Genomic DNA, 288358 nt, shown 5'->3' with positions numbered 1-288358 from the left:
CAACGGGTTCATAGCTATGTTAGCCACATATGGTTTTAATTTTCCTCTCTGTCCTTCTGGACCTATACATTCCAGCCATCTTACACTCTGTTTCACTTGAGATAATGTCCCAATTCCTAACAGTTGGAAGTTTACCTCCTGAAGAGGCCAAGTTGGATGCCAAATTTCTGGTGCAATTATGGTAATGTCCGCACCTGTGTCTACTAGACCAGACAACAAAACAGTATTTATTTTTATTGTTAATTTTGGTCTGTGTTCATTAATAGAAGTTTGCCAAAAAATTTTCTTTATGTTTTCTCCTGAATTTTCTATTCTCTCTGTTTCATCATCCCGACCAGCATGATTTATTCCAATAGGCATTTGGTTATTTAATTGCTTTGAGTAGGGGTTTCCTCTATGACTGCAGGAAAGGCCTGAACTGGATTTGGCATGGGGGCCTTCGTGAGGCCCCTCTGGGAGTTTCCCAAAGACTAAGGCAAAGGATTACCTTGCCTGTCCCTTGTTGATCTACATTTGTTGGTCCAGTGTTTTCCCTTACCACACCTTCTGCATACTCCAGAAGGAAGGGGCATTCTGTTGCCATTGCTCCTTGAAGAAACATTGTTTCTAGGAATGACCTGTTTACAGTCCCTTTTCAAATGTCCTTGCTTTCCACATCCAAAACATCTAACACTCCTCAAACCTTTTGAAATTGCTTCTTCTACCCAAATATCATCATAGTCATGAGCCTCAACATTAACCATGTCTCTAATCCAATCTTCCAAAGGTGCAGATCTTGCCTTTAACAGCCTGATTATTCTTTTGCATGCTGTATTCGCATTCTCAAAAGCCAAAGATTCAATTATTATCTGAATTATTAACTAGCTTCTGAATCCAGGACCATTCCCTTTACTGCTGAAGCCCATCTTTGTAAAAAATCTGTGAAAGATTCTTTGGAGCCTTGTATAACCTTTGTAAATGACTCAGTTTTTTTTTCCTGGTTCCTCAACTCTGTCCCATGCATTCAAGGCTGCTGTTCGACATAGAATTAGGGCTTGGACATCATATAAACATTGTGTTTGTACTGAAGCATATTGGCCTTCTCCAATCAGCTGATCCTGGAAGACTTGTGTTCCTTTCTCCCTTGTGGGGCGTTTTACCCACCAACATCACAGCTTCCCAGAGTTTTCTTGAGTGCGAGCAGCAGGAAATATTAAATAGAAAGATTTATAGCGGAGAATCTTGCGGAGATAAACAGATAGAAAATAAAGGAGAGCCTCGAGAGGGCCTGGAACCTATTCCAACGGGCCCCAACTGTCTCTGGCCCAGGGTTTTTATAGAGACGCCAAGGGGTGGAGCAAAAGACCTCCTCCCCCAGCACAGCCAAGTGCAGACCATTTCAGACACCTGCACTCAGGCCCGTGGTCCTGATCATCCTCTATGCAGACCTGCTGGGCAAAGCCACAAGGAACCCGAGAATGGGCTCCCACAATCTCTCCATTGTTTTTCTATGTTTTTAGCCTCATCCTTGAACCACATTTGCCACTGGGTTCCAGAACAGCCTATGCCAGCTCCTGCCAGTCCTGTGGTATAATCCTATTATATGTTGACCAAGAGTTTAACATTTGCTTTACATATGGGGAATGCATGCCATAAGATACTATTGCCTCCTTAAACCTTCGTAAATCTAACATTTCAATTGGAGCCCAAATATTTTGTGTAGTCATTTGATTAGGCAACTGCTGTATGATTATCAGATAAATTAAGGGTGACTGTGTGAAAACAGGCTTTCTTTCTGTAACCTTATGATCCAATCTTGAAGCAACTTCACTGTTAATTTCTTCAGTCTGAATTTGAATTTCTCTATAATTCATTTTTACAGGTTTAACAGGTTTTCTAAAACTGTTATCCTGGCACTTAAATTGACTATCTTTTTAAATAGTAAAATGAGGATAAGAAAAGTAATAAACTGCATAATTCGATCAACATTAATCTTCTCATATAGTTGTTCCATTGTCAGACTGCCTAAAATTTCAAACAAAGCCCAATTTTCTTCCAATGTACACAGAAATCCCATTTTTTTTTAATGTGGAAAAAAATTTCTCTTTTAAATAGTTTCCTTTAAAATATCTGATATGTTAATTGACTTACCCAGTCTGCGTAGAACAGTAGAAATCCGAGGGAATTTCAAAACAGTCACCGAGTGTCCGAGGTGTGAATCCAGAGAGAGAGAGAGAGAGAGAGAGAGAGAGAGAGAGAGAGAGAGAGAGAGAGAGAGAAGAGAGAGAGAGCAAGAAAGTGTAGCCACAAGTTCTGGTTAAAAGCTTAAATCAGCCATGTGTTCTTGCTTGAGCTGAGTCAAGCCTGGGCTCTGGCTTCCTTAAGCTCCGACCACGTGCGTTGGCTTTACAGGCAGGGGCCCTGTTCGGCAGGGCAGGCTGAGTTGCTTGTAGCACAGGCTTTAAGCAAGTAGCTCCAACTGTAGCTAACCCCTTCGGGCTATGATCAGTCCGGCCTGAGACCAAGCCGACCTGGGCCCAAGCTAGGGAGCTGGCTACCTAGGCGGGAAACTGGACCTGCTGCCAAGCCAAGTCAAGCAGTTTTTAATGGATTCTTGTCACGTTGGGTGCCAAATGTAGAAGTAACCGTCTTATTAAATAAGAAACACAGAACCGATGCAAAGATGAAAGCCCAAGAGGTCAGAGCTAAGAGCCTTACCCTTCCTGCTTCAGCGATCCTCTTCAGCCAAGAGAGACCTACTTCCTGTGTGTTTGTCTTTATATAGACTTTCTGTTCTTCCTTCTCATTGGTTATAAACCCAACCACATGACTGCCTCGTCACTGCCTGTCTGTACAGACCTCCAGGTCTTCTATGGTATTGAGATTAAAGGAGTGTGTTTCCAATGTTGGCTGTATCCTTGACCACACAGAGATCTACCTAGCTCTGCCTACCAAGTGCTGGGATTAAAGGCATGCACCACCACCGCCCAGCTTTTGCTATGGCTCTAATAGCTCTGACCCCTGGGCAACTTTATTTATTAACATACAAATCACATTTTAGTACAAATAAAATATCACTATACATGAAGTGAAGCCAAGCCCCCCACCCATTCCTCTATCCACTTAGGAAAGCTGGCAACATACAATGTGCTTTGCTTTAGGCCATAGATGAGTCTCTGAATGGGATATGAATGACATCACATTTAACTGGAATAGAGTATCTTCATCTAAAACAACCCTGGAAGAGATGGCCCAGCAGGGAGGAGCACTTGTTTCTCTTTCAGAGGAGCCTGGTTCATTACCCAGTTCATAACCACTTGTGACTACAGTTCCAGGGAATCCTGTGCCTTCTTATGACCTCCTTGGGAAGCAGGCAAGAATGTGGAGCATACACATGCTTGCATACATACATATAAAACACTCACACACATAAAATAAATATTTTTTTTAATTTTAAATAACCTCTTGAAGTAAACATATACATATGCATGTACAAAACTCCTCACTCTCTTACTATAAAAGGCCACTCTAATTAAAACTATATTTCATTTCCATCATAGTTTTTTCTGAGACTGAGAACTATCTACATGCACTTGAATACACACACACACACACACACACACACACACACACACACACACACCTCTTAACCACCACCTGGAATAAAACATCAAGCAATTCTAACTGTTTTCAATGAAAAGGAAAACAGCACAGACCTGCTCACACCCCACATCTCTGCTTCTGTTTAAGCAAAGAGTTGCCCAAATTTTCCCCAAAAAATGGGTTCAAATTTAATTACAGCTTTTGTTTTAACTCACACTGCATGGTGACTGAGACAGCAGAAAAACCAAAGACCCTAGAAGCTGCAACTGAAGTCTGCTCCAACCAACTGGAGAAGTGTCTTCCTTCCCACAGTCTTTGTCCCTGTGAAGTAACCCGCAGTGACATTAAAGACTACGAGAAATGTGCCCATTACAACCATTTGAAGATAAGCTGAGATTATTTTCCTTGGGGAACTTAGAAAGGTTCTCAGAGGCTTCTCTGTGTTTAAGTCAGTGGCAGGCTCTTCCTGATTCCTTACAAATTACCTCAGAACTATCCAAAATCCCACAGCAAACACTCAATGGATAGGCCTGTGTGCAGGCAGCTGGTTAGTGTTTGAGGATTAGCCATGAAACATCCCCCTTCAAATTGGTCTGAAGGAAACAACGGGACAAAGGGCTTAGCAGCCAGCCTGACTAAGAGGAAATCTGATCACATGCGGTTAGAGTCGTCATCAGGACCAAGCCCGCCATTAGATCTGGTGTCCGATGAGTTCCGACTAACCCTTAACAGCAAACAGAGCAGCTGTCATTTCCCATCCGGCCATAGCCAGGGCCCAAGCCACTCTGCCCAGAGATCACGCCCCCACAGACCCACAGGTCCTGGGCAGTACAGACCTTTCCTGATATGCCTTGGGAAAACAGTACACAGCATTGAGTTCAAGCACACGGTCCTTAATGAGTAGGCCAAAGTCTGGGAACAAAGAATGAAATAGCCTTTCAAAAGACCCTAGAAAGGTGTGCGCCTGCCTCCAGAGAGATGGGCTAGCTAGACTTCAGAGGACATGATGTAGCCCCTGTGTGATCCACCTTAGTTCAGTTCCTTCTCTTTGGAGGAGGCTAAAATGCCCAGAATGGGTGAAGGGTCTTTATCACAGGGAAACACCAGCGCTGTCTATACTTCAGGCTGCATAAAAGGAGTATAGATGTCTGAGTGGTGCTTGGAAATCAACTCTCAAACCAGTTCCCATGTGTGCGAAATTGCCAAATGCTGACACTGGTGTGAACAGTCGGTGTTCTCTTTGCTAGAAACTAGAGGTGAACGAACATCCTTGGAAGGAAAGACGGACTGCGGTTACAAACCAGGGGAGCTAAGAATAGGAGAGGTGCAGTGAGGCTCCTGCTCGGACAGTCTGTCTGTCCTGGTACATTAGTTACTTTTCTCCTGCCATGATTAAAGACCACGACCCAGATAACTTATAGAAGGAAAGGCTTATGGGGTTTATGGTTCCAGGAGGTTAATAGTCCATCATGGCAGGGAGTCATAGCCACAGACAGCATGGTAGCAGGAACAGCTGGGAACTCACATCTCAACCAGAAGCAGGAAACAGAGCAAACTGGGAATGTATGAGTCTTTACCCTCTCAAAACCTGCCTCCTGTGACATGCTTCCTCCAGCAAGACCACACCTAAAACTACCCAAACAAAACCTATACCACCAACTGGGATACCAAATATTCAAGCATCTGAGCCAATGGGGCCCATTCTCATTCACACCACCACACTCTGCTATCGGAATGACTACCAGCATAAAAACCTCACTGCCAGCCCCTTCCACACTGACTTCGCTACGGAGGCATCTTCTCCAAGGTCAGGCCCTTCCTGGGGCAGCCACAGGCAGTCACTACTCCATCTCAGCCAAATGTGGTCAAAGTGTACAACACCGCTTTTATCGCCAAAGCCTCTGAAATACAAGTATGTTCCTCCCTGTGGCTTCTCCTTGCTCTGGGCACTCCATAATAAACATCCTATGCACCACACTCTACCGAGGGCTCTGCCTACCAGGAAACCCAACCTGTCATGGCCTCTGATCTCAGATTTCCCTAACAACCTTGTGGTGCAAACTCCCTAAATCTCCATCAGAGCTACTGGTCACTTGGGCAACTGAATGCTCAAGCCTGAAAGTAATCCACAGGAAACGCAACTCACCAGTTTGTGGGGCCATTTGACTGAAGGACACGTGCGGGTTATTGGTATTAGCACAAGCAACAGACAAGAGCAACAGAAACAGCCCGGGAGAGCCGACGAGGGAGGACCATGAGCTATTTTGGTTTAGTGCTTTTTCATCTGTGAATCATTTTGCTGTGGAGATCTGACCTCATTCTGGTAATTCAGCATAGATCCCTTTAATTAAAAGTCAGGCTGAGGAAAAACAATAAACTACTTAAGTTCTGTTTGCCATGCACCACTGTTCAGCTTCCTTGGGGAGGGCAGGGAAGGGACACTTGAGAACAAACACCAAGGCAGACCCTTCTGCCTTTCATCCCTGCAATCTCTTGTCATAAAGATCATTAACTTCAAGGGCTTCCCTGGGTTTTGAGAAGCTCAGCCCTTAATCTTGGGTCTCTTTAGCAGCCTCTGGGCAGAGTATCTTTGGCCACTGACAGATACGCATGGATGTAGACGGGGCAGACTCCATGCCCAAGCTTGAATCTGCTTTCAGCTCTTGTCCACTTCTCAGGCCTATTTCAAAGCAATGTCGACCCCTGAAGACCATAAAGCAGAGAACCCTGCAAATCCGAACAGACCTAGACTCTGGGTGCTGCCTGTGTTCACATTCCAAGCTTGTGGGAAAACTGAGACTTCAGGAGGGACAAGAGTCTGGCACGTGTTCATGGGCTCTCTGGGCCTCCCCAGGCTCAGCCCATCACCACCTGTCACTTCCACAAGACAGCCTTTGAGACAGGCTGTACTTGAGGATTTTGTGTTAAGGATCATGTTTCTTCGATGACTTTTCAACAAAGGTAGCCTTCTTGGCCAACATTCCCACAAGGACTAGTGTCAGCCTGAGATGACACAGTTGTGCATATGCCACAGCCCTCCCTGTCAAGGGAGGGGACAAAGAGGGGACCATGAAAGGCAATTAAGGAGCTAAAGCCCCAGCAGGAAATTCGAGAGATATCTTCTCTGCCCCAGCTGGAACGACTGTGTCCTCTGACCTCCAAAGCCAGGGGAGGCAAAGGAACCAGGAAGGAGATGGCAAATGACGGGGAGCAGAGCACAGGCCTTCAGACATCGCAGGCTGGCTCTGGGCTCTCACGGAGGAGGTTCCTCAGAATGTCCAAAGCCCCATCCCTGCTTCTCAGTGCTGGACTTTATGCATTCCCTTGGTTTGGATTGGGTTTTTGTTACTGTTTTGTTCTATTACCATCTGCTTTGTTGTTATGGAACAAATCCAGGGCCTGTGCATGCTAAGCCGATACCACCGAGTAAGTTTCCAACTACTTTATATGAGGATTGCTGTTGCGGGCCGCAGGAATATATCATAAGAACTCAGCTGGTTATGGCAAAGTCACTACCTGGAGGGATCATGGAATTCCTCCAGAGGAAGCCAAATCCCAAGGAGTTTTTGGTGTTACTTGGCTTGTTATATATCAGCTGTATTCTGTTATGAAATTCATGTGTGCCTTCATAGCTTTCCCAATTGACTTTTCCCTAAGAAGGACTAACAGTGTAGACTGAGCACTCTCTGGACATACACATTCCAGGTAATTTGGAGAACAGCCTCAGAGAAAGGCTTTCTCTGGAATCAGATATCTCCCTTGGCCACTTTCAAGGACTACAGGATACACCACCCAGGTGGACGCCCAACTTCCAAGGACTAACAAGTGATAGCAGCCCACGTACAAGTCTCCTGACTTACAGTAAATTCACAAGAGGACACCGCCTAGGCCAGGTGGACACTAAGTAATAGTTTTACACAATTTAGCTTAGGCCCTTCTTTCTTACAGCCTTACTAACTTTATAGACCTCTAACTACTTACCTAACCACTTCTAGGAATATTTACATAAACTTCTGTGCTAACAGCTATGCTCAGCCAGAACTCCCAGTTCAAACCTCCCTGTATCACCAGAGGCATCTAGCTGTACACAGGTTGCCTAGAGACTGAGCACACTTTCCCCCACCCTGCAGAAAAACGGCAGACAGCTTGGACAGATAGGAGCCACAGGAAAAAAGAAGACAGTTTTATTTTCTCCCATTGACCTAGCAACTTATAGATTTTTAACATCCTTTACCAAACACATTTAAGGTTATAGTTGTGCACGTAAGACCCCTCTTCTTAGATATTACCCATATTTAGCCTTTAGTTGATTCATTAGTCACTTCCCCTTTGGGTCACAAATGGTAATTAACAACTAGTGCCCTTCTTTGTAATTCTTATCAACCCTCCATTTGATCCTGATAGTGGACAATCACTGCCTGAGGAAGTTCAGGCTGAGTGTCCTGGGTGGAGGGGAGGATTGTGATTTTGGGGAGATATATAACTGTAAAGCAGAGGACAGGCGGGAGAAGAGAGAAGAGAATGGAAGAACGAGATGGGTAAGAACTTGATAGGAACAAGCTGAGATGGGGAAGAACTAGATTGAAGAGCTAAAAGAGAGGACTAGAGGAACGAGATGGAAGATGAGGAAGAGCCAGATGGGGAAGAACAAGATGAGGAAGAGCCAGATGAGAGAGAAGGAGACAGGAGAGGAGCTGATAGGGGAAAGAACTAGATAGATGAGAACCTAGAAGGGACAGAACTAGATGAAGGAATTAAGATAGAACATAGAGGGGACAGTAGATAAATATAGAGAGAAATCAGGCAAGAAAGGAGCTAGACATGAGAACAGAACTGAAGCTGTGTATAAAGGATGTTATGCCAGAGGAATTAAAGCGAATGGATCAAAGAACTCTGAGTGCGTAGACTGATTTACCGACCCTAAAGATTCTCTGCTGGTTGATAGAGCCTTCTGCGGACCCTGGGAGGGGACTATCGAGGGGCTGGACCCCCATAGTCCTCGTTAGATTGCCAGCATATGTGTTTAAAAAGAGGGTCATGGGGCTGGGAGGGGGCGTGGCTCCATGTGTGAAGTACTCACTGTTCACACATGAGGACCTGAATTCAGATGCCCAGCACCAACAGAGGAAGCAGGCCTGGGGGCACATGTCTGCAACCATAGCACTGGGAGATGGGACATGGGCAGAACCCAGACACTGTCCAGCCAGTCAGTCTATGCAAAGTCAAATGGTGAGCTTCAAGCCTCAAAAATAAAGCAAAGATCAGAATCCAAGAAAAGGAAAGCTGGCCTTGATCTTCAGCATCCATGGGCACATATATGGAGACACACACCACACACACTTACGTATGTGTCTATATACAAATACACCATGTACATACAGATACACACACACACACACACACACACACACACACACACACACACACACACACACTACTCCTAGAGTGCTAAAGGATGATCCTGGAGTGAGGGCTCCATCTTCACTTCAGTGATTCATTCATGTGTACCGTGAACTACAGGTGACCCAAACGCCTGCTCACAGCCTGGGAAATGAGAAAGAGTTCGCATCTGTGGCTGTCCCCTCCCTCTGCGTCTGTCTGTCTCACTCACTTGAAAGCTCATTCTGGCCCATTTCAGGCAGGCCAGGCTAGACTGTCGGGCTCTGTGGGTTAGACACAACACAGTCGCTCTCGCTCTCGCTCTCTCCTTTCTGACATGGTCTAGCTGTGTAGCTCAGGCTGACCTCAAACTCATGCTCCTCCTGCCTTAGCAGCCCAGCTGCTGACACTGCAGGTATTCAGCACCAGGCCCAGCTTGAATGCAGTCTCAGTTCAAACACTTTCAGCCAACAGTGGGTTAATTGGGATGTACCCCACCTCACACTTGCAGTCAAACAGAGTCATCTCACACTGAGCCAATGTTACAAGTGTTGAGTGTCTCTAGCAAAATATTCAGCACCGGACAGAAGGTCAACATGCTCACTACTCACAGAGCTTGAGACACCTCTGTATAGTTACACACGTGCACACACATACCTGTTTCTCTCATATAACTGAAATAAAGATGTCACAAAACTGATCATTTTTGCATGTGCCACCAGATGTTCAGTATCCAGCCCCTCTCTGTCACAGTTATTTAGACCTGTTCGGGATCCAGCAACCCTGTCTCATAGTCCACTCTGGACTGGTCTTGGCCGAGGCTATGAAGGACATGAGCTGGCTGGGGCTGTTCTCTGTTTTCATTTCTTCTCCAAACACTGGGACCACTTTCCTCAGAAAAAGTTATCTGTGGAACTGACCCACTCCATCCCATGTCACTCCAGCTTGGCCCACCACTGCCTCAGGAGGCCACCACTCCAACCCATGTCATTCAGAGCTCAAAATCACAAGATTTTGCTTGCAACAGCTAGGCAAAGAACAAATGTTTACTGCCCATGGGAAGTGATAGGATGAGATGTCCCACAGAAAGGGACTCCAAAGAGAGAAAAGTCCATCTAAATCAGCCGTTCTCAACCTTCCTAATACTGTGACCCTTTAATACATTCCTCAAGTTGTGGTGACCCCCAAGCAGAAAATTGTTTTCATTGCTACTTTATAACTTTGATTTTTCTACCATTATGAATCACAATGTAAATATTTTGGGAGATAGAGGTTTCCCAAAGGGGTTGTGACCCACAGGTTGAGAAGCACTGATCAAAATGCAGAGAAAACCTGGTTTTGAAAGTTTCTTTTGACCCCTAGATCAAGCCATCCCTGAAACTCCACCCCAATCTACCATGGATCTTTTCAATTAGGAATCATTAGATTCTCCTTTTTCCTCCAGCCTGAATGAATTGGGTGTTTTGTCACTAGAAACCAAAAGAAGCTGATTGATAAAACCTCTTTGTGTGTCACTGCAGAGGCTCGGTGTCTTTTTATGGTCTGCCCTGGCAAGACTCCAGGCTTAATTTCTTTCCCAGCCAGCGCCTGCCCTCACAATGGTCCCTCCCTCTGTCCTCGAATTCACAATCCCTTTTCTCTGCATTCTCTTCCCCACAGTACAAATGTCTAACAGCTGTCTTCACTGAGCCTCTCCTGGGGATATTTGCACTTTTTATACCCAGTCGTCTGAGGAGTTCTCTGGGCACAGGGGGCAGTTCTGCAGTCCATGAGGCCAGAGGAGAAACAGGAGACAAAGATTCACCCGGCACCTGCTCTGTAAGACTGTGGGTGCGCAGCTACCCACAGGGCTTCTTTTCCTAATTAATTGGAAGGTCACATTTGTATTGTTTTGTTGTTGTTGCTAGGGAGGGACTCTGAAACTCTAAGCTCCCCTCTGGGTAAATGACTCTCCAAAAATCTCTTACTTAATTTAAACAAGGTACCAAAGAGCCTTCCTCCAAATGCTTGGGTACTTAAAGCTTCAAAAGTAAAGTCCCTGCCAAAATTTCAGGATTGCAAACGGTTGTGCCTAAAACCATCAACGGTCAGAATTAATCACTGAGATATGGAGAGGGCACCATCAAAATTAATCCTTCCTGCCTCCATCTGTCTGGACAGAGAACAGGAGGAAACCTGCTGAGCCTGCAGGCCTTGCCCTCACACGGGAACATTCTCTTTAGCTCACAGCAGTTATTTTACATAACACTAGTCAGCTGTGAGTGAGTGTGTGTGTGTGTGTGTGTGTGTGTGTGTGCATTTGCTTTATATAAACATACTTTTTATCAATACACACAGGTCATTTCACATCAACTAGAAGATATTGACCAGGTCATCATTATGACATAAATTACAATACAGAAGAAAATAATAATATAAAACCAGTGTGAACCTTGAATTGCTATCCCCACTGCTTGGGCCTAGAAATGGTGTCTTGTTCTCCTTGTTTCTTCCATCTCAGATGATAACAAACTCTTTGGGGTTATTCTGTGGATCCTTCAACAACTCACCCCTGTTGGACCTTCCATGGCTATCCCTTCCTGGTACATCTTTATAGTTTTATTGCCTACTATGGACCTGATACCCTATAGCTTCATCTAGCTCGGCTTTCTACTAGGAACATCTCTATTTCTGCTCACAGTTCCCTCCCCGTCCATACTCCCTTTGCTTTCAAGTTGTCCTAGCCTCCTTTCTGTGGCTGTGATAAAGACCATGACCACAGCAACTTGGGAGAGTAAGAGTCAGCTTATCACTTCCAGGTCACACTCCAGCATTGAAGGAAGTCAGGGCATGAACTGAAGTGGAGTCCTGAAAGCAGAGACACAGTTTACTGGCTTGCTCTCAAGCTGTGTAGGACTGTTTTTCTTATGCACTTTAGGACAGCCTGCCCAGGGATGGAACTGCCCATAGTGGACTGGACACACCTACACCAATTAGCAACCAAGAGAATGCCCCTACAAACATGCCCACGGGCCAATCCTATGGAGGCAATTTGTCAATTATGGCTCCTTTTTCTCAAGTGTATCAATTTGACAACCAAGATTACCCATCATACAGGATATCTGTTTAGTAATCCAGCATGCTGTTTAGGAGTTTGGGATCAGTCAGCTGACCTTATGCCTTCCACCTCTCATTTTTTTCCTCCCACCCTTATCATGTTCCAAGCTTCCTGCCTTGGAACTTGGACACTAAGTAGTTAATGTTGACGAACTTCCATGCATCCTCTGACATTTTTTCTACACTGCTCAATTACACACAATTCCAGACAGACAGACTCACTCACATATTCACGACAGCCATGCCTTTATGCCGGCTGTCATTGCAAGCCTTTGCATGTCCTCATGGCAACTCTGTGAGGTGGGTATTTCTGTTGTCCCCATTTAATATGTAGAGATCACTATGTACAGGGGTCTCAGTGAGTTCTCAGAGTCACACACCAGTAAGAGCTGGAGCCAAGACAACCTCAAGCACTCAGTTCTGGAAGTGAGTAAGCACAAATGTCAAATCACACCTACTCCTTGGTCCAGAAAAGGATTCTATTATGCAATCTTTGTGTGGATATTTTGGGAATCCTTACAAGTCAGCCCGTGAACGTCTGACTGAAAATCGACCAGGGCCTGTATTTTTATCCACTTTGTCACTCTGAACACAGAAGACCGATCTGAAGCACAGAACTTCATGTGGAACTATACATGTGCTTTTCCCAGCTGCTGTCCACTGACTTCTGAATCCAGCAGTGACACTCAGGCACAGCCAGAAGACAGCTGTCACCATCTCCTGCTAATGGAGCCTCTCTGATGAGAGCTGAGAGATGCACTAATCTATGGGTGTAGAGATAATAATTTAGGGAGCAGCTTATTACTATGTCCATTTAGTAGAATAAAGTACTGGGTTATGGCCTAGGACCTAGTAACCCATAGATTTTTGGCCCGTTAACAGTACCAGGTATGATGAGTTCTGTCTCACAGAGCAAGGCTTTAAACCCAATCAAAAAGTGGTTGGTTACTGTAGCATAATATTATTTTAAGGTGTGTTACTTTTGTTTATGTTGCATTTATTTAACTCTGTAAAGCTGTATTACTGTGCCTGTGTAAAACACCTGCTGGTCTAATAAAGAACTAAATAACCAATAGCAAGGCAGGAGAAAGGATAGATGGGGCTGGCAGGCAGAAAGAATATCTAGAAGAAGAAATCTGGGAGGAGAAAGAAGAGAGGAGCCAGAGAAGAAAGGGGACTGCAGGGGCCAGCCACCCCACCACACAGCAAGCCACGGAGTAAGAAACAAAGAAAGGTACACAGGAATAGAAAAGGAAAAGCTCGGAGGTAAAAGATAGTTGGGTAATCTAAAGTATAGAAAAGCTGGCTAGAAACTAAGCCAACCCATGACCCGGCATTCATAATGAAGAAAAAGCCTCCATGTGTGGATTTATTTGGGAGCTGGGTGGCTGGAAAAAGAGCCAAAAAAACTAAAAACAACAGGTTACTCCCAAATTTGTGCCACTATTGCCAAGTCAGTTCTTATGATGGCTCACAGGGTTCACAGCTGAGTAAGACCGCTGCTAACTTTTCTTTGCAATAGCATGTGTAGCCCCTTCCATCACCACGAAAGTTAGTCAGTAGGAATGAAGCTTCAGTGTTGGTACCAGCTTTATTCCTTCATGTCTGGTGTATGTGGTGTTTTCAGCAATAGGGTCTTACCATCCAGTTCTAGAGGGTAACCAAGAGCACTGACAATTGCCTATTTGTTTGGAGAGGGGGGTGTCTATGGAAGACCACTGACCACCAACTTGAGAAAAGGTAACCTATACCTTGCTCTGGGCTTTTCATCTGATAGTCTATGGTGTCTGTGAGAAGAATTGCCCCTCTATTATAGGGTAATTTCATTTAAACTCTTTACATACGTCTTTGTCTATGTTTAACTTTAGGAAGCCTCTACTACAGAAGCGGGCTTCCATATAGAACTGTCAAGGTCTTGAGTGTTAGTCACCCCCCACACCCCCTCTTCCACCCTACCCTCCCATCTCTGCCTTCCCTGGAACCCCATTTAACCACACATGTGTAAACATTCAAAGGTGTCATCCACACGTGAGAAAGAACACCTAGTATTTGTTTTTCTGGGCCTGGGTTACCTTATTTAGAATGATGGCACTCACTCATTTTCCTGATTACTTCATAATATCATTTTTCATTACAACTGAATAATAATCCATAGTGTATATGCACCACATTTTCATTATCCATTCTCCATTTGATGCACATCTCGGCTGTTTCTTGGCTATTGTAAGTAGAGTGATAATGAACATGGATGAGCAGGTGTCTCTGTAGCAGATATAGAGTCCTCTGGGCATGTGGGCAAGAGTGTTATGCTGGATGTGATAGAGTTAGTTCCAGCTTTTTGAGGAAACCAGTAAGCACACTGATTTCCACAGTGGCTGATCCCCCCAAGCCATGAATAAGGGTTCTCCCTTTATCCATACCAGCATTTGTTGTCATTTGTTTTGGGTCTTTTGCTGTTGTTTGAGGCAAGGTCTCTCTATGTAGCCCTGGCTGGCCTGGAACTCACAGAGTTCAAACTGTTTCTCAGGTACTGTGATTAAAGGCATGGCCACCACACTGGGTGTCATTTGTCTGTTTCTTTGTTTTATATTAGCCATTCTGAATGGGATAAGAGGAAATCTCAAAGTAGTTTTAATTTGAGTTTTCCTGAAGGCTGAGGATGTTAAACATTTTAAAAGTATTTCTTAGCCATTTGCATTTTTTGAGACCTTTCTCTTCAGTTCCATGCCCCAATTTTCAATTGGTTTGTTTTCGTGTGTGTGTGTGTGTGTGTGTGTGTGTGTGTGTGTGTGTGTGTGTGTGTTTAGTTCTTTGTATATTCTAGACACTAACCCTCCGTGAGATGAGTATCTGGTAAAGAATTTTCCCCGTTCTGCAGCTTGCCTTTTCAGTCAAATGATATGCAGAAGCATTCTGCCTCCATGAAGTGCCCTTTGTCAACTGTTGCTCTAGATGTCTGCACTGTGGGGTCCTGTTCAGAGAGTTCTTTTGGGGCGCCAATGAGTTGCAGCATACTCCTTACTTTCTCCTTGAATAGATTTGGGGTGTCAGGCCTGGTGCTATCCTTGGCCCATTTGCCACTGAGTCTTTTGAAAAGAGAACATCTGGATTTTATTCCTCTCCATGCCTGTCCAGCCTGACCAGCACCAGCTGCTGCTGATGCTTTCTTGTCTCCAATGTGCATTTTTGTCATCTCACACAGTTGTCACGGTGGTAGAAAGCCAGCCAACACAGGCTTCAGCCAGGTACAGTCCAGCTCAGCTGCCTCCTGCTGCAACAGAAGCATACAGAACTGACCCAGGTCTCAGAAGGGAAAGGACCTCCCACAGCCCCAGGGCAAGTGACCCCACCTGACCCTCCTTTTAAGGCAAACACCTCCCTCTTCACGAAAGGCTTCGATGAACCCAGTGTGTGAAGCACTCCATCCCAGGCATCTCTACTTCCACGGAAACCAGAAAGCAGTACCAGAAGCAGCAGACAGGCATGGAAACTGGATACAATGGCTCCTGCACAATCCTTTGGCCCGGCCTCAGCCTCCCAAACCTCCAGTCAGTCTCCTCCAGACCACCCCCTATTCAAGGTGCTGGGACCAGGGACACAATCCTGCAACATAAGCAGCCAGCCTATCTGGTGACTCAGGTCACCTTAAGATCCAGTAGAATCTGCAATGTTCCCTCCACACACACAAAAAAATAAAATAAAATAAAATAAAATAAAAAATAAAAATAAAAGTGAAGGGGCAGGAGAGAGTGGTTTGCTTCCCACGGCAGGACATACCTGGATTTCACCGGCTGGAGACAATTCAGGTATGTGCCACTGATCGCCTAGTGTGGGTGTCATTTCCCGCTTGCCTCTGAGGCTAAAATATCAAACCTGGCACCTTCCACACATTCCCTCCAAAATGACCACAAATAATTTTATCATAAACAAGTCAGCACAAGGGTCCTGAGCTCCCAGTCGAGTTTAGGAGATGCAATGCTAATCCTTTAATTGGGCAGCATGTTCACCTGTCAGACTGACTTCGCCTCTACTGAAAAGTACTTTGCAGCCACGGAGGCTGTTGATACGTTATCCTGCTCAGATAATTTATACTGTTATGGGGGGGGATCCCTTCTCAAGAAAGGAAAGGAAAGAAAAACACCAGCAGAGAGGGAAAGACATAATCCTGTCAAGGAAGCAAGTGCTACCCAGGCCTCTACCCCCGACAGCATCCACTCTGAGTGGCCCGGTAGCCAGCATCTGGCTATTCCAGAAGGGTGCTAGAGGATTTAACTGGATAGAAGTCATAGAAAAGCCCAGAATCTAGCTCAGCTTCACTTACTCCAAGGCCTGAAGACGAGGTCCTGGTTAAGTCTGCAGGAGGATTCAGAAAGGGGGCAGCTTGAGGTAACGGCTCAGTACTAAAGCATCTGAATGCACAAAGGCAGCTAAGGGTTCAGGGAGGATCGGGGCCTGTGTGATGCTGGCCAAACTCCTCACCAAAGGTAAACAGGACACAGAAGCCGACCATGAGCAGCTTACTGGGGCTCTTGCACTGTAGAAAGGAGCTGAATTACCACACAGAGAGCTCCTTCTCAGTGCCACAGAAACTCCAAACAGAGACCAGCACATCACCCAAGCAAGACTGCATAGTTAAATGTGTTCAAAGCCTGTAACAGTTAGACTTCCCTAATGCCCTAGAAGGTGGGTCGCTGGGATAGACCCGTCCAAAATGAGGCAGAAAAGCATTTCAAAGAAGGAAGTAAAAGATAGCACAAGGTGAGCTGGAGAATTGGCTCAGTGGTTTAGAGCACTGTCTGCTCTTCTAGAGGATCTGGGTTCGATTCCCAGCACCCACACGGCAGCTCACAAACATTTGTAACTCCAGTTCCAGTGGATCCAGCACCCTCTTCTGGCCCTCATGGGCACTGCATACACACAGTACACAGATATATGTGCAGTCAAAGCATCCATATACACAATAATATAAAACATAAATTTAACTACAAGAAAGGAAACGGATGCCATCGCCTTTGGAAGCCGCAAAGGGCTAACTGCAGGGTCACTCCAAGTGTGCCTGACTGAAGTATGAGATTCTTTGCTGTGGCATGAAAAGATGTACTCGGCAGCGGTGGTGGCAGGGAAATTTTTGTCTCCTATGGTAGCACAACACACAGAGAATTGCCTTAAACTCCCACCTCTGGAATTCGTCTCCAGACAATGAAAAGACCTTATCCATCTAATTCCCCAAGTCTTCCTCAATACCTGGCAAATTGTAGGTATTTTTAAATGTCCATCAAGACTAAATTAGACTCACAGGTGATTTCTAACCTTCTGCATTTGTCTGGATCTCCTGAATGTTGTACATCACAGATTCAGTAAGGCACATAGAATGCACACCATTTCCAAAAGGTGTTTGGCTATAAAACAAACTTTTCCCTACAAAGTTCCCTGCAGGAATTGTAAAAATGAGGTAGTTAAAAGTGGGGTGTTGGGCCAGTGAGGTGGTTCTACAGGGAAAGCACTTGCCATAAAAGTCCAACAGCCTGAGTTTGATCCCTGGAGCCCACGCAAAGGCAGAAGGAAATTGCTGAGTCCACATAGTCATCCTTGACCTCTACACCTGTGCTGTGACACATACAGTTGTGGGAATCCCTGAACAGTGCACATCAGTTTGTTGTGAGGAGCAATAGTAGTTTCTGTTGAACTAAGCCACTAAGATTTCAGAATTCTTTGTCACAACAACATAACCTAGTTGTCATGACTAAATAAATTAATGATCATCATGACATTTCCTCATATAGCAAGTGCTTACAATGCAGAGAGTATCTGAAGTATCTCATAAAAAAATATTTTAAACTGTGAGCTGACCTCAATGTCTTTGTCAGAGCAGTTTCTCTTTGCAGCAAACAGAATGGCAGAGATTCATGGCTGTTCAAGGTGCTGAGAATGAGTGATGGATGAGTTCTTCTCTGTGAATAGCAGCTATGCCACCCCCTTGAAGGCTCGGGGATCAGCACAGAAGAGAAAATGGAAAGAATGCAAGAACCAGTAGAGAGTAAGACTGCAACAGTCACCTGGGCGAGACAGCCATTGCCACAAGCTCAGAGCAGCTGCAGACGCATGGGCTGGGTCTGCACAAGAATGGGCCTGTCAACAGTCAGGCCCTGTGGTGACGCCGCATGAAAGAAGAAAGACTCACTCTTGGTGTCATTTACCCAAGAGTGGGCCGATGTATTCGCAGTCTTGGTCTGCTGTTGTGCTCCAGAAGAAGTTTAGTCTAAAGTAGTGCTGAGCCAAGGCGGTCTGGGCTCTATGTGGAACAGCACAGCAAACAAAGGAACCAAGGGCCTCTGCTCACGGGGCTCTGGAAGGAGGAAGTCGTTCGTGTGGCCTTCCTGACTCAGAACAGGACACAAAACTGTCAGATGTCGTCACTCTGCACCCACGTGTTGCTTTCAACATATCTGGGGAGAGGGGTTGCCTTTAGCATCTCTGCTTCCAGTGAACGGTCTAAGACCTGAACACCGCGTCTCACACACACCACACTGTTCGGAGTCAGGGCCGTGAATGGTTACAGCGTAGGAAAAGTAGGGAACGTGGTACATGGAAGGCTGTGCATTCAGCTGAGCTTGTAGGGGTGGATTACATTGGAAGTCCAAAAAAGAGTAACACTTATTACAACATTTTCATTAGAGGTCAGACAATTCTGAACAGGCCGTGTGTAAGCAGAATGAGCACGTAGCTATTATGACTTCAAAGCACACTATCAATTTGGTTACAGCAGGGTCAATGAAAGTTTGATTTGTAAAGACAAACTTTAAAAAGCCTCTCTCAAAAAAACATTTCCATAAAGTGAGGGTGGGGGGAGGACTCAGTGGGTCCTATACTAGACTGCTGATGGATTCAGGAAGAGCAGGAATCATTGCATTGGATTACAGCCTCTCAGATACCCCAGCAGATACACAGATGGCCCTGGTTAGACTCAGTAGGTCACAAAACTAAACCAAAAGTCATGAGTCTTAGCAAAGAACCACAGTGATGGGGGCCCTGATACAGATGAGAGGGGGTAAGAGAGGCTGGTGAGTAACAGAACGCTTTGTCTACGTGTGTGAAATTGTCAACAAAATTAACCAGTTTTAAATAGTATATTATACTTCAGGAGGCTGAAGCAGTCACAAGTTGGTGGCCAGAGACCATGTAGCTAGACCCTGTCACGGATAAAATGACACCCTACAAAAGTGTGAAAAGGGAAAGTGGGACCCACACAGAGGAAGTCACTGGATGCGCAGCCTCAGGCCTGAAGGAAAACTGTTCAATGGGGAGGCTTTTGGTCTCTGCGAACCTCGTAGTTATTCCAGAAGCTTGCTCTGTTTCCAGCTTGACTGTAGAGAATGGGTTTGTCCCAGATCCATTATCTGCATTTCCCCAGAACACCATATGCTTTCTATGTGAAATTGGGACCTGTAATCCAATCGTATGTCTACTCTCCAGTTATAACTACAGAGAATTCTCAGATTAAAAAACAAAACCTTACAGATAAAAAAATAATATGGCAAGTGGCCTGGTATATGTCAGAAATTCTCACCAGGCCTTTTCAATCAATGCCCTGTGCTTAGATACTTGGCAGACAGGGCTGTTTATAGACTCATAACCTCCAGGGAACAAAATGCTCACCTGATAAAACATAAAATAAAACAACATTGTATTTCTACAAGTGCTTCATGAGGTGACACACTGGAGAGGAAGATCCAAAGTGTTGAGACAGATGAATACAAGGCCTGTTGATAGCTTGTCCATTTTGAGAGGTGAGAAGTCAGAGTAAATGGGAGGAGCTGTTTGATGTCTCACCTCTCGGAATCCCAAGGATCTCTTTTAAAGATGAACATGATTTAATTTAAACAATTGTCATGATCCAAAAGAGACTGTCATTTCATTCCAGGTCATCAGAGAACCCCCAAGCCATGGGGGAACAAAATATTTTATTAATTTTCTGCTTAGTGTTCTTATCAGCTTCTGCACATCACTTGATTAAACATCCACAGCCCTCTGTCCTGTGTCTCCCTTCTTCCTTCACTTCCCTGTGTGGCAAAATCTTCAAAGGGTTACTTCAAGAGGCCGTTCACAGGCCTCTGTGTCCTGGAAAGGGTTAAGCTCCTGGCCTCTTCTTGGAAGCACAAGAAGAGTCCAAGGAATCTGGTGCTAGAGGAGCAAACCTCACACCTTGACCAGCCAGGCTGCACCTGCCTTGAAAGCTAAGCCCTGGAGGCAGAGTCAGGGTCAGAGCGACCTGAAAAGCTGCATCCCACGGGCACTAGGGAAAGCAGGTCTGGAGCCAGAGCTAAATGCATCTCCTCTCATCCTCCTCAATTTCACTCCCTCACAGCTAATTTTACATTATTAACCCTCCTCCGACCCCACCCCTGGGCAGGTAGCACGGTTCTCCTCTGATGGGTTTATAAATGACCTTCCAGCCTTGTGAGCTACCAGCCTTCTTCTTTTCTCTCTTTTCAAAAGCTTCACACACACACACACAACACACAACACACAACACACACACACAACACGCACACATACACACACACACAACACACACATACACACACACAACACACACAACACACAACACACACACATACACACACATACATACACACATACACACAACACACAACACACACAACACACACACAACACACACAACACACACACAACACACACAACACACACACACAACACACACACACACAACACACACACACAACACACACACAAAACAACACACACACACATACACACACAACACACACACAACACACATACACACACACAACACACATACACACACACAACACACACACATACACACACACCACACACACACAACACACACATACACACACACAACACACACACAACACACACATACACACACACAACACACACAACACATACACACACACACATACACACACACAACACACAACACACACACACAACACACACAACACACACACACACACAACACATTGATTTTCATAAATGAAATTGTAACATGTTTGACAGAGAAATTTTCCAGCTTATTCTTATTTTCTGTTGTCATGAATCCTCAATAGCCTATGATTATATCCTGAGACCATTGCCTTGTTTGTCTCCACTCACATCATCGTAGACATAAGCGCACACACAAAATTTTATTGTGCTGCATCTATTTTTTAAGTTGGTCCTTTTATACAGATTTCTCTGCTCTACTTTCTTCTCATTTGATTATTTCTGGATGGCGATGGCTCTAACCCATTGTGGTAACCCTCTAACTACGTTTCCCAGCCAAGTGATACCAATGAGCCCACTGCCAGTTTCTCTGTGGCTCTTTTTTCTAGCTAACATTTATTTCCTCTCTCTTTACATTACCAACAATACTCAGCAAGCATCCTTGTAATCTAAATTTTCTTGTGTACACTTCAATTTCTGAAGAATACCATGGGCATATCATGCTGATTTGAAAAGCACAGGCATCTTTCAATCTCAAGAGGTCACTTTGGTGGTTAAATGCACCAGAGCTTGCCGCATCATTTTCCATAAACCTGGTGACAGTTCTTATCACTATTAGCCACAGAGGAGGAGGCCCTTTCCCAGCATCTTCACCAGCAGTGAGAAGACTGGCACATCACTGTTCCATAGAGCTGCCTTTTTCTAGTTACTAGTGGATGCAGACATCTTTTCATACTGGATCACACCAGAGCATTCATCTAGTAACTGCCAACCTTCTAACTGAGTTGTCCTTTCCTAAAGTGCCTCCTGAATGAGCAGAAAGTGGGTAGAAAGCCCCGCTGGAGTCTGCATAAGGAGATGTGTACTAAGACTGGAGTTAGAAAATTGGATCACATCCAACTTCCCCTAAAGGCCAGTAGGACCAAGAAGGAGGTTGGGCGTCGAGACTCCATCCCTGAACAGGAGCAGATTCCCAGAGTTCAGGAGCAGAACTGGCCTGAGCTGCAGAAGTGCAGTCTTCTAGGAGGGAAAGAGACAGGAGGGAGAAGGACAGGAAGGGGAAGGAACAAGTGGACGCCTAACTGCCCAGATATGGAGTAGATGCTGAGTACACAAATCGCATCTGTTCCCTGCACTGAACCCGCAGGACAGAGTAGATCCGATCTCCGCAGAGAGGCAGTTTTAGTAATGACAGGGAACATCTCCTGCATCATTCAGTTAGTAAGACATGGAAGTCGGAGCACAGGAAGTCGCATGTGGCATCTAGCCAGCACAGTGAAGGCACCAGAAGGACCTGGCCAATGCACTTTGCCCACATAGAAGACCCTGGAGACTTGAGGCTCCACAGCATCCTTAGGAGCCCTGCCTGGGGCCTGAATCCCTCTGACCCCTCACTCGCATCATCAGACACCACTTGTACCAAACTGATGGGATTTAGTAATTCGGGCAAAGGTTTTGGACTTCTGAAATTATTAAGACTCTCTCTTGATTCAGTCCTCCTTGGGGTAGGAATCTCTAAAATTTCTCAGATTGTCAAGTAAAAACAAATATTCGTAGTACCTCTGACTCTGCGCCAGCCAACCAGACTTGTTATTTGCCAGTTATCATTATACAAAGTGTTCTCTAAAGGGAAGGTGGTTGTGTAAGGAGGGTGAATATCAGATAGCTCATCTGAAAGGAACGCCTGTGGAATGACAGCGTAAGGCACCAATGTGGACATCACATGTCTGCAGGGGATCTCAAAGGTCTCTCAGGAGGTTTTCGGAACCATGTCGTGTCTTCTTTTACAAAGTGTCAGTCGCCACTGACCATTGTTATTAGTCTTGCCTCCTCGCTAATCCAGACTTTTTCAGTACTATGCATGAAAGACTCATTCTGGAGTGACATGCAATTGCTCAATATTAGTCCACAATTTAGAGCGCTTTAGATTTCTGTGTGAAGCAATTAATTATGGAAAATAGAAATGACTCCTCTGACAGAAGTCAGCAGCCTATGCTGACGAAGGGACAAGGGAGCCCACCCCAAAGGTTCCAGGGGTGAGCATCTGCTTGGGCTCGCATTTTCCTGTCAAGCCTCATTACATAAAGGTGGTTTGTGTTTCACACTAATTAGCTAAAAGGTTCTGACATTAATCCAATACCAAATAAGTCACCCTGTGCAATGAAGTATTTGAAAAGACCAGTCCCAGCTCTATTGGATTTATCAGAGAAAACAGACATGACACAATCTTAAACACCAGCCGAAAGGCGTTGCTACATCACACTTTTAAACAAGGGATGTTTCCTCCTGGTTCGCTTGTGCCCTATGGGCACATCACTCAAGTGCACAGTAAGAGGGAAAAAAACACATGAGAATCTCGGAAAAGAGGAAGTGTGCATGATGGATTCACATGATGGATATATAATAAGCCCGTACAACTCAATAATTAAAGACAATGCAATTAAAATATGAGCAATAGCTGTTTCTCCAAGGAATGGCTGTGCATGGCCAGTAAGCACACAAAAAGATGGTGGGCATCATAGTCATTAAAGAGGCACAAATAAAAAACAGACAAATACACTTCACACTCCTTGAAAAGGCTAAAGTCAAAATGTCAGGTAATGACAGAGGCCAAGAAGATGAGATGGCCCTGGACCTCTTGTCCTGCCCCCAACCCCGTCCCCATAATGAGAGTTCAGAATGGTGCTTTAGAAACAGTCTGGAATTTCTTCTAGAAGTTAAACCTGTGACACAGAAATTCCATCCCCAGATATATAACTAAAGAAATGAAAATGCATGGCCATATAAAACTGTGTTCATGGACTTCTATACCAACATTGTTTATTCCTTGTCACCCTAAATCAGAAACAATGGAAATACCCAGCAGCTGATGGATGGTAAACAAAAACAAGATGCACCTGTAGACAGAATGTGTTCGGAGAAGGAAGGAAAACTGATATATGCAACAGCATGGATGAATCTTGAAACTCCTGTAACTTGAAAGAAGACAATAGGCCTGAAAGATCGCATGGTACTGAGTTTCATTTGTGTGAAGTGTTCATAGTAAGGAAATCTACAGACACAAAAAGGAGACTAGAAGTTTCTTTAGGATGGGAGGAGAAGGTGGGAAGGACACAGATAGAGGGGTTGGGGTTCCTTCTTGAGACAATAAATACAGCTGAGAAACCACTCAATTTTGTGTTTTAGAGAGCCAAATTGTATGTGGATTACATCACAGTGAAGTGTAAATGGCAGTTTCTGTCCCGGCAACTCCCAAATACCCAGCAGCCGCTTCCCAATTATCACACAGAGGCTTATATTGATTATAAATATTGGCCAATGGCTCAGCCTTATTATTAACTAGCTCTTACATTTAAATTCACCCATTCCTAGTAATCTTTATTATCACGTGGTCTGTGGCTTACCTGTCCTATAGCATCCTGCTTCTTGGACAGCTTTGGGCATCTGTCGCGAGCCCACCCCTCTTCCTCTGAGTCATAGTCTAACTCTTCTACCTAAACTTATTCTGTCTTGCCATAGACCAAAACAACTTTATTATCAACCAATGAGAGAAATATATATTTACAGCATACAGAAAGACCATCCCATAGCAGTGAAGTTGTTTAAAACAAAAATCAGCTTGAGAAATGTAAGCATCAGAAACTGTTCTGGCTGTCCCAAACAGAAGTGAACAGCAGGAGGAGGGAGGAAGAGATGGCTAATTCTTCTTTTACAGTCAGTTCCTGAGAAATCCATTACAGATTGAGAGACTCATCTGTACCATAGCCCTCACCCCAGCTCAGGAACAGCATAGAAAAGAGAACAGAAAGAACGTAAGAGCTGGGGGTGTGGAGGAGGGCTGTGATGCACTAACTTCTGGACATGGCATGGCTCTGCTCACAAAACCTTGCTGTAGCTGTGTTCACCTTGCTTAAGATCTGCATTTGACAGAAGCTGATCTTCTGAGTCCCCACCCTCTGTGGAGGAGCTATCGGCAGTTGATGGCTGCAAAGGGAGAGAGAGTCAGTCATTTGGGGACATGGACAAAGATAGGTTTCCCAACCCCACTGATAACTGATGGCCACATACCCACACAATAAGAGCAGCACTAATTGGACTCAGGGGGCTCTATAAAAGAGACATGACTATGGGAAGGAAGCAGTGGAGAGCATTAGAAGGAGTTGGAGGGAGGTAGTGACTAATATAAGTATATTATATAAGTACATGAGATTATCTATGCCTGAACAAATGCATTAGATAAGTATATGAGATTATCTATGACTGAACAAAAATGTTAAATGTCAATAAAATACCTACAGCATATGTCATACTTAAGAACAAGTAACTCTGAGCCTTCCTACTAGAGTCAAGAACACAGACAGTTCATCTCCTCTCATTACTCTTTTTTGTATTTTTTATGTATATGGGTGTTTTGCTTGCATGTACATCTGTGCACCATGTATATGCCTGGTGCTTGGTACCTATAGGGACTAGAAGAGAGCATTGAATAGCCTAGAGTTATAGATGGTTAGGACCCACCATGTGGGTGTTAGGACCATGTCCTCTGCAAGAACAGCCAGTGCTCTTAACTGCCAAGCCATCTCTCCAGCCCCTCTGACTGCTTTCAGCATTATGCTAGAAGTAATTCTAATGCAATAAGACAGTAAAGGTACTAAAATCTACCTACAATTAGATAGAAGAAATCAAATAAAACTATCATTTCATGTTGATATATTACCATCATGTAGAAAATCCGAGTCAACAATAATAACCAAAAAACTGGGACTAGCAAACAAGTCACAGGATATAAAGTTACACATAAAGTCAGTCACTTTCCTTCCTGCAGTTAAACTGTGCATGCTTAAAGCATGCAAAAAAAAAGAGACACTTAAGTCTAAATCATGTATAATGTGTATAAGACCTGTACAAAGAAAACTACAAAGTTCCAACGAAACGTACCAAAGAAATAAATGGAAAGCTATTCATGTCCATGGAGAGGAATGCATAACATTGTTGAGACCTAAGATTCTCCCGACTCAGCCTTATATATTCAGAGCAATCCCAGTTCATCACAATAGGTCACGTTGGAATATTTAAAGACTACTTCCAAAGTTTACGTGGAAAAACAAAGGGCTCAGAACAGCTTGTAAAATACGGGAGAACAAGCTGGGAGAATGACATGCTTCTAAAGATTCAGTGATGAAAACAGTGGTGTCGGATAGAGAACCAAGAAACAGTCCCACATGAAGATGCAACCGATCACCAGTCTTCACCAGTCTCCCAGCAAACAACCCTGGAGCCGCTGCGCACCCAGGGCCAAGAGAAGTCAGGCTAGGTGAAGGCTCTACCTATTTATGAAAAATAAAGTCAGAGGAGATCACAGACCTAACTACAAGGGGCAAAACTATAAAATTCTAGACTGTACTACATCAGAAAACCTAGATAACTGTACATGGTGATTCTTCTGAGATGCCACACAGAAGGTGGAGCCTGGGGAAAGAAGCATTGATAAGCTAGACAATGTTAAACAAAAAAAGTCTGCCCTTCAAAAGTCAATGAAGAAAATAAAAGGATAAACCATAAGCTAGGAAAAAATATTTGCAAAAGACATACCTGACTTTAAAAAAAAGTCTTAAATTTTATTTATTTATTTTTTCTGTGTACATTATATGTGCCCCAGCTTGTCTGCATCAGTACCACATGCATGCATGTGCCAGAAGGTGGCAGCAGATCTGGAACTGGGGTTACAGATGGTTGTGAGGCTCTTGATATGGGTGCTGATAATTAAAGCCAGGTCCTCTGCAAGATCAGAAAGTGCTCTTAACTGCTAAGTCACCTCTCCAACTCCCTCGTAAGGTTATTATCTTAAAACTCAACAAAAAGACAACCAACCATTAACAGAAATCTCCCCAAGAAAGACACTAGATAACACTTCTGTCACTCGAGAGTTTCAAACTAAAGCAATGGTGAGACACCCACTAGAATGGCTAAAATCTAAAAGTGCAACATGAAACATTAGTGAGGATGTGGAAAATGCCCAAATACTTCAGAAAACAGCAAAGCATTTCCTACAAGACGAACATGTTTCATCATACAGTCTAACAACAATACTACTTGCTATCTATCAAAGAAATTAAAAACAAGTCCACAGAAAAGCTGCCTCTCAAGCTGGGGAGAGTGGCATGGACCTATCATCCTGTCACTCAGGAAGCAAAAGCAGGAGAATCAGGAGCCTGAGGCTATTGTTGATTATGGAGTGAGTTCGAGGCCAGCCTGGGTTATGTGGAAATTCTGTCTCAAAAAAAAAAAAAAAAAAAATTCCATGTAGATGTGACTTTCAAATGCAGGTGAATGAGTGAATGACAAAGGAAATGGAAGGGCTATCAAGCCCTGGAAAACCTGCAAAGTGCTTATGATTACAACCGTGCTTAAGGCAGCTCTCAGCCTTAGTAAGTGAAGGCTGAGAGCTGAGGGCGATAGTGCATGACTGCATTCCCAACACCAGGAAGGCAGGACAGTCAAGGCCAGCTTGGCTACATGATGAGACCCTGTCTCAGAACAATGACAGCAAAACTGGAGGAGAGCCTGTCTGAAAACATGCGTGCTCTGTGATCCCACCTGTGTAACACTGTTCAAGGGAAAACTACGAAGCCAGTAAAAGGAGCAGAGTTCTCAGGGAACAGAGGGGGTGCAGGGACAAAGCACGGAGAAATCAAAGTAACGTCTGGTGCTGTGATTGTATTTCTTAAAGGTCACAGATGCAGAAAGTCCAGTGGGCTCTAAGTGGATTAGGAATTTCCGACAATTACGATGTGTAAATGTAAGTTCATTAACTGTGGCAAAGGCATCACTTTGTGGGGGATGTTGACAATGGAGGAGGCTTTGCAGAAGTGGACGCAGGAAGAGCACAGCAGCTCTGTTTACTTTTTCTAGGAATCATATATGCAACCATATATGTATACTATATATATATATACATATATATTTATATATTCACACCTCCGTGTGTAATAATAAAAGCACATGTTTTCACTAAGGAATGAGTGCAGGAAGACAGGGTAGGGATGTATTTGCTTGATTGTGTGCTGTGCCTACCTGCCACACACACACTTTATGAGACTTGACCATTCACTTCTTACACACCTTGATATTGCAAAATTACGAACAAGAAAAGGAACATTGGGGAAGTAACTAAGAAACTGAAGCCATGTTCAAATTCACAACCCTTTACCTTCAAGTTTGTTTTCACCAACAGTATTGTTGTGGGCTCACTACCTAGAAATGAGCACCCACCCAGCTCTCAGGAAGTTGCATTAAAATGGGAATCAGCTGTGGGACACAGAAAACGCCATAAAAATCTCTCTGTAACACTGTGAGAAGGCTACTGTGCAAAGATTGATTGCCACTGTCATTGAATCCAGGACCATTTGTGAGTTTGGGGACAGAGCAGGCAGGAGAGTCTGGTATACGATAGGAAATAGGAAACTAGCAGAGCTGAGACTCCCAAACCATTGGCATGTTCCATGGGCCGAGACTCCAGTCCATTGAAATGTTCCATAGGCTGAGACTCCAGTCTATTGGCATGTTCCATAGGCTGCATTTGCTCTTCCAAACTCCAGAACTAAATTCCAGACATTTCCTTCAAATCTGTAAAGAACTGGAAACTGAAAGCCTAATTAAAAGATACATTTATTTATCTTTATTTTGTGTGTGAGTGTTTGCTTGCATGTATGTTTGTGCACCATGTGTGTATAGGGCCTGCAGAAGCCAGGATCCCCTAGAACTAGAGTTACAAAAGGTTGTGAGCTGCCTTGTGGGTGCTGGGAACCCAATCAGGGTCCTTGGCAAGGGCAGCCAGTGCTCTTAACCATCGAGCTACCTCTCTGGTTTCATAAAAGCCTACTTTTTAAGCAAATTACTCTTCATATGTGACCCTCCTTTGACTATACAGTGAGATGTGTATTGACAGTACCATACTTCAAAGGCATTCTGGGGATGTGGTTAAAGGCACAGTCCCTGAGCACAGAGTAACTGTGTTCAGTTCTTCCCCTCCCTGATTTAGACAGTTCCATGCAGTTTAGCTTCCCCACCTAAAAGGCAAGGACTAGAATAAAATTACTATAGCAGTTATTACAAAGATTAAACATGTAAATAAAGATAAAATATTTTAATTGTACCTGGTATTACATCACATAATTTTTTGCATTAAAAAATTATTCAGCTGGTGAGATGTCTCAGCTGATAAAGGTGTCTGTTGCCAAGCTTGATGACCTGAATCCAATTCCTGGACTGACAAATGGAACCTGTTATTTATACAACTATACATGCCAGCCAGGAATAGTGTGGCACAAGCTGGATCCCCAAAGAGAATGCCACCAAGAGGAGCCACAGGGCTTGACCCCTATCCAGCATTTGTGGCATGACTATAAATTACAGTCTTGAGCCAAATTCCAGACCAGAAAGTTCACCCCATTATCTGTTGAATGTAAGAGGCTATCTACATCAATGTCTGATCAAGTTCATATTCAACCAAAACTATTCACACAGCACAGGTCTGAGAGAAACACACACTGACAGAAAGATCCAGTAGGTGCAGAGCTGGGCTCTAGCTCACACCTGTAATTCCAGGACTTGAGAGGCTGAGGCAGGAGAATCATGAGATCTGGACCAACCTGGATTACATAGCGATTATAGGATAACTATCTCAAAAAACGACAACAATAAATTCTGAACAGGACACTTCTCTTTCTACATCTTCTAGAGTTTCATGGAATAAAAGAGAAGACTTCCTCGGAGTACATGACTCTTGAATTGTTTTGTTTTGTTTCAAGCCTTTGGGTAGGCAAACAGAGGTGTCAATGACTATGGCTAACTGGCCATAACGCTAACTGGTCACTGGAAACTCATGATGTCAGCAGTCCCTTTGTGGCTCAGTGATTAACTTCCAAAGCTCTCTCTGTGGTTTCCATGGGGAAATGCAGCACGCTCCCATAATGCAATGTTCGGTATACCTTAAGAGCACACACCTTCCATTCCTTCATGTTATCATTCTTCAGTCACAACACTCTTCCAGTTGTAACAGCACACTGAAACCTAAGATTACAAAGTTTTTGCTCTTTGTTTTATTTTGTTTTGTTTTTCTTGTTTGTTTGTTTTTAGTTCAGAGCAAAAATAAGTACACACCTCAAAAGTTCATAGGGGTCAGTCAGAAAAGAATCATTGGCGAGTTCCATGGGCTGAGACTCCAGTCCATTGGTGTGTTCCATGGGCAGAGACTCCAGTCCATTGGTGTGTTCCATGGGCCAAGACTCCAATCAATTGGCGTCTTCCGTGGGCTAAGACCATTTGGGCTTGCTTTTCTATGGAGGCTCTCAGCCTCCCATGTCATGTGTCAACTGACCAGAGTTGAAGGGCTGATTTCTCAGGCAAGGATAGAGAGTAGGAGAATTAGAAGGTAATAGGCAAGCCCCTGACCTTTCCTATCACCATCCCCAAAGGACCACTAGTCAAATTATCCTTAGAGTTGCTGCAGCAACTGAGAATAAACCAATACTCTCAGCCTGGGAACGCTGCCGGACATCAGGCACCTTGCTGTCCCCTGCAGTATGATGAAGTAAGCCCCTGTGTAACCAAACCCCTCACCTGGTTTTGATCTGCCCTTCTGGGAGCTGCCTCTCCATCCCGCATGAGTAAAACTCCTCCTCTTACGGCCCTGTATGCCTAGACTGCTCTAGGGGCCTCGAAGTCATATTGTCATAGACAGCCATAAAATTTTTATAGCTGCCAGGACCCATTGATCAGCGAGTCAACCGTCCATGCAGTAAAAGTGCTGTGTGTGAGAATTCAGAAGCCAGGGCACAGCAGGTCATACTTCCTGCTTGGCAGCTGGGGTCGAGTTTCCCTGTGTCACAGAGCCCCACCTGTTCATTCACCTCCCTCTAAACAGACAATACACATCCAAAATAATTAAAGAAAGGCAGACTTTTTTAATTAAGTCAGAATAGAGAAACATAGGTGACAGATCATGTTTGTTTGGGGGCTTAAAGTATCTGGACATAATCCTTAAGCCACCCGAGATGGCGAAAACTGATGGGGAATGGACAGGGAAAGAGGAGAAGGCTTTGCTGTAGGAGCAAAGGGTCTCCTCCTCCAGGCAGGGTCACTCTGTTTTCACAGTTGCATTATAAAAACAGCAGATAATGTCCCCAATGGCCTAGGAGCAGCTCTAGGTGGCTTATCTAAGGAGCCACGCCCAGGCTCTCACCCTGGCTAGACCAAGCTGGGCTATCAGCTACCTCTATGGATTAATCAGGAACCTATTCTGACAAGCCTGGCCTAACAAACCTGGTGCTCTGGAAGCTTCAGGAAAAAGCAAAGATTGCTTTCCACCACTGACAACTCTCAGGCCTGGCACTTTCCATTCTACCCATGAGAAACATTATCTTTCACTCCCTACTAACACTGTCCCTGAGTCTAATTGAAAGAAAGAAGCCATCTCTAGCCCAGCTCTCAGAAAATGCCCCAATCAGAAGGCCAAGGTCTACATGAAGATCCCAGTGGGACCTAATAGAGTGACCCTGCCTTGAGGAGGAGACCCTTTGCTCCTGTGGCCACCACCACCATGTGAATGAAGGACTGCTGTTATTGGCTTCCCTTCCTGGGCCCAAACAAGCACACCCATCTAATAGGTATGCAGTTGGTACCACAAGACTGCAAAATGATTGAGAACTGTCCCAGCCAATAGGACATAACACTCAGGGAAAGAACACACTCCAGTGAGAGCTGTGACTGTCTGGAAACCTCTCGCTCTGCTCTGAATATACTGTTGTGGGAACCTGTGTCAACCATAGGCAACAGTGCAGGGAGACTGGGCACGAAGGCATGTCTGCCCCAGCTCACTCACTGCACACTCATCAGGTATCTTCCACGCCTTCCATTACCACTGCACAGTGTTCCTATCAGTTCATTTAAGCATTATATGCCCACGTACAAAAGGAGATCAGTGAAAGACAGGGCACAGCTACACAAGTTGCAGGTTTGGTGCCACACATGCATTCCCAGGGAAGTAAGTGAAGACTAGAGTTGAGGACACACCCTCTTAGCAGTCCAAGCCCCCAAAGGAAGCTGTGTTCTAATGTCAGTGGCCCTGAGAGGAGAAACGGCCCACGGGCAGATGCTATGATTTCCCATTACCTGCTCTGTCCCTGGAAGATGGCACAAGAATGGATGAGCCTCTTAATTTGTCATTGCCTCAGTCTCCCTATCTGGAAGACGGAAACATTGTCCTCTGTGGGTCATGCCTTGAGATAGTCATTGTAAGGAGCAAACCGAACAGATTAGGAAATCTTCAAGAATACCATATTGACATCAACACCAAGTGTAAGAATCTACTTTCTCTTTCTGGGTGAAGAGGGTGCTTGTTCTTTATCAGCTACAGATTTTTCTACAGTGGGAAAATAAATGCTTTTCATAGTTCCTGGCAAGGAAAATGAACTGAAGTTTTTTATTTCATGAAGGCCACACTAGCCAGGATATGATACTGTGCATTTGTGATCTCAGCACTTAGAAGGGTGAGCCAGGAGGATTGTGATCTTGGGGCTAGCCTGATCTACACAGCAAGGCCTTGTCTCACAAACATCTTTTTAAATTAAAGAAAGACCTGGGTAGACACTAGCTACATTGCTACACTTCTATCCAGAGGCTCAGATAAACTCTCAGAAATCAACTGTTCTCTCCTGCCTCACTTGAGGTCACACAGGAGACTGGCAATAGGTTGGTGAGAAGGGGCACAGCGTGGCTCCTCTCCTCCAAGGCACTTGGGGACCTGAAGGGAAATGCTGGCACTCCAGTCAGTGTTTGCTGACACTGTGCTGCCAAGCACCCTTCGAGGGAGAGATGTGGACTCAGATACTGAAGCTAAGAGAGTCCTGAATAATTCATACAAAATAATCCAATTTGGCTAGGCCTGGACAGAGGGAACCTGGGTCCTTATTTAGAAATTTCTTGCTCCCCTCAGAATTCAGAAGGTATTAACACAGTCAGAAAAGATGGCCATGAAGTCACCAGCATGCCTCTGTTTGTCCCAAGTGTGCAGAGATGAAACACCTACATTTAAGAGGTACTGATGTAACCATTCGGGTGCACTGTCCAACACAGGTGAATTTGTTCTCCTGGGCACAAATCTAAATGGACTAATGTTATTGTGCGGGCCATCTCTAACCCCTTGCTCTCAGCATGGTGCTTTGGAATTGTTTGACCAGTTCATCTATCTTCTAGTTACACATTGTGTTTTCAACCTGAAAAGCCAAAGGATGCTCATTATCTTTCTCTGATACAACCTCAGGACTGTGGCAAAGGAGAAAATCCTGTTCTGTGGTCTCAGCCAGAGATCCCATGCTGGGGAACTGTAGAACTCATGGCAGGAAATCATCAGCATGGCTATTGGTCATTTTCATTTCCCACCTGAACGTTAAGGAAGTTGTTTTTGAGAGACATTCCCACAGAAACCCTCACTCAGTCTCAGTGTGCTCATACTGGGTCCAATAGCCTCAATTCCAACCACAGATTAAATCATGCTTTGCCACTTCATGGCGTCACTTTACTTGAAGCAGACAGATATTTGAATGTGTTCACTGCCACCTGGTGGCACAGAAAAAAAACAAGAAGAAAAAAAATGAAATAAAAACAACAAAAACCACCTTCTTCATAAAGAGCTGATTGTGCTCAGTTTGGGGTCATTCTTCGAAATGTCAACCACTTTTTCTTCTCTGTAGATGGAGGAGCCTTTGTGTTGATCTTGTTACAGGATCAACTCCCTGACTGGGGGGTGGGGATAAGGGGGTGGAAGGACAGAGATACTGATGGTTCCTGGACTGCCATGGTCAGTGAAACGGAGCTGTAACACACACAGCAAAAACTTCACTCCCAGCATCCCTAAACCTCTCCGGTGGTGCCAGGATTGAGCTGTAATCCCAGATAAGGAGAGTCACTGCCCATAATCTGCCCCCAAAACAATGTCATCCACATATGCTTCGTAAAGAAGTCTGCATACACTGGTTTAGCCATGTTCACATTTTGATCTTAGCCTAGAAAACTAGCCCACCAGTGATGCAGTGGTGTCTAAAATCACCTGCTCTCCTGGGCTGCATGGCTTGCTTTAAATGCTGTGTATAACCTGGCTCCCAGATCCAGTGTATTTTCTCTAGACCTGTGCTTCTCCAGATGAGCCTAAGAAAGGGATTTTAAGATAAATATTTTTTTCTTGTGATGAGCTATCTCACTGTGGGAAATTTAACTCTGTTAAACATATACCTTCAAACATAAAGATTTAGTTATAGTCAATCTCTCTCTCTCTCTCTCTCTCTCTCTCTCTCTCTCTCTCTCTCTCTCTCTCTGTGTGTGTGTGTGTGTGTGTGTGTGTGTGTGTGTGTGTGTATACACTCATATTATGTGGCTCTACAGTGTCTTGTCTCTGTGGTTACTAAAACCATATGATATGGATAGCAATCATGAGCCACAAAAACATACCCAGGAGCTGGAATCTTCTGAACTCTAACATTAACTCTAGTGAGGGGTGTGACACTTATGTGGCCTCAGAGGCTCTGGAGTTAAAAGTTCAAAGCAGGAGGAGAGGGGGACATGAGACTTTGACAGGAATGCTGGAGAATCTGGAATACAAACAGGAACATTTGAGAAAGACTCAAGATTGAAACTGGGAAGGACTCGACAGTGACGGGACCTTTTCCCTGGTGCGAATGGCAAGCACTGGCAGGTCCAGTCCCCACTCTTCAGAGCGTCCTCACAGCTAGATGGGGACACACAGGGTCAGTCACCAGGAACAGAAGCAACACCAGGCAGATGAAGTCAAGGAGAGTGGCAGACTGGAAAATAGCTGTGCTGTTGGTGCTAGAAGTCCTTTATCACCTCAAAGTTTTCGAGAAGGGACTAAAAGAGAACACAGTGCAGTGGGAGAGGGAGAGGCACTGTCCAGGCAGCAAATGTTTGCTCAGTAGGCTGTGGTTGTCACTGTCAACGACTGTCAATTCCCCCAGGCTTCAGGGGAAGGTGGCTTGTACTTCCTGGCTGCTGAGTGGTTGGATGAGACTGTGACCAGTTCTGGTGAACAGTGAAGGTCAAAGTGACTTGTGCCACTTCCAGGGCACATTTGATTAGTGATGTGAGGGTTAGAGTTCTCCACTCCCTGCACCACTGTGGCCTTCAACTCAAGACAGCAGCCACTCAGAGGGTATCAGAGAAAATGCTGTGACCACAGCATTTATGAGTACACATCTTGGCTTATCTACACTGGGAATGGACTGTCAGTGAGGAACAAACCATTGTAATTTAGGCCAGAAACATCTGGGTGGTATTTGTTAGGGCAGCATGACACAGTCAATCCTGACTAAACCATATCTGGTTTAAGAAGAAATTATGGTTGTCTTTTTGAAGTTTGCAGACAGATGTAGTCCTTAGGTTGAAGCAACAAAGGCCTGAGGCTTCGGGAAGGTGGACAGGGTGTTGGCTAGCATGGAAAGTGTTTTATGTTTCCAAGCAGCTCTCTATCATCTCATGGAAGATGGATGCTGCCTCCCGGGAAACTGTTACTTTATTTTAGGAAAAACACCAAAATGCACCCTGCATTGCATGAAAATAAATCAAGAATAATCTGGGCAGTTCTTAGGGGGAGGAGGAAGCCTGTAATTGAATCCATCTCTCAGAAGGAAGTGAAGCCTTGGTCTGGAAATGAGAATTGCTTCACAGAGCTGAATCAGAGCAGTGATGTACTGGCCTCCTGCTTTTCTGAGTGAGGGAAACACATTCTTTCTTCTTCCAGTCACTTACTCCCTGTGAGTGGAGGCAAGCTGACTACTGCTTCCTAAAGGCAGCCAAAAGAGCCCTTCAGGAGAGTCTGCCTCTCTGGGCTTGAACCGAGCCGTAGGTTCACTTTCTCCGCTTCCCTTCTCTTCCGATCCCTTGACCTTAATAAGAGGTAGCAAAAGCTGCAGACTGGCTGCACACTGGGACAGGGAGCAAAGAGAAGAGAAACTCCCAGCTGAGGTGCAGAGGTAAAGGGTCCCGCAGAACCTGCCTGTAGTGATCTGATGCCACCAGCCAGAGAAACACCCACTCCTTCAGCCTAAGACACTGTTGGGAAGACAACAAAAAGATGACAAAGATCTCAAAGAACTCCATCCACCCAGGTCCATCTGCATGGTGAGGATTCTGAGTTAGTGGGTAGTGACCACACCTAACTAATGTGCTGGCAATACCTGGACACATCCAATTGTTCTGTTAGGAGTGTCCATCATGAAACAATTGTCTAACACTCATGAGGACTTAATGGGCGCCAGGAGCAATCATCCAGTCTTCAAATGCACGTACATCCTCACTCTGTGCCAGCAGCTGTGAGGAGCACTAGGGATGGAACCAGGAATGAAGCCCACGGAGTCCCCTCCCGAGGGCATTGCTCAGTTTACAGCTTTTAAGAAACAAACAAGCGGTCTGGTTGTAGTTGTGCTTTGGGTCTAGTTTGCCCCCAAAGCCTCGAACGATGGGAGCTTTATCCTCAAGGCTGTGGGGTAAGGTGGTTGGGTCTTTAAAAGGTGTGGCTCAATGAGAGTCCTTAGGGCTCAGGTTCTCGTCCCATCCTTGGCACAGGATTGCTACTGTCTCCTAAGATGAGTCAGGTCTTGTGAGACTGGATTAACCCTGCTGAGAACAAGCTGTTATAATAAAGGCTGCCACCTCCCTTGAGTCTCCACATCACAAGCTGTTCACCACTATCACACACACACCCCTGCCATTGCTACCATGTTTGCCCTGAGGCCCTCAGGAGAGCCAAGCAAACACACACACCATGCCCTTGAGCCTCTAGAACTTTGAACTAAGTAAATGAAGTTCTTTTCCCTATGAAGTGCCAGGAGGCATTGGGTATTCTGTTTTGGTAACATAAAACAAACTAAGTTTTATTTCATTATATAGTTATTACACATTAGATAGTTATTTTATATATATACACATATATATTCTATCGTCTATAAAGAAAGCTTGTAACATAGGTGGGAGAGGAGAATGGGGTACTAAGTGAGGTACTAAGACCCCTCTGAGGTACCTACTCACTTTAATGTTTCCTTTCTTTCTTTAGACAGGATGTAACTACATAGCCCTGGCTAGCCTCAAACACAAGATCCTCCTGCCTCAGCCTCTAGGAGCTGACGGTTGAGCTGAGATGTGAGAGATGTGGAGACTGAAGATGTGTGGGGCTCCAGGACACAGAAGCATTTCCTTCAGATAAGCAGGTGTGATGATGGACAGGCTATGTGCTGTAAGGCTGCAGTTCAAGATCAGAAGGTGGCTCTGAACTTCAGACGTAAGTGGGAAGGCAACATCATCTCATTGGCACTTTGTAAAGATGATTATACTCACAAAAGAGCATTTCACAGTTCGAGCTCTTGCTTTGTTCCAGGAATTCTAGGTACCCTAGATAATCTCTTTGAATTCTCACTACTGTCCCTGGAGGTAACATTAGCCCATTTCACTCATAATGGCATCTGTCTAAAATGACGCAGCTGGTGAGATGGTTAGATGTCACTCGGTGCACACACGGCTCTGACACCTGACCGTCACAGTTGCTTCCTGTGAGTTTAGGGTGGGCTCCCATGAAAGCAGACCTCAAGGTGCCTCAGAAACCATGCTCCATAAAACCCACCAGTTTTGTCTGTGCACCAACAGATCATACATGGCTCAGGTTTTGAATGTGTACTCATAAAAGAGTAGATCCACTCTATCTTGGGGTCATTTTGTATTTTCTCAAGCAATGAATACTCAAAGTGTATGCCACGAGCATCCAGGGTCCATTAAACTGTCTAACTTTAAGAGGAGTTTGAGTTTCATGACCACTGAGGCATCACCACTGTTAAAGAAGTCTTGAAAAGAGAAGGTTCACCACAAACACTACTGACTGCTTCTACCCTACTTCAGCCTCTATAAACATCCTGACCTCACACCACTTAGTGCTGCACCCAGAAGGGCACAGTCCAGAATGCAAGTTCATCCCAGAGCAGACCTTGAGAAGACCAAAACTGAGACAAGGCCAAAGGGCCACAGACAAGGCCCTGCCCATACAGGTGCCAGGGGGTTGTCAACATTGGGTACCTCAATCTCCCCCCACCTTACTTTTTGAGACAGGTCTCACACTGAATCTGGACCTCTGGAGATCTGTCTGTCTCTACTTAGCCAGAGATGAGATTATAAATACATGTTAAGGGGCAAGAGTGACAGCTGAGCAGTTAAGAGCACTGGCCGCTATTCCAGAGAACCTGGGTTCAGTTCCCAGAAACCACATGGTGAATCATATCTGTAATTCCAGTTCCAGTGTATCTAATGCCATCTCTGACCTTCATAAGCACTCCAGGCACATGGTGGACTGGCATGTAGGCAAATACATACACATGCATATACATACATAGATACAAATGCATGCACATACACTAACACACGCTGCCACCAGCTTTTCTAATGAGTTCTGGAGATTCAGATTGAGGTCTTCATGTTGACATGGCAGTCACTTTACCAAAGGAGCCATCTCTCCAGCTCCTAATAAGCCCTTGGGACAACTGGGGTGCCACTTAGCCTGGTCCTTACATTTCATGGGATTCAATAGGAGGTACGACTCCTATCTCAGCTTTCCTTGGACACACACAATTAAATGAAAGCAAGACAAGGTTTTCCACACTCTGCGACTTTTAGGGCATGGCACCAGCAGACTTGTGCTGTCTTCCAAACCTATTCTCCAAGGCTTGCCCTCCACTTCACCCAGAACGTTATGCTATCTATAGCTAACACTGCCAGGCTCCAGGATTTCAGACCCAAGCACACTGCTCTTCTCTTGTCTGTATTACATGTCTTCCTCGTGACTAGCATTATTATTAAATTATTTGTGTCACTGTCTTTATTAAGTACAATAACCCCCCTAAAGCATAAGATGTTCTTGTCCCCATTTTATGAGTGAGGGAAATGCAGCTTTAGGAAAGGGTTAGTAAGCACCTTGAGATAAGACAGCAAGCCAGCTCCTTAGCTGCTGTTCAAGAACAGATCTGCTTCGGAAGCCTAGGTCTGTATTTAAGCCCTTCTTCTTTCTGCCCAGAAACTGCAGTCTTCTGTTTGGGGCATCACAAGTCACTTTTTTAAAAGTTATAAGAATTCTCCTTTGAAAATGGTGACTCTGTGTCACCTTCAAAGACAAGAGTATCAGAGAAGTTTGAATTATGAAATCATGGACCTGGAAAGTGGCCTTGCAAGTGAGCAGTGATGTGTTGAACTCCGTCATGTCCTGAGAAGTGGACAAGACAGTACTGAGAACTAGCACAACATCTCAACAGCCAGAACAGCAGACGGGTGTTGTCTCGTACTGTACCATGCGACCCTGCCCACCAGTTCTGACTATGCTTCCAATGCCCAGCAACACATTCATGAAGCCCCAAGTGCTTACAAAGGCTCTTTAAAAGTTCTCACTAATCACTCCCTCTGTCCAAGCAGATTATCTCACTTAATTACATTTTTACTTACCAAACTTGGTTCTAAATGGGTCTTAGTTGTTTTCAAAAAAGCTAAATCAGGCTTCTAAAAATGAAGATGACCTATCAGCTAAGAATACTCAGTAGAAATTACTTGAAATGAATATTGAAATCGTTTTTTAATCAAGGTTGTAATGCTGTGGTGTTGTGTATAAGAATGGTCCCCATAGGCTCACATATTTAAATACTTAGTCATCAGGGAGTGGCACCATTTGAGAAGAATTTGGAGGTGTGGCCTTGTACAAGGAAATGTGTCACTGGGAGTGGGCTTGGGGTTTCAAAAGCCCACACCTGGCCCAATTCTCTCTCTCCCTGCTGCCTGTGGATCAGGATGCAGAACTCTCCACTATTTCTCCAGCACCATGTCTGCTTGTGTGCTGCCATGCTTCCCACCATGGCAGTAGTGGACTAAACCTCTGAAACTGTAAGCAAGCCCCAGTTAAACACTGTCTTTCATAAGAGTTGCCATGGTCATGGTGTCCCTTCACTGCAATAGAACACTGACTAAAAAAGGAGCTGTGGAGAAGGCTTGGAGCATGTGGGAGAACGCTCCTCTAAGCCTGAGTCTGACTCTGGAACCCACATAGTAGAAGGAGAAAACAAACTCCCGGGAGCTGTCCTTTGGTGGCCACCCATATGTGCACAAGCGAATAATTGTAAAGAAGAAGAAGAAGAAGAAGAAGAAGAAGAAGAAGAAGAAGAAGAAGAAGAAGAAGAAGAAGAAGAAGAAGAAGAAGAAGGAGGAAGCCAATATGTGGTTGATTTGTTGAGATGGGGGTCACTATGTTGCCCCTACTGATCTTAAACTTGGGTTCCTCCTACCTCAGCCTCCCAGTTTCATTTTAAGTCTACAACAATACAGATCTAATCCAGGAAAACGTTTGATTGTTTGTTTATTGGTTTGTTGGTTTGGGTGTTTTCAATGCTAAGGATCAGACACAGAGTTTGGTTCATGGCAGGCAAGTTGTCTACCATTGAGACACACCCCAGACCCCTGCTACATCTTGGAAAATACGTGCAGTCTTCCAGAGTAAACCTAGCTTTTCCCAGCTTGATTGAGGAATAATTGGCAATAATAATTGTATCAAAGCACATATTTACCATTTGTGCACACGAGCTTGCATCCAAGTGTTCTCACAGTTCACTCTGCTGGAGTCAGTTACCACGCTGCACATGGTCCCCAGTCTCACTCATTTTATAGACCAGCTATTTATGCACTGGATATTTGCAATCAAACCTAATGGTTACTGCTTCATTCCATCCCCACTGAACAGTGAAAACTTATTCAGTATATAAATAAATACAAACATAAACAAACAATTAAAGCCAGGTTGTTATTCATTCATTATATACTCAATATTTGAGAGAAACACACTAATATAATAAACGTAGATATTGTGTTAGACATCTTAATTTCATATAATAAATATATACAAAGAGTAAGATAGAGTTCATGCTAAATAATTGTCAAGTTTTTTATTTCCTCAAGTTTTGCTGCCATTTGAATGTGAAATGGAAGACGCAGGTCACTAGAGTTGGTCAAGGTCACCTTGAGACTCAGTAGCCCTGACCCACTTCCTGTTCATTCTCTGCTTCCTGAGCATGGATTCAATGTGACCAGCCAGCCTCAAGTTCCTGCCACCATGCTTCCCTGCCTCTGCTGTGTTATCCCTTAGCTTAGGGTTATAGGCTATCCTCCAACAAGCCAAGCTCAGCCACCTAGAAGTCAATTAAAAGAGCCAAATTAATAGTGAAAAATAGAAAAGGAAGATTAATTCAATGTGACCACACTGGCAAAAGGAACAAAGGGCCCCAGAGATCCTACAAATCTATCTTCAGGGTCCTAACTGAAAGGATTAAGATGGAGGATGTACTGGATAGTTTTATGTCAACTTGACAAAAGTTAGAGTCGTCTGAGAAGAAGGAACCATAATTAAGAAAATGCCTCTGTAAGATCAGGTTGTAAGCAAGCCTGTAGGGCATTTTCTTTTCTTTTCTTTTTTTTAATCTATTTAACTTTTTTTATTTTATGTGCATTGGTATGACAGTATCAGATCTCCTGGAACTGGAGTTATAGACAGTTGTAAGCTGCCATGTGGGTGCTGGGAACTGAACCCGGGTCCTCTGGAAGAACAACCAATGCTCTGAACTGCCGAATTAGTTATTGATGGGGAGGGCCTGGTCCATTGTGGGTGATGCCAGCCCTGGGCTTGTGGTCCTGGGTTCTATAAAAAGTCAGGCCCATGAGTAGCAAGTCAGTGAGCAGCTCCCCTCCATGGCCTCTGCATCAGCTCCTGCCTCCAGGTTCCTGCCCTGTTTAAGTTCCTGTCCTGACTTCCTCCAATGTTGAAGACTGATTATTGAACCTGAAAATCACAAGAGGAAGACAGTTCCACAATTTTTGAGCCAAATATGAAGCAAGCTTTAAATAAATACTGGCCAGGACGATGGACTCTGGCCAGGTCCATTCCAGGGTTCCCAGAAAATGGCGACAAGACATATTTTGTAGAGGTTGATAAAGGCACACCTGTACGGCCACCACATTTCCCACCAGGTCCAATCAGGGCAAGCATACATCCTGATGTATTTCCTGCCCATGTACCTACTGCCTACACGATCAAGCACATCCAGCACAGATAGGTCAAAGAAATTTGTTTAGGAGAGTGAAAAACATACACCACAGCCAGAAAACATACACCACAGCCTCCAGCTAAAAAACATACACCACAGCCTCCAGCTAAAAAACATACACCACAGCCTCCAGCATTTCAGGAGTGCCTGTCCTTGGGCAAGGGCCTCACAGATTAGAGACATTTTTGTTTTATGGATCTCTTAGGCACAGTCATTGAAACTTAAAATGTAGCTTTGGCTCTCACATGATTTGGAAGCATAAGCCAAATAAACACTTTGCTCCCAAAGTTGCTTTGGTCACAGTGCTTCTTCTTCACAGCACAGAACCCTGACTAGGACAGGGGTCTTCACCACAGCACAGAACCCTGACTAGGACAGGGGTCTTCATCACAGCACAGAACCCTGACTAGGATAGGGGGTCTCCACCACAGCACAGAACCCTGACTAGGACGGGGGTCCAGGAAGGACACTGAGACAGGTTCCTGGGCAGGAAGGGGTTTACCAGAAAAGTTATTAACACCATGTTGCTTCTCTGTCTAGAGGCAAAAACATGGCTGAAGAGAGGAAATGGGGGCCTTTGGGCAGAAGTGGGAATCTCTAGCTCAGTGGTTCTCAACCTTCCTTTAATACAGTTCCCCATCGTGGTGACCCCCAACCATAAAATTACCTTCGTTGCTACTTCAGACTATAATTTTGCTACTGTTAGGCATCATACTGTAAATATCTGATATTTGACCCCTGTGAAAGGGCCCCACAAAGGGGTTGTGACCCACAGGTTGAGAACCACAGCTCATTAAGGATGAAGCTGGGTACACAGCAGGAGCCTCCAGCCAGCTCTGCTTTCCAGGCAGGAGGCAAGGATGGTGTATCACCTTCGATGAAAACTCACTTCCCTGAGTGAGAGATGTGGGCCCAAGAAGTGGGTTAACTGGGTATTCACAGACAGCATCTCAGTGGGCACCTCTCACATCTGTGAAGGGGGAAAGGCTGCTGCAAAGTATTGTGCCACCCCAGCAGCAGCCGGACCCTAACACCACTTTCTTACACTGACCTGTGGGTGCGGTTTAAGTAGAAGGCAGGAAACTCACCAACTGAGCAGTCTAGCAGGGCGCAGTCCCATTTCAGCTCCTGCACTGATAAGTTAAGCTTCTTTCTCCCAGAGACAAGTTCCTCCTCCGGCTGACATCGGGCTTCAACCTCTTCTTGTAGGGATCACTCTCAGGAAATTCCACTGCTTCAATAGTCTGATAGCCAAAGGCAGGGACACAAGCCAGGAACAATGTCTTCCTCACCATGGTGGGTGGACTGCACCCCGGAACTATCAGCCAAAGTCAACCCCTTCACCCCAACATTGCTTTTGTCAGGATTTTATCACGGTAACAGCAGGGTAATGAAGACAAGTTTCTCCCTTAAAATCTTTTGGGTCTGTGAATAGCGCTAAGGCAGCCTCTTTTATCCCCCACCCTCTCTTATTTCAGTGTGTTCAGGAATATTAGAGAAACTTCGCTGAATTCTCACAGAATGAAGACCCCTGTGTAACTAGCACCGGGGTCATGGGACACAGCATCACAATCTCTCCGTCCCCTCCCGCTTTCTCCTAGTCACAACCCTCCCTGGGAATCCATCTGGGCTGAGGAAACCGAAGTTTTATTTGGTCTCCTTTCAAGCTTCACGTAAATGAGACACGCCGCCCATTCTTCATTAACCTGCCTTCCTTCGCCGTATGCTTCTAGAGTTCATCTCTGTCTTGGACAGAGTTGCATTTGTTTCATTGTTGTGTTATATTCCCTTGTATGAAATAGAATACAATTTCTTTCTCCAGTGTGTTCTTTCATAACATACTAAAATATTACCTGTTGTTTTTCTGAAATTCAGATTAATCAAGCCTTCCATATTCTGTCTGAGTGCCCTGACTCTGGCAACACTTTGGTCTGTCTGCAGAAGGGCCTACTCTGAAGTGTTTTTGGTTTTGTTTTAGGAGCAAAAACAGTGTACTGTGATACATTTGTAAATGTTGTATCTACAAAATAAAAAATAGAGATTTACAGACATTTGATTCATCTGAACACTGCGGACAGGGAAACTGGTTTATTCCAGAGTGCCTCTTCCTCTGGGAGGGGACAGGTCAACTTCACAAAATGAATTACGTCTTTCTGCATTTATCAAATGAACCAGAACACGGAGAAGCCTCCCTTGATTTTTGATGTGTAAACGACCTCAATTGTGTTAATAGTTTGCTTACAAACACAGAAGTTGTAACAGTGTTTAGTGTTTCTAGAAAGTCCTTTTATTCTTCAAAGTATATTACAAATTACAAATTAATTAAGTCTACCTCTACCCCAGGGAAGAAAGGAATTACTTATTTTTAAAGCTCAGACTCCCCGAAGCCCAGTGTGAGCCAACTGGCTGGCAGCCACGGAGTAACTTAGAGTCTGCAGGTCTGGGCTCCAGCTCCACTACATCAAAGAGATGTTCAGATTCTTCCTAACAAGACTGTTGCTATTCTCTTTTCCATCCAAAACTATGGAGAGCTAGGGGTCAGGAAGCTCTGAACTGTCAGCAATTGTTTCAAAATGAAATCGCCGTTTCATCAGGAAGATCTCAGCCTCAGTTGGGTTCTGGGTTTTCCTGATTATAAAAATGGCCTTTACTTTTAAAAGGCTCAAGGATCAGACAACTGATAGCAATGTGGAAACGCTAGATCATGAAACTCCCAAGAAGTCTGGATGAAATTCTGAGATTACACTTCTTGTGATGGTTTGCTGAGGATGTGGCGATCCAGAATCATCCTGCTGCTGCCTTCTAAACTAAAACAGGCCTGTTTCATTCTCCTAGCCACAAAAATGCTGGCATTGCAGAGGAGCTGAACACAGCCACAGAGCCTCAGGTGCACAGTGAAACCCATTGTCTTATACAATCAATATACGCTACTAAAAATAAGTGCTAAAATATTAAAGGTTAGCACGGGAGAATGCTTGTCCTAAATGGCTACTGCTCAGCCTAGGCCAGCAAGTGAGGCTCTGGGTCCTGCTGGAGAACAGCTGGAACGGCTCTGGGGAAATCTTTCTCTGATTCCACATTTTCTCCAAATATTGAGCAATGCTTTATGAAGCCTTCCTTGACAATCAGCGTTTAAAGGAACAAAAATTACGTTTTTTCTCAGAGCAACCTTCCTCTAATTTCCTTAGTAACTCCAGAAATGTCTCTATCAGATTGCTCACAGTTTCCATGCTCCCTCTTCCACTTGTTTTGTTTGTTTGTTTGTTTACACTGGACTATGTTCTTTTAGACACAAACAAACAAGCAAGCAAGTAAAACCCGTCAGAACAGAGCTGGTAACAGATGGAAAAAGCTAAGTGACTGCTGGGAGATTCCCTGGATCTCCATGGTCCACTCCCCAGCAAGGGGCAGAGTCCTGAGGGGAGCCATGTTTCCAGACAGATTCCAGCCCTGACTACAAGGCACAACCTAAAGGAACAGTAAGTACGTGGGGCTGCACACGCTGCAGCGGAACTGAGCGGCCAGCCCTCCTGCACGGCCTGGGGAAGCTCCTGCCCAGTGATGATGCCCACTTCTGAGGCTGCAGCCTGGGATGTATGCCCAGAAGGGTGTCCTGAAGCTATGCCTAGGCATTGTGGACCTCCCCTCATCTGCCAGAAGCCTTCCAAAGACTCTTGGTATCTGCTGTGAGTACCAAGACAAAGAAAACAAAGATGCAAAGATTTGGATAAATCAGATACATAATGTTTTTTTTTTTTTAATTTATGGGGCATCCTGTAGGGAAGGCAGACCCCAGAGGTTCTGCCAAATGATTACTTCCTCTATATGTACCTACTCGCCAGTCACTGAGAAAACCACTCTCATGGGTCTCACCAACCAGATCCCCAGGGCAGGACTACTACCCATCAGTTAATATGATACATGGAGTCTCTTTGGTCTGTGAGAATGGTGGCCACTGTGGCAGGACCAGGTACTGCAGCAGACCAGGTACTGTGCAGGACCAGGTACTGGGCCAGTTTGGATGGCATGAGGCATCAGCAGCTCCCCAAGCAGCTGAGCTGCAGCCATGTAGCTCTCAAGATGACAGAAGTGCAGGGTAGGGCCACATCCCTGTAATCCCATCACTCAGCAGACTTAGGTAGGTCTAGAAGTTTGAAGCCAACCTGAGCAACATGCAAAGCCACATGGGGAGGCAGGAAAGAACAACTGGACCCAGAAAAATCACAAAACATGAGCCCATCACAGGAAAGAGTTGATGGATTTTTGTGTAAAAGGATTTCCTGAGGTGGTCCTTCACTGATTCACGGTGAGGCGGGGTTGGACGGCAGCCCCAACGCTCCGTCCATCCATCATCTGCCATCTGTTGTTAATACACATTTAGCATCCCTTATCCAAAGGGCTCGGAACCAGAAGTGTTTCAGATTTCAGATTTGCTTGGATTTTGGAATATTTGCATACATAATGAGCTGTCTTGGGAATGGAACACAAGCTGAGCCAGGGAAATCACTTACGTTTCATTTGCAATTTATGCACATAGCCTAAAGGTAATTTGGTGCAATATTTTCTGTGCACCTGCGTTTTAGCCAAGGCTGGTCACATGGGGCCTGCTGTGGAATTTTCCATGGCAGTATCATGCTGTTTCTCAAAATGTTTGGAGTTTTAAAGAAACTCAGTTTTAGACTTTCAGATTAGGAATACCCCTATAACTCATTTCCCAGTTCTCATTGTGTGCTCAATTCTTCTCAATTATTCCTTTGTTTGCTGTTAGAAGACTTATGTTCAGGAATTCCTCAAGAGTATTTATTCATATATGAACTGAAGAAATACCAATTTCAACTACATTTCAGTAAGCATGAAGTTAATAAACTTCACTTGCACTGTCTAGACAAAGAATGCTGGGCATTTGCTTTTTTGACAGGAGGTTTTAAAGGACAGTTTAGGAACAGAAGCAGCACTTAACTGCGAGGAAAAATAACTGTATTTGTGAAGGATAGGTCTGTGGGACAATTATTGCTTGTCTACTGATAACTATGTGCCCAAGTCATCTGAGACAATCACCAATGAATGACGATGGGAAAGTCATGAAAACAAAGAGAAGTCATGCGGAAAAGACAGATTCCAATATCAAGCACCCACTTGAAAATATGGTTCAAACTTTTGGAATGCTTCCTAGGGACTGTATGACAACAAAAACAAAAGCCAACACATGTACAGGAGACTCTAGTAAACCATCATAGGGATCGGCAGATCCCTGGGGGAGAAATAGGATGAGCCGAGTGTGTTTGTTTCAAATCAAGAATTGCACTACTGTAAATGTGAACTAGAAGGGCAGGAATCACTGAGAGCATCAGAAAGCAGACTTCTTTTGACTTCCCACTGCCCGTTTAAATGTGTTCTGTAGGGCCGTCTCTTCCTGTGACTTCAGGTGAAAATGTGGCCTACACTTTAATTTTCTGATCCCTTTTATGAAATGCAAACAGTGGGCATTTCAAGACATCATAGCAGTCTTGGGTTCAGATAAAAATGTCTAGGGTCATATAATGGTTAAAGCTTTATCTTTCTTTTCCACCTTTGTTCCACCTCTGGATTCACAGTGGGATTAAACACAAGTTCACTGGACTCACTAAACTGCTCAGGGCACACAGTAGGATCTTCAGTGTGTCCCCTTCTGGTGTACTTCCCTGGACTTTAGGTAAAAGGCAGGCACTCACAGCACTCTCCTGCAGCTGAGAAAAGACTTAGCACACAGATGGCTCTCCAAACCTTTCCTTCAATCTCAAAGACTGATTCTGTGATAATCTTGATGTGGGTAAGAAAGACAAATGAGTCACAAAATCAAGGCTTGCCCGTATTCTTAAAAAATTCTGCATCTGCCAGGTGATGTTGGCACATGCCTTTAATCCTAGCACTCAGGAGGCAAAAGCAGGCAGATGTGACTTTGAGGCCAGCCTGGTCTATAGAATGGGTTCCAGGACAGCCAGAGCTACACAGAGAAACCCTGTCTCAAAAAACAAAAACAAAATTCTGCATCCAGTCTCCATCTTCATTGTGGATGGATGGACAAATTGATGACTAATAATAGATAGATAGATAGATAGATAGATAGATAGATAGATAGATAGATGATAGACAGATAGATAAATTATTGATAGATAATAGGTAGATTGATAGAGTATAGGTAGATAGGTGCTAGACAGACAGACAGATAGATGGGTAGATAGTCTTGGCCACTGCCCATCCTGTATAACATAGATAATACTGTGTAGTGTTTAACTAGCATTTCCAATTTAGTACACTTTGTGAACTAATTTCTTCAGAACATGCCGCTGCGGCTGATCTTGGCTTCAGTTGCATCAGTGGCTGGCTGTGGGCAGAAGGAAAGAAGGTGTGACAAACACTCAAACAAGGTCCCACAGGCCATCAGGACACCAACATATGTCTACATGGGGCGAAAGGAGAAATTAGATTCACTTCTCACATCATTGCCAAGTATAAAATGCCAAAAATGGGACCCAGTGAGTGCTTCAAACACCACTGGGAGAGCCCCTCAGCCAAGTCTTTTACCCCATACTGGAAAGCCCCCAAATACCTGTCCCACCCTTCTCTTTGCAAACACTGAACACAGGTTCACAGGCTCAGATGCCTTCACCACAGGTAAACACGGATCTCAGATCAGTCACCTTGGGTAAACAGAAGGATTACCATCACCAACAACCACAGACACTAGTGAAAGCAAAGGTCCTTCCAGCTCGGAAAACCCTCCAGGAAGGCAGACAGACATGCTGGTGTCTGCGCACCCAGCCTGTGCTCCTGATGGCAAGGCTCCCTAAACCAGTGGTGGCTGGGCACTTTATCACGCCTCCTGAGGCAATGTAGGACATTAAATGTGGAACAGGTAATAATTATCCTATGATGGCCAGGATAGAGAGCTTTCTGAGTAAGGTCACCTCCTGACTCCAAAACAGCAGCAGGTCACACTTATCCACGGTGGGACTAAACCCCTGAGCATGCATCCGCTCTTGTTGAGGCTAGCTGGTTCAGTATCTCGGCTTCCACTGGGGTTTGTCACTTACAGCATATCTGTAAGGATCAGGTCAGATCTAAGAATAGTCTCAGTTAAGCCTCGGACTCTTCCCATGGTTTAGAACCAAGATAGCATGGAACAGTAAGTCTCTCAGTGTTCCTAAACTGCCTCTGGAAGTCCCAGAAATACACACTATGTCTCAAGTCCTCCACACACATGAAAATTCTCTTCCCAAAGAAAAGCAAAGTCAAGTCCAGAAAGGATCACATTTATGGGAGAAAGCACAAGCAGAGACGCTTGAGCAACCTCAGCCCACAGCCTTCTTGAAACAAAACTCACACATAAAAATTTCGGTGTGAGGCCGGGCGGTGGTGGCGCACGCCTTTAATCCCAGCACTCGGGAGGCAGAGCCAGGCGGATCTCTGTGAGTTCGAGGCCAGCCTGGGCTACCAAGTGAGCTCCAGGAAAGGCGCAAAGCTACACAGAGAAACCCTGTCTCGAAAAACCAAAAAAAAAAAAAAAAAAAAAAAAATTTCGGTGTGAATATCCACATGTGATCACACATAGCTTCATGATTAAGAGTTCCTACGTCTATAGAAGACATTAGCTCTTCCTGTTATAATTCGTAGTACAGGACAAAAGCACAAATAACCACCTGACTGTAGCACTGGTCTGTAGTGAGGAGCAGAAGCCAGCTTCACACACGGATGAAGTGCCAGCCCCGCTGAAAGAGAGTGAAAGTGTAGCAGACTTCCTTTGGGACCAACAACCAGCTATCAAATCATGACATGAAGACTTATTATTAGTCATGAATGCTCAGCCTTAGCTTGGGCTAGCTTCGTGCTAACTCTTATAACTTAATTTAACCTGTTTCTCTTCATCTACATTTTGCCTCGGAGCTTTTTACCTTTCTTTCATTCTGTGTGTCCTACTCTGTCTGGTTGGCTGGCGGCTGCCTGACCCCAGGCAGCTCCCCTCTTCCTCCCTCATTGTCTCCTCTCATTCTCTAGAACAAGCCTAGATTCTTCCTCCTATTTATTCTCTCTGCCTGCCAGCCCCACCTATCCCTCCTCTGTCTGGCTATTGGCCATTCATCTTTTTATTAGACCAGTCAGGTGCCTTAGGCAAGCAAGGTGAAACAGTAACACATCTCTACATAATTAAACAAATGCAGTATAAACAAATGTAACACATCTTTACATAGTTAACGTAATCTTCCACAACAGGAAAGCAGCAAGCTTTAACATTAATTAAATGACTAACAAGCTGAGTCGGGAAATACAAGGTTACACAGGATCTGAGACAGCAGTACAGGCACTGAGCTGCGGACTTCTCTTCTGAACCTGCCTTCCCCCTCCTCTTCCTGAAGAGGGTGCCATCTGCTCTTCTTGCTTGAGAAGTGAGCACCACCAATACCCTCATAGACAGCAAGTTCTATTTGCTAAGACACAACTGTCTTAACTAAAAACACAAACCTCGGCTCCTGTAGAACCTGACTAGCCCCAGAAGAATCTTCCTGGGGACATACAAAGACCACCCCAAGATGGTTATAACAATGCCTAACCCTACACAAACCATAAAACATTTCTGATGGAGTCTAGTTCTCTTTGAGTAATAGTAGAGGCTACGGCTGTGTGCTAATTAATTTTTCCTTTACCTCTGAACGCTGAGAATTTCCAGTTGAGGAAGGCTAAGGCCTAGCCTTAACTCCACCACACTGAGCCAGTGCCTCTCCAGAGACTCACTGCATCTGGACCTTCACTCACCTAAAAATAAGAGAGAGATGAGTGGTGGGAGAGAAAGAAAAGAAACGCTGTTAGACTATTTCTATTTTTATAAATTTGTCATCGTTTCCTTTGTGGTGAAAATTAAGCAAATTTCCAGATTTTATTGAGCATATTAACTTAAGGATTTTGATTGAGAGCTCCAAATAGAAACCGTGTTATCTGTTGAAAAGGAAAATAAAGGCCTATGGATTGCTGCCAAGCTTAACTAGCTGAGTTGGATTCCTGGGATCCAAGTGGTAAAAGGAGAAAATAGACTTCAAAAGCTGACCTCTGACCTCTGACCTCTGACCTCCACACATGTACTGTGGCACGTACACAGTTAAAAAAAAAAGTTAAGTAGAGGTGAAACAGTAGACAGGCATGTTAAAACACACCTGTAATCCCAGCACTCAGGACTGAGGCAGAAGGATTGCCATGGCCAGCCTGGGCTCCTTGGTAAGTGCTAGACCACCTTGTCTCAAGAATATAAACAAAGGACAACAGATTGTTAATATCAAGCCAATGATATTAATCGAGTTATGAACTATTTCTATGGAGTGATGTGTAGCTCACTGGTCTACCTATTCATTCTGTGTTATCAACTTTCAGCAAATGATTATCGAAGAATAAAAATTCATTTTCTTGCTTAGTATTGTTCTCTCTCTCTCTCTCTCTCTCTCTCTCTCTCTCTCTCTCTCTCTCTCAATCTCTCTCTCTCTCTCTCTTTCTCTCTCTCCCCCCACCTCTGTTCTCAAATTCTGCAGTTACCTATACATTTCTTCCTTTACAATTCACACTGCACTGATTATGAGGGGCTCCATTTGTAACAGATGTGTTTTTTACCTCCTCCCCTTTGAGAGTTCCTCTGAGCAAGAACATCACAGTGGAACACAGTGGGTCCCTGATTCACATCCACAAGATGCCAGGCAGCTTGGTGGACGAGTATGTCTTTTGTTAGGGCAGACAAGAATCTACCTCTTTCCAGTGCAAAAAAACTAATAAAGGAGATGCTGAGGGTTTGGGGGTGTCGTGGGAGCGATGCCAGGCTGACTTAGGTCCTCTGAGGGTTTGGGGGTGCTGTGGAAGCCATGCCAGGCTGACTTAGGTCCTCTGGGGGCTTGGGGGTGCCGTGGGAGAGATGCCAGGCTGACTTAGGTCCTCTGAGGGTTTGGGGGTGCTGTGAGAGCCATGCCAGGCTGACTTAGGTCCTGTGGGGGTTTGGGGGTGCCGTGGGAGCACTGCCAGGCTGACTTAGGTCCTGTGGGGGTTTGGGGGTGCCGTGATTTTAGAGAAGACAATGACAGATCCATTCTGGCTGCCTAACATGTTCCTGTGAAACACTGTCCCGTTTGCTCCCCACAGTGAGGACAGAATGGAGTAAGTGACAGAATGGAGATTCCCAAGGGTTAAGAAACTGGCAGAGCACCATTCAGCAGGTGCATGGCCAATGCTTAGAAACCAAAGTTTTCTCCTTTTGTTGTTGTTTTATTGCTTCTCAAGTACAATAAGTTTGAATTTATAACTCAGGGTTGTGAAGCACCTTCCACAGAAAGCCAGCAGTGCCTGTGTCTCTTGAGGTGTTCTATAGAAAAGATCTGAGCCCAAGAACCACAGACACCACCCTTATCGAAGCTCAGGAAGGCAAACTCTGAGAACAAGAAAAAAAGGCAGTCAAAGGCATACAAAGAGTCCTACTGTGCTCACCATTGGCCAGAGTTGTCAATTTCCCCTTTATTAGACAATTATGCATGAAATTACATGGCTTCCCAGACCAACTGCTTCCCTTTAAAGTATTTCCTTTAAAAAGAAGAAGAAAGAAAGAAGGAAAAAGAAAGAAACCCTTCTCTTCTTTTTTAACAAGGGTCAGTCCTTGCAGTGGGCAGGGAGCCACCATTACCTTACTCCTACTGTTGAATCAGGCCACAGAAGTTCCCAAGATCTGAGCCCACACGGCACCGTTTCTCCCACATACGGCAGCCACTGCACAGTGACAGTGCTGAGACCAGGAGGGCAGCCCTCCAGGCTCCTGCGACTGCACCCCAATAATGAGCATTTAAAAGTCACAAAGAGCCTGAACGTGAGCATCCAGGAACAGGTAATGATGGACTAAGTCAGCCTGGCACTGCTCCCACAGTACCCCCAAACCCTCAGAGGACCTAAGTCAACCTGGCATCGCTCCCACAGCACCCCCAAACCCCCACAGGACCTAAGTCAGCCTGGCAGCTCTCCCACAGCACCCCCAAACCCCCAGAGGACCTAAGTCAGCCTGGCAGCGCTCCCACGGCACCCCCAAACCCCCAGAGGACCTAAGTCAGCCTGGCATCTCTCCCACAGCACCCCCAAACCCCCAGAGGACCTAAGTCAGCCTGGCATCGCTCCCACAGCACCCCCAAAACCTCAGAGGACCTAAGTCAGCCTGGCAGCGCTCCCACAGTACCCCCAAACTCTCAGAGGACCTAAGTCAGCCTGGCATCGCTCCCCAGCACCCCCAAACCCTCAGAGGACCTAAGTCAGCCTGGCATCGCTCCCACGGCACCCCCAAACTCTCAGAGGACCTAAGTCAGCCTGGCATTGCTCCCCAGCACCCCCAAGCCCCTACAGGACCTAAGTCAGCCTGGCATCGCTCCCACAGCACCCCCAAACCCTCAGCATCTCCTTTATTAGTTTTTTGCACTGGAAAGAGGTAGATTCTTGTCTGCCCTAACAAAAGACATACTCGTCCACCAAGCTGCCTGGCATCTTGTGGATGTGAATCAGGGACCCACTGTGTTCCACTGTGATGTTCTTGCTCAGAGGAACTCTCAAAGGGGAGGAGGTAAAAAACACATCTGGACAGCACATATTCAAAATGCAGAACAAGAGAATGTTCCCCAGGAGACATAAACATATTTATGATCCCTAAGTTAGAGTTGAGTAAAGCAAGCTAGGGAAAACTTGAATTCCTTTGTAAACTAAATTGGTTAAACATGTTGTATCTGGGGAGAGGAAACAGCGCAGAAACACACATTCACTAAACCTTCTGGAACATTCTAGGATTGTTTTCTAGAGAAAAAGAGTGCATATGGGCCTGAAAACAGGGGGTTCTAGTTTCGCTTTTTAAAGCCGGCCAGGCCTGATGTGTTTTTTCAGCTCTGTCAAACTTCCTCTTTGAGCCTGGAGCTGAAGGATAAGTACCAAATGTTCGAGGCAGAGTAGAGCACCTCTCTCCATGGAGGCCATCTCTTCCTGTTTCTTATTTAAGGCACTAGTAATTAATCTGAGCTGTCTTCCTCAGGCATGGAGAAGGCAAGTTCTAAAATTCCTTCCTCTCCCTCCTGCCTCCCTCCCACCGTTTAAGGAGAAATGGGAAGCATTTTTTCTCTTCTGAGTTGCATTGCTGATGAATGTTGTTCAGCTTTAGGCTGTCTGGGCTCTGAGGTACCAAGTGGCAGGAAGTGATTTGCTAAAGATTTATCCTCAGAGAACAGAGATTGGAACACAATAGTGATTTTGTTAATAATATGAAAAGAAATTTTCTAAATATAAATCACATTGGCATGTGTTTCTAGGTTAAGTGTCCATAAGGTTCCAATTTAGAATAGAAAGAGAAAAAAAATCACACAGCAATCTCATGTTGATATGAAACTAGTGAACTTTATTCAATAAAATCATCAACCATCAGTTGGCTAAACCAAAAATGTTGTTAAAGCAAATGCTAAGCTATTTTGAAGAGAAAAATACAAGGGGGGAAAAACCCTGAGATCTCTCCTGGAGCACACAAGCCATGCTAATTTATAGAGAGTTTGACATTTAATAGTACATTTCTAATGATCTTTATTAAAAGTCTCCCTCTAGCCAAAGGGCTGTGGGGGACACATTCTTTCTTTTTCAGCCAAAGAAGGGGGAGTGGGGGGAGTCTGGTATCTATACTCTTTCAAACTATTTCCTTTAAAAAAATGATTTTAAAAATATCTGAAGTAAAAGGATCTGGGCTCCTTCCTTTATTAGCTGAACATCGTACATCGGGAACATTTAGACGTCAGACATGAATAAGGCCTGAGCTGTCCTGAATGAGTTCTCAGAGGGGTGGGGAACGTGGCGTGGATGCACATAGAACACAATATCTGAGTGCTATCACCAGGACCAAAGGGTCCACAAACAGCTCTAGCTGTGACTGGGTTTGTGGCTCTCAGAATAGAGAGGCTATTGGCAGCATCCCCATGTGCAGGAGACTGAAGGTTACAGTCTCCCTCACTTCCACACCTCACTCAGCCCTGCCATTCCATTTTACACATGAGAAACATCGAGGCCCGGTGTTTTTAACTCACATAGCTGTTAGGCAGCCAAGCAATTCCTGAGACTTAAGATGAAGATGTGAGTAAACCCAATGCCTGTGAAGGTCTCACCTCCGCATGTCTAATCCAATCGCTATTGCTAATAACAGAATCCCACTGACTAGGAAGTTATAAACAAAGAAGGCTTATTGGAGCTCATAGCTCTGCCCAGGTCAAAGGTCATGTGAGGAGACAGCCACCAAGTCCTGACGGGAGTGAGGCCAAGTGTAACGTGGTAGGAGACAGGAAGCATGCGTGTGTGCCTCTTCTGGTCTCTCCATCTTTGCAGAAACCCATCAGGGCTCAGTCTTACCCAGTCCTGATCACTTTCCAAAGTTCCCTGCATGGAGACCACAGTCACATGAAGTTTCTACCCTTTTAATTGTTCATAAGAAGGACTGAGCATCAGCAAGACGGGGCAAATTTATTCAAAACAGAGCAGAAGATTACACTAAACTTCACTAACCCTTTTAATCTCTTGAGTGAATTCTCAGTGTAATTTGCTTTTAGAAAGTTATCTCTTTACTCAACCATAACATGAATTATAATAATTACATGGTTTTAGGGCTTACGACCCAACTTTAATATGAGAGCTACAACAAGAATGTCTACACATTTTGAAGCATCTGAGACGGTCTTTACCTTATTCTACCCAAGTAGCTCAATGACCCTCTTTGGTGTATCTGAAAGATCACAGGAGTTACATGGACTCTGGTAAAAGCATCTTTGTAGACATCATCAGGTCTACAGCAGAAGTCTAGAAGCTGATGAGCTGGTGTTTGGTCACTTGAATAGGAAATGGATTAAATAGTTAATTCTCATGTTTTAGTGAGGAAAGGATTTCTAGATCAATTCCTCACCATCACACAATAACCCAAACTTACAGACAAAATGGTTATCTATCACCTTGTCACTAGTGTCTAGTCTCAGAAATGTAGTGCCATCCACTTGATCCTTCCCTTCAGTACCTACATCCCCAGCATATTCTATAGGTTTAAAGGAGAGCTAGTCTGTGTCTCTGTGATAAACACCATGACCAAAAGCAACCTGGGGAAGGAGACAATTTGCTTAGCTTACAGTTTACAGCTCAATCACTGACAGAAGCCAAAACAGGAGCCCAAGCAGGAACCTGGAGGCAGGACCTGAAGCAGAGCCCACAGGGAATGCTGTGCACTGGCCTTCTCCAGGTTCAGGGTCACCTACTTTTCTTTCTTATACAACCTGGAACCACCTGCCTGGAAAGGGGGGATAACCCCTACAGTGGGTGGGAAACCCCCAACGCTGCCAACCAGAATTAATCTTTAACCTTGGATATATGATGACTAAACACGATATGTAATCCAAAGAACTACTGTTGATGACTTTAAACAATTTTTTGTTTGTTTAGTTGATTTGTTCATTTTTTGAGATAGGATATCTCAGTGTAGCCCTGACTATTCTGAAACTCACTATGTAGACCAGGCTGCCCTTGAACTGAGAGATACACCTGCCTCTGCCTCCCAAGTACTGGGATTAAAGGCATGCACCACCACCGCTTGATTTTTTTTTAAGATTTTTTTTTATTTAGGTGTATGTCTGTGTGAGTTTACATACACCATGTGCATGCCTTGTGCCCACAGAAACCTGAGAGTTTTACAGATGATTTTAAGTTGTTTCATGTAGGTGCTGGGAACTAAACTTGGGTCCTCTGCAGGAGCAGTATTTGTTCTTAGCTGCTGAGCCATCTCTCCAGCTAAACAATTTTTTTTGAGACAGTGTTTCTCTGTGTAACATCCCTAGCTGTCCCAGAACTCACTTTGTAGACCAGACTGGTCTCGAACTCACAGAGATCTACCTGCCTCTGTCTCTCAAGTGCTGGGATTAAAGGTGTGCGCCACCACACCAGGCACAGACAGCTAAACAGTTTTAGAAAGAGTGACACAAGTGGTTTTCTTACTCTACACAAAAAGGGGAAACACACTGTGGTGGTTTGAATAAAAATGGCCTCCACAGACTCACATATTTAAATGCTTAGTCATCAGAGAGTGGCACTATTTGAGAAGGATTAGGAGGTGTGGTCTTGTTGGAGGAAGTGTGTCCTTTGGGCATGGGATTTGAGGTTTCAAGAGCCCAAGCCAGGCCCAGCTCTCTCTCTCCCTGCTGCCTGTGGATCAGGATGTGGAATTCTCAACTACATCTCCAGCAACATGGCGGGAAGCATGCCTGTGTGCCGCCATGCTTCCTGCCATGGTGGTAATGGACTAAGCCTCTTTGACAAGAGTTGCCATGGTAATGGTGCCTCTTCACAACAATAGAACACTGACTAAGACACACACGTTTGTTCTCAGTGCAGGGAAGATGACTCCGGGATTAGGAGCACTCGCTGCTTTCGCTGGGGACCTGAATCCAGTTTCCAGCATCCTTATAAAGACTGACAAGCACCTGTAACTCTAGTTGCAGGAAATCCAGTATCTTCTTCTGGCCTCCATGGGCATTGCATGCATGTGGTGCACATACATACACTCAGACACACACATAAAAGAAATAAATCAACCTTATAAGAACAAACAAAAAAGTATTTGCTCCCAGTTGTATTGTTTTTAGGAAACTACGCTCAAATTAATTAATTTTGCTCTCATGGACATCAGAAAAAGACTGTAGTTGTGCTTAGCCATAAGACAAGGCACCTAAACTACAGCTCAAACTGCCAACAGGTAATATGAGAGAGGGCAGACACCTCAGAGCACCTTAAGGGACTGTGTAATTACCCCACACTCCCAAAGGCACATAGAAAAAAATCCAAGAATTTGTGAAGGCAAAGACACAGAGATATGTGTTTGGTTTTTATTTTCATTTTAACTGTAATCTTACTCCAGTATGTCTTCAGAAATAGAAATCACACTTTTTAAAGGAGTGTTATAAAAATGAAGAAAAATATGATCTCCAATATTTCCTTGTATATAGTATGGATAGCTCAGTACCCTTCACAATGCAGGAGTCCATGATATTTTCATCTACAAAAGTATCTAAAGGTCAGGAATGGTGGTACCTGGTGGCATGTGACTGGTCCTAGCACTCGGGAGGCTGCAGCAGGAGGATGACAGGTTTGAGGCTTCTCTGGGCTATACAGTGAGTGCAAGCCCAGTCCATACTGAAGATATACATCAGTGCTGGTTATCATGATACCCCTATCTCAAAAACAAACAAATTCATAGGGGTGAAAAGCTATTTTTTTTGTTTATTTGTTTCATTTTGTTACTGTCTATTTTTGAGACAGGGACTCACATTAGAGCCCTGGCTGCCATGGAACTCACTATGTAGACCAGGTTGGCCTTGAACTCATAGAGATCCACCTACTTCTGCCTCTAGAGTTCTGGGATTAAAGGTGTGTGCCACCATGACTAGATTATGAAAAGAAAATCTTACAAAGCACCGTGATAGTAGAATTTGACGTCAGCATTCTATATATAAGAACAGTGTGCTACACAAGATGGCACATACACACGTGGGAAACCCTTTCATCAAAAAGAACATGTACATAAGCGGCTGGAGCAATGGCTCAGCTGTTTTGAGCTCTTGCTGTTCTTTAAGAGAATCTGATTTCGGTTCCCAGGACCCAAGTCATTTGGTTCACAACCACCTGTCACTCCAGCTTTAGGGGGACTCTGGCGCCTCCTCTGGCCTCCACATGCACCTGCACATATGTGGCAAACATTCACACAAACTGACGCATAAATAAAATAAAAACTTTTAATGTACATGAAATCATCACTGTACTATAAATTTTATTTATTTGAAAGCAAAATAGAATTGTGTCCCATTTTCTTTTCACTCCTGGCAATGAAATGGCAACACTGCCCTTGCCGCCTCTGCAGCCGTGGGGACAGAAGGAGGAATGCCAAAGCTCTGTCTTCCAAGATTCGCTCTTCAGACAGGGAAGCTACCCCAGGAAAATCAAAGTAAACCTGGGATGCAACAGCAGGCCCTGTTCCCACAGCTAACTGCAGAACTGGACAGTGACTGAGTTTGAATCAAGTGACATTAAGTCCCTTCCTTCACAGATAACTTTGAGGCACATTCCCAGAGATTCAGGAAGGCTTCCTCTGCAGCCTGAGGAGCAAGCCCAGGAATGCAGCCCAGCACCCAGGCCACAGGAAGACCTGGTCTTCCAAATGTAGTTGGAAAAGAAATTGACGTTTAGTTCCGGATCTGTCTTGGGGGCACGGAGTGGCAGGATTTTGGTAGGTTGCTAAAAAAGCACAGTTAAGTATCTGTTAAAAAATCATACCGTTCTTCTATCTCTTTAAAAACAGAAAGAAAGGGCGGGGGGAATCCATGCTGATTTTGCAGCAGGAAGCCAGCCCACATGACAAATTAGTCAAGATGAAATGTGGTGGTTTGGCATTTCTGGAAATTCAATTCTCGGGTTTTGAAAAAGTCTGGGGAAAACAAGACATCTTATTGTTAAAGTGGAATAAGTTAGCATAAGGCAGCAGCCCACTTTTAAGAAAAGCTGGTTTGCAAACAGGAAAGAATATTTCAAAACAGAAAGGTTGTCTATAAAACAGCCATCTGAAATAACTACACAGCGATCACTCAGACAGGGAGAGGCAGCACCAGGAGCCAACAGCGAGAGCCAGGAGGCTGCACCAGCAAGCAGGCCCTACGCACACTGTAGCTTCTGCTTCCTTTTACCAAAAGTCAGGAGAAAGGCACACGTTCTTCAGAGCGGAGTTGCTGGCAGTGTCAGAACATGAGCAGGGCTAAAGTCCCAAGGAAAACTCACGAAGTAGAAGAGATCCCAGAATGGAAATACTAAGGTCGGGACCAGAAGAGGTGCGCAATCACCCCACAGAGCCAAGGTCAAAGACACTCTGGGTCAGAGAGGACAAGTACATAGAGTGACCAGAGTTCCAGCACATTGAGTGAAAGAGGCCGAGGCCAGAGCAGCAAAGGAACATGTAACACAAAGCAGCTGTGGAACACATTATATGGAGCTTTGGAGATTGTACTAGCAGGTATCAAATAACAGAAGAAATGGATTCCGAACCCTTGAAGACTAGAACCCTTGGTCCCAATCAGAGGAACACAAGCTTCAGGATAGCATGTGTAAGTATCATACATATTCTGTGGGAAGGTTGTGGAGGCATATGCTCCTGGTGGGTACATGTGGGTGTTCAGGTGCATATGCACACGCATGTAGGAGCTGGAGGCCAACTTCAGAGCTCATCTTGCTTTTTGTTCATTCGTTTCTTTATATGTGCAAGGGAATACATGTGTATTCCACATACATGTCATGCATGTGGAAGCCAAAAGACAACTTGTAGGAGTTCATTCTCTCTCTTTCCATCGTGTGGGATTGGGGATCAAACCGAGGTTACCAGGCTTAGTGACAAGTGCCTTCATCTGCTGCATTAATTGCTGTGGCAATACAACACAACAAAGGCAATTTATAAAAGGAAGAATTGTTTGGGCTTGTGGCTCCAGGGGGTAAGAGTCCACGATGGCGGAGTGGAGGCATGGCGGCTAGAGCAGGAAGCCGAGGACTCACATCTTCCAATTGCAAGCAAAGAGCCAGGAGAGTGAGCTGGGAATGTCTCCATGCTTTGACACCTCAAAACTCACCCCTGTGATGCACTTCCTCCAGCAAGGCCCCATCTCCTAGATCTCCCCCAAACAGTGCCACCAGCTGAGAACTCAAACTGCCACGCCCAGGAGCCATCTCGCCAGCCTCCATCTTGCTTTTGGAGACAGGGTCTCTCACTCAATCTAAAGGTTTCCAATTCAGGAACCCGTCTGGCCACTGAGTCCCAGGGATCCTCCTGTCTCTGCTCGCCCAGTGCTGCGGTCACAAGCACACACCACCAGCTCAGATTTTCACCTGGGGGCTGGGGATCAAACTCAGGTCCACATGCTTGGGCAGCAACCACTTTGCTGACTAGACCACTCCTCAGGTACTAGATCTTAAGACTTAATGGGCAAATTGCATTCTCTCCATATACTAGTTCCATTCTTTGGTATATAAAGATAATGTAAGACCTGTTTCTCAACATTGAGTACATGACATTAGAGCACAGATAATACCAGATACAAAGGCACAGGAAAAGTCCCGCCTTCATGCAAGGTAGAGAACACAGCTGTTTGAAAAGCAGATGGTTCAACCGTTTCTGCACCGCCAAGGCTGTTGACCCATCGCTAGGACCCAGGACCAGACCGGCTTTACACCATCAAGGTGGCCAGAGATTGCAAATTCAAATGGCAGATTATACAGTTGTTGATCTGCTTACCAGAATGACTGATAATTACCACCCTTCTCAGGATAACACAGGAGCCAAATGAGCAAATCTAATAAAGCAAGATGCAATGGATACACAAGGTTAATGAACTGCTATCAAGCCTCCAGGGCTGAGCAGGTGAGGAGACTCTAACTTCAGATATTCTAGAATGTTGGCACAGTATCCCATGAGTGAAGCAGAGAGGAAAGGGGGTGGCTGGAATGGAGATGCATCTATGAAGTTTCCAAAATGAGGTGCCATGTACAAAATTTTCTGGAAAGTAAAATCTATGGAATAAACTTTAGCAGAGATAGAATAAGAAAGATGGCGCATACAATAGCCAAGTAAGAAGTATGATTAGTCCTCAATGAATCCATGTTCCTAAGACATGTTACATCCTGACACAGTCACGATGGGTCCTTAAGAGTAACCCTTCTGAGGATTAGATAGAGACATACACACTCACTCACACACACACACACACACACACACACACACACACACACACACACACACACATATATACTCAGACATAACATCATGTGCTGGAGAGATGGATCTGTGGTTACAAACACTGGGTGCTCTTCCAGAGGATCCAGGTTCAATTCCTAACACCCACATGGCATTCCACAACTGTCTGTAACTTCCTAATGCCCTCTTCTGGTCTTCTTGGATACCAGGCATGCACATGGAGCACATACATATATGCAAGCAAAACATCCATACACACAGAAGAATAAAATTTTCTCAAAAGATCACAACTGCATATTTTTAACATGGCTCTGGATAAGCTCTTTCCAAAATAATATTTTTTTTTTTTTTTTGGTTTTTCGAGACAGGGTTTCTCTGTGTAACTTTGCGCCTTTCCTGGAGCTCACTTGGTAGCCCAGGCTGGCCTCGAACTCACAGAGATCCACCTGGCTCTGCCTCCCGAGTGCTGGGATTAAAGGCGTGCGCCACCACCGCCCGGCCCAAAATAATATTTACCTACTTATTCTGCACATGAACATAGATAGGAACACACAGATATATCAGAAGTGTACATTTAACCATGTGACCGTGGAGAATCTAGAATCCCAGTACCCGGGTAACAGACTGTGTTATGCTAACAATGCTTAGAGCATGGTGCAAGGTGAGTTCAGCTGGTAGCTGCTGTTTTCCACAGTGGGTCCAACATTTTTCATTGATGTGTTTGGGAGGCTGGGGAGTAGCTATTTGTTGTCTCTGTTTAGGGCTTATGTGTAAAGTTAACTAGCACCCCTTTAGATAACCATATTTACATATTTACTGTTACCTGTACTCAGACATTTACACACACGGGTGTGAAGGCTTTCAGGGCACAACTGAGATGGGTTCTCAGCTATGCAGGACTCCTGGGGGTAATAGATCTGCTGTGGTCTGTAAGTCACACACTAGAGGACTCTGACAATAAAGACAAGGAGTCAGAAAGAGGCTGTTCACTGTAAATATGCACAGACTTATAAGGTGGGAATTTCTCAGGACTGGAGAGATGCTCAGTGGTTAAGAGCACTTGCTGTTCTTCCAGAGAACCCAGGTTCAGTTCCCAGCACCCAAATATGGTAGCTTTCAGCCATCAGTAACTTCAGTTCCAGGGTATCCAACACCCTCTTCTGACTTCCATGGACACCAATCATGCATGTGGTACACATGAACATATTTTTACCATACACACAAAATAAATCAAATTTTAAAAATAAATAAAGGTAGATGTAACACAAATCTTAAAAGATCTTATTAATTAAAAAAAACCCGAAGCCAGATATTGGGGTGAATGCTGAAAAATCAGAGAAACAGAACAGCCAGCCACGTTCTTACCTCTACGAAATCCTCAGCCTCAAGAGAGAGACTTCCTGCTTACTCACACCTTATATACCTTTCTGTGCCCTGCCATCTTCCTTCCTTCCTAGTGCTGGGATTAAAGGCATGTGCCGTCACACCTGGCTCTGTTTCCAGTGTGGCCTTGAACTCACAGAGATCCGGATGGCTCTCTGCCTCCCAAATGCTAGGATTAAAGGCATGTGCTACCACTGCCTGACCTCTATGTTTAATATAGTGGCTGGCTTTGTCCTCTGATCCCCAGGCAAGCTTTATTGGGGTACACAATATATCACCACAGTTAGGGATGTCTTACTCCACACTTTTCTTTATCATAAAACTTAGAAATTTTTTCATTTTGTGTTTAAACACTACCTTCATTCAGACATGTGATGCTAAAAAATAAGTTCTCCATTCCTAGAGTAGCCCAATGAGCCACACTAAGTAAATGGGTACATAGAATGAATTACCAAGTCTTACAATTGATCTTCTCTGCCCCAGGCTTGTCCTAGAGATTGAGGGTATATATTTGAATACCTTGTAATTTACCTTTTAAATTGTAAAATAAACCCTTATGAGGATTTGAAAGAGAGAGAGAACACATTGCTGACCTGAGTCTGAAACAAGATCCTATCTTGGTCTTCTCAGATTCCCATACAAAATAGCCCACACCTGCATGCTTCAACAGCAGAGGTCTGTTTCCCCGACAGCCCTGGGGACTAGTAAGGGGACCAAGGCACTGGTGTGGTCAGTTCTGAGTTTGCAAACAGCCGGACACCTTCTCACATGAGTTCACAAGACTGTTTCCCCATGTATACAGGCAGAGTAACAGACAGACAGGGACTCTTCTTCAAAGGGCACCAATCTCGTCCAATTCTCATGATTTCATCACAACCTGATTACCTCATAAAGGCTCCAACCCCAAACATCGCCAGCATGAGAGCTATAGTGTTAACACATATTTTGGCAGACAGGGGAGCTCAGTCCTACCAAGCAATGATTTTTTAAATGAATAACAGTGTTCCACCTAAGTTCTATCAGTTTGGAAATTCTTCAGCCCATCCTCTCAGGAACCACAGCATAGGAAGGATTGAATGTCCGTCCATCCCCTCTTAAAAGCATCCTTTTGTTCCACACAGAAGCAAAGACCATCACAAACTGCATCAGACAAAGCCGATCAGTGTTCATTTAGTTCCCACAGTGGATTGGGAGATTACCACTTGGAATTCAACCCAATCCTTTTTACTTTGGTGGTGTTTCATCTTTTTTTTTCACACTGACTCAGTTACTTTTCTTACCGTTGTTACAAAATCCCCGATGAGAAGCAGCTCTAGGAAGGAAGGGTTTCTTTTGACTCGGTTCCAGGTGACACAGTCTGTCACAAAGGCACACTGCATGCTGCAGGGGAAGCCAGCCTGTGGAAGCTGGGCAAGGGGACAAATGTGCTTTCTCTTTCCCTTTCTACGCACTCTGGCACCCTCATATCAGGTGGTGCTACCCACATTCAGCATAGGTCTTCCTTTCTCTGTGAAGCCACTCTGGAAACATCTTCAAAACATGCACAGACCTGTACCTCTTAGGTAATTCCAAATCCTAATTTTGTATTAGGATTAATTAGGAATTAAGATTAATTAATTCAATTAGGTATTGAATTAACCATCAAACCTCTCTAACTCCAGCTAACTCATATTTTTAAAAAGTGAGTTTTATCTATCAGTGAATAAAACCCAAAATGCTTTATTCAGGTATACCTAAATGGAGACAAACACACTCCTGAGCAAACTCCTGGGCCACACTGCCAATCTCAAGTCTCTGGGGATCTGTATAATTGGCCTAGTTCATGTTCAGACAAAGGTACAGGAATCTGGTTGGTCTGAGTATGCACTGTGCCTTGAGTGGATGCTCACGCCATTCCAACCAAAAGGGCCTAGGACATGTTCGCTTCTTGTGCACAAATGATTCTGGGTAAACGTGGCATTGTACAACTGCCTCAGGAATGTTAGGACATTTATCAACACTACAGACAGATGATGTTCATCCTTGTTGATGAGAAAAACTCATTGGCTCAACAGTTTAGTCCATAAATACCCACTGTAGTGTCATATCAGTTACTGTGACAAAATACTTGTCCAAAAGCAACATCAGGAGGGGCCGGAGAGATGGCTGAGTGGTTAAGAACACTGGCTGGTCTTCCAGAGGACCTGGGTTCAATTCCCAGCACCCATATGGCAGCTTACAATTATCTGTAACTCTAGTTCCATGGGACAGGATACTCATGGCACAACACCAATGCACATAAAATAAAAATAAATTAAAAAAAACAGCAGCGTAAGGAAGGAGCTGTTGACTTGGCAAATGCATGAGGCCGACAAAGTGGCTTTAGATGCAGCTCAGGAAACAAAGCGATGGATGCTGGTCCTCTGCTTGCCTGCGTCTTCCTGTTCCATCTGGGGCCCAGGCCTTGAGGTGTTTGTTGCGCAATATCCAGGGGTGGCCTTCTGGTTGCAGTAAACCTTCTCTGGAAACACCCTCACAAACGTGCCCTGAAGTTCCTCTCCCTGGGAATTCTAAAGTAGGTCAAGTAAAAATGAAGATTAACCACCATAAGTGGCATGCTTTGAACTTTCTTTTTCTCTTTTGTATGTCTAACTAAGGGTTTTAGCTCTGTGGTTACCACAAGGTTTACATAAAGCATCGTATGCTGATAGCAGGCTAGCTTGGACCTGAGTTGAACTTGTGTAAATAAATATTCTCCTCCTATATCCCCACTCCTCCCTTAGTTTGCTTTGAGGTTTGTTGTTGTTTGGGTTGGGTTGGGTTAGGTTGGGGTTTTTGAGACAGGGTCTCATATAGCCCAGGTTGGCCTCAAATTATTTGGCTGACTTTGAACTCCTGGTCCCCCAGCCTCCACATCTCAGAGACCTGATGCCCCAGCTTCCACATCTCAGAGACTGCTTGGATTGTGTTTGCACCAAGCCCAACTTGGAGTTTTGTTTTGCTTTGCGTGCGTGCATGCGTGCGTGCGTGCGTGCGTGCGTGCATGCATGCATGTGTGCATGCATGAGTTAGTCTCTCTATGTAGCCTAATCCTGCCTCAAACTTGTAAGCCTTCAGGCTAATGCTAGACCGCAGGTGTGTGCCATCGTGACTGGCTACCTAACGACACATGATGCATCTTTTAGGACACTTAGTCACTGTAGATATGATTGTTTTAAGTTGTTTTGTCTTTGTCTTTTATTTTCTTTCTTTTGCAGTACCAGTACTGGGAAATGAACTTAAAACTCTCGCACATGCTGGACAAGCACTTCACCATTAAGCTCCATCTCTCACCCTCTTTTCTTACTAAAAAAAAAAAAAAAAAAAAAAAAAAAAAAAAAAAAAAAAAAAAAACTTTTGAAACAATTCTAATCAGGTTTCCCATGTATACAGACCCCCACTCCCACACCCCCACCCACCCCCTACCACCCCCCCACCCCTCACCCCCCACTCCACTATATACCATAGTGTGACTATATACCATAGTGTAACTATATACTATAGTGTGACTATATACCATAGTGTGACTATATACTATAGTGTGACTATATACTATTTTTCTACTGACTTTTATGTTCATGTTTTCACATTGCCACCCAACAACCTTTCAAGGCGCTATGCTCACAGAACGGGTAATGCACAGCCTGCTTCTGATGCCCTTCCTGTTGGATCATTTATGCCATAGTACAGTGTGGAAGGAAGTCTTTGAACTGGAGTCAGCAGCCTAAATTTGCCATATTGGTGAGCCATACCTTTTTTTTGTTTTGTTTTGTTTTGTTTTGTTTTGTTTTGTTTTGGGGGTTTTTGTTTGTTTGTTTGTTTGTTTTGTTTTCGAGACAGGGTTTCTCTGTGTAGCTTTGGACCTGTCCTAGAACTCACTCTATAGCCCAGGCTGGCCTTGAACTCACAGAGATCGGCCTGCCTCTGCCTCCTGAGTGTGAGATTAAAGGCATGCACCACCACCGCCCAGCTAGTGAGCCATATTTTTAATTTGCTATTATAAGTTCAAATCTATAATCATCTCACTAGATGAAGTAAAAAAAGAAATTCACAATAGAATCTGTATATTATATTGTTCTCTCTCTCTCTCTCTCTCTGTGTGTGTGTGTGTGTGTGTGTGTGTGTGTGTGTGTGTGTGTGTGTGTGTGATCTTAGTTTTAGATAAATACAAATAACCCCATGTTGGTGCATGGGTTCGTATGGTAACCTGTGTGTTTGTACCTCTGTATGTGTGAGCATGTGTGAACACAGAAATTAAAAAGTGAAAGAAAGCATTTGTTCTGGGACACTAACATTTAATTACTGCAGATGGAATTAGGGGCATCACTTTTCTATTGCTTCATTATAATTATCACATATTACTTTTGTTAAAAAAAAATGAGAGCCATGGAGAGCACAGTAATCCTGTTTCATTACTATGAAGAAATAACTGAAGCGCGCTAACGTTATAAAGAAAAGAGGGTTTGTTAGCTCACATCTCCGGATACTTGAGGTACACACACCAGTCCCGATGTGGAGGGTGGAAAAGGAAGTACTTCATCTAAAGTAGGCTGCCAAAGACACCGGAGTCCCACTGTCCCTCGGGGCATACCCCCAATTAACTAAGTCCTCCCATTAAGCCCCACCTCTTCCAGGTCCTGCTGCCTCTCTGCTGCCAGAAATCCTCAGGGGACAGACTCTAAGAGTTATAAACCACAGCAGATATCAGATCAACATAGTGCTTAGGCGTTCTTCCAGAGTTTGGGCATGCTTTGGTGCTGGTAATGTAAATTGTTCTTTTGGAATTTTTTCATCTGTGTATTTGGCTAATTCTTGCCCTCTTTAGTTCTTTTGCAAGAATATTTAGACATAGTTCTAAATAGACCACAGTTACCAAATTAGACTTATCTAATTTAAATAGCAGTTACCAATTTTTTGTTTTTTGTAATTTTGAGACAAGGTCTCATCATGTAGTCCTGGCTGGCCTGGAACTCACAGAGATCCTCTGCCTCTGCCTCTGCCTCTGCCTCTGCCTCTGCCTCTGCCTCTGCCTCTGCCTCTGCCTCTGCCTCCTGAGTTGCTGGGCAGTTTTTATTTTTTCAATTTTTTTTTATTTCATTCATAGAGCATACTTAGCAAGCTCCAGACCAGCCATGTGTACATAGTGAGACTTTGCCTCAAAAACAAAACAAAAAAGAAGAGATTTGGGTCCTAAGGAGATGGCTCAGAGGTTCAGAGCACTTGCTGATCTTCTAGAGGACCTGTGTTCAGTTCCCAGGATACACATTGGCTCACAACCCCTTAACTCCAGCTTCAGGGGATCCAATGCCCTCTTCTGGCCTCCTCAGAAAGTTGTGACTGTCCTGCGCCCATCTCCTCATTAAAAGTGAGCTCTTCCACAAAGGAGGCCCTTTCCCAGCTCCACCATCACAGGATGGAAATTCTTGTTCATCTCACTCCTTCTGCCGCTGACGGGAGCCTTGATCCATCTCTCCATGGACAGCAGAAACCCTGAGCATTTGCAGGATTAGGAAAGGGCACCGCTGACTTCAATTCCCTGTCATACTTTGTACTCTTTCCCAAGAAAATGTGCGAATTTTCACAAGCAAGCAGATCTGGACCTTCATAAAAGTCCTTGCCATGTGAGGTTCATATTTTCCTTTCCTCTAAAAATGGGAACTGTCAAAAACAAATTAAGTAATTATAAGGTGTTGCCACAGCTGTGTGTATTCCTCATTGCATGACATGACCGTGGCTGGGGGATGACTTTCTCCTGCCTAGGTTGCAAAGTGTTTATATTGGAAGGTGTGTTGTCAGGCACACTCAGCTGTTGCCAGAAAAACAAAGTAAATAAAAGTAATATTAATGACATGGCACAGCTTTGTGGGTTGTGTGTACGTGTGCGTGCATGCATGTATATGTATGTGCATGCAGAAATGTGTATATGTGTGTGATTATGTGTTTGAGTCTGTGTGCACACATGCTTTTATATTCATATATGTGTATGTATGTATATACATGTATGTATATGTTTATATGCAAGAGTACAGTAGATGCTGGGTTTTCCTATGACAATAATGCTGGTTAATATTTTTTCTAACTACTAGAAAAATCTCATAAACATAGAAGCAGAATGTTTGCCAACTGTCAAATAACTCAATAAATAGACTAACCTTAGTACCAACAGGGTTTACCAGCCACAATATTTTTAAAAATTAGTAATCTCCATTGAAAAACTTCATCTAAATAAATGAAATCTGTTCATTCAAGGAAATAGTATCATTGAGCTGATAGTCCTACAAGGTACATTTGGTTTTCGATGATTATCTTGTCTGATATATGTAGAAAAATATTAAAAAGTTAGAGAGATTGATTTCTCTGTCCTTCACCCAAACTGTGTAGTGACTTCAGCAGTAGGGTCTCAGCGTGCAGACAGTAGGCGACCAAGAGAACGACAGCAGCGTATGCTGTTCTGGGTCCTCTGTACCCTCCCCCAACACCTCATAGGGAGGAATATCAAATCTCAAGCTAACCTGGAAACTTTCGCATGGTGCCTATGGTTCCAGAAGGTCAGAGTCCATGACCGTTTTGGAAGGAACATGGCAGCATACAGGCAGGCATAGTGCTGGAGCAGTGGCTGAGAGCCATACCTCATCTACAACACAAAACAGAGAGAGCTAACTGGGAGTAGCACAAGTCTTTTGAAAATCAAAAGCCCATCCACAGCAACACACCTCCTTCAACAAGGCCACCCCTCCTAATCCTTCCCAAACTGTTCCAGCAGCTGGGAACCAAGTATTCAAATACACGAGCCTATATGGGACATTCTCATTCAAACCACCACAGTGCAGGGGTGTAGCTATGTAGGCTGCTAGGGACAAAAAGATAGCAATGGTCTTACCCTGCACTACTGGATCCTAAGTGTTGCAATATGGGCCTGCTAAGTAATGTGTGCCCATTGATACAATAGTGGCACTGATGTTAAGGGGTAACTAACGAGTTTCTGATCAGATTTGAAACCTGTCCACAGTAGGGAATTTCATGCCTAGTACTGTAATACTGAACATAAACTCATGGCTGGGAAAGTCATGGGCCCTAGGGTAAGTCCTGCTATTGTTATTTTGCTAAATGCTCATGCTGTCAAATGTCCTTCTAAATATTTTTGTTTATGCCCATAGACCTGAACTGCTCTAATCTTGGTCACAGAAGTTTCTTTTGCAGTGGGCAGCAATAAATACAATGACATATAGTTGATCCAAGTATTGAGAATAAGAGATGGAGTGCCCATCCCTAAATGGTACATCTGTATCAAAACCCTCCCCTGCCAAGGCTCAGGGATCATCACATAGGTAGAGTCAGAACGAATGTAAGAGCCAGAGGATGGGAAGAGTGCTGTGAAATATTATCCTCTGGACATGACATGGCTTTCCAAACCATGAACTCACAGTAACTGTGGCTACCTGTATAATACCTATACAAGATCAAGTCAGAAAAAAACCCTAGCCTAGATGGGACAATGATCACTGGGCCCCACAACTTACTGAGGCCCAACCCTTACTGAAGAGCTATTGGGAACTGATAGTTTCTTGAGGATGGAAAAGCATTCTTTTTTGAGAATGTGGCCACTGACAGGTTTCCCATGGTCCAATGGATGGCCATACATCCATGAATGTATAGGCAGCACTAACCAGACTTAGTTATTAGTGGGTTATTAAAAAAGAAAAGGCTGGGTGTGGTGGTACAGGCCTTTAACCCCAGCACTTACACAGCTATGTGTAAGTGCAGCCCCGTGGGACTCACACCCTCCTGGCCTCTGCGGGCATTCCATGGACATGGCGCACACACATACACACAGGCAAACATTCATACACATACAATCAAAACAAGTAAATATTTCTACAAGAACGAGAAAATAGAAGAGGTACCACAAGCCCAGCAGAAATGCTAACAAAGAGAGGCTGGGGCATGCTAAGGCATGAATTTCCAAGAGATAAGAGAAACAGCCACACATAAGCCTGTGACAAACTGAATGGAGAGAGAATAAGAGAAAAGTCCCTTGTGGCACAAGGGCTACCGTTCAGCCGTAGCCCTGTTGCCAAAGGAGAAGAATGTGGGATGAGTGGGATGAGATGGGATAGGATGGGTGCTGGCTCTGCAAAGTCAGCAAGACAGGCAGTGTGGGGAGGACACCGGAGACACTCGAGCTGTGGGAGCTGATGAGTCAGGCAAGAAGAACTCACCCCAGTTCCCGCTCCATCACCACATCAAAGGCTCAAGGATCAGCCAAAAAATGTTCAACTCAACCCTTGCACAAGAGATCTTGGACCTTGAGAATCTAACCAAGTTATTGGGATAAACACCCTAGCCAGATTTTTGTGGACTTGGGATGAAATGATCAGATGACTTTTTCTAAGGGAGGCGGAACGGAAGGACAATGTTTAGGCTACACCCTCAACACTCTCCAACTGTAATAAGGTAATTCTAGAACTCTGTGAATAACTTAACGGAAAATCATGACTTGCAAAAACCCAAATCATAGTCTCAGACTATTTTGTCTCTAGAAGTCTGTGTTCTCTGGGATTTTTGAGGCGTGTGAGTCCTGTGTCCACTTAGCATCAGGTCTAGAAATCCAAGGGTTGGTGTGCTGCTCCCTCTGCTGGCCAAGCAACTCAGTCTCCTCAGGACACAGCTTCCCTAAGGACCAAAAGGCAGAAGACAGTACATGCTCTTGTCCGTGACTTTTGGATTTGGGGGAAGTTTCAGGGAGAGCTTATTGTTTTGTTTTGTTTTTGAGACAGGGTCTCACTCTGTAGCCCTGGCTGACCTGAACTTGCTATGTGGACCAGCTGGTCTTGAAACCACAAATAGTCTCTCAAATGTTCCAGGATGTACGTTCTCTCTTCCAATTCTCCCATTCCACTGATCTATTCAAACAAAGACATTCTGCAGAGCAACAGGTAAGTATTTCCTAAGCATACTCAGTGTCTCAGGCCACATTATAGATGCTATGGAAACAGAAGGTCCAACCCACTTTCACTGGGGAAGAAAGAAGCTAATGGGGTGAGTGCCCATCTGTATTCTTTATAACTCCATGAGTATGTAGACTCCCACATATACGAGTGTTGAGTTCTTCCCCAAGGACTAATTCACATGGCATCAGCTAGCTGCCAAGGGGAAAGACAACCAATAGTGTGACTCGGCTGTAAAGCCCATGAACCACAACAATGCCAGGATGGCAAATGTCCCCAAGGGTGCAGTCACCAGCTGTCTCATTAGACGTCAGACCCACTCAACAAGAGGGAACCATGCCCAGGACTATAAGCCTAGCTAAGTACCTGTAGGTAGAGAGGTCACAGACACTCGAGGAGAAACTACTGCCGACATTTTCTAATCAATGCAGCTTCTAACTGTATTCTAAGTACTTCTTATACTCACAGTTAACCCTACCTCTCACCCCTCATCAAAGAAATTTCTTTTTGCATCAAACAGAGACTGTTATGGAGATCTACAAGTGGTCAAAACGCTGAGAACAAGTGAGATTTTTGTGCCCAGCCCCAGCTGGTACATGTACAGCACAAACTCTAAGCCTGAAGCTTGGAGAACGAGAGAGAAGAAAGACTGTAAGAGCCAGAGGACCAGGAAGCCTGCTGTGAGACAGCTTCTTCTAGACATGGCAGGAAAGCTGTGTCTGTGAAATCACACAACGATACAGTCATCGAAACAAGACCTGAACAGTGGCCATGAACATGAGTGGGAGAAATTTCACAGGGCCCCACCCCAAGTGAAGAGCTAAAGACAATCAATGGCTGCTGAACAAGGAACAGACCCTGATGGCTTATCCAATCCTGAGTGGTAGCTCCAAACACATGTACATATAAGCAACACTAAATGGACTCAATATATATAATCCTAGAAGAGGTCACAAGTTCAAGAGAGGGGGGAGGGGTGGAAATGATGTAAATACAGTACTCAAGTATGACACTCTCAAAAAACACAATTAATTTAAATTTTAAAAATTCAAATTCCATGACTTCTTCCTTAACTAACTGGGCCATGGGTCTCATAGCAGCTTTGATCTTCCTAAGCATCCTGTCACTAAACTGCTTTGTTTTCCCAACCTAGAAATGTTACACCTGTTGCTGCCTTGAGTGTTTAAATAGTTAAATATTTCATCCCCTTTGACTTTTCGCAAGTATCTGTTTTCCCTACAGATAAGAGGCAAAAATTTGTTTTAAGCAAGAAATGCATGACTTGACATCATTACATAATAAATCCAAAAAAAGGTATAAAAATAAATCATGTTTATCAATTTGCCTCTTTTTTATTTTTTGAGACAGGGCCTCATGTAGTTGGGGCTGGCCTTAAAGTTGCTGTGTAGCCAAGGATGACCCTGACCTTATGGTCCTCCTGCCTCTACCTCTTGGGGCCAAGGTTTTAGGCATGTACCACTACTTCTAGTCTGTGTGATTCTAGGGACCAAACCCAAGCAAGTACTCTCTCGAGAGCTACATCCCTGACCCCCATTTTCCTTTTTTAAGCTAGGCATGATGGTGTATGTGTATGAATCCCTGCACTTGGAAGAATGAGGCTAAGCTTGAGGTCAGCCTAGGCTACATAGTCATTTTCCAAACACACACAATGTTCTTTAAAATAATATGTTAAGTAACTGTCAGCAAAGCCTCATGTACGATGCAAGTAAGGTTGGTTATTAATCTAAAGTAGATTGTCTTATACTGATGAATTATGCTTTGTATAATCCCCACAGCAGGTGCTAAGAAAATAACTCCATACAGTAAATGGAGCAAGGGCTGGTAGGTACAGCTCAGTTGCTAAAGTTCTTGCCATGTAAGCATGGGGAGCTGAGTTCTGACTCTGAGCATCTACATAAAAGCCAGGTACAGTACCGACTGGAGGTGGAGACAACCAGATCCCTTGGCCCCAGTGGTCAGCTAGTCTGGTTGAATCAGTAAGCTAGGATTCAGTGAGGAACTCTGTCTCAGAAATAAATGTGGAGAACAATGGAGAAGACACCTGCCACCAACCCCAGCCTCCACACACATACATGCCACACATGCATAAATCCACATGCACATACATTACACACACCTAAAGAAACAACAGCGAGAGATTTTTAAATGGTCTGCCAAAAAAATCTACATAACACAAAAGAAGGCAATAAAGGAGAAACAGAGGAACAAAAAAGATATAAAACAATTTTTTAAAAGGGCAAGAATAAACCCTACCTCACCAATTTTTCATATATGAAGAAATAGATAAACACATATTCCTATAAAGAAATAGATACACACTTACGTGTCTGAAGGTGTTGAAATAGGTTTTTTGTAGACTAGGCTGGCCTCAAACTAGTTATACAGCTGAGGATGATCCTGAACTCCCGATTCTCCTGCCTCTGCACCCCACATGGTGGGATTACAGGCAGGACCCACTGAAAGTGGCTCCTGAGCATGGAATTTATTCATTTGTTTGTTTTGCTTTGTTTTGTTTTGTTTAGTTTTGAGACAGGATCTCATATAGCCCAGGCTAGCTTCCCTGGAGCTGAGACTAACCATAAACTAGTTTGTAGCAGGAATCTTAAATGGTCTTATTCATAAAATCAAACCTGAGGCCAGTTATTGGGGTGAACGCTGGAAGATCAGAGAAGCAGAACAAGCCACAGCTACCTCACCTCGACAATTCCTCAGCTGATCCTGTTTCCTCAGACTGGAAGCCTCTGAGTCCTCATCCAAATGAATCTCAGCTGAACTGTTGCTCAGACACCTGAATGCTTAACCAGTCAAAAGCTTCTAGTTTCTGGTCCTCACGCCTTGTATACCTTTCTGCTTTCTGCCATCACTCCCTGGGATTAAAGGCTCACTTCCTGGGATTAAAGGCGTGAGTCATCATGCCTGGCTGTTTCCAATGTGGCCCTGAACTCACAGAGATCCAGATGGATCTCTGCCTCTGGAGTGCTAGGATTAAAGGCGTGAGGGCCACCATTTTCTAGCCTTTGTATCTAGTGGCTGTTCCATTCTCTGACCCCAGAAAAGTTTATTGGGGTGCACAATATTTTGGGGAACATAAAACCAGCACACTAGTTGATACTCCTGAGTGCTGGGGTTACCACAGCACCTGGGCTGAGTACAGATTTTAATTCTCTGAACTCAAGAGAGGAAAGTAGAGGAAGACAGATATGTAAATCAACCATGGTTTGGGGGCAGTAGATGGACAGGAGCACAAGGTCTCAGCTACATATACTTAGAGACCATTACAGAAAAGCCTAACAGGACAGGCAAGAATCACAGGTCATAGAAGGCTTTCTTTCCCAACATCATCAAGACGTGCGAAATCAGTTGATGGTGGGGGGGAGGGTAATCCCCCCCACCACAGCAAGAGGCCTTCCTTTGCCGTAAAGCAAACTTTGCCGTGATCCAGCCATCTTGAATAGTTGTGGCATGCTCTAGTGGCAGTTCACTGGCACATCACAGTTGTGCACCCAGAGGCTGTAGGAGCAATGAGTTTCCTTAATAGGCATATCACTGCAAAACCCAGTTCCCTTGCCTGCTCCCAGCATGCATCATTCCCACATCAGGGCTAAGCCAAGATGGCAACTCCCAGAGGAGTCTCCTCAGCTACCCACAAGAAGCAGAAGTCCTCATCAGAGGTGATTATGGTCACAGGTCAATCTCGTGGTTCCTCCTGATTAATAGCCTGGCTTATCAGAGAAGCCAGAAGTGACCACAACACTTCGAGTTTTTGGAAACCCCCAGCTGGCTAAGTGTCAGTGTGCATCAAGCCAGCCCTCGGTGTCGTCTAGCCACATTGCCCTCTCCTGGAATCCAGCCCTTTGGCTGACACTCTCCTGTGGAGACAGAGTGTCCCTCTCGAGGCTCACAAATACCACTTATGTGTCTTTGTTCCGCTCAGCACTCAAAGCCCTGGGTCCTCCAGCCATCTAATCCACCCATCTTCTCCTCTTGTTTGTCCAGGTTGTTCCCACCAAAAATCATCTCAATGTTTTTGATTTCTCTCTATTCCCTTCTCTACCTCAATTCCAATTTTATTTTATGTATTTACTTTTTGCCTCCAGATAAAAACAAGCAGATGAACTACACTGTGTGTCTCATGCCTTCTCCCCAGGTTCCATGTGCAACCCTCTTTCATTTGGCTCATGGCTTTTTATTTCTACTTTATTTTATTTATCATTTGTTTTTAATACAATGACTCCTACAACAACTGAAATAAAATCAAGGACCCCAACAAGATCCGACAACAGCCCATGTGGTAACCCTGGTCAACCCACACTGCCAAAGTGACCCCCAAAAGGAAGCCTGTGCATCATGCCTGCCTGCCTTCCTTCCTTTTTCCTTCCTTCCTTCCTTCCTTCCTCCCTCCCTTCCTTCCTTCCTTCCTTCTCCTTCACTCTCCTCCATCACCCAGCTCCAGCCTACCACAGCACTCTTTGCACCTCAGTCATCCTAGATTTTTACATTTATGAGAGAGAGGTGCAACCTGTACATTTATTTCTTCTTCCATTTGTAGAAACGGTTTTGCATTTTATTTTAAAATATGCTAAAACTTAAAGGAAAACGGTTTTTCTCTTCTTGTGAATGTGATGGGTGTCACAGTGGCGGTAGAGGGAACTTAGCTCACGTGTGCACACACTCACTATTTGAGTTGTGCTGGCTGGCCAATGAGCTCTTGGAATCTGTCTGTCTCTACCCTCAATGCTGGGTCACAGGTACCTACAACCATACTGGGATTTCTATGTCTGTGCTGGGGATTCAAACTCAAGTCCTCAAGCTTGCAAACAAAGCTGGCCATTTCACAAGCTCCAGAAAAGGCTTTAATAGGACTGGAGAGATATATCAGTTAGTAGACTGCTCATCTGGCATGCTCAGAGTCCTAGATTCAATCTCTAGCAGAATATAAAGATAAAAATAACGATAAGATAAAAATGAAACATCTGCATGGTGGCACTTGCCTAGAGGCACAGCACTTGGGCAATGGAATCACCAGCAGGGGAACTAGGTGGGGCTTGGCTGCAATCTGTGGAGACATAACAACTGAATAACTGTTGTGTTCTTAATACCGTGCTTGACTAGATGGAGGCCATAAAGGGCCTGCAAGGTGAAGGCACCTCACAGCAATGCACCTGTGGACTCCATGCTTCAAGATTCACACTTCTCCTCTCCTAGCCATACACATTACTGCACTCCTCCCAGCCACCAGCCACCCCACCTCCTGCAGAAGCTCAGTACCCACTAGGTCTCAAGCCCAGTATTGGCTGGTTTTGCTGCCACAGGCCTGGAAGATGGGTGCCACCATCCTCATTTTTCCAAGGAGTTTAACAGAGATTCAGAATCTTCAAACACTTGAATTTAGTCACACAACTGCCACAAGATGAAAAGCATTGGTACCATACCCACACAGAAATCCCAGCATGGCTGTGTGTGCCTGTGTGACCCAGCACTAAGGGTGGAGACAGGCAGACTCCAAAAGCTAGTGTCAATGTGCCAAAATATCCGAGAAAGGCAGTTTAGAGCAGAGAGACCTGTTTAAGCTCACAGTTTCAGAGACCTCATTCCACCACAGTGGGGAGGCAGAAGGCAGAACAGAACACAACTCCCATCATGGTAGGCAGAGGGGAGAGAGAGCAAGAAGGAGAAGGAAGGAGGGAGGGAGGAGATGAATGCCCACAGTAGTTCATTTTCTCCTTTTAGCGGCTGGGTACCGAGTCTCTGCCACGATGCTGTCTTCACCATCCCCATTGTGCCCACTGCAATGCTTTTTTTCCATGCCAGGGAATTGAACCCGGAGCCTTGAGCACTCGGGGTGAGGGCATCACCACTGAGCTATAGCCCAAAATTCAGTACTACATTTTTAAACCTAGTAGTTTTCATTGTAATTCTTTCCAAATTTTTGTTTGTTTGAGACAAGGTCTCACATATCCCAGACAAGCTTCAAATTCATTATGTAGCTCTATATGACCCTGAATTCCTGATCCTCCTGAGTTTTTGAATTACAGGTGTGTGCCACCACACCGGGTTTATGCAGTGTTGGGGACTCATGCACACCAGGCAAGCACTCTGCCAATAAAGCTACAGCCCAGCATCCCCCAATGTTTTTATTACTAAAATTTTCCATAGCAGCCACAGGATGATTGTCTCCACATTTTCTAAAGTATACTAGAATCTTATCTCCGAGCTCTTGCTAAAGCAAGATGGAATGTGTTATTTCAACTGCCTGCACAAAGCAGATTCTCAACACCATTGCATGCTGGGAGAGAGTCTGACCTGCCCGTTCCTTATCCATGTGATTGTGGTGGAAGCAGACATGACATTATAGTGCAAACAAAACAAAGATGAGCTTGCAAAATACATGGTTTAAATAATCCTAGAGCTGTAGGCCAAAGATCTCCCTTTTCAAGACCCCAAATCTCATATAACCATAATCATGTGTGGTGGGGGGGAATGTTAAAAACACAGCTCCCCACTAAGCCTTCCAGACTTAGTTACACCACAGTTAAATCAGGTGACTCCAACACATGATTCACACTCACACACACACACACACACACACACACACACACACACACACACACTGTTTACCAAAATAAGACTTCCAGAGGAGAGAGTATCCTGTTCGCAAAATCCATTCAGAATTTCAAGCCAGGCTTTCTGTTTAGTTTGACTTAACTGCTGTGTCTCTTTCTTCAAAAATAAAAGTCCCTATGACACATACAGTCTTCCATTCTAAGTCTCACGGTTCAGACATACTATAAACACAATTTGTCTTAGTGGATGTAGGTCATGAGTCAAGTCAATGTTACTACAGTGATGTATACATTTTTACTATGGAAATTTTTAGTCATGCACAGAAATTGTCCAAGGAATAGTATAACCAACTATTAAGTACAAATCACCCAGATTCAAAAACTGCTAGAGGGCTGAGGTGTAGCTCAGTGGCAGCATGCATGTGTGGCATACATGAAGCCCAGAGTGGGACCCCCCACCACAAACAGAAAATATTAGACATACTATAAGTCATTTTAAATACAGCATCCTGCCTTGTCTTTCCATAGTTACAGTAAACAATACCAACACCATGAACATATCAGTTGTCCAATCTGAAAACACACAGAATTTCATCCTGAAATCTTCGAGGAGCCTTTTTGCTTAAAGCAGCTTTCCTATGTCCCCTGAATGACAAAGTTGCTGTGGAAAATTCACATCATGGTTATTAAATTAAAATCTCAGACTTGGAATGTGTCCTGTCTTCCTTAGGTTTTCTATTGCTGTAATAAAACATCGTAACCAGAAGCAACTTGAGGAGGACTGGGTTTATTTTCTCACACCTTGTAGCCCTCATTCAGGGAAGCCAGGGCAGGAACTCAAAGTGAACAGGAACCTGGAGGCAGAAACTGTTGCAGAGGCCATGGAAGGTGCTGCTTACTGGCTAGCTCCCCATGGCTTGCTCAGCCTGTTTTCTTAAATCACCCAGGGCCACCAGCCCAGGAGCAGCACTGACCATGGTGAGGTGGGTCCTCTAAAATCAATCATCAATTAAGAAAACTCCCTTTCCCACAAGCCAATCTGGAGGGTGGGACATTTTCTCAGTTGAGGTTCCCTCTTCCAAAAATGACTCAAGCTTGGATTAATTTGACATAAAATTATCCAGCACACAAGTCTATCAGTTATTGGTCAGGGAAGCCCCAGAGGCACCCAAAGTAGCACAGGCTGTTGCCATCAATCTTGGTTGCTCCATAACTTGATGGCAAGACCCTTTTGCTGAAGACACTATATACTTTGGTTGCAGGATATAGAGAAATCAAGCTAGAGATGACCTGAAACCCTTCCAATCTGGGAGGTGCTAGGCTTCTGAGAGAGAAAAGCCATCAATGGTCTTTCCCAGTGGTGAACACTGAATGCTACAATATCAACCTTCCTGGTAAAATGTGCCCATGGTACAACTGTGGTGTGAAGGTTATGGAATTAACCAACCACTTTCTGCTTGGATCTGAGGCCTACTCCACAGAAGGGAATCCATATATAGTACTGTAAACTTGGCCAAGAGCCCACAGCTCAGGAAGCCACAGGCCCTGGTGGGAGAAGGTTGATTACAGTTGTTTTGATAAACACACAAACTGCTTTCTAAATATGTTTTTATATCCATAGATCAGTGCTGCTCTCACCGTTGGCGAGAGAAGCGGCTCTCTGCCGCAGGCAGCAGTTAATGCAGAGACTCCTAACTAGGCAGGGTGCTGAGAATGAGTCACTGCTGGGTGCTCAGTCCTAAATGGGACATCCATATTACCCTCCTCCCTCCAAGGTTCAAATAACATCATGGAAAAGAGTACTGACAGAATATGAGGCCGGAGGATAGGGCTTCTGCGAAATGCCACCTTCTGCACATGGCATGGCCACTACCTTCAGAGCTCACTGTGAAATGCCACCTTCTGCACATTGTCTTCAGAACTCACCACAGCTATTGTTAGCTGGACAAGATCAATTCCAATTTCCACATGCCACTGCCATATTAATGAACAAGAACACTCCAGTGGACAAGAGCTTTTCAAACACTGTATTTTCCAGTTACAAGCACTTGATGCTCTTGCAGAGAACCTGGGTTCAAATCTCAGCACCCACAGCTCCAGCTGCACACACACACACACACACACACACACACACACACACACGCATATAAATAAAATAATTTTTTAATCATCCATGTAATTTTGATCTATTGATGCATTTCATTCTTTAAGAATGATGCCATGCTAATAAGTACAAATAAATTTTGTGACTCTTTATTTGCTCTCTAGGGAGGAGAAGAAAAGATTATAATGGTTAATATGGAATGCCTGGCATGGTGGTTCAGTCTGTGACTCCAGCATTCTCTCTAGAGGACAATTGTCATAGGATAGACTGGTCTACACAGCAAGACCTTGTCCCCTTGAGACCTAAAATTTATTTCTGGAAAGGATCCCATATCATTGTTTTAAAGCTTTATTTGTTTGTTTTTTGTTTGTTTGTTTTGTGTGTGTGTGAGTGTATATGTCTGAGTGTATGTGCACCATGTGCCTGCAGTACCCTCAGCAGCCAGAAGAGAGCACCAGATCCCCTGGAGCAGAAATTCTAACAATGTGAGCTTCCTGGTGTGGGTGCTGGGAACAAAACTGGGTCCTCTAAAAAAGCAGCCAGTGCTTATAACCACTCCAGTCCAGTATGCCTTCTCTTAAAGGTCTTGTAAATTCATTACCTTGAAAGGATAAAGTTAATAATAAGGATAACAGAATGGAGGAAAGATGTTTAATTGTGGTAATAATGTGCCTTATCTAAACAAACCATTTGAAACGACTACTCAGTAAGTACACTGACAATGTTCTGCAACCATGACGGCTAGCCATTTCCAGAATGTTTTCATACTCTCTAAAACAACTCCCAGGGCTGGAGAGATGCTCAGTGGTAAAGAGCACTGGCTGCTCTTGCAGAGGACCTGGGTTCAGTTCCCAACACCCACATGGTGGCTCACAACTGTCTGTAACTCAAGTTCCAGGAGATTCAGTGTCCTCTTCTTTTCTTTTCCAGGCACACATGTGGCACACAGGCATACATGCAGACAAAACACTCATACATATTAAGAAATTAATTCAAAAACAAAAATAACTGCATTTTCCCTTTCTTCAGCCATGGATAACCTTTGTTCCAGCCTCTCTCTGTGCCTGGGAACTTGCCTGGTTTAGTCCTCTCATGTAGCAGGATTACAGTCTTTGCTTTTTTGTCTACTTTCTTCGGTTCACACCAGTGAAACTATCAAGGCTCCAGTCCTCTTCCTGCTTAAGCCTCAGGGACACCACACTGGGTACACTCCTAACACCGTTTGTCAATTGGCGTGGTTTGCTGCCACCTCCTGGCGGCTGTAAGTAATGCTACTGTGACCACATGCAAATGCTTCTTTGGGGTTGTCTTCTGCCTTTTGGGGGTATAGATCTAGAAATGGAATAACTAGGCCATGTGATCATTCCATATTTAACTTTTTGAGGAATTACTAATTTGTTCTCTGAACAAAGATATTTGAATCAGATTCTCTGAACAGAAATTGAGCATGAAAAATTTGTTTTCTCAGTCTGTACATGCTCCCATGTAGTAACAAACTGATCTGGCCATGGTATCTGTCCACCCCATCCCCCACCTGGCTCCTGTTCCTTACTTCATCAAGTCACATTGGCTGCTAGCTCATGTGACACATCAGGTGCATGTCCTCTGCCTCAGCTCTTTCTCAGATACACACTGGGCCCACAGCAGATTTCCTCAAGTGAACCCAATTTTACTGTAATCAGCTCGGCAAAAATGAAGATGTTCTAAAGAGACACTTGTCTCTCAATCTGACTATCAGACTATTGAAACAACACATTCCAAAGAAGTGGGAATTTCTCCTGGAGTCTCACGCAGGGAAGAGGAAAAGGCACCAGCCAGACGGGGAACTTGTGTCCCTAAAAAATTTCACACAGTTCTAGCAACTTGTAAAACCACTTTACAGACCAAAGTCCAGACACTGATGGGTCAGTGGTGGGCAGGACAGCATCTTGACACTGCTTGGCCCTCTATTTAAATGTTGATCTCACTTCAGGACCCCAAAGATGGACCTGGGGGAGGGCAGTTCACTGGATTTTTTCATCTATCTTCCCAGTTTGGCTACATTTAACCAAGCTCCTTATCCTGCTTTTACTATAAATTGTCTTACTGGGGCTGGGTGGCTAAATGTGGTTTGGGGCACAGGATGTACTCCCCAAGTTCAATAACATCCTGACCACCCAACCTAAGGTAACTTTGAGAAAGCATGGGCTTTCCAGGTAACCAAGCCCTGGTAGATAAGGCTACAAACAGAATGAGGGACAAACCTAACCCCCTCCCTGCTGGGGTCACACATTAACCAGCCCCACTTCCCTACCCATGTGACCCGTCACATAGTCTGAATTACTGTGCCTCACAGCACAGATCATGTGTTAACTAAGCCTCCGCTTCCTCAGGATACTAGACCTCCCCACGCCCCACCTCCCCATAGGGCCTAAGAAAGAAGACATCTTGCTTTATCTCGTGGGCCTGAGACTCTTCCTCACACCGCTGTGTGGCCGGTTATTAGAGATCTTTTACCTGAAGAGAACAGCCTGTCTCTCTCCCTCAAAACTCAACAGAAACCATGATATCCCTGCACTCACAGTCCTGGCTTTCTATTTTTTTTTTTTCTTTTCTGTACAGAGACAATCTACAATGCCCACCGCCTTCACACCTGTTAGGAGTTGCTCATTGATTAGTAGCTCAATAAATATGTGCTGCCTCCACCAGGCTCATCAATGATCAACAGCTCAGCAGTTTCTTTTGTCGTTTTTGCTTTGTTAGTTGATGGATCTTAACAACATTCCTCTTGAATTTCTTGCTAAACATCCAAAATCCTCTAAAGAACTGACTTCCTGGGAGTTACCAGTTTCACATTCAATGGCCTCTGAGATATCAGTGATCTTAAATGAATCAGTTAAATGTCACCAGAAAAGGGGGCAGGACTGCAATGCCATTCAACAATAGAACTTAGACCTGGCAGGTGCAATAACCTGTACTCAATCCCCAACACCACAAAAAGAAAATAAAAAGAAAACAACTGAACCCAGGAGTTACTTTAAGGATACTGAAGAGTTGATGTTGCCAACACAAGTTAGCATCCTTAATTAGGCTAATTAGTGGTCCTGTGTTAAATGCAGTCACCTTATTAAACACATTACATAGAGGGTTCGCTAGTTAAGAGCACTGGCTGCTCTTACAGAGGATACAAGTTCAGTTCCCAGCACCCACATTAGGTGGCTCACAACTGTCTGTCATGCTAGCGCCAGGGGATCTGGCACCCTCTTCTGGCCTCCACACACAACTACACTCATTTGCACATACCCTCACAGACACATACACATAATTTAAAATAATAAATCTACACATAGACAAAGAGAAGAAATTTTCTTCAAGAATGTGTTGTGCCAACATAAGCCTGGGACATGTTAGAGTGTCATGTCATGGTAGAGTGTCATGTTGTGTATCCAGAGTAATTTTGTTTTGTTTTTGTTTTTCAAAAACAGGATTTGTCTGTGTAGCCCTGGCAGTCCTAGAACCTGCTCTGTAGACCAAGCTGGCCTCGGACTCAGAGATCCACCTGTATGGTGGTATTTTATTTGTACTGAAATGTGATTTTGATTGTATGTTAATAAATAAAGTTGCCCAGGGGTCAGAGCTATTAGAGCCATAGCAAGAATGTGGCGGTGGTGGTGGCGTATGCCTTTAATCCCAACACTTGGTAGAAGAGCTAGGTAGATCTCTGTGTGTTCAGGGATACAGCCAGCATTGGAGACATACGCCTTTAAGACCTGGAGGGCGGTACTTACAGGCAGTGACGAGGCAGTCATGTGTTTGGGTTTACATCCAATGAGAAGGCAGAACAGAAAGACTATTTAAAGACAGACACACAGGAAGTAGCTCTCTTTCGGGAAGCTAGGAGCACTGCAGGAGGTAAGATTTTTAGATCTGAGCTCTGACCTCTTGGCTTTCTCTTTTACATTGGTTCTGTGTTTTTTATTTTAATAAGACGGTTGGTTACATCTACACACCTGCCTCTAAGTGCTGAGATTAGAGGCATGCACCACCATACCTGGCTTCTTTTCTTTTTTTGAAACAGGATCTCGCATAGCACAGGCTGGCCTCCTATTTATTCCATGTCCATTAGGACCTTGAACTCCTAATCCTTCTGCCTCCACCCCCAAGGCAGTAATTTTTCTTTATACAGATTCTGCTGGGACTCCATCCTCATTGCAGCATCGTGGAAAAGATCACCAAATCCCTGTAGGGGTGATTTTGAATGCTTGTTCAGCTTTAAGTATTTTTAGTAATTCTATGATTAATGTATTTTAATCATATTCACCACTCACTCCTCTCCCTAACTTCTCCCAAATCTCCCACTATATCCCTCCCCCTAACCTTTTATTTTTAATAATTCATAGTGTCAAATTTGTGCTGCTCAGATATTCCCATGTGGGAGCCCTCCACTGGAACACAGTTGACCCACCAGGGATCACACCCCAACGAAAATGGGACTCTCTCTGAAAAGCATCCTCAGCTAAGGGTGAGAGCTTGTGACTACCTTCTCCTTCCACACTAGAATGCCGATTGCCTCAATCTTTAACAGGTCTCATGCAGGCAACCACAGTTGCCTTAAGTTCATGAGTGCAGAGGTCCTGTAACTTCCAGAAGGCACTATTTCACTCTGTTCTTCCCCAACCTCTTTCCACTCCCTCTTCCATAATGATCCCTGAGGCTGGGGTGCGGGGTGGTAATAGATGTCACATTTGTGTTTGAGCAGTCCACAAATGCCTATTCTCTGCATTTAACAAGTTATGAGTTTGTGTTAATCAATATCCACAGAACAAAGAAACTTCTCTAAGTCTGAGAGCAGAACTAATCTATGAGTAGGAAGATATTAATTTAGAGGGCATCTTGAAACTTTCACTTAACAGAATAGTAGTTCTCCCTGGGGCCTTTGAGCTTCCCAACCACGGGTTATTGGCCAGATTTACAAAACTAGACATGTGTTTCCTTCTGTGCACCAGGCCTTAAATCCAATCAGAAAGCAGTTGGTTACCTGCATAACATTTGTGCCAATACTACAGCCACAGACATGTCTTACCATGGTAATCATTACTGCAGTTCACAGGGTTCACCTGGGTGAGACTGCTGCTGGCTTTTATCTCCCAGCAGTCTGCACAGCGCCCTCTTTTGCTAAGAAAGCTGGCCAGCAGGGAGAAGCTTCCTGGTCAGTGCCAACATGATTCCTCCATGTCCTGCGACCATTTGTATGTGTCTTTAACAAGGGGATCTTGCCATCAAGTTGTGCAGCCAAGGGCAATGGCAACAGACTGTATTGTCTTCAGGCTACTTCTGACCAATAACTCCAGGGAAGACATATCACACCTAGTGCTGGGGCTTGTTATTTGGTTCCCTGTGGCTTCTGGAACGACTGTTGATGAGCATGGTTTAAGGGGTTTTGGACAGTTTTATTTTGGGTTTTGTTGTTGTTGTTGTTGTTGTTGTTGTTGTTGTTGTTTCTTTTATTCTACTGCCACCTAGTGGATAAAAAACAATTCTGAGAGCTGGGGGTTTTGTTGTTGTTTTAAAACTTGTTTATCTGAAATGCAAAACTTGTGCTTGACTTCAAAATAACCTCTGTAGCTACCATGTCTTCTTGCTTTGCTTTGGATTAAGTAAAATTTATAATAAAGTGATACTTCAAAATGTATGCTGTATTTCACATTATCCTGAAAACAATATAGATAATAAGGTTTGAGTTTCCAGTGACCCACTGATCCATTTGACCTCTCAAAGAGGCCCCTTCTGTATTCCCAGAATTTGGTCTGGCTTCTGTTCCTGCTTCTCTGTGTGATCAGTTGGGAGGAGGAAGGAGAAGCCAGAGAGAGAGCAGGAAGGAGAGGAAAGGCAGAGAAGGGAAAAGGAAGGGGAGGAAGGGGAAACAGGAAAGCCTGATTGTACCCGAAGCCGATCCGGATGGCCGCGTGTGTTCCCCAAGATTCATGTGCTGGAAGACTGGTCCCCAGTGTGGCGGTGGTGGGACCTCTAAGATGAAGGGCCTAGTGGGAGACTGTAAGTTTTGGGGGTCACCACCCTTGAAAGAGGTTAACATAATTCTCAGATGATATCAAGTCATTAGTGAAAGAGAAAATCTGAGTCCTGAATCAATCTAACTTCCTTTGTACCATGTGGTCGCCCCTGCAGCTGGCTAATGTCCTTTCTGATTCTCCACTTGTCGCACAGCCAAGGGCTCCTGGTGAGGATGTTGACTCCACCTAGTTACAGAGTGAAGCCACCAGAACAGTGACCTGAAAGCATTGTTTTGTGTAACTCAGCCAAGGGTGTTCCATGAGCAACTTGATCAAGAGTGTTTTCTTATAAATAGCAATATATATGAATCAAGAACCTGGAATCCCAGTTCTCAGAAGGCAGAAGCAGGGGGATGAATGAAAAGATCAAAGCAGGCTGGGCTACAGAATAAGTTCCAGACCAGCCTAGACTATAGAATGAGACCCTGTCTCAACAATTAGGGGCTGGAGAGATGGCCCAACAGTTAAGAACACTGGCTGCTCGTCCAGGAGGCTGTGGCTTGGGTCCCAGCACCCACATGGTAGCTCACAACCATCTGTAACTCCAGTCCCTGGGAATCTGGTGCCCTCTTCTGGTCTCCTCGAACGCTGCATGCACAACATGTGTAGACATAGTTGCAGGCAAAACACCGCTATATATAAAAATTTTTAATTTTTAATAAAAAAATTAAGAGTCCTAGGAAGCTATAAGACAGAGAAATATAAGAAGTTGGGGGTGGGGCCTCAACAGTAGAATGTTCACTAATACACATAAGGTCTCAAGTTCCCTTCACACTGAAAAAAAAAGTTTCAGCTCTCTCCATCTCCTATTCCACCCCAAGCCCACATCCTACCCCACTCCAAACCCCACTTCCCATTCCACCTTAAATCCCCCATTCCACTCACCCACCCACCCCCCCTTAGAGCTGCACTGTGCAGACAGAACTGAGACCCTCCCTGCTCTTCATGCTGGGCCACTTCCTTCCCCTGCCATTCATTCCCAGCCACCCCCTTTCCTAGGATAACTGGTTTATCTTCATGCCGCTCTTCCTGCTAGACCATGAGCACTCGAAGGCAGAGGTTTTGACCGTTCTTATTTTTTCCTTCCTGTTCTGTCCACTAACAGTAAATCCTGGCACAGGCATGGTAAGCTCTTGGTAGGTATTTATGAGATAAAGGATGAGTGAAGGGATCGCAGGGTCCATTCTAGAACTGAGCCGGTATATTTGTGTGGTTTGTTCTGCTTTGCGACTGACACATGGGCAGTGTGCCATGGGCAGAGCACATTTTCATTTGCTCATATTCCCTGAACTTTGATCCCTGCTGTTCTTCTAAAGATACAGCACGGATGCCTAGCAATCATTGCTCTCTTTCCGTGCTAATAAACATTTCTTCTGTTTGCCCAGGACAGAGATACCACATGCAATGCTAGGCAAATAAACAGTACTGAACAACACCTGTGTCCAAAGCAAAGATACTCCTGGGTGTGACAGCACATGCCTGTAATTCCAGCATGCCTGTAATTACAATACTAGGGAGGCTGAGGCAGGAGGATTACAAGTTTTGAATCTAGTCTGCTATAATGAGATACTTACTTGCAAATGATAAAAATACAAGGCGTGGCATATCCCTGGGGCGCTCTTCACCAAAAATGTTTTGCAAGCGGTCACACCCAGTTTCTTTTTATTCATGAGGCTGCCAACAAATTCAGGTTACTCTGGTTCATCTCCTTTTGTGTTGGTATATATTTATTAAAGTTATTAAAATTGAAATTATCATATCTTCCTGAAGCTCACAGGCTCATTTTATATCCTCCAAGGTTAGCATTAAGCCTCCATTCATGCGAAGTATCTGCATCCATCAGGTCCCTGTTTCTCATTAGCTCATTCCCTGCCTGTATCCCCTCCCACCCCCGTATTCCCCCTGCCTGTATCCCCCCCACCTGTAATCCTCCCCCCTGCCTGTATGCCCCCCACTTGTGTTCCTCCCCCTGCCCGTACTCCCCCCGTATTCCCCCTGCCTGTATCCCCCCCTGTATCTTCCCGTGCCTGTATTCCTCCCCCCCCCCCCCGTGCCTGTATTCCTCTCCCTGCCTGTATTCCCCTCCCCACCTGTATTCTCTCCTGCCTGTGTCTCCCCCAACCCACACCGCCTGTATTCCTCTCCCTGCCTGTATTCCCTGCCCCCTCGCCTGTATTCCTCCCCCTACCTGTATTCCCCTCCCCACCTGTATTCTCTCCTGCCTGTGTCTCCCCCAACCCACACCGCCTGTATTCCTCTCCCTGCCTGTATTCCCTGCCCCCTCGCCTGTATTCCTCCCTGTATGCCTATGCAGAGGGAGAAAAAGAACACTCTGTCTCCAGCAGCTGGTATATTTTTCAGCTGACATGTCCTAGATTTTCCTAAAAAGAGAAGCAGCTGGAGAAACTATAAGAAGAGACGATTCCAATACTCCCTGGGCACTGCCCCGGGCAGCTCAAAAGCATCTGTATTCTGAGTCACTCCAGTTTTCGAGAAGGGAGAACATCATTAGCCCTCCCCTTGCCTAGACCCCTGTGGTCTGCATGGGCTTCAGAAGTGGTCCACAGAGGGCCCCATCAGGTCTTAACTCCACTCATACAGCTCAACGTCATCTCTCAGTTTCTAATTATTGACTGCTGCCTACAGAAATTTTACAAATTTTGTGGTTTTTTTCCCTTGATGATTGAACCTAAAATCTTGTGCCTTCTCGGCAGGCAGGCATTCCTCCACTGACTGTGTCACCAACCTGGCTTCAAACTCATCATAGACCCAAAGATAATCTTGAACTCCTGAATCAAATTCAAAACTAGTCTAGTAAAATCCTGTCTCCAAATAAGACAGCGGGCCAAGCTTGGTGTACAATGCCAGCACTTGGAAGAGAGAGGAAGAAGGACCAGGGGTTCAAGGTCATCCTCAACTAAAGGGTGAATTCAAGGATGGCATAGGCTACATGAGACTCACCATAAGCAAGGAGCTGGAGATGGCTCAGTAGTTAAGAGCACTGGCTGTTCCTCCAGAGGACCTGGGTTTGGTTCCCAGCACCCATAGTGGCTCACAACCATCTGTAATTCCAGTCCAAAAAGATCTGATGCTCTCTTCTGGACTCCAAGGCACTGCACATAGGTGATACACACATTTTCTGCAGGCAAAATACTTGAACCAGTGATTCTCAGCCTTCCTAATGCTGCGACCTTGTTGTGTTGACTCCCAACCATAAAATTATTTTCATTGCTACTTCATAACTAATTTTGCTACTGTTAAGAATCATAATGTAAATATCTATATTTAGGGGGGCTATCCCACCCCCACATTTCCCCCAGAGTACTATTGAGTAGAAGCAGCAGGAAATAGTAGATAGAAGGATAGAGGGGAGAGAAACAGATAGAAAATACAGGATAGCCTCAGGAGGGCCTGGATCCTAATTCATTGGCCCCCACTGTCTCTGCCAAAGGGTTTTTAAAGGAAATGCCAAGGGGTGGAGCAAAAGACCTCCCCTCAGCACAGCCAAGTGCAGACCATCTCAGACACCTGGTACTCAGCCGTGGTCCAATCTTTATGCAGACCTGCTGGGTAAAGACTAAATGGACTCCAATATGTTTTCTGATAGTCTTAGGCAACCCTGTGAAGGGGTCATTTGACCCCCCCACAAAGGAGTCATGACCCACAGTTTAAGAACCACTGACTTAAACACACAAAATAAATAAATCTAAAAGTAATTGTTAAATAATAAACAAGCCCCCCTACCAGCACCATGTGGAACCTAATAGAGCGAGGCATCTGAGAACTTCACCTTTGAACTGAATATAGTTGTGCCTGTACTTCACTCCTTAAGTATTGGTTTGTTTTGATATTTTTATATGCTATGATTATTTATTAATAATAATTATTTGTGGTGGTAATCTAATTGTATTGAAATATTATTTTGATTTGTACTGAAATATTAATTTGATTGTATGTTAATAAATAAAGTTGTCTGGGGGTCAGAGCTATTAGAGCCATAGCAAGAGTGTGGTGGTGGTGGCACACGCCTTTAATCCCATAAGATCTCTGTGTGTTCAGGGATACAGCCAGCATTGGAGACATATGCCTTTAAGACCTAGGGGGCTGTACATTCAGACAGTGACGAGGCAGTCATATGTTTGGGTTTACAACCAATGAGAAGGCAGAACAACATACTTTAAAAATACGAACCGACAGGAAGTAGGTCTCTTTTCGCGAAGCTGGGACAGCAGGAGGAAGGGTGAGATTTTAGCTCTGAGCTCTGACTTCTCGGCTTTCTCTTTTACATTGTTTCTGTGTTTCTTATTTAATAAGACGGTTGGTTACATCTACATCTGGCGCCCAACGTGACAAGAATCCATTAAAAACTGCTTGGCTTGGCGGCAGGACCGCTTTCCCCGCAAGGGCGGCAGGCGGCCCGCGGCGGCGGCGGCGGCGGCGGCAGCGGCGGCACACGGCGGCCGGCGGCGATCGGCTTCTTAGTCCGAGCTGCTGGCGTCCTAGTCCAGGTAGCAACTTCTAGCCCGGGCCTAGGTCTGTGAGCAGCTTGCCTAAAGCCGGTGCTACAAACAACTCAGACCTGCCCTGCCGAACAGGGCCCTGCCTGTAAAGCCAACGCACGTGGTCGGAGCTTAAGGAAGCCAGACCCAAGCCTTGACTCGGCACAAGAGGGAACACGTGGCTGCATTTAAGCTTTAGCCGGCTACGCTTTCTTGTGCGTTCTCTCTTTCCTCTCTCTCTCTCTCTCTCTCTCTCTCTCTCTCTCTCTCTCTCTCTCTCTGGATTTACACCTGGGACACTAGGTGGCTGCTTTGAAAATCCCCTCGGATTTCTACTGTTCTACGCAGATTTGGTAAGTCATAATATATCAGATATTTTAAAGGAAACTATCTAAAAGAGAATTTTTTTCCACATTAAAAAACAAATGGGTTTTATGTGTACATTGGAAGAAAATTGGTTTTTGTTCGAAATTTTAGGCAGTCTGGCAATGGAACAACTATATAATATTAGTATTGGTGGAATTATGCACCTCATCACTATAATAATCCACATTTTAATATTTAAAAAGATAGTCAATTTAAGTGCCAGGATAACAGCGTTAGAAGAACTTGTTAAACCTGTAAAAATTCAGACAGAAGAAATTAACAGTGAAGTTGTTTCAAGTCGGGATCATAAGGTTGCAGAAAGAAAGCCTGTTTTCACACAGTCACCCTTAATTTATCCTGTAACAGTACAGCAGATGCCTGATCAAATGGCTACACAAAATACTTGGGCTCCAATTGAAATGTTGGATTTAAAAAGGTTTAAGGAGGCAATAGTATCTTATGGCATGCATTCCCCATATGTAAAGCAAATGTTAAACACTTGGTCAACATATAATAGGATAGTACCACAGGACTGGCGGGACCTCGCACAAGGTGTTCTGGAACCCAGCCAGAGACTTCAATTTCTGACTTGGTTTAAGGAGGAGGCTAAAAACATAGAAAAACAATGGAGGGATAAAGGAGTACAAGTTTGCCAGGATCAGCTTATGGGCGAAGGCCAATATGCTTCAGCACAAGCACAATGTTTATATGATGTCCAAACCCTAATTTTATGTCGAACGGCAGCCTTGAATGCATGGGACAAAGTTGAGGAACCAGGAAAAAAATCTGAGTCATTTACAAAGGTGAAGCAAGGCCCAAAAGAGTCTTTTACAGATTTTTTACAAAGACTGGCTTCAGCAGTAAAGAGAACGGTCTCGGATTCAGAAGCTGGTAAGGCAATAATTGAATCTTTGGCCTTTGAGAATGCGAATGCAGCATGCAAAAGAATAATCAGGCCATTAAGGGCAAGATCTGCACCTATGGAAGATTGGATTAGAGAAACAATTAATGTTGAAGTTGATGAGCATGATGATACATGGGTAGGAGAAGTAATTTCAAAAGGTTTGAGGAGTGTTAGATGTTTTGGATGTGGAAAGCAAGGACATTTGAAAAGGGACTGTAGACAGGTCATTTCCAGAAACAATGTTTCTTCAAGGAACAATGGCAACAGAATGCCCCTTCCTTCTGGAGTATGCAGAAGGTGTGGTAAGGGAAAACACTGGACCAATGAATGTAGATCAACAAAGGACAGACAGGGTAATCCTTTGCCTCAGTCTTCGGGAAACTCCCAGAGGGGCCTCAGGCAGGCCCCCAGTGCAAATCCAGTTCAAACCTTTCCGGCAGCCATAGAGGAAATGCCTGCTCTGGAGAGCGATTAAATAACCAAATGCCTATTGGAATAAATCATGCTGGTCAGAATGATGAAACAGAGAGAATAGAAAATTCAGGAGAAAACATAAAGAAAATTTTTTGGCAAACTTCTATTAATGAACAAAGACCAAAATTAACGATAAAAATAAATGGTGTTTTGTTGTCTGGTCTGGTAGACACAGGTGCGGACATTACCATAATTGCACCAGAATTTTGGCATCCAACTTGGCCTCTTCAGGAGGTAAACGTTCAACTGTTAGGAATTGGGACATTATCTCAGGTGAAACAGAGTGCAAGATGGCTCGAATGTATAGGTCCAGAAGGACAGAGAGGAAAATTAAAACCATATGTGGCTAACATAACTATGAACCTGTGGGGTCGAGACTTGTTGCAACAATGGAATACTCAGATTAACATCCCTCCAATCTCAGAAACAAATCATAAACTAGCACATGTTACTGAGAGAAATATTAGAAGATATTGTTCTAATGAGTGGTCACCAGCCATCCATATTATACAAGAACAGGGCACAATAACTGATGATCTTCCAAAGACACCAACAGCTCTACCTTTAAAATGGTTAACAGACAAGCCTGTATGGGTCCAGCAATGGCCTTTAACAACAGAGAAACTCCAGGCTTTAGAAGAGCTGGTAGAAGAACAGTTAAATGCTCAGCATATTGAAGAATCAACCAGCCCTTGGAATTCTCCTGTATTTGTTATTAAAAAGAAATCTGGTAAATGGAGAATGGTAACAGACCTTAGGGCAATTAACAAAGTAATTCAGCCAATGGGTTCTCTACAATCTGGGATGCCTTTGCCTACTCTGTTACCAAAAGGATGGCCTCTCATAGTTATTGATTTAAAAGACTGTTTCTTTTCAATACCCTTACAAGAAAAAGACAGAGAAAGATTTGCTTTTACAGTGCCTACTTATAATAATTCTCAACCGGTTAAAAGATTTCAATGGAGGGTCCTCCCACAGGGAATGTTGAATAGCCCAACTCTGTGCCAATAATTTGTACAACAGCCATTGGAAGTGATACGTAAAAAATTTCCTAAATCTATAATTTATCATTATATGGACGATATTTTACTAGCTGACTCAAATGCAGATACTTTAGAAATAATGTTTGAAGAAGTAAAGAAAATTTTGCCTCGCTGGGGATTACAAATTGCTCCTGAAAAGATACAAAGAGGAGATTCTATTAATTATTTAGGATATAAAATAGAGCTACAAAAAATTAGACCCCAAAAGGTGCAAATTCGGAGAGATAGACTACAGACTCTTAATGACTTTCAAAGATTATTTGGAGATATTTCTCATCTACGAACTATTGTTGGGGTAAAAAATGATGAACTGACTAATTTGTTCAAAACCTTAGAAGGTGACAAGGACTTAAATAGTCCAAGAGAATTATCACCTGAAGCTGAGAAAGAATTAGCCTTGGTAGAAAAGAAAGTGCATGAAGGACACGTGAATCGTATTGATCCAAAGCTGGATTGCATTTTGGTTATCTTACCTTCTAGGCGTTCTCCTACTGGAATATTAATGCAGAGGGAAGATATTATATTGGAATGGATATTTTTACCAAATAAACCAAATAAAAAATTAAAAACTTATGTGGAAAAAATCTCTGACTTGATTTACAAAGGAAAATTGAGACTTCGTCAATTAGCAGGCATAGACCCAGCAGAAATTGTCGTACCATTAACTAAGGAGGACATTGAAAAATTATGGACACAAAGTGAACCTTGGCAAAGAGCTTGCAGTAATTTTTTGGGAGAAATTAACAGCAAATATCCCAAAAGCAATAGAATTGATCTTATAAAGAGAGCTGAATGGATCTTGCCTCGAATTGTACGGCAAAAACCCATATCTGGAGTTCGTACATTTTATACAGATGCCAACAAAGAAGGAAAGGCAGGTTACAAATCAGAAAATTTAAGTAAAGTGGTTCAAAGTCCGTATAATTCAGTGCAAAATTCAGAATTGTATGCTATTCTGTTGGTATTAATGGATTTTTCAGAACCTCTCAACATAGTAACTGACTCTCAGTATGCTGAAAGAGTGGTGTTACATATTGAGACTGCAGAATTTATCCCTGATGCTTCAGAATTAACTTCACTATTTATTCAATTACAAGATACAATCAGGAAAAGGAATCATCCTTTATATATAACTCACATTCGATCCCATACTGGTCTGCCAGGCCCTCTAGCACAAGGCAATGAAGAGATTGATAAATTACTGATAGGAAATGTGCTGGAGGCCTCAGAATTTCATAAAAAACATCACGTTAATAGTAAAGGTTTAAAAAAGGATTTTTCCATAACCTGGCAACAAGCCAAAGAAATAATAAAGAAATGTCCTACTTGTTCCTTCTACAATCAGACGCCATTACCAGCAGGATGTAACCCAAAGGGTACTCAGAGAAATGAAATCTGGCAGATGGACGTGTTTCACTTTGCAGAATTTGGAAAATTGAAATATGTACACCACACTATCGATACTTATTCAGGATTTCAATGGGCAACTGCTTTGAGTTCTGAAAAAGCTGATTCTGTAATCACTCATTTGCTAGAAGTTATGGCCATCATGGGTATACCTGCACAAATCAAAACTGACAATGCTCCATCATATGTCTCTGTTAAAATGAAACAGTTTTTTGCTTATTACAATATAAAGCATATTACAGGCATACCACATAATCCTACAGGTCAAGCAGTTATAGAAAGATCAAACAGAACTCTAAAGGATATGCTAAATAAACAGAAATGGGTAACAAAAACCCCCAGAAATAGACTGCATAATGCTCTTCTAACTTTGAATTTTCTGAATGCCAATGAGAAAGGAACAACAGCTGCAGAGAGACATTGGATAATAGAAAAAACTACAGAATTAAATCAGCCTATATACTTTAAGGATGTGCTGACCTCAGAATGGAAACCAGGGTATGTATTACATTGGGGACGTGGTTTTGCTTTTGTTTCTACAGGAGAAGATAAGCTGTGGGTACCATCAAAATTGATAAAGGTTCGATTTGAACAAGAGAGACCTCTTAATTAGAGGAGGTGATAGTTCATCAACCAGCATGAACATCCAATTTAAACTAACTTGTATCAATAACACATGCCTTTTCATTTAATCAGATAATAACTTGTCAAAAGGAAACATCCCCAAAATTAGTCTTGGGGAAAGGTTTTTGTTTTTGTCTTTTAGGAGAATGAAGGTTAAGGAATCTGAAGAACACTGGACAAATGAGACAACTGAAGAAAAGGGACAAATCATCTATCCCAAGAAACAGAGTGAAACGGTGTATGGGTATATATTATCTAAAAAAATTTTATGTCTTCCTAAATGTTTGTTTCTGCTTTTCTCTAAAGATTTAACACTATTGGTCTTCTAACAGTCCCAGTTCAATTAAAATTTAAAGCTGACTTTGGAGTTGGAGAATGGCTCTCTCCTTTAAAATCAAGCATGTTGTTAAAAGGAAAATGCAAACTCCCTGTATCATGCCAGAATAAGAGCCATTTCTGCTGTGGTACAGGACAAAAGCAAAATTAATTAAGGGACTATTCTATTACTAATCTCAACTCTTTGATTCTATTCTGATTCTTTAAACTGTTCTCAAAGTATAAATTTTATATCAAAATTTACAAGATTAATATATATATATATACATTTTAAACTTCGTTAAGATATGAATGGTCACATAGAGTACTAACTAATTCTAGAAAAAAGGCTAGCTGCATATATATGTTTTTGTGTTCGAGTCTCTTATCAGTTTTCTGCAGGAAATCACGGCCTGGCCTAACATCAACTGAAGTCTCCAGAAAGAAGATGGGGCCCCACAACAACAACAATTCCACGTGGACAATAATAATATCATTAAGCTGACAAACATCATCCACAGATCAGCTTTGAACTACAAGGTGCTCAGAGCAAATTTGAGATGACTAGCTGAGATGATCCAGTCTCAAAGACTACTTGAATAAGGACTTGAGATAAACCCTCAACTTTGGCATTATACACAGACTGGATAATGAAGGATATAGTTACCTCTCCTAGAATTTGACAATTAACCTAAAATTTTTCTTTCAGGATAAAGAAAACTTCGCCCATACCCAGCAGGAAGCAATTTTAAGAATACGACGCCCACATTCCCAAAGAGGTGGTGTGGGGCGGGTGGTTTTTTGGTCTTTTTAATGGGTTTTGGGTCTGGGATAATTTTCAGTATTTAGGGGGGTTGGTTATAAGTTATTGTCAAGGGTTAGGAAAAAGGCTAAGCAAAGGAGATTAGATTTAAAGTTCTTGTTTAAAAAAAAAAGAGAAAGAAAGAAAAGAAAAAGACAATTACTAGTTTTAAATACTTTACATTGGATTGAATTGTTTTATATTGTACACAAATTTGAAACTGATATTGTTAGAAAATGCTATATGTATATTTCTAATTGTATTTATTCCATCCATTTAACAATGTAATGCAAATTTCTGATCCTTGAATGTTATTATTATCAACTATTAGGATATAAAGAAATGAAAGCTAGTAGTTAGACATTATCATAGAACTTGTAGTCATATTAGATATGTTTTAAAAATTGAGCAGAGATGTTTTAGACAGGTCATCTTCAAACCCTTCAGAGATCTACAGAATATGGCATTTAAAATGTTTTAATAACTTAGAAAATTTTTCTTTTTTAAGACATGTCGGCTCCTGGCAGTACCAATCTACTTTAGAGAAAATATGGGCATTGAAGAAACTGCATATGGAGTCAACTTTCATTCTGGCAAAAGTTAGCCACTGGACAACAAAGTATCCTCGAATCAACAGGACAAAATGGACAGACAGATCACGAAACAAGGGACTACTGATTCTTGCCAAAACAAGTGTGGTTATGGCTTTATCAAAAGGCATCTTCTGAGGCCAGGACAATATGGCCCCATCCCTGAAGTGGCCTTCGCATCCGGAAAAGGTACGGTGCCCTTTTCTTCGAAGGCAGCTTAACAGGCAGAGGGCCGATGGATTCTGTTGTACAATGGAACAGCAGCTGAAAGCTCATGCCTCTCAAAAGTAGACTGGCATTTAATAGAGGGATGTGGAGAAGAAGGGGATGCTGAGATGAAGCCATATATACACAGCCAAGAAGAATGGACAGCTGAATTAAAAAACTGTCAACAATTTCCAGAATTTAAAATCCTGAATCATGACAGGACACTAGTGGAATTCAGGTGTTTCTGGTACGTGGACTGCTCTCACCCAATGTGAGGTTGAACTGTTGACCTTGTGTACATCCTACTTCACAAATGAGTCTGTCAGATACACTAAGCCTATAGGCTGAAGATGATGCCCCAACACTGCGGAGAAACCTCAGGTGACTGCCCAGGCAGCTGGCTGTTTCTGTCAACTCACAAAATTTTTTTGGAAGTTGCTTGCATGCACTTCCTGTTTTTATTTTTGTTAGCTAATATTATTCCCTTCTTGGGTCTCTGAGGGAGTTGAAGATTAGTTAGTTATGGTTGAAGATTAGTTAGTTATAGTTGAAAATTAATTAGGATAGAAAGTACATTAGATACATCTTGGAATTATCAAAATAGGATAGATAATGGAATTATTTTCTCTGATTCGTCAAATACCTGTTTAGGTATTTATTACTTGTATATATTGTATATAGTTATTGTACTTTTGTATATAGTTTTTCTTTTGTTAGTCATAACCTTTTGCTTTTTTTCTTTTTATTAAAATAGAAAAGGGGAAATGTGGTGGTAATCTAATTGTATTGAAATATTATTTTGATTTGTACTGAAATATTAATTTGATTGTATGTTAATAAATAAAGTTGTCTGGGGGTCAGAGCTATTAGAGCCATAGCAAGAGTGTGGCGGTGGTGGCACACGCCTTTAATCCCATAGATATCTGTGTGTTCAGGGTCAGAGCTATTAGAGCCATAGCAAGAGTGTGGCGGTGGTGGCACACGCCTTTAATCCCATAAGATCTCTGTGTGTTCAGGGATACAGCCAGCATTGGAGACATATGCCTTTAAGACCTAGGGGGCTGTACATTCAGACAGTGACGAGGCAGTCATGTGTTTGGGTTTACAACCAATGAGAAGGCAGAACAACATACTTTAAAAATACGAACCGACAGGAAGTAGGTCTCTTTTCGCGAAGCTGGGACAGCAGGAGGAAGGGTGAGATTTTAGCTCTGAGCTCTGACTTCTCGGCTTTCTCTTTTACATTGTTTCTGTGTTTCTTATTTAATAAGACGGTTGGTTACATCTACAATTATTATTTTATATCCCTACTACCTCTCCTCCTAGTCCATCCTCCCCACATTCTCTCTGCCCCCCCCCCTCATTTATTCCTCCTCTGTTTCTATTCAGAAAAGGGCAGGCCTCCCATGGATATCAACCAAATATGGTATATCAAGTTACAGTAAGACTAGGCACCTATCCTCGTATTAAAGCTGGACATGGCAACCCAGTATGAGGAATAGGGTCCAAAATCCAGCAAAAGAATTGGAGACAGCCCCTGCTCCCACTGTTAGGAGTCCTACAAGAAGACCAAGCTACACAACTGTAGCATATCTGCAGAGGGCCTAGGTTAGTCCCACACAGGCTCCCTGGTTGTTGGTTCAGTCTCTGTGATCCTCTGTGAGCCCAGGTTAGTTGCTTCTGTGAGTTTTCTTGTGGTGTCCTTGGCTCCTGCAGTCTTTTCTCCCCCTCTTACACTGGATTCCTCAAGCTCCACCTAATGTTTGGCTGTGGATCTCTGGATCTGTTTCCACCAGTTGCTGGATGAACCCCTCTGATGACAACTGGGCTAGGCAACAATCTATGAGTACGGCAGAATATTATTAGGCATCATTACAGCGACTTTTTTGTCAGTCATCTTTGGTTCTATCCTAGGTCTCTGGGCTATCCAGCCTCTGGGTCCTGGTGCTCCAGGCAGTGTCCGGGGTGGGCTCCCTCTCATGGCATGGATCTCAGGCTGGACTAGATGACTCCATTTGAGATTCCTCTACCTAGAATTCTCTGTTTAGATCTGTACCCCATTTTTCAATTGGACTATTGGGTTTGTTAAGGTCTAGTTTCTTGAGTTCTTTATATTCTTTGGAAATTAGCCCTCTGTTAGATGTGGGGTTGGTGAAGATCTTTTCCTATTCTGTAGGCTGTTGTTTTTTCCTATTGATGGTGTCCTTTGCTTTACACAAGCTTTTCAGTTCCATGAGGTCCCATTTTTAATTGTTGGTCAAGGTGCTTTTGGTGTTCTGTTCAGGAAGTGGTCTCTTGGGCCAATGCATTCCAGGTCATTCCTGACTTTCTCTTCTATCAGGTTCAGTATATCTAAATTTATGTTGAGGTGTTTGATGTACTTGGACTTGAGTTTTGTGCAGGGTGATAGATGTGGATCTATTTGCATTCTTCTACAAGCAGACATCCAGTTAGACCAGCACCATTTGTTGAAGATGCTTTCTTTTTTTCCATTGTATTATTTTGGCTTCTTTGTCAAAAATCAGGTGTCCATAGGTGTGTGGATTTACATCTGGGTCTTCTATTTGATTCCACTGATTCACCTGTCTGTTTTTATGATAATACCATGCTGGTTTTATTACTATAGCTCTGTTGTAGAGCTTGAAATCAGGGATGGTGATACCTCTGGAAGTTATTTTATTGTACAGGATTGTTTTAGCTATCCTGGGTTTTTTGCTTTTCCATATGAAGTTAAGTATCATTCTTTCAAAGTCTGTAAAGCATTGTGTTGGGATTTTGATGGGGATTGCATTGCATATGCAGATTACTTTTGGTAAAGTGACCAGTGACCATTTTTTATATATTAATCCTACTGACCAATGAGCATGAGAGATCTTTCCATCTTCTGATAGCTTCTTCAATTTCTTTCTTCAAAGACTTGAAGTTCTTGTCATACAGGGCTTTCACTTGCTTGGTTAGAGTTACACTAAGATATTTTATATTACTTGTGGCTATTGTGAAGAGTGTTGTTTCCCTGATTTCTTTCCCTGCTGGTTTATTGTTTGTGTGTAGGAGGGCTATTGGTTTTATTTTAGTTAATCTCATACCCAGTCAATTTGATGAAGGTGTTTATATGCTGTAGGAGTTCCCTGGTAGACTTTTGGGGGTCACTTATGTATACTATCATATCATCTGCAAATATCGATACTTTGACTTCTTTCTTTCCAATTCATATTCCCTTGATCTCCTTCAGTCGTCTTACTGCTCTAACTAGAACTTCGAGTACTACATTGAATAGGTATGGAGAGAGTGGACAGCCTTGTCTTGTTCCATTGAGTTTCTCTCCATTTGATGTTGGCCACAGGCTTGCTGGATGTTGCCTTTGTTATGTTAAGGTACATCCCTTGCATCCCTGATCTCTCTGAGACTTTTATAATGAAAGGGTGTTGGATTTTGTCAAATGCTTTTTCAGCATCTAGTGAGATGATCATGTGGGTTTTTTTCTTTCAGGTTGTTTATATGGTGGATTACATTGACAGGCTTTTGTATTTTGAACCATCCCTACATCTCTGGAATGAAGCCTACTTGACTACAATGGATGATCTTTTCGATTTGTTCTTGGATTTGGTTTGTTGGCATTTTATTGAATATTTTTTCATTAATATTCATAAGAAATACTGGTCTATAATTCTTTTTCTTGGTTGAGTCTTTGTGCGGTTTAGGTATCAGGGTGACTGTGACCTCATGAAAATAATTTGGCAATGTTCCTTCTGTTTCTTTTGTTTGGAATAATTTGAGGAACATTGGTATTACGTCTTCTTTGAAAATCTGGTAGAATCCTGTGCTAAAACTGTGTGCCCCTGAGTTTGCTTGGTTTTTGTTTTTGTTTTTTGTTTTTGTTTGTTTGTTTTTGGTTGGTTGGTTTTTGGTTTTTGTTTGGGAGATTCTTAATGACTGCTTCTATTTCCTTAGAGGTTATAAGTCTGCTTAAATTGTTTGTCTGATCTTGATTTAACTTTTGTAAATGGTATCTATCAAGAAATTTGTCCATTTCTTTTAGATTTTACAATCTTGTGGAGTACAGGTTTTTGAAGTATGACCTAATGATTCTTTGGATTTCCTCAGTGTCTGTTATGTCCCCCTTTTCATTTTTGACTTTGATAATTTGGATATTATATCTCTATCTTTTAGTTAATTTGGATAAGGGTTTGTCTATCTTGTTGGTTTTCCCAAAGAACCAACTCTCTGTTTCATTGATTATTTGTTTCTATTTTATTTATTTCAGTCCTCAGTTTGGTTATTTCCTGCCATCTACTCCTCTTGGATGTGTTTGCTTCTTTTTGTTCTAGAGCTTTCAGGTATGCTGTTTAGTTGCTTGTATGAGATCTCTCCAAATTTTTTATGAAGGCACTTAGTGCTATGAACTTCTTAGTACAGCTTTCATCGTGTCCCATAACTTTGGGTATGTTGTGACTTCATTTCAATAGAATTCTAGAAAGTCTTTATTTCTTTATTTCTGCCTTGATCCAGTAGTATCTCAACAGAGAGTTGTTCAGTTCCCATGAGTTTGTAAGCTTTCTGATGTATCTGTCATTGTTGAAATCCAGCTTTAATCCGTAGTGGTCTGATAGGACGCAAGGGGTTATTTCCATTTCCTTTTGTATCTGTTGAGACTTGCCGTGTGACTGAGTGTGTGGTCACTTCTGGAGAATATGTTCCCCAGGGTGCTGAGAAGAAGGTGTATTCTTTTGCATTTGGGTAAAATGTTCTGCAGATAGCTATTAGGTTCATTTGGTTCATACAGTCTGTTAGCTCCAGTATTTCTGTTTAGTTTATGTCTGGGTGACCTATCTGTTGGTGAAGGTTGGGTATTGAAGTCTTCCACTATCAATGTGTGAGGGTCGATGTATGATTTAAGCTTTAGTAATGTTTCTTTTACAAGTGTGAGCACATTTGGGGCATACATGTTGAGAACTGAAATATCATCTTGGTGGATTTCTCCTTTGATGAGTATGAAGTGTCCGTCCCCATCTCTTTTGATTAATTTTAGTTTGAAGTTTATTTTGTTTGATATTAGTATAACCACACCATCTTGCTTCTTGGGGACATTTGCTTAGAAAATCTTTTTCCAACCCTTTACGCTGAGGTAATGTCTATCTTTGATGTTGAGGTATATTTCTTGTATGCAGAAGAATGACGGATCTTATTTTCAAATCCCTTCTGTTAGTCTGTGTTTTTTTAATTGGGGAATTGAGTCCATTGATATTGAAAAATATCAATGACCAATGATTGTTAATTCCTGTTATTTTGTTGTAATTGTTGTTGCTGGTAGTGTGTGTGTGTGTGTGTGTGTGTGTGTGTGTGTGTGTGTGTGTGTTTTCATTCTTTGGATTTTGCTGGTGTAAGATTATTATCTTTGTTTTCGTGGTTGTCATTAACTTCCTTGGGTTGGAGTTTTCCTTCTAGTACCTTCTGAAAGGCTAGGTTTGTGGGTAGATATTGTTTAAATTTGGCTTTATCATGAATATCTTGTTTTCTTCATCTATGGTGATTGAATTTTTTGCTGGGTATAATAGTCTGGGCTGGCATCTGTTGTCTCTTAGAGGCTACAGCACATGTGTCCAGGACCTTCGGGCTTTTAGAGTCTCCATTGAGAAGTCGGGTATAATTCTAATAGGTCTACCTTTCTATGTTACTTGGCTTTTTTCTCCTGTAGCTTTTAATATCCTTTCTTTGTTCTCTGTGTTTAGTGTTTTAATTATTATGTGGTGGGGGGGACTTTGATGTTCTGTAAGCTTGCTGTGTCTTCATAGACATGTCCTGCTTTAGGTTAGGAAATTTTTCTTCTATGATTTTGTTAAAAATATTTTCTGGGCCTTTGAACAGAGATTCTTCTCTTTTTCTGTTCCTATTATTCTGAAGTTTGGTCTTTTCATATTATTCCAGATTTCCTGGGTGTTTTGCATCAGGAATTTTTTAGATTTAACATTTTCTTTGACCAATGTATCTATTTCTTCTATTGCGTCTTCAACGCCTGAGATTCTGTCTTCTATCTCTTGTATTCTGTTGGTGATGCTTGCATCTGTAGTTCCTGTTCACTTACCTCGATTTTCCATTTCAGAATTCCCTCAGTTTGGGTTTTATTTATCTCTTCTATTTCCATTTCAGGTTTTGGGCAGTTGTATTCATTTCCTTTAACTGTCTGTCTGCTTTTTCTTGGCTTTCTTGATATTCTTTGAGGGATTAATTGATTTCCTCCAATTTTTTGATTGTCTTTTATTGGGGAAAATTATAAAGGCCACTCCACGTAGTTAAAAGGAAGATTTATTTAGTGGATGACTTACAAATGAAGGAATGGATAGGTTGCGGGGGTCTGGGGAAGGTGTATCGCAATCCAGCGGTGTTCTCTGGAGCTCTGCACAGTCAATCTTCACCATCCAGGGTCCAGGCGCAGAGAGCGTGCCCAGAGAGAGCGCTCGCCCATCCAGCTCCCGGGTTTCCAGCACCTCCCCTAGCCCCGCCTCGTAGGCGTGACAGTTGCCAGAGTCTCAATGGGGGTTGGAACTTCCAGATCCAAGCTGGAATGGCTACCTACTACATCTCCCCCTTTTTGTCTAAATAAGAAGGTTCTAAACTAATACAAGACTATATACAAAGGAATGGTTATCAAATATTGTCCAGAAATAATGAGGGATAATGACCTAGATAAGATGTAACTACAACCAATGCAAACAATATCAAGCAAGAAACACATTCTAAAATCCAGAGAAGTATAGAGCATAGGTAAACGGCATGTTATAAAGATCATTCCAAAAGGTGTCCTATCCTCAGTTTCTTTAAGGGATTTATTCATTTCCTCTTTAAGGACCTAAATCATCTTCACAAAGTTGGTTTTAAGGTCATTTTTTGCACTTCAGCTAGAATACTCAGGGCTTGCTGTAGTGGGATGGCTGAGCTCTGATGGTGACATATTGCCCTGGCTGTTGTTCATTGTGTTCTTACACTAATGTTTAGGCATCTGGATTTGGAGTGATTATAGGTCTCAGTGCCAATTTCTGGTTTTGTCTTTGTTGAATGGATGTTTTCCTCCTTGGTTTCTGTTTCCTCTCTGGTCTTCTTGCTGAAGTGACCTGTGCTTGAGTAGGGGGTCTCCACCCAAGTTGGGGGCTGAACTTCTAATGGCCAAGATGACCTCTGGTCCAGCAGGGGGTTACTGCCCAAGTTGGGGGCTGGAGTTCTGGCAATGTGTGTGGCCCCTGATCTGGCCAGGAGTCTTCTGGGACTCAGGAAGCTGGCCTGGCTTCTGGTGGGGTAAGAGGCTTCTGCCAGGTTTTTAGAGAGCTGGCTTGGTCTCTGAGGCTCAGGATGTTGGCCTGGTCTCTGGTTTTCAGGGTTTTGACCTAGAGTCTGATAGGATACAAGACTTCTACCATATGAATGAGTCTGGTTTTCAGGGTACTGGCCTGGCTTCTGATGGGGTAGAAGGTGCCTACCATAGATGTGGGCCTGACTTTCAGGGAGCTGGCTTGGCCTGGGGCTCAGGGCTCTGGCCTGGCCTCCAGTGGTGAAGGAGCCATAACTGTTGTTTGTATGACTTGTTTTTTATTCTTTTTGTGTAATTATAATAAATATTATTAAAGTATTTTGGAATTGTAATATTAAAAAAATTGTAACTTCCACTCTGGTGTGTGTGTCTCATGATTATTTTTTATTTGTTTGTTTATTTCCTGGCTAGTTAGGCCTGGAGTTTGTTTCTCTGCCCAGTTTACTGGGAGGTGTTCTTCACTATTCTCTTCAACCAGATGTCATGGACTTCCCTCTTATTCCTCGCTTTTCTTCTTTCTCTCATCCTTATTCCCTCCTTTGCTCTTCTCAGTTGTTTCTTTTCATAGATTTAATAATCTCTAAAATCTATAGACCCTAGTGGGATGCCAACTTTCACTTCCCAGCTACTTTACCCATTTCAATTCTTTTCTTTTCAAAGTGGATCCAACCCTTAATCCTGTCTGAACAATACACGTAACAACCTCAGATCTCTCAGTCCCCCACCTGCATTAGGCCCAGGCCCTCCCCTCTGTGAATAACGATAGGGCTAATGAAGAGCTCATCTGCCTGAACTGGTTTTAGGTGCCTGTGCAGTAAAGCAAAGCTGTGTCTTCTAAGTAACTTTTTAGGAAGAATCCCTCTTTACCATCGTGTGCCTATGTTTGGATGGGCATGCATATGATTAAAACCATTTGTATTATGGGAAGGGACATTCACAGTAGAGATATGGTTATTTAACAAATCTATCAATCGGAATAGAGAAGCATCTAAACTACCCCTTATGGCAGGTCCCTCCTTCACTTAGAGACTATGAAATGAGAGGCCAGGTTCTAGCTGGGACCCTGTCAGCCTTGACAGTGTACACTCTAAAATCTGCACTATCGTTCCACTACAAATGATGCTACTGTACTTCTGTAAACCTCTATGAGCCCTTATTTCCAGTTCTTTAGATAAGAGGCCAAGAACCTAGAAGTATTCAATCCAGAGTCTCAAAAACCACTAACAACAACACACCCAACAATCTTTATATCTCTAGGTACCTGCATTAGGAAATCAGAGATATCAAATAAATAACTTAAGGAAGCACCTTTAAAAATTCTGTAATAAGGGCTGGAGAGATGGCTCAGAGGTTAAGAGCACTGGCTGTTCTTCCAGAGGTCCTGAGTTCAATTCCCAGCACCCACGTGGTGGCTCACAACCATCTAGAATGAGATTTGGTGCCCTCTTCTGGTCTGAAAGGATATGTGCAAGCAGAAGCAGAACACTGTATACATAATAAATAAATCTTTTTAAAAAAATTCTGTAATAAAAAAAAGAACAAGTCAAAACTAAAGCATTCAGATCAAGGTAGAAATCAATGAAATGGAAACAGTGACAAGGAGTCGGGAGGCAGAGTTGGTTCTCTGCAAAGATAAACACAATTGGCAAACACTTAGCCAAACTAACCAAGAAGAGAAAGACAGAAGATCCAAATTAAATGTGGTTAGAGATGAAAAGGAGCCATTATAACAAATAATAATGAAATTTGAAAAATCATTAGCTCTTACCTTAAAAATATGTATTCCACTGAATTGCAAAATCTAAAAAAAAAAAAAAAAGATGAATTTTGGACATGTATGACCTACAAAAATTAAACCAGTTTAATTGCCAAGATGGCTCAGCAGGTAAAGGTAGTTGGTGCCAAGATGAATGACCTGAATTTGATCCCTAAGACCCACGTGGGGAGGCAAGAGCTGGCTCCCACAAGTTGTCCTCTGACCTTCACAGTTCATCTGTGGTCACACACACATGCCTCATAAACAATAACTATTTTTAACAATTAAACTACAATGAGATAAAATATTTTAGTAGATCTCTAACAAGCAGTGAGACTGAAATAGTGGCTAAAATTTTCCCAACTTGGCCTGAAGAGGTGGCTCAATGATTAAGAGAAGTTATTGCTCTTCCAGAGGACCTGAGTTTGATTCTCAGCACCCACACCAGATGGTTCACAATCACCTGTAACTCCAGTGCCAGAAGAGCTGATACTCTTTTCCAGACTCCATGGGCAGAGTTGCACTCACACATGCACATATGTACACACACATGTGGACATATTTAAAATAAAAATAAATATTTTTAAGATCCCCAAAATGGTCCAGGCCCAGATGGATTAATTAGTGAGTCAAGGACATATCATTTCAGTAGATGCAGGAAAGGCTTTTGATAAAATCGAACACCTTCATGATAAAAATCCTGAAGGAACATATCACAACATAATAAAGGCTGTAAATGACAAACCTACACCCAGCATTGTATTAACACATAGGAACAAGACCAAGGGTCTGCTCTCTCCACACTTACTCAGAGCCCATTTGAGTCCATTTATGTAATTTATAACATTTACTGTATATTAAATTATCCTTTGTGTCCAGAATAAAGCCAGTTTGATCATGATGATTATGTTTCTAATGCGCTCTTGAATTTGTTTGACAAGTATTTTGTTCAGAATTTTTGCCTCTATGTTCATCAGGGAAAGTGGTGTGTAGTTTTCTCTTTCATTACATCTTTGTCTGGTTTTGGCATCAGGCAATCCAAGCTTTGCTTAGCTAGAGCAGTTAAGACAGGAGAAGCCAATAAAAAGGATACAAATAGAACACAAAAAAGTCAAAATATCTCAAGCCAGGCGGTGGTGGTGCACACCTTTAATCCCAGCACCCAGGATGCAGAGCAAGGTGGATCTCTGTGAGTTTGAGGCCAGCCTGGTCTATAGAGTGAAATCCAGGACAGGCACCAAAACTACACAGAGAAACCCTGTCTTGAAAACAACAACAAAAAAGTCAAAGTATCTCTATCTATAAATGATATTATTCTGTACATTAGAGACCCTAAAGACACCACTAGAAAAATGTTAGAACTCATAAACACTTTCAACCAAGAAGCAGGTTACAAATTCAATACACAAAATTCAAAAGCCCCCTATGTACAAACGACAACTGAAAGAGAAGTTATACACGCCCATTCATGATAGTTGGGTTTTTTTTTTTGTTTGTTTGTTTTAAATACCTTAAAATAAAACTAACCAAGGATGTGAAAGACCTCTAAAATGAAAACTTCAAAACACTGAAGGAATATATTGAGGAAAACACTAGAAGTTTAAAAGACCCATCATGACCATGAATTGAAAGAGTCAACATTGAGGAAATGGCTATTACCTACAGATCCAAAGCAATGCTCAGCAATATCTTTCACTTAATTTTTTTTTAATCTTAAAATTCATGGGGAAGGGCTGGACGGTGGTGGCACATGCCTTTAACCACGGCACTCAGGAGGCAGAGGCAGGTGGATCTCTATGAGTTTGAGGCCAGCCTAGTTTACAAAGCAAGTTCCAGGACAGCCTGGGTGGTTACACATAGAAACCCTGTCTTGAAAAAAAAAAAATAACAAAGAAAACAAATAAGCAAACAAACAAACAAACAAAATTTCATGAGGACAGACCAGCACAGTAGCACACATCTTTAATCCCAGCAGTCAGGAGGCAGAGGCAGGCAGGCCACACAGTGAATTCTAGGCCAGCCAGGAAGCAAGAGACATTGGGGGGGGGGGGGCGCTGTGGTATTGGCAGGCTGCCTACACTGCTGTGGATGTCTCCCACCCATGTGCATACGGGCAGCCCAAACTGGACTCAGTGGATTATTAAAAAGACATGAAGTTGGCTTGAGGATATGTTCAGAAATCCAGAGGAGCTGGAGATGAGTCGAGATGGATGTGATAAAATACATAGTATACATGCATGGGATTTTCAAAGAATAAATTAAAAATATGGGTTTTTTATTAAGTTTTTTAAAAGAGGAACTTCAAACTCTAGGCTGTGGATGTAGCTCAACGGTATTGCACTTGCTTAGCATGGACAAGGTCCTGGGCTCAATCCCCAGGACAGTAAAAATAAATAAAGAAAATAAACCAAACCAAGTCCTCAAAGCCCACAGTGATAACATGCCTGACATGCTTGCACACAGAAGCACTGAGGAAGGACGAGGAGCTGACACTAAGGAAAAGTTGCAGGTGACAGAAAGGGAAAGGCATTCAGATGCCCTGGGGGAAGGGAAGGTGCCTTAACCACGAAGACGCCTGGAACTAGCAGCAGGTCTTCCCAGGTAACCCTGAAAACGTATTTAAGTGACCTGCCCTCCACTTGATTTTGTACAAGGGTCCTCACAGGGCCGCTTGAACATGTCATCTCTTCTACTATTTTCCCTGGAGTAAAAGTGGCCTGAGAAGGGGGAGGCTGGAAAGTAACAAGGGAGGGGCCTGTTCTCCCCTCCCCCACCTCCCAAGTGGGAGGAGTATGTCTCAGGAGGCAAGAGGAAGTTGTTCTCAAGCATATCAGCCATGACAGTTCACGGTAGGGCTGTCTGTATTTCGCTATTTTTAGTTAACAAAGCCTGTGCTCCCTAGAGAAGACTTCAGGTCACGTGTCCTCTGCACGGCAGGCGTGCAGCACTCATTTACGCTTTCCTTTTTACCACGGTCATATTTAATTCCCAAACACGCTCCTTTACCGCCCCCTTCACAACCGTTTCCTCTGCTCAACTTCCACCACTTTGGCCCAGGAGGTGACAACCCAAAGCCTGCAGGTGACAATGAGCCTAGGTTGCTTGTGAACTAAGAGTCACTGTGTTAACTCTGCTCATTGTCATTAGCGAAGACACACCGGCCTGGCCTGGTCCGCACCTGCTTCCTCTCAAGGGTGTCTTGACATAGCATTTTGAGTATATTAGGCCACCAACAGTTCAGAGCAGCTAAGAGCAAAGGCCTCACTGTCTCCTCCTCCTCCATTTTAGGTTTACTTTATGTGCACGTATGTAAATGCATCATGTGTGTTCTTACAGATGATTGTGAGCCATTGTGTGGGGACTGCAAACTGAACCAGCTACACAGAAAAAAAACAAAAACAGAACAGAAAGTACTCTGAACTGCTGAGCCATCTCTCTGGCCCTCTCTCTCGCCATTCAGCCCTCCTCTGTTGCTAGAGTTTTCCGCCTTGCCCACAGGGACAAATCTTTGTCACCCACCAGTCCCACAGCCGCTCAGACCCAACCAAGTAAACACAGAGACTTATATTGCTTACAAACTGTATGGCCGTGGCAGGCTTCTTGCTAACTGTGCTTATAGCTTAAATTAGTCCATTTCCATAAATCTATACCTTGCCACGTGGCTGGTGGCTTACCAGCATCTTCACATGCTGCTGGTCATGGCGGCGGCTGCAGTCAGTCCTTCTGCCTTCCTGTCCTTTTATTTCTCCTCTCTGTTAGTCCCGCCTATCCTTCCTGCCTAGCCACAGCCGATCAGGTTTTAGTTATTGATCAATCAGAACAACTTGACATACAGACCATCCCCCAGCACAGCCAAGTGCAGACCATCTCAGACACCTGCACTCAGGCCCATGGTCCTAATCATCCTCTATGCGGACCTGCTGGGTAACGCCACAAAGAACCCAAGAACGGGCTCCCACAGGACATACAGAACATCCCACAGCACTCCTCCTTTCTTCTCCAACCACCATCTCTTATCTTTCTTAATGTCTAAAGGATGGAAGGCCTTGCTATTTACTCCTGAGCATTTTTCTCTCCTCTCCCTGACACCTAATGTGTCAGGCCAAGCATATCATCTTCAGAATAATTATTTAATGACTTATTATTTCTGTTTCATGTGCACTGGTGTTTTGTCTGCAGTTTCTCTGTGCACCATGTGCATGCTTGTGGCCCATGGCCTACCATGCCTGTTTTGAAATCCATGTATTTCGAAAGAGAGCTATAGCACAACTGTGCATGGTGACAGCTCCCTCAGAAAGGCCTGCGCCTACAGCCCGGAGGACTAAGGAACGTGAGTATGGGGGTCACTTGAGCTCAGATGCAACATAACTCTTGTGACAGAGTGAGACCCATCTCAAAAAACAAAGCAATAAAAATAGAAGCCACCGGGTAAAATTTTATTTTCAGCTTACATTTGAAAAACTAAATTAAAAAAACCATAAAAATAATTTTAAATATAAAATATCAAATGAATCAGGTTGTAGCTCAGTGGAAATGTTTACATTGCATGTGAGCAGCCCTGAGTTTGAACACCAGCACCACAGGAAGAAAAAATGAGACAGAAGTCATAATCGTTAATCTTGATTATCGATTTACCAGGATCTGGAATTAACTGAAAGTCCTGTGTCTAGGCAATTCCAGAAAGGACTCTGAGGAGGGAAGACTCTTCCAATGTGGGCAGCGCATTCCAGCTGGCGGTCTGGAAATAAACCCATGGCAGATGCAGTGTGGCCACCTGCTGCCTCCACCTCTTGTCCAGTGCATCCTGATGCTACTGCTGCGCCGCCACCAACTCCTGGTGGCATCAGACTCCAGCCTTTTCAGGCTTCCAAGGGAGGCTGGAGACACACAACTCTCTTGGCGCCTTCCATGCTCTAGATGCCAGATGGAGACTGCCAAGGCCTCCAGTTTCCTAGAATGACCAGCTATCAGGCTGTCATCCTCTACAGTGCTCCAGCCCTGAGCACTTCCTCCCAGGATGGTGTCTAGAAGTCAGCTACTCCCCAGCCCTACAGAGTAAGCCATTCTGGTAAATCCCCTGTTAGGTATAAATTATGTTCCTCTAGAGATCCTTGTCCAATACAAGGCTCTGTAACCAAGCAGGACTTTCCCCTTGTGGTTGACTTCTATCGTGACATGTGCATCCATATTTCATCTTTTTATTTTCATGATGTTGTAAGCTTCATCATGGTGAGGACAAGCAATTACCTACAAATTAAAATATAAAAATTAAAAATTACATAAAACACGCTAGCTGGGCCTGGTAACACAGGCCTATAATCCTAACTACTCTAACTGCTTTCCACAGAGGTGGGTTTCAAAACATTGTTCACAATCATGGAGTAATTCTTGCCATTGAGATTTTTTACCAAAAGATCAAATGACTCTCTGTGAAGTATACCTGCACATTCTCAGTGGGAATCTGATGAACTCCAGTGAAGGTAATGTAGATTTTCACAAACTTATCTGACTGATGCCATCCATAGTAACCACAGCAGCTGGCTTTTCATTGTCAAGTTCTGGTTTCTTCTGTGATTTTGCCAGCTGCATCTTGTTCTTTATTTCTGTCTCAATCTTGAATTTTTCACTTGTAAGAGTATCACACACTCTTTTCCTAGTGGACTTTTCCAGCAACATTTTGACTTCTTCTAGGTCTTCCTGCAAGTCCTCCAAAGTGGAAGCCATGGTGCAGTGGTCAGCCCGAGGCTGGAGCTGCACTGATGCACCCGAGCCAACAGGAAACGCAGAATGAGCCACCTGAGAGCAACACAGAACCCGCAGCGAAGTACACTGACCCCGGGCGACTTCTGCAATCACTTTGCATTTACTGCAGGTGAAGCAAAGTGAATACTCCCTCTGGCAGCAGCATCCTTCATAGCATCTCCACGCAGCAGCTTACAGCACAAAACAGACTGATGACAATGAGCTGCTGACAGTGGAGTCCACACAATCCACAAAGTCGAAAGTTTCAAGGTATATTTCAATCTTTTTTTTTATAGCATCAATACATCTGAAAACTTTAAAAACCCATAAAGAGAAACCAGAGGAAGAAGTCAAGCAATCAAACCTAGAGTTGCAATGTAATCTTAGCATAAACATTTTCTTTCCATTTGAAAATGATACTAATTAGGGATGGAGAGATAGCACAGCAGTCAGGAGCACTGGCTGCTCTTGCAGAAGACTGGAGCTCAGGTCTCAGCACCCATGTAGGGCAACTCAGCTGCCTATAACGTAGTGGGTAGCTGTTCTGTCTATGACCTTGAAGCACCACCCCTAGAGATGCAGCAGATAACTGCTCCACCTGCCTATGACCTTGAAGTACATGCCCCTGGGTCGTGGCCTCTTGGTGACCCTTAAGACCTGAGATGCTTGTAGGCATCGCTCTCTTCATTGAACCTTATGGGACTCGAATGCAGGACTGATTCAAGCAGCTGGAACAGTGTTCCAGAACTGTGTCAATTCTGTTCTGTATAGTGAGTTTTTCCCCTTAATTAATTCTTTTGCCCTTTAAACTGACTCCATGGATTTCTCATTATACTGTAACTTCATCTCCAAGGGATCAGACACCCTCTTTGACCTTTGGGAATAACTGCTTGCAGGTACATACACACAGAGAAGCACACAAAAACATAAATATACATAAAAAAAATCTTAAAAGACAAAAGACTCCAGCCCTGAGCTCCCCCTATCCCATGAGGGTGTATAAAGCTGCTCAGAGGCAATGGGGCCTTCCAGCTTCTGAGGGTTGTGGTTATAAAGTTGTGAATGGCCTCAAGGTGAATCAAAAACCCTCTGATGGCTACAAGCATGACTCCCAAAATGGCTTTAGTCAGAAATGTGAAGAAAAGGTGCAGACCCTACAGGGGACAGCCTTGTGGCCCATGGCGAATTCAAGTCCCTGACCAAGTGAAGCCAATTAGGAAACCTCTGGAGATGGCTGGCCCAGGAAAGCTTTGGAATAAAGCTGGCCAATGAGACGGCAACGCCTGCTCTCAATGGGTATAGAGAGGAGAGGGTCATTGTCCCTGGGGACAGTTTGAGAAGCACAGCAGTGTCATCTGAGAAAAGGCTGGAGCTGGGTGTTCAGTTTACACAGACCATGAGACTTAGAAGTAAAGAGAGAAGTGAGATGCAGGGTGGTGGTCTATGAGGCAACAGGAGAAGAACATGCCATCACTGGAAGGGTGATGGCAATAAGGGAAAAGTCTAAGCATGTGACCCCAGCTTGGAGCCAGGGAGAAGGAAATCACCTACAACGATTTCAGCATTCTAAAAATAATAATGAGACAGAGTCAAACTGTATAGCATCAGAACTGGAAGCCTCAAACATATTTGAGAGTCCACATGTCCTCAGAAGAAGTCCACATTTCTAGATCCTTCTTGGTGCCAAGAAAGACCAAGGGAAAAGTAGCCAGGAGTTGTCACAATTGAGACAAAATGATGGCAACCATGACAAAAATCACCTCTGAGCTGCAGTCAGGCTCCAAGAGGGATGTGCAGTGATATTCTTGGAGGGTGAGTCCAAGCCAGTGGGTACAAACCACTGGGGCTGGACCACCTGGACCAGGCAGCAGACAGCATAACTCAGAGGGAGGCTGGCCTTGAAAGACAGAGCTAGGGCTGGAGAGATGGCTCATCAGGAAAGAGAGTCCACGGCTCTTGCAGAGGACCTGAGTTCTCTCTCTCTCTCTCTCTCTCTCTCTCTCTCTCTCTCTCTCTCTCTCCTCTCTCTCTCTCTCTCTCTCTCTCTCTCTCTCTCTCACACACACACACACACACACACACACACACACACAATGGGGAAAAAGACAAACCCAAATTTAGTAATCCATGCCTATAATTCCAGCACTCAGGAGGCTGAGCTAGGAGGGTTGCAATGATTTTGAAGTCAGCCTTAGTAAGTTCCAGGCCAGCCTATACGATAAAATGAGACTCCCCTCCATGCTGAGATCATGATGGGAGGATGTGCAGAGATAAGCAGCCATACTAGTGGAAGCCCGTGAACTGTAGACTAGTGGCTGTGGAGCCCCCATGGGTCTGGACTAGGCCCTCTGGATATGGAAGATGGTTGTTTGGCTTGAGCTGTTTGTGGGGCACCCAGGCAGGGGGATCGGGATCTGTCCCTGGTGCATGGGCAGGCTGTCGGGAGCCTGGTGCCTGTGGTGTGACACCTTGCGCAGCCTTGGAGCAGTGGGGAAGGGCTTGGACCTGCCTAGGCTCAGAGTGCCGGGCTCTGCTGACTCCCCATGGGAGACGTTGATTTGGGGGATGTGGGGTGGCTTGGGAGGGAGGGCTAGGAGATGGGAGGAGGGAGGAGGTGGGATCTGTGGGTGGTATGTAGAGTGAGTAGAAAATTTAATAAAGAAAAATGAAAAAATGAGACCCCCCATTTCCAAAACAAACAAAATCACCCCATTAAATAAAATAATAAAATATAAAACCATAAGTATGTGGCTTAGCCATTTTAGCTGGCTTGATTTTAATTATTAAATTCCACAAAATTTTAAAAAATGGTTCAGGGCTGGCAAGATGACTCAGTCAGTAAAGGGACTTGCTGCTAGGCCTGACAACCTGAGTTCCACCCCCAGGACCCACGTGGAGACGAGTAATTCCTCCAAGCTGTCCTCCGATCTCCACACACGTGTGCAAACAGACATGCACACGAAACAAGAATGAACAAATGAACTAAGAATTTAAAAAGAAAAAAAATATTCCAGCAGGAATGAACAAGAGAAGTTCCTCACAGAGGTGTAGCAAGGCTGGAGAAAGTGAAGCGCCTGACCACCTCAGGGGCCCTTTACAAAGTGCAGGCAGAACAGAGAAAGCTGCAGATGTCCAGCACTGGGTCACCTGAGCATATCTTTTTGTGTAAGGATTAGACCAGAGGGGACATCCGTGACCACAACAGTTAGAACTAACCTGTTTTGGAAAATAGCTGTTATCTCTCTCATCCTGATTTATCAAAAGGCCAGGAAAGTGCCTGAGTTTCAGTTTTGTGCAATGGGACATCAGCTGACTGCTGCTGACATTTTGCCTGTTGTCTGGCTGCTCCAATGACCTCCTTAACACTGACTTTAATTGCAAAGACCAGAGAGGCAAGAGTGTCACTCAAACAACTGTGTCTGTATGTCTGTGTGTGTATCTCTGTGTACGTCAGTGTATATATGTGTTTCTCTCTCTCTCTCTCTCTCTCTCTCTCTCTCTCTCTCTCTCTCTCATGAGAAGGAAGGGCTTGAAAGGCTGAAATAATGGTTCAGTGGTTAAGAACGCTCACTGCTCTTGTAGAGAAGCCTGGTTCAGTTCCCAGCACCCACATGAATGCTCATAATTGTCTGTAACTCTAGTCACAGGGGAATCAGATAGCCTCTTCCAACATCCATGCACACATAAGCATGCGTATGGTACACATACACATATGCAAGCAAAACACTGATACATGTAAAATAAAATAAATAAACCTAAATGTTTAATTAGGTTTTTTTTCTTGAGACAGTACTTCACTCTGTAGCCCAGACTAGACTCAAACTCATGATCCTACTGCTTCAGTCCCTTCTGAAAATGTACCCAGCCTGAAAATGTTTTTTTATACCACCACCCCGCTCCAGCACACACACACACACACACACACACACACACACACACACACACACACACACACACGAGACAGGGTCTCACCACGTTGTCCTGGCCTGGGACTGGCTATGTAACCATCCTGGCCTCAAACTCACAAAGATCCTCCTGCCTCTGTCTCTGAAGCACTGGGATTAAAGGTGAGTGTTACCACACCCTGTGAAAAATATGGTGGCCAGGTGTGGTGGTGCAGATTAGTAAAAACTGTGTTTGGAAAGATGGGCCATAAGAATTATGAGTTCAAGTTTAGTCTGGGCTACAAGGGAGCCTTGGGGCAAACATCTCCATATCTGAGTGTGGTGGCGTGGGTCTGTTACAGGGGAGGTAAGGCAGGAGTTCTGATGGTTAAAGTCCGAAGCTTAGAAAGACCTTCCGGCTTGTCGTTTGTTTGCTGTAAGTACAGAGGGCTGGGCGGACAACCTGGGTGGAGTGCTTACTTGTCTTCCGTGCTGGAAAACAAAGCAAATGACAAAAGCTGGATCTTCTATGCCTGGTGAAAACTCCAGGCTAGCTGGGGGGCGGAGGGGGGGGAGTGTTTGTAACTGTTTTCAGATTAAAATGCCTAAATTCATTTCTTCTTCTGTTGTTGTTTTGAAGCAGGGTCTCAGTAACTACACCTTGCTGGCCTGGAACCCACAGTTACCCATCTGTAGTGCTAGGATTGGTGTGTGCCACCATAATCTGCCCCTAAAATCATGTAAATTCTGTCGTATATTAGGTCTTTGTGCTCTTACACCTTAACAAAAGAGAGGAAGGAACCAGGGGTGCACAGGCACATGTCTGTAATCCCAGAATTTGCAAGGTAGCAGCAAGGGGGTCAGTAGTTTCAGGTCATCCTTAGCTACACAGCCAGTTTAAAGCCAGTCTGGGCTACAGGAGACCATCTCAAGAAAAATCACCTTCCACAAACAACAAAAACAAAAGGGAGGACACAGTGATGTTTGAGAAAGTGAAGTGGAGAGGCATCTAAGTTGTTCTTTGTGATATGGACATCTTATCACAAAGAAAAACATTTAAAAGGGAACCAAATTCTCAGAGTTTCTATTGCTGTGAAGAGAGATCATGACCACAAAACTCTTATAAAGGAAAAACATTTAATTGGGATGGTTTACATTTTCAAACGTTTAGTCCATTAACATCATGATTCGACATGGTAGTGTGCAGGCAGACATGATGCTGGAGAGGTAGCTGAGAGTCCTACATCTTGACTTGCAGGCAACAGGAAGTGGTCTGAAACACTGGGTGTGGCTTGAGCATATATGAAACCTCAAAGCCTTCCTCCACAGTGACACACTTCCTCCAATGCTGCGGGCCGCAGGAATATCATAAGAACTCAGCTGGTTAGGCAAAGTCACTACCTGGAATCAGGCAATTCCTCCAGAGGAAGCCAAATCCCAAGGAGTTTTTGGTGTTACTTGGCTTGTTATATATCAGCTGTATTCTGTTAGGAAAATCATGTGTGCCTTCATAGATTTCCCAATTGACTTTTCCCGAAGAAAGGCTAACATTGTGGACTGATCACTCTCTGGACATACACATTCCAGGTATTTGGAGAACAGCCTCAGGAAAGGCTTTCTCTGGAATCAGATATCTCCCTTGGCTAATTTCAAGGACTAGCAGTAATAACAGTCCACATGCAAGTCTCCTGATTTAAGGTAAATTCCACAAGGAGACACCACCTAGGTCAGGTGGACATTAAGTAATAGCTTTACACAATTCAGATCAGACCCTCCCTTCTTATAGTCTTACCAACTTTATAGACCACTAACTCCTTACCTAACCACTTCTAGGAATATTTAGATAACCTTCTGTGCTGACAGCTATGCTCAGCCAGAACTCCAGTTCAAGCCTCCCTGTAATTATCATCATTGGCAGCATCCGGCCAGGTCCATCCCCAGATGGAGGAAAGTACTTTATCAGAGATACCTCTGTACTCTCTAAGAACAGACTTAAGCATCCGGGCTACCTGTTTAAGAAGGCCTGGCGGATGTGCCAATTAAGCCTTACTTCCTCTTTTCCCAAACCTTACCACCAGTTCCAGATCTCCCTTTAACTATCACCAGAGGCATCTAGCTGTACACAGGTTGCCTAGCGACTGAGCACACTTTCCCCCACCCTGCAGAAAAAACACCAGATAGCTTGGACAGATAGGAGCTATAGGAAAAAAGAAGACAGTTTTATTTTCTCCATTGACCTAGCAACTTATAGATTCTTAACACTTTCTACCAACCACGTTTAAGATTATAGTTGAGCACATAAGAGCCCTCTTCTTAGATATTACCTGAATTTAGCCTTTAGTTAATTCATTTCCCCATTGGTCACTTCCCTTTGGGGTTGCAAGTGATAATTAACAGTTATCGCCTCCCTGTGTGATTCTTATCACCCCTCCATTTGACCCTGGAAGCCTGGTTTTACACTGCTAAGGGAATACTGTTTGTAAGTGTATATATACCAGGACTCCCAGGGCACGAGAGGACAGAGAAGAGAAAAGAGAATGGAAGAACTAGATGGGTAAGAACTTGAGAGGAACAAACTGAGATGGGGAAGAAGTAGATTGAAGGGCTACAAGAGAGTACTAGAGGAACAGATGGAAGAGGAGGAAGAGCCAGATGGGGAAGACCAAGATGAGGTAGAATGAGAAGAGGAGAGAGGAGATGGGAGAGGAGATGATATGGGAAGGAACAAGATGGATGAGAACCTAGAAGGTGCAGAACTAGATGAAGGAATTAAGATAGAACCTAGAGGGGATCACAGACAAGTGTAGAGAGAAACCAGGCTAAAGACCTAAATATGAGAGTAGAGTATAAGCTTGTAACTGACACAGAATAATAAAGTATATGGACTAAGGAGTTTCGTGTACATAGATTCACTTCTTCTCATCAAAGATTAATTATCAGCTGGTTGTAGATTCTTCCCGGACCCTGGGAGGGGACTATTGAGGGGCTGGACCCCCATCAGTCCTTGATACTCCAACAAGACCATACCGACTGCAACAATGCCACACCTCCTAATAGTGCCGCTCCCTATGAGCTTACAGGGCCAATTACATTCAAACTACCATACAAATGTTCATGAGAACCACTGACCAGAAACTGACTTGTTCCATAATTCCATTTGTCCCTCAAATCTTCCCAGTGAGTGCCATGACCCAGCTAATATCCTAGGTCCTAGAGGGTGTATTTATAAACAAAATAGGCAAGTCACTGACATTTAAAATGTATATTCTATTTGAAAAAAGATGACAGCAAATAATTTTAATGACTAAGTGAAGAATCAGATAAGCATACAAAGTGCTACAAGAGAGAAACATAGTAAGGAGGGAAACAAGGAAAGCGGCAGAGAAGGGCAGAGTGCAGCTAACTTCCTTCCCTACAGAAGACACATTGTAATATGAAGAGCAGTGCCACTGTTCTCAGAACAATTCTGGAATCATCTACTGTACTCTTACACCTAACACACTATGAGTTTAATCCCAAACCCCAAGCTCAGCACTCAGGCAGCTTGAGGCAGGTGGATTGCTGGGAGCTTGAGGCCTGACTAGGCCACATAGTGAGTCCCAGGCCAGCCAGAGCTATAGTGAGACTCTTGGGAGTGTAGCTAGGAGATGAGAGAGAGAGAGAGAGAGAGAGAGAGAGAGAGAGAGAGAGAGAGAGAGAGAGAGAGAGAGATTCAGAGGGGGCTGCAATGAAACATGACCTTTGAGCAGAAATAAAAAGGCCAAGAGGATGTGAACTAGATACCCAAAGGAAGACTGAGATAGGACAGAAAGATGGGACATGAGAAGGAAACATCTTACTTGTTGGTTTAAAGTCAATAACTTTAATACAACTAACAAAAATGTTTTTGTGAATACCAGTGAACTACTTAAGGTAAAAATGAGTGTGACTAACTACTTAAGGTAAAAATGTGTGTGACTTTTGAGTTTAACATTTTCCCTTCCTTATACAAACCTATATTCTTCTTCAAAGTTCACAAACAAAGTTATAAACCACATTTACAATCAAACCATTTTCTTTTTAACTTCTTTTTCTTTTTGAGATGGGATCTTGCTATATAGCCTAGATAGCCTGATACTTGCTATGTAGACCAGACAGTCCTTGAACTTGTGGTCCTCCTCCTGTCTCAAATGCTGGAATTACAGCTGTGAGCGTGTGTGTGTGTGTGTGTGTGTGTGTGTGTGTGTGTGTGTGTGTCCCAGAATGTCCTCAAACTCACAGAATTCTCCTGCCTCAGCTTCCTGAGTGCTGACAATATATGTATGCACCATAAAACCTGGCTTGAAATGTCTCAATCTCAATATGAACTACTTGTATTAAAAATCATTTTGACCTTTTTTACTTGTTTTCATCTTATCAACCTGTAAAGAAAAGACCAGAAAACAAAGGCCAAATACACGTCATGTTTTATCTTCGTGAGAGTAGTAAATGTGTATCTGAAGGTAAATGGAGCTGTGTGGACGTTTTAAGAACCTGTGTTTATTCTTAGAAGCAACAAGAACTTAACACAAGCCTCTCTGAAAGCTACTGACTGGGGCAAGTCAGCCAAGCCAGCCTAGTGACTGACAGTCTCACACCAGATTCCAGGCTGGAGATGTGGTAAGAAGTCACTGGACTCTGGACACGTTTACCTTTCTTTTGTTTTCTTTTCCTAGGTGTACTTAAAGAAGAGTGAACACAATTAGCTAACAAAGTGGACAAAAAGCCTTGAGAGAAAGAGAAAAAAAACCCTAGCTGATAAAACTATAAAGATAACCACTGTTCTTCTGATGCCATGGACCCACAGAACAAAGGACATGGAGTTTGTTACAGATGTATCACAGTAAACAACTTCCTCTCTCTAGAGAAGATACAATGTAATATGAAGAGCAGTGTCACTATTCTTAGAACAATTCTGGAATAATCTACTGTCTCCTGCCCCCACATTTCTGCTCAGGGTTACTGAACAATGCCACAAACATTCCAAGAAATTCAGTCTTCCTCCCAAGGACTTCCAAAGAAAATCCAAACAAAACATTTCAACTACATTAGAATTACCATGACCAATATAAATCTCCAATATATTCTGACGGTTTTATTTTGCTGTCAGTAATTTTTGATTAGTACTAGATCATCAATATGGGTTTTTTTTTTTTTTGAGTACTGTAAAGGAATCAAAAGCATTCTTCTAACTGAGCAGTATCCTCAAATGAATGATGTTTTTAAGAATTTGTTTCTTTTTATTATGTATATGCATGTGAGTGCAGTTGCCCTAGGTGGCTAGAGGCACTGAAGATGGAGTTACAGGCGACTGTGAGCCACCCAACATGGGTGATTGGAGTTGAACTTGAGTCCTCTGCAAGAGTAGCCATACTCTTAACCACTGAGTCACTTCTCCGGTCCCTGAAGATGAGTCTTTCCTTTTTTTTTTTTTTTTTAAGATTTTTTTTTGTGTGTGTGTGTACATGCATGTCTTGCTCATATGTATGTCTATACACACGTGTGTCTGGTGCCCATGGAAGTCAGAAGAGGGTCTTGGAGCCCCTGGAACTGGAGTTATGGACAGTAGTGAACTGCCATGTGGGTGTTGGGAATTGAACCTGGATCTCTGCAAGAGTAACACATTCTCTTAACCATTGAGCCATCTCTCCAGCACTCAGGATCTTTTTGTTGTTGTTGTTGTTGTTTGTTTGTTTGTTTTTTTGCAGCTGAGGACTGAACCCAGGGCCTTGTGCTTGCTAGGCAATCGCTCTACCACTGAGCTAAATCCCCAACCCAGCAGCACTCAGGATCTTAAAAGCAACTATTTAGAATAGGAAATGACCTTGGAAAACACATTGAAGATATGCAAATAAAAGTATTTTAAATCTTTAAAACAGTGTAGCTGTGTCCTTCCTCTAGGATTCTAGGAATGGAGGCTGGCTTACATAAACCAGGACTTTGGTACAGAGATTACTCACCTGGGTGTGGTGACGCTGCTGTGGCCCATAATAAATATAATGATGTATCACCAACTCTCTTTGGACTCTATGAAATGTCACTGTCTGCCTGCCAAACAGATTATTAGTTTGGCTCCCATAAATTTTCAGAACCAAAACATCTACATAAGAGACTATCACAAATTTTTAAGAGTGCGTTTCAAGTCACACACAGCTACATAAAAACTACCAGCTGGTAAAGGTTTGGATTTCAGTCAGGTTCTCCTAAAGGGCTAAGCTTCGCCATCTCAAAAACTGGGAATGATCATGTTTCCCCTAGAGCTGTTTCTAATGTACTTTCCTCATTGTTAAAAGATGTGTGTGTGTGTGTGTGTGTGTGTGTGTGTGTGTGTGTGTGTGGGCGTGCAAGTGTTGATGGAGCCCAATAGAGTGTCAGATCCCCTAGGAATGGAGTTATAAATGGTTATGAGCAATCCACTGCTGGTGATGGTAAGTGAACTTTGATCCTCCGTAAAAGTAGCAAATGCTCTTACTCAATCCCTCAGCCCCTTCATTCCTTAAATGTATCTACAGAGGGATACATTACATTGCTTGGTGGTCACATTCACTCTGAGTGCTAGGAATGCTCAATTTATGTTAGTAGAACAACTACTGACATTGTAGGACCCTGGAGATGGCTCACTAAGAGCCACAGATAATTTCCAAGACCCATAAGGTGGAAGGAGAAGACCAGCTCTGACAAGTTGTTTGTAGAACGCCTACCACTGTGTGGTAGCTGTGTCCTTTCTGCCTTTTAACAGTCTATTGTATTCCTTTCTCCCTAAATTATTAGGATTGAGTTTTAATATTTATTTACAAAGTTTCCAAAATAGTGTCTTGGAATAGCCAAGGCTGTATATGTTCCTCATTTTAAGGCGGGCCACATAACTAATGGATTTAAATTTGTATGTGGTTGGCATAGAAATAAAAACTGCCTTGCTTTCCCAGCACTTCCTATTTATTAGTTGCTTGATGTTTTTGAGGCATTTAGAACACTTCAGATAATAACGAATGCCCAGTTAGAGAACAAATTTACCAATACATGTATTCCTCAAAATACGACCTTTTTTTGAGACAGGGTTTCACTGTGTAGTCCTGGCTGTCCTGGAGCTCACTCTGTAGACCAGGCTGGCCTCGAACTCAGAGATTCTCCTGCCTCTGCCTCCTAGGTGCTGGCATTAAAGGGATGCGCCACCACGCCCTGCCAAAATTTGACTTTTCATAAAGTCAAACTGTATCACATGCAGCCTAAAGGGGAGAAAGCGTTCCCCTTGGGCATGAGAGTTGGGTTAGGGAGAGGCTTCGGTCGCTAGACTTCCTTCAAGGTCGGCAATGAAGCCCTCACTGAAACCTGGAGTCACTTGGAATTATAAAAAGGCAGCAACAGTTTGGCTCAGTTTCCCCGGAAACCACAGGAGGGCCTCCGGTAGTCCGAAAGTGCTCGGCATCAGAACCCACAAGAAGCCAGCAACCGAGAGCCTCGGACCTCACGCGCCGCGCGCGCCCGCCGCTGGGCGGAACCTGGGCGGCGCGCGCTTCCGGTGCGCGCTTCCGGCCAGCGGCGGAGCGCGGGGCGGGGGCACCGCCGGCTTCCAATCGCGCACAATGAGACGGCGCTGAGCGCCGGAAGTGGGGCCGAAGGAAAACACGGAGAGGAGCCGGGCCCGGACAGGAAGCGGCGGGGGACCGCAGCGGCGCTGGTGAGTGCTCCGGGGCGCCGTCTCGTCGCGTCCCTCCCGGACTCGCCTCCGGGCTGGGCCCTTGGGTTCCCCCGGCCCCGAGGAGCTTACTGCCCGGCCCCGAGGTACGTTGGCGCCGTCCTTCTCGGGCCGCCTCGGCCCGGCTGCGCGCCCGGAGCCCTCGGGTTCGAGTCCGTGTCTTCACTTTGTGTCGGGGCTCCGGCCCTGGCCGGGGAGACCCCGGAACCCTGTCAATGGCCGAGTGCTTCCTGCTTCCTAGTCCCCGCGGCGGCTTCAGAGCCAGTAGCGCGGTGCCGCTGCCTCCATCGCCTGGGGACTCCGCTTGTGGAAACTGAGGCACACAGGGGTGGGGCAGCCGAATGGGGAAGGAAAAGGAGTGGCATTCTGCGGAGGATTGTGGTTGGTGTCGAAACCGGACTTGTCTGGGGCTGGGGACTAAGAAATCGGGTAAGTCAGCTGGCGTTATCCCTTGGTCGCAAGCTCGGCCCCTTAGAGTGAGTGTGGTACCTTGCTGGCAAGTGTTGCCCCTTCGTCCAGCGGTCGCGCCGGGTCTGAAGTGAAAAGTAAAGCAAAGAGAGGGGTTGATTTAAATGAAATCTGTTCACATAGTTTCAGCTGCTTTGACACTTGAAAGTAATTGCCAACTTTTTTTTTTAATAGACTTGGGAGAGTTTTGTAACAGTGTTGACTTAGGATGTTTACTTTGAAGAGAGGTGTTTTTGTTACATAGAAGCTAAGTTGCTACATTAGTTTTTGAGGTTATAGAAGCACCTTCCTATTTAGTCAGAATATTAAATGACTAGGTTTTGTTTTTGTTTGTTTGTTTTTAATGAAAGATGTAGGGCTAAGCCTACTAACTTCTGGAATTCACTAATTATTAGCAATGTAATTGCAGTTTTATTTTTATTTTATTTTATTTCCTTGGTTTTTCGAGACAGCGTTTCTCTGTGTAGCTTTGCGCCTTTTCTGGAACTCACTCTGTAGCCCAGGCTGGCCTCGAACTCACGGAGATCTGTTTGGCTCTGCCTCCCGAGTGCTGGGATTAAAGGCATGCGCCGGCACCACCGCCACCACCACCCGGCTAGCAGTTTTATTTTTTTAAGTGGGGAAAATAAGTCTTCAGGGCATCAGTGTGTTACTTTGAGTATTTGGTATGATGGCATTTTATAGTTTGTTTCTCCTGAAATGCTTTCTTCCAGGTACAAAGTAAGAAAATTAAAGTTCAAGACCATGGGAGATACAGCAAAACCTTACTTTATGAAGCGCACTAAAGACCGTGGAATTACTGATGATGATGATTTCAGAAGGGGTCATCCCCAACAAGATTATTTAATAATGGATGATTATGCTAAAGGCCATAGCAATAAAATGGAAAAAGGCCTTCCAAAAAAAAAGATAGCACCCGGGAACTATGGGAATGCCCCCAGGAAAGGACCATATGCTGTTTCCAGCAATCCCTATGCATTTAAAAACCCAATTTACAGTCAGCCTGCTTGGATGAATGACAACCACAAAGATCAAAATAAGAGATGGCTACCTGATGAACTTACTAGTAATGCAGATAGCTGGAGAGAGTTCAAGCCTGGACCTAGGATTCCTACCATCAGCCGGTCAAGGAAAGAATCCTTTCAAGAAAGTGAAGATTGCTACCGGTGGCCAGAGGGGAGAGGCTGCAGAGCAGTTAGACGGCTGTTTCAGAAGGACCTCACCAGCCTGGAAGCCATGTCAGAAATGGAAGCAGGAAGTCCAGGTATGTTTCAAGTCTCTAGATTACATGTCTGTATTTTTTTTTCCATCCAAATAAGTTTTGGTATTTTCAGTAATGAGCTATTTAATGTGATTATGTTAGGGTTTATAATGCTATAATTGGGTGACTTCAACATATTTCAGACATTGGGCTACAGAATAGGGTACTGTCCCACAAAAAAAGTAAGGCTCGTTTTTACATTAGTAAACACTTTACAGAAGAGGGTCATATACCCTTGGAGGTCATACTGTAATTTACGAGTAATGTGTATGTATTTTCACGTTCATAATTTTAATTTTAAAGTGTGTTCAGAATGTACATGACAATTTAAAACTAAAAATATTTAATGCAAACACAGGGTGTAGGCTGCATATATTCCAAAGAGAGGGAGGGAGAGAGGAACTTTGGGGGAAAAGGAGACGCTGAGTTGCTGTTTAACCAAGTTCACACAGTACTAAACTTCATTTCTCAGTGACTTCACATGCTTTATAGTAACTATACAAAGTGGTTGTGTGTTTTTCTAAAAGGTGCAAGTAGCTGTTCTATAGCAATTATTCCTCAAAACAAGAAAGTTAATTGATGTATTTACTGAAGTGAAATAAAAGTCGTGCATTGGATGCAAAAGTGTAAAAACTGTTTATAGTATGAAATTGGATTTAAAAATTGCCTCTTTTTTTTTTTTTTTTTTTTTTTTTTAAGAAAGTGTCTTAATGTGTAGTGCTGACTGGCCTGGAACTTGCTGTTTAGACCAGACTGACCTCACAGCCATCCTCCTGCTTCTTCTTCCTGGACTAGGGTTTAAAGAACCATAAAAAGAACCATTGCAGTACTAATCTGTGAGCTGAACAGACTAGAAAGGCTGTTGTGTAGGATGCCAGAGTGGCGTGGAGCCACAGTCCTGCAGATTGGCTAGCTGCAGTTTGGAGAGGTTAAAATTGTCCAGACTTGTTCATGCAGTGCTGGATGGAAAAGTGGGACTCAAATGAAACAGAAATCGGGGTTCATTCTGTCACTGTGACCATTACCTCAGGCTTGTAGGACCTGGGATCCTGATGAGGAAATTGAGTATGTATTGGTGGTTTCTGGGCTTTTGACTTTTTTGTTTTGTTTTTTTGTCTTTTGTTTTTTTTTTTTAATAAGTTTTGTGCATACCTTACGTATGTCTATATTATAGCATCCATGTAGGTGTGGATACTAAATTACATTTGTCGTATGGAAATTAAAAAATTCAGGTATGTGTGTGTTACCTGCTTGCAATCTCAGAACTAGGGAGAATAAGGTGGGAGGATGGAGAATTTGAGGCCAGCCTGGACTACATGGCAAGACCTTGGGGAGGGGATGATCTTTGAAAATCATTTTTAGGTCAGGTGTGGTGGCCCACCCATATAATCATAACATTTGGGAGGTGGAGGCTGGAAGATCAGGAGTTGAAGATGAACCTTGGCTCCCTGAGTGAGTTCCAGGCCAGTCTAGGTTTCAAGAACAAAATAAAATAAACACATGAAAAAAAGAAGGAGGAAAAGGGACTGTTAAGAGTCTCATACTCTACTGACTGAGCTGAGTGGGCCATCTTAAAAAGAACTTTTAAGATGGAGAGTTAAGCCAGGCTGAGTGCCACACACTGATACTCCCAGTACAAGAGGAAGAGGCTAGCAGATCTGTGAATTCGAGGTCAGCCTAGTCTACTTAGTGATTTCCAGGCCAGCCAGGGCTACTTTAGACCCTGTCCAAAATTACTACTGCTACTAGTGATGATTTATTTATAGATCAATGTTTTGTAGCTAGAAATATTAAAGGGACTGATTGCAGACTCAAACCCTCTTACAAGTGCTTTTGCTCAGGAATAACTAGGGAGGTGCCTCAGCAGGTGTGAACGGGAGTACCTTGTCCCTGTATTTGCAGAAGCTCATTTAAGTATGTATGTATGAAGTACAGACATGAGTTTCAAGTTGCCAAGTGAAGAAATTGATAATTTCCCTTGAAGATCTTCATAAAGGAAACATAAAGGTTTTGTGTAAGATTACATATACTAGTGAGGAGTTTAATTTGATGTGTAAATTTGCAGTCGGTGGAAATGAACCGAAGAAAAATCATTAAAGGGACTAAAATGTCTTAAAAAATTTTTTTTTTTCTTTTTGAAACAGGGTCTCCTGTGTAGCTCTGGTGAGCCTGAAACTCTATGTAGTAGATAAGGCCACCCTCAGACTCAGAGAGATCCACCTTCCTCTGCCCTCCTTGTTCTGGTATTAAAGGGATGCACCACCACAGCCTGCAATAAGGATCAATCAAACTATGAGAAGATATGATAAAACTTATATTAAAGCTGATTTTTAAAACTTTAAGTACTGATTTTTTTTTTCTCAATTCTACATTGTTGTCCCTCCCTTAGCCCTCAAATGTCTTAACTGGCAATGTAAAGCATTTGGGACAATGTCATTAATAGGCTGACTGGAAACATCCATTCAAATATCCATTCAAATTCCTCTGTGACTGGAGTGATGTACCATATGCAAATAAGATGTGAGGGACTAGGAAAGCTCACAGACACCTGGGGTTGTGACAGGCCAGGGAGCCTGAAGTCTTCCTGTCAGTGGCTATAGAGCCGCCTTGGGGCTGTTTTGCTGTCCAAGAGCTGCTCCGGGGAGCTTTTCTCACAGTTGGTACCTGCAGGCCTAGATAGCCTGTCAGTTTGTAGGGATTTCTCTTCACTTTGCTTTCTGCCTTATTTTAAATTGCAGTTTAGATCTTTATTTTACCTTGGCCCTGTGTCTTTAGGCAAGTCAGTTAGTTCTCTGAGACTGCTTTTGTTACTATCGGCACAATGGGGCTAATCTCAGCATTGATGTAGGGATTACTATAGGGATCGGAGGAGGCAGGGCACATAAAAGCACTTGCTTTCCTTAGGTTGTGGGATGAGATAGTGATGCATGCTGTTGACATCACCCAGCACTTGGTTCAGCTCTCCCTTGCCAAAAGGAGTAAGTCATGGTCTTGGCCCTCTAGCCTCAGTGTCCCAGTGTTGTAGCAAGAATGCACTACTGATCACAGCTGCAGCTGATAATTAATATTTGATGGATTGTTTTCCCCAGGCTGAGGATCAGTCTTAGTGCCAGTGTGCATGTTGAGCAAGTGTTCTGCTACCTAGCTAAGTTTCCAATCTGGCAATGGCATTCTTTATTTTTTTGTAAGAATTTATTTATTTATTTATTATTTTTATGTGTATGTGTGTGCACACCTGGATGAGTGTCTGTGCAACATCCATATATAGGAGCCCGTGGTACCAGGCCAGAGAGGGCATCGGGTCCCCTGGAACTAGAGTTACAGATGATTGTGAGTCTTCTTAATTGCTGAGCCATGTCCAAATCCAACAGTGGTATTCTTTAAAATCAGAAGTCCTGTATTTCCTTTTCTACCCAGAATTCTTTTCTGCAATTAGCCAATGCATTGCAATTGCTATACTGGTAATGAGTGCCTCTAGAAGCTGGAGAGAGACGGCTTTATGCAAGATCTTTTCTAAGCACTAATTTATGGAAAGCCAGTGAAAACAATTCCATCAGAATTTTTAAAAAGATTTATTTTATTATTTTAATTTATGTAGGTGTGTGCATGTGTGGATGCCTGCAGAGGCTACCTGGGTGCCAGGAACAGAACCCAGGTCCTTGGTAAGAGCTCATTCCACTGAGCCGTCTCTCCAGCCCCACATTCGGAAGTTTAGCTTGAGAATAAATATCATTTTAGCCCCATGTTATGATTAGCATTCATTGTCTTTCAGAACCTGATAGGAGTCCCAAGGCTGCTGACCATAGTTTTTCAAGTTCAGTCCCACAATTCTTATATGCTTCACAGGTTGACGAGTAGTTAGCTTGAATTTATTTATTCACTAAGGATTACAGAACTAACAAAGAATTCATAACACATTTATTTAGGCTAAACTTTGATTTTTAACTGCCAATTGTTTTTTCTGGTATGGCATGTGCTCATTCTGTCGGTGGTATGTTTAAAAAACAAAAGCAAAAGTGAAGTGGGAACTGTGTGTTCTCACTAAGTAAAACTTTGGCTTGAATTTTTTCTTAATAATGAAGGAACTCCACAATTATGATTAAAGGCTAAATTTGTAGCTAAATGACTTTATTTGAATCACATAAGAAAATGATCAATTTCTGAGTTCTCCAGGTGCATGCAATATTGTCCATTCTTCCCTACTGGGATTCTTCACTTTAAAAAAATCAAAACAAATATGAATACTTTTTACTAAAACACCAGGTACATTTACAATTTGGTTGGAAATACTATGTATGTATATATCAAGTGTATTAGAATTACAGTTATATCTGCCTTCAGCGGGAGGCTTTTACTGTTGCATAAGTGTGCTCAGCAGCCTAGTGTGGGAGGAGATAAAATCAAATTGTACAGAAAACAATCCTTTTTCATTGCCGTGGTGTATGTGGATGGGGGAGCATGGAGAGCCGCCTCCCCTGTGGTTTAGTGTTCAGACATCACTTGTCCTATCACTGAAATAGTTCATAGGCGCTCGGGATAGGCACGGGGTCCAGCGCTTGCCCATGTGTGTGAGGACCTGGGTTCAATCCCTGGTGCTGTGTGTAAGTAAGTGAATTCGAAGGAAGGAAGTTCTTACACTCGAAGTGATGGTATTTAACACTGTCAATATTGTCCCCTAACTTAAGAAACCAAGAAACAGCGGTCCAGACCTCGGAAGCCACGAAGGACTAGAAATGAGGAAAGTGAGCAGGATGGAGAGTTGGAAGGTCCTGTGATCGATGAGTCTGCACTTTCAACAAAGGAACTTCTGGGCTTGCATCAGGCTGAGGAACGACTCAAGAGAGACTGCATTGACAGGCTAAAAAGGGTACCATCTTTATGCATATGTTTGCTAGAGCATGTCTGTGTTTTCCTTTACACTGTGTTAGTGATGCAGCATTTGCCTCAGTGGATTAGGCTTTCCACTTCTTTATCCTTGTGTAAGTCTGTGTGTTGAGGGATATTCAGTGTGATTTAAGAAAATCAAGACAAAACTGTCCATTTTGAAAGTGATGGGGGAAACCATCATTCTGGCTAATTTTGTTTCTCTAAATGTTTGGAGATATATCTTTCTGTCAATCTTTTCAAACTGTAGCGACCACGAAGTTGCCCTACAGCCAAGTACACCTGCAAGCTGTGTGATGCTCTGATTGACTCCATCCCATTTGCTCATAAGCACATCAAGGAGAAGAGGCACAAGAAGAACCTCAAGGTGAGTCTCTGCAGCTGCTGTCTCTGTGGCCTTCCTAAACCCTGTAGATACTGGAATCAAACCACTTGCTGAATTTAGTTTCGCCAGAGTACTTCTCCACTAGTTAGATGTGTTTGCTGGGTAGCCCTGTGAATATCCTCAAATACAGGGTCAGGATATAGGAAGCCACTGGGGAACCTAGGTGTTCTTCTGTAAGTAAGGTGCATAATGTCTGTTGTATTCTTGCCTGCTCTTTTTTTTTTTTTTCAAGATTTATTTATTTTATTATATATACAGTGTTCTGCCTGCATGTATCCCTTCAGGTCAGAAGAGGGAGCCGGATCTCATTACAAATGGTTGTGAGCCACCACGTGGTTGCTGGGAATTGAACTCAGGACCTCTGGAAGATTAGTCAGTGCTCTTAACCTCTGAGCCATCTCTCCAGCCCCTTGCCTGCTCTTTATTATCCATATTAAGTACACAGAGTGTGTGTTTGATAGGAAGAAGACATGTCTGAGATAAGGAAGGCTGTGAAGAGTCCAGAACATTCTGTAGGGTACTGTCATGGTGAAAAGTGAAAGGTAACTGCTGCCTATGAGTCCTTTGTAATCTTGCTGTTGATCTTACAAGGAAAAGCAGGAGGAAGAGCTGCTCACCACGCTGCCCCCGCCAGCGCCCTCCCAGATCAGTGCAGTTGGCAGCGCCATTGACAAAGTGGTGCAGGAGTTTGGTTTGCACAGTGAAAACTTGGATCAGAGACTAGAAATTAAGCATGTCATGGAAAGTGTGTTCCAGCACAAACTACCAGGTATTTCCTAGATTTGTTTTCCTATTTATCATCTAAGGATACCTCATGGTTAAGTCACTTTCACCTAATAAGAATTCACTTATGGCCGGGCACAGGACTGCTGCCTGTAATACCAGCTTATGGAGGCTGAGGCCTAGGGTCCCAAGCTTGAGGCCAGCCTGGGCTACATAGCAGACCCTGTCTCAAGAAACAAGACATCATGAGGACTTTTTTGCTACATCGCAAAGCGCCTATTTTTAGTGCCCTGGTGGTGGTGGTTTTTTGGTGTGTGGGTGTGGGTGGCGGCGGGGGCTGGGTGGGTGGGAGGCTGGGGGCGTGTTGGGGAGCATTCATTGCGTTCATTTTGTTTCGTTTCCCTTCTTCCAGTGTGCTAGGCTGGTCTGAAATTTGCTAAATGTAGTCCAGGGTAACCTTGAACTCATGAATCCCCTCCCATAGTTTCTTGTATGCTGAAATTATAGGCATGTACCACCACATCTAGCTCGTGTGTGTGTGTGTGTGTGTGTGTGTGTGTGTGTGTGTGTGTGTGTGTGTGTGAGAGAGAGAGAGAGAGAGAGAGAGAGAGAGAGAGAGAGAGAGAGAGAGAGACTTTTCCCAAGGTAACAAAAAACTTATATGCACTGTCATACATCTCTTCATTATACATTTTAATGTGTGACTAATTTTAATATAGTTGAATATGCCCTTTATTGAGACACTGAGGTTTCGATGGATGTTTGGTTACTTTTTTGTCTGAATTAACGTAGGTTTTTTTGTTTGTTTTGCAGTACTGAAAGCAACCCAGAGCCTTTTGCAAATCTTAGACATGTGCTTGATATTGGCTGAATCACATCCCCAACTCTATTTTTATTATGTAGCCTTATTTATTAGACTATTATTTATAGCACTAGAGATTAAATCTAGGACCTTGTATATACTAGGTAATTGTTCTATACTGAGCCCTAGTCCAGTTAAACAAAGAGAGGTATCCTGAAGTAATTTTTAGGTTATCTGTGTCAAAATAAAATTCTATTTAAGTGTACCTAAAAGAATTGTGTAGAAACTGAGTTTTGGAGCCCCGTACATATTATGTGCTATTGTTTTGTTTACCCTTGCAATGATTTTTCAAGTTGCGTCTGTCTTTTGCCTCTTTCTAATTTTAGATCCATCAAGTTGTGGGGATAACTTTGTAGGGGCATGCTGTCTGCTAACATTTAAGACTCATCCCACACACACTTGGCTGGGCCTCTGTAGGCAATGACTGAAGTAGCTTAATCAGCTTTTGAGTCTTTCCTGTGGCAGAATTGCCAATGAACAGCAGACAACCCCTTGTAAAAGCCCCACAAGGCCCCAGCACTTGGGAGGCTGATGGATGAGGATCATGAGTTCAAGGCTACCTGGGGCTACCTAGTGGGATGTAGAGGGGGTCAAGGGAGGGAGACGGAGTTGGAGTCATTGCTTAGTTACCTTTCATTACAGCTCCAAACTACTCAGACAGAAAAGTCATGCACATGGTGTTCTGTGACAAGCAACCAAAATAAAAGCACTTCCTCTTTTGTCTTTCCCTCGAGACAAAGTCTCACTGTGTAGCCCTGTTTGGATTGAAACTCACTCTGTAGCCAAGGCTGGCCTCAAACTCACAGAGATCTGCCTGCTCCTTCCTTCCAAGTGCTGGGACTAAAGGCGTGTGCCACCCCACCTGGCAGCACTGTCTCTCTAAGCGAGGTGTGGGTGCAGATGTGTGTGTCACTTGTGCACATTTAGAGCATTCAATTTCAGTGCTTACTTCCATTGTGCCAAAAAGACCTTCACCATCAAGGGGAGTTTTTTCTTAAAAAAACAAAACAAAAAAAGAAAAAACAAAAACAACGAAATGATTTAAATGACTTCTTGGGTTTTAAGAGTTTTCTATAACAAAGTATATTTTACAAGCAAAATTTACTAAAGTTACAAGTGACTAAGAGACACCTTTATAAGGAATGAATATATTCTGTCCTCTTTCCTCAACCTTTCAAATGTGAGGATTTGAGTGTGAGCTTCACCAATCCATCTTGTCATATTTTAAATTATTCTGTAATACTTTCACAAATGATTTTCAGAACTGGTTGTGTTATGTTAAAGGCTTTTTGTTCATGCTGTGGTGATTACTATTAAAAAGTAACTTTAGGGCTGGCGAGATGGCTCAGAGGTTAAGAGCACTGACTGTTCTTCCAGAGGTCCTGAGTTCAATTCCCAGCAACCACATGGTGGCTCACAACCATCTGTAATGAGATCTGGTGCCCTCTTCTGGCCTGCAGGGACACATGCAGGCAGAACATTGTATGCATAATAAATAAATAAATTAAAAAAAAAAAGTAACTTTAGAGCCTCATACAGTGGCAATTCTAACACCTAGGAGGAGGTGGAGGCAGGGACATGTAGCTGAGTTATCCTCAGCTACATAGGTAGTTAGATGCCAGCAGGGCTACTTGAGTCCTTGCCTCAAAGTCCTGTCCCCTCACAAAAATGGCAGTGTTAGCTGGGTGCAGTAGACGAGCCTATAGTTCTAGCGTTGGGGAAGATGAGGCAAAATGATTGACCCAGGATCAAGGCAAATCTAATCAAGTTAGAGCTATGTATGCATTCTGATATTAGAAAGAAATACTTGCAATAGCTCATGAGTATACTGTAGGATTTAACAACAGGTGTTCTTTTCAACATTCAACATCAGAATTTTAAAAATCATTACAGAGTTTTCTGCACAAGATGTGAGCATGATAGCAAGATTCCTGTAGGAGTCTTTAAATGCTTCAAAGCTTCATGGCAGGGTGGCTGAAGTCCAGTGAAAAGCTGAGCAAATGGCTTTGCAGTCCTCCTTTGTGAGTGTCTGGTCTCTCTGGTCTTGCTTCTGTGCACAGCTTTGATTGATAGTTTTGTGTTTTAAGTAGCAGTGTTTGGTTAAAGCTTTTGAGAGATTTTACGATTTGTGACTCCCATGTGCTTACTTATTTCTAGACTGTTCTCTTAGGCTGTATGGATCTTCCTGTAGCAGACTCGGCTTCAGAGACTCAGATGTGAACATTGATGTTCAGTTTCCAGCAATCGTAAGTACAAAATGATGTGCTGGACTTTGCAGTCACAAAGAATTCTTTTGTTTAGCTTTTAAGAAAAGTTTATATTTACATGCTTGTGTGAACTCATGTACCCTTCCTAGTGTGTGTGTGTGTGTGTGTGTGTGTGTGTGTGTGTGTGTGTGTGTGTATGCCAGGTGCGTGTAGATGCCCATGGGGGCCAGAGAGGGCATCAGCTCCTCTGGAGCTTGTGAGCCACCTGATATGGGTGCTGGGATCTGAGCTCTGGTCCTCCAGAAGAACAAGTGCTCTTAACTCCTGAGCCCCTGTCTTTATTTAAGCTTATTTTATTGATGAGTACGTGGGCACATTTGTGTGTATTTTCAGTTGGCTGGGCAGACCTGCATGGTCTTAGAATATCAAGCCAGTTGATAATTTGGCTCCATATCAGAAGCACATAGATCTTAGTGTCCTTATCTTTTCTGTTCCTCTCAAAATGTACACAGCAGCCACTTTCTTAATGGAGTGATGGGGACTCTCAGAGACATCAGGGGCAAGGCTTTTAGATTTGAGAATTCTCAGGATTTGATCGCTGACCCGCAAACATAATTATGAGTCCCTCAGGATCACGTGGATTGTGAGGAAAACAGGCCTTCCTTAAGCCAGTTTGTCACAGCTCCTTTGTGAGGACTTCAGCTTTGTCTCGTATCAGCCTGCTGTGCTTCACACTGGCACAGGCTTTTCCAGGGAGTGTGCTTGAGACTTGAGGCTATCTGATGGCAAAAAGCAGAAACTCTTCTAAATATGACCTGGATGTAAATATATGTTGAGACTTAAAGTGTAGCTGTGACAGTTCTCCCTGAGAATTTTCGTTTTTATGTCTTCTACTGTTTTTAGCTTCAGAACTTTATTTTTTTTTACTTTACAAATTTTCATGCTTATTTTGCTATAGATCTTTCCCACTTACTTGTAACGCTGGTTTTATAGGCGTATGGATCTTGCGAGGGTGTATATATGTCTTCAGAAAGTTTAAATTCTCTTCATAAAGCCAACCTTACTATGACAGGAAGGCAGACGTTCAAATAGTGTGTATTTGTAAATGTTCGTGCTCTGGAAACCTAATTAACTCCCAAATTCTCATTTTATATATTACTATTAATAATAAAACAATAACAATAATAAAAACTAGTGATGGACCAGAGAGATGGCTCAGTGATAAAGGTGCTTGCCCACAAGCCTGATGACTTGAGCTCAATCTCTGGTGCCACAAACTGTCCTGTGGCCAATGTATGCCCCACACAAAGGCATCAGGAATACATGGAATTTAAACAGTAATTAGACTTGTGAAAAGAACCACACCTTACCTCATGATGGAGCACACCTGTAATCCCAGTGCTAGAGAGTTGGAGACAGAAAGATCAGGACTTCAAGGCTAGCCTCAGACAAAGCAAGCTTAAGGCAAGCATAAAGTGAGGAACCCCTCCTCCCAACACACACACACACACACACACACACACACACACACACACACACCAGCTATACAACCCTACATTTTGGTGAAATATGACTCCCAAAGACATGGATAAGTCAGAACTTTAAAGCCAGAAGAAACTTAGATTATCCATTTATGCACTCTGGTTCCCAATGGCTTTTTTACAGTTGGTCTATGCTTAGTTTAGTTGTTTGTTAAAAATACAGATTCTGAGGCCAGGCATGGTGGCACATGCCTTTGGTCCTAGAGGCAGGTGGGTCTCTGTGAGTTTGAGGCCAGCCCGGTCTACATAGTGAAGTTCCAGGTCAGCCAGGGTTACTTAGTAAGGCCCTGTCTTTAAAACAACAACTAGATTCTGAGTTGGACTCCTTGGTGGTCTTCCTCATAGCCTCTCATTCCTTGCTGTGCTGCGATTCTGTAGATTCTGTAGCTACCTGATTAGTTAACCCATAGATTTTACTGCTTTTTTAAAAACTTATTTTAGTGCGTGCGTGCGTGCGTGCGTGCGTGCGTGCGTGCGTGCGTGCCTGTCTGTCTGTCTGTCTGTCTTCATGTGGGTATATGCACGTGAGTGTAGGAATACCTTCAGAGGCCAGAGGTATTAGATTCTCCCCAGGAACTGGAGTTACAAGTGGTTGTGAGCTGCCCAATGTGAGCACTAGGAACTGAACTCAGGTCCTCTGGAAGAGAAGTGTGTGCTCTTAACCACTGAGCCATCTCCAACTCCAATGTTAATATTGTTTTAAGTTTCAAATTCTAGTAAGTAATTTACCAGAGTAAATCCATAGTGGTTATTTTGATCTGGTATCATTAATGTAGTAAGTTTTCACTAAGCCCCTGTTGTATGTAGGCACTGTGCTAGTTTGTAAAGGACAAGATAGACCTGGCTCTCTGGTGGCACTTGTAGCTAGTCAGGAGGTAAGCTGTTTCCTCGGTTATTTACTATAGTAACAGCTATGCAGAGAAGCAAGGCTGAGTGACAAGCTCTGAGAACAGACTTAGCTTCCTCAAAGAGGGTGCATTTCCACAGAGCTGTGCTTAAGATATAGAGACCTGGGTCAATTGTACAGGAGGAGCTTGAAGGCTGTGCAGTAACATTTGACTTTGACCTAATAACAGTATGGTTTCAGCAAAAATTTAAGGACCCTTGAATTGGGAGGGTGGCTCACACCTGTAGTCCCAGCATTTTCGAGGCAGTGGTAGGATTACTGTGAGTTTGAGGCCAGCCTGAGCTATAGAACAAAACCCTGTCTCAAAAAACAGAAAGGGCTAGAGTGGTGGCTCAGCAGTTCAGTGTTGATGTTGCTTTTCCAGAGGACCTGTGTTTGGCTCCTAGCTCGCACATGCTTATTTTACAACTGCCTGTACCTCCTGTACTGAGGATTTGACACCCTCTTCTGGTCTCTTCAGGGATACACACACACACACACACACACACACACACACACACACACACACACACACACACACACATAAATGTGTAAATAAAACACCTGAAACCAAGGACATAAGAAAAAGATTTAAGGATCCATTGGAGAATTTGAAAGGGCTTTGGTCCAGTGTGGAGCAGAGACTGGAGAAAGGCTTGTAACCGTGCAGCTGTGTGCTGCAGCAGTGTTTCAGAGCCAGGGGACATTGTTGCAGTAAAACACCTTCCAGCCACCATCACTACCTCAAGAGCGAGTTTGTACGCACTTCAGCAAATCCTTTACCCACACACAAGCCTCCTCATGGGCTCTTTGCTGGCCTTACACACAGGCTAATGACTACTTTCTTCACCTGTAGCAATGTGCATTTCTTATTTGGAAAGCAATTTGGGGAGCTTCAGACTGTATTATACCAGAAAAACAAAAGTGCTGAGGGATTATTTCATGTATTCATTCATTTATTTCCTAGATGTCTCAGCCAGATGTCCTCTTACTTGTTCAAGAATGTTTAAAGAACAGTGGTAAGGCCAAATTCTTCCACATTTTGCTTCTGATTTTGTCTTCTGTCTATAAATTTGAATATATCTTACTACAAAACTGCAAGTAGGAAGTTCACTTGTAAAAATTACTTATATTAAGGGTAAAATCCAAAGCAAAAATAAAAGTCAATGCCTTTGAACTATTAACTAGAGTCCAGCGAGCACTCTGAAGGACCACCAGTGAGACAGCTGTTAGTCTGACAACATTTAGGATTAATGAACCCTAGATGAGTTAAAAATGCAAAATATATGATATTTACTCTTGGGAGTAAGCTCATAGCGATCTGCTTTATTTCGTGGTTGAAGTCAGCATTACAAATGGCAAATAGGTGTGGCCCCACCCTGATTAATGAACTCAGAGACCACTGTTCCCAAATGGGCTCCTCAGTTGTCTTGTCCAAGCCAATGTCCCCCTTGGGGCTTATGGCTTTTCTCAGTAGCTAGGCCTCATCAGATGATGCTTTCCCTTGAGTTAGGTGTTCTTATTCTTTCTGTTTTTAGAAACATTTAAACATTTCATCTTGTTTCAGTCAGTACATAGTTTGACACTGTCTATTGTTAGTAGCTTTACATCACTTTGTCCTTAGTCTCCTGTGCACATTTCTAATTATGTTGTCCACAGAGCGTTTAAGTGCTGCTTCAACACTGCAGTCTTTCTGATCAAACACTAGCTTTGGAAGATTAGGACTTGGACTGTGGTGATTTGATCGTGGACATAGTGTCCTCTCTTTCTAAGTCACCTGAGGGGTGTTTGTGGCAGTGGCCTCTCAGACCCACAGCTACTCTTAGGCCTTCCCAGGTTTGTTTTTCAGAGAGGTTTAATTAACCTGTTTGATTGTTTTTCCTCTCTCCTCAGACTCCTTCACTGATGTTGATGCTGACTTCCATGCCCGGGTGCCCGTGGTACTGTGCAGAGATAAGCAAAGGTCTCTGTGTCTTTAAGTTGCTATTTATTTCATATGATTTATCTTATTTGGGTTTATTCTGAGATAAAGTCTAACTATATATAGCCCAGGATGGCCCTGAATTACTCTGTAGCCCAGGATGGCCTTTAGTTTATGGCAGTATGTTTGCTGCTGTGCTGGGATCACAGGGTGTACCACCATGCCCAGATTGTCAGATTACCAAAGTCACATGTACTTTGTTAAATCTCAGGGTTAACTTGTAGAAGTGTAAATTCCTAATCTGGCTATTACTTGTCCTTCTTACTGGCATTTTCCCTGTACTTTCATTTTAAGAAGAAAAGGAAAATAAACTTTTGGAAGTATCTTAGCGGATTCCAGCTAAACTGGCCTGATTGAATAATTGCTTCCTCTCAGCACCTTCTTTGCCATTGTTTTCAGTAACATTTTTGGCATCTGAGATAGTGGTCGGTGTGGACCTCTGTGCCTCACATGTGCAGCTCTTTTCCCGTGGGAAGCACTGCCGCCACCACTTACTGGGAGCTTGGTAGGCTGTGATGACTCTTCATTAAGCAAATCCCTTTGACTCTCAGGAGAAAACTCTTGTACCATTGGTATGATCAGAGCAGGCCTTTGATAATACTTTTCTGTTCTTGTGCTCTTTCCAAAGTATTTTTAATACTTAAAAATACTACCACCATTTTTTAAAATCTAGTTTTGGGGTTGAAGATACGCTCAGAGGTTAAGAGCACTGACTGCTGCTGCAGTGGAGCTGGTTTGATTCCCAGCCCCCGATTGGTGGCTTGCAGCCACCTGGGATTCCAATTCCAGGGATCAGATGCTCTCTTCTGACCTTCTAAGGAACCCTGCATGTACATGGTACACAACATACTTACATTTATTCAAAATGATCACACACATAAAATAAATCAAACTCTTTTTGAAATCCCACATCGTGATTTTAAGCTCTTTATTCTTTAGGTTTTATTGTTGTTAGTGTAAACTTGATGTAGAAGACCAATCCCTATTTAACACAATTTTTTCTCTTTTCTCTCTCATCTTTACCCTTCCCCCCACTAGTGGTCTTCTTTGTAAAGTGAGCGCAGGAAATGAAAACGCTTATCTGACCACAAAGCATTTAACGGCTCTTGGAAAACTAGAGCCGAGGCTGGTCCCTCTGGTGATTGCATTTAGACACTGGGCAAAGGTAGGATTTGGGGTGGGTGGTTGTGTGTGGATTTTTTTTGTTTTGTTGTTGTTGTTTGTTTGGGTTTTGTTGGGTTTGTTTGGTTTGGACTTGTTTTGGCAGCTCTGGCTGGCTTGGAACTCACTACATAATCTAGGCTGTCCTCTAACTTGTAGCTGCCTTTGCTTCCTGAGTGTTGAAATTACGGATGTGTGCCACCATGCCTTATTTCAGATAACTATTTATAGAGAGTGGATGTAAGAATATTGGACTAGACACTTTAATATACACAGAAGGAAAGCTCAGAGTTTCTATTTCAGTGTGACATTATTCCTCAGAAGATAAAATGAGTTATAGCACTTATTAAAAATCAGATATGGGTCAAACTGGTAGACTATGACCCAAGAAGTTCTACTTTAACTTCTTTGTGAAGTCTTCTGAGGCATGGTAATGTTTGAGATAAGGCTGCTGACACCATTTCCAGTGACACACTCAGACTCCAGGATGTCTCACAGTTCCGTAGTGTTGTAGATAGGTGGTTGAACTGCAGTGTCAGCATAAGCAGTCCCAAGTGAGATCACATCATGATGTAAGACTGACAGCTGGCCAGGTGTGAGCACACGTGTGAGCCTCACTAAGGAGGCTGAGACTAGGAGCTCTCAAGTCCCAGGACAGCTTGAACTGCTGCATACCACGACCCTGTCTCAGACAGCTATAAGAAGAGAACATCCAGTTAAAAACAGAAGGACTCATAAACCACAGCTGCGCTGACTCAGCTGCGCTGGAGGGTTCACTTCTTGAATCTAGGATAAACAGGATGCCCAGTTTTTACCTTGGTGAATTTGAAAAAAACTTACAGGAGCTGGAGGTGTAGTCAGTGACAGAATTTGCTAGTACAAGTAAGGCTGTGGGTTTAGTATCCAATCATCCCCAAACTAACGTCATTAATGTGGGTTTGGTTTTTTTGTAGCTTTGTAGCATCGATCGCCCTGAAGAAGGAGGCCTGCCGCCATATGTGTTTGCTCTGATGGCCGTTTTCTTTCTTCAGCAAAGGAAAGAACCTCTCTTGCCAGTTTATCTAGGATCATGGGTATGACACATTTTGGTTATGCCTGATAATGATTTTATTAAATTCCTTATGAAAAAAATCTAAACACTTAGCCAGACCTGAAGTATCTAATTATTCTACCATACTCTCATTACCAAAATATTAGTGTTTGATTACAATACTGATGTCACCCTGTCCCTGTGTAGGGATAATACTGTTTTAAAGAGTACCTAATATTAGTTTTGAAACAACTCTGAGCTGGGTTTGAATTTTTCATTGAGCTTAATTTTCTGACTTGATACTTGATTTTATTTAGCATCTCCATGCTGTTTGAGAACCACTAAGACTTTTGTCTTATTTTTATTATTTGTTGATTTGTTTTTGAAACTGAGTTGCACTGTTGCCCGTGTTACCTCAAACATCTTGGCTCAGTTTATCCTCTTGTCTCAGCCTTCTAAGTATCTAGGACCACAGCACTTTGTATCTCTGGTTTCCCCTGTAGCCTGTAAAACTAAAGAAAGCAAACTGATGGTCACCTGAATCATGAGATGCAGAGTGACATTTTATGTTACCTTTGTGGCAGTTGTCTTTAGCAATGGAACGCTTTGGTCTGACTTGGGGGTACAGGTCTGTAATCCAGCTGTGCGGAAGGCTGAGGCTGGAGGACCACAAGGTCTAAGTTTACCTGGGCTAAAGTGAGTTCAAAACCAGTCCCCTTAGACAATTTAGCTAGATCCTATCATTATTGTTTGAATAAAAAAAATGGTGAGCTGAGGATTTATTTGAAATGTTGAGCACTTGCCTAACAAACCTCAGTGTTTATACCCTGACAATGGAAACTGAAGCATAAAGACCTTCTCCAGGCTAGGTGTGGTGTACATGTCTGTAGGTCTAGCACTCTGGAGACTGAGGAAAAAGAATGGTGAATTCAAGAATAGCCTGGGCTATTTAGCAATACCTCCCTCCCTTAAAAAAAAAAAAAAAGTGCTCTAAGCAGTTATTTAATGAAGGTATTACAATTTGTAACTTGCTAACAAAATTAATTACCTGGTAAAGCAAACAAAACTGTCAACATTTGTTTGGTTAAAGCATAAAGGATAATATAGAACAATATAGAACAGTGTTTATAGGATCTAGGGTGCAATAAAAATTGCTCAGTCTACAAAGAGCCAAGGAGCCTGAACAAAAGAGCAGGTTCCTGTGTATTAGCTGGCTTTTGGTTGCTGCAGTGGTACGCTTGAGAGATCAGCTTAAAGAAACATGCATTTGTGGCAATGGTTTCGTTCTATGTTGTTTTAGCTCTGTTGCTTTGGCCTTTAGTAGCCCTATATGTACATCATTGCAGTAGGAACATTTAGCATAAAAGACTGTTCACCTCAGAGTGGACACAAGCAAAGAGAAAGAGAGAGGTGGGGCATGCTGTAGAGATACTTTGATTAGTAAAGTAAGCATGAGGGCCCCAGTCAGTCCCTAAAACACTTGTAAAATGCTGGGCCTTGGGTTGTATATCTATAACTCCAGTGCTGGGGAAACCAACACAGGTGGGTCCCTGAAGCCATCTGCCCAGCCAGCCTAGCCTGCTTTGGTGGGTGTCAGACCAAATGAGAGACCCTGTCTCCAAAATCAGGGTAGACACCTCCTGAGGAACTCCATTCAAGGTGGTCCTCTGGCTTCCACTGGTATGCACGGATGTACCCTCTTGCACCATCCCAACACACACAGGAGAAAGATGCATGAGGTCCCAGTGTCCACTTTAAGGGTATGCCCCCAGTGACCTAACTTCTTTCCATGAGGCTCCACCTCTCAAAAGCACCATAGACTCCAGCAAAGCCTTCCGTGTATGGGCCTTTGGGGGACCATGTCATTGACTCCAAAACTACCCAGAGGTGACAGCTGTTGAAGGCTTGAGCCTAGCTTTGATAACTCACATCTGGAGATAGAAAGAATACACTCAGAATAAACGAAAGACGAGAGACACCCGCTTGAGAGACAGTATAGAGAGTGAAGTGGATGTTGATCTAGAAGCAGTAATTGTAGCAGGCTTTCTCGGCCACCAGCCCCCAAATTATGATATGGAGACTTATTAATTATGAATGCTCATCCTTATTTTATGCTTTTCCCACTAGCTCTTATAATTTAATTTCACCCGTTTCTCTTCATCTGTGTTTTGTCTCGGGGCTTTTTACCCTTTTTTTTCATTCTGTATGTCCTACTTTCATGCTTCATGTCTGGCTGACTGGCCCCAGCATCTCCCTCTCTTTCTCCCTCATTCTCTCTCAAGCCCACATTCCTCCTCTTATTCTCTCTGCCCACCAGCCCTGCATATCCCTCTACTGCCTAGCTATTGGCCATTCAGCTTTTTATTAGACCAATCAGGTGTCTTAGGCAGGCAAGATAAAACAGCAGCACATCTTTACATAATTAAACAAATGCAGCATAAACAAATGTAACACATCTTTACATAGTTAAACAAATATTCTGTTCCACAACAAGTGATAGCAACAATTATCTGAAATATAAGTGGGTTGTTAGACAACCCTATTTTAAAAGGCCAACATAGATGTCATGGAATACATTTGTAATTCTAGCAGTCAGGAGGCTAAAGCAAGAAGATTGAGGGGGCTCAATCATTAAATCACTGGCTGCTCTTCCAGAGGACCCAGGTTTGATTCCTAGCGTTCACATGGTGGCTCACAACCATCTAACTCCGGTCCCAGGAGACACCAGAGTGTCTGGTCCTAGGGTCCCAGAGATCTGACTCCCTCTTCTGGCCTCTGTGAGTACCTGGCACATGTCCTACACAGACATATTGCAGGCAAAATATCCATATGCAAAAAATAAACAAACAAAGGTTTTTAAAGGATTGAGAGATTAGAGATAGCTGGAACTAGGAAGACTCTGGAGGAGAAAGTAGAAAACATTTTTAACTAAATGATTAAGAAGTACGAGCTGTTGGAGCCAGGAGGTGTACACCTTTAATCCCAGCACTCAGGAGGCAGAGGCAGGCAGATCTCTGAGTTCCAAGACAGCCAGAGCAACACAGAGAAACCCTGTCTTGAAAAAGGGGCGGGGGGGGGGGGGGGGAGGGGGAGACATACAAGCTGTCAGAATGTGTGAGCTGCAGGCAAAGTGTTTACAAGGGCATTTGTAGGCTTAATTCACTTCAATGTAAAACAAGAAAAGATTCAAGAAGTGTGAAGTTGAAGGGCAAAATAAATGTGCACTGGGCCTAAGGAAGCAAATGGACTAGTGGACTAGAGCAGCCGCAGGAGGAGAAGGGAGTGGGTGGAGTCAGCACCGGCAGGTGGAAGGCAAGCTCACACGGGAGTGACACGCCAGACCATTGGTTCACCAAATGTCAGTTCTGTACCTTTCATCAGGAAGCTTAATAGAGTGACTAAGATAAAGAAATACAAGTCATTGGGAATGAGAGAAAGATTATTGTTTAAGATCTAGCGAGCCTGAGTACATACCAAGCATCACTTAAAGCCAGGCATAGTGGTATACATTTAGAATCTCAGCACTCTGGAGGTGGAGGCAGGAAGGTCAGTTCAGGGTCAGTCTTGGCTATATAGCAAGTTTGAGGCTAGCTGGGCTATAGAAGATTGTCTTTAGATTGAGAGAGAGAGAGAGAGAGAGAGAGAGAGAGAGAGAGAGAGAGAGAGAGAGAGAGAGAGAGAGAGAGAAGGAAGAGGAGGAGGAGGAGGAGGAGGAAGAGGAGGAGACTTAAAAAAAGAACATTTATGATGGCATGGTGGCACATGCCTTTAATTCCAGCACTTAAGAGGCAGAGGCAGGAGATCTCTAAGTTGAAGTCAGCCTGGTCTACAGAGACTTTTTCTCAAACAAAGAAACAAAGCACTTACTGCATGGCTTTTACTGAGCTTATACACAGAAATGTCTTCACATACCCACTCCTGATAGTAAGGGCACTGGTGTCCCAGAAAGAACTGTACCTGAGTTGAGCTGGCGGACCTCCCTTTACTGCACTATTTACAAGAGCATTGGTGGCTCAAGTGTCTGTCAGCCCTCGCCGTCACATTAGCACCCATGAGACACAGCTAGGGATCTGCAGGTGGCAGTGCCTAGACTCAGGCAAGGGTCACCTGGCCTCCTTTTCTTCCTTCTCTGAGGGACTGTCAACACTTCTGTTTTGCTTAATTTGTTGTCTGGTCCTTGTCTTCAGATAGCAGTTCCATGAGGGTCAAGGGTCATGAAATAGCTTCACTACAGCAGAAAGAAGAGCTAGGTAAATTGTACATTTTTTAAAAAAAAATTTATTTTATTATGTTTATGGTTGTGTGTCTGTATACATGAATGTAGGTGTTCCCAGAGGCTAACAGCATCAGATCCCCTGGAACTAGAGTTACAGATGATTGTAAGCACCTGACGTAGGTGCTGGGCATCAGACTTGGGCCCTCGACAAGAGTGCTCTCTCAACTACTGAGCCATCTCCCCAGCCTCAAATGTACGTGTTTTATAATAATCAACATGGCACTTTTCAACCAAAGGAAAAATAATCTAGGAGCCTTTCTTCTCCCTCTTTCTCATCCTCTTCCAACAGAACCCATTTTGTGGCCTTGGCTGACATGGAGCTCGCTCTGTAAACCAGAGTGACCTCAAACTCCACCTGCCTCTATCTCCTGGGTGCTGAGATTAAAGGTGTGGGCCACCATGCCTGGCTGACAGCCTTATTTTTACTAAAGAAGTTGAATTTGACAGTAGACATCTGTGGAAAATATCTGCAGCTAACTTATTACACTTTCTTCTTTTGAAACATAAAAATGCCCTTATTTAAAGGTTCTGGGAAAGTTCTCTGTAGCTAGTGTACAGGCTAATACGTTACTGCTTGCTTGCTGCTGCCTCAGCGCTCAGCGTGGGACTGCCCTGGTATGCCATGGCTGCAGGCACCTGGCCAAGCTCTGCTTTTCCTTCTCACGAGAAACTTTCGCAGCCACCACTGATACCAACATATCCTAGTATGAATTTGTCCTTTAAACTCCTCCTTACACCTTAAAAACAAAAAATCTGAATGCTGATGGAAATTTTGGGAAGCTACCCTCAATGAAATTAATGACCACAAAGAGTGGCTGTATTGTGTCTGGTCCCCTCCCCAAGCAGCCATCTGATTTTTGCTATCATACCATGACTTCTGTATTAATTGCTTTTCTACTGCTGTGATAAAATACCACATCTTAGTTTGGGTTTCTATTTTTATAAAATTCCATGGCCAAAAGTAACTTGAGAAAAGGGTTGATTTTACCTGAGGGAGATCAGGGCAGGAACAGGAGCACAGGCCATAGAGGAGTACTACTTATGGCTTATTTTCCATGGCTTCCTTATAGCACCAGGATTACCTTTCCAGGGATGGCACTGCTTACACTGAGCTAAACCTTCCCACATCAACATCAGTCAAGAAAATGCACCACAGGCTTTCCCATGTGGGGTCTCCTCTTCCCAAAATGATTCTAGCTTGTGTCAGGTTGATGTAAAACTAGCCAAGACATACCGTGACAAGGCAACTTCTAGAAGGAAGGATTTAGTTGGGACCAGAACCACTAAGTTGAGATACTGACATCAGGGCATCCCAGCTTTAATGGTGTTTTACTTGTAGTTTCCAGCCTATGCTGGGTACCAAGGCAGCTGCACTTCTGGGACATTGGGGATAGACTCCAGCGGCCAAGGTTTGCCTTGCGCTTGAGTCCCTGTTGCTGGAGAGCTTCTCTCCAGGTTCCCCAAGCCCTGCAGTCCCATAATCCACGTATAAAATAATCACTCAGACGCTTATATTACTTATAAACTGTATGGCCATGGCAGGCTTCTTGCTAACTGTTCTTATATCTTAAATTAACCCATTTCTATAAATCTATACCTTGCCACATTGCTTGTGGCTTACCGGCTTCTTTACATGCTGCTTGTCCTGGCGGTGGCTGCAGTGTCTCTCCTCCTTTTTCCTGTTTCCCCAATTCTCTCTTTTTGTCCCACCTATACTTCCTGCCTGGTCACTGGCCATCAGTGTTTTATTTATATAGAGCGATATCCACAGCAAGTCCCACACAAGGCATTGGCCAGTTGGCCAGGCACCCCTGATATCACAGCAGCCTCATGCTTAGTAGTGGGATATTGGGTGGCTTTACTCTGCCAGTAGAAGCAGAGGGTGTCCGCCAACCTGAGACTTTTCAGAAAGCCCTGGTCATTGCAGTCAGGAAAGAGGTGAAGAAGCAAACCTTTGTGTGCAAGTGACATGATTTTTTAAATAGAAAAAACAAAACAAAACAAAACAAACAAACAAAAAACTCCTAGAATTAATAAGATCGTAGGATTCAAAGTTAAAATACAAAATTTGGTTGTACTTTTACATGCTAGCATCATACAATTGGAAAATTAGGTTTAAAATATTCCATTGAGCCTTTTGTGCAGTATACCTGTAATTCAAACACTCAGTCTGAGGCAGCAAGATCATGAATTTAAGGCCATTTGGTGGCATTAGCAAGACCATGTCTCAAAACAACAACAAAAATTCCATTAATAGTAATGCCAGAAAATAAGTGTAACAGAAGATATGTACATTTCCCAACTGGATATTAGAGTGTATGGCTGAGGAACTCTTAGACATATGCATCAAGGTGCATTGACACAGACCTACAAACCTGCTACTTGGGAGATTCAGGCAGGAAGATTACAAGTTTGAGGATGGCCTGGGCTACATACTGAGTACAGGCTACACAGTGAGACCTTGTTTCATAATCCATGCACACATGTACACACACAAAATAAGACATAGGTAAATGAGGTATACCGTCTCTTTGTGAACTCAATGTTGTCATGTGGTAATCACTTGGTTTTGTTGAAGGTGTCTAAGCAAATTTTTGAGGAAAAGAGAAGTGTTTTTAAGAAATGCTAAAAACTGAAAATCCATGGGGAAAAGTCAAACATTAAGCCTTGATACTCCCCAGTGGGTCAGAAACCTATACATGAAAGTGAAAACTGGAATTCTCAGAAGAGAAGTCTTCATAGCAAGAGTTTCTTAGAAAACTAAAACTGTAATCTATATCAAGTTTAAAAATCTAAACTTTTTAACTTCTAAAAAGTTTGCTATTCAAAAAACATTGTTAAGGACATGATAGGCCTTGTGGTAGAGCCCTTTCCTGATCCTACAAAACAGAAGAAAAATGATGACGAGCAGAAATACAGCAGTGACTTTGAGAATACTGAATGCATGCATCTAAGGAAGAGACAGGACACTCCCTGACCTCCAGAGTGTCTTTGGGAGAGTTGTTACAGAACACTGTCCTCTCCAGGCATTCTGGGTGCTGTGGTAGACCACCAGAGCAGAGTCATGTCATGAGTGTGTATACGGACCAGAGTGAGGTCTTCCTCATGCGCTAGTGCATGCACACCACGCGGTGGTGTGTTTGAGAAAGGAGAAGAGTGACAAGGGACACATTAGAGAAGAGGAGTGGAGTCTGTGGCCCTGGGAGTAGCAGGTGTTGGGAAGGCTAGGAAAAGACGGACTTCCTGTGAAGTAAGACAGCAGGAAGTCGGGAGAGCCACATCCCTTCCACTTCAGTGGGAGTGCTGTCAGCTACGCCATTGATGGAGAACCCAGCCCACAGTGTGGTGTGTTCATTAACTTGTTGAATTACATGTGATGGTTGTGTTGTCAACTTGACAGATTCTGGAATCACCTAGAAGACAAGTTTCTTTCATCAGGTTGATACGGGTTAAAGGAGAAGACTACCTTCACTTCCTTGCCATGATGGACTATGAGCTAAAATAAACATGCCCCTCATGTTGCTTCTTTCAGCGATTGGGAAAGCAGCCCAAGCATTATGACTAATAAGCCCCATTGTGTAAGGAGAGAACTGTCCAGCGCGCCATAGTGCCTCTCAGAGCTTAGCGCTTCAAACCTTTTCTCCTACAATGCACAGACATTTTCCTTATTAATGAAAAAAATATACACAGTTACTTTTGGACTTAATAAGAATTCATGATATCTAATGTTTTTTGGGGGGTAGTGATTCTGGGGATTAAACTAAGGGTCCCAAACATGCTACCATCACAAATGCTCTACCACAGAGCTTCATTGTTAGCTACCTCTTAACCTCTGCTGTGTACGCGCATGCGCGTACACAGCAGGTGCCTACAGAGGCATCAGATCCTCTGGAACTATAGTTACAGGTGGTTGGTTGTGAGCTATCATGTGGGTGCTCAGAATCAAACCTGTGTCCTCTGGAAGAGAAACTAGTGCTCTTATACACTGAGCCATCTTTCCAGCCCTGTTTTACTTTGAAACAGTCTTGCTAAGTTGGCCAGATTCTCCTTGAACCCCTGCTTCCTCCTGAGAAGCTTGACTCCAAGTGTGTCCCCCTCCCCCAAGCTGTTCTGTTATGAGGAGGATCTAGATGGTAGTTGCATACCTTCACAATGCTGATAGGAGCAATTCCTGACGTCCTTTGAAAATTTTTAAAGACTATGTGTCATGCATGAGCAGATCAATTATAGCACCAGTATACTCCCATAGGGGGGGCTCCACTTCTCAGGGTGCTGAGGCCTAGAGAGATGCCTCAGACTCTCAGGACACATAGCTAGAGTAAGCTAAGGCTTAAGTACCAGTGAATTCTACTCTAGAACCAACAACTTCAGATACTTATTAGGCTATTTTGTTTTTTTCTTAGGGTTTTATTTTGTTTCGTTTGTTTCCAGTTTTGCGACAGGTCTCAGGCATGCCAGGCAAGCAAGTACTCTAGGACCATGCTGTGCCCCAGGATATTGAAAACTTACTTTGCAAAGTCACCATGGCTTTTGCAAATCAAAACCCTACTCTTTACCCCGAAAAGATACTTAAATTACCAAATCTCAAAGGTAGTTGGTGAACTGTTTTGTATTTTATAATTTCGTACTTTTATTTATTATTGTGTGTGGAAGTCAGAGAACAGCTTTCAAGGATCCCCTACTTCGTTCCACCTTGGGACTGAACTCAGGTCATCAGGCCTTTACCCATTGAACCATCTTGCCGTCTCCTATTTCATGTCTTAGATGAACTATAGAGTGTGTTAAGTTTGTATTCCTGTGAATGTTTTAGTACCCCCTGTCACAGAATTTTTCATACTATATAGTAAGATATGTCTGATTATTTTTTCTAGATTGAAGAATTCTCCTTAAACAAATTAGGGAATTTCAACCTTAAAGACATTGAGAAGGACTCTGTGGTCTGGGAGTACACCGGTGACACCACAGGGAGTGCCAGCACCACCAAAGAGGAGGCACCCGGAGAGACTGCAGCGAAGAAGGGGCAGGTCTGTTCTCCCCTTCTAGTCACACCATTGATGTCCCTGGCCTTCGTGGTGTTATGCATCAGCCTGTCTCCCGGTCTTCTTTGTTTTCACGACCCTTTTTGTTTACACTGCTTGGGTTTTGGAAACAGGGTCTTAACCCTGTTTCCTAGGCTGACCCTGGAACTTAATATGTAGCCCAGAGTAGTCTGGAATTCATGGCAGTCTTCCAGCCTCAACCTCTCAAAGTCCTAGGATTATGGACATGAGCTGCCTGCCATACATGGCTTTATCTTAACTGTTCTTGAGATGTAGTATAAGTTAATTGCACAAAGGAGTGGGTCGCATTACATACAGCATTTCTCTGTATGACTGTGATATGTTTTGATCCTGTTCATTCCTGTTAGCCTTTCTTGGTCCACCTGTCCCCTCCCACTTCTCCTTGTCTGTGTCCTAATAGACCCTTTCTACTGTCCTACCTTACGGCGCTCTTCCATTCTGCATAGGAGACAAAGTGTGGGATGCTCATATTTGTGAGACTGGCTTATTTTAATGTGATCACATCTAGTTCCATACATTTTCATGCCAGCAACATAATTTCCATTTTTATGGACAAATAAGATTTTGTTTTATTTAGAGAGACCTATTTTTTTATTCCATTTATGAGTACCTAGGCTGACTTCAAAGTGTGACTGATGGGAGTAGCGCATTCGTAAACGTGGGTGTGTAGGCTTCTCCATAGTAAGCTGACTTTTGAGTGTAGGACTGGGTCCCAGTTTGTTTGTTTGTTTATTTGATTTTTCGAGACGGCTTCTCTGCGTAGCCCTGGTTGTCCTGGATCTCTCTGTAGACCAGGCTGGCCTTGAACTCACAGAAATCCGCCTGGCTCTGCCTCCCGAGTGCTGGGATTAAAGGTGTGCGCCACCACCGCCCGGCTTCCAGTTTATTTCTTAAAGAGCTCGCATACTTATGTACTAGCTCGTGACTGTTTCATTTCCTTGTCTATTTAGCCTCTTGAATAAACAAGTAATGAGAAAGGTTGAAAAATTGACCGTCACTAATCCATTTATTTATGTGGCTTCTTCTATGTGCAGAGGCCTTTTAAAGATACTGAATAGAACCTTTGATGTAAGATAACTGTACTAGCCATAAAATACTTCTGAGTCAGGGTTCATGGTTCTAAGCCCAGTGTACACTAACAAGTCATGTTACTCCTCTAGTCCATGGTTTATGTGTGTCTCAAAATGGACCAGTGATGAACTGTGGACTCGTTTCCTAGAACTGGGAGAATAGTGGAGATGCCCTGACCCTGCTGTCCTAGACAGCACCATTCTGTTTTCTGTGTTTTGGTTTGGGTTGTGGGAAGCATCCTAGGCTTTTGAGATGGCATATGTGAATTTGTGTCTCAGCTCTGACTTTCTAGCTGTGTGTCCTTAGGCAGGTCACTTAATCTTCCTGTGCCCCGGCTTCCTCCCCACAAATAATCTTAGTGCCCTCTCCTAGCATTCATTGTTTCCTAGAGAGTTTAAATCAGTGTCAGGCATGTGGTGAGCACTCGGTCAACACTAGCTGCTATTCTTCCTTGGAAAAGAGTATTCTCTACTTTGAAAAGAAAGGCTAAAACCAGTGGTGTAGATAGTCTTCTGAAGTTCCTTGCTATGAAGCTTTGAAGGCATTACGTGAGAGACTTAAAAGTCCTTCCTCAGACTACAAAGTGGATAAAGAGGTGCAATTCAACAAGGCTCTCAGGCTTTCTGTGTCCTCAACTACGATGTGTGGGACTTAGACCAGGTCTGTTCCAGTGAGGAGTGTCAGCACTGCCTTGCAGTCCTCCCAGGTGACTTCGTGATTGGCAGAATCCATGTGCCTGAGATTTACTAGTTAATGAAATGTCACACCACTTATTTTAAAGTGTGGTGTTAGAAGTTTGATTGTAGACAAATTTATATACTTCAGATGAAAAATGTTTTATTCATGTATTAGAGAAAAAAATGTGAAGAAAAAGTCATTGTTATGTGTCCATTTAATGCTTTATTTTAAAATTGTTATTTGGAGAGGTTAAGCAACCTCTAGAACATACTTAACTTCAGAGTGGTGGTTTGCTTAACCTCTGCTGATTCTTCCTGCTAAGCAGTGTCACTGAGGAATCATGAAAGTGCTCAGGATTTCAGTTCCTTCTTGTAGCACATGGGAGTTGAACTGAATTACCTCTAAAGAGCATCTTACAGGTGTGACGTTGTGTTTCAGTGATGTTTGCATTTCTTCAAAAGATAGTGCCTGAGAAAAGTGCAGAGAGCAACCACATCTGCCCGCTGCTTTCCCTTGCTTCTGATTTAATCCTCATCACTGTCCTGTGTTATAGGTGTATCATCCCTACTCTGCAGTAATGATAGCGACCATTTTTTGAACACTGTCTGCCAGGCACTGTGCTAAGCACTTTACAGACACTATCTCCCTCAGTCCTCCCAACAACCCTATGAGGTGGGTACTGTTATCCCCATTTTCCGGATGAGGAATTCAAGTCTTAGACAGGTTATAGACCTTGACCAAGGTCATCACAGCTAGTACCTGGCAGAGTGTGGATTTTAAACTAGGCTTGTCACAGCCAGTTCTGTTGGCCATTGTCCTGCCTGTGCTAACAATCACAGAGTGGAGAAACTAAGTTGCAGAGTAGCTAAAGCTATGGGCTGGCAGAGTCACGATGGGACTGTTCCCCTGTTCCTTTCTATCTTAAGTCCTATGTACTTTTTATTATGTCACATATGTTGTTTGAACTGATACTAAGTATTATCTGACGTAAAGACTCAGTGCCACTTGGCAGATACAGTGTGTCGGCCAATGACAGTGAGTTTCTTCCTCCTCCCTGCCTCAGCAGGAGCGGCTCTGAGTCCCCACACCTGCACAGGTGCCTGCCAGCAGCAGCAGCAGCAGCAGCAGGCCTTTCCTGAGCACACCAGCAGCCTTTCACAGGGTCCTCTCCACCTACTGCTGAGACTTCACAATTAGCTGTGCTGTCTGCTCCTGTGGTGAAATTCCTGAGACAATGGCTGAGTGTTAACATGCTTGAGTCCCAGGGTGCAGTGCTGTTCACCTCTGACCTAATAGAGCCTGTGATTAGATTATCTAGATGGATTGTCCAGCTCATGGTTTTCTGAAGTCCTCAGATTTTTCACTTAGGTTTGAGAAATCTCTTACTTCTCGGGCTGAGCTGGCATCTGAATTAACCTCTGTGCTCCTTGTCATTCATAGGTTCCATTGACATTTAATATAAAACACGAGCCTTCAGTGCCAGTTGGGCAACTCTGGGTGGAATTGCTACGGTTCTATGCTTTAGAGTTTAATCTGGCTGATTTAGTGATCAGTATTCGTGTCAAAGAATTGATATCCCGGGAATCCAAGGACTGGCCCAAAAAGCGCATCGCTATTGAAGGTAATAATGTTCAATTACTTTTTATATGGTACCAATCTAACAGCCCATTTTTATCACATTTCTCTTTACAGTTCCTACCAGAGGTAGGCCTGGTCTGAAGGTAAAATAAACACTAGACTCCTGCATGCAGTACCTTGGGTTGTAAGGGACCAAGGGCTTACCCTAAGGTACAGTGTCTTAATTATCAAGTGACTGGTTAAAGGTACCTGAGTCCCTGCTTTGTGAGGTGCTTAGAAACTTAGTGCTTTCGAAGTTTCCCTGCGATCTGTGGGTTCTTAGTCTTCTTCTTACTGTCCTCACTTTTGTGTTTTGAAATCCTACCCTCTTAGGAATTCCTGTTGAGGTTTAGTTTTACAAAGATGAGTGAAATATTTTTCTTGTGAAAAATGCTGTTCTTAAGGTTGGATGACTCCAGTAGAGGAAACAGAGTTATTTTTAAAGCAGAAAGCAGTAACTTCCTCATGCAGAGTCAGCTATCAGACAGTGATGGAAAAACTCCTCTCAGCTTTGCAAAGTCAGGAGGTTGGAACCTTCTAGAAATCTTAGCTCTCCTCCTTTAACTTAAGAACAACAGCAAAACTCCTACATGGAAATCTCGGTTTTGCTTGATTTTTTTTTCAAGCTTTATGTTGCATAAGATATTTTTTTCTTTTTGCATAAATTCTATGTGCAGTCTTGGGGATCTCACATTTTAAACCCTCCCCTGCAGTTTCTCTGGCTCAGCTCTTCTGGCCAATTGCCTAACCTGCTGGAGTTCTAGGGGAGGAGAAAAGATTGAGAGAAGTGGTGTCTCCTCCTGGTGCCTCCCTCTCGCCCCTGAAACTCAGGCCAGCCACTTCAGTGATGGGGCCTCCCAGGGCGGAAGAGTGGAGGTAAGCTTGACACACCGTAAGGCTGGCTGAGTAGGGTGCAGAGGACTCAGCCGCAAAGCCTGTTGGAAAGTCTTCAGTTCCCCAGGGCTCCAGAGCCACACTGATGATATCTTTCCTACCTCCAGTCACTGAGCAGCTAGGGAAGGGGTCTCAGTTCCCATGGGTTCTCTGTGGAGAGCAGGAGACTCAGGAGCATTGCTTTCAGCTCGTAAACTGCTGCCCTCACGCCCACCAAGTTGTGTTTAAGTGTATCTAAAGCATGTAAGATGCATGATCCAGTTTACTATTGTTTGTTACCTGCTTTATCTTTGAAAGTCTAGTTTTAAACATGATGAAATAGAAGTGTATGAAGTGGTGGCTTTCTCTTTTTTTCCTCTCTTTTTTTTTTTTTTTTGTTACAGACCCCTATTCTGTTAAAAGAAATGTGGCAAGGACCCTGAATAACCAACCTGTGTTTGAGTATATACTTCATTGTTTGAGGACAACATACAAATACTTCGCTCTCCCACACAGAGTTACAAAACCCAACCTCACAAAGCCTCCTGGCCCCATTACCCATGTTTCAGACCCATATAAAGAAGCAAGAAGTTGTGGCCCAAAGCTCCAAGAGGCAGATACTGATAAACTGGGAAAAGCAGCTGTGGCTCAAGGTCCTGGTGTTCCCACCTCAGGTTCCTGCAAGGCACAACCGCTTACTCTTAAAGATACCACTAAGCTGCTGGGAAGCCCACCAAAGGAGGAAATAGGAAGTGTGCACATTCAAATACACCAGGAAAGCTCTGATTATGTCCAAGCAGAGGTCAGTTGCGAGGGTTGTGAGGATGCCGCAGCACAGCATCAAGAAACAGGAAGTGACAACGAGGAAGTCAGAAGGCAGGCCAGGCATCTTTTGAGCTCTGATGATCAAGATTTAAGCAGCAGCAAGCATCCAGAACTTAAGAACTATGGCAGCCTTTGTGGTCTCCAAGCAGACAACACTCTGGAGTTGGTAGGGCTCCGGAGCCCTGGCACTGAAGAGTGTGGCAGCTGTGCCTCCTCGGATGACAAGGCTGATGTCAATGAAGAAAACACAGAAGGGTCTCTGAATTGCTTCTCCCCTCTAGTCCCGGGCCAGGCATCAGCAGTCATGCACTTTGATGACGACGAGGATGAGGATGAGGAGCCCAGGCTCAGTATGAACCACACAGAAGATGAGGAGGAGCTTGTTAGTGAACATCAGGGGGATAACAGACACATTGGGTCAGGGGAGGAGGATGCCCTTTCTGAAGAGGATGACTTAGCTGAGCCTGCTAAGGGTGAAGATCTAGAAGAGTCTGAAGAACACATGGGTGGGACTCTGCTCATAGACCTAAACAGAATAAGTCTTAATGAAAAAAGCTTTCCTGAGGAAAATTCACCCAGGGACCAGTCGGACTTCTTCTATGAATTTAGAAAACTGACCTTCACCAAAGGCAAGGTAATGGTTGCTGATGGTCTCAGATCTGGGGGACTCTAGAGCATTCTAATGGATATTATTTCTGGGGGCAGGGGGTGTTATATTTACCCATTTATCACCCGTGTGGGATAGGCATATGTGCCATTTGTGTGTTTGTGGAAGTCTGAGGCCAACTTGAGGGAGTCAGGTCGCTCACTGTGTGGGTCTCAGGAATTGAACTCAGGTCACCAGGCTTGGCAGCAAGGGCCCTTTACCAGCTGAGCTATTAGTCAGCCTGATTTCCATGAACAGGTTCTGATGTGTGACCACTTGATCCATGTCCCTCCTTGAGACTAATAGGATGTGCATAGGCTACAGACAGTTCACATCCCTTTTCTCCTGACATCACCAGCAGCATGTCCCATCTCTCAGGACATTTGGAGTAGCTGTAAATTAGGGAATAACTATAGTTAATTATTTTTTCTAAGACCCTTTATTTAGCAGATTTTTATCTCACTCACTTGTATCTTGGTTCATCATATCTCTGCAGTCTCCCACAGTGGTGTGCAGCTTGTGTAAACGTGAAGGTCATCTAAAGAAGGACTGTCCTGAGGACTTCAAGAGAATCCAACTGGAACCTTTGCCACCACTGACACCCAAGTTCTCAAATATCTTAGATCAAGTTTGCATCCAGTGTTACAGTAAGTCTTCTGTGTGCACAGGGGTTGACACTCGAGAGTTATCAGTCAGCCTTACAGTCAGTCCTCTGAGAATTGCATGCAGTGTGTTGTGATCATATTCACCGCCACCCATCCCCCAGATCCTCCTGCATCCACTCCCCACATCTCACTACTTCCACTTCATGTCCTCTTGTTACCTTTTCACAACCACTGATTCCAATCTGTGCCTCCCTGTTGTGGGACCACCCACTGACTCTCATGCCCAGCCTAGTCCCTCCTTCCCTTTCTCTGATAGGGTCTCACTGTGTTATTGAGTTCTTGGATTCAAGCTGTCCTCCTCTACCTTAGCCTCCCAAATATCCAGGATTGCCCAGCTACCATTGACATTTTTGTTTTGTTAAATTTTTTCAGATATTAAAAAAGAAAACCAGGCTCCCATTTAAAAACAAAGTGGCCCACAGACATTTCTGTTGGAATTCTAGAAGATTCTGTCAACCCAGGTTTAGAGCCCCTGTCCCTGTTAGCCTCCCTATCCAGAGCAGTTCTTGGGCTAGACTCATTGAGGCAGGGTCTCCTTGTGTGTCCCTGGCTGGCGTGGACCTCCCACTGCTGGCATTATGTCTGTCCCACAGTCCTAGCTGGACAGACGCTGTCCGACTGTTTTATTGCTAGCACTGTCTGGTATAAAAGTCTAATTTTTGAAGCTTGTAAGTTTTCTTTTCCTCAAAACTATTTTTTCTGCTTTCCTAACAATATCAACTCTTTTTTTTTCTTTTTTCTTTTTCTTTTTTTAAGTCACTCCCCTACTCATTGTATCTATTTGTTTTTAAACAGAGGATTTTTCTCCAACTCTTGTTGAAGATCAGGCTCGTGAACATATCCGGCAAAATCTAGAAAGTTTCATAAAACAGGACTTTCCAGGTAGGTAATTTTTTTATCTTTAGGAAAAGAAAGGTAATAGAAGAACATGTGTATTACAGGCACATTAACTTTAGCAACGATGGGAAAACCTTGTGGTAAGTAGGATCAGAGTTGAGGTCGTTTATATATCTGGGATGGGCTTTGGTCCACCACATCTAGTTTACCAACAGAAAGACTACAGTGTAGGATCACCCAGCATGCAGGAGGTGAATTCACTTGGAATTAGAGTAAGTCGCACACATTTCCAGGAGCTAGAGAAATGGCTTAGCCAGTAAGAGTACATGCTGCTCCTACAGACCAACTTCAGGGGACCTGACACCTCTGTTCTCTGAGGGTATATGCACTAATGTATGTAGACACAGACACAGAGGTAAAAATCAGTCTTTTAAAGTACATTACAAGCATCGCTCTTACAGTATTAAATGGTTCACATTTTTCCTTGAATGACGTTCTTGCATTTTGGTATAAAGTGGTATCCACTAATCTTTCATGTCATATATAACATGTATATTTAAGTAAACTGAAAGAATCATTAAGAATAAATGTGTATTTAAAAAGACATTGGGGTTGGCAGGATGGCTGAACAGATAAATGACCTTGGTGCCAAACCTGATGACCTGAGTCCAGGACCCACATGGTGGAAGGAAAAAACAGCTCCTGCATATTGTCCCCTGTCTTTCACATATGCACACAGACACAGTACATAAATAAATAAACAAATCATTGTAATAACAACATTTAAAGACCTTAATTATGAGATAGGATAGTTAGCAATTGGTATTTTGGATTCGTTAAAACAACAATTAAATGTACTCAGGTAATAAGTTATTACTTGTCATCTATCCCTAACAGGAACTAAATTGAGCTTGTTTGGCTCCTCCAAAAATGGATTTGGGTTCAAACAGAGTGACCTTGACGTCTGTATGACAATTAACGGACATGAGACTGCTGAGGTACGGTTGCCACGTGAACACACATGTGCTGTGAACATGTGGTTAGCGCCGTCCTCACTGGCAGAATTGTGAGGCATCTGGAATGTACCGGGGCATTCCACATGCAGTGCACCGCGAAGCACAGCCTCTGAACCTGTGTTGACCCACTTGGAGGGGATGTGAAGAGTAGCAAGTGCTGGCTGGGCATGGGGCGGACACACCTGTGATCCCAGCACCTGGGAGCCTGAGGCAGGAGGATTGCTAGAAGTTCAAGGTCAGCCTGGGCTGTAGAGCAAAAGGCAAAGCTTGCCCATTGACTAGGTAGCTCTGAAGGGGCTTCCACTGTAGAACAAATTGTGCTGACTTCTCTGAATCCAGACCGCCTTCACCAGTGCCCATTGGCTTAGCCACTAGACCGGGACAGATACCCTCCCAGAGTTATCTGTGATGTTACTTTGCTTATATATGGTGAGCATTAACTTTTGAGTTCAGGACCTAGATTTAAGACAAGCTTGGTCTTATCAGTACCAAAACATGTATTTTGGTAGATAATTCTGTTCCCCCTCTTGCTTTGGGAAGTTCTCTCTTGGATGGCTTGGATCATGTCTGTCAGGAGAGATAGCAGAGTACACCCCATATGCTGAAAAGCAGCTTAGAGCCCCGTTTGTTGTTTTGATTTTCCCCCTCTTCTTGAAGATGGGGGTCTGCTTTATAGTCCAGGCCAGTCTGGAACTCCTGACCCTCTTGCCTCAGCCTCTGAATCGGGATTATGACCCGTGCCATCATTCCATGCTAACAGCCTGTTTTCACAGTTTTATTAGAATAGTGCCACACCCAGTCCTGTACACGTTCTCTGTGGCTGCTCTCTCTTTCTCTCTCTGATAACAGAGTCAGTCTGGTAAGTGCCTTATGCATGCCAGGTGGGGCCCTGCACCGAGTCACACCTGTCACTAAGGGACCCTTTTCGGAATGAAGTGGCATAGATGCTGTTGGTCTGATGCCTGCACTGCTGCTGCTCAGGAGCTCGCTCTACATGGCTTTGTTCTGAGTCTGCATTCCAAGGACATTTCTGACTTCAGGAAAACCCGTCAAAAGAAATCTACCTGGAATTTGATGAATGGTGTAGAGTGAGATTAGGTCTACCATATGGAATGACCTATATCTCCTCAATGTTGATTTTCATTAATTTTTTTTTAAACTACTTTTGATAGTTATTTCTAAAGTAAAATTCTGAATGTGTTGTAGGGTCTGTACCATCAGAAGGCCTTATGCAGATGGGGATCACAAACATGTTTTTATGTGCCAGAGTACAGTGGAATATGCTTGCATCCCAAAACTTGGAAGGCACAGGCAAGAGGGCCTTGAATTATTTGAGTTCAGCCTGGGCTGCACAGAGACACTTGGTCTGAAAAACAGCAAAAACATGAAGTACGACTTGGCCAAAACACCATTCCAAACTACTGTGTGACTTTAATTTTGGCTAGTCCCACAGGGAAGTAACCTGAGTTCAGTCGCTCTCCACAGCAAGGCATCAGTTCTTAAATAAACTGTGCAAATCTGCTCAGCATACATGTGAGGAAGGACAGAAGCTCTCTTGCATATCCATACCTAAGGTATTCTTCCAAGTGAGAAAGTTCTCGTGGCTCAGAGACCTTCTGGAAGTTCTGGTTTTGGCTTTTGTTGTACATCCAAAAGGTTTACATATCTTTAGGGTGTTTTGTATGTATAGTAACTGACACTCAACTGAAGGGACATAAAAGCCATCTGAGATTGAGCTTGCGGAGGCAACTCAGCAGGTAGAAGTGTTTCAGTACAACTCTGATGACTCCCACAGTGGAAGAGGAAAACTGACTCTTGAAAAGTTGTTTTCTGACTTCCATGCATGCTCGCTTTCACACATGTAATGTCCTGACATGTGTGTGCCCACACTCAGTCACACAGGCACACAAATAAAAATAATAAGAAGAAAAGGTTTGAAATGAACCTCACTGTCTCTGAAGGTGGTGGAGGCTGTCACAGTGTAGGACCCTGCCTCCTACTTGTTCCCGATTTGCTTTGGGTCCGACCAGAACCTCACACAAACCAGGCGCGCTCTCAGCACTGAGCTCCATCCCCAGCCCTCCCCGGGTCTCACTAAGTTACCCAGGCTGCCTTTGAACTTACTGTGCAACCCAGACACCCCTTTAATTGTTGACCATTTTACCTCAGTCTCCTGAGTAGCTAAGATTACAGGTATGTGCCAGCAGGCCCAGCTTGTTTTCTGATTTAGCTTTCAGTTTTCTTGTTTTTGTGCCTTTGTTGCAGGGGTTGGACTGTGTAAGAACTATTGAGGAGCTGGCAAGAGTCCTCAGAAAACATTCAGGTACCTCTATTCATTTTTCAAAAGTACCTTTTACTTTTTCTTTAGTGTTTTATATACTTAGAATTTATTCATGCCAATGAGGAAGTATGCCTTCTCATCTATAAATATATGTAATATTGTTGTCATTAAAATGTTCTGTAGTCTAATAAAGAAAGAAAATTGGTAGTAATGCCTGTGTGGTTGATGCTAGCTATTTTGTCTGGGTTACAAAGCATATTCAAGGCAGGTGAGAGATTTAAGTAATTTTGCCTTAAATGTGAATCCAACTGTAGACATTGCTGAAAGCCCACAATAAGGTAAAGAGCACACAGACCTGGTGAATTATGTTTGCATCCTTTCTGCGCAACAAACTGTGAACCATAAGCAAGATGCTTAACATAGCTTGATCCAGTCTCATCACAGATCTAGAAGACTGTTGTAGGTGGTTTCTGAAGTATTTAGAGCTATAGAATGTATAGGTCCTACAAATGATCTACAAACCTGAAATGTTCTTAGGGGCAGCTGTGGACCAAAATAGTGAAAGTGTATGTTTGTTTGCCTGCTTGTCTGTTGCTGGGGGTAGAGTCTGAGGCCTTGCTCATCAGAGGCACTCTACCACGGAAGTACAACCCTAGCTCTGTCTTAACCATGTAACCCAGGCTGACCTCAAATTTCCTCTGTACCTCATTTCTGGGATTATGGATGTGTACCATCATGCCTGGCTGTTTGCTGGGTAGGGTGGTTAGTTGATTAAGTGGTTGGTTTTGGAGGGGTTTGTGTGTTTGAGAGTTCTTATTTGTTTGGGTCGAGTTCTTTTTTTTTTTTTTGAGACAGGGTCTAATGTAGCCTTGAACTCACAACTCTTGCCTTAGCCTCCTGACTATCTAAGATCACAGGTGCAGACACCACACTTAACAAAACACTTTCTTTAAACATTTCTTTCTTTTTTTTTTTTTTTTTTTTTTTTTTTGAGACAGGGTTTCTCTGTGTAGCTTTGTGCCTTTCCTGGAGCTCACTTGGTAGTCCAGGCTGGCCTCGAACTCACAGAGATCCGCCTGCCTCTGCCTCCCGAGTGCTGGGATTAAAGGCGTGCGCCACCACTGCCCAGCTAAACATTTATTTGTTGCTGGAGAGCTTCTCTCCAGGTTCCCCAAGCCCCGCAGTCCCACAATCCACTTATAAAATAATCACTCAGACGCTTATATCACTTATAAACTGTATGGCCATGGCAGGCTTCTTGTTAACTGTTCTTTTATCTTAAATTAACCCATTTCTATAAATCTATACCTTGCCACGTGGCTGGTGGCTTAACAGCGTCTTCACATGCTGCTTGTCCTGGCGGTGGCTGCAGTGTCCCTTCCCTCAGCCTTCCGCTTCCCAGAATTCTCCTCTCTCCTTGTCCCACCTACTTCTTGTCTGGCAACCTACTTCCTGCCTGGTCACTGGCCATCAGTGTTTTATTTATATAGAACAATATCCACAGCATTTATTTCTTAAACTTCTGTTCTGAGAGTAAAGAATGAAGGTGAACAACAGGGCTCCTGTTCTTGTGGACACACTCATGAGTGCACGTGCACACAAAATGATACAGTTTCCTTTGTATATTGAGAAGATACTTTCCTCAAGTAAGAGTCCATCTCTAAAGAAAAGTTTTGTTTGGATTCTCAGATTATACAAAAAAAGCGAAGTTCCTAGACTTGACCATTTTTTCGTGTTTAGGGCTGAGCTGAACATTGACATTTACTGTAACTCACCCATGCTTGCCTGCCTTCCGTCTTTTCCTGGATCACTTGGGCTGAGATAGACTGCCCCTGTCCTGAGCTTCCACTATGTTCAGTGCTTGTTTTTAGAACAGAAATTACCCTGTATAGTCATTTATATAGAGAATTATATGATCGAAGTGGACTCTGGAGAATGTAATGATAACTGGAGGGCTCTGCTTACAAGCCAGTGCCTTCAAAGGCAGGCAGTCTCCCCAGCCATAGTACTGAATGCCTGCCACATATTACAAGTGTTGGTTATTTAAGGACAGCAGAAAAGTTAAAAGCCTGTGTGTGTCTCTCCTTTGGTATTTGGGAGGAGCTGAAGTTTGGCATAAAACTTGATTACAGTGGGTAGAAACAGAAGCCTTTGGAATTATAAAGTGGAGCCAGGGTGATATGCAAGGGATAAGTTTCCGAGGACAGGTTTGTGAGTGTCAAAGGAGATCAATCATGGCAGATTCCCTAATAAGAAAGAGGGGCATAGCAAACTGTGGAGATTCTCGATCCTAGACTTCCTACTGGTTCTATGTTGTGTGAATTCAGATTTGCTTGTTGTTTTGGGTTTTTGTTGTTGCTGTTTTTGTTTTACATTTCTGTCCTGCTGCCTCTACCTGCTCTTACTCTAAATCCCTTCTAGACTTCAGCACTGGCGTCTGTGCAATAGCAACATAGGCAAACGTCTGCTCGCCTGATCTGTGCACAGGCCAGGGAAGTTGAAGTTGTTGCGGCTTCAATCTGCGGCCCTGCTCTGCAGCTTACCGCTTGCACGTGCAGTTCCCTAGGATGCCTTCCATTTCTGTTCCCCCTTATGCAAGGTGAAGTTGAAAGTCCGGTTATGAAGGGTCCTCTGCATACCACCATTACATGTAGGCCCACAGGAATTGAGTTTGTATATAAGCAATCTCAAGCGTGCATTCCTTCATCTTTGCATTCTCAGGCCACCATGACACTTGAAGCTCAGGTGTTCTTCAGGAGTGGTCACTCTGCCTCTGTCCCTGTGCCTCCAGGCTACTGTTCACCAGGAACATGGTTCAACTCTGTGGTCCATGATTCTCCAGTACTTAGGCCAGCACATTGGTTTCTTTGTCCTCAAGGATTCTTCCCAGTTTTTCTCCTGTTTCTTATAACACGTTTTCCTTTCCCTTGGGTCCGTTTTCCAGCCTACATAGTGTCATGGAAGGGCCCTGAAGCCTTTTTGTGCCATTTTCCTTGCCAGGTAAATGACTTCCACCTCCACTACTTCAGCATGTTCAAAGTGTGCCTCAGGCAGTCTCCTCACCCACTGAAAGTCATTCCTTCCCTTTCCGGTCGTTGTTTTAGCTTCATGGTGATTGCTGTGTCAGGCATTGAGATGATGGCTCATGGGTCATTAGTCAGATGGAAGGGGTAGTAGAACTCGTGTGCAAGCTCCAGTAGTTCCTCTAGAAACAGCCCAGCTGGCATCCACACTTGCAGCTTCTCAAGAGCTAGTTGGTTTGTGGAGGACAGTGGATTTTTTGGTTCTTGTGATTCAAATACCAGTGTGCTTAATAGATGCAGACTTTGCCAGGTATTTTCTAGTTACTTAACAACAGACTTCGTTGATTAGTTGTAATGAATACAATGAGACAGCTCAAGTTAGATTTAGTTCATCCTGGACATTAGCATGAGAATCATCTCTGCCCAGTTGTTGTGTTTAATTATGCATCTTGCTTCCCTCTAGGGTTGAGGAACATCCTGCCCATTACAACAGCAAAGGTGCCCATCGTGAAGTTCTTCCACCTAAGAAGTGGGCTAGAGGTAGACATCAGCTTGTATAACACACTGGTAAGATGCTTAGGGTTTGCCCAGCCTGTCTTTCTTTCTATTTTTTTTTTTTTTTAAGAGTCTCAAAGACTAGCCCAGCCCAGTCTGTCCTCTCACTTGTCATGTTATGTGTGAACCTCCTATTTTGGTTCCTTGAGTACATTTTTTTTTTTTTTTTTTTTTTTTTTTTTTTGGTTTTTCGAGACAGGGTCTCTCTGTGTAGCTTTGCTCCTTTCCTGAAACTCACTTGGTAGCCCAGGCTGGCCTTTGTTTTTGCCGGGGCTGGGAGTGGGGGTTGAGACAGGGATTCATAGTGCTGAGGTTAGCCATGAACTTGCTGTACAGCTGATGGTGACCTTGAACTTCTGGTCTTCCTGGCTCCACCCCACAAGTGCTAAGATTACAAGCTCATACTACCATGCCTGGTGTTTCAGGCATTTTCTTCAGGGAGATAAAGAGGAATGAATGTCTTTTTAAAAATAAGCACATAAGTGAAATGAGGCACTCATTTCATCCTTCTTACCCCATCCTTTTGGCTACTCAGCCTCTGTCCCGAGGGGCTGAAGCACCTCTCAGCCCTCATTTTCTCTCTCTTTGGGAATTAGTTGGGTGCTTGGTATGTGCATTTTAAGTAGTATTTTAAGACTGAAGCTATGGGGAATTCAGTAGCCATTCATATCCACATGGGCTAAGAGAGTAGCTCAGTGGTAGGATATTTGCCTAGCATTCCATTCCCACTCTGTTGTCAGTGTGTTGGTAAACGTTCATCAGTGTAAGTGTGAGAGTGTGTGTGTATGCACAGCTCATCAGTTTAAGTGTGAGAGTGTGTGTGCACACATGTGTATGCACACATGAGCCCAGTTGAAGATTCACTTCAGGTAAGGTTTGTCTCTCTGACTTGAACTTGACTGTAATTTGGTTTGTGTGCTATACTCTCCTTTTTTTCTTGGAGAGTAAAGGGTTTATTTGGCTTACAGGTCACAGTCCATCATCAAGAGAAGTCAGGCCAGGCGCTTAAAGCAGGATCCCAGAGGCAGGAGTGGAGCAGAAGCCATGGAGGAATGATGCTTACTGGCTTGCTCCCTATGGCTTGCTCAGTTTGTTTTAATATACAACCCAGGACCCCCTGCCATAGTGGGCTGGGCCCTCCCACATCAGTCATCCAGCAAGAACATGTCCCAGAGACTTGTCTACAGGCAGATCTGATGGAAGCAGTTTTCAGTTGACTTCTTTCTTCCTAGATGATTCTCAGTTGTGTCAAGTTGACAGAATCCCAGTGCAAAGGCATTGTCCCACTGGTCAGAGCGGAGTCACAGGCCCCGCCCAGCTGCTGTGGAATCCTCTCCTTTTTGGCCTCACATGTGGCTGCTTCCAGACTTGATGGGACCTGAGAGGGTTTTACTCAAACAATGCCACAGGGAGAGGGCATCTACCTAAAGGAAACTCCTTATTTTATTACTGCCTCCATCTCCCAAGTGCTAGGATGACAGGCCTGTGTCACCACACCTAGTAACATGCTTGTTTAATTATAATGGCTTTTTTTCCCAATTTATTCAGACTAAAGATTTATTGATTAAATCAGAATTACATGTATTTGTCATTATCTCTTAGATTAACACAGCTTATCTCAGGAAGGAAGGAGGAAGGAAGGAAGGAAGGAAGGAAGGAAGGAAGGAAGGAAGGAAGGAAGGAAGGAAGGAAGGAAGGAAGGAAGGAAGGAAAGAATTTCTAAACTGTGTTGCAGTTGTGAACTTTTCTAGGTTGCAATGTTTTCAAAGCCTCATGATGCCCTTTTCTTTTCAACAGGCTCTTCATAACACAAGACTCTTGTCTGCATACTCAGCCATTGACCCCAGAGTGAAGTATTTGTGCTACACCATGAAAGTGTTCACAAAGGTGGGTGCACTGCTGCCTGTGGCTGATCTGGAAATTGTTCTACACTTGCAAACCTTTTTGAAAGCACAAGTGTGACACTAGCACCCTATACACACTGTGGGCTAGCTTGGAACTTGCTGTATAGACCAGGCTGGCCTCAAAAAGATCCTCCTGCCTCTGCCTCCCAAGTGCTGGGATTAAAGGCGTGCACCACCACACCTGGCCTTAATGTCTTAGTTTTTCAAGATAATCCTGCTGTGTGTCCACTACTTTCTTTTTTGGTTTGATTTAGGTTGGGTTGGTTGCTTTAGTTGACATTTTCACTTTTGAAAATGTGATTTTGTATTAGGTCCTCAAATGAAGTAGTGGTAATAGGGTGGCTGCAGGCTGAGTAGACATGCTCTTCACAGGGTCATCTCTTCCCTCTAGATGTGTGACATCGGTGATGCGTCCAGAGGCAGCTTGTCATCCTACGCCTACACTCTTATGGTGCTATATTTCCTTCAGCAAAGGTCTCCACCTGTCATCCCTGTGCTTCAAGAGGTACCCACAGGGGACTGTGTCCTCTGCAAAACTGGACTTTGTCTGAGCCTCTGCTGACGTGCTGTAGTTCTGTAGTTAAGCTTTTCCTAGTTGTCTTGCTATCAACGCGTTAGTTTTTCATTCTGTACTAATACTTTTTAAATTAATTTCAGATATACAAAGGTGAAAAGAAACCGGAAATACTTGTTGATGGCTGGAATATTTACTTTTTTGATCAAATAGATGAACTGGTGAGTATTTTAAGGTAAAGATTTTCCTAAGCCTTGACTAATAGTCGTCCGGTTCTATGTTGTAGATGACCATGGTGTAGAGTGGTCACATCTGTCTGTTGTGACAGTGAAGACTGACATTCACGAGTGTCCCTTTCATTAAGCTAAGTGCATTTATAGGCACTGTACCTGGGGTTTCGTCAGTGTCAACTGGCTCTTGGTAGTAACTATTCCAAGGGAACACAGTTTTGTTGTGTGATTCTTCTAAGACTTTGAGCACAGCTCTTAAGCTGCTTCACAGATTCTCCACCATCACATCCTGAGACACATCATTTAAATGTCGTGTCTACGTCCTAGTCAGAGTAGAAGCTAATAGATTCATATAAATGATGTTTTAAAACAAAAAAGCCAGGTGTGGTGGGGTATACCTTTAATCCCAGCACTTACAAGGCGGGGGCAGGTGGATCTCTGTGAGTTCAAGGCCAGCCTGGTTTACAAAGTGAGTTCCAGGGCTATATAGTGAAACCCTGTCTCCAAAAACAAAACAAAACAGAAAGTTGAATGAGAACTTACACAATTAATTTACAGTTACATTTTTGTGTCTATAAGCCTGTTGATAGTCCAGGTTTTTCTTCCTGGGGTGCAAATGCATACTGTTGTTAACATTTTTTTTTTTTTTTTTTTTTTTTTTTTTTTTTTTGGTTTTTCGAGACAGGGTTTCTCTGTGTAGCTTTGCGCCTTTCCTGGAGCTCACTTGGTAGCCCAGGCTGGCCTTGAACTCACAGAGATCCGCCTGGCTCTGCCTCCCGAGTGCTGGGATTAAAGGCGTGCGCCACCACCGCCCGGCTTCTTGTTAACATTTTATGATAGAGTGACAGCTCTTGTCCCCTTCTGTCTCTAGCCCACTTGTTGGCCAGAATATGGAAAAAATACAGAATCTGTTGGGCAGCTGTGGTTGGGACTTCTCCGATTCTATACAGAGGAGTTTGATTTTAAGGAGCATGTAATCAGCATCAGAAGAAAAGGTCTGCTTACAACTTTTAAGAAACAGTGGACCTCAAAATACATCGTTATTGAAGGTATGAATAAAGTCAAATTAGAAGTGACTGCTGGCCTAGCATGTGTGAGGGGTGGTGTGCAGAGCCTTTCAAGTTGAACACTGAGTCTAAACTAAGAGCCCTGGCTCTTCTGGCAACGCATCTTTTGTGGGGCAGTCACTGACTGCTGCCGCCCAGAGTGTGCGGTGCAGCAGCCCTGGTGTGGCCCACACCACCCTCAAGGTACCTTTGAAAATATATAATGCCTCCAGGTGGGGCCTTTCATGAGTCCAAAAGTCTTTGTTCAGAAAAATAAACCTTTTACTAATATTGGACTCCTGTGGGAGAATAAGACAGCAGTAGAAATGAGGCAGCTTCGAGATAGTGGGATGTGGAAAACCTAAAATGAATCGTTTGTCTACGTCTGATTCTGTTGTGGATGTTTTTGGTTGTCCTAGGTAAGTGCATGAAACATTTAATACTTAATGTGTAAAAGCTAATGTGGAGTTCCACAGCTTCCGATTTGAATGCCTATTCTAACCATATAGAGATTCATTGAGTTGTATAGACTTTGGGTCTGGTTAATTTTGGTGTGTGATGCTTTTATGTATTTGCAAGTGTCTTTTTTATAATAAAGTTAAAGTAACTTAAGACTAAAATAAAACTAAGACTTTATTGAAGGTTGGAGAATGCCACTAGAAATGAATTTTTAGGACCTTTGCTTACTGTTGGGCAAAAAATTTTCTTGTAACAATTTGTCAGTGCTGATGAAAGGGAAAGGCTTTTTCTAGCTTGCCTGGTGCTCAAACCTATGACTCCAGCACCTGGGAAGGCTGAGGCAGTTGGATCAGGTCACCCTACTGAATTCATGGGAGCCATTGATTTTTATAGTTAATTGTTTCTAACTGGTAAGAATTTAATTTTTAAAAAGACAAAATAAAGGTTAAATTTTTTAACGAGCTGAGAAATAGCTGAGGAAATGTCTACTTGGTCTCATAGGATCCATTTTCTTACCATGAGCTAGTATCTAGATGGTGTATAGACTTTATGATTACTTCATTTCTTCGGGTAGTGTTGTATGCAGGGCTGTGACCTTCAGCCTGGGCTGTGGGTGGGGATTTAGCATTTTGGATGCTTCTGTCAAAGGAGAATTAGTGGGGGAAGGGGTCCTCTCATATTACCATGTCTTTTGTTGTTCAGCATACTAAGTAAACTAAAAAAAGAAGAAGAAAGGGCAGAATTGTGAGTGTGGTGGCCCATATGTCATCTCAGTCCTGAGAGGAGGACCTAGAACTCAGAGCTGTCCTGCCTCAGCTTCTCAAGCACTGGAGTTAGAGGCATGCACACCATGCCCGGCATAGTAGCAATCATTTCAACACTATGGTAACTAAGGTACAGTCTGCCTTTTATAACCAAGCAAACAACCAAAGTACAACACACACACTCACACGCACATACACAACACATACGCACACACTCGCTTGTGCACACACACACACCCCAACAGAAGAGAGCAGCATCTGACTAGGACGATAGTCTCCTCGCACGTAGTACCAGATACCAGAGGAAGGGTTCTGTGCTCCCGCCGACAGTCACGTCTGATGTCATACTCCCTGGCGTGGTGCTTGCCCGCTGGAAGCAAAGCCTGCAGAATCTTGGTGCCTAGCTTCACTCCCTGGCTCCTGTCCTGCTGTGCATATGTGGTCCTTCACATCCATATGGAGGGCTCTAAAAAGAGGCATCTTGGTTTTTCCTTTGCCTTTTTCAGTACTGTCTTAGACAGGAAGAAAATGATACCTATCTTCATATGATGACTAGATCATTAGTAATGTGTATTTAGTATTTTTAATCATCTATCAAATAATACTTGGGTTCAGAGGTGCTCAATAGTACTGTATGAAACAGTCCCCTCAACCACATCTGTCACACCCTCCTCCTTTCATCAGGCCCGCTCCTGCAGCTGGCTTTTCATGGTTCTTGACAAGTGTGCAACAAGTGTTTTACACACTGAACCGTCTCCTTGGCCATTGATAATCACTATTTACCATCTCAGTGTCAGTCTCTAGCTCAGATTGACCTGGAACACAATTAAATAGCTCAGGCTTGTCTCCAATTCCTGTCTTCCTGCTTCTGCCTCCCATGTGCTGAGATTACAGGCAGAGACTGCCACTCCTGGTTTATGCATTTATATTTGTGACTAATAATGTGAACACAAAATGGACATTAAGTCACCTGGGTAATGAGTCTTCCTCAGTAATTTTTCCAGAAGTAGGCAACCTTTATAAAGATTATAAAGGTGACATGGTGCTCTTTTCTGATTAATGCTTTTGGAAGATCTTGGCTTACATTTAGGTTTGTCTATTGCTTAGCTGTGCACAACTCTGACTAATAAGCAAAGAGGTAGTAATGCTTCCTTCTTGTGTGGACCTAGGTTATGGGATGGATGGTGGCATATCCTACTTTATTATCTTTTTTGTCTCTTTTTCTTTACTCAGATCCCTTTGATTTGAATCATAATCTTGGTGCTGGATTATCAAGGAAAAGTAAGTTAATCTTGTTGGTAAACTTGGTGCAGTCTCTTGTTCCCTTAATTAATGCATGTAATTGAGTTCTTACTTTTTTCTTTATAGTGACAAATTTTATAATGAAAGCTTTTATCAATGGTAGAAGAGTATTTGGAATTCCAGTCAAAGGATTTCCAAAGGACTACCCCTCAAAAATGGTGAGTTTCTCTTAGAAATTCCAGAAAGCAAATAAGGTGCACATTTTAATCATCAATAAGTATGCAAAAAGGAATGATTGAATCAAGCTGATTAAAGTATCTATCTTCTGTGTCATTTTATAGTGTGGCATTTGAAATATATGCAGTTATTCTGAAATATTTATTATTGACTGTAGCCCCTACTTGGCAATAGCTCTCTCCAGACCTATTCCTTCTCTCTGTCCAGAACTTTGTCCCCTTTGAACAACAGCTTCCCATTTCCTTCCTCCACCCAGGAAGACTTTGATGCAACTTCTACATATGGGCATGTAGGTACTTTTAGCATATCATTGCCAGGCTCGTGTCAGATATTACTCTGGACATCTACAGTGGTGCATCTCATGCTTGTTCAAGAACTCCTTCTCCTGCACAGTCTGTTCAAATGAGTACTTTGTTCAGGAAGTGTGCAGGTGGGATGCAGCATCCCACAGACTCCTGCAGCAGACACTGAAGCAGCCCTTCTGATTCTTTTTCTTAAGAAGCCACCCAGCAGCACCAGTACTAACATACAACAGTTTACTTTGCCTTAGTATAGAATTTGCACAATGTAGATTATGTTTCTCAGTTCATTGCAGTTTAGCCATTTTGTTTCCTGACACCCTCTATTTGGCCTTGGCTTCTCCTTTTGTGTTGAAGCCGTGTGTGTGTGTGTGTGTGTGTGTGTGTGTGTGTGTGTGTGTGTGTGTGTGTGTGTGTTTAGGTCAGTCAGTCGATCAGCTGTGCCTCTCACTGATGTTGAGATCTTGTTTGGGATGAACAGTACAAATATTAAAATACCACCCTGTTCTCCCACTGGTTGCACGGTGTGCGTGGTCTTGTTCACAGTTCCTTTTCACAGCTGTGTTCTTGTAGGAATACTTCTTTGATCCGGATGTCCTAACTGAGGGAGAACTGGCTCCGAATGACAGGTGTTGCCGAATTTGTGGAAAAATTGGACACTTCATGAAGGACTGTCCCATGAGGAGAAAGTAAGCACATGTTCAAAAGGAGTAGCCTTGTTTTTATTTCCTTGTTGTACTGGTTTCTAAGTGTGGGTCTTTTGATACAGGGAAAATAAGCATCTGAAATCAAGCATTTTTTCAGATAAATTTAAGATCTTTTTTTAAAAAATCAAAACAAAATGATCCCAGTGTGACTGTGGGTGCAGATGCTGAGGGCTGGCTCATTTGAAGATGACCATCTTCCAGGCCAGGTGCTCATCCCTAATTTTTGGGTGTAGCTTTTGGTTTAAAATTAGCTTAATCATTAGTGATTACTTTCAGTAGATCAGGTGCTTAGGCACCGTGCTGTCTCCTGATGTGTTAGTGAGAGGCAGGGAGGTGTTTTCTGTTGTCTGCTTGGGTCGTTTTTCCCGGCTGACAGTGGTATTGCTGTAACTGGACAGTGCTATTCTTACCTCAGATACACTCAAAGTAGGTCACAGTCTGGAGTCATCAGTAGGGCAGAAAGAAATGATCTTGATACCTGGGTGTCATTTACCAGTGCTTTTTACACTTAGGAAGCTGAAAGTTCAAGGCCAGCTTCAGCTACAAAGGAAATATGAAGCCATCTTGGGCTATGTGTGATGTTATCTCTGAAGAGATGACTCAGTGGCTAGAGCATACTGCTCATGTAGAGGACCCCAGTTCCATTCCTAGCACCTGCATCTGGTATCTCACAACCACCTGTAACTCCAATTCCAGGGCCTCCGTGGACACTTACATATATTTGGTACATATACGTATACATAAAATAAAATCACTTCTAAAAAAAAATAAAGGGAAAAGTGAATGACACTTTTTAAGATAAGCCTTCTTGAAACCATTGTTAAATTTTTCAGTGAAATTCAAATTTTACAGTTCAAATTTTCACTGCCTAGTAAAAGGTGATACATCAGAAAGGCTGATTAGCACAACAGCACACGCATGATTTGAGTGTCATCACACAGATATCGAGGCAGGCTCTGGGCTCAGGACTCTCAGCAGTAAGCGCTAACTTTGCAGCACTGTTAATAGACAGGCTCTGTGCCAGGGTTTCACATTTGAAAATTCAGCCAACTGCAGACAGGCTGTTTGGAAACTAGTGCATCTGGGTTGAAAATGTACAGACTTGGGTGTCTTGTTATTGACTCCGCAGTGCAGTGTAACTGTCAGAGGGTGTGTGTGGGTTGTGCTTATGCACACCATTTACTGTACGGACTCGGACAACTATGGGCTTGAATTTCCGAGTGGCCACCTGTTACCCACCCCCTGTGGATGCTGCAGAACTGCAGAAATCGTAATAGTGAAACTAGACTTGTCTAATTCAAGGCTTCCTTTTCACACTTTCTGGTCCTGGTTATCTCTGCATTTGTACATATCTTGATAAGTTCCTGTAGACACTTTTCCTATTATATTTTATCTTCAATAGAGTGAGGCGACGGCGAGACCAGGAAGATACCCCAAACCAAAGATACTCTGAGAGCAAAGAAAAAAGAAGCAAAGAGGACAAAGAAATTCAGAACAAGTACACAGAGAAGGAAGTGTCAACAAAAGAAGATAAGCCCACACAGTGCACAGCTACGAAATCAAAGCTGGTGAGGGCAGTTGTAGACCTGGGGCGGGAGAAGATTCTCAGGACACCAGTGGAAAAATGGAAGAGACAGGATGACAAAGACTTAAGAGAAAAACGTTGTTTCATTTGTGGAAGAGAAGGACACATTAAAAAGGAATGCCCACAGTTCAAAGGTTCTCCAGGTACAGACACCTCTCCAGAGACCTTGATGTCTATGCTCAAGGGATGTTAACCTCTTAGAGTTTTTCACATTTTGTATTTTTTCCTTCAAGGAATTTATTCACTCAGCAAAGATCATGCTGTAAGGAAGTGACATCTCCCCCTACACACACCTTTAATTCTCACCCTCTGTGTGACTTAACTGCTTATTACTGGGTTTACTTAGTCTTATGAAAGTCTAAGGTTATCAATGAAATGGCAGTTTGCTCCTCTTCAGTCCTTATAAGCATAGTCTTAGTAGCCAGTAAACAAGTTACAGCGAGCGGCATGCTGCTCACTGTGTGTACTTGTGAGTCAGAGCACTGCCTGGACACTGCTGAGGCAGAGCTGGGTTATCTCAAGACACCACCATGTACAAATGAGCGGCTCATGTTCCATTCATGTACTCTAAGCACATGAGCAGGAAAGAGAATAGAAGGATGTTATTTAAATACCTATCTGTCAAAGACCATAGTTATTCTTAGGATGAAGGGGGAAATATCTTAACAGCCCACAGTTCAGAGTCAGCCACAGATCTTCTGGTCCATGTCTCTAGTCAAAGCTGCTTAATAGGCTGAAGCAGGAGGTTACCTTAGCCCAAGAGAGTGACACCAGCCTGGGCAACATAGTATAACCCTGTCTTGAGCACAAAATCAAACCACCCCCAAATACTGACGCTTTGTGTTGTTGGATGTGAGTTGATCATTTTTACGGAATAGGTTGTGTCTATCATGGGCACCTTTTTAACATTGTCTAGGCATCTTTAACCTGTGTAAGTTATGGTCTGTAAAACAACTTATAGACGGTACTGGTTCTTGGCATAAGCCTGGGTGAAATTGGATAAGCATAGACAAGGGCCCCTAGAGAGTAATTGTACTGCCCATTTGCTGAACATTTTAGTTAGGGCAGCTCTGTAGTTCCTTCCAGAACACCCCGTGTGCTAGGAGCACTGATGAGCTCTTCCGGTTTAAATGCCAGGCCTGCCAGGCAGATTCTCTTGGTGTTTAAGACTGAAAGTTTTAGATCTCCTCTTCTTATTTATTTATTCATTTACTTATTTATTTTATTTCTTTGGGTTTGGGGGGCAGAGACTCACTATTGTAGTCAAAGCCAGCCTAGAATTTGCTGTGTAGTCCCAGCTGGCTTCAAACTTAGAATTCCCCTGTCTCCCGAGTTCTGGGATCACATGCATGTGCTACCATGCCCAGCTCATTCTTATTTTTTTTTTAAAGGGGTCTTATGTGGAAAGAATTTGTCTTAACATTTTCTTTTATTTGAAGTAGTGCTTGAATATGGATGAATGATGCAGCTTTGACTGATTCCCACGGGCTGAATTTGCCCTGTTCTCCTGAGGAGGTCTGAACATAATCCCAACACTTGCCTTGATTTTCCTTTATGAGAAGGAGATGTGACTTAAAGAAATTAAAATAATGACATGTTAGCAGTCAACATGCTACTAAGGGTAGGCATTATTTCAAAGTTAAGTATAGTTGAAAAGATCTCATTTAGCTCAATAGCCTCCTTCAACCTAGTTAGAACTAGACAATATAAGTACAGTTTGACATAGTCTTCTCAAAATTACTCATACTCTATATGTGATAAAGACTCAAGGCTGTGTTTACAAACAGGATGAAGCAGATCTTTGTGGTCCCCTCTTCCTCTTCCTCCAGCAGAGTCATCCTGTACCTCCCCGTCAGGTGCATCCCTTTGTCTAGTAGCAAGCTTAAAGTCAGTGACCAGGACGTCTCAAAACCGTTAGAGATGGCTTGGTCAGGAAAGTGCTTGCACAAGACCTGCGTTCTGTTCCCAGTGTGTACATGAAAAGCAAGGCAGTGTAGTGGGTACTTCATCTTGTGCTGGGGAGGCGGAGACAGGCAGATCCTTCGGCTCACTAACCAGCCAGCTTAGCCTAACTAAGGGAGTCCCAGTGAGAGACCCTGCCCCCAAAACCAGAATGGACTGCTCTTGAACTCAGATACAGGTACACATCCCCACACATATGCATGTGCACATGCATACATACACACAAGTGTGAGAGTGGTGATTCTGGCCGACTGACAGGGCACCTGGCTAGCAGAGGGATTGGCAGCCTTAAGGAAGAGCCTGGTCTAGAAACCCTGCCTATATAGTGTTTACAACTCATGTCCACAGTCAGCACACAAGAGCAGAAGGGACGAGTCGGGCGAGAGGGTGACAAATGCTACTTGGTGGTAATTAAAATAATCAGATGTTTCTGTGCCCAGAGATCTGCTCTTCCCTGTCATTCCCTCGGTGGACTATGTGGATGGAATTCCATCACATCAACAGAGAATCCTTCTTAAAACGTTCGCGAACAGGACTGTTGCTTTCAATTTAAAATAGGAACAAAAAGTGTTCCTTTCTTTCTGTAGGTTTGTGTAAGTCAGATTATGTGTCTGGATACTCTTCACCTAGCCCTTTGAGACCAGTGGCTCAGGTAACAGCCAGCCCAAACCTGAGAAGGGAGCCCTCTTCACTCTGTCCTGCCCACTCCTCTGAGTCTTCTGGAGTGCTTGGAGCTCCTGGCTGGCCTGTGTGCTTACCCTTTCTGCGCCCCATGTACTGTGTGGTAAGGCTTGTGGGCCCTGGTAGCAGGGGCTTGCTGAATGACTCCTGCATACATGTCTGTCATTCCAACTAACATGTAAACTTCTGCCACCCACATGCCTAATTCCAGCTCTTGGATACAGTTTGAGACCGTTTCTGTTGCTTTTACCTTCAGTTTTTGTAAACCAGTCTATTTCATTTTTTAGGCAGTGCTTTTACATGAAGACAAAAAGAAACAAAAAACAACCATATTTTTGAGTCCCCAGTCAGGTATGTGGTTTTTAAAGGATCAGGTATATGTTGTTTTTCTTCTCTGAATATTTTACCACATGCCTTTTGAGACTCTTCCGTTACCTTGTGGTTCTGACAGAGGAATATCAGAACCTCTCAAGGGAACTTAAAAAACAACAACAACAACAAAACCAAAATCCTTCTTGCCTTGCTTCCACGTTACATCCTTAATCTGATTGTTCAATGGGTAAGTGCAACCTGTATAGTTTTCAGATTTTCTGGGGAAGAATTGCTACCCTCAACCATGGAATCCTTTCTTTGTGACTTTTTGTGACTGCTGTGGAATTGCTATTGTTTTGCCGTCACTGTTCTCCTTGTGGATATTATCTGCCATATTCTAGAAGAAGGAAAGAAAGGAACTTGAACCCTCGACTCTGCAACTAGACAACTATTTCATTTATGTATCCTTTCAGTAAATATCTGTTGAGACTCTATCTGCAGGGCATGGCCTCAGCACTGAATACACCCCAATGAGTAGCAAAGCCCCTCCTCTATATTCTTGTCAGGGACAGACAACAATAAAGGACAACCGTGTGGCAACAGATGCTTTAAGCGGGGAATTGCAAAGTGATGCTGAGTATGGCAGTATCCCCTCTAATAAAATATTATCTCAAGTCAGTAAAAAGTGAGGGTCAGGCGGAGAGGAGATAGACCTTTAATTGTTAGCAGGTCCTGCCCTTCAGCCTGAGACTGGCAGGAGTGGTGTGAGCTCAGGAGAGCAATGGGAAATGACATCAGAGAAGATAAGTCTAGTGTCCTGATGCTCCAGCAGTGACGGAGGGACTGAAAGGTTTTTTAAGATTAAGTGAGATGGGAAGCTGCTGGAGACCTAACTAGAGGAATGGTGCTATTTGAAGTCTTGTGAAAGCCTAGGATGGGAACGCTGCAGCCACTAAGGTATTTACCAGCGTAGTTAAGTAGAGGTGATGGCTCAGGCTTGGGGTGGGCTGTGGGGGAAGATTCGGAAGGTAACACCAACAAAATCAGTGTACTGGGCACTGACGTGAAACTACAGTGAGGCTCAGATGTCACAACAGTCTTTATCTGAGAACTTTATTGTGCTGGGAAAAGTTGGAAGGAGAAACTGAGGTCTGTTTTATAGCGGTAGCTGTGGAATTCTAGGGCAGGGATGTCAAGTGGCCAGTTGAATATTTGAGCCTGGCATTTAGTGGGTCCGGGCTGCAGAAAGGAGTGTAGGGTTGTCAGTGTGGAGATAGCATTTTAAGCCCCTGTGCTGGGGACACGGAACAATGGGAGTGTGTAGACCCTGGAAATAAAGAACAGAGAGATGACTAAAGAAGGAGCGGAAGGAGCCAGAGTTGGGTCTCAGGGTGCAAGCAAATAAAGTGATTTGTGAAGTGCTGCTCAAAGTTCTCTGTGGAGGCTGAGTTCAGCATTGGGCTTGGCACCTGGGCTCACTGAAGCCTTTGTAAAGAGCTTTTTCTTTGGTAAGAAGGTTCAGAATTGCATGGAAAGGAATTGGAGCCTGCTTAGCCTTGACTGTGGTATCAAGGGAGAGCCCTCCTCCTGCCATGTCCCAGGCCTGTGGAGGGATGCTAGAGAGAACATGGTGGACTACCATGGCAAGAAGGTCTTTCCTGGTATTTCAGGTTTCTTCTAAGTCTTGGGGGGAAAAAAAAGGACAAGATTGAGGTGAAGGAAAAGTGACTTTTTCAGCATTATTATAGGAAATAACAAAACATGGTGTAAACAACAGAGTCCTAGCCACTAGATAGCCTAAGTAGCCTTACTTAATCAATCCATTCTGATCCCTCTTCACCTCTTTAAAAGAAGGCTAAAGGAGGAAAATTAAGACTGAAGAGCATGAATAATCAGTCCCTTTTTAAGTTCTTGCATTTTTTATTAAAAAAAGAATGGAGGGTGTCTTTTATGTATATGAGTGTTTTGCCTGCATGTGCCTCATATGTACATGGTGCCTGTGGAGGCCAGAAGAGGGTATCAAATCCCCTGGAACTAGAGTTACAGATGATCCGAAGCTACCATGTGGATGCTGGGATTCAAACCTGGTTTCCTGCTGGAGCAACAAATGCTCTTAACTGCTGAGCTATCACCAGCCCCAGAAAATGAAATTTTAAAAAATAACACTTATGTAACTTTTACTACAGCAGTGTCTCATTCAGTTTACAGTAATCTCTTTTATGCATTAGACTCTGTCACAGAATGGGTATGTAAGAATAAGCTCAGAACATATAGAACAGTTTACATATTTACAGGTACAACAGAACATGTAGATAGCTTCAGTTTCAGGCATCCATTAGGGAGTCTTGGAATGACATCCTAATGCTAGGAACAAAGTGTTAACTTTTTAGCTTGGATAAAATGTGGTAGAATGAGAAGTCTTAGCTGAGATCAGACCATAACAGATTCCCTGGCTCCTCAGAAGGATGAGCTGCCTTTCCTGGTCTTTCCAGCCTCTTCTGTCAAGGCAAGGATACTGACCACACTCTGGGAAAGTTGAAGAAGCTTTGGGTTAGGAATGTCTATTATTTCTACTGTGAATGCTGTTAGTGGGGAGAAAATTGTGGAACTATTAACATTTGACTCAAGTTTTTTTCAGTACCAAGTGTTACCTCAAATATTTGCAATTACTTTACCTTTTTTTAGAGAGTGAAGGGAAATGTTGAAATTATACCAGATCCTCTTTTTTTTTTTTTTTTTTTTTTTTTTTAAGCTAGTATCTAATGTAGCCAAGGCTGGCTTTAAATTGACTGTGTAGCTGAGGGTAGGCCACGCCATGAGTGGTAGGCAAGCAGTCCACTGTCTACGTGACATCCCCAGCCATGGTATCAGATCTCTTTACACAAAATTTAAAGTTTGTGGAGTTGAGGTTGATGTGTAGAATAAGGGCAGATAATTTAAAAGAAACAGAAATCTTCTAATCTTAACTGCACTTAGACCTGAAGGAGAACATTGTATGTACAGATAAGCAGGAGGAGGCTTAAGAACACGAGCTTCAGTGGTTCTCAGAAGGTTTGTGATTGTTCTACACGGAACACATCATTTCAAAATAAGAGTTCTGTTGGGTACTCTCCAATCCAGTAGACGGAAGGGAAGGGGAATGGTGGTGTCCTGCAGCTAAGCTGATGATAGGTGAGGAGGAGAAGTGGGCTGTATTATAACCTTGCTGACTGCCCAGCATTCTGGAAGGGTATGGACAACAGACACCACCAGTCAATGGGATATTTCTCCCATAGATCTGGGAGTTTGAAAATCACTGATGTACCATGTATAAACAGACCAAAAGAATGTTATTTTAAGCAACTTTGACCCTGAACAGATATTCCCAAAACATTTTACATAAGAAAAATACTGATGTTCCTGATGCTAGGCTTATAAAGGAACACAGAGTATAAACGTCTGTTCTGCAGTTTATTGCATAGGTCTGGTTCCCGTTCATTTGTTGGGGATGTTGCGTGTCCTGCACATACCTCAGATCTCTCAGCTACAAACCAAGAGGCTAATATCTGACTGCTAAGGCTGCTGAGGATCCCGTGTGCGAACAGTGTGAGCAGCTGTGTGTGTGAGTCAGAGCAAAGGATCCTGGTGGTGGTGACTTCCCTGACCTTATTCCCACACTATCCCCAAGTCTGCACGTATCAGCATTGCTCGGCGTATGGGTTTACATATCTTAAAAGTAGAATTTTACTATAATTTTGCAAGTTTTGAAACAGTGGAAGAAAACTGCAGATGTTAGTTATATATCTAGAAATGGTGTGGCCAACTGGCATTTATTTACTTATAAAGAAGTTGTTAGTTATTTTTCTGGGTAAAAATCCTGTAACTGAAAAACTTACTAACTTAAATTTATTATGGGGAAGTTTTATTATAAATTTATTCTGCTTTCTACAAGAAAAAATTATAGATGGCTAAGATGTGTCCTTTCCCATAACTCATGAAGTAAGTTAATGACAGCTGCCAGACTTAGCTGTCACGTGCAGGTGTAAACGACGTTGTTAGCATGTGAACTGTTTCTGTCGTAGGTAGATGTCATTTCCCTGAACCCCTTGTAGACTGTGCCTCTGACCGACTCATCGCTCCTTAGTTGACACATGCTGACGGACTGCCTGTGCTCTTTGACTTGGCTAGTCCTGGGAGACAGATGCATTTCTGTTCCAGATGTCATGTCTCAGCAGATGTTGTTGTTTTAAATGATCATAAAGACTATTGGTGGGGCTGGGAGATGGCTCCGTGAGTAAAAGACTTGCATTTAATCGTGAGGACCAGAGTTTGGATCCTTGCATCCATGTAACTGCTAGGTGAATGTGGCAGCCTGCTTGTGATCCATCACACAGGAGGTGGAGGGAGGGAAGCCCCAGAACAAGCTGATAGCTAACCAAACCTGCCTCAATTCAATATTTTGAGTATAAACATCTGGAGGAAGGTACCCAATGTCAGCCTGTCTCCATATGTGGATACACACATACACAATGTGTCCAAACACACATAAACATGTATAAACATGAAACTTTATCATACATACACACGGGGTGGGGGAAGACGACACACACGACATAGGGTTTGTTTGTTTCCACTGGGCTTTAAAATTCTGTCCAGTGATAAAATTGTGTGAATATACAAAACATGAAGGAGGAGAGATAACTACCAATCTCTTAAAATGTCTTATATTTAAAACTCAAACCATGGGATTAAAATAGGATAAAGAAAAAGCTTGTGGTAGATCATTCTTTATATATATATATCTTGAAATCCTCTTGTGTGAATATAATATTAATAGTCCCTGTTGACCACCCTGACATACTTAACTACAACAAAACATTTATAAATTGGATTTTAAAACTTTTTATTAAATCTCAAGCTACAAAAATTACCTCTATGTTATGCTTTTTTATTTTGACTATATAAATGGTCAAAATAAATGTTACAAATTTTGATTAAAACTTAAATTTCATGCACTTACTAAAAATGACTTTCAAGCCAGGCGGTGGTGGTGCACGCCTTTAATCCCAGCACTCAGAAGGCAGAGGCAGGCCGATCTCTGTGAGTTCGAGGCCAGCCTGGTCTACAAAGCAAGTTCCAGGAAAGGCACAAAGCTACACAGAGAAACCCTGGCTCGAAAAACAAAAACAAAAACAAAAACAAAAAAAAAAAAAGACTTTCAAGTAACAAGATAGGATACTTCCTCTTACTTCCTCTTATGTTTAGATAAGCATTACTCTGCATGTTTGCGTGCGTGCGAAGTATTCCTTGTCTTTGGTTTGTAAACACTGAGAAATTCTAATAGTCTTAATGACAGCAAATGAGAAGCAATAGAAATACTTAAGAGTACTGGTTCTCAGCCTTCCTAATGCTGTGTGACCTTTTAATACAGCTCATGGTGTGGTGACCCCAACCATAAAATTATTTTGTTGTTACTTCATAACCGTAATTTTGCTACTGTTATGAATCATATAAATATCTGTGTTTTCTGGTGATCTTAGGTGACTCCTATGAGAGAGTTGTTTGTACCCCCCCCCCAGGGGTAGTGACCTACAGGTTGAGAATCACTGCCTAAAAGGTTAGAAATGGAAGGGTTTTTTGTTTGTTTGCTTCCTGGCTTTCTGAGACAGGGTTTCTCTGTGTAGACTAGGCTGGCCTCAAACTCAGAGATCCTCCTGCTGCTGCTTCCCAAATATTGGCATTAAAGGTGTGCACCACCACCACAGGCAGGAGACGTATTATTATAACGGTTTCACTCAGTTACCTGAATTAATTGTTAATTATGTGACCCAAAATCGAATAATGGCATGTCACAGAAAATGATTTTTAATGATGATTCACATGTCAGTGGAATTCCTCAAAGCAAAAAATTGGGACCTAGAGATATCCCCGCGGCCACAGATGTCAGCATTCCATTTGCCGTATCCCCATTGCCGTAAAGTGCCATGCGCGTGCCACGGGAAGAGAGTTACAGTTCTGTCCATAGAGTTGAGTTCACTGGGGGAACACGGTGTGCAAAGCCATTTCTTAGAGACATTCTCACACTTCCGTCTTGAAGTGTGTCAGCTCCAATACCACCAGTGTTTATGGTGGGGCTTCCTTCAGTTAAGTCTCCCCCCCCCCAAACACACCCAAGGGTGTCTCCTGAGTGCTTCTAAATCTGGCCAAGTTGACAGTGGGGTTAAGCACACAAAGGTGTGTTTTCTTCTTTATATATTGCTTTTTCTTTAGGAAAACTGTGTCCATGCCTTTGAAAACATGCACTACTGCTTATACTTTGACTTTCTTTTACTGGCATTTAATTCTGGGATCCAATTTGGAAGAGAGTGACAAGAGGGGCAGTTTAAAAAGAAGCTAGCTTCCTTCTACCCTTCAGAAATTACGTATTTGAGCCAGGTGTGGTGGTGGTGGCGGCGGCGTAGTCCTTTAATCCCAGCACTCAGAGGCAGGCAAATCTCCATGAGTTCTAGGCCATCAAAACAAACAAACAAACTGAAATAAAACAAAGTAGTTGACATGATAATACCAGTTGCTAAATACTTCATATTCTCTCACTGGTTTGATAGCGCCCTCATTATACAGGAGTGGTTACACTGGTTCTCTCAAGCTGTCAGCTCTCTAGCCCAGTTCATTTATGTGTTCAGACTCCAGGACACAGTAACTGTGGTAATGTGTGGCTTGCTTCACTACTAATTAATTCTCATTCCTGTCCTTCACCTGTAAGAACAGGGAATTTTATTTTCTCCTTGTACATCCATAAAGTATGACTAGACTTCTAAAGGGTAATGGTGTGAGATATTAATTTCTGGCCAGAGAACTCTTTGCCATCTGTTTGGTTGCAAACGAGAAGAATGACCTTGGTAAAGAACTTCCATTTCTTTTCCTTTTCCTTTTTTTTTTTTTTTTTTTTTTGGTTTGGTTTGGTTTTTGTTTTTGAGACAGGGTTTCCCTGTGTAGTTTTGGTGCCTGTCCTGGATCTTGTTCCAGGCTGGCCTCGAACTCACAGAGATCCTCCTGGCTCTGCCTCCCGAGTGCTGGGATTAAAGGCGTGCGCCACCGCCGCCCGGCTGTAAAGAACTTTCAAAGCATTGGTTTCCTCCACCCTAGCGCCAGCCTGGGAACACGGCCTGCAGCTGCATTAAACAGCCTCACTGCAGGGACTTGTCAGCACCCAGGAAGCCGCGACCCGCACTGTCTAACGCCTGTCTGCACTTGTTTATGTCTAGCTTGCTTAACTTGACCCAGGACAAGTGCCCTTTCTAGTGGAACACACTTCTGTGAGTAACTGACAATAAGATTGTGTGCCTTTGATCAAGTAAGGTTCCTTTCATTTATGTTGGATTTTGTTTTCCCTCCTAGGTAGCCTTTCCAGTAAATATATGACTCAGGGGAAAGCCTCAGTGAAGAGGACCCAGCAAGAATCATGAGGGAAGGAAATGCAGCCCTGGAAATGGCCACTGCAGCGTCCCTATCCACTTGGAAAATTAGGTTCACTTCACAGGACATAGGAACACAGATCAGGCTTAACCGTTGAGGGAGATGTCGGAATTTTTAAAGTTTTAATGAAATTGTTAATGAGGAAAAGAAAATTTTAATACAGTCTTAACATCAATCCCCAGAGATTTGAGGATTTTAATAGAAAGCCATGATGTATTTAAGCCAACTTCAAAGAAAAAAAATATAACTGTGAGCCAGTATTCAATGACTACAGCGTCATGGTTTTTCATTCTTTCAAAGCACACTAAAAATAGTGTGCTGTTCACGTGGGGAGGAATTAGCCCTCCTTTCTCTAGGCATCCCTTTTGATTTCCAAGAGGGGAGTCTATCTCTTGCTGGATCCTGGTGTGGATGCACATCAAATATGTGTGGACTATCCTGCTGTAGTTAGGGTCTACCAGCATTATTCATGGTTCTTGTAGAAGTGATAACACAATGCAGGCACCTACCAGTGTAGGCCTCAGTGGACTGCAGTACCACTGACTTACTCTGGGGCTTCCTTCTCTAAGTAAATTGACACAGAACTGTTGTGCTCATAAAAATGAAGTCATGAAAACAAGTAGTCCTGTTTGCTGGTCTTAAAAAAGAAATTTTCAAGGGGAAAATGACAGAATAAAAGTGCTTTTTACTTTTTATGATACTCAGAAATTAGGGTGGGGAACTTTTACAAACCTGAAGATCAAAGAGGCTGCTGTCTCTGCCAGTCACAAGTTTGATTGGCATCCTTATGGGTCTGACTGGAGCCCTCTCTGAACTGTTTCTCTAACTTCACAAGCCTTTCTGAAATAGTACATGGTCAGAACTATGCCTCAGTTTATTTATCATTTTAAAATAAAATCGAACTTTCAACCTGTAATCTTATCTACATTATTTTCTTATAAAAGAAGCCTCACTAGAAAAATCAATGAAGGATCTGGGACAGTACAGATGTCCTTCATGTGAAGCCTATGAGGTGCCCCTTTGACGTGGACTGGGTTGTTGATAGCTGTGTGCTGGGTCGGAGCTGCAGGCGCAGGAGACTGGGGGCTGAGAGCTTGCTGAGGACACCCAGACTGGAGGACTTGGAAGGTGCTTGTATGCACACTTGTGTTCACATTCTAACTACAGAAGAGTCGTGCCAAACGACGTCTGTGAGAATTTGGAAAGCATGGGAAATAAAACAGTGACCATCAAACTCATAAGTTGTGCTACCCAGCCGCCTGCTACGTGACTGCTTAGCTGTTGTTCCTAGTCTCTGGCTGTGAACTGGCAGCATGCCACTCTGGCCTGAACAGCCACACCTTCCTGGAAAAGCTCTTGTGTTGTCTGTCTGCCCTTAAAGCAGAAAAGAAATATGTGACCAGACTAACATTTATCCCTGGAAGTTATTTTCTACTTGGGTTTTTTGTTGGTTTTGGTTTTTTAGGTTGTGTTTTAACTTATCCCTAAAATTAGGAAACAGAATTGCCATGTTTTCTTCTATCCTTACAAAGGTTTCCTACATTTTGTTTTGATTCTTAAAAGAAATTCTGTCCAGCAGGCTGGGGTTTTGATGGCTTACAGTGAGACCATGGGACAATCAATGAAGCCTGTTTACCAGAAGATGAGAAAAGGGGGCTCCCCACAGCCCGGCCCCTCCAAAGCTGTCTTTACAAGTGATCTCAGTGCCTGCTGCCGTGTTCTTTCTAAAACAACCGAGACTGAGAATCCAGTTTTGACAGCAGGAGTCCTGAAAACTCCATCACTTTTTAGCAGTGTCTTGCTCACTTTGGACAGCTTTGGCAAGTGTCACGGTAAAAAGTCAATCTATTTTGTCTTTTGCTTCAAAGGTGTGGGGGAGGGGCTTCTCAAGTGGAACAAAACCCTTGCAAGACAGATCAGTGAGTGAGTGTCGTTCACAGTTACAGACATTAGAAATACAGTCCAAACATGGTGTACCCCGCTCTTTGCTCCCGGGCACGTCTAGGCAGCGGCCATGTAGAACATCTTATTGGCAAAGCCGCCTTAGAGTGGGCCGTCTGGTTTCCATCCTTTGAAAGGAAACTGCCCCTTCTACTCAGATCAGTGAGTCCGCACTGGGAAAGCGCTTGTTACCCAGGCTGAATCCTGAAGTGCAGTTACAGGCATTTCCCTCCCTCAGCCTTCCTGGAACCCTGGGGTGGCTCAAGCCAGCGAACTCCTCAGTACTCCCCACGCCCACCCAGTGCCAGCACCAGGGCAGCTGCTGCCCCGAGATAAAGGAGTTCCTGTTTTTACAGCATCATGAAAGCTCATCTCACAAGCCCGAAAGGAAGCTGGGGCGTGTTTACGTGCGTGCTGCTAATCAAATGGGAACCGCCTGCAGGAACTGTTCCAACAAAGCGCCCAGGACACACTGTTTTCGTCCTCGTCGGTCGCGCGGCTGGCAGGTCACGTGCTCAGCTTTCATGCTGCAAACTGCTGCACAAGAACTGGAAGCCTGTCGCAGGGTGTCTTCCTCCGCTAGTTCCACTGTCCGAGCGGCTGCAGGCTGGAGTGGAGCTCGGGCGTACTGTCTTCAGTTCCGGAGCGTCCAGTTAGAGGGCGCCGTGCGGAGGGAGCCATTCCACTTCCGGTAGCACAGTGACCGCGGAGCCCGCAAGGTCACAGGTCACCGCCCGCGCCTCGTCAGCGATGACGGCCATGCGGCCCAGCCCGTCACTCACTCGACTGTCCAATGGCGGCGCGGGGCAGGCTGCGCGGGGGCGGGGGCGGGGCCTGTGGCGCCTGCGCCCAAGCTTGTGGCGTCAAAGCGCCAGCCGTGTCCATGGAGAGCGGCTGAGCGATCACGCTCCGGCCCGAGGCTGCGGGCGCCGCGACGTGGACATGTCGGCGTCGTTGGTCCGCGCCACAGTGCGGGCCGTGAGCAAGAGGAAGCTGCAGGCCACGCGGGCGGCGCTGACGCTGGTGAGTCACCTCGGCGTCCGCGGGAGGTGGCGGGGCCCGGGGCGCCGCGGGAGCGAGCCTGGCCCGCCCGCCGAGTGGGACTCCCGGCGGGCCGCGCGGGCGGAGCTCCGAGGAGCGGACGGGCTGCGGGCGCTGCCGCCCGGCGGCCGGGACACGGGACGGCCGTTTGCCGCCGAGGTCACGGCGTTCTGGAGAAAGGTCACGCAGGGATGACGCCGCGCAGGACGGCGGGTCGGCATACCCATCCTGGAGGCGGCTGTCACCCCAGGAGGCAAGCCAGGGTCCATCCCGCCTGAGGCCGCCGCGGAATCTGCTCCGTCGGTGTCCTAAGAGCGGCGGCTGCCAAATAATTGGTTGAAGTAAAATCGAAGGGGGTCGTGAGCAAGTAGTGATCTTTTCAGGACAGGTCGGTGTTTGGGCCCTCAGTCAGTCTCAGGCCTTTTCTGGAGCCAGCTTGTTTTTATTTCTGCAGGTACACCATGGAATCCAGAATTGTGCAAGCACAATTCGGCTATGTTTCAACTTAGAGCAGAAAAGTCAGTGCACAGGACAGGTTTCTCTGTTTGTTACCACCCCCCCTTTTTTTTCCCAAATCACCATTTGGCATATTACCTGTTACTTGGGAATTTCGAGGTGCCCCGTTTTTCTCCTTTCCTACCTTCTCAGCGTACATTATCAAGACCTGCTATGTTTTGTGACAAGAAATAAGTGAGTTTCCTGGGCCCCACCCTCGGTAGGCCCTTCTTAGAAGGAATACCGTCCCTGTCCGTGTTTTCTGATCTTCTGCCTCGTTATGAACTGTCACACAGCAGATCTCAGTTCACAGACTCTCCGTGTTCCTGTAGTCTGTCGTCTGAACTCATCCTTGAGTCTCCTGCCCCTGTGATTCTCGTAGGAGCTAGTGTGAGAGGATAGCACACAGAGCAGCACTACAGCCTGTCGGTGCGTGCTTTTAGGTGTTTGGTAAACATTTTGAACCCCAGCATGTAGCCTGCAAAAGCAGTGAGATGACCAAAGGCCCAGTGCTTGAGAGAAGTACTAGCAAACAAAAGTAAGCTGATAAGAATTAAACATTGCCCGGCTGCCTCAGTCTGCCAGCGGGAATTTGACAGGTTGCAATAGCTGAAGAGTGCTCTCGAGTCCACCAGAAGTGAGCTGTGGCAAGGAAAGGTGCAGCATGAATATGTGAGCACCGGTTATTTCTCTTAGCTGGTGTTAGTCCTGCAGAGAGGACAGGGATGGGGTGAGGGGTTAGATGGGTCAAGTCTACAAACCAGGAATGACTCCGGCTCACCATGTTAGTGCAAGTACCCTTGGATACTTGGAAAGAACATCCAAAGAGAATGGGCTCCTTCCTACCCCACATGTCCAGGAGTTAATAAGTGGAATTGAATTTGTAGGGACCGGGTTAAGATGTGACTGAAGAATGTAAAACTTAGACACCTCCTAGTTGACAGGCAGCTTTACCGCCATCGTTGTACCAGACAGTTGGTGCGGCTCTCGTTCATGATTAGAGGCTCATGCTGCACATAGCTCAGCTTGTGAGTAAGTGATGGGGCCCAGCCAGTATCAGTGCCCACATGTGCAGAGAAGTTGGTTCACTGCACACGGAAGACTTGGGGGGATCTTAGCTTCCTCTGCTGCCTGATTGAGGGACACATGTAAGGACCTGTTACTTCGCTGGAGTAGGACCAGAGACCTTTGGAACAGCATGCAGTTCAGAAGCTGTTACCAGGAAAACTACAGCATACAGCTAGATTTCTAGTCCAGTGGTAGAGAAGCTGCTTAGGGTGTGAGAAGGGGGAGAGCCTGTTGGCAAAGTATTATGTACTCATTGCAAAGTGTAATTTTTTTTTTTTTTTTTTTTTTTTAGTTTTATAGTCATTAACTCTTTTTTTTTTTTTTTTTTTTTTTTTTTTTTTTCCCCTTTCGAGACAGGGTTTCTCTGTGTAGCTTTGCGCCTTTCCTGGAACTCACTTGGTAGCCCAGGCTGGCCTTGAACTCACAGAGATCCGCTTCCCGAGTGCTGGGATTAAAGGCGTGCACCACCACCGCCCGGCAATAGTCGTTAACTCTTATGTCATTAATTTAGTAGCCCTTGCAAATATTCAGTTATTCCTAAACCACAGAATTGTTAGCTTAGCTAAAAGCATGATGTATAACAAACATCAGGTTTGGGGCGATAGCTCAGCTGGCAGAGAGCATGCTGTGAAGCATGAGGGCCTGAGTTTCCTCCCCAGTTCCTAGATAAAAACAGCTGGTTGGGGGTGGGGTGTGTGCATGCTTTTAATCCCAGTGCTGGGATGGGAACAGGATGAGCCTAGGCTCCAGTGGCTGGCCAGATACCCTACTGGACAAGCACCAGGCCCTCTGAAGCAGATCTGAAACATTCACTTGGAGGGCATTTCCCAGCATTCTGACAGCAAAAACAGTCTTGAAACAATTTTTGGTTTGTGGTTTTGAATATTTAAAATTTACATTTGTGTAATGTGTGTGCATATAGTGGGCACGTGTGCTGGCGATTGTGTGGTCAGAGGGCAGCTCACAGGGGTCACTCTTCACCCCCCATCATGTGGATCCCAGGGATCAGACACTGGTCCTCGAGCTCAGAGGCGAGTTCCTTTACCTGACGAACCATCTCACCAGCCCTTTAATAATTCTTTAAAAACATCTTCAAAGTGTTCTCCCTTTAAGCAACCATGTTCCTGTGGTTTACACAGAGCTGATTAAAAGGCATTGTTAGATTTGAGAGTGTTTCAGTATGAATTCTGAGTCCTTACTTGTTGGTGCATTTCTTGGGGAGGTTCAGGTTGAGTTGGTCTAGGGGTGCAGACACAGTAGAGAGCTGCCAGACTTGCAGGGAGCTTCAGGAAGACTTTGTCATCATTGCCAGGGTGTGCACATGGAGTCAAGGGGAGTCACTTACCTTCTGTCTAGTACCACATCCATTGCCGTACCTAGACTAGAAAGGGCAGCCCCACGCCCAGCAACGGTTCCTTCAGCTGAGCAATGGCAGTGCACTGCACGCCTCAGAGGCCTGAGAGTCGAGTGTTAAGACCAGCCTGGAATCCGTAGTGAGTGTCTGTCTCTAAACGAGGCCGAATCAGAGCAATCACTTGGCCAGTTCCAGCTGCCAGTCCCTCTTGGTTGAGAGCTCCTTAGTAACAGCTCCCCAGGGAGGAGCAGAGCAGAGTTAAGATCTGTTTTGTCCTCCGAGGGCCGCTGGAAGACATCCAGGTCCTTTAATGTCACTTTCTCCTTGTGTGTCTTTCCCTCGACATTAGCAGCCCAATGCCTGTGTGGATGGTTCTGCATACCTTGCTTTTACTTTCTGTGTTGAACTTGTTTTAAGAAAAACCTAGCTGTGTAGACCAGGCTGACTTCAAATTCATTATCCTCTTGCCTCAGCTTCCCAGTAGCCAGGAGTATAGGTAGCTACTGTTTAAATGTTTTCTAAGACTTGAGAAAAGAAAGAAACCTACTGATTTGTAAAACCAAATTAGGTAACTTTATGGGGATAAAACTCAGGCCCAGTTCATCAAAAAGAGCCCATGTGCTCTCATCACAGTGCAGTGGGCTTCATCTTCACCTTGACCTGTGCACTCAAAACACAGGCTCTCCTTCAGAGTCTTGCTCCAAAAAATACTTTTTCTAGACTATGCCTTTTCTTCTAAGCTTTTTGTTGTATGTCTATGAGTGTTTTGCCTGCTTGTATGTATATGTACCATGAGTACTTCGTGTCCCCAGGGGTCAGAAGAGGGCATTGGGTTCCCTGAAACTGCAGTTACAGATGGTGGTACCCCACCATGTGGATGCTGGGACCAACGCCAGGTTCTCTGCAAAGACAGCTAGTGAGTGCTCTGAGCTACAGCACCACCTCTGCAGCCTCTGTAGGATTGTTTTCAGAACTTGTGTTCTGTTGACAAAGAATTTCCTCAGCACTTTCATAGGAAATATGCCCATGAAATGTACAACTGGAAGACTGGAAAGGAAGTGCTTATGAGCAGCCACTTGGAAGTGTAATAATCACATTTTTTAAAATGTTCTACTTATCCTTGATAAACCTTTTACTTTGACTAAAATTGTTTTCTTTCTGAAATTAAGTTTAGATAATTTAAAAATCTGTTAGAATTTTTAAAATCTGACCAGAAAAAAAAAGCCGGGCGGTGGTGGCGCACGCCTTTAATCCCAGCACTCGGGAGGCAGAGGCAGGCGGATCTCTGTGAGTTCAAGGCCAGCCTGGGCTACCAAGTGAGTTCCAGGAAAGGCGCAAAGCTACACAGAGAAACCCTATCTCGAAAAAAAAAAAAAGGAATTTTTAAAATCTGCACATCTTTTTAATTCCTTCTCAAATAAGTTCACATTTAAAAATTATTTCTTTTCTGGAGCCATAATGTAGAGCAAGCACTTCAAATGTGAAACAGCAAATATTGGTATATTCTGACACTTGATGTCACTGTATAGCAGTGCCCTAGGTTCGTGTTCAGGATGACACAGCGTCCCTTGTGCACAGTGGCTTTTCCTAAGAAAAGCAGCCTGACAGGTAAGGTGTGCAGTCAGGAGCAAAGACAAGGTCTTTCCTTCCTCTTGCTCCGTTGGAGTTCATGGAGCTTTATTTCACATACTCAGATCCCAAGGTCTTAGAAACATGAGCTCACCTGTCAGTTTCTCTAGTTGCCCTGTGCTCTTGATTATTTTAGTAGCTTTTATTTGACTTTATCTCTAAATGTCTTATTGGTGTAGCCTTATTTTATGAGAAGTACAAATAATGGCAAGATGTAATAAAGTCACCTGTAATTAGCTTGATTTGTGATAATTAAAAGCTGCCAAATGGCCAGAGGAAAGTTCAGAGTCTTATTATACCTCAGTCTGCCTGAGTATCACAAGTTAGGAGTGTGTGTTTTCTTTCTTTGTTGACATGGCACCTGTCTATATGCTGTGCTTTGGCGTTGCCATCCCACATTCCCTTCATTCCTCTCCCATGGAAGCCATCCTTCCTAACAAGCCCCACCACTTAGAATGTTGTTGAGGTTTTTGGGTGGTGGGTTGGTTTGTTTGTTTGTTTGTTTGTTTGTTTGTTTGTTTGTTTGTTTTTGAGACAGGGTTTATCTGTGTGATCCTGGCTGTCCTGGAACTTGCTTTGTAGACCAAGGCGACTTTGAACTCAGGGATCTACCTATCTCTGCCTCCTGAGTGCTGGGATTAAAGGTGTGGACCACCACGCCTGGCTTGTTAGTTTTAGGGAATGTTTCTGTTGACTCCTTGAGGTTGGCGTTCCTTTCTTCTACCCTTCATGTTGTGCCTGCATGCCACTTCAGTTGTCTGCACTGTAACTGAGGGTCAGGACTGGACAGACCACACTGACATTATTAAACATACTGCATTGCTTTCTTTGTGTGTGTGGAGTTTGTATGTGAGGCAGTGCTGGTACGCATACATGTGTGTACATGTGTGTGGAGGCTGGAGGATGTCTCCAGGATTATTTATTCCTCAGGAGCTCTCCTCCTTTCTTTTTCTTTGAGGCAGGGTCTCTCACTGACCTAGAACTCCCCAGGTAGGCATAGCTGGCTCCCTCCCTCCCTTCCCCCCACCCCATCTGGCCAGTTTACTGTTTGTTTTGTTTTATGGAGATTGAACTCGAACTCAGGTCCTCATGACTGTGAAGCAAGTACATTACCAGCTGAGCTGCCTTCCAGGCCTTCAGTGCACAGCTTCTTACTTCACATTTTCTTCTTTGTTGATTTTATGACTCTTGATTTAGTTCCACCCTGTATTTATACTTCATCTGTCCTGATCTAGGGCCATGTTGATCGAATTATGCAGTTTATTACCATGCTTATCCTCATTTTACTATTTTAAAAGATAGTCAATTTAAGTGCCAGGATGACAGCTTTAGAAAAACTTGTTAAACCTGTAAAAATTCAGACAGAAGAAATTAACAGTGAAGTTGTTTCAAGATTGGATCATAAGGTTACAGAAAGAAAGCCTGTTTTCACACAGTCACCCTTAATTTATCCTGTAACCGTACAGCAGCAGTTGCCTAATCAAATGACTACACAAAATATCTGGGCTCCAATTGAAATGTTGGATTTACGAAGGTTTAAGGAGGCAATCATATCTTATGGCATGCATTCCCCATATGTAAAGCAAATGTTAAACTCTTAGTCAACATATAATAGGATTACACCACAGGACTCAGGGGAGCTGGCACAGGCTGTTCTGGAACCCAGTCAAAGGCTTCAGTGGCTAACTTGATTCAAGGATGAAACTAAAAACATAGAAGACCTAGAGGACTGTACATACAGGCAGTGACGAGGCAGTCATGTGTTTGGGTTGACAACCAATGAGAAGGCAGAACAGAAAGGCTATATAAAGACAAACACACAGGAAGTAGGTCCCTTTCGGAGAGGTCTCTTGGCTTAAGAGGCTAGCTGCAGCAGGCGGTAAGGCTCTTAGCTCTGATCTCTTGGCTTTCTTCTTTGCATTGGTTCTGTGTTTCTTATTTAATAAGATGGTTGGTTACATCTACAGGGCCAGGCCTATCATCTGTCCCCTCAGCACTAGCCTAATGCTCTTTGCTCTTGATCATAGTAGACCCTGCCAGCTGGAATAGCTGATGATCACAAAGTAGGAAGAACATCGTTCCCTCGCTGTGATTTCTCTCACCTTTGTTACAGGAGCTGCCAATTTGCACTGTGCCCCATCCTCTCCTGGACTTCAGAATGCCATCCTCTCTAGGCTGCCTTTCCTGCTTTCAGTATTTAGTCTTCATCAGAATTCCAGGGAAGGGATTATCTCTATTACCCAGAGTAGGAAGCTTAAGCGTTAGGGAAAAACTGCTTAAGGTGTCTACCTTTGGGATAGACCCAGGAAATAGTCCAAGAATGTTGCAGATCAGACTGGGTTCCCAGCACCCTTTACAAGAAGGTGGGAGTGGTGACACTGATCTGAGAACAGTGTGCAGGACGTTTGCTCCTGCTGACGACCACTATGCTGGGTTGCTCTGCATTCTTAGATACACAGCCACATACATAGTCCTGTCACTGAGAAGCATGGCTGCTCACCCAGATAGGTATGTTGTTGATGCATACTGGATGTCTGCCCAGAAGCAACTCTGTAGCCATGCATTCAGATGGGTCTGAAGGGGATTGAACCAACAGGGAAAACACCCAGAAGTTGGCTTTTCTGTTGTAGGCTATTCATGAGCATCTCTGTCTGGCACTGTGCTTATTACAAGACATGCAGTGGATGCGCAAAACATGGCCTTCCCAGGAAAAGTGGGTTTCTGTTAGAATAGGAATGAATGTGCTTTCGCTGTGGCTCCCTTTGCCGGATGAAATCCACAGGTCCTCTGGCAAGAACCACATGCATGCACTTACAACAAGCTCCTGTAGTGGAAGGCCTGGCCATTCTGTGGCTTTAGAAGATGAGTCTAGTAACTGTTTCTTTTTTTTTTTCTTCCAGACCCCCTCAGCTGTGAACAAGATAAAACAGCTTCTTAAAGACAAGCCAGAGCATGTAAGTAACACCTGTGGAAGGGTTGGCAGAGCTAAAGTTCTGTTCTCATTACAAAGGCATTTTGTTGCAAATAATATGTTTTCATTAATTAAGGTGTTTGGTTTTGTTAGCTTTTACATTGCTAAGGGCTCAACCTCCTGGCTTCACTCACCCCAGGCAAGTACAGGGAGCTGTACCCAAATTCTTGAATCACACAGGGAGAGCTTTTCCATAGAAAGCAGCTACTCACCACTCAAAACCCTAGACAACCAAGACATTGTCACTCATGCCAGATGCAGTCTGAGCTCGTCTGTGTGCTCACTGTATCTGGGCACTCCCCTGCCTCCACTGTATGCCTTAGGGTGGCTGAGGATATTCTGGAGGGTCTCTGGCCTCTGCTGCATGGCAATAGCACCCTCTTTCTTCCTAAGTTGTAACAACCAAAAATGGCCTGCATGGTACTTGTTCTTATGTGCATCTCTCACTTCTTCCATAGACAGCAGCATACAGAACATGCTTGGTTACACTTCTGTTCTTTACCCTAATAATTCAGCCTGAAGACCTTCCAGATCATTTTCTAAAGGTCTGCTCCTTTTCATGACTGCACATATTCTACCCAGCAGTTTTGATTCATTCAACTAATCCTTTGTATGAAAGACTGCCACAGATTTCATTTACCAGCTGTAGGTGAATTGAGCCATGCCCACAGGGTAGTTGAGTTAGATTTGTGAATCACTTCAGGCTGCGGCCTGTGCATAGTGGTTCTGAGATTGTTTTCTGGATTTTCTTGTGCTACATGACTGGTCTTCTCGCACCTCCATCCTAAAAGCTGTTAAATGTTGATAGGTTTCAGTGTTCTGACTCTGGACTTTCTAGCACATAAATTGACCAAAAATTCCATGAAATTAGCCTTGTAGGTATGTAAGGTATTTGTTCTTATTGGTGTAAAAATGTGAAATTTACAGCATTAACAATCCCTTTCCCAAAACACCTATTACCTAAACCTTCCTGGACTGGAATTGTATGGGCTACCTTTGAACTCATAGGAGATCCATCCGTCTCTTCCTCCTGAGTCCTGGGGTCACAGGTGTGAGCCGCCATGCCTGCTTAAACCTGAATTTTCAGATACTGAGGAGGGTTACTGTTTGTTTTTGCTTCTTGTGTTTCTGGGAGTGAGCGTAGGACTTCAGACATACTAGGCAAAGCTCTTCTGCAGAGCTACACCCCTCACCCTGTCTTTGAGCACTCCAATGTCCACTGCCTAATGTCTGGACTTCCTGATTACAGAGGTAGAAACTAAAGCCTGCGCTCCAGAAATTCATCAGGCAGCTTATTCCCATTCAGAATAATGAAGCCCCTCATCCTAAGCTTTGCAGTCAAGCTCTTGAAACAAGCACGCCTTTAAGGGTTTCACAGAATTGGAGGGCTCTGGTGGGACAGGACTTAGGGTAGTAGTACTTGACTGTTACTTAAAAGGCAGGCACCAAGACTGAGAGTAGGTAGATATTGTTAGCAAACCCCAGTGATATGCTGTGCTGGCTAGGTTTATGTCAGCTGGACACAAGCTAGAGTCACCTGAGAGGAGGGAGCCTCAGTTGTGAAAAGTCTCTATAAGATCGGGCTGTAGGCAAGCCTGCAGGGCATTTTCTTAATTCGTGATTGATTGGGAGTGGGGGTAGCTTATTTTTGGTGGTTGTGTCCCCAGCCTGGTCATCCTAGGTACTGTAAGAAAGTAGTTTGAGCAATTCATGAGGACCACAGCAAACCAGTACTCAGCACCCTCCACAGCCTCTGCATCAGCTCCTGCCTCCACCATCCCCCTCCCATCCCCACACACAAATTTTTAACTTCTGTGGTCTTTGCCTTCCTGGTATGTTGGAAATGTTTTACCGGACTGCCTTAGAAAGGAGGCTCCTGTCCAGAGGCAGGATGGTTGCCAGGTGACAGGATGAACCTTAGTGCTCACTAACCATGGAACCCTCCAGAAAGTATCTCACAGAACAAAGTGGAGCTGAACCTCTTAAAGGAAATCTAGGTTTTAAAGTCAAAATCTACCATCAAATACCTTTTAAAAAGAAAAGAGGTGGCACACCTCTAATCCCAGCACTGGGGAGGCAGAGGCAGGTGAGTCTGAGTTCGAGGCCAGCCTGATGTACAATTCAAGTTCCAGGACAGCCAGGGCTACATAGAGAAACCTGTCTTGAAAAACCAGAAGGAGAAAAGAAAAGCCAGATGTGGTTGTGCATGAGCTCATTACCCCAGGCTGTGAGCAGTAGAAACTGGCAGGATGTGAATCCAGGGCAAGGCAGGGCTACAAAGCAGGTTGATACCATTTTTGACACCCTGTGTTTAAAAAGTAAAAGAAGCCAGATGTGGTAATGTACACCATGATCCCAGCACTTTGAAGGATGAAACAGGTGGATGGTGAATTTGAAACCAGCCTGGACTGCAAAAAAAAAAAAAAAAAAAAAAAAAAAAAGCAGCTGGTATTCATAGCTCCAGAAGAGCATTGTGCTCTCATCACTTCCAAACTATAGTTAAGAAAGCAGACACTGAAACCATGTAAAGCCATAAAATAGAACAGAGTACAACTTTTAATATGCTGTAATAAAAACTGTGCAGATGCAACCAGGCCTGAGGAAACACAGAAAAGCTGCTCTCCTGGACAGCAGTGGTTGTGCAGTTCTTCCTGTCTGCGTTTTCAGTGTCGTTTTAAATGCATGTTTCCCATTCCATTTGTTCTTCTATAGGGGCATTTTACAACCAGAAACCTATTACTTACCACTGGTTTAGGAGAAAATGAATAGTGGTAATAAATATCTTTTTTTGTTTTTTCGAGACAGGGTTTCTCTGTGTAGTTTTGCGCCTTTCCTGGAACTCACTCTGTAGACCAGGCTGGCCTGGAACTCACAGAGATCCACCTGCCTCTGCCTCCCAAGTGCTGGGATTAAAGACATGCGCCACCACTGCCTGGCTGGTAATAAATATCAAAGGTTGCTTTTTGTTGTTGTTGTTGTGTGTGCAGGTTATCTGTTTGTATTAGTACTTTGATATTTGTGTGCATGTGTCTGGGGCCAGAGGTCAACCTTAGGGGTCATCCACCCTGATTGGAGACATGGTTTCTTGTTGGTCTGGACCTCAGGAGATAGACCAGACTGACTGGTCAGCAAGCCCCAGAAATGGCCTGTCTGTGCCCCCTCCCCAGCACAGGTACAGGCATGGGTCGCTGTAATGGGCCTTTTCATCTGGATTCTGGAAATCTGCCATAGGTTCTTGTGCACTTTACTGAGCTAATGCAGCTCTCATTGATTTTTCTCAAGACCGAGCCTTGCTCTTTAGACCGGGCTGGCTCCAGCCTGCTACAGTCCTGTTCCTCAGCCTCCCAAGCAAGTGCTGGGATTCAGGATGTAAGTCATCATGCAAAGTTTATTTATGTTCTCAATTCTTTTCAGGTGGGTCTGAAAGTTGGTGTGCGAACCAGGGGCTGTAATGGCCTCTCTTACACCCTAGAGTATACAAAGACAAAAGGAGATTCTGATGAAGAAGTTATTCAAGATGGTAAGCTCTCTTCTCTTTTTGAGATTGGTTCTTTTGTAGCCTAGGCTAGCCCTGAACTCCTTATGTAGCTGGGTGTAGGGAATGACATTAATTCCTGCTCCACTACCCAGTGGTGGGGTATAAGTATGCACCCCCACACTGGATCTGGTAAGTAATGGAGTTTTGGGGGGTTTGGCTTTGGTTTGTTTGTTTGTTTGTTTGTTTGTTTGTTTGTTCTTTAACATTTTATGGGCACTTTGTCCTGATGAAAACTTTTATCCCTGTGCAAAGCTGATGTAAAGACTGCTGTCTGTGTTAGGAGTGGTGCTTCTTACGTGCCCAGCATTGGCAGACAGACATTCATTATCAAACTATGTGCAGCCACTGAAAGGAGAGAGGTGACATTTTTCCTGGCTTCTGTTGAAGAACCTGGTACAAGGAGAGATTCGGTAGCTGGGAAGCCCAAGGTTTCACAGTGAAAGGACCCAGTGAAGCTTTGAACCAGTTTTAAGGGTTTGGAGGAGTTGTGTTTTGTTTCGGCTCTAAAGGTCATCACTGTGAAAGGTTTTGGCTTGTTTTTGTCCCGGTTTTTTTTAAGACAGGGCCTTCACTATGTGGCCCAGTTTCAGACTCTTGATTCTCCTTCCCATACATCTTAGTCCTGGAATTACAGAGTGTTGCTGTGACTGCTGAGGATCAAGTTCATCCTCACAGGTTTTTAAATGTTGTATTAGCATATGAAGTCAGAGGACAACTTTTGAGAGTTGGTTCTCTTCCTTCACCATGAATTCGGGGTATCAAAACTCAGGTAGTCAGCTCCTTTTACCCCCTGAACCTCTCACCACACACACAGATTTTAAGACCAAAAGTAAACCATCCAGCCATTTCTGTTGAAACAGTTTGGTGTGGGTGTGGTTGTGGGTGTTGGTGTAGATTCCTGTTCCTGTGGAGGCCAGAGGTGTCAGATCCCCTGGAGCTGGAAGGACAGGCGGTTGTGAGCTAGCTGCCTGAGATGGGTTCTGGGAACCAGGCTTGGTTCTCTGCAAGAGCAGCACATGCTCTCCAGCTACCACTTAACTTTTGAGGCCTTGTTTTTTAGTTTTTCAGTTATTGCATTTGATACCAACCCCTGTCACCTACCAAAGAGTGAGGTACAGTGTCCCAGACTTAATATCACTACCATTGGCAATGGGGATCTTAAGTTTGGGGTTCAAGATAAGGTCAGGCCAGCCTGGGCTAGCAAGATCCTGTGTGAGACAAGAAACAACACTGCAACCCTGGAGAAAGGGAGAGCCACAGGCTTTGCAGGCTTGTGCACTGGAGACCTGTGAGTAGCTTGCAGCCCCTTTTGTGTGAGACAAGCAGGAATTATTCCCAACTGTGCCTCCATCATATTTAACTGAAGTAATTAACCAATAAAGACCTTTTTAAAATTATAAATAAATGGGAGCTAGAGAGATGCTCAGAGGTTAAGCGCTTTTCCAGTTCCCAGCACCCACATAGTGACTCACAGCCATCTGTAACTTTTGTTCTAACACCCTCTTCTGGCTTCCACAGGCAATGAGCACATACCTACAGGCAAAACACCATACACATGAAAAATCTTAGAAAATAACATCAGTTCAAAAATAAGCCTCAGTTGCTCCCCTACAGAGGAAAGGACTTGTAGTGTATGTTCATGTTTAAGTGATGTCTTGTAAGGAAAAACATGTTTTTGTGTTTTCAAGAGGTTGGTCTCTCCTTCACAGTGACTAGGGAATATTACTCATTTTTAAGGCCATCAGCAGATTACAGCTCTGGGTCCCGTGGGCGTTTTCTGAAGTCCACATCTCATTATGTGGTCTTGGTTTATATAGTCTGGTTAGAAATGCACCATGGAATAATGGTTCTGTGGGTGTTTTTACCTGACAGGGTCAGGCACAGATGGTCCCAGAAATCTCATTAATGCTGTCATTAAAAAACTCAGAGAATTACACGTTTCTCTGTAGCAGATTGAGGGGGAGGGGATGAGTAAAATACAGTGAAAAGCAAACCAGTTTTGCAGAAATGCCTTGGGATTTCCATATGTAAAAGGGTCCTCCCTATTATGATTGGTTGGGCACAGACTGGGCTGGTGGGCAGCTGTGTACTTCCTGTAAGGAACCCTGGGCTTGCCCAGAAGCTGTAGGGTTACCGATGACACCCACTGGAAACTCACTGGCAGGTTCTGCACCCCGAAAGCTTCATGTCTAATGTGTTTTCTTTTCCCCAAGGAGTCAGAGTGTTCATCGAAAAGAAAGCACAGTTAACACTTTTAGGAACAGAAATGGACTATGTGGAAGACAAACTGTCCAGTGAGTTTGTTTTCAATAACCCCAACATCAAAGGGACTTGTGGCTGTGGTGAAAGCTTTAACATTTGAAACCTCAGGACTCCAAGCTCCGGGAGAGCCGGGATCTACCTGGGAGCTCACTGAAGAGATCATGTGATTGTCATGTGCTCAGAATTTATAATGTGTGGCCACCTCATGTGGAAAAATAAAGTGATGCATTTTGGAAATCAAGCCAGTGTGCTAAGAGTCCCGAAAACTTGGTATCTGTATTGTCTGTAAAGCACAGAAACTGAGAAGCCATTGGTTTCTTTGAGTCGTCTGTTCTGTACAGAAAACTCTTACCCAGCTCTTAACACTGTAGCATTTGTGCTAGAACCAGCTTCCTGGCCATTGCTTTGCTGGGAGCTGAGGAAACAGATAACAGGTGTATCCCCATAGATCCTACTGAATGGCTTGAGACTCCGCCTGCTGGGTCCTTTCTCAACCTTTTGCCAACTCCTAATCTCAGAGTCAGGACAACTATGAGTAACAGCATGGTGGTACCCCATTTCCCTCTCACGTTTGCCATGGCCTTTTGCATTTTATTAGAAATATGATGGTCGGATGCTTCATTTGCCCACTCAACAGTTCCAGACTTCTGAGTGATGGTGTCAGAAGGTGGGGGCTGCCAGACCTGGTCTCAGTCCATCCCCTAGGGCATGCTTCAAGATGGTTGGCTTAGACCTTTCAACTGGAAGCTCTTGTGACAAGCAACCAGCTAGTAGCTCACAGCACCTAACTGTGTGTATGAAGACTAGGTCTGAGTACAGGTTAGAAGAGCTGGGACCGGACGCAGCTCTCCCTTCCTCACAGGTGACACCAGTGCTGTATGAGACACTCAGTGGAGGTGAGTGCTGGCCTGGCTTCATGCCTGGCCAGCATTTTCATAAGACTCTCTTAATTTATGGAGATTGCATTGGTTTTCTTTTGAATGGAAAAGTCTTAGTTAAACCCTTTTGTATGAATTGCTACCTTGTTTGTTTAGAACTTTGAAACAATAGTTTCTTACAGAGATCCTGCAACAATGGAATTACTCTTGGAGCACAGGACCTATGGAGCAGAACATGGAGGTGTCTTCTTAGAGTTCCCAATATGCATATACTTGCTGGTTCCTAAATGAAATTTATCACCAGTTTTTTGAGTCGTGATTTCACGACCCTCCTGCTTCAGCTTTCTGAGACATGTGCTACCACACCTGATCCCAAGTTCTTCTTCAAAGTGATCTTGACTTGACTTGTGTTGGACATCTTAAGTAACCTGTGAGTTCTTTTGTGGGAGGCTGATTTTCATGAAGTAGCTGAGTTTAATATTTGCGCTGTTTACTAAAGTACCTAACACCAAAATGCACCAACTTGTAGTTTTATGATTGTTGATGAGTTTGTATCATAAATAGAATTGTTGATACATCTTTAATTTGTGCAATATTGTATGTAGAGATTGAGTATCAATTAAAAAACACAACTCCTTGTGGTCCTAATACTGTCTTTTCTTTTGGGGGGAGTTAGCTGCTAAAGCCAGACAGTCAGTTATGCTGCTGTCTCCAAAAGCCTGAGAACACACTGGAGATGATGCTGTCTTGCTTTGCTGCCTGTTTGTGGTACACACACTCACACCCTACCACACCATCTCTCCAACTGACTGTAGTGTGTGTGTATGTGTGTGTGCATGCGTGCGTGTATGCATGCCCCACGACACCATCCCTCCATCTAACACAGATGCTTCCAGTCATTCTCAGGAGAGAATGTCATCCACACTCCAGATGCTTTTCCCTTGGTTGTCTGAGCTTCAGCTTCTCTTCCTTCCAGAAGGTTCTCAGCAGTTCAGATCCAGTAGACTGTCCTGGACTTCACAGCCTAGAGCTCACACATGAACCAGATTCCAGACTGTAACTCTTGTATGTGGAGTACATACGGTTCTCAAGCGGTAGGTCTGACAATATCCTTTTCATACTTGAGAACCTAAAGCATGACAAGAGTAGACTCTTTTATCTAATTAAATTATATAGGGCCTGGTGATGCTCTGAACAGCTACAACATATACTATTTTAATGACCTCTAGGGGTGAGAGGCAGATGGAGGGTGCCCACAAGGTTTGTCCTCTGAGTTGAGTTTTTAAAGACGAGAAATATAGAGGAAAGGGGGAGAATGAACAAAACTAATTGGTTTGAAAAAATGTAGAGAAGCTATGCCCTGAAAAGACCAAGGCACAGGAAGGACAAGGTGGGAGGCCATGAAACAGCCTCTGAGTTCTACAAGGGCATCAGTGTGTACAAGGGAGTCCTCAGAATACAACTGCATTCCACCAGACAAGGTGCAAGCCTACAAGCATAGCATTGGAAGGCTGAGGCCAGAGAATTGAACATTCCAAACCACACCTGGGGTGGCAGGGGGAGGAGGTGGGGGCGGGGCAAGACCTCCCACTTTAAAAATACAACTGGAAGACCAAACAGCATTCAGAAGTATCAGTCTTGTGCTTATACAGCAAAGTGGGCTAGAAGAGGGTAGAAAGGGGCTGTTGCAAAACTCAGACAGGGACCAGAGTGACACAGTTTATGTGGGTACAGCAATACCTACAGTTTGGGCTTGGAGTTTTCTCTTACCCAATATTGAAACGTGGAAGACAGGAACTCAACTGCCTCAGTGTTCTTGCTCCAGAGGTGCATCAGTCTTTCAGACAGAATGGCTCAACCTGTAATCCTAACAACCATGTACTCAAGCCTCAGCCCTGACCAGGAAGGTTCTCACATACCCACACAAACCCTGTGGCACCCCTAAGTGACATGTGGGGCATCATGTTCCAGGAGCCTCACAAGGTGGCAAATCTCTTTCTTCATATAACCTTGGTTAAAAACTTCACTGTCCTAATCAGGAAGCTCTGAAATGAATGGGTCAGGCCACTGTGGTTAAAAATACTCTTTAGTGCATTTCAGAAGGCCAGCCTTCATTGTTCTGGAACATCTCCCAGCCCCCCTCTCTGCACCTACAAGAATGGCTTTTTTTTTTTTCTCAGACAGGAAAGGGAGTAGGAGTGGGGGGAAAAAACCCACAAGATTGGGGGTCTCTGAAATCCTCAGTACTTCCTAGGATTGATTCAGCAGGAAATGCCTCAAAATAGCCTTTCTTGTCATGTTTTGATGTGTAAGCAATCAGACAGGCTCAGCCCAGAATCAGCACAAACACAGCCAGCCTCAGGCATAGTGGTCTAGGATGAAAACTAACCTGGATTTGATCCCGTGGAAGAAAGGAGGAAGATCCATCTGCCCTTGACCTCAACTGGTGTTCTCAAAAGAGAACACAGGGAACAGGGTCACGGACTTGTGACTACACACACATGTTTGAGGTCATGAGCCAATAACCCAAAATTCCAGGGTTTGCTGGCAGAAGCTATAAGAGAAGCATACAAAAAGTCTTTCCCAGCAGCCTTTGGGGGAACATGGGCTTACTGACACCTTCATCAGTCTACTTCCCAGACATGCAGATGAGATTTCTGTTATTATAAAGTGCCTGGCTTGGGGAGGTTTGCGACAGTAGTGCAGTACATGCTGTCTGCCAAATGTCAGAATTTCAGATGCCCCATGTGGTGGTATTGTGTTCCCCAATATATCGTGCACCCTAATAAATTTATCTGGGGTCAGAGAACAGAACAGCTACTAGACAGACTTAGAGGCCAGAAAATGGTGGCACTCACACCTTTAATCCTAGCATTCCGGAGGCAGAGATCCATCCAGATCTCTGTGAGTTCAAAGCCACAGTAGAAACAGCCAGGCATGGTGACTCATTCCTTTAATCCCAGGAAGTGAAGGCAGGAAGCAGAAAGGTATATAAGGCATGAAAACCAGGAACTAGGCCTGGTTAAGATTTTAGGCTTTTGAGCAGCACAGTTCAGCTGAGATTCATTCTGGATGAGGACTGAAAAGTTTCCAGTCTGAGGAAACAGGGCCAGCTAAGGAATTGGCAAGGTGAGGTGGCTGTGGCCTGTTCTGCTTCTCTGATGTTCCAGCATTCACCCCAATACCTGGCTCCAGGTTTGTTTTTATTAATAAGACCTTTTAAGATTCGTGCTACATCTGGCACCCGACTTGTTGGGTACAAATTCTCGATAAAGCTACCTGCCTGTGGCCTTGCGGGCCCCAGCTCAGACCCAAGCTACACATTGCCGGTTGTGGTGGCACGTGCTGGTTGGATTTACTGAAGGAGGCTTGCTAAGGAGAAGCTGCAGCTGGGGCCCAGCCACAAACGGTGACGGTGGGACCATGGAGGCAGCGGCTGCTGCTCCGAGTTACTGCCTGCTTCTCTCCATGTTGGTGACTGCAGTGATGCTGCTACCTGGGACGAAGGGTTCACTGCTGCTTGTTCAGAGAAGAATTGCCAGGACCATCATGTTACAAGAAAGCATCGGTAAAGGTCAGTTTGGAAAAGTTTGGCAAGACAAATGGCAGGGAGAAATTGTGAAGATTTTTCTCTTCTAGGGAAGAATGTTCATGGTTCCAAGAGACAGACATTTATCAGACTGTGGTTGCTCCAAACCACAGAGGAGGCAAAAAAAAAAAAAAAAAAAAAAAAAAAAATGTCTGCCTGGGAACCATGATCACGCCTAACAGCGACTTTGAAATCTTCAAAAAGATGACAGGAGCACACAATAACGATTCCACATGGATTATGATAAAGCCATTAAGCTGATTAACACTACCAAAAGATCAACTCTGGACTACAAACTACTCAGGACAATTTGAGATGGCTAGCTGAGATGATCCAGCCTGACAGACTACTTGAACAAGGACTTGAAACAAGCCCTGCACTTTCTCATTATGCAGCGACTGGACAAATGATACAGGACTTGACAATTAACCCAGAAATTTTCTTTTCAGGATTCCCTAAAAATGTCTTCACTCTGAGAAAGCAGGAAGTAATTTTAAGAGAACGACGCCCACATTCCCAAGAGGTGGGGTGGATGGTTTTGGGGGTCGTTTAATGAGTTATGGATAATTGTCATTGTTTATGATGGTTGGTTACAAGTTGTTAATTGTTAATGGTCAGGAAAAACACTGAACAAGGAGATTAGATTCAGAGTTTTTGTTTAAAAAAAAAAGAATATAGATATGAGGTAGATCATTGACTCTACTCTGAGAAAAAAAGATAAAGAAATAATAGGATAAATGGGTAGATCATTGAACCTACTCTAAAAAGAAAAAGAGGAAGATATAAAAATGACAAAAGGTAGATTATTGAATCTATTATGAAAAGAAAAAAGAGAGAATATGGATATGATAAGATAAAAAGGCCAATTATTGAACCTACTTTTAAAAAGGAACTACTTGTTTTACATAGGATAAGTAATGAAAATTTTTTTTGTCTGAATTTATCAAATGTTACTGGACTGGACATTGTTAATATATATAATGGAATTTTTGTCTGAATCTGTCAAATGTTAATGGACTAGACATTGTTAATGTAATTCTTGACTATATATTGGATATAGTTTTTCTTGTATTGATTATAAGCTTTTTAAATTTTAGACAAAAAGGGGAAATGTGGTGATATTGTGTCCCCCAAAATATCGTGCACCCTAATAAATTTATCTGGGGTCAGAGAACAGAACAGCCACTAGACAGACATAGAGGCCAGAAAATGGTGGCACACATGCTTTTAATCCTAGCCTTCTGGAGGCAAAGATCCATCTGGAATTGGCAAGGTGAGGTGGCTGTGGCTTGTTCTGCTTCTCTGATGTTCCAGCATTCACCCCAATACCTGGCTCCAGGTTTGTTTTTATTAATAAGACCTTTTAAGATTCGTGCTACAGCCCTGTCGTGGGATATCTTAGCACAGTTGAGCTTGTGCCCCTAACCCCCTTACCTATGACTTTTTGAGCTTGCTCTCTACTTTCCAACATACTTAGTCTCACAGTGCTGAAGAACAAGCTGAACTATGCCCAGAGACTGGGCTGCTAATGTAGCTCACAGCCCTCCCTCCCCATAACAGCCTCCCCACTGCATCTCACCTAGCAGTGCTGTGCACCACAAGTGGAGCTATTTCCACAGAAACATTTGCTTTTGAGAACAAAAGGGAGAGAGCAAACCAAATGTACTTACTGGACACCTTACAGCTCCCGTTCAAAAGAAATGGCGATAAATGTTCCACTTAGGTCCAGGATTGTCCAGTTTTGTACCTGTTTAATAAGAACGCTGGTGAGAAACACGATACATGCAAATGAGATGATGTCATAACCATGTGCTGGTTCTGAGACAGCCATGTGATCTTATTTGCCTTGAGTGTCATCACCTGGGAAATGCTGGCTGAATTCATTTACTATTGCATCCGTCTTGGTCTCTCTTTTGTCCCTGTGGTTAAAATACTCTGCAAAAGCAACTTAGGGAAATGGGGTTTCTTGCAGCTCAGTTCAAGGTCACAATTTCATTTTTATGGAGGAGTCAGAGTAGCAGGAGCTTGAGGCAGCGAAGCACAATGCATCTGAAAAGAAGTGAAGTAAGGTGAGGGATGGACGCATGCTGCTTCCAGGCTCCCTTTCTCCTCTTACACCATCCAGGAGCCAGCCTGGGGAGTAGCACCATTCACAGCGGCAGGTCTTCCCACCTCAAAATCCAGAAACCCCTAACAGGCAAGGCATGCACAGAGAGGCCTATCTCAAGGGTGATTCTAAATTCTGTCCTGTGGAAATAACACAAATCATCACAGCATCACCTCCTTTATTTAGTGTCCATCATTAGGCTAGTGTCATCCATTGCATCTTATGCACAAATCCTACACTTGTGAGACTGATTTCTTTGTATTGACATGAATCAATACTTAAGTTCTTCAAATAGGTTCTCAGAACTGAATGCTTTCTGAATAGGGTTGAGGTCACTCAAGAAAGAAAGCCAGTAATCAGCACATGGGATCTCATGAGAGTGTTTTGCACAACAAAGACATTCAGAGAAGAGACAGTTTCAAGAGTGAGAGAAAACCTTTGCCAGCAATATATCCAACATAGGGTGGGTATCTAAAATATACAAAGGACTCAAGAAACTAAACATCAAGAAAATGATCCAGTTAGAAAATAGGCCCTGGAGCTGCACACAAAATTATCAAAATAAATACAAATGGCTAATAAACATTTTTTTAAGTATTCAAATTATTAGCCATCAGGGAAATGCAAATTTAAACTACTTTGAGATTCCATGTTATCCTGATACCAATGGCAGTCAAGAACACAAAATGATGCTGGTGAGGATGTGGGGAGAGAAGAACAGTTGTCCACTGTTGGTGTGAGTGTAAATTGGTGCAGCCACTGTGGAAGTCAGTGTGGAGATTTCTCAAAAACCTGTAATAGAACTTCCACATAATCCATCTGTCCCTGCCCCTGGACATATATGCAAAGATTCAATGCCATCCTGCAAAAACACTTGCTTATCCATGTCCATTGCTCCTGGAATCAGCCTAGAGGCCCATAAACTGACCAGTGAATAATGAAAATGTGATAGAATGGAATTTTACTCAATCATAAAGAAAACTGAAATTAAGCAACCTGCAGGAAAATGGACCAAATGATATTATACTAAGGTAGCCCAGGCCAGCAAGACAAATGCTGTGTGTTCTCATGTGGATCCCAGCTTTGAATTTTCACAATTGTGTGTTAATTTGGAGTGTCTGGAGGACAGGAAGTTAGAAAGGGCCCAAGAGGAATGGAAGGAATGAGGTCTTAAGGGTTGAAGTGTTAGTAGAACTCAAATGCTATGAAAGGGCAGGGGCACTGGGGGCTAAAGGTTTAAGTGGAAGCTGAGGCAGGGGATGAAGAAGAGGAGTTGCCTGTGTAGGTTAACCAAACTGCAGATATATACAATTCCCTTATAGAAATACACCACTTTACATCTGATTAAAAATAGAATTTTTTAAGGTCTGAACACAGGTACCCTGCATGGATAGATAGGGGGTGCTTCCCTAGAAGACATGAGTAACTAAATGAAAATCTCAGTACTAGTATGGGATAGCTACCTAGGAGTAACTCGTCAGAGAAAGCCCAGAGGACCCTAAAACAATACAAGCTATTGATCGCCATCTGTCTCGGTTGCCCATCAGAACTAGGTGGTGAGACTGTTATTGAAGACACACGCACTTCAGTTGCAACATAGAGAAAACTGGAACGGACCTCAAAACCTCCTCCCTGGTACCTGAAAAGTGACTCATAACTGGTCAAGGGCTTACAATAAGTGGCTGTTGAATGCTCTGCCTTTTATGAGACTTCTATAAGCACCACTAAAGCCTGCCCAAGGCTCAGGGACACAGCATAAAAGCAAACAAAAAGAATACAAGAGCCAGAGGAGACACTGTAACTACCATCTTCTGGGTGTGGCATGGCTGTGGCGCTCAGGAATTCATTGCAACTGTGGCAACCTATACAAGACCTGCATGAGATGAAGCTGACAATATTGACTACAGAAGGCAGAACTGGACTCAGGGGAAGGAGCAGGGAGGGCTGTCTGTGGGAGGTTGTGGATAGTTACCAAGAGAGATATCTGAATGTATGAAATTATCAAAAGATAAAAAGATTCAAAACATTTTAGCAATTGAAAATTTTCCTAAGTGGTTTAAAACACTTCATTTCCTATAAATTATCTGGCTATAGCAAACAATTCCAACATTTACTGGGTGCTTACTAACTTACTTTACTATTGAGTTCTGAAGAGCAAGCCTAGCACCGTATGCCTGCTAGGCAAGCAGTCTACCCCAATACACTCCTGAGCTACATCCCCAGACCAAGTACTGAAAGCCAGTATTAAACAGTTAATCACTTAACATCACAACCAGCTCAGTACAGTGTTGCACTTTCCCTGATAAGTGAACTAAACATGTATGTCAATGTCTGTTTTCTATAAAACATTCTGCTATATTAGACTTGAGACTCAGAGCTCGGAAGAAGGAAAGGATGCACTTGGACTCACAGTCTGGGAAGTTTGAGTGCGTAGTCCATTGGCTTTAGAGATTTGAGGCCTATTATGAAGCAGAACAAAATGATGGAATTAAGATGTCATGAGGCAGCAGCACACAGCTCACAGTGGAACAAGTCCACGCCCAACCAAATCCCAGCATGGAGATGGGACACAAGCATGAAATCCCAGCCCTAGCCAGGAGCTATTGGCAATTGTTTGCTTCAGGGAGAGGGAGAGTGTTTAAGTGCAGCCCCTGACAAGTCAGCCACGTTCCAGGAGAAGGCCATACGCCCAAGACCATTTGAGCTACACAAATTGATCTTGATCGGTTCTTTGTTTGTTTTTAAGAATACAAAATTGGGTGGGTGAGGAAGAGTTGGGGGAGGAGATGAATATGATCAAAACATGGAACTCTCACAGAACTAATGCATGTTTTGTTTGTTCTGGTATTGGGGGGGGTTGTTTTGGTTTTTGGTTTGGTTTGGTTTGAGTGGTTTTTCAAGACGGTTTCAATGTGTAGCCTTGGCTGTCCTGGAACTCACTCTGTAGACCAGGCTGGCCTCGAACTCACAGAAATCCACCTGCCTCTGCCTCCTGAGTGCTGGAATTAAAGAAGTACTCCACCACTGCCTGGCTAACACATGTTTTAAAACCAAGTTAAAACAGGCAGGAAATAAAAAAAAGAGTCAGTGGGGGCCCATTGAGTTGGTGTCTGTCACAGGATGAAAGAGAAAAGGAGACCATGGGCTAAATTGTCTTTAAAGGCACCCAGTGACAGAGGACTTCCTGCTGTGAGCTACAGAAATATAAAGTAGGAATTCAGCTGACTATGGAAAAGCTATTACCTGGAAGAGTCTCTTCCGGAGGATAAAGCCAAAACTCAAGGTGTATTGGTAATATTGGCTTTTGAATATATTAGTTGTATCCTGCAGCAAATTTCTTATGTGCTATTGTAGCTTTCCCATTTGATTCTCTTCCCAAGAACTTCTAACAGTGTGATCAATCATCTATTGGGCTTAACTTCCCATATACATTCCCCAGCTGTGTTTATTCTTCATTAGCAAACATCTGGCCAGGGCCATTCTCCATACAAAAGTATTTCATCTAAGATACTTTTCTGCATCCAAGGACAAACTGCAGATAGATAAGCATTAGCTCATCTCACCTACAGATAAGAAAATAACCACTAACAATTAAATCCTTAACTCCTTACCTTCACCCTGGTTTATTTACACAAGATCCTAATTTAAGGGATTTACTGCTTACAATTCTGGCATAGTGTTTTGAACATCTGCTAGTTACTGACCCAAGGAGTTTACTGACAAGGCCAGGCAGATGATAGGTACCAAACTTCATCTCATATGCAAATTAAGCTTTAATCCTCCCTCCTTTATCTCAGCCCAGGTGTTATTCCTAGTTCTAAAGATTCCTTCCTTAGCAATTAACTCAGAAAGGATTTTACTTACCAACTACTACACATTGTAATGCAGGTTGCCTAGCAACCAAGTACACTCTTCCTCCCCCTCAGCTCCACCTTACCAGAAAGCGGCACCGCTGAAATAAACTGGGACAAAAGTGGCACCCAAGGAGAAAAAGACAGTTTTACTTTACTAGTGACTTATACTTACATATATAGACTCCTCAGGTTTTACCTAGCCACTTCTAAGATTATAGTCTGAGCACATAAATTCCTTTTTAGAATCCCCTAATGGATTTTAGCCCTTAGTTGACCCTACCGGAGAACTCCCATTAGTCACTCCCCTTTTGGGGTTGTAAAAGAAAGCCTGACAGTCACTGCCTGGTGTAAACTCTTACCAGCCTTTATGGCCCTGAAAGACTTCAAGCCTGGTGACCTCGCGTTGGCCAGAGAGTTGCTGATTGTGTGTGTATATGAACTGGAAATTTGAGAGGGAACGAAGTGAGAAAACAGCAGAAGGGGGCGGAGAGGAGCCGAGTGTGAGAATGAAAGGAAGCTGAGCAGACAGAATTGACTGAGAAGAATGAAGTGAACGGACTCAGGAGCTCGGTGTGCTTAGAGTCTTTCCATACCCCTAAGTTCAGAGCCGCGGCTGGTTGTTAGACTCTTCGATGGACCCTGGGAAAGACTATAAAGGGCTGGACCCTTCGAGTCTTTAATAACTTCCATTGGTCCCTGCTCTTAAGCTTCGTACCATCTTTCAACTGGGAGTCAGCCTTCATTAGAAGCACATGTGCCTCTGAGGGCCATTTCAGATTCAAAAACCAGGAGACAGGTTAGTTTGTCCATAAATGGGAGATTTGGGGTTCTGATGGTGGTTTTCCTAACTGCAAAAGCACTATGCCAGTGATTTTCAAACTTCAGTGAATTAAAAGTCACCTGATGTGCAGGGCTACAGAGGTGGCTCCACACGAAAGAGTCCTGGCTGCTCCTTGAGAGCACCTAGGTTTGGTTCCCAGCACTCACCTGGCAGCTCACACCCATCTGTAACCCCAATTCCAGAGGAACTGACGCCCTCTTCTGACCTCCAAGGGCACTGCACACATGGCACACAGACAAACATGCAGGCAAAACACTTACATAAATTTTTAAGTTTTTTAGTTACCTAAAGGAATTAGATAAAATGCATATCCTGGCAGAGCATGATGGGACACATCGTTAATCCCATCACTTGAGAGGCAGAGATGGGCAGATCTCTGTGAATTCAAGGTCAGAATTCCAGTCTAACCAGGGCTAAACAGAACCTGACTTAAGAGAATAATAGTATAAAACATATCCTTAGGTTTTACTTACCAAAAATCAAATGAGCCTTAGGAAGTAGACATCAACTTTCACCCAAATGATGGGATGCAAGAGGTCTGTGGTCACACTTTGAGAAACACTGCTCTGCACTGAGATGCCATTTAGGATTGCTATTTTATTATTAGTTGCTATATATTACCAATATCATATAATAATTATGATTATAACATGTTTCAACACTATCTTGCCTCTTGTGCAGATGAAGTTTTCCCGGCAACATTCATTGCATGGAAACTGATTATTCATTGATCTATTCAATTAGAAAAATGCCTAGACAATCCTAATATATGAAGCATGTGAATGGAGAAAATCATTATCTGATAAACGAAAGATCTGCTGTGGTGAAGAGTAACAAGGAGTCCCACAGGCTCTCTCAGGGCGCCGAGTCTTCATCCTCGATGTAGCACTAAGAAGTTAGTGACATGCAGAGTGATGTCAGGTAAGTTTCCCTTTTTTATGGGGACACACAGGCCAAGCACAGCTGGCTCCACTCTTTGCTGTTGCTCGGACTATGCAAGGATCTTCAGGCAGGAAGTACACTCGGCTTCTGGCAAGGCACACTAAGTGGGTGACCATGAAATGGTGTCTTAGTCACTGTTCTATTGCTATGAAGAGACACCATGACCAAGACAACTCCTATAAAATAAAGCATTTAATTGGGGATTTTCTTACAGTTTCAGAGGTTTAGTCTATCATCATCATGGTGGCAGGCAGGCAGGGATGGTGCTGGAGAAGTAGCTGGGCTACATCCTGATCTACAAAAAGAGGGAGAGACGGGCCTGATGTGGGCTTTTGAAACCTCAAAGCCTACCCCCACTGACACACCTCCTTGAACAAAGCCACATCTTTTCCAACAAGGCCACACCTCTTAATCCTTTCCTGACAGCTCATTAACTGGGGACTAAGTATGCAAATCCATGAGCCGATGGGGGCCAATCTCAAAACACCACAAAAGTGACATTTGTATTTCAGATTCTTGATGGTGAGCACAAGAGAGAGTTATGATCTTCCAACTGAGAGAGATAGGCTACAAGTGGATGCACTTAGAAACTGCCTCAACCTCATCCACTGCAAACTCATAGTAATTTGGAATTGTGGTAAAATTATGAGAAATGGGCAGTGGATATCCATGATTCTTGGAATTGAAATGGTAATTTCCCGAGTGTTTGGGAAGCTGTAGAGGTTAATTTCAGAACCTGCCTCCTGTGCTCGATAAAGCTCTGTCATCATGCTTTTAGAGTTTTGCTTTTAGAGAATTGTGGCTAGGATTTTAAGGGACTCCAAACTCTAAAGTTACCATATGAGCAGATAAATATCTAATGGAGGGCAAAAAGTTCAAGAAGTTTATGAACTACATCTTTGAAATAGTTCATAGGGCAAGCACACACACACACACACACACACACACACAGAGGCATGCACATACAGTCATAGACACATATACACAGGCACATGCACGCATGGACACACATTCACATATACTCATGCTGGAGTAGAACCAAGTCAACTCTAATATATTGCCAAGGGGTAGATCCTCTTAATGTGTCCTCAGGAAGGAACATAATTCATGTCTACAGAGACTATATTAGTGATTTGCATATAATCAATCTCTTGGTGAACAAGAATGTACCTTCCTCCCTAATCGCTAGGACCCTGTGACTGAATGATCTCCTGAGGAAATCCTCAGTGTGTTCATAAGTGAGTCCTCCATCCTGCAGGCTGTGCTCTGTCCACCTGTACCCTGAGTCCTCCATCCTGCAGGCTGTGCTCTGTCCACCTGTACCCTGAGTCCTCCATCCTGTGGGCTGTGCTCTGTTCATCTGTACTTTGTGTTTTAGTGGGCTCCATGAATCAGAAATAAGTTCTTCATGAGGTCAGGGTTACACTGTGCCACAGTGTGTACTTAGTACTGAAATAGAATTTCTAGAGCTTGGTCAGGAACATGATAAGAAGATCAGTCAACTGTCTCTGCTCCTATCTAATACTGCAAATACAGCAAAAGAAATCAAGGAAACAATCTTATTCATAATAGCCACAAAATTGTGTCTTAGTATAAACCTATCTGGGGAAATTAAAGACATCTCCAATGAAAGCTTTAATGTTAAAGAAAGAAATCAAGAAGTCATTAAAAGATGGAAAGACCTCCCATGCTCATGGGCAAGAAGAATCAATATTTGTGAAAATGACCATCCTATCCAAAATGATCTAAAAATCCTAAGCATTCCTGTTGTAGGATTAGCTTCTCATACATTGTATAAATATGTGCCATTGTGATTGGTTTAATAAAGAGCTGAACGGCCAATAAGTAGACAGGAGAGGTTAGGCAGAACTTCTGTGCAGAGAGAGGAAGTTAGGGGGATGAATCTGGCACATCAAGAGTTGCCAGTGAGATACTGAGGAAGTCAGACATACATTATGGAGGGGAGGTAAAGAGCCACATGGCAGAATGTAGATTAAAAGAAATGGGTTAAGTAATAAGAGCTAGTAGGACAGGCCTAAGCTAAGGCCAAGCTTTCATATTAAGTCTCCATGTCATTATTTGGGGGCTGGAGGGCCAAAGAAAGTCTGGCAAAAGAGACTAGCTATATTTGGCATCCAACGTGAGGTACATAACTGGAGTCCACTGCTTGAGGCATGCAGAGGCACAGGTCCTATAAGAGGTCCTGCTATACAGCAGAGTACTTAAATGGCACAGTGCCAGTGGGAGGCTGTAGTCAGACATTTCTCTCCCACCTGTCAATCCCCAAATAACCATTCAGAAGCTTAATATTACTTATAAATGCTTGGCCAATAGATCAGGCTTGTTACTAGCTAACTCTTACACTCAAATTAACCCATATTTTTTTAATCTATGCTTTGCCATATCGCCCATTGCTTGTTACCTCATTTTCTATACATCATGCTTCCTCACTGCTGGCTGGCATCTCTAATCTCTGCCCTTCTACATCCCATCATTCTCAGTTTGGCTTTGCCACTTAGGCTTATCCCATTCAGCTATTGGACAGTCAGCTTATTCACTAAGCCAATCATAGCAACATATATTCACACAATATACAGAAGGATAATTCCATAGCATTTCCCCTTTTTTAAAAGGAAGGTTTTAAAATTAATGTAGTAAAATTATATACAACAGAACAGTTATCAATTAAAAATTATAGTTACAATATCCAGTTTATTTGTATTTGACAAAATTAGAGAAAATACTCTATTATCTATCTTATCTTGGTGAGTCTAAAGATTTATACCTAATTTGCTTTCTATTATAACTAAGGAAAACTAGAAGTTTAACTATTTAGTCTTTAACCCCATCAAATATCCCACAAGGATGAAATAATACCTAATGACAGGGACATGTAGAAAAGTTTCCTGATTTGATTCTAAAGGAAATTGAGACTTCATCAATTAGGAGGAATAGACCCAACAGAAATTGTAGTACCTTTTACTAATGCTGAAATTTCCTCTTTATGGGAAGAAAATGAACATTGGCAAAGAGCTTGCAGTAATTTTTTTTTGAGAGAAATTAATAACAAATATTCCAAAAGCAAGAGAATTCAGTTTATAAAGAGAACTAACTGGGTCCTTCCTCACATTGTACAGGGAATATCAATTTCTGGAGGCCCTACATTCTATACTGATGCAAACAAATCAGGAAAGACAGGTGATAAATCAGGAAATTTAAATAAAGTGGCTCAAAGCTCTTATGATTGTGTTCAAAAGTCAGAATTGTATGCTATAATCATAGTATTAGATTTTCCAAAACCTCTTAATATAGTTACTGACTCTCAATATGCAGAAAGAGTTGTTTTATATGTTGAAAGTGCTAGATTTATTCTAGATGATTTAGAACTGACTTTGTTATTTGCTACAAGAAATAATCATCTAGTTTCCTGTACATGATTTCAAATTTGAGTCTCTATCAGATAACTAGGAATTAAGTTTTTGTGCTCTGGATGTACATAATAAATTATGGTCCTTTAACCTCTTCGAGATCTGTTGTATATGATATTTAAATGTTTAAGTTTTCTGCAGTGAACCATGACCATGCCTAACAACGACCTTTGAAGTCTCCAAAAGGAGGGTGGGGCCCCACAATGAGGATTCCAACTGGACTATGGTAATGCCGCTAAACTGGCAAACACCACCCAAAGATTGGCTTTGGATTACAAACTGCTCAGGATAATTTCAAGGTGGCTGGCTGAGATGGTCCAGCCTCACAGACTACTCTAGCTAGGACTTGAGACAAGCCCTGCACTTTCTCATCACACAGAGACTGGACAACAAATGATACAGCTAGCTCTCCCAGAACTTGACAATTATTCCGATTTTTTTCAGGGTTCCCTAGAGATGCTGTTGCCCCCAGGCAACAGGAAGTAATTTTAAGAACATGATGCCCACATTCCCAAGAGGTAGGGTGGGTGGTTTTTGGTCATTCAGTGGGTTATGAATGTATGTCATTGTTTAGGGGGGTTGCAAGTTGTTAATGGTCATGGTCAGGGAAAAAAACTAAGCAAAGGAGGTTAGATTCAGGGATCTCTTTCTGAAAAGAAAAAAAGGGGGGATATAGGAATGATAGGATAAAAGCGTAGATTATTGAATCTACTTTTAAACTAAAAAAAAACAAGTATTAACCTCAAATATTTTACATTCATATGGATTTTTATATATTGATACAAATTTAAGGTTTTTTTGCTTTAACATACTGTATGTTATAGATGTAACCAACCGTCTTATTAAATAAGAAACACAGAAACAATGTAAAAGAGAAAGCCGAGAGGTCAGAGCTCAGAGCTAAAATCTCACCCTTCCTCCTGCTGTCCCAGCTTCGCGAAAAAAGACCTACTTCCTGTCGGTTCGTTTTTTTATAGTATGTTGTTCTGCCTTCTCATTGGTTGTAAACCCAAACATATGACTGCCTCGTCACTGTCTGAATGTACAGCCCCCTAGGTCTTAAAGGCATATGTCTCCAACGCTGACTGTATCCCTGAACACACAGAGATCTTATGGGATTAAAGGCGTGTGCCACCACCGCCACACTCTTGCTATGGCTCTAATAGCTCTGACCCCCAGACAACTTTATTTATTAACATACAATCAAAATAATATTTCAGTACAATTAGATTACCACCACAGTATGTTTCTACTCTTGTTTAAGGTACTGTACCTATGCAGCTCATTAAAAAATGTAAAGTTAAGCCAGGCGGTGGTGGCGCACGCCTTTAATCCCAGCACTCGGGAGGCAGAGCCAGGCGGATCTCTGTGAGTTCAAGGCCAGCCTGGGCTACCAAGTGAGTTCCAGGAAAGGCGCAAAGCTACACAGAGAAACCCTGTCTCGAAAAACCAAAAAAAAAAAAAAATGTAAAGTTAGAGTCCTTGAAAGATATTATAAACTATTTAGTATAATTAAGAAATGCAAAGTTAGTAGTTAGTCATCTATAACAATCAAACTTGTAATCAGGTATGTTTTCAAGGTCAAACAGATTTTTTTTTAGATAGATGGTCATTAAACACTTCAGAGATCTACAGAATATAGCATTTATGATGTTTTAATAGCATAAGACTTTTCATCACAGTGAGATACATCTGCTCCTGGCAGCACCAGTCTACTTCAGAGAAGATGATGGGCATTGAAGAACCTTACATGGAGTTTGCTTTTTTTGTGACAAAGTTAGCCACTGTGCAAGATATTGCCCTTCCCTTGACTGCTGACAATATGTTGTCTATGTTGGACAAGAAAGACACAAAGGACTGCTGAACTTTGCCAAGACAAGGTAGGACAGTCCTTCAAAATTCCTGCTTCATAGAAAAGTCTGTCAGATATTCTAGGCTTGTAGGCCAAAGATGGATGCACCAACACTACAGAGGAAACTTGGGTGACTGTCCAGGCAGCCAGCTGTCTCTGTTGTTTCTATAGTTTTGGAAGTTGCTTGCTCTGCACTTCCTGTTTAGTCAAGTAATATTTTATCCTTTTTGGGTCTCTGATGGGGTTGAAGACTAGATAGTTACAGTTACAGTTTTCCTTGTTACCAAATTCAGAAAAGAAACTCACATAAAAGATGTAAAGTTTATAAAGGTTGAGAGAGATAAAAGCTTAAGTTGTTTATCTAATAAAATGTTTTAAGGTCTAAAAAGATATTTTTAGGTTGGTAATACAAGTTATGATAAAAAGTGGTTTAGGTAGAAAACTTTGAACTCATCAGTATATGAGAGATAATGGAGTAATTTCTCCGAATTTGCCAAATACAAGTGGACTGGACATTGTAAACGTAATTCTTACTTGATAATTGTTCTTATTGTATATAATTTTCCTGGGTTAGAGTTAAAAACCTTTCCTTTCTATTTAAACAAAAAGGGGGAAATGTTGTAGGATCATCTTTTGTACACTGTGTGAAGATATGTTGTTGTGAGTGGTTTAATAAAGAGCTGAATGGCCAATAGGTAGGCAGGAGAATTTAGGCAGGGTTTCTGGGCAGAGAGAGGAACTCAGAGGGATAAATCTGGTGTGGCAAGAGACGCCAGTGAGACACTGAGGAAGTCAGACATACATTATGGAGGAGAGGTAAAGAGCCATGTAGCAGAATGTAGATTATTAGAAATGGGTTAATTTAAGTTATAAGAGGTAGTAGGACAAGCCTAAGCTAAGACCAATTATTATTATAATTAATAATAAGTCTCCATGTCATTATTTGGGGGCTGGTGGCCCAAAGAAAGTTTGACAAGAAAGACTAAGCTACACATTCCCAGTCAGAAGTCCAGGACAGTTTTTCTATGGCCATGAACACCAGGCCCAGGTCTCACCACCCACAGGGCCTGGCCCCTCCCACATCAATCATTAATCAATAAAATGCCTTACAAACTTTCTTATAGGCCAATTTTTTTTTTTTTAATTTTTCGAGACAGGGTTTCTCTGTGTAGTTTTGCACCTTTCCTGGGACTCACTTGGTAGCCCAGGCTGGCCTCGAACTCACAGAGATCCGCCTGCCTCTGCCTCCCGAGTGCTGGGATTAAAGGCGGGTGCCACCACCACCCGGCTCTTATAGGCCAATTTGATGGAGGTATTTTTTTTTCAATTGAGGTTCCCACTTCTCAGGTGACTCTAGCTTGTGGCAAGTTGACAATCTTAATCAACTTGACATATTACACATCACTTTTTAACTAGAACTTTTTATCATTTGTCCCCAAGGTCTCATTAATATCAATATATTATAAAACATATTACAAACTTAAAAGTCCAACCATCTTTATAAAGTAAATCACTTTAGAAGTTCAATCTCCTTAAAAAAAATTCAAAGTCTCTGTAAAACTCCAAAATCTCTTTAAAAGTTCAAAGTCTCCCAACTGTGGGCTCCTGTAAAATAAAAAGTAAGTTAAATACTTTCTTACTTCAAGAAGAAAGAACCAGGGACCATCACAATCTGAACAAAGCAAAACCGAACTCCAACAGTATAAATAACTTGATTGTCCAGAAGTCTGAGATTAACTCCCAATGTCTAGGGCTCCTCCAAAGGCCTTGGGTCACTTCTCCAGCTCCGTCCTCTGCAACACACGCAGCTGGGCTCCTAGGCTCCATCGGACTCCACTCCACTGCTGCTGCTGTTCTTGGTGGTCATCCCATGGTACTGGCATCTCCAACATGCTGGAGTCCTGCTGCTGCAACTGAACTGTGCTTTCACCATACCCCTCCCTAGGCTTTCTTCAGGGACTCCAGCTCTGCCACACAGTGCCACGGCTCAGCTGCTCTTCATGACCCCTTCATGCACTCAAAACCAGTACCACCTGGGTGATACATTACCAAGTTCAGCTGCCAGCATGAGTTGCAAGCTCAGTCCCTCTAGAACACAGCTTTGGTGTGCTCACCCTGAGAAAACACACCCAGAAGATTTCACCTCAGTGATGCTGGTCTCTTCTTAACCACCAATAATCTCTTAACTAGCCATCATCAATTGTCACAGCAAAGCAAAGCCTTCACTTCAGAGGTTCTGGTCTCTTGTTACTCACAGCTGATTCATCATGCTAAGCTAACCAGAACCACAAACTCTTTTTTTTTTTAATTTTTTTAATTTATTTTTTAAATTACACTCATGATATTCATTACTTACACTCATGATATTAATCACATTTGTGGTATTCATAGATTACATTCGAAGTATTCATTCAAATATATATATATTAATTTTAAATGTCAAATGTCATTTCTTGAAGGGGGTAGGAGGTCTTAAATACAGGCTTACAGCGAAATGGGAGGACCCCAGAGGGCAAAAGTTCACTACTGATGTTTTACAATCTTGCATCTAAGCTGTTAACGCCCATTATTCAGGATACACAGACAAGGAACTTCCCTTAAGCATTCAGGAGGGTGGAACCTGGCAGGGAATTAGCATTGGGAAGATATCAAGGTCAAGGTCCACAAGCAAGGCAACAGTTACCCAAAACGGGGGCCAGGACCCTGCAGGTCCCCTTTTATTAAAAAATGAGCTTCTGACTTGGGTTGGGTGGGACGTCAGCAGGTCACCTTACCCGTCATGGAGACGCCTGCCCAGGCCACACAGGTGCTCTGTCTTAGGTTGGTGAGTGCTCCCCAGGTATTACCTGCCTCTGAATACTCATTATCATACAGGCTCAATCGTGTGTGAGTTGCATGGTTAATTGCTGCCAAAGATCTCAGAGTGGCACTGGGCTTGCAATCTGTGTCAGAACCACAGACTCTTAATTCACAATCTCAGATGGCCCTTACAGAAAAGTCTCTGCTTCCCTCTGCAACATCACAAGCCAGGTCCCTCAGCTGTGCTGCTCCCAGAATCATCCTCTAACCTTAGAGGTTTCACAACTAACCAAGCTTTGACAACTCAGCTTTTCCAAGACCAAGTCTTCTCCAAAACATGGGTCTGTCACATTAATACCCCCACAAACCTGGCACCAATTTCTGTCTTAGGGTTACTATAGCTGTGATAAAACACCATGACCAAAAACAACTATGGGAGGAAATGATTTGGTTTACATGTCCCAGAATCAAGTCTAATGATGGAAGCCAGTCAGGAACCTAGAAGCTTGAGCTGGTGCAAATACCTTGAGGGCATTCTGCTTACTGGTTTGCTCCTTATGGCTTGCTCAGCTTGCTTTCTTATAGAACCCGGGACCTCTTGCCCAGAGTACACCACCCACCATGGGCTGGGCCCTCCCACAGCAATCACTAACTAAGGAAATGCCCCATAGGCTTAGCCACAGCCAGAGTTTCTCTGCTGTGCTGGGATTTTTCTCTGATTTGAACCTGTGCAGGTCTTACGCATGATGTCACAGTTGATGAGTTCATGTGTGCATCAGTCCTGTTGTGTCTGAAAGACACGGTTTTCGTGGGTCACCCATCACTGCTGTGTCTTACAGTCTTTCTGCTTCCTCTTCCAAATAGATCCCTGCGCCTTGAGGGGACAGGCTAGCAAACATAGACTTTTTAATTCATACAAAGCTTGGAAGTTTTGTTTTCTACAAACTGTCTTTATTGATGTTGACATAATAGGCATTCAAAATGTTTTCATATACTCCGTTCTCATTACAAGACTCTGAATTTAGAAGGCAAGAGAAATATTACTTATAACAGAAGTATGTCACATACTGTTACTCCCAGGAGAGAAAGCAAGAAGGCAGAGAGGATGCTGGAGCTGTGAACCTAGCAGAGAGGATGCTGGAGCTGTGAACCTAGCAGATGACCAGGCACACAAGACAACTCTACTTCCAAATTGGCCAATATTTTGTTAAAGCCATATTCTCAGCTATGACACTGCTTTCATTTTAAGATGAAGACCTTGTCTTAGGGTTTCTATTGCTACAACAAAACGCCATGACCAAAAGGCAACTTTGAGAGGAAAGGGTTTATTAGGCTTACACTTCCACATCATCTAATCAAGAAGTCAGAACAGGAACTCAAGCAGGGCAGGAACCTGGAGGCAGGAGCTGATGCAGAGGCCATGGAGGGTGCTGCTTACTGGCTGCTCACACAGCTTGCTCAGCCTGCTTTCTTTTTCTTTTTTTGTTTTTTGTTTGTTTTTTTGTTTTTTTTCGAGACAAGGTTTCTTCCGTGTAGTTTTGGTGCCTGTCCTGGATCTCGCTCTGTAGGCCAGGCTGGCCTTGAACTCACAGAGATCCTCCTGTCTCTGCCTCCCGAGTGCTGGGATTAAAGGCATGTGCCACCACCACCCGGCCTCAGCCTGCTTTCTTAAAAAACCCAGGACCACCAGCCAGAGATGGCCCCACCCGCCATGAGCTGGGCCCTCCACCATTGATCACTGTCTTAGGGTTTCTATTGCTGTGATGAGGCACCATGGCCATGGCAACTCTTATGAGGAAAACATTTAATTGAGGGGGCTTGCTTACAGTTTCGGAAGTTTAGTCCATTATCATCATAGTGGGGAGCATTGTGGCATGCAGGCAGATGTGGTGCTGGAGACGTAGCTGGGAATCCTGCATCTTCCAGGCAACAGGAAGTCAACTGAGACACTGGGTGGTATCCTGAGCATAGGAGACCTCAAAGCCTGCCTCCACAGTGACACACTTCCTCCAACAAAGCCATACACACTAAGACAAAGCCACACCTCTTAATAGTGCCACTCCCTATGAGATTATGGGAACCAATTAAATTCAAAGTACCACAATCACTAATTGAGAAAATACCTTACAGCTGGATCTCATCAAGGCACTTTCTTAACTGGGTTTCCTTTCTCTGATGACTCTAGCTTATGTCAAGTTGACACACAAACCAGCCAGTACAACTGACCTGTCAACTTGACACACAAACACATCACTGTTAAACCACAACCCTTTCTTTCTTATTCATCCCCAAGATCTCACATTAAAATTATAATTTTTAAAGTCCCACAGTCTTTACACACTCAAAACACATTAAAAATTCAGTCTTTAAAATATCCAATCTCTTTTTTAAAAAGTTCAAGTCTTTCATCTGTGGGTTCCTTTAAAAATAAAAATTAGATTAAATAAATACCTTCTTCAAGAGGGAAGAACCAGGGCACCATCACAGTCTGAACCAAGCAAAACCAAACTCCAACAGTATAAATAACTCGATGTCCAATGTCTGGGATTCATTCACAATCTTCTGGACTCCTCCAAAGGGCTTGGGTCACTTCTTCAGTTTTGCCCTCTGCAGCACACACAGCTGTCTTCTGAGCTCCAGATGGTTCTATTCCACTGCTGCTGCTGTTCTTGGTAGTCTTCCTATGGTACTGGCATCTCTAAAATGCTGGGGTCCCTTGCTGCAACTGGGCTGCACTTCACCAATATCATCTCATAGGCTTTCTTCATGGTGCCAAGCCTCAACTTCTCTGCATGACCCCTTCAATCTTGGGTCTTCAACTGTCACTGAAGCTGCATCTTCACCAATGGCCTCTCCTGGCCTCTCACAGTGCCAAGCCTCAGACTGCTCTCCATGACCCCTACATGCCTTCAAAATTAGTGCCACCTGGGTGACACTTACACATTACCAAGTCCTGGTGCCAACACAAGGTACAACCATGGCCACCTCTGGAGTATAACTTCTGTTCTCTCAGGAAACACTTCCCAGAAGATTTCACCTCAGTGAAGCTGGTCTCTTCTCAATCACCACTACTTTATTAGCTCCAGTCAACCAGCAGCAATTGTCCCAGTAACATAAAGTTTCACTTTAGCAGTTCTGATCTCTTGTTAATCACAGCTGATTCTTCAGCCCCAGCTAACCAGAACCATAGGATCTTAATTCAAAGTAGCAAACATTCCTTGTCTTTCATCTTCCCTCTAAAATTTCACAAACCATGCCTCCATCCTCTGCACTGCTCTCAACATTCTTATCTTCCAGGTTCCCACAGAGCATCCTACTGAGGTCTCAACACTCAATGGCTTTTCTAGCCCAAAGTCCCAACGTCCTTCCACAATCCTCCCAAAAACATGGTCAGGTCTGTCACAGCAAAACCCCACTTCTGGTACCAATTTCTGTCTTAGTGAGGGTTTCTATTACTTCAACAAAACGTTATGACCAAAAGAGCAAATTGGGGAGGAAAGGGTTTATTTGGCTTACATTCTTACATTGCTGTTCATCACTGAAGGAAGTCAGAACAGGAACTCAAGCAGGGCAGGAAGCTGAAGGCAGGAGCTGATACAGAAACCATGAAGGGTGCTGCTTACTGGCTTGCTCACAGAATTCAGGACCACTAGGCCCAGGGATGGTACCACCCACCATGGGCTGGGCCTTCCCCCATTGATCACTAATTGAGAAAATGCCTTACAGCTGATCTTATGGAGGCATTTCCTCAGCTGAGACTCATTCCTCTCTGATGACTGTATCTGGGTCACATTGACACACAAGCCAGTATAGACCTAATCATTAAGAAACCACCTTTTAAATGATTCATTTAGAATACAGGGATTTGTGAGGTTTCTGTGGCTTACTGTACCCCCTAGAGAAGTTACTTAACCACCCTGAGCTTGGTTTTATTCTCTGAGAGAATGCTCATAATACCTGCCCTGCTTACCTCCTTGAGTTATTGAGAGGGTATTGGAAGGTGATGCTCCATAAGTTGGGCAGCAATCATGTTCAAAATAATTGCAATTGGTGTAGGAAGGATAAGTGTTAGGATGGTCTATCACTCAACATTAGTGGAGGTCATTGCTGGCAATGGAAATTATGTCCTCCCAGTATCCAATTCCACCCCAAATAAGTTCCCTTTGTTGGTAATCTGCAAGGGGAGAATGCTGTCCTCAATCTCCTCCTCCTTGTAGCTTTGCAGGAGTATCTGGGTATTGGTGAAATTATTAAGGCCACTCCACGTAGTTAAAAGGGAGGTTTATTTAGTGGTGTAACTTACAAATGGATAGGTAGGTTGCAGGGTCTGGGAAAGACGCAGCGCAGTCCGGCGGTGTTCTCTGGAGAACTGTGCTCGGTCTACCTCCAGCGTCCAGGGTCCAGGAAACAAGAGAAGGGGACACATCTGGATCTCAGGTCTTCAGGGTCCTCTCTTGGTCTTGCCTTATAAGTGTGACAGTTACCAAAGTCTCAATGGGGGTTGGAACTTCCAGACCAAAGCTGGAATGGCTACCCACTACATCTGGGTGGCACTGAAAATGAACCAAATTTGAGTTGGGAAAAGAATTTTTACTGAAAGTTCATGTAGGCTTGAATTCTTGACACAAGTCTATACAGGAACATATCTAGCCCATAATGTCATTTTAAAAGACAAGTGTTATTTGATTATCTTTCCCAAAGAACTGTTAGTTCATAGCAGAAAACTGGAGAGATGGGCAGGGAGGCCTAGCTGAGCAGTGGTGTCCCAGCAGTCCTGATCCACTGCCCCTAATCTACTCCATAGGTCGCTTGGCAGTTTGTAGCTGCTGTAGGGGCCGGACCCTCTTCTTTAGGTGGGTAACTTTGACCTCTGCAGAACAGCATCCTTCAACCTTACCCTGAGCCCAACAGCAGAGCTTGTGACCTTCATGACTCTATGTCTCTCTCCTAGTCTCCAGTGATGTGCGATACATGAAGACTTGCCTAGGGTCGCAAGTCAATGAAGAGGAGCTTGTCCTCCAGGCAGGGCATGTGTCCTGCATGACTGAGGGCTCCACCCAGCTTAGAGTGGATCCCTCACAGGAGAGCTAGTAAGAGGCATGGGCTGTAGTGGGAAGTGGTGGGGTTTAGAGTTTGAGGGGTCGTGAGAACCTAGCAGACAGGTGGAGACAGTCTAGAACAAGTGTAGGTGAGGGTGAGGGTGAGGGTGAGGTGCAAAATCTGCAGGTTTTTTAACCTGAGAAGAAATGCTACTTGTGTAACAAGTGACAGACTCCAGCTTGGAACATTACCAGGGGATTAGATCAAGTATATTTTAGGGAAAATCAGTGAGAGTCCTCAACCTTGGTTCTTCCCTGGCTTTGAGAATCCTGGGTCCCACTCTGTCCCCAAGGACTTGGGCCCCAAGGGCCTATTGTCAATCAGCCCTGTCTTAGTGACTCATGAGTCACCAATGCAATTGTTGACATGGCCAGGGGTGGTCTATACTGTAGGCAGAGTTGGGAGAAGTCAGGGTGAAAATAATGATGTAGGAGAAATGAAGGGAGGGAAGACTGACTCTTCTCAGACCTGAGAACAATACACTGATTTGTGAGAATGAGAGTGTGTGTGTGTGTGTGTGTGTGTGTGTGTGTGTGTGTGTGTGTGTGTAACTTAAAGTCTTGGTCCACTTGAAGCTTCACTAGTTTCAGAAAAATAAATGGAATAAAACTGTACCAAAGGATGCTGGGAGGTGTATGCATTTAGCATCATGTACATTTCATATCACTTTGAGTTTGGTGATTCGAGTCTACCCCTGAATAAAGGTGTTAAAGTGCTGACTGGAACATGAAAATGTTCTAGTCAACATTTATAATATCATGTACAAGAGATTTTTTCTTCCTAATCTGAGGGGAAAGAAAACAATTCCATAGATAAGATGTACTGGAGGACATTATGCCATTGAGACTAAAAATCCAGCCCAAACAGGTGCTCCAGGAAGGCTGTTGGACTTCCTAGGCAGCAAAATGGGTTGCATCCAAATCGAATGCTGCAAAGCCAAAAGGAGGCTGAGGTGAAGTCCTGGTCACGGGGGGGGGGGGGGGGGGGGGGGGGGGAACAGAGACGCTCTGTGGGAAACACGAAGTGAGGAAAGTGGGGAAGAGAGCAACAGGCTCTGGCAGAGGGTGCTGCTGGGACTCAGGGGTAGGGAGGTGTTGAGGGCTCCCCCGCCCCCGCCTCCACAAGCCCTCTATGACTCTCCCCTGCTCTGTGATGCAGACCTGGGCCTGCACTGAGGCCCACTCAGCCTCAGATCTCAGCTGGCAGCTGTGTGAGCCACACTATGGAGAAGGTCATCTCCTTTCTGCACAGCACGACGGAACCATGCTTGGGCTTCAGCTCCGTGCTCTCGGACACTGACCCACTGCACCTTCCTTAGTGCAGGGGCTGCTGCTCCTGTGCCTGCTGTACCTGATACTGACTTCATTTTATCCCTGTGGAAACGTCAAGACCTCAGAAAGGTGAGGCAGTACGAGAGCCACTGAGGAGAGGAAAGAACACTGCTGCCCTAGGGTATGAGGTCTGGTGGGGCACGGATCCAAGGAGGACCAGGGTTTTCATCTGGATCCACAACCTACCTCTCTGGGTTTAATTTAAAGTTCTATGAGCTAGGGCCGAGCACTGAGTCTGGGGCTCATTGACTTCGTTCCAGAAGGTGGGTTCTCTGAAAAGCAGTGTCTCCTGGCCTTCAGTCTGTCCTCTCATTGCCCTTCAACAGGCCTTCCCTAAGCTGGACATCAGGAGAGGCCCCTGAGGGCCTTGAAGCAAAACCTGGGGCCTGAGCTTTGTCCCCCAAACATAGGCCCTCAGAAACGCCGAGCTGTGCCTGGGGTAGAGCACTGGAAGCTGAGAGCATGGATCGTGGACCTCACAAACCCCTGCAGTTTTCCAGAGAAAGAACAATTGAAAATGACTGCCTTTCAGAGTTAATAAGTGGAAGGAAACTTATTTGAAGTCAGTATTCTTGGATAATAGATGTCCAAGAGAGACACGTTAACGCTACTTACATTCTTTCATTCCTAATATCAGAGCAGAACCAAGAAAAGACAAAAAACAAAAATGGGTTACATTCAATGCCAAGGTTCTTCCTATCCGACCTGAGCCCCCTAAGGCGCCCCTCCTGTTCTTCCATGAGATCCCAGGCTCATGATCTGATGATGTTTGTAAGACACAGTTCCTCTCAAGAAAGAGCTCTCAGAGAAAATGCTTACAGATTCATATTTGAGCACTCCTCAGAGCCCCGGATCTTGGAATGTGGTAGTTTGAATGAGATGACCCCATAATCTCAGCATTTGAACGCTTGGTCCCTACTTGGTGGTGGTCTTTGGGAGGCTTAGGGAGTGTGGCTTTGCTGGGGGGACGTATGTCACTGGGGACAGGCTATGAGAGCTCACAGATTCACGACACTTCAGTTTGCTTCCTCTGCTTCCTGCTGGGGGCTCCAGATGTGAGTCACACTGTCGCTGCCACCAGGGTTCCTGCCCAGTCCACAGTGGCTCTTAACCCCTTCTGCTCTTAACCCCTTCTGTAAGCTGCTTTGGTCATGGTGTTCTATCATGGCAACAGAAAAGTAACAAATACAGAAATTGGTGTGATGGACCTGGGCACTGGGTCCTTCTCCTTTCTGGCCAAGAGAAGTTTAAGAAGGTCTGTTGGTTGCTTAGTCATGGGTGCTTAGTCATGACTTCTGTCTCCTGACATCATGTAAAGTGCTCTCTTTGTTCCTGAGTGCTCAGATGTCCTGTGTTTCTCATAAAAGAACTCCTGTAGAATCCTTATGTCTCAATCTTCATTTCTGTATTAGTTACTTTTCCTCTTGCCACAATGAAATGCCCTGACCAAAGCTACTTGAAGGAAGAGTTTGTTTTGGCTTATAGTTCAAGGGCACACTCTCTCCTGGCGGGGAAACCATGGTGGCAGAAGCTTGAAATGACTTACTGCATTTGTGTTGTTTTTATCTAAGTTGTTCTATTTTCCAATAAGGTCTCAGGAGTCAGATTTTGAGGTGAAAACCTGCTAGATCAGAGAAGCTGAGAAGCAACCAGCTGACCTTCCTTTTTGGCCAGAGATCCTGCAAGAGAGCTTCTCTCCACACCAAAAAGGCCTTCAAATCTCTAAGTCCCTCCCTTCTCCTTCCTGTGGGTCTCTCTATCCATCTTCCCAGGTCCTTCGCACTCTCTATGGCTAATTTCTGTCAGTCTCTGGCTCTGCCCCCTATCAACATGGTTTCGGAGTTTCACAGTGCGATCAAATATCCCACAACACATCTGCCGTCGGGACGTGGTGATACACGAGGGCAGGCAACTCACTCTCTCCCCTGTGTGCAGTCCAGGACCCCAGTCTGCCATTTAGTGCTGGTCTTCCAGTGTCATCGACTAATCTAGAAAGTGCCTCACAGACATTCGAAGAGATTCGTTGTAAGGATTGTAAATCCCACCAAATTGACAATTGAGATTTACAATACAATTACACATAACCACTGTTTTTGTTTTCCAGATTCGAGAACTTTCCAGAGAGAAACAGAAGGGAAGAAGCTGTCTGTTCTAGAAGGTAATCGTATTTTTCTTTGTCCTTGCTCCCTTTGTAACGTGGCTGTGCACCCCAGGAGCTCAGGGCAGCTGGTCCCAGTCTTGGAGGGAGAGTCACTGGGAAGCACACTCGAGTGGGAACTTTGCAGAAACCTGGTCTCTTTTAGGTCAGAGATGTGACAGATCATGACAGGCATCAGGTGATCCCGTCTGAGATCGGTCACCATGGCCTCCTGTCCCTTGTGTTGGCCCTTACAGCAGCTCCGTGCCTTGCTCTTGAAGCCCCATGGGTGGGTATCATGATAGCAGCTACTTGCAGTAACTACGGTGTCCTGCTGAGGCCAACCACCTGCTGTGCCTGGCCGCATGGTACAAACTGCCCCATCTCTGGTCCCTTTGGCTTCCTTAGCTCTTTTGGCTGTACTAATCTTCCCCTGTACTCCTGGCCCCTCTTGGAACCCCAGTGCTAGCCTCTCTGCCTGAGTCTTTTCCCACTTTCTCCTCCATCCTGTCACCTGACCAGGCACGTCCTTGGGGAACCTGCTTCCATCCTCACCACTGGGTAACTCTCTTACATGAGAACCCTCTCCTCCCTTGGATTTGAAATTTCTAGTGAGCATTCCCTATCCCAGCTGCACACCTCCCTCCCTGAAAATGTTTCCAACTCCAAAGATGACCCTGCTCTTGAACTAGACTTTGTCTCCAGTAGGGAGCTCGTCCCTCATTCCTGTCCAAAGGCAGCGGCTCCCCAGCGTCCTCCCCAGAACACTGTGAGATTGCCACACTGGCTCTTAGCACAGAAAGCTTTCCTGTGTTGAGGATGCGTGGTGCCTTGTGAACAGGAACAGGCCCTATTTCTTACTTGTCCTTCACATTCAGGAACTCGAAGAGACAAATGAAAAAGACATTGACTTTCCAGACTCTTGAGAAGACTAAAAAGGAAGATGACACATTTTCAGATCTCAAGAGGTCAGAATATCATCTCCCAGCCCCATGGAAGTTCCTGGGTTCTACTGTCATTGATCAGGACACCCCAGCCCCCCAAACTGGCTGGAATCTCAAAGGGAAAGCAGGCCAGTTTGGACTTTCTGAACGGCTCCTGTGTGTGAAGGTTCTAGAGGGAGACCTGGAGCAGAAACACAGCCAGCTCTTCTGGGGTCTCCCCTCTCTGCACAGCGAGTCCATCGTGGCCACTCTCCTGGTGCCCCTGAGCAGCTACTCACTAGAGCCTGACCTTGTGCTCTTCAATGGAGTCTGTAAAGCCGCCACAGCCCCCATTTTGGACCACGGATCTCCAGCCCTTCCACAGCCCCACGCCTTGCCCCTCGCCTTTGTACATCCTCAGCCTTTTCCCAACGTAGAGCCCCAGCCACCAACGCTCCCTTTCTCTCAGGTCCCTCCCCAGGCCCACGTGCAGTCTCCACTCTCTCCCATGCAGTCGTCCCCTCTGCCCTGTGGCAGCGCTCTCCAAACACCACACAACAGGACTGTCCCTGGGGTCTCCAGGGGAAACGAACAGCTGCAAAGCGACCTGTTGCAGAATCATCACGCTGGTTTGTGGGACTTGGTCCCTGGATACCAGCAATATGAAACTGCCTTTGGTCTTCTGGTTCCCGGCTTTCCATTGGTCAGCCAGCCTTCGCAGGACTTTGTCTCCGTCCCCAGCACCGGTCATTTTCACTTCAGCAGTGACCTTCAGGACAACCTGGGGCCGTATGGACCATACAAGCCAACCCCACCCTGGCACTACCAGCCCTGCGGCGGGACAGGAGTACTGGAAGTGATGGGCCCTCAATACAAACCAACAGGGACATCTCCCCACAGCTGCAAATGTGCTAAACCTCAACACTCCGTACACTGGGACCAGAGCTCCAGCCACCTCAGGACTGAAGAACCGAGTCACTCAGAAAGTTTCTGTGAGAGCTTCTCAATGAAGCCTCAGCTCAGAAAGGACGTAGCCAAGAATCTTGGCCAAATCCTAGGGAAATGCCCATTAGGCAACCCACAAATGATCTCGGGATGTTATGTACTGAACAATCTGAGGGTTGTACCCGAGACAGAGGGGAAGTGGGTATGTCACTCAAGAATTAACTTGAAAAACGAGCGACTCAGCATCTCAAGGAAGAGCTTGGACCAAAGACAAGCAAGAAGCGCCCTTCGGTTGCATGTGAGCAGCAAGCTCTGGCAGATCACCATGGGTCGGATCCCAACCAAGGTGTGCAGTTCCTGGCTTGCTGAAGATGAGCCTCTCCGCAGCTCACCACTGGGCAACGCTTACTGCTGCACCGCTATTCCCGAAATACCCTTTCTTGACCACAAGACGCAAAAGATGCTAGAAGCCCATCTTATAAGGTTCCGAGTGAGTCAGAAGTGGGGCCTCCCCCTCAAAGTTATAGAATCCATAAAATTCTATATGTTACGAGAAGCTAAAACATGGCCTCTCCCTCAGCCTGATGTCCCCTCATCTTCAAACAGTGTTTCTGGGACGGATTTGAAAAGTAACTTCTCCCATCCCCTCAGAGGAAGCTCTAGCCTTTTTCATGGAGACAAGACGGAAGCAGCAAACTCGGCCTCCACCACGGTTCATCGACTTCCCCTCACCATCTCACATGCAGACAGGGAAGGAGAGGGGTCCCCGAGACAATTACTGTCTAGCACTGGTTATGAGGTTACGGAGACGGTCCAGACAACTGAGAGTGATAGATACAGCAGTGTGGACAGCATGAGTCTGAATGGTGCTGAACTACAGAGCAGACCTAGTCAGGAGCAGCCCAGCCAGGATCAAGTGGCTGCGTCTGAGCCAGAGAATGAGGTGACAAGTTCTTCTTCTCGTCTAGAAACCACTGGAGGCAAACGGAGGTCGGAGAAGAACTTAAAGCATGTGCTGACACCCAGCATGCTCAGGGAGATATTCAGGGCCCCGGAGGTGAGGGTTCTGCTGTCAGGATCTGATGCTAGCGGCAAGTTGGGAAGCTCCACAGAGAAAAATAAAGACAGCAATAAAGCAGCCTCTGTTCTAACTGCAGACCACAACCCATCAAGGATATCGGTTCCTGAAGACCTGGCAGTGTGGGACTTTAAGAAGCAGTTGTTTACAGAACTGAAGTTTAAGTTGGAGAATCAGGCACAGAGCCAGACCGAAGACTATGAAAGTGATGTGTCCTTTACCTCAGAGAGTCTGACTGGCTACTTGCCATCTTCATCCAACAGTGTGTCCAGTGAGGATGCTTCCGTTTTCAAGGACTTCCATACCCACTTACATAACGCAGGCGTCAGTTTGGATCCACGGCAGGAGCCCGGGTTCTTCAAACGTATCTTAAGGAATTTAACACCAGTTGAGAAAATACTGGCCTTATCAGTACCCAGAAAAGAAAGTGATAGAAGTGAGACCCCAGGATTAGGGACATCCAAAACAGGAAAGAGCCAGCCTATTAAAGGAAAATCAGACAAGAAGCCACATCCTCCTGAAAGTTACTTCAGAAAAAAGATAGGACAGTTTTTTCAGTTGCTTTATTCCAGCAAAGACAGCACAAGACATAGATCTGAGAAAGACAGGGCTCTCTTTATGAGCTGTGGGCCTCCCGAAGCCCATGAGCTCATGGCGTCCCTGGGGAAACTCCTGGAGGATAAGCTGCTGTGTGGGCAGAGATCCGAGTTCTTGGAGTGGAGCCACAGGAGGAGCCTACGGGCTCAGCCCAAGCCCACCAGGGGCCAACCCTCCAACCGTGGGGCTACCTATGCCCAACATGGAGAAGCAAAGAGGAATTGCTACCGTTGCCAGACAGCCGTCTCTCCTGGTTTAAGTCCTGTGCTAAGTCCTGGACAGAGACATCCTCGTGTATCTTTTGAGCAGCGGCCACAATTCTGGGATTACTCGCCTACCCCTGAGTCCAGGGATCCCTAGTCCCTTTCAAGCCTGAAGGTGTGTCCGGTGCCTTCCCGGCCCTCACATCTGCTAAAGGAGTGTTCTGAGACCCGACTCTTCTACAGAAACAGAACTTGTTTCTGTTTATGTGAAGGAAATGTTTCTGCAATGGAATCAGTCTTTGTTTAAAAAAAATATTTTCAGAGCAATACATCCTGTGATGAGAATAATCTATTTAGCAAAACAAAGAGTAAATGTTTCTTCTGAGAGTTTTGTGGGCCTTCTTGCCACATGCCTAGTGAGAGGGTTCTATTAAAGTGAATGTCTAGTCCCTTGTCGGATGCTTGACAATAGCCTTCCCAGCTTAACTCTGGAGCCTTTGATTTCACTGTTTTATGAAACATTTTTCCTTCGAGACTTTCATACATGTTCATAATGAAATATATCTATTCCACCACCCTCAACACACATTTCCAACTTCATGTCTTTTATATGTAACTTACTTGGTCCAGTTAGTGCTGCCCATAAATGCATAAGAGTGAACATCCACTGGGAAACCTACATCTTCAAAAAAGGATGACTTAGTAGCTAAAAGTGCTTGCTGTCCATTTAGAGGACCTGAGTTTGGTTCCCATCATAACATCAGGTAGCTTATAACCACATGTAACTCCAGCTTCAGGGGAAAGGATGTCTTTTGGCCTCTGTGGGCACCCACGCACGTGGCAGACATGGAGACACACATACATGTAAATAATCTCTTAAAAGACAGCTCTTCCTCGCCAGCAATGATCCACTGCCTGTAGCTCCTCGGAAAGAGGTGGGGCCTGGGTGTTGTCTACCCCTCCCTTGTGCTTGTGGCTGGCTTGAGCTTGTATAGATAGGCTTTGTGCAGGTAACCTGTGTGCCATGAGCTCATGACTATGTTCGGAGCTCTCCTCCCTGCCGCCGCCTCCCTGGTGTTACCTGAGCCTTGGTGCTCGGGTTGATACAGGGCTGAGCGCGTGTCTCTTGTTCTCAGCACTTCGCCTGGTTCTGTGTCCACACCAACTGCTGTCCATGGCAGAAAGAGGCTTCTCTGACAAGACTGAGAACAGCCCAGGTTTACAGGGAGAAGCATAAGGCCTGGGAAATGTCCCCACAAGTTATTGGTCAGGACTGCTCCAGAGGTCTCCGGAAACCACACAGGCTGTTAACTGTTCCTGCGGTTGTCCACCATGACTATATGCCAGGACCCTAATGCTAAAGACACCACACAACAGGCTACAGGCAGGACCTAGAGAAATCAGTATCAAACCACTTGGGAACTTCCAGCTGGCTCTTTCATGATGCTGGAAGGTGCTATGCAAGCTGCTGGGGGAGAAAACAAACCAAAGATCTTACCTAGAGCTGGGCTTTGCATGCTGCAATGTGGACCTGCCAGGCAAGACGTGACTACTAGTGCGCATCTGACTGGATTTCGAGACATGATCCACGGAAGGGAATTTCATGTCTGGTACTGTAATGCTGTTCAAAAGCCCATGTCTAGAGGAATATTGTTTTTATTCTGCTCAATGATCATCTGGGAGATTGCCTTTTAAACATCTATGCTTGTACCCATTTTGTGTTTTTTTTTTTTTTTTTTTTTTTGGTTTTTCGAGACAGGGTTTCTCTGTGTAGCTTTGCGCCTTTTCCTGGAACTCACTTGGTAGCCCAGGCTGGCCTCGAACTCACAGAGATCCGCCTGGCTCTGCCTCCCGAGTGCTGGGATTAAAGGCGTGCGCCACCACCGCCCGGCCCATTTTGTGTTTTTAACACAGAGACTTATTCTGAAATTTTCCAGACATTTTCTTTAAAAAAAAAAAAAATGTGTTATTACTATTACTCTCGGGTAGGGTCTCACTATATGGCTCCAGTTGGACTTGAATGGAATTTGCCTTTTTAAAATTAAAAATTTTTATTTATGTGTGTGCATTTATGTGTGGGTGCCCACAGAGGCCAGAGGAGGGCATAAGACTCACTTGAGATGGAGCTGTAGGTGGTTGTGCTGTGCTGGGAAGCTCTGTAAGTGGCAGCACTCAGAGTTTCTGAGATCTCTCCAGATGTTTTCAGGTGAAGAAAACCCTACAAAATCCAGCCATGAAACTACTGTTCCCCTTGCACCCTCACTATCCTACACCACACAGACTTCAGAGCTGGGCACCTGCTGGCATGGTCAAGACAGAGATGTCCCCTGCAGTCCCAGGAAGTATGGAGCCAAGGCTCTGAGGTCGGTGATGAGAGAAAGCTTCTCTTCTGATCTCATCCTCATGAGGATTGAAAGTCACCTACTCACAGGGTCATCTCTCTGTCCCTCACGAAGGGTGTAGTGAGGACCCTGTTCCCCACTTTATCTGACACTAGTGGAAAGGAAAACATTCTGCAAGCATCCCTCTCTCTTTATCTACTATTCACAGAGACAGAAAAGATAGAACTTGCAGCTGTAGAGGGGCCCAGGGCTAAGAAGATTTTCTGAAAAGGATTACTTCTGTTTTTTTTTTGTTTTTTTTGTTTTTTTGTTTTTTTTTTTTTGGCTTTTCAAGATAGGGTTTCTCTGTGCAGCTTTGCGCCTTTCCTGGAACTCACTTGGTAGCCCAGGCTGGCCTCGAACTCACAGAGATCCACCTGGCTCTGCCTTCCGAGTGCTGGGATTAAAGGTGTGCGCCGCCGCCGCCGCCGCCGCCGCCGCCGCCGCCGCCGCCGCCGCCGCCGCCGCCGCCGCCGCCCGGTAACTTCTGTTCTTAAAGAATACTGACTTGAATGTTTCACAAAAGAGTCATTGTGTGAGGTGTGTTTTCAAAGAGCTGCAAATCACTGTGTGAGGTGTGTGTCCACAGACCTGCATAGTCATTGTGTGGAGTGTGTGTCCATAGACCTGCATAGTCACTGTGTGGGGTGTCCATACAGCTGCATAATCATTTTGTGCACAGTCACTGTGTGAGGTATGTGTCCATAGACCTGCATAGTCATTGTGTGGGGTGTGTGTCCCCATAGACCTGCATAGTCATTGTATGTGGTGTCTGTCCATAGACCTGCATAGTCATTGTGTGTGGTGTGTGTCCATAGACCTGCATAGTCATTGTGTGGGGTGTGTGTCCACAGACCTGCATAGTCACTGTGTGAAGTGTGTGTCCACAGACCTGCATAGTCACTGTGTGAAGTGTGTGTCCACAGAGTTGCACAGTCACTGTGTGAGGTGTGTGTCCACAGAGCTGCATAGTCACTGTGTGGGGTGTCCATAGACCTGCATAGTCATTGTGTGTGGTGTGTGTCCATAGAGCCGCACAGTCACTGTGTGAGGTGTGTGTCCACAGAGCTGCAGTCATTGTGTGAGGTGTGTGTCTGTAGATCTGCACAGTCATTGTGTGAGGTGTGTGTCCATAGAGTCACATAGTCACTATGTGAAGTGTGTCCATAGATTGTACTGCTTTGGGGCCAGCTCAGAGGCCAGGAACTAGCTTTTATGGTGGCATGTTGCTCTCTCTGGCAATGACACTATACCTATTCTTAACTTGAAAATGAGATACCTTTACTTGTACAGGCACTGTGAGGGAAAGGAAGAGCCTTCCCCACCCCCAGAAAACTCTCTAGGATGCTGGTTTCTTGACATTAGCAGAACAAAAGGTTCCACAGCAATCACCTGAGAGGTGGCCAGCATGGCCACACAGTATTTGAGAATAAAGGAAACTACTTTGGGGAGGAATCAAAACTCAGAATTGGGAGGAGGAAAAGAAGAAAAGAATGGGAGGGGCCACTCCCTCACCTTCACAACCCCTTTCTACCCAACAGTCCTTGACCCACTGGAGGACAAAATGGACTTTCTAGCACAGAATTCTATTGCTTCACAACAGCAGCATGAGGGGACGTCTTTCAGCATTCTTCACAACAGACCCTGAGGGCTGCTGCCAGACTCTGTATTAGTCTCTTTGGGAATGGATCTCTTTCTACCTTCCTTAGAGCTAATCTGCTGCTCATCCAAAGCCACAATGATTCCATAATGTATTAATCACCTATTGGTGTTATGGTTACCTTGAATTTTAGTGGCTAAGAACCTAACTTGTTGCCTCAGTCTCTGTGACTCAAGAGTCCAGGCCACTTCTATCTGCATTCTCTGCCTTGGGGTCTTTGACACTGTTGGAATTGGAAGCTTGATTGGGGAACAATCCCTTTCCGTGTTCTCTGTGGAACTGCTGGCAGGTTCAGTTCCTCAAGGCCATTGGCTGAGGCTGTTGATCACGCGCTGGTTCTTGGCTGGAGCCCCCCTCTGTCTTGCAGGTGGGCGTGCCCTATGTGGTAGCTTGCTTCACCAAAGCCAGGGGAGGGGGGGTTTCTGCTAGCAAGATAGACATACCAGTGATGTGCAGAAACACTGGAACTGCAGAAACACGGACGTGTCACACGGGGAAGTACAGAAACGCCGACGTGTACACAGGGAAGTACAGAAACCCCGACGTGTTACAGGGAAGTACAGAAACCCCGACCTGTACACAGGGAAGTACAGAAACCCCGACCTGTACACAGGGAAGTACAGGAACCCCGACGTGTTACACAGGGAAGTACAGAAACCCCGACGTGTACACAGGGAAGTACAGGAACCCCGACGTGTCACACAGGGAAGTACAGAAACCCTGACCTGTTACACAGGGAAGTACAGAAATCCCGACCTGTTACACAGGGAAGTACAGAAACCCCGACGTGTTACAGGGAAGTACAGAAACCCCGACGTGTTACAGGGAAGTACAGGAACCCCGACCTGTTCCACAGGCAAGTACAGAAACCCCGACGTGTACACAGGGAAGTACTGAAACCTCGACGTGTACACAGGGAAGTACTGAAACCCCGACGTGTACACAGGGAAGTACAGAAACCCCGACCTGTACACAGGGAAGTACAGGAACCCCGACGTGTTACACAGGGAAGTACAGAAACCCCGACGTGTCACACAGGGAAGTACAGAAACCCCGACGTGTTACAGGGAAGTACAGGAACCCCGACCTGTACACAGGGAAGTACAGAAACCCCGACGTGTTACAGGGAAGTACAGAAACCCCGACGTGTCACACAGGGAAGTACAGAAACCCCAACGTGTACACAGGGAAGTACAGAAACCCCGACGTGTACACAGGGAAGTACAGAAACCCCGACCTGTTACACAGGGAAGTACAGAAACCCCGACCTGTTACACAGGGAAGTACAGAAACCCCGACGTGTTACAGGGAAGTACAGAAACCCCGACGTGTTACAGGGAAGTACAGGAACCCCGACCTGTTCCACAGGGAAGTACAGAAACCCCGACGTGTACACAGGGAAGTACTGAAACCCCGACGTGTACACAGGGAAGTACTGAAACCCCGACGTGTACACAGGGAAGTACAGAAACCCCGACGTGTACACAGGGAAGTACAGAAACCCCGACGTGTTACAGGGAAGTACAGAAACCCCGACCTGTACACAGGGAAGTACAGGAACCCCGACCTGTTCCACAGGGAAGTACAGAAACCCCGACGTGTCACACAGGGAAGTACAGAAACCCCAACGTGTACACAGGGAAGTACAGAAACCCCGACGTGTACACAGGGAAGTACAGAAACCCTGATCTGTTACACAGGGAAGTACAGAAACCCCGACCTGTTACACAGGGAAGTACAGAAACCCCGACGTGTTACAGGGAAGTACAGGAACCCCGACCTGTTCCACAGGGAAGTACAGGAACCCCGACCTGTTCCACAGGGAAGTACTGAAACCCTGACCTGTTACACAGGGAAGTACTGAAACCCCGACGTGTACACAGGGAAGTACTGAAACCCCGACGTGTACACAGGGAAGTACAGAAACCCCGACCTGTACACAGGGAAGTACAGAAACCCCGACCTGTACACAGGGAAGTACAGGAACCCCGACCTGTACACAGGGAAGTACAGAAACCCCGACGTGTACTCAGGGAAGTACAGGAACCCTGACCTGTTACACAGGGAAGTACAGAAACCCTGACCTGTTACACAGGGAAGTACAGAAACCCCGACGTGTTACAGGGAAGTACAGAAACCCCGACGTGTTACAGGGAAGTACAGGAACCCCGACCTGTTCCACAGGCAAGTACAGAAACCCCGACGTGTACACAGGGAAGTACTGAAACCTCGACGTGTACACAGGGAAGTACTGAAACCCCGACGTGTACACAGGGAAGTACAGAAACCCCGACCTGTACACAGGGAAGTACAGAAACCCCGACCTGTACACAGGGAAGTACAGGAACCCCGACGTGTTACACAGGGAAGTACAGAAACCCCGACGTGTACACAGGGAAGTACAGAAACCCCGACGTGTCACACAGGGAAGTACAGAAACCCCGACCTGTCACACACTGGAAGCGCGGGTGATGTGCCAACCTTTTCCTCCATCGTACCGACTAGAAGCAAATCAGTAAGATTCATCCAACTCATGAGGAAATGAAATGACATATGCTTGTGGATGCCAGAGACAGGATTGTTGTCGCTAGAGTTTTCCTGCCTGGCCCAGGGTCAGGACAAATCTCTGTCACCCGCCAGTCCCACAGCCGCTCAGACCCAACCAAGTAAACACAGAGATTATATTGCTTACAAACTGTATGGCCGGGGCAGGCTTCTTGCTAACTGTTCTTATATCTTAAATTAACCCATTTCTATTAATCTATAAGTCGCCACATGGCTCGTGGCTTACCGGTCTCTTAACACCATCTCATGACGGCAGCTAGCAGTGTCTCTCTGACTTAGCCTTCCACTTCCCAGAATTCTCTCCTCTGCTTATCACGCCTATACTTCCTGCCTGGCTACTGGCCAATCAGCATTTTATTTATACAGAGCAATATCCACAGCACTTCCCCTTTTCTTTTTTTTTTTTCAAAAAGGAAGGTTTTAACTTTCACAAAGTAAAATTACATAATAAAACAATTATCAAGCAAGAATTACAGTTACAGCCAGGCGGTGGTGGCGCACGCCTTTAATCCCAGCACTCGGGAGGCAGAGCCAGGCGGATCTCTGTGAGTTCGAGGCCAGCCTGGGCTACCAAGTGAGTTCCAGGAAAGGCGCAAAGCTACACAGAGAAACCCTGTCTCGAAAAACAAACAAAAAAAAAAAAAAAAAAAAAAAAAGAAGTACAGTTACACTATCTAGTCTATTTATAATATCCAGTGTATTGGTATTTGGCAAAATTAAAGAAGATATCCTATCTATCCTATATTTGTGAGTCTAAAATTTCATATCTAACTTATCTTTTATCATAACTGAGGAAAATTATAACTATCTAGTCTTCAATTACATCAAAGACCTCAGAAGGATATAATATGACCTGAGAAACAGGAAAAGGACGCAACTTTCAGGAGTCTTGTGAGAATAGACGGAGACAGCTGGCAGCCTGGACAGTCATCTAAAGTTCCTTTGTAAAGTTGGGGTATCTGTCTTCAGCCCACAGGCCTAGAGTCCTGTAGAATGTCTGGCAGTTTCCTCTATGAAGCAAGAACCTGAAGGACCATTTTGCCAAGCAAAGTTCAGTGGTTACCTTCTTATGGGTCCCGTATGTACAGTCAATCAAGCAGTCCAGCAAGAACAGTTTCTTGCCCAAATGGCTCTTTTTGCCAAGAAGAAGATAAACTCTATATAGAGTGTTTTCAATACCCATCCTCTTTTCTTAAGTAAATTGGTGCTGCCAGGAGCAGACATGTCTCACTGTCCAGAAAGTCTAATTTCTTAAAACATTTTAAATGCCATATTCTGTAGGTCTTTGAAGTGTTTGAAGATTACCTATCTATCTGAAATATATCTATGTATACCTAGAAAACTTAACATGACTATAAGTTTGACTATTATAGAAGACTAATTGTTCCATTACATTTTAAATAAGTTGTATAAACATAATACCTTAAACAAGAGTAAAAATACACATACAATATAACAAAATTAACTTTAAATTTGTATCAATAAACTAAAATAATCTACAGCAATGTAAAACATTTCTAAACAAGTTGCTCTTCAAAAGTAGTTTCAATAATCTACCCTTTCATCCTATCATATGTATATCATATTCCCTTTTCTTCTTTAGAAAGAGATTGCACTTATAATCAACCTGATTTAAATAAAAATGAGCCAGGCAGTGGTGGCACACCTCTTTAATCCCAGCACTCGGGAGGCAGGGCCAGGCAGATCTCTGTGAGTTTGAGGCCAGCCTGGTCTACAAAGTGAGTTCCAGGAAAGGTGCAAAACTACATAGAGAAACCCTGTCTTGAAAAACCAATATATATATGTTTTTCTCTGTTCCACACCAGAGGGCTCTTCTGATATGGGACACAAGAATCTTTGAACCTTTTTTTTTTTTTTTTTTTTTTTTTTTGTAATATACTTGGGTTTAGAGAAGGAGTGAGTCAGTTCCATCTCCAAAGCCAGCTTGGTTTTTTTTGGGAATTTGGGCATAGTTTCTCTTACTACTTCCTGCTGGAGGGGGGCCACTGTATCTTATGGGGACACAAAGAAAATTTTAGGATTATGGAGTAGTCCATGAGGGTGTATTGTCTGAGCCAGTTGGCTTGACATCATTCTGGATGTTGGATCATCTGGGCCATGGTGTCACTGGAGATCTTTCAGGGGGTCTTGGCTGGTTAAACCAGATGTACCTTAATCTGGAACAAATCCATAGCCTATTGCTTTCTGTGGAAACAAAAGCAGAGCCTCCTTTCAAAGTAATATATCCTTACATCCAAATTTTGAAGTCAAGGTAGATCAGAGCAATAGCGAAGAGCCAAGACTACCTTTAGCTTACCACTTGCTGCCGTCGATTCCCCTGAGAGAGCGTTTCTTCCTGTCTGACTTGTCTTTTTATTGCCTTTCTGTTCTGCCTTCTCATTGGCTCTAAGCCCAGCCACATGACTTCCTCATCACTGCCTGTCTATACAGACCTCCAGGTCTCTATGGTTGGTACTGGGATTAAAGGCTCATGTCACTGCCTGGCTGTGTCCTTGACCACATAGAGACTCTGCCTGCCATGTGATCGGATTAAGGGCATGTATGCTGGTATTTTATTTGTACTGAAATGTGATTTTAATTGTATGGTAATAAATAAAGTTGCCTGGGGGTCAGAGCTATTAGAGCCATAGCAAAAGCTGGGTGTTGGTGGTGCACACCTTTAATCCCAGTACTTGGTAGGCAGAGCTAGGTAGATCTCTGTGTGTTCAAGGATACAGCCAGCATTGGAGACACACGCCTTTAATCTCAATACCATAGAAGACCTGGAGGGCTGTACAAGAGACAGTGATGAGGCAGTCTTGTGGTTGGTTTTACAACCAATGAGAAGGCAGAACAGAAAAGTCTATATAAAGACAAACAGACAGGAAGTAGATCTCTTTCGGAGAGGTCTCTTGGCTTAAGAGGCTAGCTGCAGCAGGCAGGTAAGGCTTTTAGCTCTGATCTCTTGGCTTTCTTCTTTGCATTGGTTCTGTGTTTCTTATTTAATAAGACAGTTGGCTACATCTACAGGCATGGGCTACCAGCACCTGACTTCTGTTCCTGGCTCACTAATGACCTCTGATCTCCAGGCAAACTTTATTAACATACAAATAAAATCACATTTCAGCACAATTAAAATATCACCACACAATTTAGTCTTTCTTGTTAATATATTCAGTGTGGCATGCCCATCATCTCAGATCTGACTGTCATGGTGTGAACACCAGAGAGAAGGAGTCACACGTTGGTAGGAAAAGCATCCCCAGGGGATTCAGAGCCTGTGCCTCCAACTCTGGAATGCTTTTCACATCCCCCAAAGAGGTGGAGTGACTGACTGCCTGAGATAACAAAGCAAGCTGTGCTTAATACCAGCTACTTGTTTGCATTCAGAAAAACACTCGAGGTAGCAATGGGACACAACCCTCACTCACAGAGCATCTTGGAAGTAAACTATTGAATCATCTTAAGAGACACCAATCTGGTGATTAGCCATATCCTAGACTTCTTGTGACAAGGAGGTTGTACTCAAGATGACAAACAGGGAAACTTCCTCTCTAGGGAGTCCAGCTCTGCTTGTGCAGTTTTAGGTGTTTACTTGTGACCAGTTAGTACCTGGTGGATGTTTCTTCTTCCTGTCAGAGTGGATTCCAAAATGAATCAAAACTAAATTTCCACTTTTGTCATTTAGAAAATTTTACACTCTTGATCTCAGAGGTTATTTGTGGTTTCATGCTTTCAGGTCCCAGCAGAAGCATTGAAGTACACAGAATACAGGGCTCATCTGATTCTTAGTGGTTATAACACATCTGAGTGTCCCTGAGGAAGAAGGCCTTGGAGTTCCAGCAGATCCTGCTTGGCAATGGAAGAACTCCTTCGTGGTAGCATTGGTTCTAGTGATTTGAAACATTATATGAAGATGGGCTCTGTTAGAAATTAGGTGCTCTCATGTAGATCACCTGTAAGAAGCAGAAAGATTTGTTGTGGGATCAAATATTTACAAGACAGATAGCCATGAAGCCCCATTAATTTGAAGCTGGACAAAAACAAAGTGATACATTGTCCAGTCATGGCCTGAGATGCAACAAGAAATAAGGAATATTGTCCAATCATGGCCTGAGATGCAGCAGGAAATGAGGAACACAGTAATCAAGTGACCAGGAAAAGACCAGTGCTGAATTGTCCTGCATTTAACATGGGACTTAAACAATAGGTTTAGTTTAACTTAGAGAAACTACACACTGCTAGTTTTACTCCAAGGTTTGAATTCAGGTGGGTTTTCATGTTTATACCTCATCCCATCTCTTCAGAGCTTTGAAATGTATCTTTCCCTTGTTTTCACAAGCATATCCTAAGGAATGGAGAAAGCTAACTATATTAAGGTTTACAATGGTCAGATAGCCAGGAATAGAGAGTCTTCCTATACAGAGATGAATAATTTGGATTCAGAAGATAACATACCCCATTCAACTGATTTAAGGACAAGAGCCTGCTCACTGGGGTACATGAAAAAGCTTGAGAATAAGGCTGGAGGTCATGCCACCTGGTGTCCAAGACAATTGTAAAACTCTGGGTACTGGACAGGAACACCACAGCTTGCCTCCTGAGTTTCTAAGGAAAGTCTTCCACGTGGCTGTTTCTCTGCCCTGAGAGAATTCTGGATGAGGCAACTACTGGTGGGGTGGAAACAAACCAAACTCTCTTGATGGCCTTGTGTCTTCATAGTCACCCACAGGTTCACTGTAACATCCTTGCCATGTAAGCACAAAGATCTGAATTCAGATTCCCAGCACCCACATAAAAAGCTGAGTGCAGTGGCATGCGCCTTTGAAAACCCCACTGTGTGCTGAACAGATAGTCTATTCAAAATTGGTGAGCTCCAGGTTCAGTGAGAGAGACTATCTCAAAAAATGAGGTAGAAGGCCAGCCTGGTCTACACAGTGAATTTCAGGACAGCCAGAGCTACGTAGTGCATCCCTGCCCCAAACCAAAACAAAACAACAAATGAGGTAGAGCTGGCCACATGTAAAGAACAAGTGTCTATGGAGTGCTGAGTGTACTCCTTCCTCCTCAACACAAGACCCACACAAGATCAACCCTGTAGCTGAAGTTTTCCCCAGACCTGCCTGGCCCACAGTCAGGACAAATCTCTCTCACCCACCAGTCTCACAGCCACTCAGACCCACACAAGTAAACACACAGAGACTTATATTGCTTACAAACTGTATGGCTGTGGCAGGCTTCTTGTTAGCTGTTCTTATATCTTAAATTAACCCATTTCTGTTAATCTATATGTCACCACATGTTCCATGGTTTTATCTGCTGCCTTTACATGCTGCTCCCTGGATGGCAGTCTGGTGTCTCCTCCAGACTTCCACCTCCCTGCCTCTCCTCTCTGTTTGTCCTGCCTATCCTATACTTCCTGCCTGGCTACTAGCCAATCAGCATTTTATTTACTCACAACATACAGAACATCCCACAGCACTTCCCCTTTTCTGTTTTTTTTTTTTAAAAGGAAGACTTTAGCTTTAACATAGTAAAACTGAATATAACAAAACAGTTATCTAGCAAGAATTACAGTTACAATATCTAGTCTATTTGTATTTGGCAAAATTAAAGAAGATATCCTATCTAATATTTGTGAGTCTAAGGTTTCATATCTAACTTATCTCATCATAACTAAGGAAATTATAACTATATAGTCTTCAACTACATCAAAGACCTCAGAAAGATGTAATAATATTACCTGAAAAATGGGAGAAGGATGCAAGCAACTTTCGAGAGTCTTGCGAGAGTGGACAGAGACAGCTGGCAGCCTGGACAGTCATCCAAAGTTCCTTTGTAAAGTTGGGGCATCTGTCTTCAGCCCACAGGCCTAGAGTCTCCTACTCACTTTTCTCTGTGTCCTGTAGAATGTCTAGCAGTTTCCTCTGCGAAGCAGGAATCTGAAGGACCACTTTACCAAGCAAAGTTCAGTGGTCACCTTCCTATGGGTCCTGCATGTTCAGTCAATATATTTTTTCAAGCAGTCCAGGGAAGAACAGTTTCTTGACCAAATGGCTATCTTTATCAAGAAGAAGATAAAATTCATACGGAGTGTCTTTGATGGCCATCCTCCTCTCTTAAGTAAATTGGTGCTGCCAGGAGCAGACATGTCTCACTGTCCAGAAAGTCTAATTTCTTAAAACATTCTAAATGCCATATTCTGTAGGTCTTTGAAGTGTTTGAAGATTACCAATCTGAAATATATCTATGTATACCTAGAAAACTTAACATCACTCTAAGTTTGACTATCATAGAAGACTAATTATTCTGTATTTCTTAATTATCCATTACAATCTAAATGAGTTACATAAACATAATACCTCAGATGAGAATAGAAATGTATGTATATATATATATATATATATAGTATAACAAAATTAAGTTTAAACTTGTATCATTAAACTAAAATCCATAGCAATATAAAACATTTTAAACAAGTTGCTCTTTAAAAGCAGATTCAATAATCTACCCTTTCATCCTATCATATCTATATCATATCCCCTTTTCTTCTTTAGAAAGAGATCGTATATATAATCAACCTGTTTTAATAAAAATATTGGTTTTTCTCTGTCCCACACCAAAAGGCTCTTCTGATATGGGACACAAGAATCTTTCAACCTTTTTTTTTTTTAGCAATATGTTTGGATTTAGAGGAGGAGTGAGCCAATTCCATCTCCAAAGCCAGCTTGGTATATTTGGGAACTTGGGCATAGCTTTTCTTACTACTTCCTGCTGGAGGGGGGCGCTGTATATTATGGGGACACAAAGAAAATTTTAGGATTATGGAGCAGTCCATGAGGGTGTATGGTCTGAGCTAGTTGCCTTGACACCATTCTGGATGTTGGATCATCTGGGCCATGGTGTCACTGGAGACCTTTCAAGGGTTCTTGGCTGGTTAAACCAGATGTACCTTAATCTGGAACAAGTCCATAGCCTATTACTTTCTGTGGAAACAAAAGCAGAGCCTCCTTTCCAAAGCAACATATCCTTACATCCAAATTTTGAAGTCAAGGTACCTTTAAAATATACATGTTGGCTTAACAGCTTTAATGATCAAATGTTTTTCTGCAGTTAAAAATATCAAAGACAACACAATCCAGATTCTCTGTGTAATATCCATGTTTATGTGGCTTATTTTTTACACTACCTTTTCTGTCTCTTTAAAGACTTTACTTTTTAAAACTATTTCTTTATATAACTGTATATATTTCTTTTTCTCTTTTGCCCAAGCCTGCATACATTTTTACACACATTGCAAAACATTTAAAGTCTTGTTCCATCTGAATTTGTCTTATTGTGAATTTATTGTTTTAAACTGCAGCATTACTAGGGCTAAAATAGCTTTGGCTGGTGGCTCCACCCACCTCAGCTTCCTAACATGGCGGTGGTATGTTTACCGTCAGCTCTGGGAGTCATCAACTCTTAGAAACAGTGGTTCTATGCTTCTATCAAAGCACTGTGTAGCCCAGTGCGGTGGTATTGTGTTCCCCAAAATATTGTGTACCCTAATAAACTTATCTGGGATCAGAGAACAGAACAGCCACTTACAGAGGCTAGAAAATGGTGGCACTCACACCTTTAATCCTAGCATTCCAGAGGCAGAAATCCCTCTGGATCTCTGTGAATTCAAGGCCACACTGGAAACAGCCAAGCATGGTGACACATGCCTTTAATCCCAGAAAGTGAGCCTTTAATCCCAGGGAGTGATGGCAGAAAGCAGGAAGGCATATAAGGCGTGAAGACCAGAAACTAGAAGCTTTTAGCTGATGAAGCTTTTAGGCTTTTGAGCAACAGTTCAGCTGAGATTCATTCTGGATGAGAATTCCGAGGTTTCCAGTCTGAGTAAACAGGATCAGCTAAGGAATTGACGAAGTGAGGAAGCTGTGGCTTGTTCTGCTTCTCTGATCTTCCAGCATTCACCCCAATACCTGGCTCCAGGTTTGTTTTTATTAATAAGACCATTTAAGATTCATACTACAGCCCAGAAACTTTTTTTTTTGTACTAGCAAAGACTAAATCCACCATGCAGCATTGCCGGTCAAATGCACACACCAGGAACCCACCATAGTAGCTCAAACCCACAGGCTGCCACTAACTTTAGAGAGACAACCAGGAAGCTGTTTTTAGCTCCATTTTAGAATCTTTTTTCTCAGGTTTTAGGTGGAAACTCTTGCCAACCTGTTGAGCGCCATTTGTAGCTGAAGTTTTCTCCAGTCCTGCCTGGCCCACAGTCAGGACAAATCTCTCTCACCCACCAGTCCCACAGCCACTCAGACCCACACAAGTAAACACACAGAGACTTATATTGCTTACAAACTGTATGGCTGTGGCAGGCTTCTTGTTAGCTGTTCTTATATCTTAAATTAACCCATTTCTGTTCATCTATATGTCGCCACATATTCTGTGGTTTTACCTGCTGCCTTTACATGCTGCTCCCTGGATGGCAGACTGGTGTCTCCTCCAGACTTCCACCTCCCTGCCTCTCCTCTCTGTTTGTCCTGCCTATCCTATACTTCCTGCCTGGCTACTAGCCAATCAGCATTTTATTTATTCACAACATACAGGATATCCCACAGCACAACCCTCAAAACCCTAGCATGGGTGAGGAGGAGCATAGGACCCACTGACAGCTGATGGTTGCTGGAGAAGGGAGAGGAGAGAGGAGAGAAGAGGAGAGGAGAGGGGAGGGGAGGGGATGGGAGGGGAGGAGAGGGGAGGAGAAGGGAGGAGAGAGAGAGAGAGAGAGAGAGAGAGAGAGAGAGAGAGAGAGAGAGAGAAAGAGAGAGAGAGAGAGAGAGAGAGAACATGAAGTTGGGGGAAAAGGGGGAAGGCAAGGATAGAGGAGGGAAAGAATGGAGGGTGGATTTGATCCAAACATGTTTTATATATGTATATATGAATATTAAACAAAACATTTAACTTTTAAAGCAGAAAGTAATAGAAGACAAATATTAACCTCTGACCCCACACATGCATACACATACATGCCCATACATCTACAACACACACACACACACACACACACACACACACACACACTCCCCAAATGCTACAAAAAGCTCTTTGAGTTCATAATCCTTTAAAAGGTATAATCTTAGTCATTGAAGGGGTGCCTTGACTTAGAACTGAGTGCATGAAATAGGGACCTAATATATTAATTTAGAAATCCAGGAGCTGTGAGATGAACTAGTTTGTAAAGAGCTTGCTGAACAGGCTGAAGGGCCTGAGTTCAACCCCCAATGCCCACATTAAAAAAACTGGGTGTGAGAAATACACTCACAGAATGACAGCATCTTCAACAGATTGAGTGTCTACATGTAGAGCGCAAGACTAGATCCTCATCTGTCACCCTGTATGACAGTGAACTGCAAATGCACCAAGAATCTCAATGTGCTGGGCACTTGGGAGGGAGAGACAGGTGGATCTCTGTGAGTTCGAGGCCAGCCTGGTCTCCAGAGTGAGTTCCAGGACAGCCAGGGCTACACAGACAAACTCTGTCAAAAAAAAAAAAAAACAACTGCTGGAGGAAGAAGTAAAGGAGCACACAGTAAGATAGAGGCACAGGAAGGACCTTCTAAATAGGAGAGCACTGTGCAGGCTGTGGGGGAGAAAAGGCATCAGTGACCTCACCCAGTTGTGGACCCTGTGTGCTACAACACTGACTAGTCATTCTTGGCCACCCCGCCTGGCCCGTGTCTGATCTTTCCCTAGTCTACCCAGCCAGGTTCCCAGACTCAGCAAGCTCAGCCGCCTAGCCTGCCGGACCCCATAGCTCAAATCATCGTAGTCCAAAGTTGCACTCCGCTCTCCGGTCACGCTGTGTACCCCATATGCTCCCTTACCAGTGTCACAGTGCCCTGATCTGTGAGTCTGTCCAGTGTCCAAGCTCGTACAATTCCATCGGTGGGAAGGATACCATACGCACCGTTCCCAAAGATGCCCCTCACACCCTAGTGTTCGCTCCACTACCTCACGATCGAGTATTCAACCTGTTCTGTGTCTGGGCCCGTGGCACCCAGCGCTTCATGCTCCCCATCTCTCCCAGCCCCCACTACTCCCCTCTCAGCCTAGTTCTGTCCCTCCTGAGCTTCCACAGCTAGGCAAGGCGTCTTGAGCTATCTGGATGTGCTTGATTGATGCCTAGTGGCTGCCAACTAGCCTACCTCCTATTGCTTGTCGCTTCAGCTTAGCCCACTATGGAGCTCTTGTCCAAGTCCCTTGATTATGATGTCACATGACCCATCAACCTCCCTTTTCCTAATGTCACAATAGTACCACCAGAGTGCCTGGTTCCACAGATCACCACAATCCCAACTCACCCTAATTCAGCCATGGCCAGGCCACAGCAACCCCTTTCCCAACCTCATCCCGGTCTGTAATTACCCCTGCTGAATGGATAGGGGGCCCCCACTATGCCCAAACTCACTGTAGTATGCCTCCTCTAGCCCTGACACCTATCCTTGTAACCTACTTCCTAGGCTTCTGCTCCCTAGATTTCCAACAGCAGTTTCTGTTCTCACCATATCTGCTTCTGCCTGTCTCCACAGCCTCCCATGTTCCCTGACACATACTGTCCTGTCCCTCAGCTTCCCTCCCACCTAACCAGCCCCATAACCACTTTGCTCAATTCTACCCAGTGCAACCAACTACAAATACATTTGTCTGCCCAACCTACACTTTCCTCAGCTCACACAAGTTCTCCAGTTTCTATTCAGTTTGCCTATCAGGATGCCCACCTCATCCTGGTCTGCATAGCATGCTTTAATTCCTAGCTATTCACAGACCACACACGTGCTGGGTTCCCTAAGACTGCAGCTGGCTGGCCTGCCATCTAACACTGCTAGCTACTTTATCCTGTACCACCAAGCACACCCCATTCTATGACTAGCCTCACTTCTTCCCGATCAGGCTTTCCAACTACATCACCAATTAAAAAAATTGTATAATCCTACACAAAAGAATGCCTGAAGTTTTAATTGTATACATCCCATATTTATGACAGCTTTATGATTTTAGTCTGTCCCTCTGAAGACATTGCAAGCTGACTCAAACACAAATGTTGGTCACTGAGCATTCGCAAAGTAAATATGTGGAGAGAAATTTCATCTTATAGCTAATTTGGTGAGAGAGAAAATGCTGAATTTTCTGTAGATATGTTGAAGGACATTGGTCCTGATGCAACACACTAAAAAGCAAACACTTCCAAGAAGATGCCAAGTCAGAGTCTCCAGGCAGGAGAATTGCAAGGGTCCAGGTCAAGAGCTGCAAACAGTGAAGGGGACTGAGCTGGAGTCCTGGTCACAGAAGAAACAAACTGCAAAGCTCCCCGTGGAACTGGATGAGAAGAGAGCTGGGTGGGAATGCAGCGGCAGGTCCAGGCAGAGAGCTCTGCGGGGGTGAGACTGAAGGGGGGCGCCTCGGGGGCTGAGGGCTCCTCCTCCTCCCCACCCTCACAAACCCTCTATGACTCCTCCCTGCTCTGTGATGCAGACCTGACTCTACAGTGAGGCCCACCCAGCCTCAGAACTCAGCTGCCTCGGGCAGCTGTGCGATTCACACTATGGAGAACGTCATCTCCTTTCTACATAGCGCTACTGAACCATGGCTGAGCTTTGCACATTTACCCTCAGCCTTCATGGACATTTACCCCAAGTGCATCTTCCTGAGTGCAGTAGGGGTGCTTCTCTTGTACCTGAGGTACCTGCTACTGAAACCCTTCTTACCCACGTGGGACAACCGAGACCTCAGAAAGGTGAGGCGGTATGGTGGGCGCCTGGGGGTTTCTTCATTGTAGCTGCCATTTCTACTCCCAATGAGTTTGGTTGCCTGCACTAGGACACTGTGAAGAGGAGAGAACACTACCATGAGAAAGCATGGAGCCTGGGATGGGAGGAATTAAGGTTTCTGTCTCTTCTCTAGCCTGACCCCTGGGTGTTCATGGCCCAGTGTTGAGCACCCATCCTGGTCTTGCTGCTTAGTCCCAGATGTCAGATTTCTGAGGGAGAACAGTGTCTCCTGACGCCTGCCCCATGCCCTTGCCCACGTCCTAAGCTCCCCGCCCTCACTCCCCCAAGTCGCGCTGCAGGAGAGCAGTGCTGACCACAGACAGCCTCTGAGCAGAGCCTGGTGTCGGAGGTCTGTTCCCAGGACCAAGTGTCTCAGAGGGAGCGCCACTGTGGCCCTGGTCTCAGTCTGTGCTGTTTAGCACAGGACTCTTACTGATATTCTCAGCTGTGACTCTTGCAGACAAAAATCCTCCTTTGGTTTCTCAAAGAAGGGGAAACTGAAAGTCTTCTATCACTTTTAAAAGTAAATAATAAAGATTGGAATTAATCTTACTTGACTAGAAATCACAATATTTTTGGTTAATGGAATTCTTGAGCATCCTAGGAAAAACAACAGAAAAAAATCATTTTTCTTTCTGTTAACAGCAACAGAGCAAAGCTAAGAAAGGAAGGAGAGCATCATCGAAAGGTAGGCACTCACCTCTAGGGTCTTATCACCTCAGTTTCCATAAGAGCTGGGTCCATGATCTGAGGTTGTCTCCCTCAAAGGAGACTGAGAACCAGCCCTGCACCCCAGCCCTGCACCCCAGCCCTGCACCCCAGCCCTGCACCCCAGCCCTGCACCCCAGCCCTGCACCCCAGCCCTGCACCCCAGCCCTGCACCCCAGCCCTGCACCCCAGCCCTGCTCACCCATGGGCATGGAGTGTGATACCCGACCTGGGCAGTGGGTGCTGCCCATGCAGTGAGCACAGGGGCTGTCCAGGGAGGACTACAGTTTGTTTTGGAGGCACAGCTCCTGCCTTCTGGTATCATGTACACGCCTCACCTCTGGGGCGCAGACATCTCTGAGGAAGCCAAGACTTTGAGCTTCTGTGGTGCACATTGTGAGATGATGTCCACAAAGGGACCTCGTTAACAAAGAAACACAAGTGAGCATTGCTAGTATTGTTGGTGACAAGTTCACCATGTCTACTATTTCTTGATGATTTTAGACTACAATAGCCTTCGGTGTTTCCCTTAGGGGGACTGTGTGATGCTCATTTCTCTGTCTTTTCTTCCATATGACCCACGTCCCACGGTTTCCAGAATTTAGAATCTTCCACAGAGAAGCTTGGGAGAGGAGGAAGCTGCTGTCTGTTGTGCAAAGGTGACAATTTCCCCGTTCTTTCGGGCCCATCCCCATCCCCACCCCGAGGTCAATGCATCCTGGGAACTTGACGTAGCCCGCTTGTGTCTTGGGAGGCATAGCTAAAGGAGTGTGGAAACTGGAGGCATGGGGAGAGACTGCAGCCTCTCTGGTAGCCACGGACAACAAAAGGAACAGGCACGCAGACTTGGGGCGTATGCACCCCACATGGGCCTGTAGCCCCCTTTCTGTGCATGCTGGTTGTCCCAGTTTTGTTGCTGTTGCTGCGATAAAACTCCACAACCGAAAGGACCTTTAAGGCGCAAGGTTTATTTCAGCCTATAAATCCAGCTCACAGCTGTTGAGGGAAGTTGAGGCAGGAACTTGAAGGCAGGTGAGTTCATTGCCTCCAACCAAGGCACTCACTTCATAGCCAAGGAGGGGTAAAGCAGGCAATGCTGTTTGCTGGCTGGAGTATAGACAGGCTCATGATCAGTGAGTTTTCTTACATGTCAGTACCATTTGCCTAAGGATGGTGCTGCTCACAAGGGGCTGGGCCTTCCTACGTGAATTAACAACCAAGACAACTTTCTACATGCATGACTGCGGGCCTGTCTTATCTAGGCAATCCCTCCACTGAGGCTGGTCTCTCAGATGACACTAGGTTGTGTCAAGTTGACAGATGAAGATAACTAGAACACAGGTCCTGACCACAGACCTGACCTCTGTCTTCTTCAGCCCTTGTGGACGGCTGTACGATGCCTCCCACTTTCGGCAAGTGCTCTGCCCAGACCCCTGCTGTGATGTGTGCAATGGAGCAACCGCCAAGGTCAGTCATCTGCTGTCACGGGCCACCCTCGAAGACGGTGCTGCCTCTGCCTCCAGTGTGCCTTCCACGGCTTCTGTGACTGAGAACTCATTTTCTCTGTCCCCTCCCCGCTCACTGAGCCCCCCAGGATGTCAGACTTCATCTCTGTCACCTGCACCTTCTCCTCCTCCCACCACCCTCTCAGCTAACAAGGTCACCCCCTTGGAAGACATACTTTTGTATGCACCACAGGGTGATGCTCTGCCGTCAGAGCCTCTTCTTCTCCCAGGCACTGACTCCCCACTGGGCCACATCCCATCTCATCCACTTCCCACATTTCCTCAAACAGAAGGGTCTTTACACCTGGAAACCACTCCATCCGTGGTGGGCAGCCCGAGTGAGTGGTTCGTCAATGCCACAACAAATGAAGAACCTTGTGGCTACCTGTCAGGGTTCTCATCACAGTCGGAATGCCTGGTTAACGCCCACTCTTCCAAAGCTTTTTGGGGGAGACAAACCACAGACTATTTCACAGCGCCTGGAAAACTCTCTTTCCCCAGCCCCAAAGTCCTGGTGCTGCTTGAGAGACAAGACGAAAGTCAGGCTGACTTCCTTGTGCTGAAGGATGGGGAAGAAAAAGCAGAAACTTTCCAAAAAGCACTTACAACTTGGGAGGAAATCCCAGAGTCCGCTACTGAGTTGCAGAACTCAGGAGGCTCCCTTCCTCTGGGTGGCAGCAGAAGCATGCTCAGTGAGCTGATCACGCACCAGGGGCTCGCTCAGGCTCAAACCACTGAAGACCAGTCAGAACCCAAGTTTACACAGCACTTTTGGGGTCTCCCATATCTCCACAGCGAGTCCATGAACGCTATCAGTACACTGTCGACTCACTGTTCCTCAACCTACATCTGGTTCAATGGAACCCCAGACTCCTCGGTCCTGAATCTTTCCACACCTCTGTCTTTGCCTGAGAACCCATCACAGATGTTGGCCCAATCTCAGTCCCAAGGTGTCCTGCTTGCCATGTCCCAGAACCAGTTTCAACCTCCAATCCCAGAGACATCATCTTCCTCTCAGTCTCAGCTTAGGATCTGTGGGGTGTATTTTCATAGGTCCCAAGACAAGACAAAAACTCTGCTGCAAGCCCAAATCCACCACCTAGAATGCAGCATCATGACAAAGGTACAGGAGAGGGTGTGGGGTTTGCCCTCAGTGGTCCAAAAATCTCAGGAAGACTCTTGTCTCCTACCTGCCAAGCCCTCATTGGTCAGGCAGTCCTCCGAGACCCATGCTCCCAGGTCCATTCCTCCTGGAGACTTCCCCCTGACTGATGCATTCCGGAAGAAACTCGAGCGCCACCTTCAAAAGCGGTTCATCCTACAGCGCTGGGGCCTGTCTCAGAGGATCTTTAAGTCTCAGCCATGGGTGAATCCTGACCTTTCAGAGTCATCTCAGTGCAGCTACGGGCTCTCATGGGCCTCTTTCTTTCAGCACCAGGAGAGCAAAGACCCACACGACACTGTGTCAAACCAACCTGGAAGCTCCCAAGAGAGGTACTCAGAGAGTCTCTCTCTAGAGGGAAAAATGGTAAAGGCACAAGGACAGAGTCCAGAGATTGCCCAAAGATGTCTGTGGAGTAACTCTAGGGGCGCTCTAGGTAATGGCCTGCAATCTGACTGTAAGACAAACCTACGAAGCCACCCAGGCAGTCTGTCAGGGATCTCACAGGTGAGACAATGTCAGAAAAAACTTGAAACTGCCCTGCATCTCAAGGATGGACATGTCAAAAGCACATATACAATGACAAAGTCTGTTCTGCATCAGGCATCTATTGGCTTAGACAACATCAGACTGAAAGAGTCAGAGGGCAATAGACATAGCCCAGATGTGCCCAGAATATCCACTGAGGCTGGCCCTGTGCCAGTGGGTAAGCAACTGGATTTCAGCAAAACAGTCCAGGAGCCTCAAGGAACACAGATGAATGACGAAAACATATTTGTATCCAACAAGGTCAGTAACATAGTCAAGAGAGGGCAGCTCAGTGGTCTTCAACCACAACCTACCAAGATCTTGAACACCAGCCAGTGCAAGAGTGCCCAAGGGGCAGATGGGAATACAACAAAAGTACAAAGTACTCTGGTAGCTGGAAGGGCCCAGAAGGAAATATCAGGTTTCCAGGAAAGTCAGACATCTGACTGCAATAGTCAGGTATCTAGGGAGGAGAAATTTAAAGCAGAAAGCAGACTGCCCATCCAAGCTCTAGGGCCCCCAAATGACATGCTCCCTGCCTCAGAGAAATTCACTTACAAACCTTTACTCATGCATGACCAAAGCCTATCCAGTGGACCCATGAATGCTCCTCAGGTGCAGCAACAGGAGCCCTGGATGCCTCCTCACACCTTAGGCAAGGGCCAGGACAAGGACATCCCTCTGTCTGCCAAGAAAGTATGGCCTGCTACGTGGAAAACGAAAGAGCTCGGAGAAGGGATTACAAGGCCTGGGACATTACAGGCCAGTGGGAAGAGCTGCCATGCACAGGCCAGCCCAGGCCAGGGGAATTACAGGGAAAAGCCCAGCCACCCCCTGCCAGTGAAGGCCCTGACTCCTCCTGAACACCAGTTCAGGAAGCACATCAAACACTTTCTGCAGTGGCTTTCTCCTGACAGAAAGTGCAAAGGGCAGGAGACATTGTTCCTGAGAAGAGGTCCTTCCCCATCGTCACCAGCGCAGGACCCAGAGCTGTGGAAGGCGAGAGCTACCTTTCCAGGGAACACTGTAGCTCAGAAAGCCATGAGAGACCCTGGGAGAGTCCCCAAGGAGCAACTGGGACATAGGCATATTGCAATAGACACCATGCGCCCCCATGTGCCCTTATCTCCTCCTATCAAGCCTGTGAAAACTCATCCAAAGAAAGCATCTTGGGTCCCAGCCGAGCCAGTGCAGGGCTATCCATTCCACCACCAAGCTACCTGCCCGAAGGCGCCAAGTCCCAGGTCCTACAACCAGGCCACTGCTTTTGTCGGTCAAAAGAGATGGGTAGAAGACAGGGGCAGGCTGTCCCAGAAAGGTGTGGTTTTGCAGCCACGTCCACCTGCACCCTACAGGTAGCCAGGGCCTCAACGAAACCTCCCCTCCTTGGGCAGCACTGCCCTTTACTGTAGGGACCCCTTTCCTCCCCAGAAATAATCTCTCTCATTAATGGTACTGATTGCCCCCAATAAATGTTCTGATGAAGTAGTGTCTTTTGTGTGTACTGTATGTGTGCTATGTATGGTATAGATTTTAGATGACTTGGGGTTTGTGTTTAGGGAAAGGGCTGGGTTAATTCAACTTCACCAAGTCCCCCTGTGTGCTTCTGAGAGGTGACCTGGTTCTCTGGGGTTTTTTTTGTTTTGTTTTGTTTTGTTTTTTTGTTTCGTTTTCAGACGGTTTCTATTGGTAGCCTTGGCTGTCTTGGAACTCCCTCTGTAGGCCAGGCTGGCCTTAAACTCAGAGATCCGCCTGCCTTTGCCTCGTAAGTGCTGGGATCAAAGGATGTGGGCTCCACAGCCACTAGTCTACAGTTCACGGCCTTCCCCTAGTGTGGCCAGTCATCTCTGCACGTCTTCCCATCTTGACATCCCTCGCCTACAGAATCCCTCTCTCTCATCGATTGGATTCCCAGAGCTCAGCCTGGAGCCTGGCCGTGGATCTCTGCATCTGCCTCCATCAGTCACTGGACAAAAGCTCTATGATGACGGTTAGGGTATTCACTAGACTGGTCACCAGAGTAGACTAGTGGCTGTGGAGCCCCCATGGAACTGGATATGGAAGACGGTTGTTTGGCTCGAGCTGTTTGTGGGGCACCCAGGCAGGGGGATCGGTATCCATCCCTGGTGCATGGGCAGGCTGTTGGGAGCCTGGTGCCTGTGGTGTGACGCCTTGCACAGCCTTGGAGCAGTGGGGAGGGGCTTGGACCTGCCTAGGCTCAGTGTGCTGGGCTCTGCTGACTCCCCATGGGAGATGTTGATTTGGGGGATGTGGGGATGTGGGGTGTCTTGGGAGGGAAGGTGGGAGGAGGGAGGAGGGAGGATCTGTGGGTGGTATGTAGAATGAGTAGAACATTTCTTAATAAAAATGAAAAGAAACAAATAAAAAAAAGGTGTGATGTGCCTCGAAGAGAACCCTCGGTGCTGATTGACTCTAGGCTGAGCTTACTGTGGCAGCCGCCCATCCCAACACTGACTCTCGTATGCTGGAGAGCAGAGGTCTCCTTACCATAAGATGTGTCACCTACAAAGAACAGTTAATTCCACGAGAATGGAACAATTTTGGTAGCTTTCGGTAAGCGGTGCGTTTGGAGCTGGGCTGCAGACGACGTTGGGAAGCATCTGCGACAGTAGATACTCAGACTCTGACGGGTGCTTCTCAATGGCTCTCGGAAACCTTGCTGTTTTCTCTTTGCCACTGAGTTGTGTCCACTAGAAAGTCACGCAGGGAAATAGTTCCCCTCCCTGGTCATTTCTTTAGCCTGTCTAGAGTGACAATACTTTCTGAGAAAATCGCCACCCTATGGTCAGTGTTAGAAACATTTCCTGGGATTCCACCTTCCTTTCAGGTTAAAAAAGTGCTAAGAGTGGGGGAGATGTGCATTTGAGTAGGAACGTGTGACAGGCATAACGATGGAGGGGATGACATTGCTACTCCAAAGGGACCACTCCTAATGACCCCAGCGTCCCTGGACTCCTCCCCACGTCCCTGCCCAATGGCATCCTGCCAGCGTCCTGTGTGGCTCATGGCTGCCGGGGTCAGGGCTTACATCGGAGGTCCCCCAGGTGCTGGCGTCCGTAGGGTGGTTGTCTGACACGACATTCCTCCCTTCTTTATGCACCCACTCCTCATGCCCTCGGGGTGTGGAGAACACGTGGTGTTGCCGCCTAGTGCTGCATGGCGTTGGTGCCGCAGCTGCCCCGTCAGCATGCCCGTTCCCCAGACTAACCGCTTGTCTCCATTGTCCTGACTTCTGGTGCTGGCATGAAACAGGACCAGAACCAACCTGGGGAGCAGAGGGTTCTTTTGCTCACACACTCCAAGTTACACCAAGGGAAGCTAAGACAGAAACTTAAAAAGAGCAGGAACCTGGACGCAGGAGCTGATGCAGAGGCCATGGGGTGCTGTCTACTGGCTTGCTCTTCATGGCTTGCTCAACCTGCTTTCTTATAGAACCCAGGACCACCAGCCCAGGAATACCCCCATCCACAATGTGTAGGCCCGCCCCCACCAGTCATTTATTCAAAAAATGCCCTACAGACTTGCTGCAGCCAACCTTAGGAGGCATTTTCTCGATTGAGGTTCCCTCCTCAGATGACTTGAGTCTGTGTCAAGTTGACCAAAACCCAATCAGCACATCTACACAACATTCTTCCAAGCTTCTAACTAACCCTGGTAACTATCTCTGCCTGGCTTGTCAGCCTACAAATACCCTCCCTCATGTTGTCTTGCCCTGCCAACCTGGCCAGTTAATATTCACACACTCGCCAGCTGGCTCCTGACCAGTCTCTGTGACTGGCCCCCAGAAGACCCTAGTCCTGCTCCCCAGGCAATCCTCACAGGCCTCCCAAGCCTCACTCTATTCTAGTCCACCCCACTCACTGCAGCCCACTCCACATGCGATTTCCCAGCTTATTCTCTCACAAGACCAACTAACCCACCAGTGGGGGCATTTTCCCAGAATTCCTTGGCATGGTCAGTCACCCTGCTGTACAACCACATCACTGTAATCCCACCCCTTTGCCTGCAGCCAGCCGGTTCAGGGTCCCCCTGTTCTGTCTGCCCTCCTGTGGTGCTGAGGGATGTCCTACTCCATCGAGTACAGCACATCCCCAGTGTACACTGATCTTCTCATGCCACTCCATTCCATCAAGTGCACAGTTGTCTCCCAGGCCCCACTACAGACCTACCATAACCTGGTCTACTAGCTACCCAATCTACCACGGTAACATCCCACCTGCCTCCCACGCCTGCTTATCCTGTTTCCTGTGCATCCTACTCAGCCTAGCCTGCTGCTTCATGGTCAGGCAACGGGAATTTCCCCAACTCTTCCTAGTGTGCTTCTTCACGAGCTAGCAGTTTTCCATTTCTGTCTTCACGAGCCAGCAGTTTTCCATTTCTGTCTTCACGAGCTAGCAGTTTTCCATTTCTGGCTTGCATTACTCCACGTGGCAGGTCAGGTTCTCCAACTCACCTCATCTGCCTGCCAGCCTGCTCTGCTCCATAGCTTACCCTAGTCCACATGGACACCCCTTTTCCCACTTCACCCAGTTTGCTGTTGCCAGGCCTGTGACTCCTCTGTTCCTCAGCTTACCCTATCCATCCACCTTTGGCCTAGCAGTCTGCCATTTGCCTATCTGACCCCAGGAGGCTACTTATTCAGCTGGGTGGGCTCCTTCTGGAGTGTGTGTGTGTGTGTGTGTGTGTGTGTGTGTGTGTGTGTGTGTGTGTTTGTGTGTGTGTACACCTGTGTGTACCAAGGAGGTGGTGGCTGTGGGTGCGGGCAGAGGGCTGACCCAGAGTGAGAGCCAGGAAGGCCTCTGTGAGATCTCAGGCTCAGCTGGCTTCGGATGGTGGACTTGAGAGGAGGCTGCTGGGCCAAGGAGGTCTCTTGCTTGCTCTCAGTATGGCCGCTAGCCTCCGTGTCTGGGGTGCTTCCTCCCACTTGTCCATATGCCCCCTCAAATACCATCAGGACCATGCCTCCAGTGTCCATGTACCCACAAGCCTTGGAGTCTCCCTCCTGAGGGCCACATGTTGATGGCTTGTCCTGTCGTAAGAGATGGAGTCTGAGGAAGAGTTTACCTCCATCATGCCTGTCCCATTGTCCCAAAGCCTGGTTTAGTTCCTTTTTCCTGTTTGTACCTCTTCAGACACTCTACTTTGAATTAATTAGTGTGGAAATTCTACCATCTTGAAGAGCAGGGCCGCCTAATGCCTGCAGTCTCCCAACTCAGGCTTGTCTACCCAGTCGGCTGTTTCTCAAACCACGCAAGTTAACTACCACTGGACTGGGCAGCCCAGGTTATTTTCTGGCTCACCCTCAACTGCCATTAAGCCATGCTTCTTTTCTCACCACATTCTACTGCCAAGTGGCATGTTAGCCCACTCTGCTCTCCACTTCACCATGGTTGTGCAGCGTGAAAAATGCACTTCTCCCCAGTATACACTCGGTCCTGTTACCCAGTCCACCATGTGTCTTACCTGATCCATTCCACCCAAACGCATTCTCCCTTTTAACCAACTCTATGCAGCATGCTTCGTCCCTTACACCTGTTCTTTCCTCAGTCCACCAGCAATCCAAAGACCTTAAGAAGCTGCTCATAGGACTTGGTTTAAGCACATCTAGACTTTCTTCCTCGATTCCACCTTAATCACATAGGATCCTCTGCAGCAATAGATGGAAATACAAGGAAGGCTCGCATGTGGCATCTGAACTGACTTGACTAAGTCCCTCTATTCCAAGAAACTTACCTGCCCTTGTCACATGACAGTGACTTCATCCTAGGGGACTACTGGTCGCAAGAATATAAAAAAGGTCTGAGAGGAAAAGTGTGTGCTAAGGAACAGGGTTGAAAACAAAGCTACCTCCTCTGAACACAAGGGAGTAAAGAATCTCTTCTTGGTATGTGGTTCACATCCTTTCACAAGAATCTCAGAAAACAGTGCATCTTTAGGAAGAAACATAAAGAGGCAGAGAGCAAAAGCTGATGTGACTAGGTCCTTCCCGAAGTCCAGCGCTAGTACTAACACATGCCACACACGACACACATTTTCAGTACATTTATTGGGTAAATCAATACTGTCAGCAGAGGAAAAATGACTGTTGGGTAGAAAACATATTCCCAGGAAATCTGGATAAGCATTTTCTTTGGGTAATAGAAACACACTTCCCAACACTGCCTTCAACACAGAGAAGGGCAGCCGAGATACTCTGGTCAGCTTGGCGCCTACAGACAGGACTTTGGCAAGACTCGGGTTCCCTGCGAAGCACACACGAGGGAAGTCTCCAGTGTCTCAGCTTTTCCTGCAATGCCACACCTCTCAGGGGCTGCCTGCCCTTGTCCTGGGCTGCAGGACCCGGCCCCTCGCACTTGAGAGCAGGCAGCTTGGCAGCAGGAGTGGTGCCTCTGGACAGGCTCTGCCTGTGCCTGCACTTGGACCTCCCGCTGAGTTCCTTCAGACCCCAGGACTGGAGGAGGCACAGGTGCCTGGGGACAGGGGATGACTGCCCCAAGCCTGTGCCCTAGTTGCTTCCTGAGGACCACCCCGGGGTTTCTCACACACCTCTGAGCTTCAGTGTTCCCACAAAACTCATAGCTCCCTCTGATGAGGCTTGTGCCCTTCACAGATGGTGATGAGGAGCTGCCTTTGGCCAGGGACCTCTCCTCCCCTTTGTGTTTTCTTCCAGGGGACATCCACTGCACGAAGCACTTCACCTGGTTGGTGAACTGATTTTCCGGAGGCTGCGCCTTAGGTGACAGCGCTGGTGAAGATGTGTGTCCATGTGTTTCCTCTGGTGCCCCAGCCTGAACAGAGTGCTCCTTCCCTCTGGTTTGGGAGGTCCCTAAGCCCGCATCCCCTCCACCAAGTTTCCCTGCCTCAGCTGCCAGTGGGGACACCCCCTTGGCAGCTGGGGGACACTCCCTGTTCTGGCACTTGCCTGAGACATGTGCAGGGAACCAGGGACCCTGCCTTGGCTCCATGCTGACTCCCACAGTGGACAAGTGCACCTGCAGTACCTGAGAAGCTGCCATGTCCCCACTGGAGGGGCCCTGGCGTTTGGAAGTCATTCCTTTTGAGGCCGAGGGCACCTCAGGCAGGCCTGCTACCTGGATGGGTTGCCCACTCACTGAGTGCAACACGACTCCTCTGGGCACCTGACCTCTACACTCAGATGTCTCGGAGTTGTAGGGAGCTGTTCCCTGCAGGGATTGACATGGAGTCACACGACTCCCTGGGGAGTAGGTGCCTTGGGTGGCTGTCAAGATCTTAGTGGATTGTGGGTGAAGACCAGGGAGTTCCTCTCCCTTGAGTAGCTCTGTGGACCCCTCAGCCGTGGAGCCACCTCCCCAGCCCATCCTTGCCCCCTGAGGCCCCTGTGTGTTGGTGCTGGAAGCCAGTCTCTCATCTGTTGGCCCATCTGGTCTCATGGGCAGCTCTGGGCTGTGTCTAGTGTCTGATCCAGGCTGTGGCAGGCTGCCTTTGTCTACCATACTGGGTGTCCAGGGCTGGATCGGCGCTCTGCCTCTTTGAGCTATGCTAAGGTCTTTGTCTACAAACACCTTCTTGTTCTCAGAGGTTGGCTGCATCTGCCTCACAGGCGAGGAAGCAGGGAGAGGCACTTCTTGGATGGGCATGAAATTCATTGTCCCCAGTCGGTCTCCACTGGGGTTTCTTGGCAGGAACCTGGAGGCCTGGCCAGAATCCACTCCAGAAACGGTGTGGGAGGGAACGTGGAACTTAGAGAATAAATGAGATGGCTCCATTTTAGTCGCGTAGGACTCGAAGGACTCCTCCACTCTCTGGGGAAGACCAAATGTCATCCTCCTGCCAAAGGTTTTAATGTGTTCCTCCAGCATCTTTTCTTTGCTAGGACTAAGTGACAAACTACGCTGGTGTTTTCCCAGTGGGTCTTCCTCACCTGCCAATGGTGCCACATCTTTCACTTGTCTGGGGGGTGTCTCAGGTGGAGGCTGTGCCAAGTTGACAGAATGCCATGATCTCACCACACTGCTAGGGATCTGACTCTCTCGGATTTCTTTAGTTTTCCTGCTCAGGTGTTCTGCCAGTGCATTTTCGATCCTTTTCTGACACTGGTTCACCCGTGAGGGGTTTGAAAGTTGGCCTGACTGACCCCCTGCATGACGCTCCTGGTCTGTCTTCAAGTCAGACTGCAGACTGTTCGCTGGGGCCTCCTGAAAGTTACTCTGGAGATGGTCTTTTTTGCCCGCGTCTTGACTGTATGTCTGTGCTTTGACCTCAGTCTCCTCTAGCAGATGATACTCTGAGGTACCATTGTGAAAGCTTCCAGATCCACTCAGTACAATGGTGTGTGACTCTCTGCTGCCCCGATGCTTATAGAGAGAGATCCATGAGAGGCCGTGGCTTTTCCTTGACTCAGAGAAGTCGACAAACTGTGACTGAGGACACGTGAGTGACACAGACTCATTGATCCTGTGGGGCAGGCCCCAGCGGTGCTGGATGAGTCTCTTTCGGAGGTGGTGTTCTAGTTTCTTACGAAGCTCGTTGGTGAGGGGGAAGTCTCCGGGAAGGATGGGCCTGGGAGAGTAGGACTTGAAGGATTGACTTGCCAGTAAGCGCTTAGGAGGTGGGGGACAAAAAGCATCCTGAGACTTTTGGACCACAGAGGGTAAACCCCACACTCTCTCCTGCCTCTTTTTCAAGATGTTATATTCTAGGTACTGTTTTTCAGATGGACCAAGGGGCTGTCCTTCTTTCTGGGGTCTGTGAAAACGCACCCCACAGACCCTAACCTGAGTCTGAGGAGAAAATGTCAAGACAGAGGTTAGGGGATTGGGTTGAGGCTGGGCCTGAGACTCAGCAGGAGGGTCATGTTGGGAATGAGATTGGGACAGGGGCTGTAGCCAGGTCTGTGATTGACTCTTGGTCACAAACAGAGGTGTGGGGAGAGTAACAGCTGGGGAACTGTCAGCTCCGGAGGCTTCAGCCATAGAGTTGAAGCCGACAAATGTGGAGGAGCGGTCAGGTGAGGCAGTGGTGGGGGGCTGCAAGGCCTCGCTGTGGAGAGAGGGGGGACCCCAGAAGCGCTGGGGGGGTTTAGGCTCTGCATGGTCTTCAGAGGTCTTGAGGTGAGGGACCTGCTGGTGCCGGTGCTTGGCCTTGCTGCTTGTTGAATGAGAGGTTGCCAGATCCTGTGGCTTAGTCAGTGAGCATGCTGATGAGAGCTTCTCCAAAGAACGGGAGTATTTTCTAAAACATTCCTGGTTCTTCTCCTCATCCTTGGTTGTAAGGAAATCACCCCCTGTTTTGTCTTGCCTTTTGAGTTGTGCCAGGGCATCAGAGTTGGGAGGCAAAGGGTTTCCAGGCTCTAGGTCTCCCTGCAAAGCATGGGGTTCTGGGAGATGTTGGTTAAAGGCGTATGCTACATCTGAAGATAACGGACCATCGGCAGCAGGCCGCTGGGAGGAGTCCCACCCTGGCCGGCTTCCATAGCCAATGCCTCTGGTTGTTGGGACACGAATGGACACCTCACTGGGTTTGCTTACCACAGATATAGTGGTTTTCAGTTGGAGGACCACTTCCGACTCCCGAGGTTCTTTTGTTGGAAGAGTAAAAGAGGCAAGCGCGTAGGGTGGGGTAGGAGCCGGCAGAAATTTAGGATTCAGGGGAGGCATTGGCTCTGGTATCAGAAAGTCACCCAGTGGTGTGGAGGAAAGCAAGCTTCCTAAGGGGGCAAAGTGGTTAGGAGAGAGAATGGAGGGGCCCAGTGGTAAAGGCCCGTGTGGGATGGGTGGAGCTGAGTGTCCTGGCTGGTTTGCTGTGAGCTGAGGGGGCAGGATAAACGAGGCCTCTGTCCCAGGAGCTGTGGAAGCCAAGCAGAAATGAGAGGCAACACCGTCTTCGAGGGTGGCCTGGGAGAACAGGTGACTGACCTTGCAGGTTGCTCTGGGACACACATTGTAGAGGGGAGCTGGATGCAGCAGCTGATCGTAAAGAGTGGCATCGTACGGCTCTCCCAAGGGGCTGCAGGAGGGAAGAGGTTCGAGCTACAACTGGAGCCAGCGCGGGGAAAGGAGGGCCTGCTCCTCTGGCCAGAGTGCAGGCTCCTGTGCCTTGAGTTTCCATCCACATTGCCCCCCGGTTGTCCTCTGTAACCTCTTCCTACACACTGTCCCTATGTCCACCCCTCCCCTGACAAGGGCAGGATGCGTGGGGACCCTGAGAAGCAGGGGATATGAGGTAAAGGGACCAGGACAAGAGGTCAAAGAATCACCTTTGCCGGGTTGTCTGCAGCTTCCTTCTCTCCTCTGCTCTCTGGAAAGTTTCTTCACCTTAAAAAAAAGTACGATCGTGGATTACACAGATTGGAGGCAGAAGCCAGGGCTGCACAGAGAGAGTTAGGAGAAAACACGCAGGCCGGTCATTCCTGAAAGCACTAAGAACAGTGACGAGTGGTCCATGAGAACACGCAGAACGTTCACACCTGTGCAGCTTCATCCGCAAATCCCTCCACCTGTGTTGCCCCAAGTGATACTCAAAACCACTACAGGAAACACTGGCCAGGGGTTTCCCCACAGCTGTCTGAGCTCCCAGGAATGAAGCACTGGACACAAGGCCAGGAAACATGACCCGTGCTCCAAAGCAGCCAGTCCTTCCTCACCCACATCCCACAGGAGCCCCAGGGGCTGTGCCCACTGCACAAGACTGTCACTGCATCATAGGCATGAAGGAACAGAGTGGGGACTCAGAGAAGTGTCTGGGGACTGACCGTCTTCATGAGTCTCTCTTTCCTGACTAAGGGACTGTGTATAGCAAGTGACATCCTCAGATCCTAGACCTGTACCTTTATGGAAAGGACACCATGGGGAGCCTAGAAGATGAGGTCAAAGGCAGACACCTACCTTTAAGTGATCCCCTGCTTTCCTTGGCTTTCTCCTGCAGCTGTTAACAACAAAGGCAGAATAAGCATGTGGGACTTACTGGTTTTGCCCCCTTCCTAAGATGTCCAGAACTCCATTACCCAGGCACACCCCGAGGTCTGCTGAGGAGTGCTTGTTTTAATAGTAACTGTGAAGGTGACCAGTTGTCTTCACGCCCCTCCTTTGGAAGACTAAAGGACAATGTGGTGCTCTCTCTGAGGACAGAGTTTACAGCTGTGCTCCTCATCAGGGTTTTGAGTCGTAGGGTCAAAGGTTGGCTTCCATGTTCTCTTCAGAGACATCACCAACATTCAGCACTGTGGTCCTGGCCAGCTCATCATGGAAGAAGGTAGTTGAGGGTACATATGATGTGGGAATGGATCATGGGATGAAGTGTCAGGAGAGGTTGGTCTCATTCTGAGAGCACAAGACCATAGCCAAGCCACTAGGACCAGTTTCAGACTTTGTCCTGGAAACTTCAGCCTCACACAGATAGGAAGGTGTACCGTGGGCACCAGACAGAAACCTTAGTCCTCCCTGAATTCCTCTCATGCCCTACTAGAACAATGGTCTCTACTCCTACCTCTCCCCTCTCCTCCTCCTCCTCCCCTTCCTCCCCTCTCCTCTCCCCTCCTCTCACTTTCTCTCCCTCCTCCCTCTTCCTCTCTTCCCCTCTCCTCCCACCTCCTCCCCTCTCCTCCCTCCCCTCCTCTCTCCTCAGTGTTCCATCTCAGATATCCCTCTGACAGCCAAGCTCATCCCATAGCCAGAGGACAGAAGTGCAGCTCACAAGGAAGACTCTCTTGGGAACTCACCACACTTCCTTACCTTTTGGGTGTATTTCTTTTTCCACAGTGATGATAAAACCAGTTTCAATATCAGGTAGCAAATGTACAGAAGCAGCAGCCCCAGCCCACTCAGTAAGGTGAAGTTGAGGTCTATATGATAGGAAGCTGAACCGAAGGTCAGCCATGTCTCAGTGAGGCCATTCAGAGATGAGAGAATGTTCTCCATAGTGTAAACAGCATGGCTGCCTAAGGTGACTGATTCTGAGGGTTCATGGGCTTGACTAGAGTCCCAAGCCTGCATCACAGAGCAGGAGAGTCATAAGGGTTTCTGAGGTGGGGAGGAGGGTGTGTCTTCAGCCCTCCCCCACCCCAGGCAGCTCTTCAGAGCCCTCTGCCCAACCCTGCTGCTCCCCTCCTCCCTCTCTTCTTTCCTCACACCATACTCCTCAGGGGACTTCCTGTTTGCTCCACCATCAACCCGGTCCCCTTGCTGTTTGGAGAACTTGATTTGGACCTCAGCAGTCCCAGTGCCACATGGTGTGGTCTCAGATATTCTCATATGTGTGTCATCTGCAGAACTGTTTTCCTCTCTGCCTATTGTATTTACCTTTGTGAATGTCAACTAGTAAATGTTCCCATCTGAGTCTGCCTTGAATGTCTTTAGTCAGAGGGGCAGAGTCAAATCACAAAACAGATACAAATATTAAATGTGTTTTATTGAATCATGTCTTCTTGGATATAACTGTATACTATGTATTTTTCTGCAGTTAGTGAACATTTAATTGCATTAAGACTTTGATTATGCTCTAGTTATACCCTTTGACAAATCAGGGTACTGTTTTCTTGTCTAAGAAGAGTCGATCTCTACTCCTTATCTTCAGTCCCATCATCTTAGACACTTTTTCCTACTCTGCCTATGATCAAGACTCTCCTTGACCATGTCAGCAATTGCATAAGAGTTTTGTGATTCACTCAGACAGGACTGGCTGATAGTCAGCTGTGAGGGTGATTCCCAGGGTCCTTGGTCACAGAGTCGACCCAGGAGTGTCAAAGCCTTGGAAGCTGTTGAGGTCCCTCACTGGTTACCCATTGTCCGTTCTATGTAATCACCTGGCAATGTCCCAAACTGAAGAGCCTGTCAGGTGTTATCCAAGCAGCATTCTTCTCAGGGTTAAATAAACTTAGGGTTGCATGACCCACCCTCACCTACATTTGCTCTACAAAGGATTTATGGTTTGTTCAATTTGGGCTCTTTTGTTTGTTTCCTTATTTCCCACCTCTTTTGAGATGTAGTAATGCTGTATGCCTCTGGGCCCTGAGGCTCGTTTACCTCACATATGTATTTCCCTTCCCGCTCTCTCATGGCGTCTCCTCTCGTCTCCCATCACTCTGCCCTTCTTCTTGCTGGCTTTCTCTTAGTCTGGTTCTCCCACCCAGTCTCTTTCTGGCCAGTTATAGGCCAGTCAGGTCTTTATTAACCAATAAGAGAAATACATACTTACAGTATACAATGATTGTTACACAGCATTATCCCCCCCCCTTTTTTTTAAAAGGAAGGTTTTAAACTTTAACATGGTAAAATTATATACAACAGAAATAGTTATCAAGTAAGAATTACAGTTAGAATATCCAGTCCATTTATATTTGGAAAAATTAGAGAAAATACTCTATTATCTATCTTATCTTTGAGTCTAAAGTTTCATATCTAATTTATCTTTTATCATAGCTAATGAAATCTGTAAGTTTAGCTGTTTCGTCTTTAACTCTGTCAAAGACCCCAGAAGGGTAAATTGTTACCTAATAATAGGGACATCTGGCTGCTTGGACAGTCACCCAAAGTTCTTCTGTAATGTTGGGGCAACCAACTTTGGCCTACAGGCCTAGTATATCTGACAGACATTTTTGAGAAGCAGGGAATTTTGAAGGACTTCCCTACCTTGTCTTGGCAAATTTTGGCAGTTCTTGCATCCTGCTGGACCAGTTTGGGCAGTATACTATCAGCAGTTGAGGCAAGGGCAGTTTTATTTGTTTGTTTTGTTTTTATCTAAATGGCTAGTTTTTACCATAAAAAATGCAGACTCTGTGTGGAGGTTCTTCAGTGCCCATCATCTTCTTTTGAAGTAAATTGTGCTGCCAGGAGCAGACATATCTCACTGTCATGAAAAGCTTTAGGTTATTAAAACATCTTAAGTGCCATATTCTGTAGGTCTTTGAAGTGTTTGAAGACCATCTATCTATCTAAATATATCTGTTTAACCTTGAAAACATACCTAATATGACTACAAGTTTGATTATTATAGATGACTAGCTACTAACCTGTATTTTTTAATTAAGCATTACAGTTTTAAATGAGTTGCATAAGCACAATACCCCAAGCAAGAGTAGAAAAATACACACAGTATAACAAAAATAACCTTAAATTTGTATCAATAAACCAAATTCCATACCAATGTAAAATATTTTGAGATTAATAGTTGTTGTTTGGATTAAAGTAGATTCAATATCTACCCTTTTTCCTGTCATTTCTATATCATATCCCCCTTTTTACTTTAGAAAGAGATCTTTAAATTTAACTCTTTTGTTTAGCTTTTTTTGACTATGACTAATAACAATTTGTAACCAACCCCCTTTATAATGACAACTATCCATAATTAATTGAATAATCAAAACCCACCCATAGCCCATCTCTTGGGAATGTAGGCATCATTCTCTAGACTACTTCCTGTTGTCTTTGGGCACTGGTATCTTTGGCAGAAACTTGAGACAATCAGGATAATTGCTAAGTCTTGACTGGAGTAGGTTTTAAGGTTGGCTCATCTCAGCCAGCAGCCTTGAAGCTGTTTTGGATGCAGTATTCTGAGGAGATTGTAATTTGAGATGCTGGGTTACCTGGGCCATCCATTTTCATTGGTGTCTGGACCCCTTATTCTGAAAATTCATAAACTTTTAAAGGTAACATACATGTCCATATTAATACAAATATAGACTGTATGTGGTACACAAGTCAGCCAAAGATGATATTTTGTTTTATGTTTGAGCAGGTAAAATATACATTACATGTTTTGCAGTTTTTCTAGGTTTATCTCTTTATGTCTGTAGATAGGATTTTCAGGGGGTCTTCCTTGATCAAACCTGATCCATATCAACCTGGAATGAATCCACAGCCTCTCATTTCCTGTGGAAATAAAAGCATAACCTCTTCCACAACATAATACATTTCTTGACTTACATTTTGAAGTTAAGGCATTTAAAAAAAATATATAAGTTAGTTTAATTTAACAGTTTCTATAATCCAATGTCTCTCAGCAGGGTAGTCTCCTATACTCAGAAGTGCCCTGTTCCCAAGCTCATGATAATTCCAATGTGACATAGCCCCCATCCCAGCCTTGTTTATGAAGCCTGCCCTGGGTCCTCAACACACTAGTATACCCAGCCTTTCTTACTCTGTCACCCACCACAGTTTGCTAGGCCAGCCAGCCTTCCCTCCATACCCACTGGCCCTTATCTTCCTCTCGCTAGCCTGTAAGGCCGCACTATTCCACAGTCCACTCTAGTTGGGCACTTGACTATAAGCTTATCCTATTACCAATGTGTGGGGGTCTCTGTGACCACTAAAGCCAACAGGATAAAAATACATGGGAGGCAAAAAAAAAAAAAAAAACAGTTCATATATATATGTTTTTAGAGACAGCGTTTCTCTATGTAGCCCTGGCTGTCTTGGAACTCACTTTGTAGACCAGGCTGGCCTCAAACTCAAGGAGATCCGCCTGCCTTTACCTCCCAAGTGCTGAGATTAAAGTTGTGTGCCACCACCACTAGGCTATTTTAGCCGTATTTAAAAGCACAGCACAATTTGGTGAAAACTTTTCTGGTGACAATTAACTCCATCCCATGAACATGATAAAGTATACATAAATCTCTCTGAGCAACAAAGGAAGCTAAATAAAGACTGGACATGTCTACATCAAGACTCCTTGTAAAGTGCATGTGACACAAGGCAGGCGCAGTGATCGGAAGGCAGAGGTTGGCAGGTCTCTGAGTTTGAAGCCACCCTGGTCTACAGAGAGAGTTTCAGGATAGCCAAGCTTAGGTAGTGAAAGACAGAAAGTTAGTGAAGATGTAATTGAACAAGAGAGCCTTGTTCCAGCCCCAGCAAGCAGCAGAATTTGGCAGCTTCGGCCACATGGTTCTGGATTTAGAGTTAAGGATAGAAGAAAGGAGTTATGGAAGTTGCCTCAGTGCCTAAAGAAAGCCACTGAGGCCAAGCATGTGTCAGAGGTATCCCTAAATGGAGGCCTAGGGAGGCCATTTCATGAAGCCGTGAAGTTGAAGTCTGGATTGCCTTGGAGACCCCAAGATGTTATAGATGCCAGAGTTGTGAGGACAGCTGCTAGCAGGGAGTAGAACCAGCCCAAGAGAAAGAAGTGTGGTGCAGTCAATGAAGCTGAACAGAATTGGAGTGCTGAAGAGCATTGCCATGTAGAGCTTAGAGTTTGCCCAGATGGTTTTCAGTCTTACTTTGGTCCAGTATTTCCTCACTATACCCCCTTCCCTACATTTTGGAATGGCAATGTATATTCTGTGCCATTATATGTTGGAAGTATGTGATCTGCTTTTTTTATTTTGATTTTTATAGGGGGATTACAGTTAAGAGATTGCCATGCATCACAGAAGAGACTTTGGACTCTGGACTTCAAAACAGTTTGAGACTGTTATAGACTATGGGAAATTTTGAAGTTGGACTGAATGCCTTTTTGTACTATGATATGTCTATAAGCCTTTGGGGGTCAGGGAGTGGAATGCGGTGGTCAGAAAGAGAACGGCCCCCAAAGGGAGTGGCACTGTTAGGAGGTGTGGCCTTGTTGGAGGAAGTGTGTCACTGTGGGGGTGGGCTTTGAGGTCTCTTTTCTCAAGCTTCACTCAGTGTGACAGAGCTGCGGAACAATCCTTTTCCACACTATGAATATGAATTACTCTCATTGGTTAATAAAAAGCTGACATGCCGGTAGCTGGGCAGGAAGTTAGGCAGGAAAGCCAAACTGAGAACAATCAGAAAAAGCAGCATCAGGAGAGATGCCAGCCAGCTGCCTAGGAAGCAAGACACGCTGGAGGACAGGTAAAGTCACAGCCATGTGGCGATACACAGATGAATAGAAATGGGTTAATTTAAGTTGTAAGAGTTAGTTAATAACAAGCCTGAACTAGCGGCTAAGCATCTGGGAAGCAGCTGCTGGGTATTGGGAACAGGCAGTTGGGACAGTAGCAGTCTCAGCTCCAGCAGCACATCAGGCTGCAGGCTGCCACGCTCCCTCTCATGACCACAAAGGACTGAACCTCTGAAACTGTAAGCCAACCACCCCGATTAAATGTTTCCTTTTTAAGAGTTGCCACAGTCGTGATGTTTTCTCACAGCAATAGAAACCCTAACTAGGACACCCACATTCCCTAATCCAAGTAGCCCAGTACTTTCCGCACGCAAACCTTCACTAGATTGTATCCTGGCCACACTCATCCTAGTCTGTCTCCCGGGGTATCTTGAATCTGACTCTCTTGTGAGCCTATTCATGTGAAGCCAAATTTAAATCACAAACCTAAATATAAATTGAACGTTTATAGTTGTCCTGTATTCTTGGGACTAAGTTCTCTTTTTTTCCCAGTTAGTGAAGGTTAGTATGCACTGAGTAATTCTGTACTTCACATACAGGCATGTGTGCATGTCTGTTGGCCAACTGAGGATAGTTTATGAAGAGTCAATCAGTTTTCTGATTTGATTCTGTGCCTTTAATTAAAGACATTACAGGCTGATTCACACACATCTTCCTAGGCTCCCCATGGTGTCCTTTCCATAAAGGTACAGGTCTAGGATCTGAGGATGTCACTTGCTATACACAGTCCCTTAGTCAGGAAAGAGAGACTCATGAAGACGGTCAGTCCCCAGACACTTCTCTGAGTCCCCACTCTGTTCCTTCATGCCTATGATGCAGTGACAGTCTTGTGCAGTGGGCACAGCCCCTTGGGGCTCCTGTGGGATGTGGGTGAGGAAGGACTGGCTGCTTTGGAGCACAGGTCATGTTTCCTGGCCTTGTGTCCAGTGCTTCATTCCTGGGAGCTCAGACAGCTGTGGGGAAACCCCTGGCCAGTGTTTCCTGTAGTGGTTTTGAGTATCACTTGGGGCAACACAGGTGGAGGGATTTGCAGATGAAGCTGCGCAGGTGTGAACGTTCTGCGTGTTCTCTTGGACCACTTGCCGTTATCTACAGGTTCTCTTAAGTGCTTTTCTGTTCTTTCTTTTTTAAAGTGTTATATATTTATTATATGTCCAGGGGTGTTTCGTCAGCATGTGTATCTGTGCCCCGCATCTGGTGCCTGCAGAGGTCGGAAAAGTGTACCATCTGCTCTGTAATTGGCCCTGCAGATTTCCTGGGAATATGTTTTCTACCCAACAGTCATTTTCTCCTTTTGCTAACAGTATAATTTTCTCCAATAAATTTTCTGAAAATGTGGCTTTTCCCCTCCATGTGTGGCATGGGATTTAGATAACACAAGGCTTACACTTAGGAAACGGGACACTTAGTTCATTCAGCGTTACTGACTCTGTGAATATTCTACAAGATGTCCCTCTTCCCATTGCTCTTACTGAAAGGGGATAGGAGATCGCCCCCTAAGAACTTTGTTCCCTAGTGTTTTGTGATGGTAGACACTTCCTACATCTTACTGTAGCATCCATGCTGCATGATAGCCCACACCTACCTTCTACTGCTCCAGACTTTTGAAACCGGTGTCTTTATGTAGTCACCTTGTCTGACAAGGACAGGTAAGTGTCCTGGAATACAGTGACTCAGTCAACTTTTGGAAACAGTTGTTAGTGATCCAATCACCTCCAGTGTGCTTTAGCTGCCCCGAGTTAGGGTCTATGTGATCACGGTAGAAGCTGGGCGGAGGCCACTTGCCAGGGAGACAGGCCTACCACAGTGTGTGGCCTGTGGGAACTACTTCCCACCACACTCCTTTCTGGAGGCCACGTGGAAGCTAATTCTATCAAACTGTGACCTGCTTTCAGGAAGTCTCCAAGCAGTCACCTTCAAGTTGAGAAAGCACCACAAGCAAGGAAATGTTTGCGTGAGTCGGCCATTCCCTGAGGAAGACACCGAGGTGAATGAGCTTGCTTCAAGCACTAAGATCACATCCCATGATCCCAACATACCACCACCACCACCACCGCACCCCGCTGCCTGATCCACCTGCTGGCAGTTTCTTGAGTCTGTTAAGTGTACCATAGAACTTTCTGATGTCAAAGAGTGAGAACCATTGGCTGGACTGGTCTGTGCCAGGCATGAAGTGCTTCTTTCAGGGAAGGTGATACAATGCCTCCCACCTATGCTTGGTGACAGTGTGTTTTAGTGAACACAGGGCACACAATGCCACCTTCATCTGCATGGGCTCCGTGGAGCTATGGGAGGACTCCCCTGTGCCACCTGCACTTTAAGTCCCTGTAGTGAAGTGGTACAGATATCTGGGCACAGATTCCCTGGATTAATATGGAATGTTCATTTCCCCAAAATTCCACAGAAGCCCGCCGTTGTTACACACAGATCCCAAGGGAAGAATGAGACAAAATGTCGGGCAAAGAATCTTAGCATTTACTCGTATTTCCAGGGCGAGGGTGTCTTGGTGTCAAAGCAAAAATACTTGCAACACTGTGAGCAGGGTTTTGTCTGTCCACGTTCTCCTCCCAAGTGATGTCACTAACCACTGCAGGGACAGGGCTGCAGGGCATCAGAAAGTGTGCCAGTTGTGTGGAGGCTCTGGAAGGGACAGAGCTTCAGGATTCATGTAAGACGCAATTATCCATGTGGCTAGTCTAGCCTTTTATCTGGCCTGCCACTCTGCCATCTGGTCATAGGGTCTGCCTCCTGTCCTGCCGTTCAATATTGCTCCAGGCCTGGAAGGTCTTATGGACAGCCCAACCTTTGACCTTTTCTCCCTATATTTCTGGCATATGCCTACATGTGTTAAATCCTTTCAACTCTGTCTCATTAATATTCCCACTAACTGCTCTACCCACCATGCTTTTGTTTCCATTTCCCCTCGAAGTCCCCAAGAGATTTCAGGCAAGAAACATTCAAAAGATCCCTTCCTCCTGAACCCCAATGCAATTGCCTCTTCCTTTCCTGCAGGTTTTCTCTTTCCGCTGAGATCTCACTAACACTCGGCAGCCTCCATTCCTTTTGGAGGGGGGTCAAGTGAAAACTCGGGACTTGGCATCATCCAGAGATGTAAGGAAATCACTCTGATAACAGAGTAGGCTTGCAGTTCCTCATACTGGAAGAAGCACTGGAGTCTGTTACTTCAGAAAAAGACCGGCAGGGTTATTGGCGCGTTTTTGTGGTAAAATGATGCCCCGTAGTAAAAAACAAAGGACAGAGTGACACTGAGGTAAGGGAACCTTCTGGGTTGTGTGTGGTGGTATTGTGTTCCCCAAAATATTGTGCACGCTAATAAACTTATCTGGGGTCAGAGACAGGACAGCCACAATATTAAACATAGAAGTTAGGCAGTGGTAGCACACACCTTTAATCCTAGCATCCCAGAGGCAGAAATAAATCCATGTGTTCAAGGATACAGAAAGGCATAGTGACTCGCCACGCCTTTAATCCCAGAAAGCAAGCCTTTAATCCCAGGGAGTGGTGGTAGAAAGCAGAAAGGTATATAAGGCGTGAGGACCAGAAACTAGAAGCATTTGGCTGGTTAAGCATTCAGGCTTTCGAGCAGTAATTCAGCTGAGATTCATTCCGGATGAGGACTCAGAGGCCTCCAGTCTGAGGAGACAAGATCAGCTGAGGATCCGGCGAGGTGAGATAGCTGTGGCTTGTTCTGTCTCTCTGATCTTCCAGTGTTCACCCCAATAACTGGCCTCGGGTTTGATTTTATTAATAAGAACTTTTAAGAATCCTTCTACAGTTGGGTTTTGTGCTGCCCATGACCTCACATCAGCTCTTTGAAAGACCCCAGAAGTGAAAGTGGCACATGGGCAGGGAGTTGGTTCACTGGGATGAAATCAGCGTGGGGAGGGTCTGCAGGAATGAAAAACAAACTTCCACCACTGAGGCTGTCTGTGCCTCACAGCCAGGGAAAGGACCAGGTCCCCGACCCTGCAGATGACAACCCACCTCCCTAGTCAGAGCTGTTCAAGTGCTAGATGGATAAGAGAGAGGATCAAACCCGCACAGACAGTTGTAGACTTCAACAAACAGCCTGACTCTAAGATGTCCCCTTCTCCTCCCTCCAAGAATCATGGATCTCACCTAGGCCTGCCTGAAGTTGGCTCTGTCGGGTGGCCCCGTACCTCCTCCATCCACCCCTGTTACTCAATTGTACCTGGTCCCTGGCTGGATTTAGGAAGCACAGAAAGCTGTAAGTTACTTGACACAACTTTGAGCCTGCCCAGCCTCCTTCCCTACAAGGATGGTGGTCTGTCTTCCCCCAAAACTTCCCATCTTGTGTGTCTCTGAGCTAAACACACTTCAAGATGAGACAAGACTAGAAAAACAGTCCTTTGCTGAAGATGTATGGTTTTGTCTAATATTTAAAGTCCCAACAAATCACAATTCCCATTGGGACCAACGGGCAGACAGAGGACCAAACTGTAAATAAATGTGCAGTCACTGGAACCATTAGAAAGTTAAGGTTATAAGATGAAACAGATAAACCTTGGTCAAAGTCAGCTTGCCTGCAGAAGGCATTTGAGCAATTAAGGGGGACTATCAAATGAGCAGTTTTAAAATTATTGAAAGGTAAATTATTGCAGAAGAGTGAGAAAACTCACAGGGTTAGCCCATCAACAGGCTTTAGATTTCCATTAATTTCTCTTCTGGGAATGCTAGTAGAAACCCCAAATGCCTGGGGCTGTGGTGGAGCTCACGGTCACTCGTCTCTGGAACAGGTGAAGAGGAGTCACTGACATTTATATAGTCAAAGTGCAGCCAGGACGCACATCCCATGGAAGGCAGGAGTATGTGCTTGCTTCAGGAGCTAACTCATGCAGAGGCGGCTTTCTCTCTCTACAGAGCTCAGGAAATGTGAGGGAATTTCAAACATGGTAATCTGCCCACCATGGGACTCTGGAACACAGGCTGTGAGTATTTATTTAATGAGTTTCTGTCTTAATCAGAAAGACCTCAAAAAAGCTGAAGTCCAAATACTTGCAAGCAGGCATTGAAGAGAGTGTGAAAACATGGAAGAGCTCTTGCCCTGTGTACGTGAGTCCTGAGTTCTGTCCCGAGACTACCAAAAAATAAGAGAGAAACTTTTGCTATGTAAAAAAATACATGTTAAGGTAATGCAAGTTTGTCAAAGGACTTGCTTATGCCATAAATCACACAATCTGACAGCAATAGAACGAACAGCCCAAAAAATCTACAAAACTAACTTTGTGTTTCATTTTGTCAATTTATAATAAACAATCCATCCAATTTGAGCTTCCTCTGAAATTTGTAAGTATATGTTAAGTTTTAGTACTTCGATTATGGGTTTTATTTTTATTTTTGAAGAGTTTATCTGGGCTCATGTTTCCAGGGGAGAGTGCATCATGATGGAGGAGGCATGGCAGCCGACAGCAGAGGCGGTGGCGGGAGCGGAAAGCCGAGCGCTCTCATCTTCACAGGCAAACTCAGAAGAAGCAGAGGGCCCTGCTGTGTGCTGTACTCCAGAAAACGGAAAACGAGCGTTCCGCAGTCAGATAAGGACCTAAAAACTGGCAGGCTGTTACTTAAGATCCATAGACCTCTGTGCTGCTTGGGTTTTGTCAATTGACGCAAACCTAAGCATATCCTGGAAGAGGCCATGTTAACTGAGAAAATGCCTCCATGAAACAGGCCTGTGTCTTGATGCGGGAGGGCCCAGCTCTCTGTGGATGGTGCCAGCCTGGGCAAGTGCTCCTGGATGGTATGAAAAGGCAGGCTAAGAAAGCCACGGGGAGCAACCCAGCATGGAGCACTGCATGGCCTCTGCATCAGCTTCTGCCTGGAGCTAATTAATGCCCGGACTTCCCTCAGCAATGGACTATAACCTGTAATATGAAATAAAGCCTTCCCCAGCAAGTTACTTTTTGCCATGGTGTTTTAGCACAGCAATAGAAACCCTAAGACATCTGACACAACTGTGCTGCATGCAGGGATCTGTGGGCATGGTAAGTCACGCTTCCAAGTGTGGAACACTGGGCCCGGATCACTTCACCAAGAGCCGGTAAAAGATGTCTGTGGCACACACAAAAACCCAGATTCCTTGCATACAGAAGATTAGTTGAACAAATCAAATGGGCTCAGTGGAATATGTACCGTCATGAAAGGGGGAGACCTTTAGAAAATGATCTGGAAGGCCTTCAGGCTGAATGACTGGGGTGAAAAATGAAGTGTAATCAAGCATGTACTGTATGCAGTCATCTACGGAAGAAGAGCCAGCACCAGGCAGGCCAGTGGTTCTCCTCAGGGAGACAGTGTTTTGTGGGCACAGATAGGGGAGGGGGAATGATACTAACATCTCACACAGGGATTTGGGACATAGCGAGCTGTGACTTCTGCAGAGGGCGGAGAGACCCAGGCGCAGCTCAGGCTGCCCGTCCAGCGTCACCGCTCCACTGTCTCCCTCGTCCATTGGGGACAAGAGCCTGGGAATCGTCTACAGTGGGAAAGCTTGAATCTGTGACACTTCGGCCATTTGACGCTTGCAGAAAAAATGCTTTTCCACCTTCCAATCTCTACCACCCCGCCCCCTCCCTCCCTTTCAAACAGCTGCTTCTGTGACCTTAAGGATTTCCAAATGTCACAATGAACAGTGACTCAGTTACTTACCCTCCACTAAAACACTGGCACCCTTCACACTCAGCGCTGAGCTGGGGTCTGCCAGGTGGACACAGCCTTCACCCTGGGACGTCAGAGATTAGTGACAGAGGTGGCTCTTTAAGTGGATATGGGAAGCTAAGTGGTAAGCGCAGTGGTAGACAGTCACAGGCGCTATAATAGTCCTGTGACAGTGGGTAAGAAGCTTGCTGTGCCTGTCATGGAAAGGACAGATGGATGGGTAACAGAGAAAGAGGCGGGGGCTCAAAGCCATGTGGTGACAGGTGACAATGTTTGGGTCATTTCTACCAATAGGGGTGGGGACACACTTCTGTCTCCTCTGACACTGTTTCAGGAAAGTAGAATCCAGCTCCACGGCTGAGACTCTTCTCTATCACCATAAACAGCCCTGCCCCCTCTCCCTCTTCTACGCCTCTGTCCTTCCCATCCCAGGCTCCCACAGATACTTAGCCCTGACTCTGGTCCATTCCCCATTGCCTGCGGCCTCTTCCTTCCAGAGTCACATGTCCATCATGGAGGGTCTCCAGCAAAGGGAGGAGAGGAAAACAGTGGAACTTTGTGGGGCGTTTACCCACCCCCCACAGCTCCCCAGAGTTTCCTTGAGTGCGAGCAGCAGGAAATATTAGATAGAAGGATTTATAGCGGAGAATCTTGCGGAGATAAACAGATAGAAAATAAAGGATAGCCTTGAGAGGGCCTGGAACCTTTTCCAACGGGCCCTGTCTCTGCCCCAGGGTTTTTATAGAGATGCTAAGGGGTGGAGCAAAAGACCTCCTCCCCCAGCACAGCCAAGTGCAGACCATCTCAGACACCTGCACTCAGGCCCGTGGTCCTGATCATCCTCCATGCAGACCTGCTGGGTAAAGCCACGAGGAACCTAAGAATGGGCTCCCACAGAGCTTCCTCTTGTGTTTTTCAGGACCGAAACTCATGAACCAAAACTGAATGATGAAAAGAAGTGAAAAGCCAAACTGGGTTCCAACTTACGCCACCAAGGATGATTTTTGCCTGCTACACCAGGCCTACCAAGCCTTGAGGACACCATCCATCCAACCAAGAAGTCCCTAAGCAGGTCCAGTCCCCGAGGCCAGCCATGAAGCTTGGGATCCCAACTTTAAGCACCATTTCCGTGCATGGCGCCCCCCATCCTCTTGTCCTCTCTTCACCCTCCGACTTTCCTTGAGACAGGTTTACTATGTACCCCAGGCTCACTGTAGCTACTTTCTGTCTGTGCTTTCCAGATGCTGAGGTTGTAGATGTATGCCATCAGGCCCAACTCTCCAGCACATTTTAAACCAATTATTTGTGTCACAGAAATTGAATCTAAGACCCCATGCATGCTAGGCACACACTTTATCACAGAGCTGCATCCCCAGCTCCATGCAAGCCCCACCACATGGGGTTTTACTGTTTCTGTTCTATCCTCTCCAACCCCTACTGCCCTTCAGACAATGTCTTCTGTTCCTCGGTTTTTCTTCATATACTGTCTCATATTTCAGACAGCCAGGAACTTCCATGGGCACTATGGTGGATGGCACACAGGCCTAAAGCTGAGCCCTGGCCAATGTTTCCAGACTTGTCTACAAGCTCATCTAGCCACTTGCCAGTCCACTACTGTGCATATTTTCTCTCCTATAGAAAGTACATCACTGGCTTTATCTCCTATGCTGATAGACTCATACTGTGCAATTACATTGGGGTTTATTCATTGCTTCTCATCAGCATATTTCTCCCTATGTCGGAGTGTTCCTTTAGCATGGAGTTAGAATGTATCTCAGAGCCTGCAAGCTCCCCAATTCCCCCAGCATAGCCAGTATCACAGGCCTCTCTCCTCATGCCTCTCATGGCTACCAACTCCACATGTGGGATCTATTTGTATTTATTGCTATGTAATAACCTACCCAAATCTAGGGCTTAGCAGGGTGATGTCTCCTCTCTGAGCTCAGTTAGGACGGCTCATGTAGCTGTAACCCACCTGGAGGCAGGCCTGAGGCTAAGTGAACCAAGTCTCCTTCCTTACCCTTCTAATGGTTGGTGCAGGCTTCTGGTTCCACCTGAACTCTCCAGAAAAAAAGCCACACCTCTGCATGGAGGCACAGGCTTCTGGAAACGTGCCAAAAAGCTCCGAGTGTCTCTGGCCCAGGTGCCACCATTCACAACATGTCACTCAAACAGAGCCGCTTGTTAGTGGTGGAAGCCACACAGAAGGCCAGCCAGAGTCAGATGTGGGCATGTACTTAGCACAGAGGAACAGTGAGAATCTAGGGATGTTTTAATTCCACCTATGAAATGGTCAGAATGTCTTTTTTTCTTTAAAATGTTCATTTTTTGTTATTGTTATTATTAGCTTTGTTTCTCCTAAACGAATACTTTTTCTATGTAAGAAGGGAAGTGGTTCTTTTCCTTAGGTGAAGTAAAGGTTAATCAAAACCTTAGGCAAGAAAATAAAGTGGTTGATGCAGTATTCTTTGGATTAAGATTGAACCTTAATGTCTATTTTGTATAAAAATTTGGAGTGCACCAGATGGTGACTCACACTTTTAATCCCAACACTCAGGAGGTACAGGCAAGCAGATCTTTGTGAGTTCAAGGCCAGCCTGGTCTATAGAGGGAGCTCCAGAACAGTCAGGGCTACACAAGAAACCCTGTCTTGAGAGGAAAAAAAAAGAATTTGGAGTACTGAGATAAAGATGGTTCAGTTCAAACATGATTAACTTGACTAACATAGACCAATAAGAATAAATCAGCAAACCTTTAAACTGTCTTGTCCACAAAGTTCAGAAGGTGTTTGAAAGTGACTATGTGACACCTCCATTGTCATTCTGTCTGGCCTTTGACCTTTGATTTTGGCCTTCCTGTTTGTTGCCTTTTCAGGGGCTTGGAGATTCAGATCCTTGCACAATGTCCCTCCTGGGGCATCACACTCGGACTCATGGAGGCAAGGCACCATCGCATGACCAATGCTCGGTATGAACTTGACAGCCCTGATACTGCACACAGGCAACTTACATTAAAGAATCATATGAGGTCAAACCATGAGTGTACACAGATGTGCCTGGGTGTTGCCTGGGGTGCCAGAGTTTCATTTCAGTGACTTCATTTAAAAAGAGTAACACTTTAGCCGGGTGGTGGTGGTGGTGGTGGTGATGATGATGATGATGATGATGATGCACGCCTTTAATCCCAGCACTCGGGAGGCAGAGGCAGGCGGATCTCTGTGAGTTTGAGGCCAGCCTGGGCTACCAAGTGAGTTCCAGGAAAGGCACAAAGCTACAGAGAAACCCCGTCTCGAAAAACCAAAAAAAAAGAGTAACACTTTATGTGCATGAGTGTTTTGCCTTATGTGCACCACGTGTGTGCCTGGTGTCCACAGAGGCCAGAAGAGGACATCAGATCCCCTGGAACTGGAGTCACAGACAGTTGTGAGCCACCATGTGGGTGCTGGGAATCAACCTGGGTCCTCTGGAAAAGCAGTCAGTGCTCTGAACCACTGAGCCACCTCTCCAGCCCTGTAGACATTTTTACCACCACAAGACCTAGCTCTCCAAGGGCAAGGCCATTTTTCTGATGGAAACCTGCTCTAAAGAGACAGGCTAATTTTAATTCACTCTGATATTTTTCTTGCAACAAAATGACTCAGAGGGGGGAGACTGCACTGGGCCACTGGACCCGGCAGCTAGGGGCTATTGACTCAATTTTGCTTTTGTTGTTCTTTTCTTTCCACTCTGGGGATCAACCCCAGGGCCTTGCACATGGTAGGCAATCCCTTTACTACTGTGCAGCTCCCCCAGGGAAATGACATAAACTTGGGCTGTAACCTAAGACAGTGGGCTATCTGTGGACTAAGGTCCCCAGATGGCCTTTCAGGGATGACCTGATCTATAGGCAGGACACTCTAAGAAGCAAGTTTTTATTCCTTCTACACAGGACTTGAGGTGGTGAGGTAAACTGAGGAATCACTTACAGTTTTGTTCTTCCAACAACTATTTCCAAACACTCAATAATGCAATCATTTACTTAGGAAAACACTCGGATGACAGCCTTCTTTGCCTTGCATTCTGGAATATTCTGAGCTCTTTGGACACCAGGGTGAAACTCTGGTGTCTACATGATCTGTCTTGCTTTCTTCCAAACACGGCCACAGCCCACATCAGCTATCTTTCTGCACAGCCATGCAGACTGGTAGAGCTAGATAGGCCTCAGAAACGACCAAGTCCAAACCTAAACAGCTTATTTCATTAGCAATGGGTATAAAGGCTATGTCTTTGTTTTGTTTTGTTTTGCTTTTCAAGACAGGGTTTCTCTGTGTTGCTTTGGCTATCCTGGAACTAGCTCTGTAGACTAGAGATAACCAGCCTCTGCCTCCTGACTTGGCTGAGGATGTGTCTTGTATCCACCTTTTGGACGATGGACCTAGTATTCGTCCCCTGCTCTCTGTGCCACATTCTACTACTGAGGCAATGGCGCCTTGCAAGGATGAATGCTTCTGCTGGGAGAGATCATTGTTTTTTCATTGATCTCATGACTTCCATGCTCTCTTTCCCCTACAGCTGCAAGAATTATACACATCAGCTGAGAATTTTAATAACAAGAGCAAGAAATCAAATTTCAAAAAAATCTGTGGCACCTCATTTGAGGAAGCTCGCCAACTCCTTGGGAAAGACCTGAATGCCAGACCATTTGACAGTCGTTACGCTGTGAGAAAAGATGAGGCCCTCCCTGCCATGCAGACCCAAGTTAACAAGGAGGAGGAGGAGGAGAAGGAGGAGGAGGAGAAGCCCATGTCCATGGCAGATCTACTTCACTACAGCCTGTTGACAGGCTTCCTGGTCCCAATGGAGCAGCTATCCAGGTCCCAGCAGAGACTGACCCAGGCCGGCATCCCTCCTCCCAGGCACTCTTTCCCTTACGCTTTCAGGACAGACGAGCCCATAGCCACTCCAACACCCACCTTTAGGAAGAGAATTCAAAGCACCACGTTTCACAAACTTCTCCTGTCTTCTGTTGCTCCAGACCGGCTGGTCTTTGAAGATAAATCGATGCGATTCTTCTCCACAGAGCCAGGTAATCTAAAGAGGCGCAGCTGGGGGTGCAGTGGGGGTGGGGGGGTGCAGTGGGGGTGGGTGGGAGGGCAAAGCTTGCTGAGAATCTAAGTCCATTTCCAGAGAAGAATGTGTTAAGCATTGACCTGTGGAAATCTTGCTTGTTCTGGGGTTCATAGCTAATGCTTTTGCTGCCTATGGTGGCGATGAAATAAATGAAGGGTTCTAAAATTTCCATCCTGTAGCTGGGCGGTGGTGGCACATGCCTTTAATCCCAGCACTTGAGAGGCAAAGGCAGACAGATCTCTGTGAGTTTGAGGCCAGCCTGGTCTACAGAGCAAGTTCCAGGACAGCCAGAGCTGTAATACAGAGAAACCTTGTCTCAAGAAGAAAAAAAAATTCCGTCCTGTGAACGGTATATACCTACTCTAGGGGCTGAGGTAGAAGTATGGTTAGTTCAAAGCTAACATGGGCAATTTAGCCTGTGCAACTTAGCTAGAATTAAATTATTAATTAAATTAAATTAACTTCCAAAATAATTAGAATTAATTCTAAGTTAACCAGCATAAAAGTAAATGGAGGGGAGGAGAAGAGGGAGCTGTTGGTCATGACAGAACGCTTGTCTAGCATGTTCAAGGTTTTGAGTTCAACCCGGAGAACAACAAAAGAATAAAGGAAGAGAATCTAGGGCCAGGGCTCACATCTGTCTCTGAGAGGTGACTGTGTGATGAAGCTTGTCAGCTCTGGAAACACCTACCAGTACTTGTTTTCTGCACCCTGGGCTAGTTAGAGTATTCTCTTTTATAATATCCTTAGCTGTATTGTCTTTCACAGTTGTTGTTGTTGGTGTATATGTGTCTGTTTTCCTGTATTCTCTAAACCTTCCCTAATTGTTTTATGTCTTTCAAAGAGGATCACTGACAGGAATACCTTCATTTCTGTTTTTGACTAGTTTCTCTTAGAACACTAGAGACCATGTGAGGAACTTGAACAGTGTGCACCCCAGGGGTGCTCAGTTCCAGGGCTCTAAGTTGCAGCTGGCAGAATGAGGAAGGCCACTCAGCTCATTTATTCTGTCTGTGGAGTGTGCCAATGTTTGATTCTTTCAAAATATGATTCCTTCTAGGAAAGCAGTTCATGGACCTGGTGGACCTGGAGTGGAGGTATTTCAAGGGGCTTGCCAGGTGGGGACGTGTGCCCATGAAGTTTTCATTTATGGACATACAATTCAACAGTGAGAAGAGATTCGTAGAGAGCCAAGGCATGCCTGGGCTTATTTTTCCTCCTCTAGTTCGTAAGACTTTGGTGATTTATCCTCAAATTCACTATCATAAAGAGGGACATTATTCTCTTAAATGGGATGTATAGAAAACCGAAATATTTGGATATGAATTGTTGCATTTAAGAACATTAAATTTATGGAGGAGACAGGAAAGCACCCAATCCATTTTTTTATACAATATCTGTGCAGAGCCTAAATTCAAATGTTCACATGGAGAAAATGCCCACCTGATCTGCTAAGGTTAGCCCTGGTTCACATTTATGACACTTATCTGAAGGAGGAATGAAGATATGAAAATAACTCTCCACCAAGAATGGATCTTTACAGTTTTCTTGCCTGCACAAGTCTCCAAGTTGAAGTCCAGTATCCCACTCCTCTCCAAGTTAAGTGCATAGTAATTCCATCCCATAAAAAGAGTTGAACAACACAACAAATGGAAGAGTTAAAAATGGCTATAGAGACCAATGTGAGAACTCCAAAGTACAGTCTATTAATACTCAGAGAAAGAAAGAAGTAACATCCACAAACCAAGAACAGGATGGTCCAAAAAAGGAACAAACTGAAAGTCTCGGAAGTGAAAATAAATCATTAAAATAGTAACAATAATAACCGACACTCCACCCCCAAAAGCATGGATACATCTGGAGACAGTATGGTGGTCTGAAAAGCTGTACTGACAAGCTTTAGCTATAGATAAAAAAGGGACCTGTGAAAAATCCTATATAGCAAATAGATAAGGCAGAAGACAAGACTAGGAAAGAGGTGATTTTTAAGTCAACATCAAGCATTTTGTTATAAGATATAAAGAAAAGATATAGAGAGGTGCTTAGTGGTAGAACGCTTGTCCAGTATGAAAGAGGCACGGGGGTCAATCCCCAGTAGCAAAAAAGAGAAAATAATAAAATGACACAATTATTCAGAAATAAAGAAACACACAAAGCTGTAGCCAGAGGCTTTTCTGTGTCGTGTGGTTGCTCAGCCCCAAATAAACACACAGAGGCTTATATTAATTACAAACCGTTTGGTCTGTGGCTCAAGCTTCTTGCTAGCTAGCTCTTTCATCTTACATTAACCCATTTCTTTTAATCTATGTTTGGCCACGTGGCTGTGGCATTACCGGTCTGCTGGCGTGTTGCTCTTTGGGCTGGCATCTGCTCTGTTCTGCCTTTTTTCTCCTCATCTTTCTGCTTGGATTTCCTGCCTGTCTATAACCTGTCTGGCCATAGGCCAGAGCAGCTTCTTTATTAACTAATGGTAGCAAAACATATTCACAACGTACAGAAAGACATCCCACAGCATGAGACTACATGGAAAACTTTTGTCATGTCACTAGCAAGAAATTAGAAATAAATACCACCCCTGGCAACAAAGTAGCCAAACTGTAGAACATTGAACATCCAAAGAAGGATGAACTTCACTCAAATAAATAAATTGACAGTGAATCTAATTAGCATTAAACATTGGAAGGCAAAGGTCTCATACTCCAAAGACTGAGGAAAGCCAACCACCACCAGCTAAACTCTCTTCAAAGAGCTGGAAGTTCAATAAATGTATTTAAATATATGAGCGCCTTCGAGTGTTTACTGTCCTCAGTCCATTCAGAACAAAACAGAACTCCAGTAAAGCATGGGCAATAAGAACCCAGAAGAAATGCAGGAAACACAAAGGAATGGTGAAGTATTAATTTCATATGTATACATGATTTTGTACATATTATAATCATATGTATGTGGTAGTATACATCCCAGAATTTAATTTTAGGATGTACTTAGGCTGAGAATGGTATCACAGGTTTGCACACCCAGTGCTCAAGATCACAGGAAAAAAGCAAGAGTGGCGACAGTGGATTACACAGTAAGACTATATTTTTAAAAGGGGGGTGGGTGGGTAGCATGTGACTGGAATCCCAGAACTCAGGAGACAGAGGCCGCCAAATTTTTTGAGTTTGAGGCCAGCCTGGTCTACATAGTGAGTTCCAGGACAGCCGGAGTTACACAGTGAGACTCTGTCAGCAGTGATAAAGCAGCACAGAGTTCTGTGGATTTGCTGCTCCCCAGCCCCACCCTCACCTGCCTTCCTCCCTTCTCCTCTGTTGTGTTTTCTGATGTGAGGTTTGTGTGGCCCTGGCGGGCCTGGCATTTGCTGTGTGGCCCAGACAGGCTTCCCACAGTTCTCTTGCTTCAGATTTTCAGCTGTGAGAAATGGAGGCCCGAGCCACTGTGCTGAGCTGAATTTATTTTTTTTATTTTTTTTTTTCTGGTTTTTCGAGACAGGGTTT

At 44.5% G+C, this 288358-nt stretch overlaps 6 protein-coding genes and 2 long non-coding RNA genes across 36 annotated transcripts; 6 read left to right on the top strand and 2 right to left on the bottom strand.

Moving 5' to 3' along the window:
- The first annotated feature begins 59950 nt into the window (after positions 1-59950).
- On the top strand, positions 59951-73697 carry LOC121829659 (uncharacterized). The gene is made up of 5 exons (XR_013051699.1): positions 59951-60403; positions 61613-61707; positions 67054-67182; positions 72215-72377; positions 72910-73697. It is a non-coding gene; the product is annotated as an uncharacterized LOC121829659 (long non-coding RNA).
- A 50885-nt stretch (positions 73698-124582) lies between these two features.
- Positions 124583-185882, top strand: Tut7 (terminal uridylyl transferase 7). 23 transcript variants are annotated; one of them, XM_042278595.2, is made up of 30 exons: positions 124593-124739; positions 125939-126489; positions 131172-131353; positions 131621-131737; positions 132347-132524; positions 135498-135586; positions 138942-138993; positions 139868-139937; positions 140994-141120; positions 142070-142189; positions 151294-151446; positions 154672-154852; positions 156126-157180; positions 157689-157839; positions 158653-158739; positions 159592-159692; positions 161976-162033; positions 165478-165581; positions 167367-167456; positions 167865-167978; positions 168131-168208; positions 169089-169266; positions 171720-171767; positions 171855-171946; positions 172838-172953; positions 174374-174699; positions 177106-177302; positions 177487-177550; positions 183031-183107; positions 184889-185026. In XM_042278595.2, the coding sequence occupies exons 2-29, from the start codon at positions 125970-125972 to the stop codon at positions 183102-183104; spliced, it is 4722 nt and encodes a 1573-aa protein (XP_042134529.1). In that variant the 5' UTR covers positions 124593-124739; positions 125939-125969; the 3' UTR covers positions 183105-183107; positions 184889-185026. The 23 variants fall into 23 exon arrangements, 22 of the variants coding, with proteins under 22 accessions (XP_076429619.1, XP_076429620.1, XP_042134529.1 ...); XM_076573493.1 differs by having other exon boundaries at positions 124602-124739; positions 177106-177170; positions 184889-185882; XM_076573492.1 differs by having other exon boundaries at positions 124713-124843; positions 177106-177170.
- Positions 185875-202791, top strand: Isca1 (iron-sulfur cluster assembly 1). Its single transcript, XM_076573512.1, has 4 exons — positions 185875-187930; positions 195395-195448; positions 198880-198985; positions 201217-202791. The coding sequence occupies exons 1-4, from the start codon at positions 187658-187660 to the stop codon at positions 201363-201365; spliced, it is 582 nt and encodes a 193-aa protein (XP_076429627.1). The 5' UTR covers positions 185875-187657; the 3' UTR covers positions 201366-202791.
- A 328-nt stretch (positions 202792-203119) lies between these two features.
- LOC102904963 (spermatogenesis-associated protein 31D1-like) lies at positions 203120-234340 on the top strand. Of its 6 annotated transcripts, XM_076573510.1 has the most exons (6): positions 213216-213455; positions 213989-214166; positions 217349-217422; positions 218587-218784; positions 230091-230144; positions 231002-234340. In XM_076573510.1, the coding sequence occupies exon 6, from the start codon at positions 231018-231020 to the stop codon at positions 234024-234026; it is 3009 nt and encodes a 1002-aa protein (XP_076429625.1). In that variant the 5' UTR covers positions 213216-213455; positions 213989-214166; positions 217349-217422; positions 218587-218784; positions 230091-230144; positions 231002-231017; the 3' UTR covers positions 234027-234340. The 6 variants fall into 6 exon arrangements, with proteins under 6 accessions (XP_076429624.1, XP_076429623.1, XP_042134522.1 ...); XM_076573509.1 differs by lacking the exons at positions 213989-214166; positions 217349-217422 and adding an exon at positions 203120-203237; XM_042278591.2 differs by lacking the exons at positions 213989-214166; positions 217349-217422 and adding an exon at positions 227814-228055.
- Positions 234341-243626: 9286 nt separating this feature from the next.
- On the bottom strand, positions 243627-250751 carry LOC121829656 (uncharacterized). Its single transcript, XR_006072726.2, has 2 exons — positions 250681-250751; positions 243627-244431 (listed from the first exon to the last, which is right to left on the bottom strand). It is a non-coding gene; the product is annotated as an uncharacterized LOC121829656 (long non-coding RNA).
- A 97-nt stretch (positions 250752-250848) lies between these two features.
- Positions 250849-257694, top strand: LOC102904663 (spermatogenesis-associated protein 31D4-like). 2 transcript variants are annotated; one of them, XM_042278585.2, is made up of 5 exons: positions 250849-251913; positions 252008-252269; positions 252949-252991; positions 253610-253670; positions 254388-257694. In XM_042278585.2, exons 1-5 carry the CDS (start codon positions 251693-251695, stop codon positions 257563-257565), a joined length of 3765 nt encoding a protein of 1254 aa, XP_042134519.1. In that variant the 5' UTR covers positions 250849-251692; the 3' UTR covers positions 257566-257694. The 2 variants fall into 2 exon arrangements, with proteins under 2 accessions (XP_042134519.1, XP_076429621.1); XM_076573506.1 differs by lacking the exons at positions 250849-251913; positions 252008-252269; positions 252949-252991 and adding an exon at positions 253375-253452 and having other exon boundaries at positions 254274-257694.
- A 4560-nt stretch (positions 257695-262254) lies between these two features.
- LOC102917038 (spermatogenesis-associated protein 31D3) lies at positions 262255-269329 on the bottom strand. Its single transcript, XM_006981696.3, has 5 exons — positions 269229-269329; positions 267939-268193; positions 267093-267132; positions 266465-266522; positions 262255-266214 (listed from the first exon to the last, which is right to left on the bottom strand). Exons 1-5 carry the CDS (start codon positions 269259-269261, stop codon positions 262437-262439), a joined length of 4164 nt encoding a protein of 1387 aa, XP_006981758.2. The 5' UTR covers positions 269262-269329; the 3' UTR covers positions 262255-262436.
- Positions 269330-279756: 10427 nt separating this feature from the next.
- C5H9orf153 (chromosome 5 C9orf153 homolog) lies at positions 279757-287644 on the top strand. Its single transcript, XM_006981739.3, has 5 exons — positions 279757-279880; positions 280676-280828; positions 282631-282723; positions 284307-284820; positions 285925-287644. The coding sequence occupies exons 3-5, from the start codon at positions 282658-282660 to the stop codon at positions 286164-286166; spliced, it is 822 nt and encodes a 273-aa protein (XP_006981801.2). The 5' UTR covers positions 279757-279880; positions 280676-280828; positions 282631-282657; the 3' UTR covers positions 286167-287644.
- The last annotated feature ends 714 nt before the right edge of the window (positions 287645-288358 follow it).

Source organism: Peromyscus maniculatus, chromosome 5 (assembly GCF_049852395.1).
Source record: "Peromyscus maniculatus bairdii isolate BWxNUB_F1_BW_parent chromosome 5, HU_Pman_BW_mat_3.1, whole genome shotgun sequence".
Lineage (NCBI taxonomy): Eukaryota > Metazoa > Chordata > Mammalia > Rodentia > Cricetidae > Peromyscus > Peromyscus maniculatus.
Note: the sequence above shows the minus strand (reverse complement) of the source record. Positions and strands in the feature narration are given on the sequence as shown.

Coding starts and splice junctions, on each gene's coding strand:
- C5H9orf153 (XM_006981739.3), top strand. CDS start 282,658: ATGTCCCTCCTGGGGCATCACACTCGGACTCATGGAGGCAAGGCACCA. Junction 282,724..284,306: donor CATCGCATGACCAATGCTCG/GTATGAACTTGA, acceptor TTTCCCCTACAG/CTGCAAGAATTATACACATC. Junction 284,821..285,924: donor ATTCTTCTCCACAGAGCCAG/GTAATCTAAAGA, acceptor GATTCCTTCTAG/GAAAGCAGTTCATGGACCTG.
- LOC102904663 (XM_042278585.2), top strand. CDS start 251,693: ATGCAACACACTAAAAAGCAAACACTTCCAAGAAGATGCCAAGTCAGA. Junction 251,914..252,007: donor AGGCAGAGAGCTCTGCGGGG/GTGAGACTGAAG, acceptor TCTGTGATGCAG/ACCTGACTCTACAGTGAGGC. Junction 252,270..252,948: donor ACAACCGAGACCTCAGAAAG/GTGAGGCGGTAT, acceptor TTCTGTTAACAG/CAACAGAGCAAAGCTAAGAA.
- Isca1 (XM_076573512.1), top strand. CDS start 187,658: ATGACGGCCATGCGGCCCAGCCCGTCACTCACTCGACTGTCCAATGGC. Junction 195,449..198,879: donor TTAAAGACAAGCCAGAGCAT/GTAAGTAACACC, acceptor AATTCTTTTCAG/GTGGGTCTGAAAGTTGGTGT. Junction 198,986..201,216: donor TGAAGAAGTTATTCAAGATG/GTAAGCTCTCTT, acceptor CTTTTCCCCAAG/GAGTCAGAGTGTTCATCGAA.
- LOC102904963 (XM_076573508.1), top strand. Junction 230,145..231,001: donor GAAGCTGTCTGTTCTAGAAG/GTAATCGTATTT, acceptor CTTCACATTCAG/GAACTCGAAGAGACAAATGA.
- Tut7 (XM_042278595.2), top strand. CDS start 125,970: ATGGGAGATACAGCAAAACCTTACTTTATGAAGCGCACTAAAGACCGT. Junction 141,121..142,069: donor CATTTAGACACTGGGCAAAG/GTAGGATTTGGG, acceptor GTTTTTTTGTAG/CTTTGTAGCATCGATCGCCC. Junction 162,034..165,477: donor AGTCCTCAGAAAACATTCAG/GTACCTCTATTC, acceptor GCTTCCCTCTAG/GGTTGAGGAACATCCTGCCC.
- LOC102917038 (XM_006981696.3), bottom strand. CDS start 269,261: ATGAGAGAGCGGGAAGGGAAATACATATGTGAG. Junction 267,133..267,938: donor AAAAGAAATACACCCAAAAG/GTAAGGAAGTGT, acceptor TGTTGTTAACAG/CTGCAGGAGAAAGCCAAGGA. Junction 266,215..266,464: donor CTGCAGACAACCCGGCAAAG/GTGATTCTTTGA, acceptor TCCCTCCTGCAG/CCCCTTGGGAGAGCCGTACG.